The sequence below is a fragment of the Prionailurus viverrinus genome, chromosome B4 (genome assembly GCF_022837055.1).
Source record: "Prionailurus viverrinus isolate Anna chromosome B4, UM_Priviv_1.0, whole genome shotgun sequence".
Classification (NCBI taxonomy): domain Eukaryota; kingdom Metazoa; phylum Chordata; class Mammalia; order Carnivora; family Felidae; genus Prionailurus; species Prionailurus viverrinus.
Window position 1 is genome coordinate 63,943,468 of NC_062567.1, and position 288,358 is coordinate 64,231,825.

Sequence of the window (288,358 nt, forward strand, 5' to 3'; positions counted from 1 at the left end):
TGTCAACTCCTTCAAAATGTTTTTTTAATCTTATTAATAACTGGGATTTATCTGTCTTTTTTAACCTCTCTCTAGATTAAGGGTTCTCAATTCTGGCTGCACATTAGCATCGCCAGGGGAGCTTTTAAAAACACCAACATCAAGGGGGACCTGGGTGGCTCAGTCAGTTAAGTGTTCATACTTGGCTCAGGTGATGATCTCAGGGTTCATGAATTTGAGCCCCACATTGGGCTCTCTGCTGTCAGCATGGAGCCCTCTTTGGATCCTCTGTCTCCATCCCTATGTCCGTCACTCACTCGTGCTCTCTTTCTCTCTCTCTCTAAATAAACATTAAAACAAAACAAAAACATCAAGGCCCAGGAAATGGTCTAAGGATAAGGCCTAAATTTGCAAAAAGCTCCATAAATTATTCTAATGTGCAGCTAAGGGTTGAGGACTTCGTCTCCAGCCAGTCTCATTCACACCCAAAGCTTTAATTACTTTTGTATTAACTCCAAAACTGAAGAAGCTCCCAGTCAATGATAATTTGGCATCCCTTGCTCTGCCAGACCACAAGGTCTGTGAGGATGGGAACCATGTTGGATTCCTGCTGGCCTGCTTTACCCCAACATCAACCCAATGCCTGAAACATAGAAGATGCATATTTATTTATTTATTTATTTATTTATTTATTTATTTATTTTGGTTAATTTATTTAACTTCTTGGCCATATTATAGGATCAAGAGAGTTAATGGTTTCTAAAAAAAAAAAAAAAAAAAAAAAAAAACACTCACCTTTAGTCATACCAACATCCTTCATTGACAACTAAGTGAAACAACCAGAAGGATCCAGGGCACAAATGCATCTAAAGCTAGTTTGAATCTGGGCCAGCATAAGCTTTTTTTTTTCCTTCTTCTACACATTCAAAATTGAGCGAATAATGGAATTTCTCTAGTTGTATCTGAAGTTTTGAAGGTAAATCATCCATTTTACAAAATTGCTTTGAGCTACTTAGGAAAGGAGTGCTGTGTCATATTAATTACAAACTTCATTGAACCTACCTCAAGATTATCTGCAAACAAAATGAGTTGCTCTCACTAGATTTTTAAGAGAAGTTGTTTCTGAAAAATCAAAGTTTAACCTATTTAGTTTTCAAAACTACCCGCTCAAGGAATACATAACTCTTACATCTTTTATTATGAAACATTGCCTTATCACTTTACCATGTGTGGCATTCTTTACTAAAATTTTCACCTGCTCACAAAATCTTCAACTGAAGTTAAAGCCACTTGCAGGATGTGCCCAAAAAGGGCAAACAATGACAGAGTAATCTGGACATTTTAATCTTCTGTCACCTGCAGAGAAGGGGAGCCGGCCTCATCATAGCCACATCCTCCTGAGAAAACATTTTAAGCACTTACAATATCATAATAAGGCCACTGGCTCCACACAGGGGGAAAAGGCACAAGTGTAGATAATTACTATGGAATGCAGTGGGTAATTGCAGGACTCCTGTACTTTAACCAGAATAGAACTCCTAATTATGTCAAAAGCCCAACTTTATACAATCAGAAACAGTTACCAAAGAAATGCCACAAAGTGGTAAAACTTTAGACTGTTGAAATGCAAAAGAGATACAAAGAATTTTTGTAACAGGGATAAATAGCCTTGAGAATCTGGAAACTCTTCTGTTGCTTCATTGTGTCTATTTCTCAAGATGTCAGCACCACTGACTTCAAGTAAATTTCTCTAATGCATTGTACATTACCTTGTTTGAAGAACACACCTAAAATCACAGCCACTTTTATTTCTTCATTTCTAAAAGTGCCCAAAGTGACATTAGTGGCTAAAATTCTATCTTTTGTTTGATTCATGCTTTTTTTTTTCTCTGACTCTATGTTGTGCTCTTAAATAAATAAATAAATAAATAAATAAATAAATAAATAAATAAATAAATAAATGAAGTTGAAAGGAAGAGGGAGGGGAAGGGAAGGGAGGGAAAGGAAGCCAAAATTCTTCAGGTAGCTAAACAGTCATTCATTTTTAGATGGATCCAATGATGTATATGAAAATGCAAGCTTCCTTAGCTAAATCTTGTTATTATCACACCTAATAGGAACATCCCTGGTATAATTGTTCATTGGCTTAGATCAGCAAAATATTTGAAGCTGATCAAATGGGGCATATTAGTATCATTTCTTGAACACGTATGATATGCCAAGCACTGTGTGGCATCCTTCACACATACTATTTATAATCAAAGCCACAAATGTGTAATCAGATACCATTTCTCTAAATTTCAGAGTAGGTAACTAAAACTCGGAAGTAAACAGCTTCTCAAAGAGTGGTTGACATAGCAGCAGCAATGGCATTTTTTAGGAGATAGAAATGTGGAATTCTGAGCCCTACAAACAGACCTACTGAATCAGAATCTGCATTTTAATTAAGTCCCCAGGTAATGCGTATACACTTGAAATTTTGAGAAGATTGTTCTATCTCAAACACCTGGAAAATGACTGAGGCAAATCCCTAACCCAGGTATGTCTGTCTCCAAAGCCTGTCCTTTATGCCACTCTCCATGCTCTTACTGGAAGCTTTTTCTTAGAACAATGCTATAGGTACCTGGTAAATTTCCATCCATTCCAGGGGCTTTAGAGAACCAAGCCAACTTTCCATCTCTGCTGGCACTTACTCTCCACCATGATCTGCTTTGGAAGGGCACAGTTAGCTTTCATATATCCCATTTCCTGTTACCCAGGATCATCTGATGAGGAGACACGAGCATCCTTAGACCCCCACCAGCCTCAGAGAAACATGGTGGCTCACCATTTTTAGAATTTTAGTTTTGTTCTTTTCATTTTTGCTTTCCATTTCATCGTGATTCAGTGGGAACTGAATCACTGCACATGCACATGGCTGTAATTGCTTAGGAGATGTAAAGAGCTATAATTGCTCAAACTAAATGGTGAAAACAATTTTACAAGAAGAAACCTCTCTTTATTTGCATGAAAATTTTATTTCTCTATCTGATGGCCACAACTTTTTATATCTTGCAGTAACTGTCTTTGAATTTGATTACTTGTAAAATAGTAAAATTTGGAGAAATAAGAAGCTGAGCAGGCCTAATGGTCGATCAGATGAAGTTAGCTGTGTAAGAGTCATCCTTGATGTAATATTGGGAAGTGTTAATTCCCTGCTCTATCCTCTTCTCTAAAAATAGAATAATTCCTTAGCTAAAAGAGATGTGCTGGGGAATGCCCACCATAAAGAGATGAAATTAAATACAAATAAAGCATTTGGGCTGTTCTTTATTAAAACAAAATTAGCAAAAGTAGAAGGTAAAGCTACCTCATATGGGTGTTTGTAGCAAAGAAAATGTACTTCATAAGGAGGGAAAAGCCCTACATCAGAAAAATAACAAACATGTACTATGAAAATGAAAATTTCCTATACATTTATTAATATAATTTTAGGGCACAATTTGATGAAAACTCATAGAATAAATCAGAACAGATTAAAGGAAAACTTGTTTTTATCCAGTAAAGTGCAATATATAGGCTAATTACATAGGATCTAAGACCCAAAAAGAAAGAATTTGTGGTTCAGAGCCTGAGAATACTAAATATGCATCTGAACAGGACATGGAAATATAACTTAAGATCCTATACTTATCTGAAACAAAGTGGTTGGTTGATACAATGGCTATAACCTCAAGGCTAAACTATACCAACCATGGGGCTGCATGCATGGGACCTACAATCAATGCAAGGCTGAATCGTCTGGTAGGAAGCAACAATGTCAATGTTTCATAAGAATAGGATGATGAATGTGAAAACGTTTTAGGAACACCAATTTATTTTCACTTACGTTTTCCAATTGTTATGTGTGCACAGGGGTCATATATGACCAAAGTTGGGGGTGGAGGGAGGTTCTAAATAGGCCTAGATTCAGTACTTCCAATAAGGACAAAGTACAAATTCAAATAAATGAGGCACTGTGCTGTGGTTTAATTGGCATTTTTGTTTCTTTCTTAATCATACATAAAACAAGGATGCATGTTATAATTTATGGCATTTTAATTTTGAAACTTGTTAATAGGTGGTTCTGCCTCCTAGAATTGTGCTAAGGATAAAATCAATGGTGTAAAAGGCCAAGTGCAGTACCCAATACATGGAGTCCTAAACCAATATTAGTTATTATCAGTGATTTTCTATGGAAATTAATATAAATTAAAGGACAGCTTAACAAAGTTATGCTTCACTGTAGTCTTATAATTGATCTTATGATTCTTAGACCTCTTTGACTGATTGACTATTATGGTATTCTGTTTAAGTTTTTATTTAATTTCCAGTTAGCTAACATACAGTGTAATATTAGTTTCAGGTGTACAAGATACTGATTCAACACTTCAACACCTGCTGGTCTTAACAACAAGTGCACTCCTTAATCCTCATCACCTGTTTAATATATCCCCCACCCACTTCCCCTCTGGTAGCCATTAGCTTGTTCTCTGTAGTTAAGAGTCTGTTTCTTGGTTTGCTACTCTCTCCCTTTTCTTCCCCTTTGTTCATTTGTTTCTTAAATTCCACCTATGAGTGAAACCATATGGTATTTGTCTTTCTCTGACTTGTTTCACGTGGCATACTACTCTGTAGCTCCATTCATGTTGTCGCAAAGGGTGAGATTTCATTCTTTATTACAGCTGAGTAATATTTCATTATGGTACTTTAAAAATATGTTCACAAAGTCTTTGAAACTCCTTCCTTTTTTTAAAGTTTTTACTTAAATTCTAGTTAGTTAACATGTACTGTAATATAGGTTTCAGGAGAATTTAGTAATTCATCACTTACATATAACACCCAGTGCTTATTACAGTAAGTGCCCTCTTTAATCACCCATTTAGCCCAACCCTCCATCAACCATCAGATTGTTCACTATCATTAAGAGTCTCTTATGTTTTGCTTCCTTCTTTTTTCCCTTTACCCTATGTTCATCTGTTTTTTTTCTTAAATTCCACATATGAATTAAATCATATAATATTTGTTCTTCTCTATTTTCCTTGGCATAATACACCCTAGCTCCATCCACATTGTTGCAATTGGCAAGATTTCATTCTTTTTGATTGCCAAGTAATATTCCATTACACACACACATCCCCGTTTTTCATTCATTCATCAGTTGATGAGTACACTTTCTATAATTTGGCTATTGTTGATAATGCTGCTATAAACATCAGGGTGCATGTACCACTTCAAATCAGTATTTTTGTATCCTTTGAGTAAATACCTAGTAGTGCAATTACTGGGTCATAAGGTAATTCTATTTTTAACTTTTTGAGGAATCTTCATACTGTTTTTCCAGAGTGGCTGTACCAGTTTGCATTCCCACCCAGGGTATAAGAGGGTTCCCCTTTCTCCACATCCTCACCACATCTGTTGTTTCCTGTGTTGTTAATTTTAGCCATTCTGATGGGTGTGAGGTGGTATCTCACTGTGTTTTTGCTATATTTCTCCCTGATGATGAGTGATGTTGAACATCTCTTCATGTGTCTGTTAGCCATCTGGATGTCTTCTTTGGAGAAATGTCTGTTCAGGTCTTGTACCCATTTCTTAACTGGATTATTTGTGTTTTTGGTGTTGAGTTTAGTAAGTTCTTTATAGATTTTGGACACTAACCCTTTATCAGATATGGCATTTGTGAAAATCTTCTCCCATTCTGTAGGCTGCCTTTTAGTTTTGTTGATAGTTTCCCTCACTTTACAGAAGATTTTATCTTGATGAGGTCCCAATAGTTCATTTTTGCTTCTGTTTCCCTTGCCTTCAGTGACATGTCTAGTAAGAAGTTGCTACAGCCAAGGTTGAAGAGGTTGATTCCTGTGTTCTCCAGTAGGATTTTGATGGTTTCCTGTCTCATATTTAGGTCTTCAATCCATTTTGAATTTAGTTTTGTGTATGGTATAAGAAAGTGGTCAGTTTCATTCTTCTGCATGTTGCTGTTCAGTCTTGTTGAAGAGACTGTGTTTTTCCTACTGGATGTTCTTTCCTGCCTTGTCAAAAATTAGTTGCCCATTTGTTGTGTGCCCGTTTCTGGATTTCTGTTCTGTTCCGTTGATCAATATGTCTGTTTAAGCGCCAGTACCATACTGTCTTGATGACTACAGCTTTGTAATGTAGCTTGAAGTCTGGGATTGTGATGCCTCGAGCTTCGCCTTGCTTTTTGAAGACTGTTTTGGCTATTCATGGTCTTTTGCTGTTCCATACAAATTTGAGAATTGTTTTCTCCAGCTCTGTGAAAAATGCTGGTGTTATTTTGACAGGGATTGCACTGAAAGTATAGATTGCTTTGGTAATACCAACATTTTAACAATATTTGTTCTTCCAATCCATGAGCATGCAATGTTTTGCCATTTCTTTGTGTCCTCTTCAATTTCTTTCATAACTGTTCTTTAGTTTTCAGAGTATAGATCTTTTACGTCTTTCATTAGGTTTATTCCTAAGTATCTTATGGTATCTTACAACTTATTCCTAAGTTGTAAATGGGATCAATTCCTTGATTTCTCTTTCTGCTGCTTCATTACTGGTGTATTGAAATGCAACAGATTTCTCTATGTTGATATTTTATCTTGTGACTTTGCTGAATTTGTGTATCAGTTCTAGAAATTTTTGGGTGAGCCTTTTGGGTTTTCCACATAGAGTGTTATGTCATCTGAGAAGAGTGAAAATTTGACTTTTATCCACCAATTTGGATGCCTTTTATTTCTTTTTGTTTTCTGATTGCTGAGGCTAGGATTTCCAGTACTATAATAGTGATGGTTAAAATGGACATCCCTGTCTTGTGCCTGAACTTAAAGAAAAAGCTATGTTTTTTTCCCACTGAGGATGATATTAGCTGTGGGTCTTTCATATATGGCCTTTATGATGTTGAGGTATGTTCCATCTATAACTACTTTATTGATGGTTTTTATCAAGAATGCATGCTGTATTTTATCAAATGTTTTTTCTGAATCTATGGAGAGGATTGTATTGTTCTTATCCCTTCTTTCATTAATGTGGTGTATCACATGGATTTATTTGCAGATATTAAACCACTCTTGCAGCCCAGGAATAAATCCCACTTGAAAGTGGTGAATAGTTCTTTTAATGTACTGTTGGGTTCAATTATTAGTATCTTGTTGAGAATTTTTGCATCCATGCTCATCAGAGATATTGGCCTGTAACTCTCCTAGTGGGGACTTTTCTGGTATAGCAACCTGTTCTTAGAAGAGTTTTTAAATGCATAAATATATAGAATTGCAGAAGAACAAGTTATATTGAAAAATTCTTATTGGGGTGCATGGGTATCTCAGTCATTTGAGCATCTGACTCTTAATTTCGGCTCAGGTCATGATTCCAAGTAGTGGGATTAGGCCCCATGTCAGTCTCTGTGCTGAGCATGGAGTCTGCTTAAGATTCTCTCTCTCTCTCTCTCTCTCTCTCTCTCTCTCTCTTTCAATTCTCACTTTCTCTCTCTTTCTTCCTCCCATTGTCTCTCTCTCCCGGTTGGGCACACATACACTCTCTCTCTAAAAAACAGGAAGATAAATTAGGAAAGTAATGAAAGTGAAAAGAAAAAGCAGGAAAAATATTAGATCACAAATGTAGACTTAGAGAACTCAGCAACTCCATATAGCATAATAACATTTATATCATAGGAGTCCCAGGAGAAAAAGAGAGAGAGAAAGGAGAAGAAGGTTTGTTTGTGCAAACCATAGCAGGTAAAAGTATCTGGCATCATTAAATTGACATTTATGTTTCAAAGAGGTTTGTCACATTTTATAGATATATCGTATCCATAAAATGAATGTTACTAAATCTTTTATTCAAGAAAATATATTCTCCATCTGTGGGTCTAATTTTTGCACTTTGAATGGGAGGTGAAGTCTTTCACATTCTTTCCGGCAAAGACGTTATGAAATACTTTCTCTTCCATAGCTAATATTTTAGAAAACATTTACTCTAAGATCTGCATTTCAGAAAGTAACAAATACCATTAATCCTTTTCAGAACTCAAACTTCTCTCCAAAACATTCACTTAGCAACCTTATTGATCTCACAACCTTGGATTTGAACATTTCTCAGTTTTCACGCCTTTCAAGTGAATGCTGACAACGGGCGAGAAGCTACTGTGGACCCTCTAATCACTCTTCTCACCCTTCTAGCCAAGGCAGGCAGGAGGCCCCCCTGGTGGGTAACTGCCTTCCATGTCTCACGGCCACAACATATTTAAGCCAAGAAAACATTTACAAAGGTGACAGCGATAGCGATAAAACCAGTGATAACCAAAGTACTCACTGCCACTGTTGAAATCTGTCACAGCTCAATCTGAAAAAATACTCCATCCATGAGTACTAAACAAAAGGGTCTAGGCTGGAAGACATCATCTCCCAACACTTTTGTCAGGCAGATTTGTCACTCACATTTGTATCCTCTCTTTGCTGACTGTCACCTAACCAGAGGTGAGAGCTTCAGTCAAAATCTACAATCCTTGAAGCCAAATCAGCACCCAACTGGCTTCCTGGAATCTGAATGACAGTTTGAGGGCTTAGTCAACTATAAAGTGACAGTAGAGAAAGTATGTATTAGAATATTTCATAACTGGACCGCTAAAGGGACCTGGGAGCAGCTAGATCACATATTAGAAACCTGTGGTCTAGAGAGATCTAGTGACTCACCCAATGTCATAACGTGCCTAGTGGCAACTTACCTTAAGGTTGTACCTCTGGTTCCTGATCCAGTGCCCTTCCTACAATAGAGCTACAGCATATCATTTTGAGAGTCCTATTTTGTTGATTGTGATTTTCTTCCTTTTATTAAAGTTCTTATTGAAAAAGCTGTAACTCACATGGAAAATAATTCAAAAATAAATACACGACCCCATTTACGTAAAATTTTAAAACAAAACCAACAGATATTTTAAAGTTCCCTATGCAATGAACCTATAAAAAATGTGGATGGGAAAAACTCATACTAATCTAAGGAGACTGGTACCTCAGGATTGGGATTAAAAGGGTTGTTAAGAAGCACGTGCAGTTGTTTCATCAATATGATATATGCTAAAGGGAAAAAATCTGAAACAAATATGCCCCCCCAAATCCTTTTCAAATATAACATGTTCGTTTTCTTTATAATATGCTCTACACATCTCTGTGTATTTTAAATATTTCTTGATTGTAACAAAAATAAATGTGGTTATATTCCATAAAAGAAAGCATCCCTCATACCCCAGATCCTCACTGCCCCTCCTCAGTTAAGTCTCTAGTTAAGTCTCTTAGACACTCTTTCAGAAATATTCTTTATATAAATATACTTCCTTGAAAACATGCAAGTGGAATCATAATATATACAATTCTTCACTTTGCTTTTTTCATTTAATTTTTTAATGTTTATTTATTTTTGAGAGAGACAGAGACAGAGTGTGAGCAGCAGTGAAAGAGAGAGAGAGGGAGACACAGAATATGAACCAGGCTCCATATTCTGAGCTGTCAGCACAGAGCTGATGCAGGACTTGAACTCACGAACTATGAGATCATTACCTGGGCCGAAGTCAAACGCTTAACCAATTGAGCCACCCAGACACCCCACTTTTTTCATTTAAACAGCGTATCTTGCAGATTTCTTCATTTCTGGCCTCATTCCCTTTAATGGATTCAGACTATCCCATTAAGCTGATGCATCTCAACATATATTATCTGAAGCTTTGCTACTCGAAGTGTGGTACATGGACTCAGGATCAGAATTATCTAGGAGTTTGTTAGAAATGAAGAATCTGCATTTTCATATTATCTCCATGTGATTCCTATGAAAATTAAATTTTTAAAAACACTGACACAAATAGCAATAGAACATGCTTGGTGATGTCACTGGAATAATCCAGAATATTTATATTGTATACATATTTGTAAAAACATAAATTTATGAAAACATAAATGCTCTTCTACGTAACATGATTAAAATGTAGTCTGAGTATATGAGGAACTCAAGCGTAATGAGCATACTGAATGGCTAGAGACTGAACACAAGAAACGTGAGTGGAGAATGATCAAGACATAATTAATACCACTTCTCCACAGTTGTCTTCTACTGAGTCTATTTATTGGCTTGACAGTTTTAGAAAAGTAATAAAAAATAGTTCAGATTCAAGAGGCTTTGAAACATTACCATAGAAACAAAACAAACCAACAAAACTAGGCTTGAAAAGTATATCTAAAACAATAAATGGTTCATCATGTGGATAAAACCAAGGAAATAAAAATCTAGAACAGTTTCTTTCTCCCTGTACAAACCATAATGTATTTCTCATATCTAGTTTTCCAGAATGGGAAAAAAAAAACCTTCCCATACAAATATTTTCATGTCACTACTACTTTATTTGTAGTTTCCTAGATTCTAGGGTATAGGAGGTAAGGCTGCAATTAAGACTAGGGAAACCAGACAGAAATTCTGCATCACTGTCCAGCCCTCATGTAAAAATAACTTCACCATCATCTTCCTTTAATGTTTTTGTGCTGGGGAAGTTCTTGCTACCTTCTGTTGGTACTCTGTTCTTCTCATCCTAGATACTGTTTCCAGACATCCTCACCAACCTCTATGGATTCCCGTGGGCTGATTACTCCAAAATCTCCCACATGAGCCTGCTCCAGTGCTCTAAACCTTTCTTTCCACCAAACTACTAAAAATGTAGGGGTGCCTGGGTGGCGCAGTCGGTTAAGCGTCCGACTTCAGCCAGGTCACGATCTCGCGGTCCGGGAGTTCGAGCCCCGCGTCGGGCTCTGGGCTGATGGCTCGGAGCCTGGAGCCTGTTTCTGATTCTGTGTCTCCCTCTCTCTCTGCCCCTCCCCCATTCATGCTCTGTCTCTCTCTGTCCCAAAAATAAATAAACGTTGAAAAAAAAATTAAAAAAAAAACTACTAAAAATGTATATATAGCGATGAGCAATATATTCTTCTAATTCAGTGGTACTCAACTTGAGAGTGTCTCAGAATCACCTGGAGGGCTTGTTAAAACTGAGATTGCTGAGCTCATCCCCAGAATTTGAGTCAATAGGTCTATTATGGGACCAAGAATCTGTGTCCAAAAAGTTCCTAGGTGATGCTGACGCTGCTTGTCCAGAGACCACACTTTAAAATCACTGTTCTAACAAAGCATATTCAAAATTAAACTCATTTTCTTTCCCCAAACTCTTCTTGATCAACCCATTCTGTTGGTTATCTCCTGTTCTGTTGTTCATGCAAAGTCGTAATATCGCTGTTAATCTGCTCATTCCAGAATCGTGACAACCATCTATTCCCCTTCCAACTTTAATGTAGAAGCAAACATGGTCTCTGATACTAAATAGGGTAAGTGACTTACTACAACATATACAAATATACGCAACATACAGAACCTTACTATACACAAAATTTCACCAAGGAGGTGAAAGATCTGCGTGCTGCAAACAAAATATTAATGAAAAAACTGAAGAAGGCACTAATAAATGAAGATATTCTGTGTTCATGGATTTGAAGAATTAACTGTTAAGATGTCCATACTGCCCAAAGTCATCTATGTATTCACTGCAGTATCTATCAAAATTCCAATGGCATTTTTCACTGAAATAGAAAAACAATCCTAAAATTTGTATGGAACCACAAAAGATCCCAAACAGCCCAAGCAATCTTGAGAAAGAAGAATAAACCTGAAAGTATGACATTTCCTGATTTCAAAATATATTACAAAGCTACAGTAATCAAAACAGTACCGAATTGGCATAAAAATCAACACATAGACCAATGGAACAGAATCTAGAGCCCAGATATAAATCCATGCAAATACAGTCAACTAATATTTGTCAAAGGAGCCAAGAATACTCGATGGAGAAAGGTGTCTTCTTCAATAAATGGTGTTGAGAAAACTGGATAATAACATCCAATAGAATGAAATTGAACCCCTAGTTCACACCCACTCACAAAAATTAACTTGAAATGGATTAAAGACTTAAAGATGAGACGTGAAACTGTAAAATTCCAAGAATAACACAGAGAAAAACTTCCTTGACATTGGTCTCTGTAAGGATTTTTTTGTATATGGCACCAAAAGCATAAGAAACAAAAGTAAAAATAAGCAAGTGGGACTGTACCAAACCGAAAAGCTTCTGCAGAGCAAAAGAAGAAAAGAAAAGAAAAGAAAAGAAAAGAAAAGAAAAGAAAAGAAAAGAAAAGAAAAAGGAACTTATAGAATAGGAGAAAGTATTTGTAAATCATATATCTGATAAGGGAATAATATCCAAAATATATAAGGAACTCCTACAATAGCAAAAGGAAAATAATCCAATTTTTAAATGGGTAAAGGACCCGAACAGACATTTTTCCAAAGAAAATATACACATGGCCAATAGCCACATGAAAAGATCCTCAACATCACTAATCATCAAGAAAATGTAAATCAAAACTGCAATGAGATCTCACCTCACACTTGTTAGAATGGCTATCACGAAAAGACAAGAAAAGATAAGTGCTGGCAAAGATGTGAAGAAAAGGGTACCCCAGTACACTGTTGGTGGGAGCATAAATGGGTGCGGCCACCATGGAATACAGTTTGGAGGTTCCTCAAAAAATTAAACATAGATCTACCATGCGAGCCAGGAATCCCACTTCTGGATTTATATATATAGATTTCATTTCTTCGCATAGATAGATAGATAGATAGATAGATAGATAGATAGATTTCATTTCTTTGCATATACATATATATATATGAAATGAAATCAGGAGCTCAAAGAGATAGCTGCATTCTCATGTTCATTGAAGCCTTATTACAATAGCCAAGGCATGGAAAAAACCCATGTGTCCATCAATGGATGAATGTAAAAGAAAATGTATATATATACACACAACAGAATATTATTCACCCATAAAAAAAGGAAATCGTATGATTTGTGACAACATGAGGGAATCTTGAGGGCATTATGCCAAGGGAAATAAGTCTGACAGAAAAACAAATACTATACGCTCTCACTTGTATACGGTACCTAAAAAAAATCAAACTTACAGAAAGAGATAGTAAATTGATAGTTTCCAGGGGCAAGGTATTAGGCAAATGTATAAAGGTGGCACAAACTTCCAGTTACAAGATGATTAAGTTCTAGGGATCTGATGTACACCATGATGACTATAGGTAACCATACTGTGTTGTGTACTTAAAAGTTGCTAAGAGAGTAAATTTTGAAAGTTCTCACAACACACACACAGGTAACTATGTGAGGTGATGGAAGTATTAAGTAATCCTATTGTGGTAATAATTTTGCAATATACACATGTACCAAATGGTCACATTATACATCTTACACAATGTTATATGTCAATTATAGCTCAGTAGACTAGGGGAAAGATTAACTTGAGACTCAAGGGCTAGAACACAATTTGTGAATTTTCAAAGTGTCCCTCCATTCTCTGTGCTTTAATATAATGAGACATTTTAGCAGCATGAAGACAATTTAAATTCAAATTCCATAGATATATTTCTATCTGTGCAATGCTGTACAATACTTTTAGATGTGATGCCACAAAACATGCAAAAAGGAAGGACTCCTTCAACAGTCAAAAAGGTCAAAAGAAGACATGGATAGTGGTGATGGGAAAAAAAATAATCTAAGTACAAATAGTCAGTAACACTAACTCACTCTGTTTTAAGTTCTCTATTATTCACATGTTAACTAAGTGATTGATCTACTAACACTAAATACTTACTAATCCCAACATCTCTGGTGTCCAGGAATTTACTGACGTTTGACTATACAGTAATGTTAATGCTTTTCTCCCAAAGGATTTCATGGAGTTGCTTATAAATTGCATATAAAATTATATTCATCTTATATGTTTACACAATGCCACATACTCAACCATGCAAAATTCTGTCAAGCACAGGTTAAGAAAACCTACAAAAGAAATAAATTACATGAGGCCAGTTCTATTCACTTCATAAATTCAAATGTTATGTTAACACAAATGTGTGACCATGGCAACCTTGTTGGTCAGGCACCAAATATTAAAGTAGGGACAAACTACTGAACTACTGTGTGCCTCTGAAGACATAGGTATATTCAAGTGACTGCTATTTTCCCTAGTCTCATGTTATTTTCCAGAAATTGGTCCATTTCATCTAAGTTATCAAGGCTGTGGGCCTAGAGTTGTTCCTAATATTCCTTTATCATCCTTTTAATGCTGATGGGATCAGTAATAATGGGTCTCTTTCATTTATGATATTATAATTTGTATCTTCTCTTTTTTTCCCTTGGTTATCCTAGTTAGAGGTCTAATATGTTGTTTTTAAAGGGAAGAAAATTATAAAATTTTTAATATGTTGCTACCTTCATTCAGATGTTTTACTGCAAAGTCTCCTTTTCAAAATGAAATGCAAACCCTTAAATGATTTTAAATTTCTGTGTTCTAATTAATAAAAATTATAGATGGGGAAAAGGTGAAATTAACATACAAATTTGCTTTCTTTTTACATTTTTACAAGGCAATTATATCACTCAGTCTTGCTGTTCAAGAGAAGACCACATGCATATTAAATCACTCTCGGGCACGTATAAAATAGAAGAGCTATCAAATGTCTGCAACACCTATATAAGATATTACTTGAGGGTTTATTATCATTTAAATATCCAGTATCAATTCCAAAAACAGAAAGCGTCTATTTGAATACCAACTGTTAGTAGAAAATGAAAGAGCATGACTGTATGGTCTGAGTGCAGACCACTAGAAAAGATTAGTGGAATTTCCAAAAATTTCACCATGGCTGATTAAATACAAATACACTTAAGCAAAATGCCTCCTGGCATTAAATTCTTGGCACCTTTTATAAACACATTTCCATTATCCGTGCTGTATGCAGTTAGATTGTATTGCTTTTGCACCAAGAGAGAGAAAATTGATCAAAGATGGCTAGAAGTACAAGCACCTTTATTGTTTATGAGAGATCTGGAGGTTATTGGTTCTGGAAGTGATTCCATGGCTTAGGGAAACATTGGTTCTTTGTATTTTTCCATTCTGCTGCTTTTAATCTTGCTGGCTATGTGCTTCAGTGGCAAAATGGCTACTGAAGGTGAAGATAAAATGTCCTCAAATCACAGCATCGCAGGGAGGAAGGACAAAGCAAGGGCAAATGGGCTTTTCCTTACATAGCTTATCCCTTTACTGGGGGAAAAAATCTTTCTCAGAAGTACTTAGTAAGCTTCCTCTACAGATTCTGGGCTAAAAATGGTGAGGTACCAACCCCTCTCGGTCCCTGGCAAGGAGGCATGAGACTGGCACACTACCACTCAAACAAAATGGAGTTCTCTTCACAAGGAAGAAAAGAGTAATGTTGCCGGTTGAATAAACAGACATGCATGCTATATTTGCCCTTGTTAAGAGTGGAATTTGAAAAGTAAAGTTCCATTACAAAGCTCTCTACTGAATACACAACCATTGGTGACTAATTGCTGAAAAATCTACATCCAGTAAAATACATAGCTTGCTTAAATAATAAAGTCATGTTCATCAAATTCATGTATCAGAGTAAATGGTACAGAATTCACCATTTTTACAAGATGACTAGAAAAAAATAATCATTCAATAAATATACCAACTGCCAAAACAGTAAGTAATAATGTGAATCTCCAAAATGAATCTTAAGGGGGGCCTGGGTGATTCAGTCTTTTAAGTGTCTGACTTGATTTCAGCTCGGGTCATGATTTCATGGTTCATGGATTTGAGCCCCACATGGGGCTTCATGCTGAAAGTGCAGACCCTGCTTGGGATTCTCTCACTCCCTCTCTCTCTGTTCCTCCCCACCCAAAATAAATCAACTTAAAAAAAAGTGAGTCTTGAGACACAACCAGTCCTAAAGTAACTGCTTAGGTCAGTCAAGTTTGAGAAGACCAGCCTTGATTCAAAAAATTCTTTTTCAGGGTGCCTGGGTGGCGCAGTCGGTTAAGCGTCCGACTTCAGCCAGGTCACGATCTCGCGGTCCGCGAGTTCGAGCCCCGCGTCAGGCTCTGGGCTGATGGCTCGGAGCCTGGAGCCTGTTTCCGATTCTGTGTCTCCCTCTCTCTCTGCCCCTCCCCGGTTCATGCTCTGTCTCTCTCTGTCCCAAAAATAAAATAAAAAAAAATAAATAAATAAACGTTGGAAAAAAAAATTCTTTTTCAACAAATAATCAGAGAGATGAGTACTTGGAGCACCTCCAGCACTAGTTACTATGTTTGGCTCCTAGCATGTCGTACTCTTAATCCTCATCATGAGCCAATGAAGTAGTATTATCTCTTTTTATAAAAAAGAAAATAAAGGCTCAGAAACGTTAAGTAACTTATTCAAAGTCATTAATAATAAAGCAAGAACTCAAACCTAGTTTTCTATCTGCCACCCTACCCCAATCACATATGTAAAGGTTGTGATAGCTAGAGCAGTGTTTCTTTTGTACATTTTGATGAGATGATAATAGGTTTCTGTATTAGACTTTGTAACAAATCAATCCAAAATTGTATGATGGCTTCATCAAAGAATAAAACAAAGATCTCCAGAACTATAAATAAACAAGCTGATTTAAAATAAATATACCCAGGGGCGCCTGGGTGGCGCAGTCGGTTAAGCGTCCGACTTCAGCCAGGTCACGATCTCGCGGTCCGGGAGTTCGAGCCCCGCGTCGGGCTCTGGGCTGATGGCTCAGAGCCTGGAGCCTCTTTCCGATTCTGTGTCTCCCTCTCTCTCTGCCCCTCCCCCGTTCATGCTCTGTCTCTCTCTGTCCCAAAAATAAAATAAAACGTTGAAAAATAAATAAATAAATAAATATACCCAAAGTCGAGTCTGTTAACTTACTAGGCAAGTAATTACATGCTAGTGAAGAAATTTGCTCAATAGTTACTTCATTCAGGAAGAAAAATCAGGAAGTTTTGAGCTCTAGAAAAGGGCATTCATGATAACTATAAGTAATTAAGCATGAAAGCTAACATTCTAGATACGAAAGAATAAATCTGTAAGTCTGTATGCAGTTGGTTAAAATAAGATCCATTGCTTATGGATCAGGAAAGAGTCCTTGGGCCCAGTAAGAGTCTTCCCTCTAAGAGTTCATCATCTTTCATCAAGTTAGAACCAGTGGCAATGAAGCACAGAAGTTAATTTTACATCTCCCTGGCAACTACTGTCATAGATGGAATTTCTCCACTTACAGCTCAAACATAACAGAAGCGTATTTCTCAAAGAATCCAAGGCAATTCCAATGAGGTGATGGGATGGGATCTCATTTGAAGACCCAGCTTATAGAGATAATACTGTCTTCAACATGTGGCTTCCAAAACTGCTCAAGGCATTGGCCGAAGGGAAAAAAGCAAGGAAGATCTTCTGTAGAAGGTAGTGGGGGACCAGGCCTGTGAGTGGTACATACTACTCCCACCAATATTTCACTGGATGAACCCAGCCATACCTCACTCCAGGAGAGCTAGGTAATGTCAACTCCTTTATGGTTTCTGTGCCAAATAATGTTAGCAAATAGAAATGCTAGGCTAATCAGGCTTCCTACTACAGAATGATTGATCTTTAACTTGCTAATGAACTCTGCAGATTTTCAATGAGATATAAACTTGTAGCATTACTCAAACCTATTTGGACATGGTAGACATTTTAGAACATGGTACCACGACTCTCAACTTTAGCATCCATCAGATCACTTGGTTTGTTAAAAGACTAATTGTTAGGTCCTATCCCCAGAGCTTCTGACTACATGGGTCTGAGAAACGGTCTGAGAATTTGCATTTCCAACAAGCTCTCAGGTGATAGTAATGCTACTGGCCCAGGGATGACACTTGAGAACCAGTGATCTATAGGATCGCTTAAGAGAAAAGGGAAATCCAAAGTGATGGGGATGAGGACCTGTGCCTCCTGGATCCAAGTACTGGGCTGCCACTTCCATAGCCTTTGTTGCTTTCCAAAATCCAGTCCTCTCACTCAGGAGAAGCCATGGTTCTAGTGTGTATGCTAGAGAATTTCATCCATTTCAAAGACGTATTTGCTGCTAAGAATCAGTACTGCATCCAGGAAAACAGAATAGAACTAGAATGAGCAAGTCAAGCTATATAGGGAGAATGACTGATAATCATTTATTGGCACAATGAATAAATCCTCCAACACTAGTCACTCACCTTCCCATCCTTTAACATTCATGGCACATACCTAGATGAATAAAAAAAAAAAAGGTGCCTTAACTCTCAGAGATCACAACCTTATTTAAAAGCAAGGAAGGAGATGTGTCTTGGGAATATACAGAAAAAGTATGAATTCCAGGTTAATCCCAAAGGTATGGGGTCAGAGAAACCTTCCTCAAACAAGTAAGTTCTCACTGTGTTTGAGTACATATCATTCCATTTGCTTCATGTATTGATATTTTTCCTCAATACCCAATCAAAAAAAGTTCAAGCCCCACATCCGGCTCTGTGCTGATGGCTCAGAGCCTGGAGCCTGCTCTAGATTCTGTGTCTCCCCCTCTCTCTGCCCTTCCCCCGCTCATGCGCGCTCTCTCTCTCTCTCTCTCTCTCTCTCTCTCTTAAAAATAACTAAACATTAAAAAAAATATTTTAAAAAATTGGAATCTGTCTTTTCAAACCCTGACACTGTTTTATCAACTAAGTTGATGTAATATTTTAAATCCCTGTCATCATTTCCAAAATCTTCACAGCATTTCACCAGGGGCAGTTTTCATCTCAAGAAACCACTTTCTTTATTCACCCATAAGAAGCAATTCCTTGTCTGTGGAAGTTTTAGCATGAGATTGCAAGCAATTCGGTCACATCTTTAGATTCTGCTTCTAATTCTAGTGCTCTTGCTATTTTCACATCTGCAGTTACTTCCTCCACTAAAACTCTAAACCCTTTAAAGTCAACCATGAAGGTTGGAATCAACTTCTTCCAAACTCCTGTTCATACTTTGACCTCTTTCATGAATCATGAATGGTCTTAGTGACATTGACAATGGTGGATCCTTTCCAGAAGATCTTCGATATTATTTGCCCAGATCTATCAGAGGAACCCCTATCTATGGCAGCAATAGCCTTATAAAAGGTATTTCTTAAGTAATAATTCTTGAAATTAAAAATTACTATGACACATGGCTGCAGAATGGGTGTTGTGTTAGTGGGCAGCTCCATCTGAGCTCTTGGGTACCCAGGTGCATTATCAATGAGCACTAATATTTTGAAAGAAATCTTTTGTTCTCAGCAGGTTTCAATGGTGGGCTTAAAATATTCAGTACCATGTGGTAAACAGATGCTCTGTTATCCAGGACTTGTTCCATGGATAGAGCACAGGCAGAGTAGATTGAATAAAATTTTTAGGGGTTCTAGGATTTTTGGAATAGTCCATGAGCACTGGCTTCAACTTCAAGTCTCCAGATGTATTAAACTCCTAAGAGAGTCAGGCAGTGAAGCTTCAAAGCCAGGCATGGACTTCTCTCAACCTATATGGCATCTTCTTCCCATAGAAGGCTGTTGATTCATCTACATTAAAAATGTGTTGTTTAGTGTAGCCACCTTCATTAATTATCTTAACCATATCTACTGGATAACTTGCAGCTTCACCTTGTACTTTTATGTTATGGAGATGGCTTCTTTCCTTAAACTTCATGAACTAACCTCTGCTACCATATAACTTTTCCTCCTCATCTCTCTCAGCCTTAATGAAATGGACAGGAGTTAGGGCCTTGCTCTGGATTAGGCTTTCACTCTGGGGAATGTCGTGGCTGGTTTGATCTTCAATCCAGACCACTCCATATCAGCAATAAGGCTATTTTGCTTTCTTATCATTCACATGTTCACTGGAGTAGCACTTCTAATTTCCTTCAAGAACTTCCTTTGCATCCACAAGTTGGCTAACTATTTGCTGCAAGATGCCCAGCTTTTGGTCTGTTTTAGCTTTCAACATGCATTCCTGATGAAGCTTCATCATTTCCAGCTTTTGATTTAAAGAGAAAGCTGTGTGACTCTTTCTTTCACGTGAGCACTTAGAGGCCATTTTAAGGTTATTAATTGGCCTAATTGAAATTGCTGCTGTATAAGGGTGTGGTTTATGGCACCGAAAACAATTATGGTGTTACAATGGTAATATCAAAGATCACTGATCACCACAACAAATATAACAATAATGAAAAAGTTTCAAATATTGCCAGAAGTACCAAAATGAGGCACCAACATCAAGCAGGTAAATGCTCTTGGAAAAATGATACCAATAGACTTGCTAAACACAGGGTTGCTACAAACCTTCAGTTTGTAAATCACAGTATAGCAAAGCTCAATAAAATGAGATATGCCAGTATTAATCTTTTGCCTAAAAGGTGACAAGAAAACATTTATAAAGGGAAAATAAGCAGTATTTGGACTCTTAAGTATGGATGGAGCACCTAAGAAATTAGAGTGCTCTATTCTTTATTTCCTTTAAATGCTAGGATTCTGAAATCCAGAGAACTGTAAAAATCTTTTGCTAAGCTATATAATTTTACATTCCCTTTTTTTTTTTAATGGAGATATACCAGAAAGCATTTTAAGATTCTTTTATTTTTATCAAGCATCCCAACTTTGAAAAAATGCTCCATTATGCTCTGGTAAGATGGTAGAAGAGATCCATGGTTTGCTATGCAAACTGTTCTAATATAGAAGGTAGGGTAGAGAAGCAACAATATTGTCTATGAGTTTTATAATTGTTAAGGATGGATGATGGGAAGGTAGTGGCATCATTGTGCTATTCTGCCTCATGTTGTATGTATTTAAATTTTTCCTTAAAAATGTATTTTCTGTAAAAAAAAAAAAAAACAAAAAAAAAAAAAACAAAAAAAAAAACAGTGTCTTATGGTCCCTGTCTGCCTCATCCGCTCTACTGGTAATTTCATGAAAGATAAAACAATGTTTAAGAAATTATACTCTCTTACCAAAATTCAACAAATGCTTCCAAAGACCTCTCCCCAAAATTTGCACAAGTATGACCAAAAAACCCTGAGATAGTATATTGTTTCCATTTGCAAGGCTCCATTTCTTTACTGAAGAGTCATCTACACCTCACAAAGAAAAATAAATTTCTTTTTTTTTTTCAACGTTTATTTATTTTTGGGACAGAGAGAGACAGAGCATGAACGGGGGAGGGGCAGAGAGAGAGGGAGACACAGAATCAGAAACAGGCTCCAGGCTCTGAGCCATCAGCCCAGAGTCCGACGCGGGGCTCGAACTCACGGACCGCGAGATCATGGCCTGGCTGAAGTCAGACGCTTAACCGACTGCGCCACCCAGGCGCCCCAGAAAAATCAATTTCTAAATACGAACATGAATCTTATTAAAACAATCTGACTTCATGTATTATCTCATAAAATAAATGAAAATTTTTTTGTCTTTAATAGGCCAGTCCAAATATTCTGTACATATTAATGAATGACTTAAAACTGTATCTTGAGAGAAATTTCTGCCAGTATTTGATATGTTTGGCTGACCCGTACAAAAGCTGAAAGGTTGCTATTTAAATGAAAAGCACATAACTCTTCTAATTCACTCTCTTTGCCAGTAATGTACTGGTGAATGTTTAACTAGCTCTCCAAAATAAAAATGCATACATAAATATATATAGCTTATTTTAAATTCTACAAAGGATAAAATATACAGTTTGTAAATAATAAGTTGTACAATTTGTTTGTAAATTCTATACGGCCATTTGATTCTGAAATAATGCTTTTGTTGACTCTTGCTAAAATCTTGATTCCAGAGCTAGCCTATATTTGTGATTCGTCCTTGATTTGACTAACTCAAATTACAAATAAACAGTTGATTACTATCCATGTCTGCATTTGGATATACATATAATTTCATTTTTGTTAAAGGTAAGAAAAAAGTGAAACAGTAATGCATGCTGGAATTCCACTCATTTCATTAGCTTCTTTGCTGAACTGAACTATGGTTTTCAAAAACTGGGAGAATATTCCCTCAATTTTTGTGCTGTTCACCACACAAAAGTAGATACAGACACAACCCGCTTTTACATTTAATCTGCCTTAGTAACATTTTATCCATTACATTCTTAGATCTAGATCAACAAAGCAATAAATCAAGCCCTGATTTTAGCTTTGCCAATTTCCGTGGTGTAAATACTCCCACAGGGGGCATATTTTAAGCTACCAACATGATATCACTGAAAATGGGGTTGGGAAGAGATGCACGGTACCATACCATCACACAGTGTTTCCTCCATTATAGAGACATAACAGATACAAATAACTTCAGAAGTAGATGTAGTAAAATCATTAGGAATTGATACATCTTGAATATACACAACCTTTGTTCTTTATATAGTTCATCTCATTATAAGTTTGTATAACTTTTAATGATAGCTGTGTTTCACAACTGGCTCAGAAAAATCCTGAAAATTGAACAACCACTTCTTATGAGCCACTACAGGTTAGTCCAACCACTCCACTTCTCTCGTGTATGTGAGCTGATATAGGGAATGTATGTATTGTGTGTATGTATGGGTGTTATAAAATTACTTTTACAATTCCTCCCTCTACTTGCCACACTGGTCTTACTGCCCTTTTCTCAAAAAAATGTGCAACTTTTTGCTTATGGAATATTTCCCCAAACCGAAATGAGCTCCTTTAACCCTTTTGAAATCATTTTCAAACTTAAGCATCTCCAAGCTTCAAAACCTCCACCATGCTGAAGGCATTCTTGATCTGCTTTTCACAGTTAATCCTTTTTCCATCCTCCATGCTATCAAAGCACATTATTCATCCTCATTCATCTTGAAGCTTCCTCAATCCTATCCCATGGTAAAATTAGCCTTTTCAGAGCAGGAACCGTACGTAACCTTTGAACGTTATTCTTCACAACAGCACAAGAGTACATGTTCCTGAATTATAAGCCTAAGTAAGCCAAAAGATTCCGCCAGTATTAATGAGGTTACTTCCATGAAGACAGAGCTATCTGTAATGTATCAGAAGGCCATTTCTACCACCTATCATTGTGGTGAGTGGGTCATCACAAACACATGGGAAAAAGCCTCCAGTTTTACAACTTGGAAAGGGATTATATAGACAACAATGTCTCTGGCATTTGCTCATGAACAATACAACAGCACACTTGTCATGTTGAGTGACAACACTCAACCCCAATACAAATATGGCTCAAGCCCCATTTAACGAAAAGAAACTGGCAGTACCTGATGGCTAAAATAACATACGTATGCTCAACTAGGATGTTCTCCAAAGGTCAGATGGCAGCTGAGGCCATAGTGGAAGTTCTTTCAACACTGGAAGTTAGGTCAATCCTAGACTTATTTCAACAATTCACTTTTGGGCCAGTGTTTCTCTTAGTGTTTCTGGGGCCTGGTGTCTATAACTGTAACCCAAGATAAGATGGTTGTATGAACTCTAAAAGGAGTTCTCCAACCCCAATTCTTTTTTCTTTTAATGTTTTTTTTTTTTTGAGAGAGAGAGACAGAGACAGAGAAAGGAGAGAGAGAGAGTGAGTGGGATAGGGGCAGAGAGAGAGGGAGATCCAGAATTTGCAGCAAGCTCCAGGCTCAGAGCTGTCAGCACAGAGCCCGACATGGGGCTTGATCCCATGAACCATGAGATCATGACCTGAGCTGAAGTCAGATGCTCAACAAACTGAGCCACCCAGGTGCCCCCCAACCCCAATTCTCTTATGATTCTAAGACTCTAACATGACAGCTGAGCAATGCAAAGGCTTCTATCTCCAGTGTGTACTAGAAACCGAATTCAAACATCAAGTGAATCATCTTGAACTTTAGAACTAGGGAGGAACAAATTTAATCAATAATAACATATAGCTTATAATTTCTACCTGCACTGTGGCATAATAGTTTTATGGCTCTGCTTTAAACCCACACTTCTGTTGAAATATTGAATCACTCTTGAAAAATTCTAGTTTTTCAATAAAAAATGTTTCTGCTACAAATGAAGGTTTTTTTTGTTGATTATAGGTTCTACATCAAAGTGCTGGCTGCCATGGAGACCGAGGGACACAAATATCAAGTAAAATCTAAGTCAATAACTGGTAATCCCTGTTGGGAAGGGATATTTCTCTTTTCTCTATAAAGAGTGACTTTCTAAATTCAGCAGTGGGGAAAGCAAGGTTCATAAAGCTGATGATGCAAACATGCCCTACTGTGAGTCACAGAGTATGCAGTATTAGGCTGTCTTTCCAGCTATCTATAATAGCCAAGCAAAGGAAGAAGGTGGCTATTACAGAAGGAAACCTGTATCACTGGGGAAAGCAGGCGGGTGTCTTTTGTTGTTATACTGACCTGATCTACAAAACTAATTGGTCCTGAGCAATTGAAAAGAATTAAGGAGGTGGAAATTCAACTGAGAAAGCAGTATGGTGGCACTTACTAGTTGTAGGTGCCACTTAAGCAGTTGTAGGTGCCATGCAATCCAGGTTTTCTCCTGAGGCCTCCCCTCCATTATTAGTTCCTCGGCTTCTGTTAAGCCCAAAGAATAAAGTTCCAAATTTTCTCTCTGCTTCAGATATCTCTGTGGAAAAAGTGGCCACAATTAAATACATTGCCAGATTTCCTATCTCAACCCAAGGGGAGACAGGGAAGAAAAGGTGTCACAGATAGTACTCCTGTTCACTTTCCTATATTTGTTCATTTTTAACCTTGGAGTTTCCACGTCTTGCATCTCAGTTATTGTCTGTGTTATTTAGCATCTCTTAAATGAGTGTCTGATGATAGCTACATGTTTACTAAAAAAAAAAAAAAAAAACATCTATTAAGGGGCACCTGGGTAGGTTAGATGGTTGAACGACTGACTCCTGATTTCGGCTCAGGTCATGATCCCTGGGTTGTGGGATAGAGACCTGGGTCAGGCTCCATGTTCAGATTCTCTCTCTCTTTCTCCCTCTGCCCTTCCCCCCTGCTCAAGTTCTCTCTCCTTCTCTCTAAAGTGAAATAAAATAAACCTTTAAAAAATCTATTAAATATCTACAATGTAAAAGATACTCTGTTAGCCTCTTTGTGGATAAAAGGATTAAATTAACAGATTCTGTCCCATAGAGAGCTTATAGACTGAGTGGAGACACAAACAGTTCAATAAATGTAATACAAAATGCTGAGCCATAATGAAGACATATGTAAAGGACATGGGAGTTCAATGGGGAGAGAGATAACTTCCAACTGAGCATATGGGGAAACATTTAATGGAAAAGTTGGAGTTAAAGTGAATTATAAAGATGAAACAATTCTGGAAGGACAGAACATATACTGCAGATTGATTAGTTTTACTGGAGTAGAAGATATGTAAATGGAAGTAACAAACTATAAATTTAATAAGGAATAGGTTCTTTGGGGGAATTATGGTAACTAGAGCTTGGTAAATAGATCTGATGGGTCTAAAATCCTTGTTCAAAAAATCCTGAAAGATATCCAATAAGGAGTTGAAAATGTTGGACTAAAATTGTTAAATTGGAGCTTAACATACAGTTTGGGGGCAAGCTCCAGGGGAATAAGAGTGCAAGCAAGAACTTTGCCAAGAGAAAAACCAGAGAGGAAAACAAAGATGCAATTATTAAACATTTTTTAGGCTTTCTTTTTTATATACATACACATACGTATGTATGTGTTTCAGTAGATTCAAATCATGAGCCTAAAACCACCATAACAGAATCATCATTTATTGAATTCACTGGGATGAGCTTCTTATAATTTATATCATTTTACCATTACAACAACGCTATAAAAAGATCTTTATTTTCACTTTTGATATATATGAAAAAATAATAATTTCCTCAAGTCACCATAACTTAAAATCTCCAAGACATTACTGGAATCTGAATCTGGCTTGATCCAAACTGGAAGTCACTGTGCTGACTGCCTCTCAGATGCTATCCTTCCCTCAAAGCTGTGGATGGCCTAAATAATCAGACAAGCGATGGCTGCCAGAACTAGCAAATAAAAATACAAAATAGTGAGTTAAATCTGAATTTTACATAAATAACATTTTTTTAGAATAAATATGTTCTCTGTAATATTTGGGGAAATATTTATACTAAAAAGTTATTTGTTGTTTATTTGAAATTCAAATTTAATGGGAGATCTTATATTTTATCTGACCAGCTTAGGAGAAACTGAAATTTGGGAAATTATGTCAGTTCTCTTAAATAACATATTTTCCTTGGCTCAGGTTAATAACAATGTAGGCAGGCAATAAATGAGGCATAGATGAATAAAAAAAAAAAGAATGAACAAATGAATGGATAATACATTATAAAAAGCACTACAGAATGAACAATATTAACTTAGCCTTTTATATATTAGTGATATTATTATTCTGATAACTTTTGGGTGTTAGGATATTTAGTGATATGGGGTAAAATATCCACTTAAGTTTCTCAAGAATCAGTGAAAATTATTAACACACTCATTTTAACTAAGATTTCAGAAAGAAAAATCACCACAACCCAAACCATCTGCATATATATAACTAATTGAAAAGTTCTACTGACTTAACCTAATTGAAAAATATAATGCATATTTTAATAGTTCTTCTTTTCTGATTATATGTTTCTCCAGACATATGACACAGCCAATGGTCAAATTAAGAACTTAAAAATGTAGATATTTTAAAGAAAGAATAATTTAAATGTGCAACATTATTCTTCAGTTATTACTTCCAATTCTCGTTGATGGAATCAACTATTCAAGAACTTGTTTTCTGGAACAAAAAATACATAGACCAATGGAACAGAACAGAGACTCCAGAAATAAACCCACATTTATATGGTCAATTAATCTATGACAAAAGAGGCAAAAATATACAATGGGAAGAAGACAGTCTCTTCAATAAATGGTGTTGGTAAAACTGGGCAACTACATGAAAAAGACCACTTTATTATACCATATACAAAAATAAACTCAAAATGGATTAAAGAATTAAATATAAGACTAGAAACCATAAAAGTCCTAGGAGAAAACATAGGCAGTAAGCTCTTGGACATTTTTCTTAGCAACATTTTTTTGGATCCGTCTCATCAGACAACAGAGGCAAAAAGAAACAAATGGAACTACATCAAACTAAAAAGCTCTGCACAATAAAGGAAATCATCAATACAATGAAAAGGCAACCTAATGAATCAGAGAAAACATTGGCAAATGATATATCTGATAAGGGGTTAGCATGAAAAATATATAAAGAACTCATAAAAGTCAATATCAAAAAAATAAATAATCCAGTCAAAAAAAATGAGCAGAGGATCTGACACACACACACACACACACACACACACACACACACACACACACACTGGAATATCACTCAGCCCTAAAAAAGAATGAAATCTTGCCATTTGTGACAACATGGATGAACCTAGAGGGTGTTATGATAACTAAAATAAGTCAGACAGAGAAAGACAAATACTGTATGACTTCACTTACAGGTGAATTTTTTTTTTAAATTAACAAACAAAACAGAAACAGACTCACATACAAAGAGAACAGACTGATGGTTCCCAGAGAGGAGGGGATGGCAGGATGTATGAAATAAGTGAAGAGGATTAAGACGTACAATCTTCCAATTATAAAGTAAGTAAGACACAGGGATGTAATGTACAGCATAGAGAATATAGTCAATAATATTTTAATGAGTTTGTATGGTGACAGATGGTGACTAGACTTATTGCAGTGACCATTTTGTAATGTATATAAATATTAAATCATCGTATTGTATACCTGGAAATAAGACAATATTGCATGCCAATTATTTTTCAATTAACAAAAAGGAAATGAAAAAAAAAAACCTCACCTCTTATATGGGGTCAGCAGCTGCAACTGAAAGGAGAAATTTTAAATGAAATTTCAAATCACTGAAATATTAATCATTAAAACATAATGATCATTAAAATATAAAATAATAAATTAAAATAAAAATGTTATTATAAAATATAAATTTATTATAGGAATAAATTAAAATATAAATCTAAAACAAATGAGAAAGGTGTATTTTGAATTCATTGATATGACAAGACTCTCAATTTGTTGTTCAGCGAAATGAGAATTGTATTCAACTTTACAACAAGAAATTAAGAGGTAGTCAACGAGTACTATGACAATTAAAGCTTGCCATTAATAAGCATTATCTCTATAAAAATTACCAAGACCACTGATTATATGCATTTTTAAATCAGAATCTGTCCTCATACTATTTTTTTTTTTTTTGGCAATGCAATCAAAGAGTGATTATTTCTAAACAAGATTTGGTTACTGAATGACCTGAAAAGCTGTCAGTTTAAAAAAAAATTTTTTTAATGTTCATCTATTTTTGAGACAGAGAGAGACAGTGCATGAACGGGGGAGGGTCAGAGAGAGAGGGAGACACCGAATCTGAAGCAGGCTCCAGGCTCCAAGCTGTCAGCAAAGAGCTCAACGTGAGGCTCGAACTCATGGAACGTGAGATCATGACCTGATCCGAAGTCAGAAGCTCAACTGACTGAGCCACCCAGACGCCCCAAAGCTGTCAGTTTTAAATGAGGCCTGAACAAGAAAAGGCTCTACAACAGGTCCAGGCTACCACGCAAGATTCTCCGCTACTCAGCCATATGAACCAGTAGATCCGATGATGCTTAACGTGCCAGTGGCAGGTATGGGTGCTGTTTGGAGTCTTTGCTAGGCCCCTATAGGTGAATCATATCGCCCCAAATGAATCAAATGTCAAATATATTACAAAGGAAAAATATTTATTCTTCTATGAGATTCCTTAAATGAATACCAGACTTATAAATCAGATAGCATTTATTGTTTCTATTAATTTTATGTATCTGTAAATCTTTGAAAGCTAGATTTTCACAATTTTTTTAATGTTTATTTATTTTTGAGAGACAGAGAGACAGGGTGTGACAGAGGGAGAGAGAATCTGAAGCAGCTCCAGGCTCCAAGCTGTCAGCACAGAACCCGATGTGGGGCTCGAACCCACGAACTGTGAAATCATGATCTGAGCCGAAGTCAGACACTTAACTGACTGAGCTACCCAGATGCTAGATTTTTTTTTCCATAATAGTATTTGTATTTGTTTTTGGTTTGCAATGAAACACCTCACCGTATAAAGTGATAAGCATATCTGGATATCAGGCAGGGGATGTTACAACTGATGGAGAAAAAAATAGTTGGACCTTTCTCTTCAACTGTTGAGTTTTGATCAAATGATTAAGATATAAAAATGATAGAGTGGAGGGAAAAAACACTTTTCTTTCTTTCTTTCTTTCTTTCTTTCTTTCTTTCTTTCTTTCTTTCTTTTTTTGCTTTGAGTGATCATAACAGAAATAAAAATACAAAGTAAAACAAAATTATATGAATACAACACTGAGGCTGAAGCCAAAAATGTTACAAGGAAAAATTATTTATAAAAATTCTGAAAACAGTTTGTTTGCAGTCTCATGGGGCTGGCCCTTATGGGCAGTCATTTTGGTCATCTGTTGGAAAGCCCTGAGACCTGCGGGCCAGCCCTGTATGACCCTGGCGCTCACTGTACAGGTTTCTTGACAGGCTCCTAGATGAGGATGCTCATCCATACATTTCTGAGAGGGAAATCTAATGGTATCCACAGCCTCTTCTTTGAACTAACAATAACACAAATGGAACATGTGACTGTCACACGGCAGTCTTTCTAGGCAGCTTTGAATGCTTCTGGTTCAGGGTAACCGTATGCTTGAAGACAACTGCACTATCCATCAATTGTATAAAGTATCAAGGACTTCCTAGAAGTCTGCATAAAGAGCAGCATCAATTTCTAACTGGGATGTTGGCAGGTTTGGCTTGAAATAAAAATTGGGGATAAAACACAATCTTTATTGTCCACAGTAAATTTAAGAAGGGGGAGTAAAGATCCTCGGCTCTGGCCATGGTGAAAGTACAGAGATCAAATGGCCCCACCCAGAACAATCAGGAAACAGACTCCATATATGAAACACAGTTTTCAGACATGTGAAACAGGCAGCCCAGGACAGTGATCCCTCAGAGAAAGTAAACCTACAAGGTTAAGCCCTACAACTGCATCAATTTACTGGTGAGGGTCAGTTTACATGCCACGGAATAAAAGGAAGATACTGAGAGTCCAATAATCTTACAAATTGAAGATCCATAGATCAGAGTTCAGAGAGCTCAGGGCAGCTAGAAGTTGTGGGCAATGAAACAGAGGAGAGAACTACAAGGAAAGAGACCTAGAGATCTGTAGATGGGTGGGGGCAGGTCTTCACCTGACCAGTGTATGTGTAAGAAGAAACTACCTGAAGCCAGGGAAAGAATTACTAAAAAAGAGTAGACACAACATTTCTGGAAGCCTGTACAGGACCACACATTGGGCATAATCCTAAAAACTATATAGCTTTAGTAATGGTGCTAAATTGGCCCTAAAGACTTCCCTGGACTTACCTTAACAAAGCTTAAAAGTCTTGAGAGGATGTAACCGATTCTAATTAACTTAAATTGTTATGAGAGGGGAAAAATAAGCCAACACCATATTTAATAGAATACAACAAAATACAGCAATAAAGACTTTAAAACCCACAATGTCTACCATTAGATTTAAAAATGATTATAAGGTAAGAAAATAATGGCCCCAAAATGGGGGAATTCATCAACAAAAATATATCCAGAAATTATAGTAATAATGGAATTAGCAGAGAAGGATATTAAAAGGGCTACTATATGATCCTGATTTTCAAAAAAACAAAGGAAAACATAAGCATGATAAGAAGAGAAATGAAAGCTATGAAATAGCCCCAAAGGTTTTTTCTAGATACGGAAAGAAATATCTGAAGTGGAAAATGCACTGGATGGAATTAAAGCAGATTAGGCAGTGCAGGTAAAAAGATCAGTGAGCTTTAAGCCATGTCAGTAGAAACTATCCAAACTAAAGCACAGAGAGAAAAAACTGGAGGGAGGGGGTGAGAGGCTCAATGAGCTATTAGGCAATACAGCACTCTAACATATGTGTAATTGGAGTCCCAGAAAAAGTGGTGGGGAGAAAAATATTTGAAGAAAAAAAGGCTGGAATTTTTTCCAAATTTGGTGAAAATTATAAGCCCACAGTGACAAAAAAATTCAAAGAAACCCATACAAAACATATCGGAAAAAAACACATCAGCACATTGTAATATGTTGTTGAAAGTAGTGACAAATAAAAACCTCAGTAACTGCTTGAGAACAAAAAAGAATAACAATAAAGCCAAGAATGATAGCACACTTTTGGCCAGCAGCCATGCAACCCAGAGTACACTGGAGAAACCATCTTTAAAATAATGAAGGGGATTGGGGCACCTGGGTGGCTCAGTTGGTTGAGTGTCCACTTTGTCTCCGGTCAGCTTTGCCTCAGGTCATGTTCTCGCTGTTCATGGGTTCAAGTGCATCGGGCTCTGTCCTGACAGCTCAAAGTCTGGAGTCTGCTTTGGATTCTGTGTCTCACTCTCTCTCTGCCCCTCCCCCTCTCAAATATAAATAAACATTAAAAAATTAAAATAATGAAGGGGAGGGAGGGAGAGAGAACACTTGACCTAAAATTCTTTACTCCGCAAAAATACATTTCAAAAACAATGGTGAAATGAAGTCTCTTTTGGACAACAAAAACGAAGGGAATTCTTTGTCAACAGACATGCACTACAACACACTTTAACGAAAGTTCTTCAGACAGAAGATAATGATGACAGATGGACACTTGGACCTACATAAATGAATGAAGGGAAATGGAAATGATAATCACGGGCAAATATAAAAGCCTTTCTTATATCTTAATGCCCTTATTTTTTTAAGTTTACTTATTTATTTTGAGGGGGTGGAGGGGCAGAGAGAGAAGCAGAGAAGAGAAATCTCAAGCAGGTTCTGCACTGTCAGTATGGAACCCAATGCGGGGCTTGATCCCATGAACCATGAGATCATGACCTCAGCTGAAATCAAGAGTCAGACACTTAACCAACTGAGCCATCCAGGTGCCCCTATTTTAATGTCTTTAAAAGAAAGTTTAATGCTTAGCAAATACAAGCCATAATCAGAAAAAACTTGGCTAGCTTGCTTAAAAAAGAAATGGATGAATGATGATCATTTTGTTTGTTGGGCTTTAGGAAAGTCATTTTAAAATGGGTATAAGATATGGCATATGCTATGTAATGCTTCCAGAGAGATGCTAAATTTATTAATGGGTAAATGTAGACTCCTCTCCTACTGTCTACAAATGTCCTCCCTCTTATAGAACCAGGAATCCTAATATTTCATAGTCTGAGTACAAGAAGGAATGTCCCTACACAGTGCAGTTTGTAAAGGGAGAGAGATGAGAATGTGGTCTCTAGTCTTTGTATCCTATATACTATAGTATCCTGATAATGATTCCTGAATACTATAAGTTGCACAAAGTAACAAGTAAAAAATTAAAAACAAAGCCTGGAAAATAGAGTCACAGAAATTTTCCAAGACACATAGCAACAAGACAAAGTGACAGATATATGAGGAAAACAGAAATAGGATTTTCCAAGAAGTTCCAAACACTGGACTAGGACTTTCTGAGGAAGTCTCACAAAAAGAGAAGAGCAAAATGAAGGAGAGGTATTTTTCAAAGAAATAATAGATAAGAATATCCAGAACTGAAGAAGACAGACATAGTTACACTAAAATAGACTCTAAATAGAAATGGAAGAATATAAATACATTTTAAAGACACTTCTGAGCATCAAGGATAAAGTGAATATCCAAAGAAAATACGAGTTGTTTCCAGTGACAAAAATTAAATGGACATTACATTTCCTGTCAGCAATAAAATATGATAGGAAGAAAGTAAGACAACACTTCCAAAATTCTGAGGAAAAAAATATATTCAACTAAAACTTCTGTAACAAGTCAATTTAATGAACAAGTGTGATGGCACCTGATAACCATAGTTAGAATACTCAGAAAATTTACTTTGTCTCTACCTTTTCTTAAACAGCTACTTGAGGAGGGGTGCCAGGGGCACTCAGTTGGTTAAGCATCCAACTCCAGCTCAGGTCATGATCTCACAGTTCACAAGTTAAAGCCCTGAGTCACGCTCTGGGCTGACAGCTCAGAGCCTGGAGCCTGGTTCAGATTCTGTCTCCTTCTCTCTCTCAGCCCCTCCCCCACTCATGCTCTGTCTTCCTCTCAAAAATAAATAAGCTTAAAAAAAAAAGTTACTTGAGGATTTACTCTAAATCAATAAATGAAAAGACAGTCAAAGGATGCTGGAAAACTGGAGATAAATGGGAAGGCTGGAGAGGTAAAGTCCCAAACTGACCAGAGACCTAGGGGAATTAAGAGAGTGCTGAGAGGGAGGACCCGAAGGAAAAACAGAATTTCCATAAAATATAACCAGATACAAATAAGTATATGGCAAAGACAAATGCTAGGAAAAAAGAACATTTAGAAACACCACAAAAATGGGGGAGGAAAGGCACTACAAAAATGTCAAGGTTTAAATATAAAACAAAACTAAAATGCAGCATTAATTTAAATACTTGGGACCACATCTTTGCAATAGAAGAGAAGTAATTCTTAGCAACCTCTACTCAAGAATTGAATTTTATTTTTGTTGTTGTAAAATAATATTTTCTGCATCATTGTCCAGCGTTGGATTTAACATAAGGACAAAACATGCAAGACTCGGGTGTGGCTTCTGAAGAGAAAGAAAATTGTAATAACCTTGACAATATAAAAGCAAAATCCTACTTGACACAAAGAAGATCATAAAGAAGGGAGGAAGATCAGACAAAAGGAGGAGGATGCTAATGTTTTCATCTTACCTAGTGGGGCATCAAGATACCCTATGGAAGTTAAATAGAACAAGAGAAAGGGAGTTAAAGTTACTATCGAAAGTTACAAAGTTGGGGCACCTGGGTGGCTCAGTTGGTTAAGCATCATCTGACCCTTGATTTCAGCTCAGGTCATGATCTCACAGTTTGTGATTTTGAGCATGGAGCCTGCTTGAGATTCCCTATCTATCTATCTATCTATCTATCTATCTATCTATCTACCTATCTATCTATCTATCTATCTATCTCAAAAATAAATAAACTCAAAAAAATAAAGTTAGAAAGTTAAGGAATTAAGGAACTAAAACAAATACTACCACCAGACAAAAACATAGAAGGGAATAAATGAGCCAAAGCCTCCACTTTCACAGTGGAAACCAACCCATGTTATCAATTTACACTTTTATCTAAATTGATAAATATTTATTGATAAAGTAAAAATAGAGATGTAATCATATTTTCTTTTTGAGGTAATCAACAAAAGATAAAAACAGAAATTATGAAAAGACTTTGCCCCCAAGGTATATGTTTGGATAGTAGGCAGGGGCAAACAAAAATTTATTGCTTTTCATTATTTAAGAATTTTTGAATCAGTTAAAAAGGAGAAAAGAAAATGGAAATCAATTGAAGAAATAAAAGAGCAAACCAAGAGTAAATGTACTTTTTAAATATATCTGTGTTTCCTATGGCGTGGATGACACAGTTTTTGCATTTAATGCTAATTTCCTTAAGAGTTTCCTGCTGATGTCTAGCGATTGTTAGAAATATCAGTCTGAAATAGAATATGATGATGGTGAAAATAAACCTTGCTTACCTCAACTTCAAGATATTTGGGGAATAAAGATGCAGGTTTTTTTTCACTTGAAAGAACAAAATCCCATCTGCTCCATAGGATTACTGACAGTCTGTCTTCTCCCATATGGGTTTCATTTTTATGCAGCAGCATGAAACTACACTTCCGAAGTCTAGTTTTCTACCTTTTATTTATTTTCTTCTTTCTTTCTTTGGAAAAAAACATACATGCTGATTCTTAGAGATTGAATTCCTACTTGGGTTTCCCTCTCCTCCTTAGAGAACAGCTTTTAAATTTCCTTTGAGGAACATAATGGATTTCTATTATGTAGAGCCTATTATCAAGCAGTACAGCACAGCATACACAGATGAGGTATTTGACATATAAAGAAAATAAAAGAATAAACAAAAGTCAGTTAAACTCTGCAATTAAATTATAATAGACCACAAAAGCAGTCTGATCATATTTTATTTAGTATGCATCTTGATACATCAAGATTTAGAAGATGACTTTTAATGACCAATATGGGGGGCGGGAATTCTGGCAGAAGATATTGAGAAGCAACTGTCCAAAGGTAATTGATTTTATATTTTTTAATATTTAGGTTTTGAATCAATCCAAGTCAAGTCCTTCAGTTTAACAAAGAACGCTAGAGGCAAAACCCTTGAGCCCTGACCAAGGGAAACACCAAAGGAGCATGACAAGGAGCTTGAGGGGCTACAACATTATCATGAAGATGATACTTATATGCTGACAAAATTGGAGGATAATCGAAGACTAAAGCACTAAACTGAACACAGTCAGTTCAGTTCTGAAATGTATTTCTGAAATACTCAATAAGAAATAGGAGTGAGAGAGTTGGGCCCTGTAAACACTCAGGGATCCCCTCCTATCTTACCACAGGTAAAAAGTTGGAGAATTTAGGTAATCATAAAATCCAGGACAATCCAAATGGAGAAAGTGGAGTGCCTGGGTGGTTCAGTTGACTGAGCATCTGACTTCAGCTCAGGTCATGATCTTGAGGAGGTTCATGAGTTCGAGTCCCACACAGGGCTCACTGTTGTCAGCATGTCAGCACGGAGTCTGCTTTGGATCCTCTCTCCCCCTCTCTCTGCCCCTCCCCGGCTTGCACTCTCCCAAAAAATAAATAGAGTGGGAGGCCAACATGGCAGAGAAGTAGGGGGAATCCATACTTCCCTGGTCTCTCAAAGAAGTGTAGAAGCCAAAGGACTTTGAACACCAGAGCCTGGGAGGAAAAGAGACTGAATCCACTAGGAAGAAAATGGGAAAGCTGGAAAAAAGATAGGTGGGTAACTGCGAACTGGGGGAGATAAAAAAAAAAAGGCTGCATGGGCATGGAGGGGAGGGACCCCCTCTGTAGAGAGACAAAGGAAAGATAAAGAGCGGCTAGGGAAGCAAAGGACTGTATCTGGACAGGAGAAAGACCTTGGACTAAGACTGAGAGGGATCCGAACTCTAACCATGGGGTTTTCTTCGGACGGGGGCCAGCTCCCTGCCTGTGCACCTGGGGAAGAGGGGAGCCAGGCCTAGGTGCCATGGTAGGTCAGAGTCTCAGTCCACAGCTGGAGAAGGTGGTTCCGTCTCTGGAGGGCTGTGTGATAGCACAGAACATGCCTAGTCTGCCACCCCACCCCGGGGTGCAGTGGCTGGGCCAAGGGCACAGTCTGCAGGAGGAAAATGCTGCCGTTTCCCTGGAGTGCTGTGGGAAAAGACAAAGCCAGCCGGGACCACTTATCGCTGCACTGAGAGGCACTTCCCCAGTGCCAGAGTGCAATCCTAGCCAAGTGCAGGGTGAGGGGAGTTAGCAGAGAGAAGGACTACCACATCTGCACCCATGGCACAGTGACACCTCAAACTGAGTCCACCAGTCCGACTCCATGGAGAAGAGACTGGGGGATCACCATTTCCCCCACTCTCCCTGCCACCACCACCACCAAGGCGGGGCCTCAGGGATCACTCCCAGGGCCCATAGCAGAGGCTGGTTCAGAAAACACCAAACCACGCCCCCTACCACTGGGTAACTGCATATCCACTGGAGCGGCACAGACTCTACGGGGACAGCTGCTACCTACAAGCCATGCAGCATTGCCTGGATTAACTCTAGGTCAATTCTGGATATATAGATATATTCTCCGTCCCCACCCCCCCATTTCTCCTCCTTATCTCTTCCCTCCCCTAGGCTGGTTACTCTGGTTATTGGTCTGTCTAAACAGACATGTTTAATCCATTTTCTTGATACATGTTCTACACCTCCTTTAACCCCTTTCTCTCTGAAATAATCAAGCCATATAGTTTCTCAGTCTGGGTAACTTTATCTTCATTTCGTTTTCCCCACCTCCTTCTATATTTTCCTTTCCCTCTCTCTGGATTAAGTCTTTAGTCTCTGCCTAATCAACGTTTATTCTCTCCCTCACCAAACCCTCCCCCCATCGTTTCTCTCTTTGTATGTGCTCTTCCATCAGCACCGCTTCCACCCTCTTCTTTACTTGTAGTTGGTGTTTTTGTTTTTTTGTTTTTAGTCTTTAGGTTTTTGTTTTAATTTGTTTGTGTTATTTATTTGTGTCTTTGCATGTTTTTGTCTCCTGTTTGTCTATCTGTTTTCCTTTACAGGGCTACTCCAAGAAACAAATCAAAGCAAATCTGGTGGAGGGTCCAAAATATTACTGAGTAGGTTAATAAAATAACCAAAGTCATAACAACAGACAGCAAGTAACAATCCCTGAAAAAACACCTCCTGAAGGGCCAGGCCATGGACAGCATATGACCCTCCTTTAATATAGCAGTGCTCGCAGGTGCAGAGCATACAACAAGCTTTTAAAACACTTAAGGGATAGAAAACTAGCCAAAATGACAAAATGGAAGAATTCTCCTCAAAAAAAATTCCAGGAAGTAGCGACAGCTAATGAATGGATCAAAACTGTTTAAGCAATATAACAGAACAAGAATTTAGAAAAATAGTCATAAATTAATCACTGGGCTTGAAACAAGCATAGAGGACACCAGAGAATCTATTGCTACAGAGATCAAGGAACTAAAAAATAGTCATGATGAATAAAAAAATGCTATAAATGAACTGCAAAATAAAATAGAGGTGGCTACAGCACAGATTGAAGAAGCAGAGGGGAGAATAGGTGAATTAGATGATAAAATTATGGAAAAAGAGGAAGCTGACAAAAATAGAGAGAAAAAAATCCAGGAGTACAAGGGGAGAATTAGAGAACTAAGCGATGCAATCAAATGGAACAGTATCCGTATCATAGGAATTCCAGAGGAAGAAGAGAGAAAGGGGCCAAACGTGTACTTGAGCAAATCATAGCTGAGAATTCCTCAACCTGGGGAAGGAAACAGGCATTGAAATACAAGAGGCACAGAGAACCCCCTTCAGACGTAACTTGAATCAATCTTCTGCACAACATTTCATAGTGAAACTGGCAAAATACAAGGATGAAAAGAGAATTCTGAAAGCAGCTAGGGATAAACAGGCCTTAACATAAAAATGTAGACACATAAGGGTAGTAGCAGACCTATCTACTGAAACTTGGCAGGCCAGAATGGAATGGCAGGGAATCTTCAATGTGATGAACAGAAAAAATATGCAGCCAAAACCCTTTACCCAGCAAGTCTGTGATCCAGAATAGAAGGAGATATAAAGGTTTTCCCAAACAAACAAAAACCGAAGGAATTCATCACCACTAAACCAGCCCTACAAGAAGTCCTAAGGGGGACTCTGTGAGTGAAATGTTGCAAGGACCACAAAGTACCAGAGACACCACTACAAGCATGAAACCTACAGATAACACAATGACTCTAAACCCCTATCTTTCTATAATAACACTGAATGTAAATGGACTAAATGTTCCAACCAAAAGACACAGGGTATGGGGCGCCTGGGTGCCTCAGTCGGCTAAGCGTCCGACTTCAGCTCAGGTCACGATCTCGCGGTCCGTGGGTTCGAGCCCCGCGTCGGGCTCTGGGCTGACGGCTCAGAGCCTGGAGCCTGTTTCCGATTCTGTGTCTCCCTCTCTCTCTGCCCCTCCCCCGTTCATGCTCTATCTCTCTCTGTCTCAAAAATAAATAAACGTTAAAAAAAATTAAAAAAAAAAAAAAAGACACAGGGTATCAGAATGGATTAAAAAACAAGACCCATATATTTGCTGTCTACAAGAGACTCATTTTAGGCCAGAGGACACCTTCAGATTGAAAGTGAGAGGATGAAGAACTATCTATCATGCTACTGGAAGTCAAAAGAAAGCTGGAGTAGCCATACTTATATCAGACAAACTAGACTTTAAATTAAAGGTTGTAACAAGAGATGAAGAAGGGCATTATATAATAATTACAGGGTCTATCCATCAGGAAGAGCTAACAATTATAAATGTCTATGCACTGAATTCGGGAGCCCCCAAATATATAAAACAATAAATCAGAAACATAAGCAACCTTGTTGATATTATGTGGTAATTGCAGGGGATTTTAATACTTCCCTTACATCAATGGATAGAACATCTAGACAGAGAATGAATAAAGAAACAAGGGCCCTCAATGATATATTGGATCAGACGGACTTGACAGATATATTTAGAACTCTGCATCCCAAAGCAACAGAATATACTTTTTTCTCTAGTGCACATGGAACATTCTCCAAGATAGATCACATACTGGGTCACAAAACAGCCCTTAATAAGTATAAAAGAATTGACATCATACCATGTACACTTTCAGACCACAATGCTATGAACATGCAATCAACCACAGGAAAATGTCTGGAAAACCTCCAAAAGCATGGAGGTTAAAGAACATCCTACTAAAGAATGAATGGGTCAACAGGCAATTAGAGAAGAAATTTAAAAATATATGGAGGGGTGCCTGGATGGCTCAGTTGGTTAAGTGACCAACTTCAGCTCAGGTCACAATCTCGCAGTTTGTGAGTTTGAGTCCCGTGTCAGGCTCTGTGCTGACAGCTCAGAGCCCGGAGCCTACTTCAGATTCTATGTTTCCCCCTCTCTCTACCCCTTCCCTGTTCACACTCTGTGTCTGTCTCTCAATAATAAATAAAAACGTTAAAAATAATTAATTAAATATTTTTTTTAAATATGGAAACAAATGAAAATGAAAATACAACAATCCAAAGCTTTGGGATGCAGTGAAGACAGTCCTGAGAGGAAAATACATTGCAATCCAGGCCTATCTCAAGAAACAAGAAAAATCCCAAATACAAAATCTAACAGCACACTTAAGGAAACAGAGCAGAATAGCAAAGACACTGGAAAACCAGCAGAAGAAGAGAAATACTAAAGATCTAAGCAGAAATAAACAATACAGAATCTAAAAAACAGCAGAGCAGATCAATAAAACCAAGAGTTGGTTTTTTGGAAAAATAAACAAAATTGATAAGCCTCTAGCCAGACTTCTCAAAAAGAAATGAGAGAGGACCCAAATAGATACAGTCATGAATGAAAATGGAATTATTACAACCAATCCCTCAGAAATACAAGCAATTATCAGGGAATACTATGAAAAATTATATGCCAATAAACTGGACAACCTGGAAGAAATGGACAAATTCCTAAGCACCCACACACTTCCAAAACTCAAACAGAAAGAAATAGAAAATTTGAACAGACCCATAACCAGTGAAGAAATTCAATCAGTTATCAAAAATCTCTTAACAAATAAGAGTCCAGGACCAGATGGCTTCCCTGGGGAATTCTACCAGACATTTAAAGCAGAGATAATACCTATCCTTCTCAAGCTGTTCCAAAAAATAGAAAGGGAAGGAAAACTTCCAGACTCATTCTCTGAAGCCAGCATTACTTGGATTCCCAAACCAGACAGAGACCCAGCAGAAAAAGAGAACTACAGGCCAATATCCCTGATGAATATGGATGCAACAATTCTCAACAAGATACTAGCAAATCAAATTCAACCGCATATAAAAAGAATTATTCACCATGATCAAGTGGGATTCATTCCTGGGCTGCAGGGCTGGTTCAACATTTGCAAATCAATCAATGTGATACATCACCTTAATAAAAGAAAGTTAAGAATCATATGATCCTGTCAATTGATGCAGAGAAAACATTTGACAAAATTCAGCATCCTTTCTTAATAAAAACCTTCGAGAAAGTCGGGATAGAAGGAACATACTTAAACATCATAAAAGCCATTTATGAAAAGCCCATGCTAATATCATCCTCAATGGGGGAAAAACTGAGAGCTTTCCCCCTGAGATCAGGAACACGACAGGGATGTCCACTCTCACTGCTATTGTTTAACATAGAGTTGGATGTTCTAGCATTAGCCATCAGACAACAAAAGGAAATCAAAGGCATCAAAATTGGCAAAGATGAAGGTAAGCTTTCACTTTTTGCAAATGACATGATACTACACATGGAAAACTCAACAGACTCCACCAAAAGTCTGATAGAATTGATACGTGAATTCAGTAAAGTCACAGGATAAAAATCAATATACAGAAATCAGCTGCATTCTTATACACTAATAATGAAGCAACAGAAAGACAAAGACACTGATCCCATTCACAACTGCACCAAGAATCATAAACCCAACCAAAGGAATAAACCCAACCAAAGATGTAAAAGATCTGTATGCTGAAAACTACACAAAGCTTAGGAAGGAAATGAAGAAGATACAAAGAAATGGAAAAACATTCCATGCTCATGGATTGGAAGAATAAATATTGATAAAATGTCAATACTACCCAAAGCAGTCTATACATTCAATGCAATCCCAATCAAAATCGCACCAGCATTCTTCTTGAAGCTAGAACAAGCAATCCTAAAATTCATATGGAACCACAAAAGGCCCCGAATAGCCCAAGTAATATTGAAGAAGAAAACCAAAGCGGGAAGCATCACAATCCCAGACTTTAGCCTCTACTACAAAGCTGTCATCATCAAGACAGCATGGTATTGGCACAAAAACAGACACACAGACCAATGGAATAGAATAGAGACTCCAGAATTGGACCCACAAAAGTATGGGCAACTCATCTTTGACAAAGCAGGAAAGAACATCCAATGGAAAAAAGACAGTCTCTTTAACAAATGGTGCTGGGATAACTGGACAGCAACATGCAGAAGAATGAAACTAGACCACTTTCTCACACCATTCACAAAAATAAACTCAAAATGAATGAAGGACCTGAATGTGAGACACGAAACCATCAAAACCCTAGAGGAGAAAGCAGGAAAAAAACCTCTCTGACCTCAGCTGCAGTAATCTGCAAAGGCAAGGGAATTAAAAGCAAAAATGAACTATTGGGACCTCACCAAGATAAAATGCTTCTGCACTGCAAAGGAAACAACCAACAAAACTAAAAGGCAACCAACGGAATGGGAAAAGATATTTGCAAATGACATATCGGACAAAGGGCTAGTATCCAAAATCTATAAAGAGCTCACCAAACTCCACACCCGAAAAACAAATAACCCAGTGAAGAAATGGGCAGAAAACATGAATAGACACTTCTCTAAAGAAGACATCCAGATGGCCAACAGGCACATAAAAAGATGCTCAACGTTGTTCCTCATCAGGGAAATACAAATCAAAACCACACTCAGATACCCCCTCACACCAGTAAGAGTGGCTAAATGAACAAATCAGGAGACTATAGATGCTGGAGAGGATGTGGAGAAATGGGAACCCTCTTGCACTGTTGGGGGGAATGCAAATTGGTGCAGCCACTCTGGAAAACAGTGTGGAGGTTCCTCAAAAAATTAAAAATAGATATGACTCAGCAATAGCATTGCTAGGAATTTACCCAAGGGATGCAGGAGTGCTGATGCATAGGGGCACTTGTACCCCAATGTTTATAGTAGCACTTTCAACAATAGCCAAATTATGGAAAGAGCCTAAATGTCCATCAACTGATGAATGGATAAAGAAGATGTGGTTTATATTTACAATAGAATACCACTTGGCAATGAGAAAGAATGAAACCTGGCCATTTGTAGCAACGTGGATGGAACTGGAGAGTCTTATGCTAAGTGACATAAGTCAGGCAGAGAAAGACAGATACCATATGTTTTCACTCATATGTGGATCGTGAGAAACTCAACAGAAGACCGGCCGGGGGGGGGGGGGGGCGGTGGGAAGGGGGAAGAAAAGTTACAGAGAGGGAAGGAGGCAAAACATAAGAGACTCTTAAATACTGAGAACTGAGGGTTGATGGGGGGTGGGGAGGAGGGGAAAGTGGGTGATGGACATTGAGGAGGGCACCTGTTGGGATGAGCACTGGGTGTTGTATGGAAACCAATTTGACAATAAATTTCATATACAAAAAAAATAAAATAAAAAATAAATAATTTTTAAAAACCTGAGGAACAGTATCTCACACATTCAGGAAACATTAGGACCTCAAGACTCTCTTGTCCTGTTCTAGTCAACAACTTCCCTAACTGCCTACCTTGGTTCACAGGTAAGGTTTGCATGCCCTGCTTCTACTTCCTCATGCCCTTTCTGATTGTGGTACTCAAATAACCTTTATCCTCTCCTCTCTCATTAAGATTCCTAGTAGCCTCTTGCTGGACAACCCCTAAGTCTATATTTCAGTCCTTATCTTAATTGGTATTTCTGTTCACTGGAGATTATCAGCTACGCTTTCCTTGAAAATGAATTTTCCTTGAAATAGTTTCTCATGCTGGTCCCTAACCCTATGTTCATTCCTTTGGAAGATCATTATTGAAGGTCTTTATGTGCCAGGCACTCTTACAGGCTCTGTGGATGCAACAGTAAATGAAACAGTCAATCCTTGATCTCATAGAATTTACGTTATAAAGAGAGATAAAGAAAAATTAATGAAATATTTAGAATACTGGAAAATAACTGCTAAGAAAAATAAAAATAAAGCAGGGAAGGTGGGATAAGCAGTTTGGGTTGTAAATTTAGAGAAAGTAGCCAGAAAAGTGGATATTGGGTATTGATTAAAAACCTAAAGGAAGTAAGGGAGTAAACCATGTGGATTTCTGGGGGAGTATCAATCCAAGAAGAGAGAATAGTAATTTCAAAGGCCCTGAAACAGGAATCTCGCAGTTTGTGAGATCAAGCCCTGATTCAGGCTCTGGGCTGACAGTGTAGAGCCTGCCTGGGATTCTCTCTCTCCCTCTCTCTGTGCCCCTCACCCCCTTTTTAAAATAAATAATTTTAAAAACACTTAAAAAAGAAGAAGAAGATCTTCAAGAAGACCAGGGTGATTGGTGCCAAATGCGCATGGGGGAGAAAAGTAGGAACTCACTAAAGGGAAGTAACCGGGGACAGATAATATAGGACCTTGTATACCATTGGAAGGAGCTTGGCTTTTACCCCAACTGAGGTGAGAACCCATGGCGGGGTGGAGGGGGTTGGTTAACAAAGAAGTGACATGAGAAGACTTGTCTTTTAATAGGATAACTGGCTTCTCTACTGAAATAGAATGAAGGAGTTCATGAATTAAAGCAAGAAGGTCAGTTAGGAGGCCATTGCAATATTCCAAATGAAAAATATTAGCAGTCCTGATCAAGGTGGTAGCAGTGAGGTGACAAGAAGTAATTAGATTTAGGATAAGACATTTAGGTGGAGACGACAAGACTCACTGATTTTTGGTCACAGCAACTGAAGAATGGAGTTGTCATTTGCTGGGATGCGGAAGACTCAGGCTGGGTAGGGTGAAGTGAGAGAGGATCACAGAATGTCAGAAGCTTGCTTTTGGTCATGTCCCACACTAGATGCCTATCAGACATCGACGTGTGCATGGCAGTTGGGTGACAGTCAGTAGGGTCATGAGTCTGAAATCCAAGGGAGAAGTCTGAGCAAGAGATACAAATTTAGGGATCATAAGACATACATGGCATTTCAAGCTATGAAACCAGATGATCACAAAGTTAGTGAAGATAGAAAAGAGAAACACCCCAAGACTGAGCACTGGGTCACTCCAGTATTTCAAATTCTTCTCCTTTTACCAGTCTAGTATGCAGGGGCGATCTCCAGGCTGTTCTCACTCTTCTCTCCTCCAGCGCTAAGGACTGAGCTTCTCTGAACAAAAGACCATCTATTTCTCCTTTCATGTTGACTTCCTCTCAGCCACCGGCTTAGGGTGACCAATGTGACTTCTATTTCTTTCCCATATCACATTTGATCTTCATATGAACCATATATCCTCTATAGCACTTACAATAATTTGTATTTATTGTATTTGTATGCCTCTTTGTTTACCATCTGCTTGCTTCGCCATACTGAACCTTTCAGGAGCACACACCCAGTGTGTTGTTAAACCCAGCACCTAGCACAAGGCCTGAAATATTGAAGTAAAATATTGATATTTGTTGAAAGGATGTATACGAGCCATTCACTGATGACTCTCTGATATGTAATCTCAATCTGATTTTTTCCCTAAGCTTCAGAATTCACCAAACTTGCCATGAGGTCTTCATTTAGATGTCCCACAGACACTTCAAACTCAATATATGCAGGAAGAATTCTGGATATTGCTTTGTAAACCAGTGTCAGCCCCTCATTTAAATGAATGAAAACATCATTTACTTAGCCATCTAAATCAGAATCTAAAAGTCATCCTATACTCCTTTTTCTTTCACACCTGTTCCTACTGGTCACCAAATCTTGCCAATTCCTCTAAATATCCTTTAGCGTGGACTTTCGGCAAGATGGCGGCTTAGGAGGACGCTGGGCTCACCGCACGTCCTGCTGATCACTTAGATTCCATCTACACCTGCCTAAATAACCCAGAAAACAACAGAGGATTAGCAGAACGGAGTCGCCGGAGCCAAACGCAGACGAGAGGCCCGCGGAAGAGGGTAGGAAGGGCGGCGAGGCGGTGCGCGCTCCACGGACTGGCGGGAGGGAGCCGGGGCGGAGGGGCGGCTCGCCGGCCAAGCAGAGCCCCCGAGTCTGGCTGGCAAAAGCGGAGGGGCCGGGCGGACTGTGTTCCGACAGCAAGCACGACTTAGTGTCTGGGAGGTCATAAGTTAACAGCTCTTCTCGGAAAGCGGGAAGGCTGGAGGACAAAGGGAGGGAGAGCTGCTGAGCCCCCTGACAACAGAACTCAGTTTGGTGGGGAACAAAGGCGCTCGCCAGCGCCATCTCCCCCGCCCATCCCCCAGCCGAAATCCCAAAGAGAACCGGTTCCTGCCAGGGAACTTGCTCGCTCCGCACAAACACCCAACTCTGCGCTTCTGCGGAGCCAAACCTCCCACAGCGGATCTGACTCCCTCCCGATGCCACAGGGCCCCTCCTGAAGTGGATCACCTAAGGAGAAGCGATCTAAGCCTGCCCCTCCTGCCCCCGTGCACCTTGCCTACCCACCCCAGCTAATACGCCAGATCCCCAGCATCACAAGCCTGGCAGGGTGCAAGTAGCCCAGACGAGCCACACCACCCCACAGTGAATCCCGCCCCTAGGAGAGGGGAAGAGAAGGCACACACCAGCCTGACCGTGGCCCCAGCGGTGGGCTGGGGGCAGACATCAGGTCTGACTGCGGCCCCGCCCACCAACTCCAGTTATACACCACAGCACAGGGGAAGTGCCCTGCAGGTCCTCACCACGCCAGGGACTATCCAAAATGACCAAGCGGAAGAATTCCCCTCAGAAGAATCTCCAGGAAATAACAACAGCTAATGAGCTGATCAAAAAGGATTTAAATAATATAACAGAAAGTGAATTTAGAATAATAGTCATAAAATTAATCGCTGGGCTTGAAAACAGTATACAGGACAGCAGAGAATCTCTTGCTACAGAGATCAAGGGACTAAGGAACAGTCAAGAGGAGCTGAAAAATGCTTTAAACGAAATGCATAACAAAATGGAAACCACCACAGCTCGGCTTGAAGAGGCAGAGGAGAGAATAGGTGAACTAGAAGATAAAGTTATGGAAAAAGAGGAAGCTGAGAAAAAGAGAGATAAAAAAAATCCAGGAGTATGAGGGGAAAATTAGAGAACTAAGTGATGCACTAAAGAGAAATAATATACGCATAATTGGTATCCCAGAGGAGGAAGAGAGAGGGAAAGGGGCTGAAGGGGTACTTGAAGAAATAATAGCTGAGAACTTCCCTGAACTGGGGAAGGAAAAAGGCATTGAAATCCAAGAGGCACAGAGAACTCCCTTCAGACGTAACTTGAATCGATCTTCTGCACGACATATCATAGTGAAACTGGCAAAATACAAGGATAAAGAGAAAATTCTGAAAGCAGCAAGGGGTAAACGTGCCCTCACATATAAAGGGAGATCTATAACTCGTGACTGATCTCTCTTTTGAAACTTGGCAGGCCAGAAAGAATTGGCACGAGATTTTCAGGGTGCTAGACAGAAAAAATATGCAGCCGAGAATCCTTTATCCAGCAAGTCTGTCATTTAGAATAGAAGGAGAGATAAAGGTCTTCCCGAACAAACAAAAACTGAAGGAATTTGTCACCACTAAACCAGCCCTACAAGAGATCCTAAGGGGGACCCTGTGAGACAAAGTCCCAGAGACATCACTACAAGCATAAAACATACAGACATCACAATGACTCTAAACCCGTATTTTTCTATAATAACACTGAATGTAAATGGATTAAATGCGCCAACCAAAAGACATAGGGTATCAGAATGGATAAAAAAACAAGACCCATCTATTTGCTGTCTACAAGAGACTCATTTTAGACCTGAGGACACCTTTAGATTGAGAGTGAGGGGATGGAGAACTATTTATCATGCTACTGGAAGCCAAAAAAAAGCTGGAGTAGCCATACTTATATCAGACAAACTAGACTTTAAATTAAAGGCTGTAACAAGAGATGAAGAAGGACATTATATAATAGTTACAGGGTCTATCCATCAGGAAGAGCTAACAATTATAAATGTCTATGCGCCGAACACCAGAGCCCCCAAATATATAAAACAATTACTCATAAACCTAAGCAACCTTATTGATAAGAATGTGGTAATTGCAGGGGACTTTAACACCCCACTTACAGAAATGGATAGATTATCTAGACACACGGTCAATAAAGAAACAAGGGCCCTGAATGACACATTGGATCAGATGGACTTGACAGATATATTTAGAACTCTGCATCCCAAAGCAACAGAATATACTTTCTTCTCGAGTGCACATGGAACATTCTCCAAGATAGATCACATACTGGGTCACAAAACAGCCCTTCATAAGTTTACAAGAATTGAAATTATACCATGCTTACTTTCAGACCACAATGCTATGAAGCTTGAAATCAACCACAGAAAAAAGTCTGGAAAACCTCCAAAAGCATGGAGGTTAAAGAACACCCTACTAACGAATGAGTGGGTCAACCAGGCAATTAGAGAAGAAATTAAAAAATATATGGAAACAAACGAAAATGAAAATACAACAATCCAAACGCTTTGGGACGCAGCGAAGGCAGTCCTGAGAGGAAAATACATTGCCATCCAGTCCTATCTCAAGAAACAAGAAAAATCCCAAATACAAACTCTAACAGCACACCTAAAGGAACTAGAGGCAGAACAGCAAAGGCAGCCTAAACCTAGCAGAAGAAGAGAAATAATAAAGATCAGAGCAGAAATAAACAATATAGAAACTAAAAAAACTGTAGAGCAGATCAACGAAACCAAGAGTTGGTTTTTTGAAAAAATAAACAAAATTGACAAACCTCTAGCCAGGCTTCTCAAAAAGAAAAGGGAGATGACCCAAATAGATAAAATCATGAATGAAAATGGAATTATTACAACCAATCCCTCAGAGATACAAGCAATTATCAGGGAATACTATGAAAAATTATATGCCAACAAACTGGACAACCTGGAAGAAATGGACAAATTCCTGAACACCCACACGCTTCCAAAACTCAATCAGGAGGAAATAGAAAGCTTGAACAGACCCATAACCAGCGAAGAAATTGAATCGGTTATCAAAAATCTCCCAACAAATAAGAGTCCAGGACCAGATGGCTTCCCAGGGGAGTTCTACCAGACGTTTAAAGCAGAGATAATACCTATCCTTCTCAAGCTATTCCAAGAAATAGAAAGGGAAGGAAAACTTCCAGACTCATTCTATGAAGCCAGTATTACTTTGATTCCTAAACCAGACAGAGACCCAGTAAAAAAAGAGAACTACAGGCCAATATCCCTGATGAATATGGATGCAAAAATTCTCAATAAGATACTAGCAAATCGAATTCAACGGCATATAAAAAGAATTACTCACCATGATCAAGTGGGATTCATTCCTGGGATGCAGGGCTGGTTCAACATTCGCAAATCAATCAACGTGATACATCACATTAACAAAAAAAAAGAGAAGAACCATATGATCCTGTCAATCGATGCAGAAAAGGCCTTCGACAAAATCCAGCACCCTTTCTTAATAAAAACCCTTGAGAAAGTCGGGATAGAAGGAACATACTTAAAGATCATAAAAGCCATTTATGAAAAGCCCACAGCTAACATCATCCTCAACGGGGAAAAACTGAGAGCTTTTTCCCTGAGATCAGGAACACGACAAGGATGCCCACTCTCACCGCTGCTGTTTAACATAGTGCTGGAAGTTCTAGCATCAGCAATCAGACAACAAAAGGAAATCAAAGGCATCAAAATTGGCAAAGATGAAGTCAAGCTTTCGCTTTTTGCAGATGACATGATATTATACATGGAAAATCCGATAGACTCCACCAAAAGTCTGCTAGAACTGATACATGAATTCAGCAAAGTTGCAGGATACAAAATCAATGTACAGAAATCAATTGCATTCTTATACACTAACAATGAAGCAACAGAAAGACAAATAAAGAAACTGATCCCATTCACAATTGCACCAAGAAGCATAAAATACCTAGGAATAAATCTAACCAAAGATGTAAAGGATCTGTATGCTGAAAATTATAGAAAGCTTATGAAGGAAATTGAAGAAGATTTAAAGAAATGGAAAGACATTCCCTGCTCATGGATTGGAAAAATAAATATTGTCAAAATGTCAATACTACCCAAAGCTATCTACACATTCAATGCAATCCCAATCAAAATTGCACCAGCATTCTTCTCGAAACTAGAACAAGCAATCCTAAAATTCATATGGAACCACAAAAGGCCCCGAATAGCCAAAGGAATTTTGAAGAAGAAGACCAAAGCAGGAGGCATCACAATCCCAGACTTTAGCCTCTACTACAAAGCTGTCATCATCAAGACAGCATGGTATTGGCACCAGAACAGACGCATAGACCAATGGAATAGAATAGAAACCCCAGAACTAGACCCACAAACGTATGGCCAACTCATCTTTGACAAAGCAGGAAAGAACATCCAATGGAAAAAAGACAGCCTCTTTAACAAATGGTGCTGGGAGAACTGGACAGCAACATGCAGAAGGTTGAAACTAGACCACTTTCTCACACCATTCACAAAAATAAACTCAAAATGGATAAAGGACCTAAATGTGAGACAAGAAACCATCAAAACCTTAGAGGAGAAAGCAGGAAAAGACCTCTCTGACCTCAGCCGTAGCAATCTCTTACTCGACACATCCCCAAAGGCAAGGGAATTAAAAGCAAAAGTGAATTACTGGGACCTTATGAAGATAAAAAGCTTCTGCACAGCAAAGGAAACAACCAACAAAACTAAAAGGCAACCAACGGAATGGGAAAAGATATTCGCAAATGACATATCGGACAAAGGGCTAGTATCCAAAATCTATAAAGAGCTCACCAAACTCCACACCCGAAAAACAAATAACCCAGTGAAGAAATGGGCAGAAAACATGAATAGACACTTCTCTAAAGAAGACATCCGGATGGCCAACAGGCACATGAAAAGATGTTCAGCGTCGCTCCTTATCAGGGAAATACAAATCAAAACCACACTCAGGTATCACCTCACGTCAGTCAGAGTGGCCAAAATGAACAAATCAGGAGACTACAGATGCTGGAGAGGATGTGGAGAAACGGGAACCCTCTTGCATTGTTGGTGGGAATGCAAATTGGTGCAGCCACTCTGGAAAGCAGTGTGGAGGTTCCTCAGAAAATTAAAAATAGACCTACCCTATGACCCAGCAATAGCACTGCTAGGAATTTATCCAAGGGATACAGGAGCACTGATGCATAGGGCCACTTGTACCCCAATGTTCATAGCAGCACTCTCAACAATAGCCAAATTATGGAAAGAGCCTAAATGTCCATCAACTGATGAATGGATAAAGAAATTGTGGTTTATATACACAATGGAATATTACGTGGCAATGAGAAAAAATGAAATATGGCCTTTTGTAGCAACGTGGATGGAACTGGAGAGTGTGATGCTAAGTGAAATAAGCCATACAGAGAAAGACAGATACCATATGGTTTCACTCTTATGTGGATCCTGAGAAACTTACCAGGAACCCATGGGGGAGGGGAAGGAAAAAAAAAAAAAAAAAGAGGTTAGAGTGGGAGACAGCCAAAGCATAAGAGACTGTTAAAAACCGAGAACTGAGGGTTGATGGAGGGTGGGAGGGAGGGGAGGGTGGGTGATGGGTATTGAGGAGGGCACCTTTTGGGATGAGCACTGGGTGTTGTATGGAAACCAATTTGTCAATAAATTTCATAAAAAAAAAAAATAAATAAATATCCTTTAGCGTCATCCCTGCTACCTTTGCTTTAGTTCAGCTCCTCAATTTCTATTTCAAAAGCCTCATTATTACTCTTCTTGATTCTATCCTATCCTTCTTCAATTTATTCTACTTATTATTTCCAGAACAATCCTTTTATTTTTTTAAGTTTATTTATTTTGAGAGTGAGAGAGAGAGAGCGCACAAGTGGGGGAGGGCAGAGAGAGAGGGAGAGACAGAATCCCTAGCAGGCTCCACACCATCAGTACAGATCCCATCTTGGGGCTCAAACTCACAAACTGTGAAATCATGACATGAGCCAAGATCAAGAGTTGGAGGTTTAACTGACTAAGTCATCCAGTACCCCTAGAATAATCCCTTTAGAAACCAAAACTGATCAGCTACTCTATTAAGATTTCACATGACACCCTTTCACTCCCCTGCAAGGATCAGAAACCAGAGACCAATCCAGTTAATGTTCAGTTTGGACCACTTATTTGTTAAGTAAATTTGAACTTGTTTCCAACATTAAAATGAGAATATTTTGTGTACAAATTTAAATTTATGGCTCAGCTTGAAAAATCCAAATCTCTGGTAACACTGGACACAAATTTCCACATTCAGTAACCACATGGAGCTGAATGCCACCTACTTCCCATTGAATGGTGATGACCTGGATCCCAGGCCACCACAGTCCACCACCGCTCACATCACTCACATAGAGTATGTGACTGGTTCTGCTGGCCTAAAATGTAAACTTCAAATACCTTAACGTGACATATAAAACCATCTGGATATGCTTATTCAGGTGACCTTTCTAGAATCCCCCTTCCAGATGCCCCTCGCCTTCTGAGGCCCATCTCCCACCTACCTCACACTGTATAATCCTGACAATATATCTGCAGTTCTCTAAACACACCATGGTTTCTAGTTTTCCTCCAGTTAAATATACTGTTCCCTCTTTCAGGAATGCCCTCCTGCCCCTTTACACTCCTACTCATCCATCCAAAAACAGACAGATCCTTTTTTTATGGTGAAAAAGTTTAAATTCAGATTTAGCCAGCTGGACTCAGTTTAGATGATCCCAATTTTGTTGGCAACATCCAAAGCATCATAGTCAGGAGCCAGTCAAACATATGCCTTCTTTTCTCCATCGGGCCTGACCAGAGTGTTGACCTTGGCCATGTCAAAGTCACAGAGCTTCTTCACAGCCTGTTTGATTAGGTGCTTGTTGGCCTTGACATCCACAATGAAGACAAATGTATTGTTGTCTTCTATTTTCTTCATGGCTGACTCGGTAGTCAGGGGGAACTTGATGATGTCACAGTGGTCAAACTTGTTTCTCCTGAGGGTGTTCTCTCGAGGATATTTGGGCTGCCTTCGAAGACGCAGTGTCTTGGGCCATTGGAATGTAGGTAACTTGCATATCTTCTTTTTTTGTGTGATTGTGGATGCCTTTCAGCACCACTTTCTGACCTTCAAAGCAAGGGGTAGGGGCTTCCTTCATCACCTTCAGTACCATCTTCATGAAAGACAGATCTTGATGGGCCTGCAGATTCACTCCTTCCCCTTCAGATAGATTAACAGAGAGCCGTCTCAGGGGGTCTGGGTTAACATACAAAAAGTCTAGAAAACAAGAGCTGTTAGGCCTCTGAGGCTCCCCTTTCTAACAATATCATTTGCTCACCCCTTGTTACATAGTCGCAGGCATGTCCTCCATTCCTCTGACCCTACAGGGTTGGAACCTCTTTAAACTGGGACATAAGCCATCATGTATGCATCCTAGCACTGGACTAAACTACAGGTCAGTGAGAGAGCAGAAGATTGTGCTTTACCGCACAAACAATTCTCTGCTTGTAAGTTTTCCCGTAGTAACCCCTTTAAAGTATCTGCTTCACACAGTGCTGAAGGTATGCGTCCATGGCCCCGTGGCACAATACCTTCAATTTCCTGCCCAAGGCTTCATTGATTTATAAAGCTTTTCCTGCCTTCCCCCAGGAAGACTCAGATTCTTCGTTTAGATCCTCTTGCCACCGTGTTCATTCTTACTTCCCCCGGACACTTAGAAGATTTATCAACTTACTGCAATTCTTGGTGTGACTTCCTACTTTATTCATTTTTCCAATACCACACCAGGCAAAGGTAGAAGCTCAGTAAACATCCACATGAATTAACTGAATAATATCAACGGAGTCACTTTGATAACTTATAGCAGTTATTCACAAGACAAAGGAATGAGTCTTTCCATCTAACTTAGTACATACTGAAATAAATGACATTAGGTTCCATTTTTCTTCATTTCTTAGTATATTTATTTTTATTCTTTACAAAACAGTCTCATGGAATTGTTTTGAAGATTAATTTCAACAAAATGCCTACAAGGTACCCAGCAAAGAGTGGGTGCTGAAGAAAAGTACACTATATCAGGGAGGCAGTATTTGAGGTGGTTGAACACAAATGCTTTTGAATTCTAATTCAAGATTCTAATCCTGGGGCAGAAACAGGGCATAGCACAGAGCAGGCACTGAGTGTTTGTTGAACGAGTGAATGAATGCGCCAGTGAATGAGCAAATCCTGGTTCTGCACATTATTCTTGGGTTGCCCCCAAGCCTTCGCATTCACTGTTCTCTGCACCTAAAACAATCCCCAGGTGACTTCCTGAGGACACTGTTCAAAATGGTCTTCTTGAGAGGCCTTCTCAGAAAACCTAGATGAAATGGAACCTTCGTACTTGCCTTCTTCTTCCTCTACTTTGCCCTCTGATCTCCCACTATCCTCAACACTGTACACTTAGCTCTTCTCCAGCTCAAATTTAAGCTCAAGAGCACAGGAACTCTGTCTGCCTTGTTTGCTTTTGTATCTCCACCCAGAACAGTGTCTGCATGAATGAATTTTGAAGACACTTGGCTCGACTCCTCTTCCTCATTTGTAAAGTAATGGGGTGGAAATAAATGTACTAATGCCTTCTAGATGAAACTTGATATCATCCATTTCTCCCAGGTCTTTGCCCATTGAATATAGCAAAGAACTGTGTTCTTTTATGACTAAAATTCAAAATCTGTGCTGCTGGATAAAGTTGGTAAAGGGTCCCCCACTTCGTGTCCATACTTAAAAGCCTCTTCCACAGAGCCACTCTGAGCTGTCCAGATGGTAGCTCAATCCTAAAGTAGGAATAGATTTGTGTTTTCATAGAATTTAAAATTTTATAGCTGTGATGATTCTAAAAGCTTACCTGGACAAACTGACTCATTTTACAGGTATGGACTGTGGAGACCAGAGGGGACAACTGACTTAGTTAAGATTACACACTTAGTGGCAGAGCCAGGAACACACACACACACACACACACACACACACACACACACACACATTTTAGGATCCTAACCCACACGCATTATAGTAAGTGACGGTCCTCTATCATTAAAAGGGTACCACCAGCATCCAAATATCTACCCCCAATTCTGAAATCATTTTTCTACCATAACACCGGGATTGCTCCTCAGTCTTGCTAATGGCCATGCCCATTAATATTACCCCAGTGGAAATATCATTTCATTCTTCCAGCAGCTGAATCTCTCATAACAAGCTAAGGTGGAATTAGTGACAGACAGAGCCCGAAGCCATTAAGAGTATGAGTTCCTCAGAAGCAATTTTCCCCTGTCCTCTGTTGTAGTATGAATCTGTTTCTTGTGGTTTCATGGGACCCATAACTCTTGCCAAATCTGAGTCCTAAGGCTACTAGACAGGAGCTTCACGAATTATGAATTTTCAGAGTCTTAAGATAGCTATTCGATTTAACCAACAGTGGCAACTGATTTAATCAAGCAGTCACTCTGGTTTAAAAGACTCTGTAGTTCTGCAGATGCTATTTAACCTTCCCTGCTCTGTGTTCTGCTGGAATTTGGCTTCAAATCCACCCTAATGACCATGGGCAGTCAGAATTAATCAGTTCTTCCTACTCACACCCACTGCAAGTCCAAAAAAAGAATGACAAATTTTCTTAACCACAGTCACTAACATTGTAGAAGACATCACTGCCCTCTGGTGGAAATACTAAAATCTATTCCTGAGAATTTTGCCAAAAGTTTATCAAGCAAAAATCTGACTCCCTAGAAATGTGCAAGTTAAAAGGTCATGGGATCTGGGGACTGTGTTATTATCTTACATCATTTTCTTCTCCCTAATCTCTCAACCCCTGGTTCAAACAGCCTCAGGCACCTGGAATTCCTCATCAGATGTCTTCAGGATAGTAACCCTGAGAGGCTGAAATTTCTCAGTTAATATGGGCTTAGACAAAACACCAGTGGTCACTTTAGGACAAGACCAAAGTTTATATTCATAAACTAAAATTAACACACTATTAACATTTTATGGGGAGCTCTAATTCATGAATCTACAAAGAGCTGGCTTCTGCACAAATTCAGCCAATTTGCAAAACACCTGTTAGTTCTTTCCTGGGAGCCTCAGGGCACTTTTTCCCCTCTGCCAAGTGGACATTGTAAAAAAAGTAGAAGAACCACTTTCACAGAAGAAGCCTCCTCCAATGACTCTGATATGACTCCTTTCAACTTCAAGAATTATTTTTTTAGGCCTGTGGATGTCCATCCTGCTGCTCAACAGAATCATCTGGAGAGTTTGTTGTTGTTATTGCTTAATACAGATTCCCAGGCACCACCCATACTTACTGAGTCAGGATTTCAGAGAATGGAGAATCAAACTTTTCACGAGTGAGTGAAGTCTCTAAGTAAACCTTAAACTTCTGAGCACAGTATTTCTTTTGTATTTCTTACATAACTGACGACGTGAAAATTAACTCCCTTTTCTGTTTCCTAAGGCTTTCATTCATACGTCTCCATCCTCTTGTGCCTGGGCTATTGCGATGGATATAGTGTCTTATGGGAACAGATATACTTCCCATCCATCTTCTCCTCTGCTTTCAGAGTGATATTTCTAGACACCAGTTAGATCCTGCTACTCCCCAGCATATAACCTTTTGTTGGCTCTTTCACTAGGCATGATGAAATTCTTGTTTCCTGGCATGATATGCAAAAGCTAGGCTTCAACCATGACCAATGACTTACAGCTCCTTGGAGCACACTGCATGGTGTCGAGTCTCTTGGCTTTGGCCTCAGGCTCTGCTTGGACTGCCCTTCCCCACCCCTACCCCTCTCTGCAGCATTAGCATTTATAATGTTTCAAGACTCTCAAGATCCCCTCTTTTATGAATCATTTCTCTGGCACCCCACCTCGGCCCAGGTACAATTGGCTATCATACCTATAATGCTTTACTATGTTTTTTTGTTCTCCTGCCTGTGGAAAGCTAGAACTTCTGTGAGAATGAGAGAATTATGTGAGAGTCATTTTCTATATCCCTAGAAAACATTACTGCTGAATGAACAGACGAACAGAGATGCCTAATGTGTGCATAATTTCAGCTTTGACTCTCAGTTTATCATTTCTCCATTGACAAACAGATTGACAAACAAAGCCCTGTGTAAAGTCACATGATTAACAAACCTGAGGAGAGAATCAGAATCCAAGAGTTCTTCCTCAGGTGGAAGATAAAAGCAGTCCCTTCACTTGATAGGTCATAATGTGGGCTCACACACAGCTGGGAGTAACAGAAGCTGTTTGGGAGCCCAAACAGAAGCAGCTAGACCTTGAGAGAGGCCACTGCTCCTCAGATTCTGTAAGAACGCCCTCCTCCCATGCCCTCAGGTTCTGGAAGAGCTTGATTCAGTTCAAGCTTTGAGTATATTTAATCATTTATTAATAAATCATTGGCATATCATTTAATTGTATCACAATTATACTTACATTTTGCTGTTTAACTATCACATGACCCTCTGATGGGTAAATTAATTTTATTTATAAACCTATACTACTCTAATAAAGAACTGTTAAGAATCAAAATAAAGGAGTGCCTGGGTGGCTCAGTCAGTTGAGCATCTGACTCTTGGTTTTCGGCTCAGGTCATGATCTCGCAGTCCGTGAGTTCGAGCCCCGAGTCAGGCTCTGTGCTGACAGCTCGGAGCCTGGAGCCTGCTTCAAGTTCTGTCTCCCCCTCTCTCTGCCCCTTCCTCTCTCATGCTCTGCCTGTCTCTCTCTCTCAAAAATAAATAAACATTAAAAAATATATATATCAATATAGGCAGGAAGAAAATGCAGCTGTTTTTCTTCATCCACAACTGGAATAGTTCCCTGATCTCTCTATTCCTAAAATAATTTCTGCAGTAAGTCAAATAATTTCTAATTTCTATGATACAACTAGGTCTAGATTTCAGTTACAAAGAAAAAAATGGAAATAGGGAAGAAGGAAGAACATTTATATGCCCAATTAATTTACTGAAGTACAAACCATCTACTTAATTAAAAACAAAACAACAACAAAACAACAACAAAAACCTGTGTATTGAGCACATCCTTTGTCAATCTGCTTAACCACCTGAGAGGTAGAGACCCTTATAATCTCCATTACAGTGGTATAGATGGATTGACTAATTGCCCCAGTGACCCAGGTCAGTCCTAATTCCCTCTAATTCCACTGCCTTCCTCATGTCAAAAAGAGTAGGAAGCTTCATCTCTCATCTTTTTAGGTTAGTTTCTGAAAGAAAATTCGTATAATATAAACTCTCATTTCTGAATTTATAACAGAGGAATCCATTCCTAGAGGAGTTAATTTAAGGTCACCACTGCTTATAATTGTGTTGTCTCAATACTGTAGTCATTAGTTATGTGTGGTATTGAGCACTTGAAATCTGGCTAGTGCAACTGAGGAACTGAATTTTTTATTTTAGTCAATTTAAATTTAAACTGAAAAACTGATACTGAATTCAAGGGAAAACTTTTAAGTATGTTTGGAATAACTTGGATACATCAATTCAGTTTTTCTTTTTTTTTTTAAGTTTTATTTATCTAAGTATTCTCTACATCTAGCTTGGACTTGAACTTATCAAGAATCACAAGCTCTTTCAACTGAGCCAACCAGGCATACTGTGAATTTACTTTTTCAACTGTAAGCTTTATAAAGTCTAAATGCAGATAAAATATTTCTAATGAAAATTTAAAATCCGAATTGAGAAGTGCTGTTGGTATAAATATTTGCCAGATTTTTAAAACAGCATAAAAATGAAATGCAATGTATCTCATTGATTTCTGTATTGTACACATTGAAGTAATATTTTGGGTACATTGTGATAAATAAAATACATTATTAAAATTAATTTTACCTATTTTTTTACTTTTTTAATGTGGCTACTAGAAAATTTTAACTTACAGATGTGATTCACATCATACTTCTATCAGACAGCATTGGCTTAGAAAAATCTCTAGAAGATGATGGAGCACCTGGATGGCACAGTCAGTTAAACATCCAACTTTGGCTCAGGTCACAATCTCATGGTTCATGACCCCACCCCGGCAGAACTTTCCTTACAAAGATCACATCTGTGTAAGTGTCCTCAGTTTCCCATCAGCATCCCAGAGTTCTCCTGAGGCATGTTTACACGTACAGTTAAGGTCATTATGTAATATAAGTAGCAGGGCTATGAGAGAGAAAAGAGGCAGATGCCTCAGGTAAAATAACAAGCTCCAATGAAGGATCTCTTGCCATGTTTTCCTACAGATACAACAATCATCTCAGTGGCAAGACTCAATAGGTTAATACTTGGTGGGGCGCCTGGGTGGCGCAGTCGGTTGAGCGTCCGACTTCAGCCAGGTCATGATCTCGCGGTCCATGAGTTCGAGCCCCGCGTCGGGCTCTGGGCTGATGGCTCAGAGCCTGGACCCTGTTTCCGATTCTGTGTCTCCCTCTCTCTCTGCCCCTCCCCCGTTCATGCTCTGTCTCTCTCTGTCCCAAAAATAAATAAACGTTGAAAAAAAAATTAAAAAAAAAATAGGTTAATACTTGGTATTATCAAATGTTAATATTAAGGCCATATACAACCCCAAATTAATAATCAAGTTTGTCCTATATACAGAGATGCCATTTTATTACTCTAATAATCTTGTGTCATAATCTTTATTCAGCAATAAACTGTCTTTTTCTGTCTTTAAAAACAGAACAACTACAAAATAGATATAATTGGTAGATTTTTCCCAAGGGACTATTTGATTTTGATAAAAAGAAAAATTGATAGGAATATATATCTCTGTGCTAGATAACTCTCAAGGGTATCAAATTTCACAGGTGACTATCAAGTATATTTTCTGGATAATGTTAATCAAATTATGTCACTGGTAATTTCCTTGCATGTTGACATTTTAATATTTTGATGACTTCGTAAATCAAGGATACTGAATAGGCTCCTTGTTAGATAAGACTGTAAATTAACAAACCATTTATTTATTTATTTATTTATTTATTCTAATGTTTATTTATTTATTCTAATGTTTATTTATTTTTGAGATAGACAGGGAGCATGAGCAGGAGAGGGGCAGAGAGAGAGGGAGACACAGAATCCAAAGCAGGTTCATGCAGTAGATGCAGAGCCCCAATACAGGGCTTGAACTCATGAGATCATGACCTGAGGTGAAATCAAGAGTCAGACACTTAACTGACTGAGCAAACCAGATGCCCCAACAAACCATTTTTAAACTGAGGTTTAGTGAGAGTATTTTCATTACTGCCTAGTAGCACAGGTGTCATATGACTTTGCATTAATATCCTCATTGGTGCAAATTATAGTGGGAAATCTCAAGAGAAGGTGGTCTCAACTCAGCTCCCACAGATATGGAGGTCATGACCTGGGCCTTGGGTGTCTAAGTCTCTAACCAGACAGCTGAGAATCCTCATTTCACCAGATATATCATCAGTAAGTTCTCTGATTAGGTCTCCTCTTTTTCTAGGTAATCTGATTTCTATCTGTGGTTCTATACACAGTATCCTCTAGGTCAGTAAAATTTCTGACCATGACCCACTGTAGGAAATATACCCAGACACATACATACATAATACTTAATTTTTAAAAGATTACCTTTACTAAGAAAGATGCTCTCTGATGTTTTCTATGCTATTAATAAGTTATCCAGTTTCTTTTTTAAAAATAAATTGTTTTGAAGCCACTGAAATGACTTCAGAACCTACCTAGTGTTGGAACCCACTGTTTGAAAAACACAACTCTAGTCTGATGAACTACCTCTTGGCTGTAATAGCTAAGGGAACTTTTGAATATAGGAGTAAGATGGCTCTCCAAAGAATGCTGTTTAAAAATACCTTGTTTACTATTTGGTATTATTATTAATCTTTTCGATCAATTAAAAATGAAAATTTATATTATAATCTCATGATAGGATGTGTACTTTTCAGATATATTTGAAAATTTAAATGAGTTCTTTCTTAAACTGCAAAAAAATGACACCAACCACATTAAAGGTTGGAAAGGAAAGACCACAAGACTATGTAATTTATTTTAAAAGTGTTCACTGAGGATTTTTAGTGTTCCTCTTTGCAGTATTTAGGTAAACATTGGCTTTAAGACACTGTTTTAGAAATCTATCACTCTCATTTGGATTATAATAAATAAGGTGATTAGATTTGAAGATCTATATGAAATTTAAAAACCTAATAGCATATAAGTAAAATAGAGAAAGACAAATACCATGATTTTACTCATGTGTGGAATTTAAGAAACAAAGGGAAAAAAAGGAAGAAAGAGAGAGGAATCCAGAAACAGACTCTTAACTATAAAGAACAAACTAATGGTTACTAGAGGGGGGCAGGAGGGGGGGTGAAATAAGTTGTGGGGATTAAAGAGTTCACAATCATGGTGAGCACTGAGTGATGAAAACAACTGTTGAATCACTATATTGTACACTTGAATCGAATACAACACTGTAGTTAACTATACTGGAATTAAAATAAAAAACTTAATAAAAATTTTAAAAAACTCAATAGCATAATAAACTCATTTGAAACCAGCATTCAAAATGCTGGCCAATATTGGCAGGAAAGTTTAACAATCTTGAGTCCAAAGCATACTATTATCATTATATAAGAATTTGCACCTAATATAGACTTTATAATCACTTGTTTGGAAAGAAATCAAATTACTTTTTACAGCATTAATAACCACATACTATAATTGAAAAGACTTTCAGTAAAGCAGTGCAATTATGAAAAAAGTGATAAAACCAATTGAAAACACCAACCTGTCCTGCTACAACTTGTATTCCTTAATGTGCATTATCTCATATCAGGTAGACCATGGAGCATGGTGACAGTATGACAAGGAATGGTGCTGGCTCACACATGTATTTTACAATTAATTTCTCACAATTAAAGATAAACTTTAGCATGGGGCACCTGGGTGATTCAGTCGGTTAAGCAGCCAACTCTTGATTTGAGCTCAGGTCATGGTCTCACAGGCTGGTGAGATGAAGCCCCACATCAGGATCTGTGCTGACAACGAGGACTCTGCTTGAGATTCTCTCTCTCTCTCTCTCTCTCTGCCCTTCCCCTGCTCATGTGTGCTTTCTCTCTCTCTTAAAATAAATAAAAACAGATTTTTAAAAAGACAAACTTTAGCACAATATGAAGATTTACGATAAAAACTGCAAACTCCACAGCAGGGCCTTCCTTTGGTGTAAATAGTGGCTGATTTACTGGCTTCAAGGATCAGAACCCTTTTCACTGGCTACCTGGTGAAGCTACAGGCATAAGATATGCTACAAAGACATTTTCCATGCTATTTTAAAAACTTAATGAGAAAGCTATATTGTGAACCAGTTTTTTAGTTTTGATGAAATTGCTATTAAAAGCAAAAGCCCTAAAGTTCACACCTCTCAAAAGAAAAGTCAAGGGCACCAGAGTGTAATGTTGCAAATGTTTGATTACGGGGGATTCTGGGGCCAATGCTAAAAAAAGAGGTCTTTGGGCTTCTGTTGGTTACTAGGATTATAACTGTTTTGGTTATTGCTTTCATTACAAAGTCCCATAGGTTGGGAGTAGTCTATTTCCCCCCTAAGCCCTATATTTTCACTGTGCATTTTGTAGGCTTCAAAAAATACATGTATCATGGCCACTAAAATAAAAACAATAAGCATTGTCAAAGATGTGGAGAAAAGGGAATGTTCATGCACTGTGGTAAGGATGTAAAATGGTACAGCCACTATGGAAAATAGTATGGAAGTTCCTCAAAACAGTACTACCATATGATCGAACAATTCCAGTTCTGGGTGAAACGGATGAACCAAAGAAAACAAAAACACTAATCTGAAAAGATATATGTACTCCTCTGTTAACTGCAGTATTATTTACAGTAGCTAAGATATGGAAGCAACCTATGAGTCCATTGAAAGACAAATGGATAAAGAATATGTGGGATACATACACACGTGTGCACACACGCGCGCGCACACACACACACACACACACACACAGCAGAATATTACTCAGCCGTTAACAAGAATGAAATCTTTTTTTTTTTAACTTTTTTTTTAACGTTTATTTATTTTGGGGACAGAGAGAGACAGAGCATGAACGGGGGAGGGGCAGAGAGAGAGGGAGACACAGAATCGGAAACAGGCTCCAGGCTCCGAGCCGTCAGCCCAGAGCCTGACGCGGGGCTCGAACTCACGGACTGCGAGATCGTGACCTGGCTGAAGTCGGACGCTTAACCGACTGCACCACCCAGGCGCCCCAACAAGAATGAAATCTTGCCATTTGTGACAACATGTAGAACCTAGAAGGTCTTATGCTAAATGAAATAAGTTAAAGACAAATACCATATGATTTCACTTTTATGTAGAATCTAAAAAACAAAACAAACAAGCAAAACAGAAACAGACTCATAAATACAGAGAAAAGAAAACTGTTGGTTCCCAAAGGGGAGGGAGGTGGAGGGGTAAATGAAATAGGTAAAGGGAATCAAGAGGTACAAATTTACAGTTATAAAAAAAATAAGTCATGAGGATGTAATGTGCAGCATAGGGAATATAGTCAATAATATTATAATAACCATATATGGTGACAGATGGTAAGAAATTTATTTGGTGATCATTTCATAATGTATATAAATGTCAAATTACTATGTTGTACACCTGAAACTAATACAATATTGTATGTCAATTATACTCCAATAAAAATATTATATAGAGTTGACATCTTGTAAGTATGTACATTTTTAAGGCAGAATTACATGAATCTATGTTGTTAAAATTACGTATTGACTTTAAAAACTTTTTAGTTACTTGTTAAGTTTTAATATCTCAGTCCTTAGAGATCTACCACATAACTTCTCTACATGGTCTGTTTTTTTCCCGATCCATCTTCTATTCCCCATTGTTTAGCAAAGGTTATGATCTCCAAAATTTTTTAAGAATTTGACTGAATATATACTTTATCATGTGATGGGATTTCCATATATTAGTTATGTCTTCTGTACTATTTCATCACTAGCCATTCCACTGTTTTGATACTAATCAATATTACTAACTATTTTGATACTAATCAATAGCACACACCTCATATGTGAGAATATTATTTCTTTTTCACTTGCAAAGTGCATTGCTAAAATGACATTCACTCACTTGTGGAAATTTCACTAAAATCCTTGATGATTAACTGTTGACAATGCATCAGCACTATTTTTCTTAATTTACTTGAGTATGCCCTCATCCATTGCCAACTTTTTTAATGCTCCTTGTGTTGTGCAAGCAATGAGTTCCACAAAACAAAACAAAACATTTTTTTCATAAAATCACTTTTAAAGATTTCAAATGTTGACAACTCTTTTATATCCATTGTCAGTAATGTTAAATAACATTTTCTCTCTGACTTTCTAATTTCTTATGACTATTACATGAGCACACAGGAAAATGTCCTTTTTCATGATGCTTTTATCCTGTGGTAATCATTCTCTTGATTTTTGGCATCCTCATCATCTCCTTGATGCTTCTCAAAACCACACTAAACTTAATGGAATAGAAGAAATTAACTCATTTGAAGTTCTCCCTATCATTGCACTAATAACTTCTAGTAGAGAGGATAAGGTTATTTTTTTCTTCTTTAGTCTTTGGCTTTCACATTTTGAAATCATTTATGCAATTCTTTGAAAATAGGACTTTTTCTCATCATTTTTAAACATTTCAATGACAGAAGTACAGTGTTTAAACTTAAATTTTACATTTAAGGAGTATGAAATATCTGACAACGTTATTAGCATGTTTTTAAATAATCTTGTTTTCATTACTTCAGTAAAAAAAAAAAATCTCATTGGCGAATTAGGCTAACACTGTTAACTGGTCATTTGTGAGAAAAGCCATGAAGCAAATTTCCAATATTCAACTGAGTATTATCAACTTCGTTTTTGATATTTTAAACCTGTCCTCTTGTAAATCTAGCTGCTAGGCACTATTTCTGGTTTCCTGCAAGCATCCCAGTCTCTAACATCCAAAAGAAAACTCACACTCTTGCTCCAAAATGAATCACTCTTTCATCCAACAAATATTTATTGAGCTCCAATTATGTGGCAGGGACTGTGTTAAATGTGGAAGACACAGGGTGAACAAGATCAGATCTTTCTCTCAAGAAGTTGGAAGTCAAGAGAGGAAGGCACACAAATCAAATAAGCAAAGTAAGTAATTACAAACTCATGTAAGTTATGTGAAGAAGGGGGTATAGCTCTTTGTTGTAAAGGAATTTGTCCCACAGTCAGGAACGATGACTTCCTAAGGAATTCAAGCTTGAAATAAGATTTGATGGATCAATTGGAATTAATCAAGCAAATGGAGGACACCATGTGCAAAGATTGGTTGAACAGTTGAACAAAGACTAATGTGCTTGGATGCCTTGGTCATAGAGAGCCCCAAAGCCCTTGGTCTTTGCCTGGAGAATCACAGAAATCCTTTGAACAGTTCCAAGCAGAACATGACTGAGGTGAAATTTTATTTGGAAAATATCACTCTGGGGGCGCCTGGGTGGCGCAGTCGGTTAAGTGTCTGACTTCAGCCAGGTCACGATCTCGCGGTCCGTGAGTTCGAGCCCCGCGTCAGGCTCTGGGCTGACGGCTCGGAGCCTGGAGCCTGTTTCCGATTCTGTCTCCCTCTCTCTCTGCCCCTCCCCCGTTCATGCTCTGTCTCTCTCTGTCCCAAAAAAAAAAAAAAAAAAAGTTGGAAAATATCACTCTGGAGAACAATCTGGAGGGTGATCAGAGTGGAGGAGAGGAAACTAACGAGGGGGATATAACAGAAGCCCACCTCAGAGAGTTGATGGTTAGCAGCAGCAGAGATGGAGGAAAGCTGAGGTGTGAGGGACTGGGTGCAAGAGCAGACATGACACATGGGGAAGCAGGGTGTCGAGGGTGACCTTTATGCTTTTATTTTTCTCTGTCCTATCCTGGCACTACATACACAACAAACCCACAGCAGACCTGCGGCACTCTTCTCCCTTCCTCTCCCACTCCCACATCCCAATGGTTCTTTACAGAGACCTTTATCTCTCATAACCGTGAGTTTCTCTCTATTTTCAAAGCTGCTGCCTACCTCATGCCCTCGAAACTTCTCACCTGGATTATTCCCTCAGCCTCCTGGGAGTTTTTATGTCTGCAATGTCTATCCCTTTCAATCCATTCCACAGCACCACCAGAGAAATTTGTCATTACCATATTTAGAAGCCTTTGTTGACTTCACCATGGAGGACCAAAGTTCAAGTTCCTGAACTTGACATGCAGGGTTTGTTATGATCTGGCCCCCAGTTTATCACTCATTACTCTGTCTGGATTTCTCTTTCTCCTTCTCCTTCCTATTTTTATCCCTCACTGCCACCTCTCTAAACTGAAATTCAAGCATTGCCTCTTAAAGAAAGAGAGAACAACCTTCAGTGTTCTATGTATCTGAGATAAAGGCAGATAAAAGCCAATCCAAGGCATTCAACCAAAGAACATTCATGGAACTTTCTACTTATCCACTCCTCAAATTCCTTCAAACTGCCTCGAAATTAACTGAATGTATAGAGACATTTCTCCTGGATAACACTTTTTTTAAAAATATTTATTTGTTTTTGAAGGAGAGAGAGAGACAGAACATGAGCAGGGGAGGAGCAGAGAGAGAGGAAGACACAGAATCCAAAGCAGGCTCCAGGCTCTGAGCTGTCAGCACACAGCCCAACGCAGGGCTTGAACTCACGGACTGCAAGATCATGACCTGAGCCAAGGTCAGATGTTCAACTGACTGAGCCACCCAGGTGCCCCTGGAAAACACTCTTTCAATTAGGGTGTTTTCAAGGGCTGGAAAGAAACCCCTGCTCAGAGACGTTTATCAATATGAGTATTTATCATCTCACATAATGGGGAGTCCCAGGTTTTTGGCCTGCTCTGACATTCAGCCTGCTCTGACATTCGTAACACTGTAGTCATGCCAAAGCTGGATTCCCTCAGAGTCAGAGATAGTTTTCAGTAGCAGGTGAAGTTACAGGCTTGCTAAATGGCTCCAGCAGGAGTGTGTGGTGAGCTTTTCCAGTCACAGCATATTAATCTTTCCCCTCAACAGACCCAGGAACTAGGTCAGTAGTCCTCACCTAGATCAATAACCATTGCCAGGAGAATGCCAGGTTTTGGTGGGTCTATCTCAGGTTCCTGAACGACTACAAAGAACAGAAACAACTTAGACTAGTGCTTCTCAAAGTGTGGGCCCTCCACCAGCATCAGTATCTTCTGAGAACTTTTTAGAAATGCAAATTCTTTTGCATCTGACACTCTAGGGGTGTGACCAGGCAATCTGTGCCTTAACAAGCCCTCCAGGTGATTCTGACTGGCAAATGCTAAAACAGAAGCATCAGCTTAGACTAATCAGAACAAGACGGGGGTTTCCCTGAATCACATGAACTATGCAGTGTAAAATGAACTCCTGAGTTAGAGTTTGACAAAAATGTAATGTGTGAATGTCTTAGAGTCTGCCCAATTTGAGACTATCTCTCCTTTCTAAATTAGGTTATATTTAAAATTTGTTTTAATTTAATAAGACAGACTTTTCAGGACACCAAGAGATAGAGACTAGCCAAATAGTTTTCAAATGCCCATTATTTCTTATCAAATGCAATGCACAACAATTTCTAGATATTACTTTTTTTTCCCACCTGAAGGTAGAAAGCTTTAATTATTCAATTGAGCTGTCACAAAGTTATTGCTCACACAGTGATGGAGACAGCTGGCTATTTCTCACCCTACATGGACTACCAAGACTCGTTCCAGGAAACAGAGAGAGTATCTTGGCCTATGACATATTTTCTGTAAGGCAGAAATGACGTGCTCCAGGAAAAATCCAGTTACAACTTTTGGCTTACTTGGGATACAAAAGGACAAGATTTTCCTGACCTACTTACAGAAAACTGAATTATCAACTACTGCAAACAAGCAATCATACTAAATAAAGGCACTTAGCCAAGAGATTGTGCATGCATTCATTCTCAATTAAACAGCCAGTCATCTAGGAAAGGACACAGTGATCTTGACATGCTTTCCTTTAGTAGTCAAAACATATTAATAATCCATGAGATGTAAAAAAGAAAAACATTTATTATTGAAGGACCTGGAATCTCAGACCCTTTCTGGAGATTTTTCTGTGAGTCTCTCATTGGAATGTGAAATAGGTAAGGCTACTTAAAGTGAACTCATCAGGAAAAGGAAAACAGTCTATAGTTATTTGCGTTCTGTTACTGACACCTGTGTCAATTCCAGAAATGAGAAACTCAGTTCCCAAGAGATCATCATTTGTTTTGGGCTATGACCTAGTTTATAAGTAGAGGTTGTTAGTGGCAAATCATACAAACCAACTCAGCTCATTGAAATAGAAAAGGAATATACTGGAGGTTATTAGGTGATTGTATCATTTTCCAGAGAAGTCAGAGATTTGGAGGCCATGCAACCAGAACCATGTCTAGAATCAAACCTCACAACTGGCTGCCTCTTTTCCCAGTAGGCACAAACCCCATGGCTTGTATTATTGATATGGACACTGCAGCCTCTTCCACTGCTTCCATGGAAATTGGCATTAGCTCCCATTACCTCCATCACAGGGATTCTGCCAAGTGCCACCTGTTTTGGGTCACCAGCTTCCAATCCAAAGTCTGTTGTCAGTGGCTCTAATGAGCCAAGTCTAAGTCACACGCCACCCTGGCCCACAAAAGGAGGTAGGGGAAATGAGTAACTGGTATCGAAAGTGAGAAGGAATTCATAAGGTGGGAATACCCTAACAGAGAAAATTGTTCAAAGGTGCCAAGAAATCCAAAAGAATGGCAAATGTTCACTAGATCCAGATTTAGGATCCTTTACATGTTTACACTCCGCTCTCATTTTACTCTTTGCCATCAGGTGTGGGGGAGCAGGCAAACAAGTATAGCAATCACACACTGTCCAAGTGCACACTTGTAGACTAACCATCTTTGTGGATGGAATGATAGAAAGCAAGCAATGACAGCGTGCCCAATGCTGCCATGCTACTTCACCAGACCCGGGACAACATAAGAAAATCTCTATAATAGCAAAAATCTTTTTTTAAACATTTTTTTTTCAACGTTTATTTATTTTTGGGACAGAGAGAGACAGAGCATGAACGGGGGAGGGGCAGAGAGAGAGGGAGACACAGAATCGGAAACAGGCTCCAGGCTCTGAGCCATCAGCCCAGAGCCCGATGCGGGGCTCGAACTCACGGACCGCGAGATCGTGACCTGGCTGAAGTCGGACGCTTAACCGACTGCGCCACCCAGGCGCCCCTATAATAGCAAAAATCTTAACAAAAATTTCAATTGTTCACAAACTAATGGGTTATTAGTCCTAGAGAAAAGGTTAAAATGGAATCTTGTCCAAATCCTTCCATTTAAATAGTTGACTATTTTTTTAGCACATTTGTTTATTTTTAAAAAGGCATATGTGACAGAAAACATTGTGGAACCTAAAATTTATAATTTTTAATGAAACCTGACATGAAGCTAGTTTCCTGAGCAAGGAATATTTTTAAGGGAAGATATTCATTATTTTTAAATTGACCTTACTTAATAAGAAATGTGTTAATCTTAGGCAATAGAGGTCAAAGAATTAACCACTAGGGGTGTCTATTACTAGGCCACAGACACCCTTGTTCAAATTAGAAAAAAATGTCTTCCTAAATATACTTTTTAGTTCCATATGCTGAAAATTATCATTGTATTCTTATATCCTTAAAACAAAATGATTTACTGCCATCTACCCTAAATGTTGTAACAAATATATAAATTTATATCTAAAAATAAATGTCATCTTTTTGGGTTGTGCAGTGCACAATGTGCACAACCACACGCGATAGCCCTGGTAGCCATCCCTCTCTGCAGCAAATCTATTCTAGAGTATATTTTCTTAAATCATTAACTACATAGATACATATGCCATACAGATAGACTCCTTTACAAAAGATCTTAAAATTCAGTGACTCCAAAAAAAAAAAAAAAAAGTTGTCTTTCTCCTATGCAACAATCTTAAGCAAGGGTTGGCAAATTATAGTCTTTGGGACAAATTCAATGTCCAGACTGTTTTTGCATTGGTCCTTAAGTTAGGAAAGATTTTTTTACAAATTTAAATGGTTATTTAAAAACAAAGAATGTGTGAAAGGGACATGTGGCCTGTAAAGCCTGAAATATTATTATCTCTTTACTGAAAAAAATTTGCCAACCCCTGCCATAAAGGCCGACGGGTGGTCCAAGACAGAGGGGAAGCTCTGTTCCGCAAGGCCATCAAGGACACAGGTTCATTCAGTCATGCTGTTCTACCTTCACTCACTCAGGATGTTGTCTTCATCTGCACGGTCAAGGTTGGTTCATCGTCACCCCTTCCACATCCTAGTCAGTGGAAAGGGGAAGGACAAACTGAAGGCCAACCACTCTAGTTTTTAAGAAAGTAAGACCAGTACATCACTTCCCCTTAAATCACATGCCAGAAACATAGCATATGGCTATGGATAACCACAAGATCAGGCGGGAAATGCAACCTCTGGCTGGGCAGTCACGTGCTAAGCTGAAATCGTCAGGTTTTTATTACTAAAAGTAAGCAGGAGAGTGGTAGTGGGAGAAATTAGAAGTCTGTGCCACAGATACTACCCAGAGTCCTCCTGATTTCCTCAGCTGGTACTGAGTAGTTTCAAAAGGTTAAGATCTTCCATCTCACCCACACCATGTATCAGGGTAATTCTCATGGAGCATTTTTTCTCCGTGGGGATTCCTGTCAACAACTGACAGCTTCTCTCTCTCTCTCTCTCTCTCTCTCTCTCTCTCTCTCACACACACACACACACACACACACACACACACACACACACACAGGCAGCAAAGGCATTGGAGGAAGTCAGAGCAGAAGGCCTAAGGAAAAGAAGGTGGGAACACAGTGGGATGAGGCACTCATCAAATAAGAAGGTAGGTATTTCAGGATCCTTCAGCTAATGGCCAAAGTAGCTGAAAATTATAATATCCTCAGCCACTTACTCTCTTCCCCGAGGCTGGTGAAGGCACTCCTACTTGCCTGCCTTCAGCAGAGACTACTACATACAAGAACAGTCTAATAGTCTAATCTGAGGATAATAAACACTAGTCAGGTTCCTGCTTCATGCAGGTGAACCCAGTCCTTACTGAAATCAGGCTTCCCATCAGCCTATTTTTATTTGTTGGATATTTTTCAGTGATGGTGTTAAATGGTTAAAATAGATGAGGATGCATGAAACTGTCTCTCTGATACTCCCCGCTTTGGTTCTCCAGTAAAACACCAGGCAGCTCTGAAAGCCTGAAGAGCCGCTCTGTCTGATTGGGTTGTTGAAGACGTTAGGAAAACTGTGGATTCCCCCGAGGAAGAGTGACACCTCTGAATGCCTGTAGCCTTGGGAGGCTTGCTAAATCTTCCAGGCCAGGCAAACGTCGGGGAGCTACAGACAGCAGGGAAGGAAGGCTGACACCGAGAGACGGGTAGAGCAGGGGTTTCCCAGGGCACTGAGAGAGGACAGATGATTTGCTGTCAATTGCAGGTTTACCAGAGCAGAGTGCTGTCCTCACCACTAGCCTGTCCTGACCACCCAGGGTCAACAGAACCCTGAGTGGGCAAAACAAAGGAACAGCACACCACACCTAAGGGGGACCAAACAACTGGAGGAAGGAAGACAATGCGGAATAATTCATGGGGGCTCCTAGCAAAATAGAATTACCAGACTAGAGAAGACCATGAGTTTCACAAACAGTAACAATAGCCCTTAAGGAGATTCCATTAACACCTAAAACCTCTAGGCAACCAAAAACGATTACATAAAATAAAAAGAAATAAAAATGAAAATACAGACAATTATGTAGGTTAACGATTAGCACCCAGAAAAAAATGGAAGAAATACTTTAAAACAGATCACAAAGAAAAAGAGATAGTGTATCTTTTAGAATTCAGTAGCAAATACAGAAACCATTGTAGCTAGTTTAAGCAGAAAGCAGAAAGAGGGAGGTGGGTGCTTACAAAATTGTGAGTAGGTGCCAGATTACCCCCCACCAAGAACTAGCCCACTCACTTTCTACCTCTGCTACAATCAAGAAGACAAGGAACTGAACAAGGGATCCACTGCCCCAATTGCAGATTCCAGGAACCACCTCGGCTGGAGCAGTGCCCTGTGTCCTGCCTCCCAACACCCACAGCTAGTGCCAGATGCTGGGGCCCTGTCACAGCTGCCACTGGGAAAACGAGGGTTTCTACGACTATACTGCAGAGGCCCTGATTCCTTCTTACTCCACCTTGGGCCTGGTTCATATGGTTGGTGGGAGAGCCACGTTAAATGTGCAACCCAAGCTGAAAGAAAGTCTGACAAATGTGTTCTTTGCTTTTCTCAGGTCCAACGTACACAAAAACATATTAAAAGGAGTCATATTATCTCCCATATATAATGTACTGTACATTTGTCACTATTTTTTGTCTGTCTGGCAAATTCTCTCACAATACTGTCCTTCACAAATTCCAGGATGCACACTTTTTCACAATTAAATATCTCTGAAATCAGATGCTTCTGACTCTCACTGACATCTTAGATTACCCCCATTTCAGGGTCATCCAAAGGGGAAAGTAAATGTTCAATAAACGTTGGTTATTACAGTTATTAACCTCATTTAAAAAGAGGGAGATTAATGGCAGTCTGACATTTTAAAATTGGCTGAGCATCTCATTATGGTTATAAAATAGGATAGATAACTCTTATTTTGTACCATGATGCTCATACAGAGCAATCTGTACATTTTATATCCATGATTTGCAAATACAAATTCCCAACCATCAGTATCTGCACAGTAACTGGCAAATCAAATCCCCAACACAGCAATAACACAACCAATTCTGAGGTTAAAAAGAGAATGTGAACTGATTTTGAAGTAAGGTGCAGTCAATGCTTAGGAAAAATTACAAACGGCAGTACAGAAAAATTGTTACATGTTGATAATTTTAATTTAAATTTTTATAAAAGATTCCATATCAGCTGGGAAATAAATAAATGTGGAGATAAGTAATACGCAAAACAGTGTCATTATTCTTTAGCTGAAAAAGATTTGGATTTGAAAGAAGAAATAAACGTTAGCTTCTAAAAAAAGACACTATTCTTGAGGAACATGGTGTATATTTCATACATAAGAGTAATCCACTTTTAAATTTTAGAAGCGCTATTTTAACTGTATTAAAAATTAGCGAAGGGCGCCTGGGTGGCGCAGTCGGTTAAGCGTCCGACTTCAGCCAGGTCACGATCTCGCGGTCCGTGAGTTCGAGCCTCGCGTCAGGCTCTGGGCTGATGGCTCAGAGCCTGGAGCCTGTTTCCGATTCTGTGTCTCCCTCTCTCTCTGCCCCTCCCCCGTTCATGCTCTGTCTCTCTCTGTCCCAAAAATAAATAAACATTGAAAAAAAAATTAAAAAAAAAAATTAGCGATAACGGGTGTCTGGGTGGCTCAGTCAGTTAAGCGGCAGACTTCCGCTCAGGTCATGATCTCACAGTTCCTGGCTTCAAGCACCACACCCGGCTCACAGCCTGGGGCCTGCTTTAGGTCGTATGTCTCCTCTCTCTCTGCCCCTTCCCCGCTCGTGCTCTCTCTCTTTAAAAAATACATAAATATTTTTAAAAAGAGTTATTGCTAACCTTTCTGGATGAAATCTTTAGAGATTAACGGTATTTTTTTCCCCCCGATTGGGAAACTAGCCCCAGTACAAGGAGAGACAGAAGAACGCAGCGGCCCCTCCAAACTGGTAGGTAGCAGGTTTAACAAACAAGGAAATTTACTTACGAGGCTTGTCTCTGGCGGCCGCAAGACGAGTAGATTGCCACACCTGCCTGCCCGAATCTTAAGTTTACGTAGAAGCCTTACCTGGGTTCAGTCGCCAATATCACGCAGAGAGTCTCAACAACACGTAACTCTCTCAAGGCTATGTCCTTGAAACACAGAAACAGCTCCGGCTGTGGTAACGTGGGCAAAACATAACATTGCAAGGACTGGGGAGGCGGCTGGGGAGTCTCTGATTGCCCGGATCTAGCTCTTGGGTCAATCAGAGGTCATGTCCTCTAGATGACCTCCCCCAACATAATTCAAAATGAAAGTCTTTTAAGAGGACTGCCTCTTTTACATATTCATTTGAACTATTTAAATCAGATCAACTCTAGCTGAGCCTTCAGCGTTTTATTTATTTTTTTTATGTTTTACTTTTGAGCCTTAAGCATTTAAAAGGTAAAACAGACATCGGACTTCGTGTTCTGCACAAACACACACGGTGCTCGGACCTTATGACAGACCTCTAATTGGCCTTGCAGTCAGGCCTCTAATAGGCGTGAAGACACCCAGATCTTTCCAGTCAGAGCACTTACCAAGCTGTTATGTAAGTGCTACATTTATTCTCTCTCTCCACTCAGAGGGCAAGCATCAACTCAGTCTTGCTATTTTTTTGTCCCTAGTACCTGACGCAGGGCATTCTCAATAAACATTTATTGAATAAATTGTCAAATGAATGGTTGAGCAATAGTCCTATGGAAAAAAAAACAAAAACAAAAACACTCTAAGGGTATTGAAATTCAAAACAGTCCTAAAAATGTCTCTCAGGTCTTATAGTATTTTCCTCCAGGAAAGGAGGCAAAATTACAAAGTAGCTGACTTCCTCTTTACAGGAAAATCCCTTCTTTAAAACAAAAGAAATATATACTTCATTGTGAAGTATAGCACACATACATAAAATAAGAGAAATACATGTACAGTTTAACTTAGGACCCAGATTGAGAAGTAGAACATTTCTAGGACCCCAAAAACACTTCCACACCCCCCTCTACTTTCCCAACTCACCTCCTACAATACCTGCCACTGACCACCCTCTCTATTTCTTCTCCAGATAACCAAAGTCACTATTGTCCTAATATTTGTGGGAATAATTTTTGTTTTACCATCTATGTTCACATGCCTAAATTACATAGTTTGATTCAACTATTTACTTTTTTTTTTTTAAGTTTATTTGTTTTGAGAGAGAGAGTGGAGGAGGGACAGAGATATTGGGGAACAGAAGGTCTGAAGCAGGCTTTGTGCCGACAGCAGAGAGCGGAATACTGGGCTTAAACCCATAAACGGTGAGATCATGACCTGAGCCGAAGTAGAACACTCAAGCCACTGAGCCACCCAGGCATTCCTGATTTAATTTAATTCTTTAATTAAATTCTTTCAATAGTGATTTAATTCTTTCAATAGTGAGTTCCTTTGGCTCATCAAGAGTAGGTTATGATTCAAACTATTCAAGAATATATCATGTCTAAGGAGCAAAAACTGGATTGCATATGAAGTGGATAACAAAAAAAAATGCCTTTCCTTATATCACACACAGATAAAACAAAGTTTTACAAATACTAACAATTTTCATAATTAGAAAAAGGACAAGAGAATAAAAACAATTCAGAGCAACATGTTTATTGAAGCCGTAGCTAAGCTTTCATTTACAAGCAAATATACTCAAAGGGAAAAAAAAAATCACAAGACAATATTTTCAAATGTTATACCATCTACATAAAAATTAAACTTGCAGAATTTACAAATTAATATTCTGAGCAGACCGATAAATTATACATCCTTTTGCAAAATCCAATCTACAGCATTTAAAAATTCATACAGTTACAAGGTAAGACATTCTTTACAATCTACTTATTTACATACCTTTTCCCACCGCAAATGATAGAGCTCTCATAACTACCAAGGTTTGCAAACACAGTGTATTTAAAATATATTTAGCAGCATATAAAAAAATTAGATAAAAGTGGAAGGAAATACTATTAAATAAAAATGAAATTAAAAGGTGATAATAGAAACAACTCCATAGGAAAATAGATCAAAATATATTTCTGTTAGGACATCAAAATTGTCTTCCATCGCAGAATGTATGCACAGCACTAATAAAACAATTTAACAGCATTTTAGTCCTGAGCACAGAATATAGCACAGCTGTAAAACTTTGGTCAATACAAGTAAACATCAACATTTAACACAAACTGTTTAACATTTTCCGTTAGTAGAGGACGGTCAATTCCACCTTATGCAAAATCATCAATCATATTCTCCTATCTTATTTTTTTCCATTATATTAAAAGAGCTTCAAAATTTGGGAACCCTCTATAGACTGATATAAATACCAGACAGACGGACCACAATTTGACTAACATTCCCAGTATGTTTAAATATATAAATCATCTGAACAGACTATACGACGAATTACCAATGGGTTGCATTGTATTCTGGGGGTTTTCTGTCACAAAAGCAGTCATCTTACAATTCAAATAATTTTAAGGTGTTTTTTAATAGCTAGGCACAAAAATCCAGCCACAATAAAGTGTGAATCAAGCAGTATACCGATTATAGGATATATATGTTTGGGAGATATTAAAATTAAGCACACAGGCTAGTACACAATTTTATTAGAATACCATTTATATTCAGCAGTTGGATTCAGATATATTTTCCAGTTAATCCGATTCATAAATTTTCGCCTATTAGGCAACTTTTCCATATGAACGTACAGAGTATTATCACAGTATTCAGTTTATGACTATCTTCACTCATGTTTAATTACTGGCAATATCTTCCCCCAGATCTCCTATGTCAGAGATCTGACCATCTTGCAAATTGCGAGCCTTCCAAATTCTCACAGTTCGATCACTACGGAACAAATTAAAAATGAACACGTGAAAAGAGGCAGGAAGATAAAGAAATAGCTTTTAGAATTACTGTGAAAACATTTTCTGAGGAGGACTTTAATATATGTAAGTAAAAATATACATTGTCCCATAAGTATATCAAACAGATACACATAATAATATTAAAAATAATTCATATTATCAAGGGCTTACTATATGGCAGGCATTGTTAGTATGTGCCCTTTATATATAAATACATTCAATTCTCTTTAACTACCATAGAGATAGATAATGCTATTATCACCTTCATATTGATGAGCAAATTTAGGTCCAGAGAGGTTAAGTAATTGGCTCAAAATTACAAAGTACATGACAGAACCAAGATTTCAATCTAGGCAGTTTGGTTCCAGGGCCCCACCTCCTAATCACTACACTGGATCTGCACTCATTATTTCAAAAAACAATACGCAATACAACATTGGTCAGAGATCTTCAGGCACAACAGCCCAGAGTAAGGTTACAGTAAGGCTTCTGGGAAGGGAGGAGATTGGAGCAGGGATTCCAGGAATTGGTGAATCTGGCAAGAGTCAGAATTATGTTCACATGAAATCAGCGTAAGCCCATGGAAAAAGCAAGAGGCTACTGAGAAGTGGACTAATACTCCACTATCATGGAACATAGAAGATTCAAAGTGTTTCTGAGAAAACTTGTTTTTGTTCACCCACCATGTGGGTACTGGGGAATAGTCATTAAACAATCATATTTCTTACTGTATTTCTCATAGCTTTAAGGGAGTGTTACTTTTCTCCAATTATCTAATAAAGTCAAAGCTAAAAGAAAGAGTTTCCATAGAATTTCATAGTTAAAAGGCATTTCAGAGATTATGCAGTCCATTTCAAGGATAAAGAGAGTTTAGTTACCTGTCCAATGTAACATAGTAAAGGGCAGAGGTGAGCCTCGGATCCAGGCTTTCTAGTTTTTAATCAATAATCTTTGTTCTCCCTAAGAGTTCTTATTACAAGCAAAAAAGAAACTTTCTTTTTCTTTTTTTGAATCTATAGAAGATGATAGATGTTAACTAAATTTATTGTGATAATCATTTTACAATATATGTAAGTCAAATTACTATGCTGTATACCTTAAACTTATACAATGCTGTATTTCAATTATATCTCAATAAAACTGGGGGAAAATAATAGTCTTCTCACCAATCCACACAGCATATGTATATTGGTAACAGCAAGGGGATATGTTCCTTCATCCACCTACTCATCTACCCATTCATTTATTCAGCCATCCATTCAACAAATACTTATTGAGAACTTGCTATGTTCCAGGCAATATTCTGGGTGCTTGGGACAATTCTTAAAAACAAACAAACAGATAAATAACAAAACCCTCTTCTATTGTAGCTTACACATTCTAACAAGAGAAGATAGACAGTAAATCATAATAATTAAATTATGAAGTTTATAAGAAAGTAATCCATGTTATAGAAAAAGAAAAGACTACATGGTAAAGGGAATTGGGTGCTAGGTGATAGAAGGGTTTCAATTTTAAATACAATGGCAAGGTTGCTCTTAGTGAGAAAGAAGGACATTGGAAGAGAGTCAGGATCTCTGAAGGCAAAGCATTCTGGGCAAAGGGAGCATTCTGTACTATGGCTGAAATGAGGTGATGTGTTCAAGGACCAGTAAAGAGGTTACTGGGGACTACAAAACAAGGAGCAAGTCTAGAAAGAGCAAGTGCTAAAAGGAAAGGTGAGAGAAATAACAGATGCTCACAAGGTCACATTAAGTATGGCTTCTACTCTAGGTGAAATAGGGGACCAATGCAAGGTTTTGAGCAGAGAAGGAATATGATCTAATCTGTGTTTTAAAAAGATTATTCTGGCTTCTGTGTTGAGAGTAGACTACATATGAACAAGGTTCCTTGTTTAGGAGCTACTAGTAATAATCAGTTCTTGTAGTAATCCAAGAGCTGATGGCAATTAAAATCAGTGAGTTAGAAGATATGGTGAGAAATGGTCAGATTCCAAATATAATTTAAAGGTAGAATACCAACAGGATTTGCTCAAGGACTGGCTATGGAGTATGAAAGGAAGGAATGAAAGTCTCTATCTAGCCTGATCAACAGAGAAGACAGAGATGCCAAAGGATGAGCAGGTTTCCTGGGAAGGTTGGGATTTCAGTTTAGGACATATTAAGTCTGAAATTATCAAATGTCCACTACTAGTCATAACCAAGTAATTTGAAGCAGGTTAGCTCTCCTGCTGCAAACAAAGTAAAAATCTGACAAAATATATGGAACAACTATTTTCAGATACTGGACCATGGGGGAGTACAGGGCTGTTGTCCCTGAGAAAAGGGAGAGGGGTGAGCTTCATGACAGCCCTGGCTGTTGCTTTGGAAACACTTCCCAAGGAGGAAGAACTCAAGCAGAAAACTACAGAAGCACTGAGTTGAAGAGACAGAAATAAAAACCTGGGGGATGTGGAGTAATTGGAATTTTCAGGATCGAGGAGAGAAGAGGAAAGAGCTATGCAGAAAGAACTATGGAGCTGTGGGAAAAAAAAAAAAAAACTCCATAAATCTATATAAGGGCCACTAATGTCTCTGAATACTAAGCTACACCATGAGTAGAGTAAGATTATAAGGCCAAGCAAAAACCCAAAAAACAAAAAGAAACAAACAAACAACAACAACAACAACAACAATAACAAACATCTACTAGTGAGCTATAAATTGAACAATTCCCAGAGCCCACAGAGGGCTATGAGCTGTTCACATTCTGATCAGTAAGGAGATATCATCAAACACTTATGGTATTCAGTAGAAATCCAAGAATTAAAAATCAGTCTCAAAAAGATGAAGCTGAACCACAAGAAACTTAACTTCCTGACGAAGTCCAATGCTCTTTAGAAGAATACAACAAAATCCAGATCTTAAAACACAATATAATGTTCAACATCCAGTAAATTATTACTTGACAAAAAAGACACAGGTAAAATGAGCCCCATAATCATAAGAAAAATTAATCAATACTACAGATCCAGATTTATAAATAAATACATAAATAAATAAAAAGCAACAAATCTAGAAATATCAGATATGATGGAATTATTATATAAGGACTAAGTTATAAAATGCCTCAGTTTTCCCACCTGTAAAATCGAGATTATAATAATATTTACCTTCTAGAGTTCTTATGAAGATACATGAATTAATGCCTGGAAAGAACTTAGAACAATGCCTGGTAAATACTAAGCACTATACAAGTGTGTGCTAATTAACAAATAAGTGGAACTAATTTGAAAATAGCCTTTATGACTTTATTGGCTATTTTCCTGATTTTTAAGTTACATAGTAAATACATTTACACCTGGTGCACCATGGACATACTGAGAAAAAGTTCAGTTCTTCAAAAATAAGACTATATTGTGGAAGAGAGGTGTTACAGTAACATCATACTTCACCCACCAGACCTCAGTGATATATAATACTTTTATAGTCTTATATTATGTGTCCCACAACTTTGGGAGGTATTTAGTTATTTTCCATAAATTACCAAGGACACAGAAAGTTTCCAAGAGAATAAACAAAAGTGGTGAGTCTTGAGAAAGTAATATATCTTGGAAATAACATCAATGAAGCACCAAAGGTAAGCACCTTAGAAAAACACAAAATAAATCAACTTTGAAGTACTTTGGAGATAAGAGAAAGTAAATCTAAATGAAAAGAGGGATTTGAAGAAAATAGCACAAAAAAGAAGAGATGCCATAGAAATAGAGCAGAGCTTTCAAAATAAAATCAAGGTAATCATACATTTAAGATAGATGAATCAGGAAGGTGTTCTGATTAAATTAAAATGTGCAAAAATGACCAAAAGGAGATTTTCAAGATAGATATTCATGAGACATTATATTTTATTTGAATGAAACCAATGCCTCACATTAGGGTATATATATTTTCCTTTCCAAATTACTTATATACATATTATGTCATTTTTATGGTCACAACAACTCTCTACTTCCTTCAAGCGTCTTCTTAAATGTCACTTACTCAGTGAGGCCTTCACCCACCACCCTATTGTGTAACTCCCTCCCCACGATACTCTCTTCCCTGTACCCTGCTTTATTTTTCTTCCTAGGCACCTGTCACCATATAATATATTTTACTTATTTCTTGTCTTTTTTTCCCCTTAGAATGAAACTGGGGGTTTGGATCTGTTTTGTTCACAGGTCTTCCCAAGAGTCTGGAACAGTGCCCAACTTTGGAGATTCATCATGAATGAAAAAATAAGCAAATGAATCCAGCCTTCCTAAGAGGGAGGAACCAGATAGTATTACTATGTACTTATACAGCTGAGCCTTGAACAACACAGATTTGAACTATGAGGGTCCACTCACATGTGGATTTTTTAATAAACATAGCACAGTACTATAAATGTATTTTCTCTTCCTTACGATTTTCTTAATAACATTTTCTTTTCTCTAGCTTCCTTTATTGTAAGAATACAGTATTTAATACATATAAAATATAAAATATGTGTCAACTGACTATATTATCGGTAAGGTTTCCAGTCAACAGTAAGCTATTCTTAATTTAATTTGGGGGAAGTCAGAGTTATATGTGGATTTTTAACTCTGCAAGGGTCAGGGTCCCTAAGCCCACATTGTTCAAGAGTCAACTGTACTATAAACAGAGGCAGAAGGGGAACAGAGATTTTTTAAATGATTTGTTCCAAATGAGAAGAATAGCAAGTTTGTTGACTTTCTGGAATTAGTCACCTATAAATGATTTTTTTAATTAAAATCACCAGGGGAACATCTAGCATCAGACTTGCTAGTTAAGCTGAGTGCTAATACAGAAGTAACACTATTCTCATGTAATCTTGGGATTAAATGCAGTGACCAAGGTGCAAATCAGAAAATATGAATAAGAGATCTTAAATAGACATTACAATGACTGTAATAAAAGGGCTTCATGTGTTCTATGTTTCCAGTTATTTACAACTTACAATATTTATTAAATCTGAACACAAAGAGCCAATATAGAAAAAAATCACATAGGAAAAACTTACTCGGCTGCAGTAAAAATGTGGGTGGAATTAACACATATGGCATTGATAGGACTATCATGACCCTTCATTTCTCCGACTGGCACAAAAGTATCCATGTTCCAAAGCTTCAAAATGCCCCCTCTGCAGCCACTGAGCAAAACCGGGTACCCTGGCACCACTCCTAGGGCACAGACCCAATCCTTATGTGCATTTGGAACTTGCTGGAGAAAGAAAGAGAAATAAGCCGCTGAAGACGAGCCTTCCAAAATGACAGTTTCACACCAAAGTTAAGTTTCGAACATTTGTTGACAAAACAATATTTAGACCACTCAATGGCCTGGAAGCCATAAAGAAATTTTTTTTTTTAAATTTTTATTTATTTTTGACAGAGAGAGAAAACACAAGTCGGGGAGGGGCAGAAAAAGAGGGAGACACAGAATCTGAAGCAGGCTCCAGGCTCTGAGCTGTCAGCACAGAGCCCAACGTGGGGCTTGAACCCACGAACCATGAGATCATGACCTGAGCCAGAGTCGGACGCTTAACTGACTGAGCCACCCAGGTGCCCCACAAATCATTTTCTATGCAATAATTCTTAATGATTTAAAGAAACAAATTTGCAATTTGCTTTCCAATTTGCCTCAATTATTATCAGTGTTATCAATATTAAAACTTATAATATTAAAAGTCTTGAAGAATCTCAAAGACCCAGAAAGTACACAGAATTTTTCGCATCACATTCTCTTCATGGGAGTTAAGTATCTCAGCTTTCTCCAAAATGTATTTAATTCAACAAGTTTGAAAACTACAACCTGGTATGTAGATAATAAGGACCGCTTCATAAAATCACTGCCTTCAACCTTTAGTAGAGAACATGGAAGCCTAAGGCTTTTTGTAGAAAACTAAAGTAGAGCTCGCATATATTTCATAATGAGTAAACAATACTTATACACTCAAATTATATGACATTTAGGTATAAATGTATTTATATGAATAATATAAAAGTCACAACCATGAATGTATATCTATAAAAGCTTTTGAGGAGCTCCTGGGTGGCTCAGTAGTTTAAGCGTCCGACTTCAGGTCAGGTCATGACCTCACAGCTCATTAGTTCAAGCCCCATGTCTCTGTGCTGATAGCTTAGAGCCTGGAGCCTGCTTCAGATTGTGTGTCTCCCTCTCTCTCTGCCCCTCCCCAACTCACGCTCTGTCTCTGTCTCTCTCTCTCAAAAATAAATAAACATCAAAAAAAATTTTTTAAAGAACGCTTTTGAAAGCAATGTGTTCATCTGTTGCCAAGTTTGTTCTATTGACATTCATGCTACTTGTTCGTTTTGTTTTCAACTACTCTTATGTAGAAGGTATTATTCAATATTGAACGTTGCCCTTCTCATAATTTGTAACCCTGGTAGCTGAAGATGAAACACTCTTTGGGAGGCTCTTCAAGGTCTTATATAGACTACTGGTGGCTTTGAAGTACCCACTTCATCCCATGAAAGGTTTTACATTACCTGTAGAAGGTCTTTTTGAGCTAAGTCCCATTTCTTGATTCCATTATCTCTGGATCCACTAAATAGGTTATCCCCTTGTATGGTTAGCGCTTCAATGCCATCATAATGAGGGGGCTCAAAATTGTGGGTGGGACTCACAGTTCCCAGAGCCCCTTCAGTTACGTCAAACATCTAAAAAAGGAGAGAAAAGGGGGGCATCCTATTTAACTTATAAATAAGCACCTATATGTGTTCATACATAGAAACACATACACATGTATATTAACCAGATATGACTTGTTACAATATTTTACTAATTAACTAAATTAACCTTGTATAAATGATTCAGGAAGAACCCAGGCCCTATATTCATGCTACTTTTGCTTATATGTCATAAGCTTATATGTCTATAGGCTTTTTAGAAAGGCAACCAATTTTTTCATGTATGGTGAACAAACTATATGTTCAATAACAAAAATACTACATATCAATCCAGTTGAAAGTCAGAAAAATGATATGACTGTTATTTAGGCACTATAATGTAGCTCTGCAATCCTGGTGGCCATCTCAAATTCCCCTCAAAGTTGCTATTCTAAACCTTCTACTGCACTCAGTTGTCATCATCTCTCTTAGCTATTGACCTCATGATTTCCTGAAAAGGGTCGCATGATCAAAAATAAACTTTCTGGACTCTTCCCTCCATTTCAAAAGTTTCCTTTTATTTTCAAACATTCTCTTACCCTTCTCTTCTTTTTAGATGCTAACATGTGCTTCCTGCTTCCCAGGATTCACATCTTTGATATGGTTCTAACTCCTACCACCTCCATCACTTACCACCACTTCCCCCATCACTTTCCCTCTCCAAAGGGCCTGCTTCCTAAACAGACAGAAATACTCAAGTCTACCAAATACACAATACTCTCATTTTAACCACTCTATTTTCGTGTCACTAACCCACTTCTCATCTCTTAATCTTAGGTTCCAAAAAGAGTAGTTATACTTTTCCTATCTCCTTTGTTACTGCATTCTCTTTTTATTCCTATTGGTTCCTACAGGAATTCACAAGGCTGAGTCCTGTCAACCTCTGTCTCTTTGGTCACATCAACTACTCTAACTCCTGAACATCTGCTTCTTTCAAATGGCTCCCAAACTTGCATGTCTAGTCATAACTTATCTGGAGTTCTAGAATTGCCTTTGAAATGGCCTACTTGCCTATAGGAGGATGACTTCTCTTACTTAGTATCTCAAATTTAACATTTCCAGAATCAAATTGTGCATCTTCCCTCATCTGCTAATTTCATAAAATCTGAAGACCATACTAAACTCAGTGTAAAAGATGGTGACAATGAGACTTAAGCATTAGCTGGATGACTGAGCCAAACATCATTAAAATCCCTCCAAAACAATCTTCTATGAAAAATGAGAACATGGGATTGAATTATAAGACAATAAAATCAGGAACTATTGAAAGAGGAAAAAGATCAAGAAGAAAAAGCAAAGGATAGGATTGTTAAAAAAGAAAACTGATTAAGAGCAAAGGGTCTTAGGTGCATCTGATACTTCATATCTATCATTTAATAGGAGAATATAATTCAACAACTCTATCATACACACTTTGATGTAATGATCCTTGGAGCCAGTGATGATTAGATCTTGTCCATTAGAAATCTGATCTACTGTAAGGCACATAACAGGGCCTAGGTGTCCTGTTAACTTTCCTGTAGACTGAAACCTTTAAAAAGAAAGAAAAATAATTTTGTTTGAAAATTTCTTAATGGGTTGAGGTTAAGCCCCAAGGTAAATAATCTACATTCTTTGATGAAACTGTTCACTAATGCTTTTTTTTTTTTTTTAACTTAGCTCCACCTCCATGCAACTCTTTTAAATTAAGGGTCAAAATATGGCCAACCTAACCTATTCTACGACTGAAGTGTGAGGAATCCTCAATAAGTTATTCCAAAGTTACTGATGTCATTCAGACAGTAAATGAAATGGCAGCAAAACTTGCTAAAGACTAATTTTAAACGCAACCTAAGTCCAGGTAAACCTTAATCTGTTAAATATCTGAACATGTTAAAATATATGACCAATGTTATTAGGTTCAATTTGGAATTTGATTAAAACAACTATATCACATGACTACACAATCAATAAAAATATGGAAAAAGTAAGATTACTTTATATAAAACACATATATTCTCGCATATACACATACACAAATATGTACACCAATCATATATACATGTATGCACACACACATATATATACTTATGCACACATATGTATATATGCACGTCAGAAAGTAAGTGGTCCATTTCATCAGTTATTATAAGGACTGAAAATGACCAGGACATATAGGTGACTGTAGAAAAATGTGTGATGTTAATTGTCAGGGGGTGACAATGAACCTTTGTTTCATAGTCCTACCTCAATCAAGCTGCTGGACTACAAAGACATATTTAACTTGTAGAGTTTCGTTTCTAGAAAATTATTTTCTTACTTTTTTATGATAAATCTACATTTAATCACATTGCTGAAATCAGCAGCTTTCAAAGGACCTAACTTTTCAGCAAAAACAGAAAGTGTAAAGATTTTTAAAAGCTGTTACCTTTTCTGCCTCATGTCATGACTTTGGGTATCTTCCTCCATGGTGTTTTGACTATGAGTCAAGTTTTAACATCTTCAAGAATAAACCAAGTACTCACCTCTTTTCTCATTTTCTCAAACAAGCACTGTGTTCAATTTTCTACATTTTGTTTCTAAAGCAGACTCATGACTGTATTTCTTCTTTCTCTCTCATCTATCTATAAATTATGTTTATTATTCTTTCTCAGTCATGTGTTAACATATTACAAGTTATAACTAGTTATTTTCAGTTTCTAAAATATCCTTTTTATTTACCACTGACAAATCCCTCTAGATGGGAGGCACCCTGTATTACCTGAATTACAAACTTCACTCAGTATCCTATAATTGCCTGTTTAATGGCCATTATCCTCCGTTACAAAATGAGCTCTAAGAAGGTAGACACCACATTTGTCTTGCTTAGTCTTTATTCCTAGCACCCACCATAGTCTTGGTGCAGTGCCTGCCAGAATTGAAGTTGAAAAAATACTTAACTAATAAATGAATATTCCCTTGCTGCCAAAATTTTAAGAACTAGAAAAGAAGCTAAAATAAACACTCAACTGAGGGATAAAAGCTCACATTTCATGGCAAATAAAAATCAAATCAGAGATATAACACCTTACATTACAATTTATCATTTTTTACCCATTTTATATTAATATTTAATCTCTTATATACATTTTATATTCATAAAACCCCTATAAAGATTTATGCCCCCAGTAATTAACTTAAGCTTATAAACTAAAAATCTTGAGATATAAAATGTTTAAGTGATGCTGCCCCTCCCCCCAAAACAACAACCACAACAACAACAACAAAAAACTCTTTCAAACGTCCTGGTGAAACAGAATGAGAATCTTGATCTCTTCCCAGTAAACAACACAAATTGTAGACAAATATTAAGAGAGGCTATTTTCCTTCATATACTTTCTTTCTATTGATGGAGAATAAAAGAAAGGAAATTTTTGGATTTGCTAATAAGAAGAGAAGAGCCATTTAGGGGTGTTGGGCCAAACAGAAAAGCCTATTATTTTACATTAACTTCTGGGGTTATAAAAGTTAGATTTTACATGCACTAATATGTTATTAATGCCTGAAAATTGTACTTGCCGTATATAAGAAATACATTCTCTTAAAAATTCTACCTTTTAAGATCCCACATTCTGACAGCATTTCCAGAAGCTGCATAGAGGAAAGTGCCAGTTGGGTTTAGAGCAATTTGATTTATCTGGTTTTCTCCAGAAGGAATAGCTACTGTCCGGCTGGTACTTGCAGAACAGGCATCTCCAAGAGTAACTTGACCTGAAGACCTTAACAGGGACAAAACAAAGGGAAAAGTCACAATCCTGGATAAGACTTCAGCTTACAGTTCTTTGAATTCCTAGGAAACTGGCTGTGGGCAAAAACAAGCTCTGTGCCATTTGGTCACTGTGTGAACAGTACCTGGCATGCAAATTCATGCACACATAGCTGGTACTTATAAACACATTTGATGAATAAGTGAATAAATGAATAACTAAAACAAGATGAAATGGCTTAAAATTCTTTTTTTTTTTAATGTTTATTTTTGAGAGAGAGAGAGAGAGAGAGAGAGAGAGAGAGAGAGAGAGAGAGAGAAGCAGAGCATGAGCAGGGGAAGGGCAAAGACAGAGGGAGACACAGAATCTGAAGCAGGCTCCAGGCTCCCTCTGAGCTGTCAGCACAGAGCCTGACACAGGGCTGGAACTCACAAACCGTGAAATCATGACCTGAGTGGAGTCAGACGCTTAACCGACTCTGCCACCGAGGAGCCCCAATGGCTTAAAATTCTTAATCTGTAAACCTATTATAAACCTAAGAATTCCAGAATTCTTAGGGATTCCTGAGTTAGGGATGACTAGAATATCATTCAATAAATATTAGATGTTGGGGTGCCTAGCTAGCTCAATCGGCTAAGTGTCGGACACTTGATTGGGCTCAGGTCATGATCTCACAATGCATGAGATCAAGCCCCACTTCAGGCTCTGCTTGGGTTCTCCCTCTTCCTCTCTCTCTCTGCCCCTCCCTTGCTGGTACATTCTCTCTCTCTCTCTCTCTCTCTCTCTCTCTCTCTCTCAACATAAATAAATAAACTTAAAAAAAAAAGATTAGATGTCAAAGATAACGAACAAAAAACTCAACAAATGATACAGTGCCACAAAGGTAATTCATTTTCCTATAGCTTCCAGAACGCCCCGAGGGCCAGGCCTACCAATATTCTTCTTATTTATTAAGTGTGCCTTTTGAATTAAAGACAATGAGGATTTTTCAAACCATTTTCAGTTTTTGCTTACTCTAACCCAATCATATATGGAGTATTTCCAAGTGCTAAAGACTTAAACATAACTTATTTCTATTTCCTCAGATAAATTCTAAATAATAGATATATTCTTAAATTTTCAAACATTTTCACAGCTAACTTCTAAAATATCAAGTTATAATCAATCTTTTTAAATTTGCCTTTAGTGAGTCAACTGGATTGGCAGATTTCTAAGATACAGTGTTCCGTTTTCTATGAAATTTCCCTTAAGAAACTTGTGTTTAGTAGAATAAATTAATTAGTAGCTCTCAAAATACAAATTAGGACTTGAGTTAACATTTCCTCTACAAATTATAAAAATTACCCTTTCCTATGCTCCCTTTGTTTATTTAAAGAGTTCACCCCAATTTTAATTATGTAAAACTGTTTATCGATCTTATAGCAAAAAAGAATCATTATTTGCTCTTTATTTAAAGACACATATAATGACACAGAAAACAAACTCATCCTCCAATTATCCAACCTAACCTACAGTTATGGAATTTGTGCTCACACAAAAGCAGTATAGGTTCTAACATGAACAAACAAAAAACTCTCAATATTTAATACCTGCTAAGTAAAGGTTACAAGTACTTCTTAACTATCTATAATGGTGATTTTAGCCGTTTTCCACAGAGTGGTATTCATTTGAAGCAAGTAATGTAAATCAATATTACATCAAGTAATAAATACTATGAAAATGCAATACCTTAGTATTTGGGAGGAGGAATATGAAATATATACTTAGTCACAGATCAAAGGCAATTTATTCCTTCCTATTTAATACCAGGCTCCTATATTTCATTTTCTCAATAGTTTTTCCCTGTTATATTATCTATGTCCTAATTTTAACATCCTTTTGGAACTGGACACTTATAAATAAATAAAAATGTATTCATAGTCCTATCTTTTTATATATGTTATACTATTTGCCCTTATGCTATTTGTCTTTAAATTACTTACGTCAGTGTTCGAATGCACTTTGCTGAATCTCTGATGTCCCACACCTTAATATAAGATGTGGACACAGTGAAGACCAAGCTTGTATAATTACAATATTTTACAGATACAACATTGTTGGGATGACCCCCCAATGACATTATCTCCTGCCCAGTCACCAGATTCCATACTTTACAAGTACGATCTAAAACAAACAAGAAAAGGAAAATACTATCAATATGAACTAAATTAGGTTCTCTTAACAATAAAAGTACTTTAACAATCTTTCCCCTAGAAGAATGAAATAAAACAAGAAAAAGTAATTATTCCACTAGCTGCAACAGACATCAACCCTCTGCATCAAGTTCAATGGCCAAGTACATAATAAAGGATTGGATGAAAGCAAGGGATAGCTGGTGTATGTATTATGTGGTATTAAAAAAAATAATTATATAAAACTTTGAAATAGTCATATCACAAGAGTCTTGCTTCAAAATTCCCCTGAATTTAAAATGGCATTCCCAAATCAGCCTCTTCACTCTCACTGCCTCACAGCACTCTACACTCATAAACACATATACCTTTCTTTTCCAGGGGTCACTGATAGATGGTTTTATTTTTGACCCCAAAACATAATTATAAACTAATTATTTTGTTTTTCTGACATATCAAATATATAATTATTCTGGAGATAAATTTACTTTAGATTATAAAAGTACATTTTTCACAGTGCAGATTATTTTTTAATTGGAGAATGGCTTGCCGTTATTCACAATTCATAAGTTCTAGCTAGATATGTTACACTTTCTTATATGCAATGAGCAATAAATGCTTGCTGATTAAACTGAGTCTTGTAACATCCCTAAGTGCTAAAAATCGTTTATTAGCTTCCCCAAACCTGTACTTGCTTCCTTCCTACCTTTTTAGCTTTACTGCCCATCACTTCTCTTATGATTACAGTTGACCCTTGAACAACATGGGTTTGAAGGGTCTACTTATATGCAAAATATTTGAAAAATATAGTACAATACGATGAATGTGTTTTCTCTTCCTTATGATTTTCTTTGTAACATTTTCTTTTTTCTTACTTTATTGTAAGAATATAGTATATAATACCTATAACATGCAAAATATTTATTAATCAACTGTTTATATTATTGGTAAGGCTTTGGTTCACAGAAGGCTATTAGTAGTTCGGGTTTGGAGGAGTCAAAAGTTATACGCAGATTTTCGACTGTGCAGGAGGTTGGCACCACTAACCCCCATGTTGTTCAAGGGTCAGCTGTATTCTACTTTTCAACCACTTGGATTTAGTTTCCAAACATACCCCACTTTCCCCTCCATGTCTCTGCTTATGTTGTTCTACAATCTTGGTTGTCAATCATTACCTGTCAATATCCAAACCATCCTGTAAGGTTCCTCCTAAATGCCTCTGTCAAAGCCTTGTTATGTCTCACAGGTTGGCATAACCTCCCTTTTCAGAAACCTCAAAAAGATTAGTATTTAACTCTTCAAAGCATTTGTAGTTCATTTCCAGTTGCCTACACTTGTACCAAAGGGGGTTAAGAATACAGGTTTGGAGATGAGTAGACCTGGGTTTCCAATCCTGATTCTTCCACTTACTACTAAGTTTATCTGGTGAAGTTATTTCATTTCTTGAATCCTTAGTTTCTTCATCTGTAAAATGAGGATGCAACATGTATCTCACTGGGGTTACCACGAGAATTAAATGAGATATAATTTGTATAGTGTCTAGCATAGTCTCTGACATACGCTTAAGTGCTCAAGAAATGATGGTTTCCTACCCATCTTATTCTCTTTACCACAGTGTATGTACATTGTAATGATGTACATTTTTGTCAATTTTTATATAACTTGTATTACTAAGCTCAGGACCTTGCATACATTAAGTGCTCAGTTACTGAAGGGAGATGTATTTTCTCAACACTCTATTCATATAACATCAACAGAGGTTTTACTTTCTTCCCAACTATGCAATGATTTTCTATAATTCAGGAGTTGAACCAAATTATTTCTCAGGTTTTTATGGGTATTAAGCAGTTTGACTATTCTTTTAAGCCTGTTAAAATGTAATCATTTTTTTTTTCATCTGTTAAATATCCATCTGAAACAACCACTAGTAAGTACCTTTTGATCCAGTGAAGAGGAGATCATCAGTAGAATCCACACAGAGCACAGCTTTTGTGTGCCCTTCAGCTATGTGAATACACTGCAGTGGAGAAGCTCTGATTCCTTTTGAAGCAGGAAATGGGTTGATTATGCCCCTGAGGTGGGGAAAAACAAGATTTACTTAAGTAGCTATATCATGAGACTAATTTTATTTTTCTCCTGACTTTAAGAAGCCTTTCTAACTAATTAATAGGAAAACTCAGACTGCTCCTTTGTCTCTTTTTAAAGCAAAAGGACAGAGACAAAATGTGAAATAGTAACAGTAGTGATGGAGTGCATCAACTAATGAGGCATCAGTCAGCAGCTGCCCTCTGCAAAGAGCAAAGCCTATGGCACACAGATCATCTTATCAACAAATTCTCTTCAAAGTTGAATGCAGTAATATTGGGAGCTGTTTGAGTAGAGTGAATTCTGACAAATAAAGTATAAATGATGGATAACTGGAAGTGTGACTCTGCTATGCTGAAATATGACTCTATGTCAAAAAGAACATTCTGGAGAAAGTATAACACATATCATCTAAAATACTGAAAAAAATTTTTCAAGTGAATTTGAAAAAAGATAGGAACGATCACATACACAGAAATTCTAAAGGGAGAATGGCTCAAAAATATAAAAAAAAATTAAAAAAAAACTCTAATAGTCTCCAAGAAGATTAAAAAAAGAAAAAAGAATGGGACTTTAAAAGAACAGTGAGGCTATTTAGGGAACTTTCTCATAAGTTTCATATTTCTGGAGTTTATGCTTTGTACTATGCACTATGGAAATGCAAAGTTTATCAAAACATCGTCCCTATCCTAAAGGAGTTTAAGACAGGATCTGAATTGAAATAGTTGTATTGAGAAGACTAAAGATGAGAGTGAATTATAACATAATAAATATATAAATTGGATATATCTTTGCTCAGAGCAGGAACAAAAATTATTATGTAGAAATGTGTCCATTATATAAAATAGATGGCACAATATCAGAACAAATAACAGGAATAAAATAAAACTGTTTCTTTCCACCTTCTCAATGAAAGAGAACAATCCTAAAGATGCAATGGGCAGAAATGATTAAGAAGAAATGTAAGCCCAAGATAAGTTAGAACTGACAATAGAGACTTATTCATTGAATTCAAGTATTTCTGTGTTTAAATCATTATGTCACAGGGTTTTGGAAGGATACAACATTGTTGACACAAAAATCATTGTTGGTACACTAAGATCAATAAGGGGCACAAAACATGTAGGCCCCTTTTTCCAAAAAGCAGGGGAAAAAGTAGACTTCAGGAATTACAGATGGATAAGACTTCTTGTTGAGTCTCACAAAGGGAAATACTGAACAAATCATTATAAACACTTAAAAATAAATGCTCATCAATAAGAGGTAACACTAATCTCATGGGGGAAGTTCTTTGTAGGGTTAATAGCAAATTAGAGAAATATCATATTCATAACACATGTTGACTCCAAAAAGGTCCATTACATTAAGCCTTTCAAATGATATCCTTGTGGACATGGTAGGTAAGAACAGAACAGTTGGAGTAAGGTAGTTCCATTGGTGGAGAGGCACACTTAAGGAGTCAATGTTCCTGTCAATTTCAAAGAAGTCTTCAATATCTAGTCAATATTTCTCTAGCACAGAAAACAGAGCTGGCATATATATTAAACTGATATATTAAAGAACTGGACACTGGTATGTATTGCCTAGGAAAATGACAAACAAAATTTATTTGCTTTAAGTACCCACTTAACACTAAAATAATCATTGGATACAATTTAATGATAAAATTTAAGTAGAAGATAGAACAAAATGCTTCAACTAGTAAAAGCCTTAATAGTAGCCTAGATCTAAAAAGCTGAAGAGGGCATTATGCTAAGCGAAATAAGACAAAGATACATGCCATATTATCTCTCTTATACACGCAGTCTTAAAAATATACATTAAAAAACCCAATCTCATAGATACAGAGAATAGATTGGTAATTGTAAGTGTGGGAAGTGGGAGGTAGGAGAAATGGTTGAATTGCTTTCTGGGTTTATTTCAGTTTAAATAAATTGAAATACATACACACACACACACACACACTAATAGCCAAAGAGATTTTTTTTAATAGAATATAAGATCAATGAATCAACAATTTATGGTTCTTCTATAAGCACTTTCAATAATGTGTTCAATAGAAGTAAATATTTCAGGAGAAAGAACATAATAGAGTTACTATATTCTGCTGAGGGATCTGGAAGGAGGTTGAGTTCTAGATGCTAGATTTTAAACACTGAAAAATTGGGACAAAAATAGTAGAAGCAAAACGATCTGTAGACTACATCATATAAGGAGCAGATAATGAAACTAGACCTACTGAACTGATAGGAAAGCATTCATTGGAGAGGATTCAATAGTAGGTTAAGGCACTGAATATTTAAAGAGCTGTCATATACACACAAAAAGAGATGTGCATGGATTAATTCAATTAATTAATTCCAGAAGATTAATTCTGGCAGAGCTCAAGAGGGCTGATGAATAGAAACATTAGGAGATAAATATAAGCTCAGGGCTAAAAGAAACAAACAAACTTTATTTTTAGAGTAGTTATTGATGATTTTGAAAAGTAGAAGTTGTTCATCGTCACTAGAAATGACACCAGGAATTGTTGCCACTGGATATGTAATTACAAAGTCCAATGTATTATTTGCATACATGTGTCAATTCTTGAAATTAATGCTCAGTAACTTGTTCGTAATCTAAGAAGTTAACCAAATTAAAACTGAAACAGAAGCAAACTTCCCCCAAAAGTCTGAATCTCCGTTTTGAAATCCTACTGATATGAGTTCATATCTATGAACTGAAGCCATCGAATTAGAATTATAGCTTCAAATATTCAAAAGGTTTGATCTAATGCACAGTCAGATGCTACTCTTACTTCTCAAACAAAATATGTATGTATGTATATTCCAATAAGCTGATTATAAAGAAAAAATCCATGTGACCAGCCTAAGGTATAAGAGTCTGTCATGTCAAAGTTTGTAATATTACAAAAGTAAATATTTGCCTCCAGTGACTTATGTATGACACAATTTTGGAGGGTAAGATGCCTTTTTTCATTTTTATATGTTTTAATATCATTGATTTTTCAGACTTCTGAAGAAAAATAATCTCATAATTAAATACAGCATTTTACTAGATACTGAAAAATGCTCTCCAGTATTCACAATATTAGTACTAATATTTTGTAGAGATTACCTTATACCAAAGATAATAGAAAAATACAGAAATTGGAAACATACATCCATAGTATTTCTTTTAATGTTAAAATTAATCTATTCACATTCTGAAATATAGAAATCAACTTTAAAATAGTTTAAGTTAACGTTATATATTGCAAAGTTGTAAAATAACCTGAGTTGAAGGGGGAAAAAAGCTTATTCTTGTTCCATGCAAATCAGTAAAGTCTTGTAATAAATGAGATTAATTTCCTCTGCCTACCTTCTGGAGGATCTACTGATGATCAGCAAAATGGCCATAAACAGGAGAAACAAGTGCAAAAAGAGAGGAGACAAAATGATAAGTGGAAAGAGGAAATGATAGAAAGAGAGAAATTAAGGATCCAAAAAGAAAAAAAAAAAACCCACAACATGAAAAATTCAACATTGTTATCTTTAAAACAGCATCTATCAGTAAAAATATATTTGTTATTTTAGAAAAGCTCCTTTAGTTTCTATTTCTTTTTATATTTTATGTATCATAGTATCTTTTGTGCCCCCCCTTGCATATCTTTTTTTCTTCATCACAAAGCTTTCCATAAACTTTTTACTTATAATCATTAAGCCAATAACAACAACAAAAATACCTTATTTACCTCCCACACTTTGAAAGACTGAAACATTTAATCACTGAGGAGCAATGATATCAATATTCATAGAACTTAAATTATTTCAAATAAAAGATTTAGATTATAGACAGAGAACAAGCATCACAACTTTCTGTGCTATTATACAAAAAAGGTTTGCCAGTTCTTGGTCTAAAAGGGATGACAAAAATATATTAAAATTAATATGTTTAAAAATATTAGTATGTTTATACGGTTTACAACTGGTTATGCATACAAAAGTGAGATATGCTTATAGTTTCTCAGAAGGCATTTTAGAACATCAATGAAATGCCAGAATGTAGGAAAGATAGAAAGAAAGTACCTGTGTACTTCCGACAGAGAGGAGTCACTTTCATCAGACCTACAGTGAAAGAGTTAGAATTATGAGGAAAAAGAACACAGATGTCAACAGGTAAAGACACTGGGACTGAACTGAAAACTGACAGTATGAATAATAGGAATATAGCGAACATTTCCTTTATTGTGAATGCCCCACTTTTCTATTTGCACTGGATATCTGCAAATATACAGCTGTATCTGGCAATATATTTGATTCTTATGTTTTCTACTAAGACTTTGGGTGGGGTAAAAACTTTCTATTACTAATCCACAGAAAACCTATTATTCCTCACTTCTAAAATTAATGCCCCGAAGAGGAACAATATCAAGTAAGTAAAATACATCACTTTAAGATTCTTTCTATTTAATTTGATTAGTACTAGAACATTTTTCCCATTTAAACAGCTATTAAGGAATTTTTATCCATCTTGATAATTACTTTGGATTTAGATTCTAATGTGGAAACTGCACAAATGCATTTTATGTTTACATGGAAAGCAAACTACCCAGAATTCAATAACCTTTGATTTTGACTTATCTCAAAAACAGTTTCCTAATGAGGGAGTCCCTTAGTAATATGAGACTTTAGTGAGATTTTAAAAATAGGTGAGCCACTACTGTCAGCCATACCCTGAAACCTCCGCGACTGACAATAAGTTGGGTTCTTATAAAAACCTATTGAAGAGTGCCTGGGTGGCTCAGTCAGTTGAGTGCCCAACTCTCGATTTTAGCTTAGGTAATTATCTTATGGATCATGGAAATGAGCCACACATTGGGCTCCACACTGACAGCATGGAGCCTGCTTGGGATTCTCCTTTTCCCTCTCTCCCTCTGTCCCTCCCCTGTCCATTCTCTCTCTCTCTCTCTCTCTCTCTCTCTCTCTCTCTCTCTCTCTCTCTCTCAAAATAAATAAATTTTAAAAAAAAGAAAAAGAAAATCTACTCAGTTTGTTTATTAGGCTTGGGGAAAAAAACAGAGTGAATACTGACATGGAACATAACCAAAAACTATCAATGGGATCTACTTCCAGCTGGTGAAATATGCTAGCCTCAAAAAGAAAGTGATTCAAAGGTAGGTGAGTCTTTGAAAGTGTAGTCACTTATTCTGAGTTTTAGCTTATAGAGATGACAACAGCATCAAATTACTGGTAGCTTATAAAATATTTCAGTAGAAAATATAAAACTATGACTAGATTGTCAAAATTATCAAAATACTGACAAAATTTTATGACTGTGAATGTACAGACAAAATTTAGTAAACCTTCATATCACTAGTGAAAATGGACTTCCCGAAGGCATTCTTAACGTTCTTCTATTCTTTTCTCAATTAAATGGAAGGTATGACTTAACAATGTTAGAGGATTTTTTCAATAACATGAAATATTTATCTATCTAGATCACTTTAAAGGGTAGACCATCTACTGATTAAACTATATTAAAATCTAACTTTAAAAACTTTGTCCATACATTAAGCAGATTAAAAATTCTTTCAAAATGTGTGCTTCTCTAAGTCTACAGAGACATCTGGCATGTTCTGAACATGCCAGACAGATCTTAAATAGCATCCTACAAATCTCAGAAATTGTTGATCTACACAGGGAGATTACAGCATTGAAAACAACAGGGGTGGGAGACTGGATATGAAGTACATACATCCACTATGCTACCATTCAAAATCAAAGCAGATAAGTCAGAGTTAATAAATATTTTATGGCAGGACTGTTAGTATGAATTCTTGCAAGAGAGATTCTGGCTCGATGTGGGAATACTTTCTCACTTCAAATTTAATGCAAATTATAATTTTCACAGGCCTCCAACTTCTCTTCCTCCACAATCCACCTCAGTCCTAACCCCCTCCACCCAAATACGAGCTGTCTTTATTTTATTTTATTACTGACTTTTTGTGGTGGATTTGTGTCAAACCACCAAATGCTAACAACATTTTACACATATAACAATGGACTTTGTAAGCTGTTATATGCACTGAAGGTAAAATAAGTTGCCTCTTTTCAACTCAGGCTATCTGCACTAGAGGCTTTTAGTATCCCAACAAATTTAAACTTAGAGTGGTCTCAAAGATATTTGAATTCTAATTTACATAAAAATGAAAAGGCAAGACAAGTGCTGAAAGTTTAGCAATGCAAATCTACAACAGGGAAAAATGTTCAGCAGGAAAATAATTTTCTCTAATCTTTTCTATATTGTTCATTTCCTGTTGGAAAAACACATCAAATATGGCCAGAGTTCACAAGTCAGACTTCATCTCCCACACAAAGAGATGGCTAAATGTGTTCTGCAGACTCTATTGAAAGGTTCAGACTACGGTAATAAATAGAGGGGCTCTTTTCCATAAAGACTTACTTATCCTGCTGAACTGATGTGTTTCCCTGAGAAACAGTAAGACGGTTAAAAACATTCAGTTCATTACGGGGCCGGCTTGGTGGGGAAGAAGGAGGTGAAAGACTAGCCTCTGAGGTTCCAGAATCTGAGCTACAAGAAAAAAAGAACATTAAATAGGTGGTTTTAATCAGTTATGATTTGTTAGGAATGTTATAAGAAACATGCTTTTTTAAAAAAGCTTTTCATTAGAGAATTTCTTCTTCCTCTCTTCCTTTATTCTAAGATAAAATACACTCTGAACAATTAAAAAAAAAAAAACAAAAAACTTTTCCACTGGATTTTGTTACATTGCCCACAAGATGGCACTAAGGAAAAACTTGTCTGCTGAAATCTACAGTCAATACAAATAAAGCAAGCCAAATTTAAAATTACAGTTTTAGAGTTAAAACCAAATTACTCACTTTACAGATGAGTACAGGGGAAAGAGAGCCAGAGTGTTTAAAACTGATTTGCCTTTTCCAAGATTTACTCACTTTTATTTTTACATTACTTATCTGCTCCATCCCCCATCTCCCAAATATCCCTGAGACATTCAATCCAGTAGAAATAGGAAAATTACAACTTTAAGTACAGGAAGCAAGGATGATTAGAAGGAGAACGTCCACGACATTCAAGTCAGCTAATCCAGTGGTCAAAGTAGAGTGTGCATGTCGGCACAGGAGAGAGGATGGTATAAGATTGCCCACTTGGGTACAGAAAATATATGAAAACTACTTTTTATGTTTACTTACATGTTAAAGAAATTAGCTTTGCTAATATTTAAATGGAGACTGGCACCAAAACTCTCCCTCCCTCAAGGCCATGTCAGAGATCTACCTGTTGCATGTAGCACCTTAGGTGACCTGAGGGAGGAGTAGGTGTGCCACAGGGAGAGAGGTTTCAGTGGCTCTCATCCATTCACTCAGCTTCATGTTGTGACATTGCAATTTATAAATGCCCATTTAAGTGGCTCATCAGATTATACTATGCACTGTTAAGTAAACTAACCCTCACAAAACACACAAACAGCTTTTAAGAGATTTCAGGAAAAAAAATTAAATGTAAAAGAACAGCAAGAAAATGGTACAACTAACACACCCTATGATGAACACTAGTTTCCTGTCAGCTATTTTACAGAGGTAAAGTCAATGTCAGTTTTATCAGTTAAAATCAATTTCAAATCTTTCTAGAAGACTATCTGAAATATAGATTCACTAAACTTCATCTCAAGTGTACATGAACTTTTTACAATGATATGCTCAAATAACTGGAAAATAAATAAGAGTACATGATTAGGGACAAGTGTTCAAATATGTTTACAGGTATGTGTGTGACCAAGAAACACTGAGCCAAACCAACAGCTGACTTGATAGTCTTGATTAGTCAAATCAGTCACAACCACAGATCTAGCCTGCATGTGGAAAATAATTTCACTATTGTCCTTTAGCATCTAAGTGCACCAGAGATTTTATGTAATCTAGTATAAGTAACTTACTGTTTTTGTTCCTTGGCCTTTGATTTTTCTTTTTCGTGTGCTTTTCTCCTGGTTATAGGGGAAGGCTCTGGTAGTTTTTTTTCTGATAGAGATGACTGTTTGGAACTAAAATAGAAAAAGCCTCTTTTAATCATCAAACTTTATTAAATATGTACATACAAGTTTGTTTGGCAGAGTTTCAACCTAAAATTTTTAATATATCAATAACTGCAACTTGAGAAAGAGTATTACCCGGGAACAAAAAAACAAAACTATGATAGGAATATATTACATGGGTAATTTTAGTTGATGGAAGCTTGACACCTGTATATTTAACTTTTAAATTGGCAATCTTATTAAATATAGGCAAACCTATTATCTTTGAATGTAAATATCAATGCTATACTGCCAAATGGCCAAAATCAATAACTGATTTTAAACATAAATGATTAGGTTGATTATAATTGTTACAGTTGGGAAAAAATTGTCTTTATAATCTTATAAGAACACAAAATATTAGAATATCAAAATATGAGAAACAGTGAGATTTAATGAAATAATACTTAGACACAGTCAAAAACAGTACTACCAGTAATCAGACACACACACAAATGACACACAATAATTTTACCTAATATTTAGGTACTAGTAGCTATATAAATTTTAGTAATAAAAACATTCTTATTATAAATTTTAAATGTTGAATAGTTGCTGTATAATTAACAATTTAAGACTATTATTTTTGTGTATGTGATAATACATTCTGATTAAAAAATGAATTTTTATTATTGTTGACTAGTTATATTAATAAGAAGAAAACACTATGGAATTAGAATGTACAATTACCAGAATGGTAAAACTAAATATTTAAATTTCATGTCCCTGACTTCTGACCACAAGAAATCACAATTCAAAAATCCTTCATCAGTTAAATCATAAGGGCCACTTAAATAAATTATTTTACATCAACCAATTAAAGTCATGCAGTAATGACATTAAGAGTTACCACACCGAGAATGTCTTAAATTTGAACAGAATTACACAAGTGTCTGAATTTATGAAAACTTGAGAACAAATCATGTGAAGAGACACAGTCCAAAACATATATTCTACAACCTGTAATAAAGGATACACTTAAAAAATGAAAAAAATAAAGGGGTGGGGGGAGGGCAAAAAGAAGGTATTACCTGAATCTGGATTCCAGGCCACAGATTAAGTCTTGAAGTTCCAAAAGTCTCTACTCAATCTATTCTTAAAATCTGTTCTGTTTATATCATTACCTTCACCAAAAGCATTTCTTTAACAGTCATCTTATCAAAAAAGCACTGAAGCCATAAGCTATACTGGTTAGCAATCTCTATCAGCAAATCCAATAGTTAATTACATAGGCCACATCAAGCACATGCAAGAAAGTTGTCATCATTAAAATTACATTTGGATCTAAAGGTAGCAGATGGGCTTACTCAATGGAAGATGGCAGAAATATCTTCATAAAATGAAGGAAGTTAAAAAAAGGTAACAAAACAAAAAAGGAAATTATGGGAAACAGATATTCAAAGGGGGAAAGTTTGTTATATTTTATTATTTGCAGAGTCATGTAATGTGTGCCATTTTTTTTGGCAATATTCCTCAATGCAGTAATGCGTTCATTCCATAAATCATTTGGTAGATCATATGTGAGGATTACGGCAAAAAAATATCATTATAACTCTTTACCAGGGGCACCTGGGTGACTCAGTCGGTTAAGCATCCGACTCTTGATTTCAGCTCAGGTCATGATCTCACAGTTCATGAGTTTGAGCCCCACATCAGGCTCTGTGCTGATGGTGCAGAGCCAGCTTGGGATTCTCTCAGTCCTTCTCTCTCTGCCCCTCCCCTGCTTGTGCTCTCTCTCTTTCTCTCAAAATAAATAAACATAAAAAAAAAAAAAAAACTTTACCAGTGAATGATCTAATTTTAATATAACTGTCCAAACACACATACACACATAGCATACATACACATACTAGCCTGAGTTGGGAAATCTTCATCCTCAGGACAATAGTTGTTTTGAATAGAATGTTCATATTACATAAATGGGAAAGAGAATATTACCTCCTTTAAAGCTTTAACAATAAAAAAAAAAAAAATATTTTGTGCATACACTCATCCCAGACATGCAATGGCAAGTACTTCAAGGCAAAAAATTAGGAAGCCTTAAAATGATTGTTTGTGATTGATATTTCTTTTTCCTTATAGGGTTAGCAAAGGTTTGCTATCCTGACCAGACTCTTAGAACGAAAAATCATGTTCATTTAAAGCAAATAAAAGATGTTTTAAAGCTTCTGTTTTGTATGATGGTTTTATAGATATAACTACCTGATTTAAGTGTTCCTAAAAAATTTTGTCTATAATTCATAACTCAGCCTTTATGAAAATTATAATCCTGAAGAATGACCCTAAAACTTAGAAACAAGCAACAGAATTGAACAAAGAACATCTCATCTTAAATGATTTCAAATGTCAAAAAAATTAGGGGAGATAACACCTAACAGAAATTCCTTTGAAAACCGGAGATCTTGTTTACGGAATTTTAAAAAAATAGAAATAAGAAATTAGCAACATGCATATAAAAAATTTTTAAAAAGAAAGAAAAAGAAAAGCCAAAGAAAAGGAAGTTAGTGTAGCTGGGCCAGACTTACATGCTGCCTATCTTAGAAGGGAAGCCAGATGGGGGAGGGAGCTCTTTTTCCCTAGCAGAAGTACCACTTGTCTCTGTATTCATTCCAATCTCTTGCCCTTCTGCAACAGGTGTAAGAGCGCCAGGCAAGGAGGCATCTCCTGTACTAGTGTCTGAGGCTAGTTCACTGCTATCTGCATACAGCAATTCCATTTGAGTGGTGGTTCTCCTTCGGGCCTAGTCAGAGAATGGAAGGAAAAGCAATCAGAAGCAAACTTTTGCAGAGATGATTAGGGAATAGAGATTTAATATTAGTTTGAAATAGGTAAAAATATTTAGCGTGTCATTTCCTAGCAAGTGTCAAACATAGCATGTAAGATAGTGACAAGCCAGAGCTATAGCCATATAAGACCTTTAAAGGCCATAATAATAGTCAATATTTATATAATACTTATTGTATGCCAGGCAATGTTCGAAAACTTAATTACATTAGCATGTACTATCATTATCCCAATTCACCAATGAGGAGACTAACACACAGAGACGCTAAGTAATTTACCCGAAGTCACACAACTAGTAAGTGGCAAAGCCAGATTCAAAAACAAACAACTTGCCACCAATATGACTATGCTACCCTGCCACTCATGGCCACCTCCCTCAACATAAAATTTTTTTAAAAAAGAAAGAAGAAATTAAACCAAAAGTTAACTGCAGGGAAGCTCAACTAAATTCTGATTTACCCCATGCTCAGATGCTCATTTAATATCACTTTCAGTTTTAAATTTTACTTTAATATCATTTTTTTAAATCTGCTTCTCAGTTTTTGTGACCCCATTCTCCTGATGCATTAGCTGTGTTTTTAACCTGCCTGCTGGATAATTCAACACGAGCCTACACGAGCTTTAGTAGCATGGTTAGGCAAGTGAAGGTTATTTTCCTAGAATCTAAATTCACTATACAAATTCCTTTCCTTACTCTTGAAAATGAACTGACTACCCTGTTGTTGTTCAGTTGTTATTATCACTAAGGTATTAATGGATAATCAAGGTGTTTACCAGATTATAAGCCTCTAAAGAGCAAACACCCTGTTTTATTCATCTTTATTTCCCCTGTACATAGCATAGTGCTAGTACATACCTATTTAACGTATACAGTTAACTTTACTTTTTCAATGATGAAAATAAATGAGAGGCGCTTGGGTGGAACAGTCAGTTAAGCGACGGACTCTTGATTTTGGCTCAGGTCATGATCTCACGGTTCATGAGTTTGAGCCTTGCATCTAGTTTCAGGCTGACAGCACGGAGCCTGCTTGGCATCCTCTCTCTCCCTCTCTCTCTGCCCCTCCCCTGCTCGTGCAAGCACGCTCATACTCTCTCTCTCTGTCAAAATAAATAAATAAATTCAAAAAAGAAAGAAACAGAAATGATATGAGATCCTTTCAGGCATATTTGAATGAAGTTCAAAAGGAGTAGTAAGTAGCACCTCAGAAAATTTTTGGAAAAAGAAAACTCTCCGGCCAGTTTTCTACACTCTCAGTTCTCTTCACTGCCAACAGCCCAAGGTAGGGAGGAATCCTTTTCTTAGGAATTCCAACCTGTAGCGGTTCCTTCAGTAGATAATGTTTAGAGCACCACTTTACACCTCTCTCTGGTGTCCCAGAAGGGCATGAATATCTAGGCTTTCACAGGGCCTGAAAGACATTCAGGACCTTAAGAGATTTTCACCTCTACCTAAGACTGGATCCAAACCATACCGGAATGTTTTCTTTGAGTGTGGGAGTAACTTCTGCTTAGTCACTTAGAATAATAAAATAAAACCATATGTTACCAAGCTCAAGGATCATAAATACAGCCTGGAGATGTTTTTTTGATTGGCTTGACCAGTGTGTTAAAGATCAGGAAATTCTACATAAAAGTCTGTATTTAAGGCTTCTTTAGGAAAAAATAGAAGATCTAGTTGTCTTAGGCCTATAATCCTCATGGCAAAAATGAGCAAGAGTTGAGTGGTGGTTATTTGCTTAGGTGAGGCATGTCCTCGTCAGGCAATCACAATGACCCCTACTCATTACATCCAGCCAAATTATTCATTTGCATTACCTGACTATTCACTACGGGCCTTAACTCTGTCTTACCCATTTGCACAGTGTTAATTCTTTCAGGTCCTGATTCTTTCCATCCATTTAACAAATATTTACTAAGGACTACAAGAATTCCTTGTTTTTAAATATCTTAAGACGGTTAGTTAATTCATCTAGTATCAAATGCTACCAACACTGAATATGAAACATACCAAATATATCTTACACATTTAACAGCATGTGGCATTGATATTTTTTTTAATTATACAAATATGCATTATAGTCTCATTAGTTTTTAATACAACTAATTAATGATTAAGAGTTGGCTTATTATTCAAACCACCTCAAGATACTACTTTAACAAAATATATGTGATACACTTAAGAAGATACTAAATGTTAAAATTTCAAAAACCTCCTGCCAATTAACAAATTTTGCAAATTTATGCTGTATGCCACCACAGGGTCTACAATCTCCTTTATAATTATTAGGAAACTTAGGTGACCTTAATAAATTACCACATAACTTCCTTAATGAGTAATGAAACTTTCAGGAAAAACCTAGAAGAAAATAAGAATTGGTCTCCATAATCATAGCTTCTCCAGTGGAAAAAGTGCAATAATACGGTAAAGCACAAGTTCCACAAAGGAGAAATATTGTGACATAATGTTTGTTTCAAAGGAGAATATGGTAATTACAGAACTAAAGTTGTTATACATGGAAGCGATGGTAAAAGCATGCCAACTTGCTAACCTTCTTAAGGTTCTGAGGCCTATGTGTTTATTAGTGATAACAGAAAACTGTGGGGAAGGATGCTTACCTGTTATTTTCAATTCTCCTTACCTTGCTTTTAGGTTTCACTTCACCACAAAGTTTCATAAGGTCTGAAGATAGTGTGCTAGATGCAAATAATTAACCACGGGTTAAAAGGGGACTTATAGAAAATGCTGTCTTCTATGTTTTTAACTATAGAAAACATCTTATAGGTCTACAGGGCAAAAAAGACAATATTTAAAATCAAAATGAATTACAAAATTATTCATTTTCTTTCCTTAAATATCCCGGTATTTTTGTGGTGGTTAAGTATGACTTAGTTTGGTTTCCATAATACTATTTCTAGTGCTATTCACTTAGCCATAAAATTCAAAATTATTTGTTTTATGGTAATTGATTGAAGCAACAAGATAAAAGTATTTAAAAAATTACAGAAACAAATAACATCTATTAAGTTTCTAAAGGCTCTCCTACCTTCCTTCTGATCCTGGGCTGTTCAAAGGCGCATCCTCATCAGTACTATCCTCTACATTTTCTAAAAAAAAAAATGTCCAAAATCTAAGTATTATCCACATGCCACAATTTGAGTGACTGCAATCCCCATGCTATAATAAATATCAACATCTCAATATGGGCACTTTGGTTTTCGTAACTGAGTCCAAATAGAAATGTAGAAAAATACTTCTAAGAAACCCCTTTGATTATGTGTCCTAAAATGAGAAAAAGGGTCCAAAATAGAAAAACCACAAGTTTGAATCATAAAATATAGAAGAACAACATTCACAGGATGGAAATGAGATCATGTGTTTATCAGAGTATGTATATATTTTTCAGAGTATGTATTTATCCCATGCTATCCAAACATATGAAAACCCAGAGTAAAATACAAGAGAGAGTAAATGTTGCATGAGACCCCTTTAATGTACTAAGCCAACTTCAAAAACTATATAGGGGTAGACATACTTGCTATATTTTAATATGTCAATTTACTTAAATATTTTCCTTTATTTTTATTTTTGTTTTCAAGCAGAGAGTAAGAGAGTGGTGTGTGTGTGTGTGTGTGTGTGTGTGTGTGTGTGTGTGAAGGTATTCAGAAGTCACACATCAGCATGCAGCTCATTCATATGTACATAAAAGACAAAAACAATAGGTTCACATGCAACAGTTTTGTAAATAAATACAAGTAAATCACCACTATTTCAGAACAACTGTAACAGACTAGTAAAAAAGAGGAGAAAAAGCAAACAAGTAAAACTAGTAGGAAGTCAATAAATCAAACAGCCACTGAAAGTAAACTATTTAAAATGTCAGTGAGCCCCTAACATAGGTGCAGGTTTTTAAAATATACACATTTTATTATAAAATCATTCTACAAAAGCAAACATATTATAAATAACATATATTAATCAAAAATATATATGATTTATCCCTTTTTAACTTGTAATTTTGTGCATGTGGACTGTGGACAACTAATTCCTTTCTCTGATGTTCTCTTTCTTCCTCACTGTTTAGCAGATACTTTGATAGAAATTCAGTAATACTTGATACGTGATAGTATTATCTAAAATGGAGCCCATCTAGGACCCGTAAAAGGGAATTTACTTTCTGAAGTGAAGATCATGGTGGTCTTGAAGGCAATGTGTACCTCAAAGCCTACCACTAGAGGGAGGCTCAAGGACTTGCTTCACAGACGTGATAATTGCGTGTTAAGGTGACTGCATTAGTTGATAATATAGAACATGAGGTTATAAAGAAATGACAAACCTAATCTTTATTTTCCCATGCATAAAGGCTGGCTAAGATTTGCCAGTGTTTTTCTTGTAGAAACCAGTTAGTGTGAGACCAGTTAGTATGTTAAACATCATATGAGTGCTTAGTAAAAACTTAGCTCCTGCTTATGCATGTATGACTTATTTAGAGATAATTATGGTTTGACATGACCAACCTGGCCAGAGGATAGAGGCCCCCACCAGGAAAGTCACCAGATCAGACTCCTCTGCTGGACTGAGCTTAGTCTGAGCACTATGGTCATCTGGGCAATAGAACAAACTATCACTTCACTGTTGTACTCGTAACTCTGAGAATACACATCCAGCCCACTACTAGCTTCTTTTCTCAATGCCAGAAAGTTAAAGCTAAAGGCAGAGACTTGCAACTTCCGAATGCCTTGAAGTTCATCTGTATCAGTGTAAAGTTGAGCAGTGTCACATCACTGGAAGTAAACCAGGTATTTTCAACTCTTTTTTTTTTTCAGTTATTAGAAGTTATAAAAAAAAAATAGTGTATAGAAAAGAGTTAACGGGGCGCCTGGGTGGCTCAGTCGGTTGAGCTTCCGACTTCGGCTCATGTCACGATCTCGCGGTCCGTGAGTTCGAGCCCCGCGTCGGGCTCTGTGCTGACAGCTCAGAGCCTGGAGCCTGCTTCCGATCCTGTGTCTCCCGCTCTCTCTGACCCTCCCCCGTTCATGCTCTGTCTCTCTCTGTCTCAAAAATAAATAAACATTTAAAAAAATTAAAAAAAAAAAAAGAAAGAAAAGAGTTAACATAGCAGCCCAAACACTACTATCCTTAGAATGGCCTGCTTACAAAGTTGGACTTTGTCTGGCATCTGGAAACTTGATTCTCAGAGCATCCCCAGTCACTAGTTAGCTACCGAAGGTACTTACTGTACCTAGGTTGTTTGCATAAACAATATGGCTTATGCTAAACTCCTGCTTTCCTTCTGGGAGTCCTGAATCCCAGACAGATGGAACCTATGTGACCAGTCCCCAGGAAAAGCTTCAGGTGCTAAGTAACAAGGGACTTCCCTGGACATAAACATTGTGCACATGCTGCTGCATTTTTACTCCAGAGGGAAATGAAAATTCTGTATTATATCCCATAGAAGGGAAAGATCATAAGGAAAACTAGACATGGATTCCTCCAGACAACATCTGTGGTTTTTTGCCTTATGATCCAGCTGTGTATCCTTCCTACACTGCTCTCATGGATCTTTGCCATAAAAACAACCACATGCTAAGCCCCATGAGTCTTCATAGCAAGTCTCAAAGATAGGGGAGGTCTTAGGGATCCTAACATAGGTTGGGAAAAAAGAAAAGGATAATAAAGATGTTCTTCAAAGGCTACAAAAGTACAAGTTTATCAGAAAGGGATGCTGGCATGGTTCACGCTCTGGTCTTACGTTCTATCATTCTATGCTATGTACCTGTTCAGGGCACCAACCTGCTTAAAGGCCTCAGGCACATGATACTGTGGCTAAGTCCCCATGTTTTAGTTTAGTCATTGTCCAGAGGGACTCTTCTCTGCCCCCCCCCCCCGCCTTTTCCACCTTGTCTTTTGCCTTGCTAACTCTTTTTCTTCGTTTATGTTTCAGTTCAAATGTCACCTCCTCCAGAAAAGCCTTTATCAACTCCTCCATTCTTGTTGGGTGACCCTACTATCTCTTCCTATAACTCCCTATACATATCTCAATCATCGCCCTCACTGAATTTATCATACTCTGTCTGTCACCCTCAGTAAGGCATCAAGTCGATAAGGGAAAGATTTGCTGTCATATTCATTTTTGAATCCAAACACTCAGCCTGATGTTTGAGGTAAAACTGGAGCTAAGCAAATGTTTTTAAAGCAAAGTTTATAGGACCCTAGAGCTTCTGTGGATTTAACTTCCTTTTTTTTCTCTTTCTGTGTTTTTCCTCTAAGCACCTCTTGGCTAGACTATGGCCCCCATCCCTAGCACAGATTTCAGCCATGAGACACAGGTTACATCAGCTGAATGGGTTTCCACTCTCTGATTCAGACCCTTTTCCAGCCATAGACAAATGGAAGTTGTTTGAAAGTTGTAAAAAAAAAAATAACACTGCTCATCAAATTAGCAGTTCAATATCTTCTGCACTAAAGGATATCAAGGAGGACACTTACATTTTTCTTCCAAGTTAAAAGAGACAATGGATGTAAATAACAATTTACTTATTACTAGGGGCTCTTGGGTGGCCCAGTCAGTTAAGTGTCCAACTTCAGCTCAGGTCATGATCTCATGGTGTGGGTTTGAGCCCCACATTGGGCTCTGTGCTGCTGGTGCGAAGCCTGCTTGAGAGTCTGTCACTCACAATGCCCCTCCCCACTCTCTCTCCCTCCCTGTCTCTCCCTCTCTCTTTCTCTCTCAAAATAACTAACTAAATAAAGTTTACGCAAACAAAGAGAATTTACTTTTTACTATAGATTGGACCACGAAGAAGAACAAAGAGGAGGAGGAGGAAAGGGAGGAAGAAGAACAGAAACAGAAGAAACATGCCTGATAAGACATGGAATGGCAAAAATCCTAGTTATAATCCAGGAACTTTGACAGTCTTGGTTAGGATATAACCAATCCTATTTGTTCTACCTGTACTTGGTATAGCTTAAGCAGCTTAAAAGTATCAGCCTTTCCATACCTATATTATGCAGTTGATCTCAAGAAAATACTACTTTGAGATTAACATGCGGTATAAACATCTAAAAAAATCAAATAACCCATGTATTTTATTTATGTAACATCTTATTTAAAACAAATTCAGATGTATAGATTATGTTTATTCTACTGACACATAAAGGTAAGTACATTTAATCTTTCAATTACATTCCTCTCCTTTAAGGATAAGCGTTTAGAACACTTTTGGCAGCTGTGTGCTTACAAAAAAAAAAGATCAGATCAGATTCTGAAAAAAAATTTTAATTAAATAAAAACTGCTCCAAAATAATCATTCAGAAAAATCACAAGTAATAAAATTGCCCTGATACTCCTGGTCCTTCATGTGTATCATCATTGAGAGGAGCAGAGACATTATTAATGGGTGGGTGTAGTTCATGACAAGGTTGTAGTGGCAAGGGGAAGGTTTGAAAATCTCTACATTTGGTCATCTCTAAAGCCACTTCTAATCTGAAAATATTATAATCATAAATATTGTTTCAATATGTTCATATAGAATGCTTTGAATAATTTCAGTTTACAGTGTTAAAATATATGTATTTAATTTTACAAAAATTAAGAATAGCTGAGAATCTAGCAAATATATACCAAAGACAAGTATATACCAAAGATATATGCTAAGGAAAGTTATGAGGTTAAAACAACAGATGCAAGTTAACAGATATATTTAAAAATTAAAAAGAAATGTATACTCCATTTTTTCCTACAAGAAACAGAAAGAAAGGCTTACAAAACTGGAGTCACAGCTGGAGGTCAAAAACTAAAAGAGAAAATTAACTAAAGTATACTTCTTTAAAAATCTAATAGGTTTTAAAACAGGAATGAATGTATAGGAAAGACAAAAGACTTAGTATGTTTGTGGTCATGGATACATTTCAAAAAGATCATGCAAAAACCAGTTGGCTGCCAATAAAAATTTTAAACATAAGATGTACCACAATTAGTGTACATGAACAATTAGTAATTCATGCAGCTGTAGGGTACACAGAAAGCTAAACATACTTACCTAAGGGTACGCTATCTAGATCTGTGTAAATAACAGCAAAAAGGAAACAAAAAGCAATACTCCAATCAAAACAGATCCAATGTTAAGAACTCCCACATAAAACAAGATTATGCACCATTTATAAGATATGTAGAATAGATGCCATAGAAAACACTTATTATTTTTTAAGGCAATTAGATATGCAGAGTAAAGTAATGAAATGTGGTTAATATTTTAAATAACCAATTCAGAAACTTGGTTGATCCTCTTTATTCCTAAAAACTAAGTGCTCAATAAGGTTAAATAAGCCTTTTAAAGTTGGTAGTCATTTCTTGGAATGACAAGAATTAAATTCCCCCAAATTTATACATGCAAATTAAAGAAGGAATAATTATTAAAAGCATGAGTAAATATAGCATCTATTCAATCAAGCAATAGGGGAAAGAGGTATAGTATAGCATTCTCAAAGAGCAAAGCTACCATGCAATTTGTTTAACAGAAATTTAGTCCAAATTACCTTGTAAAGCATGGCCTAGTAAAGCATCTAGCTCAGGATTTAATTCTGCTTTCTCTTTCAACATATGGAATAAGAGCTGGTTTTGTGTAGCGCTGGTTATTTCAGTTTGTTTAAGCCGACCTTCAAGTACTTTAATTTGAGCCTCTTTCTGGGCAGCCTGAAGACCCTGTAACAACACCAAAACATAATAATAATAATAATAATAACAACAACAACAATTATCTCAGGTCATACATAACAGAATCTTCCATACAAAGATGTGTATCAAATAACAAATGCATATGATATATGGACTTTGACATCCGATAGACGTTGATTCACTGTAGCTCCTCCGCTTACTAGCCTGGTGACCTTGAGCAAATTACCTTATCTTCCTACTTCAGTTGCCTCATATGCAGAATGATATTAATAATATCTACTTCCTAGCACATTGTGAAGATTAAGTGGAAGAACATAAAATAAAGTGTCTAGCACCATCCCAAAGTGGCAAAAAAGGGGGGGGGGGAGGGGAGTCAGAAATCATTATCATCCTCAATATTTAGGATTCTTACAGGTGACAGATTAATGCATTTACATTCAAAGAGGAGGGAAGCACCACTGTATTTTTTACTTTCAGATTTCTTTTTGAGCTGTGAAAAATCAATACTAAACCAAAGTTATGATACCAACTTTGTTTGCACCCCAAGAGATTTTTCTTTTCATTTTTCCTTTGTTAAAGCAAAAGATGAATTATTTCTTGTTTAAGTTGTTTACCTCTTCTAATACACAAGCACAATGGATGACAAGCTAATGGAATTGATCTAAATAGTCCTGACTTTTCTTAACTCTAAAGAAAGGTAAAAAAAAATACTTTTTAGTTAAAAAAAAAACCCTTCTTACCTATTATAAAGGAAAGGGTCACTGATGAAAGATAAACAAAATGAATTAATCATTATTTGGGTGTAGTTAGATCATACCTTATTGATACCCATTGACAAGAAGTGGTCCAGCAGGTATCGGGCTTCTGTAAGTGTGCAAGCATTAATGACCGCAGTGATATCCAATGTTTCTCCTTCTTCCTACATCAAATCAGCATATGTAGAACATTATTTTGAGCTGAATATATTCAGAGGCAAAGCCTGTTGTCTCATTTATTTATTTGATAGTGTTGGATAAGTTAATAAGACTCCTCAGAAAAATGTAAACTATGATCCCTACTCCAAGAAACATATGGGTTGGTTGAAAAGAAAAGACACATTTGAGCAGTTAAGAATTCAAGGTGGATTAATAAGTGATATACGTTTTTACATCTTTTTGATTTAAAATTTTTTTTTAATGTTTATTTATTTTTGAGACAGAGAGAGACAGAGCATGAACAGGGGAGGGGCAGAGAGAGAGGGAGACACAGAATCTGAAACAGGCTCCAGGCTCTGAGCAGTCAGCACAGAGCCCGACGCAGGGCTCGAACTCATGGACCGTGAGATCATGACCTGAGCCGAAGTCGGACACTTAACTGACTGAGCCACCCAGGCGCCCCTCTTTTTGATTTTATAAACAATAAATAATATCACAAAATCAGCAAAGATATCTGGAGAGCAAGCAGGGAGTGATATTCATGCAAAACCTAAGAATCATAGTCAACCCATAAATAGAAAATTCCTTGATATAAAAATTCAAAGTGCTTTTCATGATTAAAAATACAAAAACATCTTCCTTAAGCCATTAACCATTTTTTTACAATTACAAACCTTTGCTTCTTCCATCTGCATGATGTTGGCTTGACAATCAGAAATACTGTCATTGATGTAATCTATGTTAGCAGTTAATGACTCCATCTCCTCATTGATGTTAACCACATTTTTATCTCCCTCTCCACTCTCCTTGACCATCTTTTCTCGTCTTTTTGAAAGTTTCTCTCGTCTTTTTGTGAGTTCTTCCCGTTGCTATTGAAAAAACAGATTGGATTTTAAGAAATGATATTCATCCAGGACCTTAAGAATATTATGCTAAATGAAATAAGTGAGTCACAGAAGGACAAGTACTGCAAGATTTCATTCATATAAGGTATCTAAAAGAGTCAAACTCATAGATGCAGTAAGTAAAATGGTGGTTTCCAGGGGCCAGGGGCCAGGTTGGGGGGAATTGAGGGGTGCTATGAAGTTTCAGTTACTCAAATAAGTTCTAGACATCTGCTAATCAACACTGTTCCTATAGTTAACAATGCTGCACTGTACACTTAAAAATGGGTTAAGAGGGTAAATCTCGTGCTGTCTTTTCTTACCACAATTAAGACAAAACAAAACAAAAAAGAAACGATGTTCATCTGTTCACACATAATGTGATCAAAACCCACAAAAAAAGAAAAAGAAAAAAAGACAAATTGGTAAGGATTAATGTACCAAGGGATCAAATTTGGAAACCTAAAATTACCAGTCAGCTAAGAAAGAACATATCTATGTTCTGTTTTCCACACCTTGAGGAGTCTATTCATATCCGTCTCCATATTGGAAATAGTCATTTTCTGCATGATGATGTCTGTGACCCTGCGCTCAAGAAGCTGCCACTTCATGCGAGCTGTCTTGGAAGTAAACACTCGGCCAGTCAACACTTTCCTCTGATATTTTTTTCTATAACCATATAAAAACAGATAAACATAATTATTACTTATATGTTTATTTGACTGTATGCCAAAAAATAAGCTGTTTTTTCATTTAAGTCCAACATTCAGTAATAATGCCACAAAGATTATGTCAGAAGGAACAAAAGAATTGTACTGACCTGGTTCCATTTGTTGTGGGCGTTGGTAAGGCCTGGACTCTTGCCACAGGAATTCTCATTTTCTGCTGGGCTCCTGCCCTTGATACATCTGCTTCTACAGCAGCTGCACTGGAACCCGTGTCCTGAACAGGGGTATCGGATGAGCTCAGCTTCCGCATGACTTTCCCAGCTACTCTATCTGACATGGGCCTCACTTGCCTACGAAGAGCTGTAACCTGAAAGTGCAACAGAGATAGAGTCACTCTTTTAGGCTACAGAAATACATCACGTATCTCAAAGCCAGGTGTTTCCTCCAAATGATCAACTTGCCTCTTCGGTTTTGCGACGAAGAACCACTTCTTGGTTTCTTTTTTGGGCTTCCAGAAGTCTAAGTTGATGCTATAAAAATAATATTGAATAAGTTAAAATATTAAACTGAAAGATACAATGCTTTCTACTCCTGCATTAACGTATGCCCCATCCCACTGCATTAACATATGCCCCAATACTTCCTACTCCTGCATTAACAGATGCCCCATCAGTTCTTAGCAAAATCTGAGCTAAAAACGACCTTGCATCCATTACTACAGATAAGAATATTTTATTCCAATAAACAAAAATACATACTGATGCAGCCATTTCTTTCTGAAAAATGAAGTTATCTCTGTGCCACAATTTTATTTAAGAAACATTCATAGTGCTTACTATATACAAGTGCTTTTCTAAATGCCTTACAAATATTGTATCATTTCATTTTTTGCTAGACATTTAATTTTGCTGAGGAAGAAACACAGCTTAGAATATTTCCAACAAAGTCACCTTAAAATATATCAGTAATTATTAACTCCATTTTAAATATAGGGAAAACATATATTAATTGTATTAGCACTTTACAAAAACTTCGGAAATATTATGTTGGGTAAAGTAAATGAAAAATAAAACATGTCGGTATTGGTTAACAATTTACTTTTAGGTACTCTATATGATAAAGACAATTAATTATAAACAACTTTAAGTCATTTTATAAGGCTATAATTTAGGAAGAAATTTTGGACTGAAAAAGAACACAGATCCTAGTTTTGGTTCTGTCATTTATTTAACTCTGTGATCTTGGGCAAAGCTTAGGAATTGGACTTAATCACAAACATCCCTTCTAGGACTTAAATTCTGTGATATACCAAATAACCTTCATGTTTTGTATCCCTAGTGCAAACAGATCATTCATCTCATGTTTATGCATAGTCCTATGTCATCAGATGAGAATTCTTTGAGAAACGGACACTATCTTATCACTGCTGTATCTTCATTGCCTACAACAATGATTGACATAGAGGCAATGTTAATAAATGTTTTTAAATAAATGAACTTCCAAAAATTAAAATAAACAAATGGTTTGAAACTTGTTACTAAATTAAGTTTTTCCTTATTCAAAATCAAATCTCAAGCTCTTCATATTTTTGGTACAAAGGGTTCGAGGATGAATATGACAAGAAACAATTTAGAAAGGGAGTCAATATGCACACAAAGCAATAAGCAGAAGGGCAAAGGAGTCTGAATGTTGGCTTTGTATGTGACTAGCCAGCCTCATATCTTTATAACAGAATATTATATCATATATGATCCTATGTTGTAGAATAAGATTCAAAAATTCCTTACTAGTAGTTAATTGTGCAATATTACTCTATCTCATATGAATTAGTTGTAAAGAAATAAGTACAGTACATTATAAGGAAATTATTCCTGTCCTCCAAAAGTTTTCATTAAAAATAAAATAAATATGGTATTTGTCTCTCTCTGACTTATTTCACTTAGCAGAATACTAACTCCACCCATGTCACTGCAAATGGCAAGATTTCCTTCTTTAATATGTGGAATTTAAGAAACAAAAATGAGCAAAGGGAAAAAAAAAGAGAGAGAGAGAGAGAGGCAAACCAAGAAACAGACTCTTTAACTGTAGAGAATAAACTGATGGTTACCAGAGGAGAGTTGGGGAAAGGGGTTGAAATAGGCTGAAGGGACTGAAGGGGCTGACAAGGATTAAGGAATGCACTTGATGAGCACTGAGTATCATATGAAGGTGTCGAATCACTATACTGTATACCTGAAACTAATATTACACTGTATGTTAACTAACCAGAATTGGAATAAAAACTTTAAAAATAAATAGCCAAAAAGTGGAAATAACCCAAATATCCACCAACTAAGGAATGCAAAAACAAAATGTGCTCTAACCATACAGTCATAAAAAGGAATGAACTACCAATACATGTAATAACATGGATGAACCTTGAAAACATCATGCTAAATGAAAGAAACCAAACACAAAAAGCTATATATATCATATATTCCATTTACAATGGGCAAATCCATGGAGACAGAAAGTATACCAGAATGGCTGCCAGGGTCAGGAAGATGGAAGAATAGGGAGTGACTGCTAATGGATATGGAGTTACTTTTTGGACTGATAAAAAATATTCTGGAATAAGATGGTAATGATTGTTGCACAATTCTGTGAATATATTAAAACCTTGAATTGTATAGTTTAAAAGAGCAAACTTTATGGCTCACGAATATATGCCAATTTTTTAATAGGAAAAAAAAAGAAATATAGCCTTAATACAGAAGTCATCTTGTGAAAATATCTACTTTTCTCTGTCATTACTCTCTTCTATCTCCTTAAGTTTTCTTTTTATTTCCCAAAGTAGGTTTCTATTTTCTAAAATATGCTGTATGCTCAGATTTTCTCCAGGGAGGACTTAGAAAAAGTTGAGCAAGAAAAAAGGAACAGAAGCTGAAACCTAACCAACAATGGAGAAAAGACCACAGTGGCCTCTTCTTCTTCTGAGAAAAAAAAAAAAAAAAAAAAAAAACACCATAAATGAAAACATCAAATTGCTGGGGTGCCTCTGACTCTTGATTTTGGCTCAGGTCATGATGTCATGGTTCATGAGATTGAGTCATATGTTGGGCTCTATGCTGACAGTGTGGAGCCTGCTTAAGATTCTCTCTCTCCCTCTCTTTCTCTGCCCTTACCCACTGTGCTCATGCTCTCTCTCTAAATAAATAAACATTTAAAAAAAAAGAAATAACCATATTGCCAAAATTTAGAAAGAATAAAAAACAAATAGGCTGTAACTTAAAATCTTGACACAGCTACAGTTAGCATGCTGGTATATATCCTTAAAATTTTCCCCTCATTTAATCAAGCATGCATATATGAAATGCTACTTTATGCTTAATGTTAAATCACAGTCATTTTTCATTTTACTATGCAGTTTCCAAATTCTAATCTTCAATAGATGAATAACAACCTATTAAATGAGATGGGCTATAATTTATTTAACTATTTTCCATACTGTCAAGTATCTTGGTTGTTTTTACGTTTTTCACTATTACAAATTACTCTAGATTAAAGATTTTAATACATAACAATTTTTCTTATTTTAGATTATTTTCTTAGTCTGAGTTCATGGAAGAAGCAGGATTCTTGAGTGAAAGAATATGAAAACTTTTGCGCTATTAAAGCCACCTCTAGTGAAACTGGGTTATTATTCAGGAACATCTCTAAGACTCTCTAGGTGAAACTGTCTTTGGAACCATCCTAAAATCACTATCTTATACAAGACTATAAGTAGTTACCTGATTTCCCTAGAGATAACCAGTTATATCTTTGCCATTTTCTCCTATCTCATCATCTAGGAAATAAGCCCCTAACAAAATTTATAATAACATTATATTGTTTTTCATAAGCTTGTATATTGAATCACTATAATCCATATAACTGCCATATTACTAAATGAATGCATACTTATTGTCCTTATGCTTATTGTCCTTAACCTGCATTTAATAGTTAAAGTTATAAGAAAATTTTCTTCCATTTACTAAACAAGCTTGTTCAATGTATAAGATTTGTATATAACTGAAAGTTAAAGTCCACTCACATCTCTTTTACGTTGATCTTTTTTCAATTGAGCAATCTCTCTGTTTCTCCTAGACTCTGTCAATCTGGCTTTTTCTTGTTCTTCTTTCATTTGTTTCATTAGTCGAACCTAAAAAAATTAGGTAAACACATCTATTGGAGTTACCCTATCACAACATTCGTTAAACTAATGGAAGCAAGCAGTTACAATTCTGAATACTTAACAGAAACAAGTGGAGTTTTGTTGCACATTTTAAATGGCCAATTCTTATTTTTGTGGGATTAGTACATTTCTTTTTCTAATAACTTTTCTAATATATTTCTATCAAATTGCTTAGTGCTCTATGCTTTTTATATAAATGTTCAATTGTTCTATAACTTGAATGAATTTTTGGTACTTATTACCAGTAGCTGTGTGACCTTGAACAAATTACTTTACCTCCCTAGGTTTTCATTTTCTCATATATAAAAAATATATATAAAAAATAACAGTTCTGTGGCATTATACTATTATGAGAATTTAACAAGTAATACCTGAAGAGTGCTTATAATAACGCTTGGTATATTGTAAGCACCTAATAATTTTAGCTATTGTTGTCCTCAGCAAAGACACAACATAAGAATCTAAAACTTCCTAAATCATTTTCACATTTGCTGATTTTCACACCAAATGTTAATAAGAAAAATTCATCCCACAGAAAAAACAGATAACAGATCAGAATTCACATACTCTGTTTTGTTAAGAGAAGACGATGTGTATTCTTCTATGCATGGGAATGATAAACACTAAGTTCAAGATAGTTGTTACCTCTTCAGGAAAGAAGATGATCAAAAAGGAATACATAGATTTTCCGTATAACTGTAGTGTTTAAGATAGTGTATATAGTGTTCATTATGTAATTTTTAATGATTTTTTTCATGTTTGAAATATTTTACGTGTTTCAGGAGGAGAGATATCCATCAGAGTCAAAAGAAGCCCTATTTTCAACCACATGATTTTCACCTACTCTGAAGAAAGGTTTTGATAATGGATGAGGGCAGGAAGCAACTTCTAATTGCCAAAAGGAAGTACATCATTTGTAAGACTCGGTTACCCTTTTATTGAATATGGAAAGAATCACAATAATTTTTTTGTCCCAAATGAAACACATATCCTCAACATCAGATTTTAATGCAAAATACAGTCAGTACCTTTGTTTTTTTCATTTCCATCACATCCTGCTGCAATTTCTTCAATTGCTTTTCATATTGAGACTGGTTTTTAAGCAACCTTGCATGCTCTTTCTGAGCTGTCTGAAGCCTTTGCAGTTCTTTATTCATGGCTTGAAGTTTCTTTTCATATTCAGACCTAACTTTTTTTGCCTTTTCTTCTGAATAAGACTCCACTGAGCCTAAATGACCAAAGGATATTTGCATTTGTTTCTGTGAGACACAGATTTTTCACATCACAGATTTATAACTTAGGACCTTAGAGAAAAACTACCTTCCAAACACAAACTTCAAGAAGCCAGGGTATCTTTGAATTACTCTCTGTTTTATTATCTACTCTCAACTTGTTTTAACAGTTTTTTTTTTTTTAATTTAATAAATGTTTCCAGCATTAAGACAGTAAAACAATCAGCCACAACTTTGGACAAAATAATTAAATAGCCTAGATAGGTATCAAAATGAAAAAAAATAGGCAATATTTAACATGACACAAACTCATATTTAATGTGGCCGCTAATGTAATGTCTTTCTTCTAAGGGAAGCAATGATAAACACCCATTTTGGCAATTTAATTGGAACCTTAATTAGAATTAAATGTAATTCTTACCTAAATTCTGGAGCACCTGGTCTCTCTCCAACTGAGTGTCCCGAATCTTATGCTGCAGCATCATTAGCTTCTCTTCATACTGCTTTTTCAGTGTCTGCAGTCTTTTCTGGCTGTTTTCTAGTTCATCAATCAGTTTTTGCTTGATTGCAATTTCACAGGTAATGTTTGCTAAGTCTGCTTGATAATTGGCTATTTATAAAGGAAGAAAATAAACATACTGCAATAGGCAACAGTATCATAATTCCAGCTTTTGAGCAAGAGCATGAAAATGAGCATCTACATCCAGGCATTCACTTTGCAGCTAGAAGGAGAACATCCTGGGTAATCCCAAAACTATGAAAAGGTGGTAAATTAACAGCGTTCACACTAAGCAGTGACAACAGATACTATTTGTACTAAATAAGAATGGAAATCACATAGTGACTAAATCCAGTAAGGGCAGAAACATGAGGCTGGAAGGGGATACACAGGTTGGCAGTTGTAAAAGCTGCCTTCATCAAGAAGGAAATGGAGAATGTTCTCTCCCCAAATTTTAAACATATTCCCCAAATGAATCTTTGTCCTTGTACTAGACAGCAAGTACCTTTTTCATCTGATTCGGAATCTGATTCATCAGAGCTTTCACCCCCTTCAATGTCATCTTCTTCTTCCTCCTCCTCTTCCTCTTCCTCCTCATGATCACTCACTTCTTGACTTTCTTCCTAAAATGTGATTTGTGACTATTAATAGTCCAATATCAGCAAAACAAACTGATTACCTCATTAGATTGCCAGAGTACAAAATACAGAAGTATACAAATTTCACCTTTCAGTACTTCAAAAATCATTCCACACTTGTAAGGGTATTACATAATTTGTCTTAAATAAAATAGTGTTTTCTCTCTCACGGTATTCTATCCACACACACACAATGCTTTCACATTGCACAAAATTGAGAGTTGCCAGTATTTTATGGCTCACATTTCTGAAGAAAAGAAATCCTTAGGCAAATAGTTTAAAATGGATGCATGATAACTATTTCCCTTTTCTACATATAAATTAGTAGCTATCAGCAACCATAAATAAGCTAAATTCAAGGACTGAAATTTACAAGTTCATTCTTTCATACTTACCACTTCTAATTCATTGTTCTCTCTTTCTGTAATACCCTTTTCTTCTTTCTTCTCTTGGTCAGTATCTGCATTATCCTCTTTACCAGCCACACTTTAAAAAAAAAAGAGGAACAAAAAAATACAGTATTTAAGTAGAGAGGAAAGGTGTTCACTTTTGTCTCCCAGATTTTAAAAACCATCAATTACTTATGGAAATAAACTAAGAGTTTATCATTTGAGCAAAGTTATGTCTGATGCTTCAGAGGAAAGTAGAAATTGCCATTCCAGCCATAGTGACTTATCATTGGGAAAAAGATCATTTTCTAGAAACACTGAGGAATAGATTATCCCCTAGAGTATGAGATCTGAGGAGACAGCTAAGAACTAGTCACAGTAACAGTCAATTAATTAGAATGTAGATGATTTAAATTCAAAGGAAATCAAAACAAATATTTTGCTTTTCTCATCTAAATATATGACTTTTCCCATCTAAATACAAAGATACAGAAGCAGCATTTTTATTGGTGACCTGATACATTTAAGAATAAATTTAAAGATCCAGAATAAATCTGTGCACCAAAGTTTGTCTACACTGGCTGCATCCACTAGTAATGGCACAGGCTCCTTTTTCATATGCCATATCTACAGCACAGGACTCTTCTTAAAATGTTCTCACCAAAATGGGTCTTTGCACATCAAAACTGCCTGAAGTTCAGCCTAACCTTTGACTGACGAGGAAATACCAGGGTCTGCCACAAGATTGGCCATACAAATGGAAGCCTCTTCCTCAGTCTTCTGGTACTAAACAGCTCTAACTACATACTGACGTTAGGTGATGTTTATATAGCTCAACTAACTCAGCCCTGGTGGCCCTAAGAAGACAGTGCACACTACAATGAGCAAAGTTTTTCACACTTAACTCACTCTTTTATGGCCTAGCAACCATGGTCAATTATACATAGAAGTTACATTTCTGTTTGCTAGACTCACACATTTAATCAAACTAAATAATACTAAGAAAGTAAACTTGAAGTAAATCTATATGTGAAAGATTTCTTCTTGTGCTACTGTAACATTTTTAAATCAAGAGTAAAAAAAATGCTCAAAAGGCAATATTGTCCCAATAAAATTCCCCTTGAAACAGCTTAAAAACTGTATCAAAATAACTTTGGAACCACTATCATTTCTTTCAGATATTCTGCTACACTAAAAAACTGCCCTAATACCTGGACTTGTTTTTAGCTTCTAGGCTAAAAGTTTAATCTTATTTAAGCTATGTTATTATTAAACTGTAATGTTTAACCCTAGGTCTGAATTCTCACAAATACTTTTGTATTCAGAGTAAGACAAATACTTTCCTTTGTAAGCACTTTTCAGAGTTCTTAATTTATGTTTTTTTTATGTGATTACTTCTTTAATTTCTATCTTCCCCACTAAACTGTGGGCCTTGTGAGGGCAGGGATCATCTCTGTTTGACTCAGCATTATGTCCCCCATACCCAAGGGATGCACATAATAAATGTGCAGTAAGTGTTTGTCAAATATATTAATCTCTATGACTCTACATGAGAACTTCTGTTTGTCACTTCTGTGTATCTCATGCACTAATTATGTTAGAGTCTGATGGCATAAACTGAACGATGCATAAAGATACATAGAAGACAGCATGTCACTAGAGTGAGAAGGAACTACCAGTAGAAATTTCAATAAAACAATCTTAGCTGGAAAGAAATCAAGTAAACTATAACAGGGTTCCATGAATGTTGTTAAATCATTTTGCTAGAGAAAAATGCTGATGATATGGAACGACTCTTACATCACTTGTATTATACTAGGACTGTTGATTTTCTATCATGCAGTTCCAACTGAAAATCTAGAAGGAAACTCCCTTTCATCCATCATCCCATTCAAAGGACAGTACCATGTACTCAGACTATACTTGAAGTTAAGGTTAAGGCCAGGACAGGAGAATGTGTTTGGAAAGACCTTTCTTATCAGCATTCCCCAGTCTCTCCCCTATGCAGCCTTCCTTACTCACCTGTAACTGTTGCAGCACACGATTTTTGTTATTGGTGGCCACTTCATTACATAAACTGCAACCCAAATTCTCTTTTACTCAGGTTTAGGCTTATAGCTAGATACTCACTTTATTCTAACCCTTCTATTTTCTCCAAGTCACTGGTGTCCAGCAAATGTTACTTTTCACTTATATTTAAAGTTAACTCATACATTATAAGCTATTCATACCAATTCTGATACAGAAAGATCAGGAGTTATAACTTTACATTATTAATTTACCTTTATATACCACTTAAGGCTTAAGCTTTTAAAATATAAGTTGATGCTTTATAATTATTGCACCACAAATATTCAAGTTTTCCTCAATAAAGTGAGACAAATTGATATCTAAAGTAACTATCTAAGCAGCAATGAAAGATAAATTTAAGTTTGCATGTTACACAGAATCTGAATCTTGGAGTTGGAAGGAACGCTAGTGATCATGTGGTTTAGCCTCTTTGACATTTGACAACAAATGTCAACATTCTTGTTGACAACCTAAAAAGCTGTGTTGTAGGGAAATTAATCCACTCAAGGGGACTAAAACCAGTGTCTTGACTGCAGGTCAGTATTCTAGAATCTTATGCTTCAAGTTCAGGGAAGTATCAGCATCACTGAGAAGCTTATGAGATAAGCAAAATCTCAGGCTCTAGTTCAGTTTTAACTGAATCAGAATCTTCATTTTATCAAACCAGCCAAGTGATTTGTATGTATATTCATGTTCGAAAAGCCCTATCCTAGAGCACAAAACTGCTCTGTTTTTGCTATCCTTTAAGGATGATATACAAGTTGGAAACAAACTTTACTCACTAAAGACACTTAAAGGACTTGAATATCTTAAGGTGGAAGACTCCTATATACTTTAACCATGTATTTTATTTTGACCTTCTGAAAGAGAAGAAATCTCACATTTTTAATGCCATGATCTAATTCTAATGACAAATATAATGTTCTAAATATACTAATTAGTTGAGTTCTAGTACAACTTATAATTAGAGTTATATTCTCATTATTAAATACTTTAAATAAGTTATAGAATTATAGAATAAATTATAGATATTGTTGAATACTATATAATATGTGGAATATAATTGTGGGATGTAAACTATTAAATAATTTCAATAAAATATAATTTTTAAGTTTTCAGATTTAAAATAAGATATTACTATAACTGATGATCACATAGTAAAAGTTCTCAAACGGCTTATTTTAAGTAAGAGATGAAATTTCTAAACTGGTGCTTCTAAAATATTTAAATATTATTTTCTTAATCATTTTGATTATATAATCTGGAGGTTTATTCAGAAAAATCTATGAAGAGAAGTTATGACAAGTAAAATACTACTTGATCCTGGTTTAAATAACTATAATTCTGAATGACTAAGATGCAAATTTTTATTATATAAGGAGTTCAGAAATGTGCGTCTAAATTTTGCTCAAACTTAAGTGAGAAAAGAAAATATCTCATTTTGACACTCACCTCAAATACATATTAAAAGCAACACTTGTTTTTCTAATTCAACTTAAAAATGTCTTGGATAGCTTATCTGTAGTATTGTCATAGTTTCCTTTTGCTTTGTTGCCATTTAATGTTGTTTTCCAACAACAAATATTACAAATATTCATATATACAAATACATCTATATTTGTATATACAAATACATTTGTATATACAAATATTATACAAAATAAGAAAGAGGGAGAGAAAAATCCACCTGTGACTTAGCATGGGCTGCAACAAAATCTCAATTCCCACCCAATTAAAAGTTCCCAGTCTGCTCACAAGTTTCTGGAAGATATATTCTGAAAGTCAATGGTGAGTTTTGGGGGGCATCATTTTTAACCTAAAAAAGGTAAGTCATTAAGCACTATCATAATTAGGATAATTTATTCTGAAATCACATGAAATTGCCTGAATTTTAATCCATGTAACTTGTGAGGGTTTTATTCTTAAAAAGCTGTTTTTAAAAATACATTTGGTGTATTTGTCAATTTTATAAAATCATCATTAATTTTAGGAGCACCAAGCTAATCTAGTCTGAAACAATCTATAATTCTATAACACATTTCCTTGTGAATGGCAACTAAGTATTTAAATGACATTTTAATAAAAAACCTGGGAAATATTCCAACCTTCTTTCTTCTCGATTGCTTTCCTCAAGTTTCTGTAGCCTTCAAAATCACGAGGCACAGTATTGGAAGGCCAAGCCAATGAAGGACAAACCAGACAGTAAAAAGCGAAAGTGGTAAGAAGGTAAAAATGATACATGAGCTTGAAGACTTTAAAATAAATTTTAAAAGATATCATCAAAGGACAATACACAGTAAAAAGGCAATACATTTTGAATGAATAAAAAGTAAGTAGAAAAACAAGCAGCATTATATCTAAGAAGAATATATAGATTATCAGTTGAAGCTATTCAGCAATTAAATGCATAGTCTCAGTTTATATAACTTGGTAAGTATTGAGAGTGTTTGGATGCCATTGCTTTTTTAAATCTTTTTAAAATGGATCGATTCTCTCAGCTTCCCCCCAAAAGCCTACTTTCAATGATATCCTCTTCCTTTTAAATCTTCACAGAAGACTTTTTCATGGCATCATTAAAAGAACGTCAAAAAGTAATGCCTTTCTACCATAATATGAAAATACCATTAATGCTACATACTAGAAAACTACGTTTAAAACTTCTTTTCTATTTTTAATATACTACACATGAACATCACTAAATCTAAAAAAAAATTTCTATTTCAAAATTATATATGAAATGGTGTTACAGTCAAATGAATATGGTTGTTATGATGTCAGTGAAAACTGTAATTTTATTAAATGAAAATAAAATGTCATATCACTGTGCTGATAATTAGAAACTATCAAAAGGACTAAGGCAAAGGTGGCAATAAAATGGGGAATGCAGTACTTTCCATTAGTAAGACTGTTTCTCAATCAGAAAAGTATAAGAAAAATTATAACTATGTACTTAGAACCTTTGAAATATAAACAATACCCAATACACAGAATTGGGGGTCTTTACTCAATGGAATGTACTGAATACCAATATTTGTCATATAAACAAAAAGATAGATGTGCTAGGCTCTGATTAAGCACATAGCAATCTTGATATAGCACACTTCTCACCAGAATTCCAAATATATTTTTCAGAATCATCAATATTTTTAAATGAAAAGACTGAGTCTTAAGTATAAATTATTTCATCAAGCCAGTTATTTTCATGTGCCTGCACCTGCGATTGTTTTTCACAATCAACTTATATATTGTTATTATAAGAAGAGACTAGCAATCTTTCTGGGAAAAAATTCTAGAGTGATATTCAAAAGGGATCAAAAGTTCCAGTATAATGGCTAGAAAAAGGAAAATAAAGTCATCACCTAAGAAATCTATGTGCTTCTAGAGTTTCAATCTGACACCACTAAACACAAGGATAATGCAGTCTGATGAATTAGTAAAGTTTTTTTTATAATTCAAGTCATTTAAAGCTAGATATCCAAAAACATGGGGAATAATGCCTAATCTAGTCTTATACTGATGAAAATGAGCCACTGTGGCTCAAAGGATATGGTTTCCTGGCAAAGAGCTTAAACTTCCTGTGTTTAATATGCAGAATTTTTCCTTACCTTACACAAGAGGACTGTATTAAGATGTATGGATGACATGAGCTAATAAGTAGATAAACTTTGGATGCCTTTTCAATTGTTACTTGGAAGAACATTGTGACAAATCGTTCAAAAGACAGAGGAGGGGCAGAAAAATAATAATCTGATATTTCTCCATAATTTAAAGGAGTTTTTACTTCATTTCATTCCATCACATGGAGAAGGGCTGTTTCTTCCATAAAGAGGAGAGAGAGGGGTACCTTGGTGGCTCGGTCGGTTAAGTGTCCGACTTCGGCTCAGGTCACAACCTCATGGTTTGTGGGTCGAGCCCCATGTTGGGCTCTGTGCTGACAGCTCAGAGCCTGGAGCCTATTCAGATTTTGTGTCTCCCTCTCTTTCTGCTCCTCCTCTGCTCATGCTTTGTGTGTGTGTCTCTCTCTCAAAAATAAGTAAACATTCAAAAAAAGAGGAGAGAGAGAGAATGACAAACCTTGCCAACAATTTTAACTTTTATGTTACTGAAAAATAGGTAATACAGTCTCTTCAATTATTTACCTGATTTTGTTACACTCCCTTATCTATACATATGGATGATTCTATAGCTCAATAGAAAATATGCACAGACAGGTAGAAGAATAAACCTTAAACCTCCAGATATTAGCTAGTTGTAGATTTGATAAAGACTGATGCAGAAGAAAGTTAAACTTTCATGTAAAACAGGACTTATGACATCCTCCTTGAACATAAATGCAGTTTCTGACATAAAAATAACCCAGCTACCACTCTTCCTACCAACACTTAACTTTTATTAGAGGCCCCATAGTCACTACAACCAAAAACTGACAAATAAGAAACACAGTAAATTAAAAGAAATGGAGCTTCTAAATAATTTGTGGCTTTAGTGGGGAGGAAAGAAAGCAGCTATGAGAATGAGGACAGCGTAGGAAATCTGAACCCATAAGTGAATCCCCAGAGAGATCCTGGAAACTCTCAGCTAAAAGAGGGTAAAAATCTTCCCTACATAACTCGATCTTTTTTTTTTTTCCTTCATGAGGTTGCTGTCCAAAATCTCAGTATTTGAATTAATGGTTCCTCTTTCAAAATTACAAACATCCTCAAAAAGAGGCTTATTGGTTATAAGTCACTCCACTGGCATGGATGCCTTTAGTCAGATGGCTTTGCTACCAAATGCAAATTTAAGGGGAGGAGAGAAGGAAGTAGATAGGTTTGGAATTGGAAATAGTTCGTTTGGAGTGAGGTAGAATTACATGAGAGCTGACTGGAGCAAGGCAGGTAGCATAAGGACACAGGGGGTCAGCAGATGGAATAAAAAGGATGCTAAGGCACAAATTCACACTTTTCCTCCAAAGGTTGCCTACATCCATGAAAGGAGAGAAAGTTTCTTTTCCATTTTTTTTCCTTTTCCTCTTCCCTTCTGAATTGCTCTTACCACACTACAACATGGGTAAAAATCACTTTATGTGAGTCATCGTAACATTTTCTAGAGAAAAATTAGTCCCAAATTCCAAAGAATTTCTTAAATGAACTTATTCTGTACGTAGGGTTGAGGCACAACCCAAATTTTACAATGCTCTCTCTGATGAACAAAATAAATATGAGGGATGTAAAACAACACAATCAGAATCAATATACCTAAACAGGAACTATTGTCTCCAAGGAATTCCTATAGAAGACTAAACACTAACTTCAGTAAAGCTGCAGTCATTCTAAATACTTCTGGAACTCTTTGTTTATTATTTGTTTGTTTCAACCTGTAGCAAACCCTTTAGCTAAAATGACAGCTTGCCTACATTTTAAAAATAGGAATTAACATTACGTGCAACCTAAAAGTTATTGGGATCTACAGCAAAGTTAACAATGATGAACGAAATGCTTTAATCAAGCTAAGTAAAACAGTATTCGTTTTCATGTTTAAATCCACAACAAGGTTTGAATGGAGTGTGGTAAGAAAAACTATTAAATTTACTATATGGATATAAATATATATAAATATAAATGCATAAATTGGTTCTAAAGGCTTTCACACAGTTTATGGTATGCAAGAAAATTCTTCCTTTCTAGGTTCATACTACATTATGTAGGTTTTAGTTCTACAAAGACACATTATAGCATGTATATGAAAATGCTTTATGAAGCCTTTTCTGAAATATATTATGAGTTACTAATTTGTTTTTCTCATTCTAAGCTATCACTCATTTTTTGCCCCACAGGTAATTAAGGCACTACCTCTAAATTTACTTTATCCAGTTTAATTTTTTTCCCCATCAAAAATTTTCTAATCTCATATCACTTTTTGTTAAAAAATTACTTATTTTTTCACTTGGGTTCTTATGTTTAAATACATTTGTTCGATGAGGTCTTCTTAGCGATAATATCTGCTATTATTTTTATAATAATTACTACATCTACCATAATCACTGAAATTATCAATTTTTCAATTTGAAATAACAGCTGTTTAATTTTTTTATCTTAAAAGCAACAGGGACAAATCTTAATAATAAAATGTTTTTCTTCCAGTGTTATAATCAAAATGCTTACTGCCCTGCACTGTCACAAAGATAACCTCTATCAGAAGTATTATTTTAGGATACCTATGATCACTATAAACATGTCAAAAACAACCTAGGTTTCTATTGGGATCCCTATTTTTCATTATTCATACCAAACGGGTGATTATGGTAACATCTCTAAATTTACCTCAAAACAAAAGAGCAGAATCAGCTCATGACCTTGAGAAACAGACCTTGCTTATAGTTACTATTTATGAACACAAACCACCAAGACCTTTAAAAACAAATCAAACCATTTGATATTTTGACCAACTATAGAACTGAATTATACAAGAAAATAGTAAGTCATGAGCAAAAGCCCCATTTTCACTCAAGCAGTGTGTTGGATCATATAATTCTGTGATCACGGTTTTGTTTTTAACAGCCTTGCATTAAAGCTAATCATTATGTATCTTAATGCTGCCATAATCAGTCATCCATGAAAAACACCTATTAAGACATTAGTATCTTAAGAATGCAAATTCAGTTGCAATGCCTCCTAACCATGAATGTGTAACTCCTTGTTTTCATTATTCAAATCGTTCCTTTTTAACTCAAGGACACCACAGCAGAATTAATTTGAAAAATTTAAACCTCCAATTAGTTTAGTCAACTGACTGTTCAAGGAAGAAATGCCTGGTTGCCTAAAAAATTTCTAACTAGACTGAGCAAAGCAGTTTAAATGTCAATAATAATTCTACAAAGCAAGCCTCTTGTAACAAACCATTTGATAGCTGTGCCCACTTTTGAATATCTAGCCAAAAATGCTTAAAATTAATTTGACTGGCATATCCAAAATATGTTTAGTAGGTAATGTGTCTGCACCACAGAATCAGTATGTAGACACATAAAGAATTTGTGACTATTTAACCACCCACACATTACAAGTGGTCAAATTTTTATTTTCCTCTTCTTTGCACCCAGTTGGTTTCAGAGGAAGATATTATCAGGATGCAAGGAAAAGAAAGCCTAGAACAGTGGTGAAAAGCTGAGTGACTCCTTGGTGAAAGATTCAAAAAGCCTAAAATAGCATAAATAACTTTGACATAATCAAATTAGAAGCCCTGCAGAAAATACTGAAGAGACCAAATGACATTAAATGACAGTCTGATGGATTAGTTTAGCCGTTAGTTAAACTAATCTAGACAGGAATCAGATTATATCCAGGAGACTACTTAATTGCATTAGAAAATGAGAAAGAAATGAAAACAGTGAGTTGTAATGGTAGAACAAACTTTGCAGAAAAGATGAGTGGAATGCAAAAGCAGCTATTTCAAAAACAATAAAATAATTTCTAATAGAAATTTTACCTTGTCATAGTCTAAAAATCTACCATATTATTATAATTAAACTTATTTTTCTTACGTACAAGTAGAGATACACAATTAAAAGTATATCATTGCAATTGTCAGCTAATTTAAATGACATTTCTTTCATTAATATACTGTGAAACTATGTATACTCACTGTAATTGCAAATTAAGATATTCTGTAAAGTAAGAAAAACAGGGATTCATATAACAGTGATTTTATAACACTACCTTTTCTTCTTCCTCTTTTCTTTCCTTTTCAGCTTCTCTAAATCTTTCTTAGCTAGATCTATAATTTCAATGGTCTCTTTGTCTGAGGACAACACAGTAGGAGAGAAAGCTGATGATCCACTGAAATACGGTGATCTCGCTGTGGCTCTCGTCAAGTTTTTTCGAAGGTTCTCATTCACTGCTTCGCTTTCTAATAATTTTGCCCTAGTGAATAAAAATATTTAAACAAGAAACATTTCTTATTGTAGTAATAAAATTCATAGCATAAACTTTACCACCTGCATTGTTTCTAAGTGTATGGTTGTGCAGCACAGTAACTCACACTGTTGTGCCACCATGGCCACCATCCATCTCCCGAACTCTTTCAAACTCTTTCATCTTCTTCAACTACCCATTAAGCATTAACTCCTCATCTCCCTCTCCTCCCAGCCCCTCACAACCACCATTACACGTTCTGTCTCTACGAATCTGACTACTCTAGGAATTGATCGGGGAACATTTTAAATATGCTGTTTTGTATGCCAAAAAGTTTTCCAAAACGTATTTCAACATTGCTACAAGCTAGCATTTTTTAAAATAAATGTGCTCACAAACATTAATGTTTAGGATTTTTTTAATTCCCTGAATAAGTAATTATAAATTGGAAATAACATTCTTAGTGCTCAAAAGTGCCAATGGTAATGAGATTAGTTGCATTCTGGCCAGTAGGCACTAGAGACCTTGCTTTGTCAACCCATCATTTAAACTTAAAATCTACAAGCGGCATGGTCCCCCTTCTTTCAGTTCCTCATTCATCATGCTATAATAGCATTTCCAAATCTTTGTAAGGAATAGTTAGTCAAACTTGCCCCTAACTGGCTGAAAGACATCTGGCTCCTAAACATGGTGTGGGAAAAGATGGTATCTCCAAGGAAACCTGAGTTTGATAATTGAAAACATTCTTTTGTTTGTTCAAGCAGTTCTAACAATGACAGGAGAATAATGTATGTTCTGTCAGTAATATGCAAAAAAACACAGAATGATGAGATTCTAAAAGAGCTGGACTCTTGAAACAAAAAGGGATTCCGAGTCCACTAGACCAGTCCTTTATTTCTATTTCATTTAAACGATCAAGAATATAATTATCTACTTCAATATAATAGATTTCCAAGGTCAATTTGGCACAAGGGTGATTGACACAGGGCTGGAAGGAGAAAGTACTATTACTGTATCTGTGTCAAAACTATATTGCAAAGCACTTTTACCATATAATCAAGTATTTCAGAGAAATATGCTAGATTAATTTGCAATTGTAAGCTCTATAAGACATAGTCAGCTCTGTGCTTTTTCACTGTCTACCAAAATTATTCATGACTGCTGAATTCAGCTATAAATACAGTGTACATACGTCAGTGAATATATACTTGAAATCAGTGTCTGGTGTCATATGTGAGCAGAATAACAATACAATATTTTAAAATGGTTAAGTTTCTGTGTACAAACTTCCAGGTTAAATGATCTCAAAGTTATTTTAAGGAAAATTCTGAATATGATGGTGTCATGTTTTTATTTAAGAGCATAACCTAACTATAAGAAGCCAGTTTAACTATAAAAACTCAAAGTCAAAATTTACACTTTTCTGTATTTTTAATATAGCCCAGGTACATAATAATGAATGTTAAGAATAAATGAAAATATAATAAGTTAGCTATCAATAATGTCCTGCCTTGTATCGGTTCATTCTTACAATAATCGGCCAAGTTCTTTTTTGTAATGATCTAAGGTTTGCATTAGTGGGCGTATACTCAATGCTTCTTCAATGCTTGTACTGATAAAAGCTGAACCCCTTAGGGACCAACTCCACAAAGCCCATGACACATTAGCAGAAGTTCCCTTGGGGCTTTTTTTTATAGCAACTCTCTCTTTCCTTCTCTTTGTCTTCCCACTCACCAACCCACCCTGCTGCCTGCATTTCATTTAATAGGAAACCAAGCAGTCAGTCATAAGGGGAAGTATACGGACCCCTTTAGGAAGGAGCAGACAGAGGGTTTGCATCTCAGCTCTGTAACTCACTTGATCATGGACTACTAGTCTTTAAAAGCCTCTACTCTTTCCTTAGTAAAATGGGAATGAAAGTAATACATTTCCCTACCAGAATGATAATGTATTTAATGAATAATAACTATTGTTATCAAAAAGTTGGAAATGATATAATTATCAAATAGTAGATTAGTTAAATAAATCGATTACAATGACAAAATAGGACCTCATGGAATCATGCAAAAATCATGTTAAAAAATTATTTAACAGCATTTAAAAATGTTCATAATATCTTGTCACATTTCATAGAAAAGATAGCAAAAGAATATATCTACCCTGATGTCAATCTTGCTAAAGAATGCATTGAAAAAAACACTGAAGAGATATATCAAAATGTTAACATCAGATCTACCAGATGGTACCAATATGGATGACTTTTTTTTATACTTTCTTATCTTCTCAAAACTTTCTGCAAAAATTTTAAACCCCCCAAAACCAAGAATTAATTAATTAGTACCCATTATTATTTCACAACAACTAATGGGACATGTAAATTTATTAGAAGGAAATTAGTATTGTTTTACAACTAGAATAAAATTTAAAATATAAAATATAAACATTCCCAAGTGGCAAAGCATCAACATAAATGCACATTATGTTAAAGGAGTTGTGAATAAATGGCTTCTGAAGAAAAAGTTTTGAAAGAAATATGGATTAGAGTTGGAATTAGTAGAAAAAACACGGTATGAGAACTTGGACCATGTTAGACTGTGAAATCCTGTTCTTTCATTTGAGCCCTATGATAACTCCTGGAGACTAGCAAGTATTACTTTATTCTTAGAGATGAACAAACTAAAGCTCAGAGATGTTAGGTAACTTGCCTAAGGTCACACACTTATTAATAAATAGAAGCTTAAATATCAACCCAGGTAATCTCATTTAAATTCAAAGCTCATTTATGCTTATTCCATACATCCATTATTTTTAAATTGTAAATTGCAGTCTTGTAATTCTAGAAGACTACCCTCAGGAGTGGGATACACCTAATTAAAGAGCCATCAAAGAATTCTGGATAAGCACAACAAACTATTAACTTACACCAAGAAAGATTTGATCACTGAACTCAGAGCCTGAGAGTCATCTCTGTTTTCTAAATGGCTTAAAGAATGGTTTAAAAAAGGAAGATATTAGATGTTGTATTTAGCACTGGATGGAGTAGAAACGATTCTGTTTTATAGGAAATAATGACACTAGTCAAGCCATTTGTCTTAAAGTGAAATCTAGGTTAGATATTTCCTTAGAAGAGAAGAAACCTGGGTGGCTCAGTTGATTAAGTACCTGCCTTTTGATTTCAGCTAAGGTCATGATCTCACAGTTTTGTGGGTTTGAGTCCTTCGTCAGGCCCTGTGCTGGCACCATGGAGCCTGTTAGGATTCTCTCTCTTTCTCTCTCTCTCTGCCCCTCCTCAACTTGTTCTGTCTCTGTCTCTCTCAAAATAAATAAATTTTAAAAACTTTAAAAAAAGAAGAAGGAGGAGAAGAAGAAACAGAGCACAAGAACCAGAGCTTAGAATTAGCCTTAACAGTTGACCAGTGCCAAAGAAATAAAAGAGATAAAGAGAAGCAACCTAGAAAGAGAAAGAGAATCTTCAAGAATTCAAAGAGATATCAGTTATGTCTCAAGGAATGGTAAAGACGGGGTCTACAGAGTGAGATCAGAAAAAAGGTTTTGGGAAATAGGCAAGAAAGAGCACTGCCAACACAGGATAGAAACTGTAAGTCCAGATTAGCTACTTACTAGGACCCAATGCCCCAAAAGTCTCCACCAAAAAGGTAAACTTTAGAGATACATATTTACCAAATAAAAGTAACAGTTATTTGAGTAACTTTACAACCACATCAGATATCTTAGTTGTTTTCACTTTTTTTTTTTTAAAGAGAGAAAGAGAGAACGCAAGGGGAAAGGGGGAGAGAGGGAGAGAGGGAGAGGAAGAGAGGGGGAGAGAGGGAGGGAGGGGGGGGAGAGAGAGAGAGAGAGAGAGGGAGAATCTTAAGCAGGCTCCACGCTCAGTTCGGAGCCTGACACAGGTCTCGATCCCACAACCCCGGAATCATGACCCAAGCCAAAATCAAGAGTCAGATGTTCAGTCAACTGAGTCACACAGGCACCTCTGTTTTCACTTCTTTAAAACACTTAAGGGATTCAGTGTGCCTTGTGGTGGCAGAAACAATGGAAACAGCACTTGTTTCTGAGAATCTCTAAAACAGCTCAAAGGAAAGAGAAAGAACACACGAATACAAGATGGGACAGTGTTAGGGTGGCTGTGAAAGATGATATCCACTTGGTCTGGTCACTTGGTTATTTTCTGCAAGTGGGTAGCAGAAATGAGATCTGAGCTCCTTAGATGCTCTCCATGGAGCTTTACTTCAAGAGAAAGTAGCTCAGCCATCACAGCGGACCATGGAACCCGACAATATTATAGAAATGAGTTGTGTCCCTGACCTGCTTTCTGACCTGTAGTACCCAAGTCTGAATTCAGTGGTCTTCTCCACATTCCCACACCAGGCATGGGTGTTCTTTTCACTAATTTCTGTCATTCCATTTACTATTTATGTAAGTCGCCCCACCTAGACTGTAAACTCCTTGTTAATGTCATAGTTGCTCAGTCCATGGCATGGTGCCTCACATACAGTGAGCATTTGTACTACGTTGTATAAACTGAGTGTTGGAGGAGCCTCTGTGTGTGCCAGAGAGGCAGGAAAATTGGTCAGGATTCAATAAGTCACACACAAAGAACAGCTGGAGAAGTAGAAAAGAACAAGAATAATAACAGATTTTAAAAATTAGAAATGACTTATTTATGCTGACCATTCCCAAATGGCAGGGAAAGAGGCACAGGGAGTGAAAGCACCAAAGGTAACCTCACAGATATGAGTTATGCCCATCCTGTGTGTCAGGTTGGGTAAGCTCTCAACGAGAAGAGGATAATATAGAAAGAGAATATGGGAAGAGGAAGGAGAAAAGCAGTTTGGAATATAACATTATGGGAAAGATAAGTACCTATTCTCCTAAAGTTAACCTCATCAAAGGGCTGTGATATCACTGTGAACAGTTACTAAGCAATATGCTTAACACACAGCAATACTGCTACACTGCAAAGCCCAAAACATGTGCATTACATATTAAGAACATGAACTGCACCTGAGATCTTCAATTTCTTTGATGTAACTGTGAATCATATTACTAATCTCCTCATTCCCTTCACCTGCAAGATAAAATATGAACTTTAGAATTTCCTTTAAATTAAAAACTTCAACAAAACAGAATAGGAGAAAAGAAAAGTTATGGAAACAAAACAATAATGCTTTAATATACAATTCATACAGCAAATTTCCTACTCTTAATGACATAAGCAGACAATAAAATAATATTATTAAAGCAAAGGGTACATTTTGTTTCTTCAAGAAACGATTTGTATTTGTATTATTTACAAATTAAGTATTTAACTTAAAATCTCAGACTGTTTATACACAGTTTGATATTTCTACTTTAAATATTCCAAGTAATTAATGACCACAAAGAATATTCCCTGCTCTCCAAGAGTTAATCCCTCATTCATCCCATTTTCCACACATACCTGCTCTGGCAAGAACCTGGTTGGCCTGATCACTAACAAGCTGTGTGATTCTGGTCCTCAATGCATCAACTGTCTCTTGCATGGCTTTAATTCTTACACGCAGGTTATTATTTTCAGTCTGTAGCATAGCATTCTCATGAAACATGTCATTGATGCTTTCCACACCTTCCTCGTCAATTATTCTTTTACCCTAGAAAAGGAAAACACTTCCTGGTTTGTTGAGGGGTCTTAAACATACAAGAGTTTTGTTTAAGCACTTTTACAACGAAGAGCCCTTTTGTTTTAGCAGCCTCAAGGCAAAAGAGACCTTTTTCCCTCTATTACATCCCTCTGTGGTACATTTGTCACTAAGAAAGTGATGAAATAAGAAGGCTTTTGAAACAAGAGGTTGGTCAGGTTGATACACTGAACAATAATAAAGGTCACCCACAAGGAAAACTAAAGAATTTGATCTCCAAAAGGAAGGAAGTCACTATTTTGATAGACAAGAGACTCCAGAGACATATATGTACAAGCCATCACAAAAAGACACCACTGCATTTGCAAGATCTACCACAAAATGCAAAGTCAAACCCATTCACTCACTGTTTTGTATTCCATGAGTTCCATCTGAAGGCGTGTGATCTCACTACGAAGTGCATTGATTTGCTGACTAGCTCTGTCCTGATTGACCATCACCTTGTTCTTGATATTTCTAGCCCGATTGGCGTATTTCAGGGTATTTAAGGTTTCCATAAAATCTCTGTCTGAAGGGCTAACACATGCTATCATGATTGTTTGGCTGGAAGTTAAAAAGAATAATTCGGTTTACAGATAAAAGTAAAATGCTGAAATAAGCATTTTTTTAATATCCTGACATTTGAATAGTATTTTCTCTTTAGGATACCAAAAGATTGATACTACTACCTTAAAAATAAAAACAAATTTAAAAGCCCTCATGCCTTAAGACTATCTTAAGGAAAAAGATTTTTTACTTAGGTAAAATTGGGGGAAATGAGGTTTTATTATCATTCTTTTACCCAAAATACTTTGAGAAAGTATAAGTGCATATATTTCACACCTCTTTACAAAATATTTCTGAAGCAATGCAAACAAATCGTTCTAAAAGTCAACCTACCCATAATATGACAAGTAACATTCAAAAATCATTTATTTCATTACTTACTTCATATTTCAGGATTTTATATTTTTATTCTTTTTTTTTACTTGCAGTGGTTTTTTCAATGTTTATTTATTTATTTTGAGAAAGAGAAGGAGAGAGAGCACAAGTGGAGAAGCAGCAGAGAGAGAGAGAGGGAGAGAGAGAGAAGCCCAAGCAGACTCTGCACTGTCAGCACAGTGCCCTATGTGGGGCTCAATCTCACAAACCATGAGATCAAGACCTGAGCCAAAATCAAGACTCGGATGCTTAACCAACTGAGCCACCCAGGTGCCCCCATTTTTATTCTTTTTATTTAATCACTGGTATACTGATTTTTATATTAGTAAAGAAATTTACATAAAATAATATCATCTGAACAAGAAGAGTATTTAGTATATCCACATGTTTTACAATATAAAACCTCATTTGTAACTGAGTGGTCAAAGTTCCTTGAGTTTTCAGCTAGATTACACAGAAAAAAAAAATGGAAAAGTGTACTTTATGGTCATGATGAATTACTTTGCCAACCAAATAATACTATAGTGAAATGCTTGGTATGCCCAGCTATTATGTCTGTTAATGAAACAGACATGGCGATTATAATAAACACTTCACTGGAAAATGTATAGGAACTGCAGTTAAGGAATTACTTCACCCACCTGGGTAGGAAATGCATGCCTATCAATTCTAACCTGTAGCCTCTTGGTCTGCTTCCACTCCCACCTTCCCCTATAAATCTCAACATAGCACTCATAGTAAACCTTTTAAAACAGGCTCCCTTCCACCTATCCCTTTCCCTTTGTCAATGCTTGTTCATCTTTATTTACTCTTACTATTATTCAAGATTCAACTCGGGTATCATCTAGTCCAAGAATTCAATCCTCAGCCTACTCTCTTTCTTTTCTTCATATCCTTTGTGTATCTCTTTTTTGTTGATTTTATTATTATTTTACTTAAATTTGATAGACCCCAATCCTTAGACCCTAAACTGCTAAAGGATAAGGGTCAAGGTTTGTTGCTCAGTATACATTGTGTAACAATGGAACCTAGTAAGTCATTAGTAATTGTGATGTGTGTCACATATACATAATGTTTACTTATTGGAGGTCAGAAAGTTAAAACAATTTGTGCATCTCTAGCTCTTTCTTTTGGTGAAGAAAATAAGGTAATCAAGCAAGAGTGATGGTTACAGACACTGATTAGAGAGCATGACTACTCGAAGTGCAGTCCCAGTTCGGTGCCAGTATGAAAATTATTTGTTACATGTTCACAATACATAAAGAAATTGAGAGTAAACATTTTAGACTTTTACAACATTTGAACTTGCTGTAATCAATGATGGTATATTGAATGGAATTCAAGTGTGTTTGAACATACATGGTAAGTCATAAATGGGCAAGCTGAGTACAATCATGAACAGCACTAACCCACCACAAATTGAGGAGTGGGATAGAAGAATGTCCCCTTCACAAATATTTTATGAAGCACTGGGATCAAGTGCTCAAGAAAAATGGTGAAAACCAGTAATGAGAGGGTCTAAGATCTATTATATAAGGAAAAGATCACATATTAAATAAAATCCCAAAGATACAAATTTCAAGAATGGTTGTATTTATGAAAAATTCAAAGAAAACATTAAACTTGTTTATTTTTAAAGTTTTTTAAAACCACAACTCTGTTTTAAAGGAAACCATATCACTTGAATAGATTATTATGTTATATATTTTATATATTATTTTATCATGTCATATCATATACATTAGGGAGGAAATACATCACAGTATTAACAGTAGTTACTTATAGGTAATAGAAATATAATTTATTTTCATTTGCTCTTTATATTTTTCTGTATTTTTCAAAATTTTTCCTATAAATTTGTGGTAATGTTATATTAAACATTATAAATTTATGAAAGCCAGCTTTGGTTAAAAAAATAAGTCACTAAATTATACACATAAATAGATGCAACTTATTCCCAAAATACCTTTGATCTAATTTTTCTTTAAAAGTAATTTGTACAGGGACACATGAGTGGCTTAGTTGATTGACATTCTGACTCTTGATTTCAGCTCAGGTCATGATCTCACTGTTCATGGGATTGGCCCCACATCAGGCTCTGTGCCGAGAGTACAGAGCCTGCTTGGGATTCTCTCTCTCCACGCCCCCCACCCCTCCCCCCGGCTTCTATTTCCCTCTCAAAAGAAATAAATAATAAACATTTTTTAAAAAGAGTAATTTGGGGGCGCCTGGGTGACGCAGTCGGTTAAGCGTCCGACTTCAGCCAGGTCACGATCTCGCGGCCCGTGAGTTCGAGCCCCGCGTCAGGCTCTGGGCTGATGGCTCAGAGCCTGGAGCCTGTTTCCGATTCTGTGTCTCCCTCTCTCTCTGCCCCTCCCCCGTTCATGCTCTGTCTCTCTCTGTCCCAAAAATAAATAAATGTTGAAAAAAAAAAAAAAATTTAAAAAGAGTAATTTGTACAAACTTTACAAAACAAAGTTATTCTGGGGGCGCCTGGGTGGCGCAGTCGGTTAAGCGTCCGACTTCAGCCAGGTCACGATCTCGTGGTCCGTGAGTTCGAGCCCCGCGTCGGGCTCTGGGCTGAGGGCTCAGAGCCTGGAGCCTGTTTCCGATTCTGTGTCTCCCTCTCTCTCTGCCCCTCCCCCGTTCATGCTCTGTCTCTCTCTGTCCCAAAAATAAATAAACGTTGAAAAACAAAGTTATTCTGTTCACTAAGCCTTATACAAAATATAATGCTTTTACTAGAAGTTCAACCTCAAAAATTTAATCAGGAATTGAGGCTCACTAAGGATAGACTTAGAAGGGGTCTTTTCTACTGGAGTTAGCACTCAGTATGGAAATGGGTGGGGGATATCTGAGACTGTAGGCAATCTGTATTTAGCTGCAGCCAATCTGAAATTCCAGAGGAATTCAAGGCCCACAGTGCAAATATCTCAGACTGCTTACAGGGCAAGCAAAGTTTCAGAGGTACTGAAGTACTTGAAAGTATTGAAAATTATAAGGGGAGGACATTTATCATCTCCGCTTTGTTTTACAGCTAAGAAATAAATATAGGAAAGAGCTACAATTTAGCAAACTTGAAAAACTTCTATTTGGCTGAAAAAACAAAAACTGGTGTCTTAAGACCCAGAGTGATACTAAAGGTCAGCCTAAGAATATAGAGGAAAAGAAAAATACAACAAAGGAAGCAATATTGCACCCATACACAGAATATGCATGGAGACAAATGAGGTTAAGACAATGCAAACACTACATAAAAGGAAGACATATAAAAATAATACTGTTGAATTCTATAAAACAAAACTTTACTCCTAAATCTACATAGATTTAACATTATCAAAACTCTCTGAATAACAGTTGTTCAAAAATGAAGCTTGAAAGTCTAATTACCAGGTCATTTTACAGCATCTAATGATCTTTCCAATAAATGTGTCAGACCATTGAAAACATTGAAGCTTCACTGTGGTTGTCTGTAACTTGTTGATTTACACTATGATTAAACTGAAATGCCAAAAATGCTTCCACTTGTAAAGCAAACATGTTAATATTTATGAAAAGGAATGAATTACCAGAAGAATGAGTTTAGCTGATGAAACATATCAGAATGATGCAAAGTATGGAAAAAGGAATGTCAGTGATACTGGCAAAATTAATAAACAGCAAACATCCTGTACTTCATTCAATTAACATTAAAACAGGTTTTCCACATGTAAAGAAATACCAAATTTTAGAAAACTTTGTAAAAAGTATCAATATTTAATTACTTTGTAATTACTTAAAAGACAGCATTTACTTTTCAACAAAATTTTATTAGGCTTACAAGCCAAGTGACTTGGAATAAATTACTCAACCTCTCTGGATTTCAATTTCCTTTTCTGTAAGATAGGAACAGTAACACTACCTCAGGGGATGTTATTAAGGATTCTGTGAAATAACCACATACAACAGGACTCTCGCATTTTAGGTATTTACACATTATTAGTTCCTCATTCTATTAATTTGCTTTATAATAAAAACGATCGTCACAAATCATCTTACAAATTTACTTTAAAATTAATGAGTAGTTGAAATTCAGGAATATGGAGGATAATCACTTTTGCATACCTATTCCCCCCGAGGGAATCCTGCAGCAGTCTTGTCAGTTTAGAATCTCTATAGGGCACATGGGTGGCCCTCTTGCTCTTATCTCCCAGTGCACTTATTACATTGCCAAGTGCCAACTAAAACAGAGAGAGAGAAGAAAGTGATAAAATTTTAGTAATTATAACACCTTTAAATAAAAAAGCTTATAGAGAATAATGCAGAGACAGAACTAAGAACATCTATGTTTGGTTTTGTTTCACATTTTGAATTTTGAAAAATGAAGTATACTTCCAAGTTTTCTATATTAACTACTAAAAACTGACACCACTCAAAATTTAGACTATAATATACCTATAGCTCACAAATACTTAAACTTCTACTCAGAGATTTTCTTTAAAAATAGAAATGTTATAAAATTGGTGACGAATAACCATCCTTAGAATTATAAGAGCATCAGATTGTATCCCCAGAAAATCGTCAATTCATGTTTCAAGTTGTTCTCAACTCAATGAAGAAATGAAGTGTTTAGTTAGTTCAACAGATTCATGAAATGTTCTTATTGTAATATAGCTTCCTTATGGTAAAACAAAATCTTCTTTAACCATAACAAAAATATCAGTATGATTTCTCTGAACAAGGTGTTCCTAACACAAGTATAGCTGTCTTAAGAAATACAATGAATCTATGTGCTAAGCACCCAATATTTTAAAAGTAGGTCAAATTATTGAACTGTCTAGTCACACCTCCTGCCACTCCTACTGTTTTTCTTACTGCACTAAAACTAAACTAGCACCTACAGCATAAGCACTATCCTCCACTTTGGTCACACCCGCCTTCAGTAAGGCAAAGAGCCATAACCATGTCTTTGTCAGAGCCAGTGGATCCTGCAGAGACCAACATCAGTATTACATTGAGTCTTACAGGCCCTTTTCCAGAGAAGCTTCAGTTTTAACCACTGGCCACACTGGAACTCTACCAGATATACCTGAACATGCTTCAGTGGCCTAAACAGGAAAAGAGATCAACGACTTTTGTTTTTTCCTGACCCCACAAATGGCAATTCCACTATGTATTTATTTCCTAAGAAATTCAGATCAATACGCAAAGTCCAGGATCCAGGTGACTCCCTTTCACACAACATTCAACCATATGATGGAAGCATCAAGCTGGGTGTTGGGAGTTTGGAGGTCTGGCTCTCTTTACTCAGCCTTGGTTGTTAATTTCCACACCAAGGGGTGCAATCACTAGCAAAATAGGACCATCTGATTGGAGTCCCCAGCTCTAGAAAGGGAGGGAAAGAAACAATGCAGAAAACACAGAACCCGATGCTGTCTACATCACAGAAATTTAGGGATTCTATTACATTTATACAGGAACAAATGTCCATTTTATAATGAAGTCAACAGGAAAAGATTTATTATACAAAAACCTGCCATTAAAACTTTTTCTTCCATATAACAAAAGCATTATGCTAGCACACACAAGGTGCTTTGCAACCAAAAACACCACTAGGTGGCATGGTATTAAAACTAATTCCTATATAATCTAGGGAAGTTCTCATTTTAAAAACAATCATTACTTTAAAAAAAATTGATTGTAATTCCCAAAATAAAGTGACTGTCATAAATGTTAGCAAAAACTTTAATACTGAATATTAAAATATTAATTTTGACAATAAATTTTTAAAGTTGGAAAGAATTAATTTTTTTTTTAATTTATTTATTTTTGAGAGACAGAGAGACAGAGCACAAGTGGGGGAGGGGCAAAGAGAGAGGGAGACACAGAATCAGAAGCAGGCTCCAGGCTCTGAGCTGTCGGCAGAGACCAAGATGGGGCTAGAACCCATCAACTGTGAGATCATGACCTGAGCCAAAGTCGGATGCTTAACGCTTAACCGACTGAGCCACCCAGGGGCCCCTAAAGGTGGGAAGAATTTTCAAAATCATTTTCACTATATGTATTCTTTTCTGCATATATGGCATAAAACTTAACCCCACTAAATTTACACACATGAAAATTAGCAATGTTTTTTTTTAATTTTTTTTAATCTTTTTTTAATGTTTATTTTTGAGAGAGAGAGAGAGAGCCTGAGTCAGGGAGGAGCAGAGAGACAGAGAGAGAGAGAGAGAGAGAGAGAATCTGAAGCAGGCTCCAGGCTCTGAGCTGTCAGCACAGAGCCCAACATGGGGCTTGAACTCTCAAACTGTGAGATCATGACCCAAGTCGAAGTCAGACACTTAACTGACTGAGCCATCCAGGCGCCCTGAAAATTAGCAATGTTTTGAAGAAAAAAAGCTTATAATGTGAGGAGATCAGAATTCAGTATATTACTCTTAAGTTTATAAGTTTACTGTCACTTTCATTTCTCAGCTCAGTGCATGAAGGATTTCCACTTGGGTATTATGTATTACAAAAGGGGAAAGGACAATAGAAAAGCCCTGATATATTCTCAACACAAAGCTGTAGTCTCAGTCTTACAAGTCCACAGTTGATGGAAATGCCTTCTTTTGCCCTCTCGCCTGTAGCTCCAGTACGCTTCAGTCTTTCTGATCCTGCCAGATCAACAAAATGGAACTTTGCAGTCAAGGTTTCAAATTCATTCATCTGTGATGATTCAGAAATCACCTTATTGTCAGTCACATTTTCCTGCAATTGAGGAATATAATAAAAAATATTTTATTAATGTGACACTAAATATCCTCCAACCCCACCTTGCCCTCATTAAACATATTATATATTAAATAAGTTAAATATAAATATATCTCTAATACATATAATATTCAAAAATAGGCAAATAGCCAAATAAATGTAAGTGCAAAAAGGCACTTAGAAGCCTAGACAAAGGTAGAAAGGAGCTTGACAATCAGAAACCAGCTCATACGAACTGAGGCTTTGTTTATGTTGATGAAGAGAAACCTGTAATACACAGTCCTCAAAAGGAAAGGGTCTCAGATGACTACATCCATCACCATAAAGCCACAGCTTGCTTTACGGTAGCTGCAGACACATACCAATTTTTTATTTCAAAATCTTACACAGTTGGCCAGCTTCAGTTTGAATAGGATCAAAGACATCTCATTAGGAAAAGGAACTATTAGGGGCGCCTGGGTGGCTCAGTCGGTTGAGCATCCGACTTCAGCTCAGGTCATGATCTCGCGGTTTGTGAGTTTGAGCCCCACATCGGGCTTTGTGCTGACCACCCGGAGCCTGAAGACTGCTTCGGATTCTGTGTCTCCCTCTCTCTCTGCCCCTCCCCCACTCATGCTCTGTCTTGGAAAAAAATAAATATTAAAAAAAATTTTTTTTTAATTTAAAAAAATTAAAAAAAGGAAAAGGAACGATTAGCCAAACTAAATTTGGTTCAAGTGTACTCTCCTGGGATTTATGTGGATGTTTAGGAAAACGAAGCCTGCAAGCTTAAGAAATTAGAACTAAAAACTCACAGCATCCATCTGGGGACACATTCTGGTTTGACACAAGTGAATGGTAAATATGGCATGTGAACGTGAGCTCTGAACATTCATCTGGGTACTAGCAGTGGTCCGGGATAGAGCACCCAGTTTCAAACACTGCATCATCTGGAAAAGGGAAAGACAGATTTTATTTGAACAATCTTTAAACATGATACCATATGATCAGAAATCAGAGCTACTGTCCCAAACCTACCATATGATTTTCATATTATTTCAGTTACAGGCACTTTTTGAGCTGAACTTTATAGTATAATAGTGTATTATTTTTTTAATAGGAGAAAACACTGAGATTCCATTGTTTGTCATTTGCTGACATTTGCAGCTTCTATTCCAAAACTGTTACAGAAGAACACTTTGGAACAAACTGAGCAACAACTTGAATTATTTAGGCCCTTCTGTATCCTCTCCTGAAATATTTTTTCTGTAATTTTTCTTAATAGTTTCCCTTTAGAAACCATGATATAGTCCTACATATGTAGCAGCAATAGGTACAAAAAAATTGGGGTCTCATTGTCCACCTTCAATGATCTAACTCTCTTTCTCTGTCTGTGAAAGAAAACTTTCTCTGTCTTAGATTCTTTTGATGCTATAATAAATGTACTGACTTTACCATAACCGTGACATTTTATATAACAAAATCCTGATATAAATTGGATACAAATATTGGAAAAGAAGACAAGACTTTAACTCCATATTACATATAAGGATACAAATTTCATATCCTGATCTTAAGCAAACTAGCAATAAAGTTGATATCAAATAAAATTAAATATGCTCTATTTTAACTTTAACATAAATGTCACCTCTGATTCTGTATTCACAGTACGTGTTGTGACTCCCACAGTATAAATTCCTCCAGTTGAATCTTCATGAATTCTTATATTTGATTTTTTATTTTTTGCATCAATATCACGAGTGGTATCAAATAAGTCAAGAACCTCTTCATTATATAGCTACAAAAAATATTATAAGCTTAATTTCAGCAGAAATTGCCTCATGGTTAGTAACATACAGTGCATATCTTTCAAACATATCTTAGAATGTCTTCATAATAACATCTCTCCAAAATAACACATAAAAATAGTACAAATAAATAAATAAAATAAATATAATACAAACAAAAATTTGTGTTATTATTACAAATACAAATAAGTGCCAGATTTCCTTATAAGAGTAAGAAAAGTAAATGACTTAATCATGACTAATGAGTTGAAGACTAGCTAAAATGATCTATTAATCATTTGCAAGAGATAAACAAATATTTATAAATACAAGTAAACTTAGAAATACCAAATGCAGAAAAATCCTAGGCTTAGGGAAATTTTTAAGAATTTTTACTACTTCAGTTAAAAATATTTCCTGTTGCCCTACCACATTTCTTACTGTATCTAAAAATTAACACTTAGTATTTTTCTAAGGTCAGCAATATTAGTGTTTCTGTATTAATAGTGGCTAAGAAGATTGAACCACAACCTTAGAAGAGGACTCATTCACCTACTTTTCTAATGATATGCTTAAAGTCACAATGCCTAACAACATATTGGAGGGTGAAAGGGAAGACACAAGAATGCTATGTCTTTTTGTTTTCCACTATTTATTACCTTTCTTTTCACAGAAATACATAATGTAAATAATTACATTATTCTTAGTTTTTACTAAATTGGGATGTCCATTAAAACCAGCAGTAAGATAACTGATGTTAAATTTGAATTACATTTTCTATTTTGTGCTATATAATGCTGAACAATTTAATTAATGATCAAAATGATTAGCTCAGGTAATCTAGACTAGAACTAGACTAGAACCCTCTTTGGACCGAGCACCTAGAATTATAATGTTGCCATCCACCTAACTGCAATAGTGCTCAAATCCTAGATGTCCTCTTACTGTCATGTCCCTCCCACCACACTAGACTGCCCTAAATTAATCGAAACCTGCCCCAATCTGTGGACATCCTAGCAGGAATACCAGCTTTTGCAGCCCAGCTAGTGCTATAGCCTGAATTCACTATTCCACACACCTTCCCTCCTTTTTAGTCACTGAATTCCCAGAGCTTTGTGAGCCTACCTACAGTATAACAGTAATTATAAGATAGAGTCTGAAATAAACAATATTAATTGTTTTATTGTATGAACACAGGTCAAGTGTTTATAATTTTTAATACTAACATGAATACTTATTACTTATTATCTATTGTTACTACTACCTATTACTACTACCTATTAGTTTACTCAGATGTCATTTATCAAGCACTAAGTGTCAAATACTATACTACAAACTGGGAGTATAAAATCATAAGGGCTATGGTCTTAAGGATAAGATGTAAAAGGAAACTAATGACACACTTAGATTATTACCTCTAAGAATTGGGCATTCACTTTAAAATCTGGAGGAGGAAGCCCGTTTTTAATTGCAGTGTGTTTTTTTTCTTCAATACTCTTGAAAAGGTGTTTAACAGCACGAGAAATAATACCCTGTTCTTCCTCGATGATGTTAACATCAAATCCTGTTCCCATTGTGTATGTTTTTCCAGCTCCAGTCTGAATAAAAGAACAGAACAAAGAAAAATGCATGCTTAGTGTAATAATATAACTTAAAGAAACAAAACTAAAAACACAACTGAACTGACACTTCTGCGAAGTTATAGCTTCTATGAAAATAATTTGGTACTTACCTGTCCGTAGGCAAAAACTGTAGCATTGTATCCTTCAAAACAACCTTCAATTAGTTTTTCTATACATTGAGTATAGATCTGCTCTTGCTGAGAGTCAATGTCAAACACATAATCAAAAGTAAAAGCTTTATCTTTCCCTAGGAAGACCTGAGGTTCTCCCGGTGTGACAGATGTACAAATATGGCATCCTTCAATCTTCTCTTTGGCAAGTTGTGGTCTTATTCTGTAAGAAATAATCAGGAAAAAAATTAATTAAAATGAATTGGAAAAAAAACTGGAAAAAAAAGGACTTAAAAGTTTTTAGCCAAATATTTTATTTCCATTTCATTTCATTTCATTTCATTTCATTTCATTTTTTGAGAAAGAGAGAGAGACAGAACACAAGTGAGGGAGTGCAGACAAGGAGACACAGGATCTGAAGCGGGACATGATCTGTCTGTGCTAACAGCTCAGAGACTGACGCAGAGTTCAAACTCTCGAACTGGGAGATAATGACCTGAGCCAAAATTGGACGCTTAACCTGCTGAGCCACCCAGGCGCCCCCAACCAAATATTTTTAAAACACTAATGTAATCTACTACTGTTCCTTCAGTTGAAAAGTTTAAATAAATTAAATTATACTGAGTCTATTTCAGAATGAGTTACTTGACAATCCCCAAAAATCATGAACAAGAATAAAATTAATCTTAAAATTAAATACTTTTGTGGGTGAACACTTTTCCATAACTCTGTAATAGGTAAAGACTCAGTTAAATAAATTCTGCCTCCAAAATGCTGTGCCTTGTTGTTTTTGATTTAAATTTCTTCTCTTTATTTCCAGGGAAGACAATACCCAAAAGTGAAAAATTAAAAATATAATCTTTATCTTGATGCTCTTGACTTGTCTTTTTTGCAAATTCCTCACCAATGGTTTCCAAACTTATTTAACCACTTCCTTCTGTCAGCTTAACATCCTGAAGCACACTCCCCCAACATATATGTATATATATTCATAATAAATGATATGCATGTACTGTATTGATATATCACGTATTATGACATACACAAAAGCAGAATTTTGTAAAGAAAGAAATTAAAAAGGAATATAAAGAGAAGTTCCACTATCTTCTCTCCAAAACCCAGTGAATCATCAAGCACATCTCCTAGGGTATCCTCCCACTATTGGGAAAACCACAGCATTATACCCACCCGACACCCACCCCCATCTGCTCCAGATTCTAGGACCCTCCTCTTCTGCTTCTCTTTCTGATTTCAAGGCCTATTTTCAAAGAAGAAAAGTAAAGATGGTGATATGTTGCTAACAGAACAAACCAAAATATGGCCCTATTATATTTAATCTATAAAAGGGACTATCTTGGACATATACATCACTGACTTACTGTACCTAGGTTTTTTAAAAGGTTCCTATTTGCCATGATGAAAGAGAAGCAGTTTAAGGAGAAAGTAAAGACAACCAGCAATGGAAAACATAAAATGATAAAGACAGACCAAAGAAAGGATTTTAAAGGAATCTGGTTCCACATTCTTATTTTTTGAGATCTGAGTTTGTTTTTGTTTTTGTTTTTTAAATGGGGTCAATAGAAGTGGAATGGGCTCATCAATTTATTAGATAGAAATAAAACAAAACATAAGTCCAGATTGCCTAAATTTTAACCCTTTCAGGTTCATCAGGATAGAAGGTCAATGGAATGATAGGGAAGATAATAATGAGAAGGGACTGAATTTCTGCAACCTTGGTTATCTAAAATAGAATTCCATACTACAAAAAAAAAAAATGTGCTAACAATACATTTATGTTTTTTTTTTTCTTTCCTCTGTGATAATGCTATTCTTTTTTCATCAAGTCTTCAATTTCACTTATTTGTTTTAATGGAACACAATAATCAACATGGAGCTGGCTAGATACCGTAGAAAGAACAAGAGAGTAGCCATTAGAAGATCTGGATTTAACTACTTCTGTCACTCCACTGCTATCATGCAGTCTTTCTCTCAGAGCTTCAATTTCCTCACCTGGGATAGAAACTATAATTTCCAAGGTTTCTTTTAGATCTAACACTATTTGACTGCAGGATACTGTATTATTAAAAAGGGGGAAAGGAAAATAATATTTATGTACTGCTATAAAAATAAAATGATATAACAAATTAAAAAGGGGTTTCTTACATGAAGCTACAACCAAAAACAGCTAATGTAGTAGTAGCTTTGGCTTCTTGGTTCCATGTTTTCTTGATGAGTGGTCTCTTCTTTCCAAACTCTTTTTTTCCTATCTTACTTCATCCAATCATGGTATGAAAACTGTAACAAAATCCCCAACCTCCTTGGGAGAATCACCATCCTGACTGCTGCCAAGCTAAAAACAGGAGAGTCAACCTCAATTACTCTCCCTTTCCTATTCCATCTACTTAATTGATCTCCAAGAACTATTAATTATCTCTGAAATAGTTAAGAGCCCACCAATTTCTTTCCTTCCCCATCAACACCACCATTATCTCTTACTTGGATTATTGCAAGTCTCCTCACTAGCCTGCCTATGTCAATTCTTTCCCCCACCAATCTGTTCTACATGTTGCAATATCAGTGATATTTGTAAAATATGAAGTTGATCAGGTCACTACCTTGCTTAAAATCATTCAGTACATCCCTAAATCCCTCTGCGGTCTCTCCTCTTGCCATGCTTCATCTCTGAAATAAAGGATTTGGTTGTCGATAGTGGTGGCAGTGATGGCTTATTTTTAACCAGTTTTACTAACAAGCTATGCTCTCTCTACCTTCAAATATACTGCTCTCTTCTCCTGGACACTTCCCCAGCCTCTCAATTCCTAACTCCTTTTCCAGCCTGAACATCACATGTTTTCAGTCTCTATTTAAATTTCACATCTTTGGAAAGCTCTTGCTCCTTGCATTCCAACATAAAGTCATACATGAACAGAGGCTTTCTCTCTAGACCTCATGCCCCCAGGACTCTGCTTTCCCCCTTCTTTATAGCAGTTCTGTGAAGCTTAACAAATCCCATGTAATAAAACAGATAAAAATAAACACAAACTGTCTAAATGAAAATGAGCACTGGGCTACTATCTGAAATCAGTGCCTCATAATTTTAAGTAAATTATTATAACCATAGGCTAACTTATTTGGCTATTGAGATACTTTTAATTTCATTTTAACATAACAAAGGAATGTAATGCTATTTGAATTGCAGATATGACAGCCAATTTTAGAATGTCAATACCATTCAGAACTTAATCTCCTAAACTCTATTCATCTGATTCTTATCCTTGCTAATGGCAAGGAGGATTGTGTTTGAAGCATGAATGATATGCAGTTCCACCCATTTGCATGGGAGGGGAGAGTGGTTTTAAAAACCACCAAGTTGGGTGGAATTCTTTTCAGCTGGATCCAGGCAAATGGCAGTTTCCTGGCAAGTCTGAGAAACTCCCACCTAGAAGGGGATAGTCTCCTACACATGTAGACAATTGGAGGTTGACTATACTTCAAAGGTTAGAAATATATTCACCCTTTCAATTTCCCTTCAGATATTAGTATTTTAAACTCTACAACTCCCTAAATTTATACTCAAGTCAAGAATTCTCCCATGAAGTTCTAACCCATGCCAATTCACCTATTTTAATAATGTGAAGAGTTTGAAATTTACCCAGCTACAAACTTCAATCTCAAAACTATAATTTGAAATTATATATAAACAAAATATATCAACCCTTCTGGGAAATAACAGACTAAAAACAGAATCTGACATTTATTAAATATTTTGAAATACCTCCTTTCTTAGTATTTTTATATAAAAATAAGAACATTAAACACATTCATCTAATCCCAACACTAAGACATAATCAGTGTTAACATTTTGGTTAACATTAACACTAAGAAATAGTAACAAGGCCTTGCAGGTTTTTCAAAATGTGTATTATATAAGTAGATAACATTTGAAACTGCTTCTTAAAGAAAAACAATTATGCATAAAACCTATGTCATAAATACTTAGAGTAAGATATTCTCATAGTATATAGCAACATTATATTATAAAGACCAACAATCATGTGGGTTCTACCTATAATATTAATTTGCTAATAGAGATGATCTATCTCTATTTAGGTTTTTTTAAAAAATGATGCATTGGAAATGAATGTAGGCAGAGTAAGGCAATTATGGAAAATAGTTACAGTTTTGCTAGAGAATGTGCTTTTTTTCTTAGCATGAGGTACAGACCCTTTATCCTTTGTGGACCAATGACCAATGGGTGGGTCTGAAAGGGAAAACCCATGAAGAGCCATACAGAAAACAGAAAAGTAATTTATTGTACCTAGTTGTAAAAATTCAAGGCTTGAAACAGAATATGATACAAATGTTCATTATTTAGTTTTAAGATAAAAGTACATGAACAAATATCTCCATTTTCCCACATCTAAATTTTTCCCTTGACATACAGTTGCCTTTTAGCTTCTGCTCTCACACTCTCCTGAAACTGCTCAGAAAGAGGTACTTTTCATTTCTAAATAAAGTGGACCCTTTTTAGTCTTCATCCTACCTCACCTCTCTTCAACATTTGACCCTATTTACAACTTGCAGGGGAGGAAAAAAAATTTTCCCTCTATCCTCTTAGGTTCTACTGGCTGCAGTCCTGTAAATTAGAGTGAGAAAAGACTACTCCCCTTGGTAGTCACCAAAGGGAAAACAAACAAGTTTATTTACATATCTATTATGCATACACATGGAAATACTCAGTGATGAATAATTCAAAGAGTGGTTAGAACTTGGACTTATATAGCATATTAACAGAGGAAAAAGGACTGAGTTTCTAGGACAGCAAACAGTGGGAGAGTATGAAGAAACTAATGGAAGATAAGGGCTAACTAGCTAAGTTTGTTATGTAGGCTCCTGTGCTACCATTTCTAGTGACTAACTTTGGTCCTTCCTGTTCCAGAGGGGTGGGGGAAAACCTTTACAAATTTATTTCCTGCTTTTAGACAAATAGGAGGAGGGCAGAGATCTTTCCTTCTATCTGCTTTTTTTTTTTTTTAATTGCCTTCCACTCAAAATAATCCTTATGTCAAAGTGGCATACTTTGGGGTGGCATATTCTGTTACTCTTCATATATCATATTCCTCAAAATCTTTATCTGCAGTTGGCTTCTATAACATCTCTTCCTTTTTTTACTCATTCTGATTACTGGACCAATCTTTTTCTTTTGCACCTCATATGCCAACATCCTTTAAAATATCAGTGTTTCCTCCCCATAATGTCTTAGTTATTTAGCATGGTATCTAATATTTTCCTAATCTATATTCTACCTGTCATTCCATTTTCAATTCTAGTTACATCCAGCTATATCCAACCACTGATCATTTCTTGATCAACTTATATACTTTCATTCACCATCCCAAAGTATGTGGTTTTTGTTTTGCTTGGAATGCCAAACCTCCATCTCTCTGCACAGAAACTATTTTCCAAGACCTAGCTCAAACACCCCAAGCTTGAATTAATCTATGCAGTTTGTACATGACTTTAGAATAGTAGCTATCAAATTGAATTCTTATCGCTCTACTAGTAAATGAATTGAGGACAGATAATAGGTCTTCTTCTATTATAAAAACAAAGTAATGTAACAAACATTTATTAATGAATCCTATAAACTGGTCTAGTTAAGGGGGGAACATTTCACTACCAGGCATGTGACTATCACAATAACATTGCTACATCACTTTATTCTGTCACTAGAAACTTGATCTTGAACAGTTATTCAACCATTCTATGTCTGAATCTTCTAATCTATAAGATGGGGAACCTAGATTTAATATCCGTAAGGTCCTTTCTAACTTCAAATTCTATTTTTTAATTATTCCTTTAAGAAAGTAAAATCCTAGGGCACCTGGGTGGCTCAGTCAGTTAAGCGTCTCACTCTTGATTTCAGCTCAGGTCATGATCTCATGGTTTGTGAGTTCAAGACCTGTGTCTGACTCCATGCTGATAGTGTGGAGCCTGCTTGGGATTCTCTCTCTCTGCTTCTCTCTCTCTCTCTCTCTCTCTCTCTCTCTCTCTCTCTCTCTCCTTCTCAAAAATAAATAAACTTTAAATGAAAGCAAAATCCTGACTTAAAAGAAGTATCAATAAACAACCTTTTCTTCCCCTATATCCACCATTAGTTACACCACTTGTTCCTTATTTCTTTATGGTTTCTACCATTCCCTTCAACTTTTATAGCAAATATACATGTGCCATAGGAACAAGGAACTTCATTCATAAAAACATAAACACAGCTCCTTGCAGTAGCAGTAGCTAGTAAAGATTAGGGGAGATTCTGAAACTAGGACCAGTAAGTTTTCCTTAAATTGGGCTGTTTTCTGTTCCTACCTTCATAGTAACAATAACTGGTTTCAGTAACTGAGTATATCAAATAAGCCAAGAGGACTAGTTTCAAAATGTTCTTGATAGGACCAAAAAAGAAGAAGATTAATATATGGGGGTGTGAGTGAGGGGCCTATAGTTGCTACCTGTTCAGCTAGAATTTTAGTCATCAAATTCAAAAAGATGGAGTTTAAAGTTTAATTCTGCCACATACTGTTGGAGGAGGCAATCCACCATGAGACCAGAGCATCCTTGCACATTCTTGCTGGGTATGCCAAGAATACAAGAGCCTGACTGCTCTCTTTAAGAATCATTTCTTGGGGTGCCTGGGTGGCTCAGTCAGTTAAGCATCCGACTTCAGCTCAGGTCATGATTTCTCAGTCCGTGAGGTCGAGCCCCGCATCGGGCTCTGGGCTGATGGCCCAGAGCCTGGAGCCTGCTTCCGATTCTGTGTCTCCCTCTCTCTCTGCCCCTCCCCCATTCATGCTCTGTCTCTCTCTCTCTCAAAAATAAATAAACGTTAAAAAAAAATTAAAAAAAAAAAAGAATCATTTCTCAAAGTTGCATTTTACTGCAAGCAACCTTTAGGGATAATATCTTCCACCGGACAAAGAGGTAGCTTGCTCCTGCTTACTATCAAATCAATGAATCCCCAAGTTTGTGTTTCTCAATGCCCTATGGCTTGCAAGACATCCATGTAACAGGCCTACCTGCATTGCCTCCATGAACTGAGGAAGCGGGAGAATTGGGAAGCAGTTCAAATCATCATGAAGCTTACAGTGCTCTGTCCTAACTCAGGAATCTGTGGCTTCTGCCACTATACATGACACAGTAACAGACTAGTTTGTTAACTTATAAATAGGGTAGAATCTCAGACTTTCACAGGTCTTACATACTAACTAGGACCTTTGGCAAGTCACTCTCTTAGCCTCAGTTTCCTTACCTAAAAAATGGTACCATTATGACTGTAATATCCACCTCAAAGAATGTTGAACAAATGAGATAATATGTGGCAAAGTCTATGTACAGATAAAGTGTTGTTCTTATTGTTGCTACAGCACCACTTGAAAATTCTCCAGGTCAGTCCCTTTGTAAGGCACCTTTATCATTTTAAATCCATTTGAGCCTTCCAACGTGGTATGCATGATTTTCTCTTAGGCTTCCCAAACTATTGCCATATTTTTCAAAACACCCTGTGGATGCCTTGAGTCTTTAGAACAATTAAATGTAAAACTATTAGGTAAGGAATAGAGGTATAATACATCAGTGAACACGACCTGGATATATATGTGTACATATACATACAAATATACAAATATCTATTGCTATTCAAAGACAATCAAGCTAAATAATGTTATACCTCCATTTGCAATGAAAAGTCATAACCCTAAAGTTAACATTTTCATAGCAATAAATAACCAAGCCTCATTATCCTGCTATTCATATTAACATGTCATACAGAAGTCAAAATGGGAATTTTTATCCTTTCAATATTACCATCATTTTTACTATCTCCATATAGCCAATAAAGAAACTTCAATCCGAATGGAAGAGAACCAAGTTCCTGAGTAACAGGCTTTTTTAAAAAGGGGAAATAAATTGGGGCGTCTAGGTGGCTTGGTCAGTTAAGCATTTGACTTTGGCTCAGGTCATGATCTCATGGCTGTGCTGACATAGCTCAGAGTCTGGAGCCTACTTCAGATTCTGTGTCTCCCTCTCTTTCTGCCTCTTCCCCACTCATATTCTCTCTCTCTCTCTCTCTCTCTCTCTCTCTCTCTCTCTCTCTCTCCCTCCCTCCCTCCCTCTCTCTCTCTCAAAAATAAATAAACATTAAAAAAATTTAAAGCCTGATCTTAATATTTTTTAAAAAGGGGAAATAAATTATTATAATACATTTTCGTCTTGTTCTGAATTAAATTTGATTAAATGCTAGTGACTACAATGTTGACAAATAACTAATCAATGATTTATAGTTACTGAAGGGTGCTGATTTACATAAATAAATGTATGCCATTATAATTTATACTCCCTAGGACTTGTGCAATCATCATTTTTTTTTTCTAACATCACTCATTAACCTAAGTCCAAACATGCTGGCAATCAAACCTATATTTTTTTAAATTTATTTTTAAGTTTGTTTATTTTGAGAGAGAGAGTGCAAAAGTGTGAGTGGGGGAGGAGCAGGGAGAGAGGAAGAAAGAGTGATGCTCCACACCATCAGCACAGAGTGCAGGGCTCGAATTCATGAAACGTGAGATCATGACCTGAGCCGAAACCAAGTGTCAGACACTTAACTGACTGAGCCACCCATATACCCCAAACCTCTATTTTTAAACACAAGTAGTTTTGCAGTACCTTCCAGACTTTCTCTTATCCCTTACCTCTTCTATCCCTCTGTCTCTGTTTTATTAAAGGCATCACAACAAATAAGCCTTTCTTTTCCTAACTGGTCAAGGTATTTTTATTTTTCCCTATAAACAGAAGGAAAATAACACACAAATGTCTTCCTTTCTGCATTTGGCCATTGTTAACCTCTTATTCTGTCAGAATACACTGATGTCCTTAATCTACAGTTTCAAAAATGTGACAAATTTTTCCATTACCTAAATGTCTTTGTAAACTATCTCTTCTTTTTTTCGCTTGAGTTATTCTGATCTCATCCCCACTTGATAGTGGTAGTTCTCCAGTTTACTCAATAATCTGACCTGATTCCCACTTTGTGTAGCTCTTTTACTCACAGCTATCTGTAAGTAGCACACTTGGCACCTTGTTAACACCTTTGTTCTTCTTACATGACACCAATAAATCTGTCTACTGTTCAGATCCTTTGCCTTTTTCTCATTTGTCAGTGTTTTGGATGATCATTATATTGGATGCTACTTACCAGTGTCCAATTTGATATTTTACTGTTAACTATAACTTACTAATTTCCTCCCTTCCATTTCTTAAAAATCAGGACAACTATCCTATTGCCACCACAACAGAGCCACTGGAGTTTCTGGTCCCCTTTTTGATCTTCTCCTAGTTCCATTCCAGTTAGTATGCACACATTAACAAAGAGTCTACTCTAACCCTCTACCTTTTGTTCTAGAAGAGAGTTTCTGACAAATCATAGGAACTTGTAGACCATCTGTGGCCTTGCTGAATTGTTTTCTTAAGAGATCAGGCATGGCATAAATAATAAGTAACATAGGTCCACAAAAAGAAGTTCCCCTTCCTGAAATGGATCTTAAATTACAGTGATAATTGGTGGGAAGAAAGGTACTTCTCCAAGACATTCAAGAAAGAAACACACCTCGGTAATTCCATTAAAGAGATTAATTCTGTAAAATGTTTAAGAACAATAAAGCACAGCAGTATGCACCTGGGACCAGGAAGTATACTCTTATGTGAATGGAAGAAATGGAGAGAAGTTCATTTCTTTTTAATCCATTAATGATGAATCACTTTTAAAAATTACTCAGAAATCCTATCCTAATCTGTATAATTAGCTATGTATCCTATGGCCTCATCTCTGTGTGGTCCACCTGACTCGTTTATTCTCACTCAGAAACACCAAAAGATATGCATTAATGTTTGGGGCTGCAATTCCTAGACTAACCTACTCAGTCTCTGGCTTGCAATGCCACTTAGAAAAACAAAGATTTATTTCCCTCAAGTACAGTTCCCCACTGGCTAATTAGAGAAAGAAAGGGGGGGGGGGGGGAAGAATGGCGGAACAGTGACTTCTCTTACTTCCACTCCCATGTCTCATACCTTTTCATCCCTATGATTCAACTAAGGATACAGCACACTGAACAATATTTTCTCGTAAGTGAGGAAACTAGTACTTCATAAGGGGAAGCCTCAAATGCTACTTTCTCTGTTAAGTACCAGTCAGATGTTCAGAGAACTACAGTGAAATAGTGCACATAGGCTGACAAAATAAAGAAGAAAGTAGCCAAATTCTGGATTTAGAGAAAAGTCTAATCCTCTACATCATTGTAATTAATACTTTTATAAAATCTGGGCTTTCTTCTTTAGCCTCTATCCCCAAAATTGAAGACCTTCTACTCCAACAAACTGAGGGAGTAAGGAAAAGGGACACTTTAAGTGATGACATGACCCACCGACCTACTGTTCAAAGTGCTCATCTAATTTGTTGTTGCTGGTGGCTGTCCATGGTAGCATGTCTATAACCCAAGAACATCAGAAAACTTCTTTGAGTCAACAAATCCCCAATAAATGTCAAACAGTGTGTAAAGCAAGGACTTTAAAAACAAGAACAAAAACCTGAGAAAGATAGCTATCAGAGAGGGGAAAAAAAAACAAAGAGCTGGAAGAAAATTAAGCATGTGCTCAATGGAATATTGTATACAAAGGAGAAATGGAATAAAGATTAGTCAGAAGAGAATACGATAGTTACAGGAAAAGCTTCAGCAGAAATTATATTTGACCTAGATTTTAAGAGGAGATTAGAATTTTCCAGGCTGAGAAGAAAGAAAGGTCAGTTCAGGCAAAGCAAAGACAAAGATACAGGAAGTGCATTTGTTCCCAGTCATAACATAGATCTTTGCAGAGAAGCACCAGGATAATAAAAGTGGCTAGAATTTAGGAATGTTTTATAAATGTTATGACACCACCTAAGTAAGCATCCAAACTAAAACATTATCTTCTAAAATGAACACTCTCTGCAAGATGAAAGATGCCACCAAAAGGCACACAAAAGCCACATTGGATCTCTGCCAAATGTCTTTTAGTCTTCTTCTCCAGATCAATTCTTCATCCATCTTCACCATACTCTGTGCCCTAGGAGACTAAACTTCATGAGCTACAACAACGGACTCTCTTCTCTTAGTCTTCCAGTGCAGTTTAGCAGTGGGAGGTGCCAATAGGACATTGTACAGCATGAATGAGGTCAAGGTATTCATTCATCTGGTTCCTTCCTACCAGATCCTGTTGGTGGGCCATGTTCCTTTACCAAAGGCCACAACTCCTATCAGGACATCTACAACAGTAGGTGTTGCTCACAACAGAGTACTGCCTTATCCTTTAGAGTTTCCTTAGTGCAACCCATCCTCTACCACACTTCCCCCAATCATTTTGTCTGAATGTGTCATCTGTCTCCCACCAAGATCCTGACCAAATCAGTTAGTACATGAAAATAGACTATTTACTTTTAATATTTTTAAATTAATAAGTTAATATGTTAATTAAACTTCCAAGAGATTGTAACACAATGCCAGCCTAGCACCAAACTTTGGAAGCAATAATGAGCAGTGATATTTATACTTTATTTGGTAGTAGACCCTCTCACCCTATGCTTCTCAAATCATATACACACATAATAATGCCATTACTTCTACCACCTACTCTCCTCCCAAACATAATCTTAGTCTTAAAGCCAAATATGCAAAAAATATATAATGAAGTCACTTCTACTAGAGGTACTCCATGAATTCCTCACCACTAGGCTCCCCACCCATAGTAGCCCCTAAGGTTCCTTCATGAAATCAGGGCTCCTCTGAAAATAGGCCTATGAAAACCAAGCCCTCATATCATCAGAAGTAAGCACCTTCAAGGTGTCCATTGTTTGTTATAACTACTCAGAGAAGCAAATGTCTTTAAAATTATGCATTTGGAGTTTGACTCTAATGTATTAAGTTTGGCTTTATCATCCAACTTTGTAATAAATTGCCTTTCTTGATTTTCAGTCCCTCTGCCTGAAGGACTTCAAGTTGATGTGTGGACATAGGGTGGAGAACCTTTGTCATTCATCACTTTCTTTAAAACATGGCAGATTCAGGGGTGCCTGGGTGGCTCAGTCAGTTGGGCATCCGACCCTTGATTTCAGCTCAGGTCATGAACTCACAGTTCGTGAGACTGAGCCCCATGTTGGACTCTAAGCTGACAGCGTGGAGCCTGCTTGGGATTTTCTTTCTTCCTCTCTCTCTGCCCCTCCCCTGCTCATGCTCTCTGTCTCTCTAAACAAACAAACAAACAAACAAACAAACATGAAAAAAGAAAAAGAGAAAAAAAAACACATGGCAGATTCAGGGGCACCTAGGTGGCTCAGTCGGTTGAGCATCCAACTTCAGCATAGGTCACGAAATCACGATTCATGGGTTGGAGCCCCACATTGGGCTCTCTAGTGTCAGCACAGAGCCTGCTTGGGATCCTCTACATCCCCCTCTCTCTGTCCCTCCCCCATGTGCATGTGAGCACTCTCTCTCCCTCCAAAATGAATAAACATTTTTTAAAAACATGGCAGATTCAGCTCCTTATTTATTTATAAGATTTTATTTTAAAAAGAAAAAGATAATTTGGAGTTCAAAAAGTAAATTCAAAAACCAATGCTGTAGAGAAAATTCCTACATATAGTGAGAGATGAACTAGATAATCCTAAAGCTCCCTTGTGCATCAGCTCTAAAATTCTAAAAACTTCATATTGTGATGATTCCAAGAACAATTACAGGTAATATGACTGCCAATAAAATAAAAACATGAATCGTGTTCAAGAGGGCAAGTCTACCAATGTCCCTTAACTTCCAATCACCTTGTATTTAATAAAAAAGACTTTATTCCAATGGGGCATTTTTAACAGATTCAGCAGCCTTAGATTTTTTTTTTTTTTTTTTTTGTAGAGAAAGAGCTTGAGTTGGGGAGGGACAGAGAGACAGATGGGGATAGAAGATCTGAAGCAGGCTCCACACTTATAGCAGCTGACAGCAGTAAGCCCAATGTGGGACTTGAACTCACAAACCATGAGATCATGACCCGCACCGAAGGTGATCGCTCAACCAATTGAGCCACACAGGCACCCCAGCAGCCTTAGATTTTTTTAATTATTTTCAGGGGTGCCTGGGTGGCTCAGTCAGTTAAGTGTCTGACTTCGGCTCAGGTCATGATCTCACAATTTGAGAGTTCGAGCCCCGCGTTGGGCTCTTTGCTGATGGCTCAGAGCCTGGATCCTGCTTCGGATCTGTGTCTCCTTCTCTCTCTGCCCCTCCCCAACTTGTGTTCTGTCTCTCAAAACTAAATAAATGTAAAAAAAAAAATTGTTTTTAATTATTTTCATACTGTATCTATGCAGTGAATGGTATCCTCCCAAAATTCTAATGTCCAAGTCCTAGTCCCTAATGGGATGGTATTTGGAAGTGGGGCCTTTGAGAGGTAATTAGATTTAAATGAGGTCATGAGGGTTGAGCTCCCACAATGAAATTAGTGTCCTTAATAACAAGAGGAAGAGAAACCAAAGCTCTCTTTCTCTCTCCTTCCCATTTGAAGACACAGTAAGAAGACGGCTGTCTGCAAGCCAGGAAGTGGGCCTTCCACTAGCACCTTGATCTTGGACTTTCCAGCCTTCAGAATTGTGAGAAATAAACATCTGTTGTTTAAGCCACTCAGCCTACAGTACCTAGTTATAGAAGCCTACACTGACTAAGATATTGGATTCACTCTATGAAACAACTCTAATATCTTAAACTATTATGCGTGCTAAGTGTTATGAGGCAGGACTGACCATGAAAGAGTCTCACTGGGACTCAGAATATAAAGAGACTTTTTTTTTTAAAGTTATTTTAGCAGTCCTCAAAAATGAACAGTTAACAAACCCCCCCCCCCACACACACACACCCCATACATTAACATGTGGAATAAAATTACCTATCAGTGAAATTATCTTTCTAACAGTTAAATTCTATACATTTGCTTCATTTTTTACAGATTGTTTTTAGAAATCCAGCTGACTATCATAGAACTTTATATTTTTTCATGAAGTATCAGCAATGAAACATGCAAACAGCATTCCCTATTCAATTCTCACCAGTTTAATTTGTCTATTACCTTTATTTTGTATTTGGAAAAAATTGAGAGGGCATAGAACAAGATCAGAGGGAAGTGAAAAGGTCCCTGGCTAGTGGGCAAGAGAGGTATATAGGAAAGCTGGCTTTCTCTCAGATATTCTAGATCATGAATGTAAGAGAGAAACAGTAGAGACTAAAGTATCTTTGACAAATGCACAGAATGCACTTAATCCTCTTCTTTGAATTGAAGGTCAGAGAAATAACTAAATCTCATCCATTAGCATGGATACTAAAAGAGCTGGGAACTACATTCGTGCATTCTGAGGAAACAATTGAATAAAAATGTCATTAGAGATTTCTGAACCACAATGAGCTCTCTAAACCATCAGCTTTCCCCTCTCTGCAAAGCTCTAATATCTGTAAGTAGATTAGAAAGGTTCCCATTTTATCAACAAAATGATGTCCTAAATAACAGATATTTGAAACTATAAGAATTAAAAGTTTTCAGAAAACAGAACACTTCCTAGAGTTGATTCAAGTTAACAAATAATTTATTGTGTAAATTATTTTCCACACCTCTATATGTAAGTGGTAGGCACTGCAGGAGAAATAAAGATGAATAAATTTGGTTTCTGATACCTGGGAATTTATCACCTAATGCAAGAAATGAGGCAAATACTAAAATTAAAGACCATAAAAGAGGCTTATGGCCTAACTTCTCAGACTTTTATACATGAGTTAAATGGGGAACTTCTAAAAATACAGATTCTGATGATGAGGGTATGGGTGAGAGATGAGATTGTATTTCCAATAACCTATGGGTAATGCTGATATAGGACTCTTGAGTTTCAAAGCCTAACAATAAAATAGGTGGAAGACATTACCCCAAATTAGAAAAGGGAAGGAAGGAGAGTCATGACAGGGGGGAGAAGATATTTAAAAGGTCCCTTCAGTAGGTAGGATTTTGAGGAAAAAGAAATAAAAGGTAAAAGGAATCAACCAAAGGAACATGTGCTTTTCTACTAATAGAGTGTTTCTCACTTAAAGTAAATCCAAATAGGGGCACCTGGGGGGGCCCAGTCGGTTAAGTGACTGACTCTTGGTTTTGGCCCAGGTCATAATCTCAGGGTTCATGAGTTCGAGTCCCACATTGGGCTCAGCACTGATGGTGTAGAGCCTGGTTGATATTTTCTCTCCCTTTCTCTCTTTGCCCCTCTCCACTTGTGTTTCTCTCTCTCTCTCTCTCAAAATAAATAAATAAACTTAGAAAAATAAAATAAAATAAAATAAAATGTAATAATGATCTATCATTTCTAAAGAGCCTTCTCATATTACCTGTAGAGATGTAACAGAATTCTTTTAAAGTGTGATTTCTAATAACTTAGGTTTCTAGACATTACACAGTCAAGCAGCTTCACACTACAGTAGTAGAATCAGTGGTTCATGGGATGATGTCAGACAGCTCTCAGCTCAACAGATATTAAAGCTTATAAATTTTATTCTGGATTGCATTTCCCACTCCACGATCCTTGGACAAGGTTGCCCCAAACACTAATAGCCACACCCATCAGGACAGGAGGTAGGATGTGGAGGAAAAAAATCCACAAGCAACACAGAACTCTGAACATCTACATTTCATTTTCTATTGCTGTGTAAAAAATTACTATAAATTTAGGGACCAAGATGATACACACTTATTATCTCTCAGTTTCTGTCAGTCAGAAGTCCAGACTGGGGCCTCTGTTCAGTCTCACCAAGCTGAAATCAAGCCATCATCTGGGCAATGTTCTTAGCTAGAATTCAGGGTCATTCAATTTGTTGGCGGAATTCAGTTGCTTGCAGCTGAGGTTCTTGTTTTCTTGTTAACAGATAACTAGCTCTCAGTTCCTAAATTCCACGCTTAGGTCCTAGCAGGGTGGTCTTCTCACAACATGACAACTTGTTGCTTCAAAACCACCACGAGAATTTCTTGCTCCAGTCTGCTAAAACCAAGTTTCATATAGCATAATGCAGTCATAGGAGTGACATCCCATTGCCCTTGCCAAATTCTACTGCCTAAAAGAAGTGACAAGCACTTCCTGAACTAAGGCAGAAGGATTACAGAAAGACATGAACATTAGCAGTTGAGGATCACTGGGTGTCACATTAGAGTCTCTCTGCCATGGTTAAGAAAGTTCTTTCTCAGAAAATGTGACATTTGATTAGAGACTTGAAGAATGACGAATCAGCTATGTGAAAACAGAGGGCTGAGGAGACAACCACTGGGAATAGGAAGAAGAGGACACAAGAAAGGAGCAGCCATGAAAATGACTGCTTCCAGTAGCCCTATTTTTTCATTTCATCAATGGTTGCCAATGAATATAAATAAAGTATTTAGTGTGCGTTTTATAAATCCAACTACCCAAGGGGCTCCTGGGTGGCTTAGTTGTTTAAGCATCCAACTCTTGATTTTGGCTCAGATCATGATCTCATGCTTTGTAAGATCAAGCTCCACATTGGGCTCAGGGCACAGCCTGCTTGGGATTCTCTCTCTTCCTCTCTCTTTGCCCCTTCTCCACTCACACATTCTCTCATGCTCTCTCTCCCTCAGAATAAGTAAACACTTAAAAAATAAATATCAGTACCCAATTTCCCAACTATTTCATACACACCCGGGAGGTAAGCGTCAACATAAAAGACACAGGAAAAATACTGTACATCTTCCTGGACTGTCAACTTTATCTTTGGTAAACTTAATAAGTAATTTACACATTTTTATATTAAAAACAAGCATATTTATAGAACGGGCAATGAAATGGAGTAAAATACAAAATTTTTACCTATTTTGTAGATAAAACTTGAGGCTTCCATCAAAGAAATTTCCCACTTGAAAGTATACGACACATTTTCTCTCTCTGCAGTTAGGGGACTGGTGGAAATGCTGGACACTCAACGCTATGTTAGGTCTACTCTGTACTTCATACCTCATTAAGTATTAATGAGGGAAAAAATTCCCAGGTGAAGAAATAAATTGTTAAGCACATAGTCTCAAATGTGATACACATGAGCATATCCACTGTAGCCTCTGGAAGTCAAACTGCAGACTAAATTGTTATAAAGGAGGTTAAATTTATATACCATACAGACACTGATGACTAGGGTATTGTACTTTATATTACACTATCCAACTATTAATTTTTGATAGAGTGATAAAAGTTTTTGGTTTTCGTGTTTGGTTTGAGTTTTGGTCTTCTTGTTTTTTTTAAGATCCAAATGTACAGTCTATATTTTGTGGCATAAATTGTTAACAGCAATCCAAAACCTATTTTCCCCTTTTTCCTTATTAGTGAAACATTTTATTCTTAATAAAATTTTTATCTGGATACTCTGCACATTTTAAGCATCCTTGCAGCTAGATGTGGCTGTAAATTATGGTTAACGTGAAGAATAGAGTCTTAAATGGAAGAGATGGGACTTCCCTTCTTTTCCTTCCCTTCTCGATGGCTGGAATACAGAAGTGATCCGAGTGGTGCACTGTGTTGGATCATGTAGACAAGGGCAACACGCAAAGGATTGTGGAGCAAGAAAATAGAAGAATCCTGGATTCCCGACACAATAGAACTTAGCTTTGGGCTACTTCTGCCCAGTCTATAAACTGGGAGAGAAATCACCTCTATTTTGATTAGCCCCTTATAATGTAGGGTCTTTGTTGGAGCACCTGAACCCATGTCCTAACTAATGTAGAATCTGATGCCCGCTCCAGCAGAAGCGGGGGGGTGTGGCACTGACTTAGAGGCTGAACAGCAGATGGTGAGCAAACAGCAAAAAGCAGCTAACTCTTGCCATGACACAGCAAAACATTTAGTCGAACTGCCATCTTCAATGTTAGTACCTTAAAAGTACTAACCAAGTCTCTAGCTTGAATGAAGTGATTGGGAATGTTAGCAAGTACTGGCTATTTCTCGCTGCTTTCAACAAAATCCTTCAAGAGATATAAGCTCAAGCCTAAATAACACAGTATGAAGCAGATGTGGAAGGGAATTCGGGTCTCCAGAAAAAAGTTCACACCACCTTGAAATCTCAACTGACTGAGGGTCTGGTAACGTGGGGCTTCCTGGGGTTTAAAAGCCAAATTCTTTCATATTCGAAAGAAACATGGTAAACATGAGTTTTAGAATATACAGCCTAAGCTGATATAAACCTGAGACTCAAGAATTTACAGCCAGACAATGAGAGCCAGTATGCCAATCAAGAAGATATTAAGGATACTACCTTCTCCTGCTTCCGATTCTGTGTCTCCCTCTCTCTCTGCCCCTCCCCCGTTCATGCTCTGTCTCTCTCTGTCCCAAAAATAAATAAACATTGAAAAAAAAATTAAAAAAAAAAAAAAAGGGGGGCGCCTGGGTGGCGCAGTCGGTTAAGCGTCCGACTTCAGCCAGGTCACAGTCTCGCGGTCCGTGAGTTCGAGCCCTGCGTCAGGCTCTGGGCTGATGGCTCGGAGCCTGGAGCCTGCTTCCGATTCTGTGTCTCCCTCTCTCTCTGCCCCTCCCCCGTTCATGCTCTGTCTCTCTCTGTCCCAAAAATAAATAAACGTTGAAAAAAAAAATTTTTAAAAAAAGGATACTACCTTCTCACTAAGCCTCAAGGTAACTGTCCTTGATTTAGAAACTGGAGGATTTACAGAGCACAAAGGCCAACAATTAAATTTCAGTACAATGGGGCACCTGTGTGGCTCAGTCGGTTAAGCATCTATCTGACTCTTGATGTGGGCTCAGATCACGATCTCATGGTCATGAGATCAAGCACCTCATGGGGCTCCTCACTGGGGGTGGAGCCTGCTTAAGATTCTCTCCCAGAGCTATTGGGTGGCTTAGTCAGGTAGTGTCTCAGTCTTGATCTGGGCTCAGGTCATGATCTCAGAATTCGTGAGGTCGAGCCCCACGTCAGGCTCTGTGCTCTCAAAATAAATAAACTTAAAAAAAAAAAAGATTCTTGGGGCTCCTGGGTGGCTCAGTCAGTTGAGTGTCTGACTTCAGCTCAGGTCATGATCTCACACTCCGTGAGTTCAAGCCCCACGTCGGGCTCTGTGCTGACAGCTCAGACCCTGGAGCCTGCTTCAGATTCTGTGTCTCCCTCTCCCTCTGTCCCTCCCCTGCTCGTGCTCTGTCTCTGTCTCAAAAATAGATAAAAACATTAAAAAAAAAAAAAAAGATTCTCTCTCTCCCTCTGCTCCTCCCCCACTCATGCATGCGTGCTCCCTCACTCTCTCTCAAATAAATAAATACACAAAAATAAAATAAAACCCAGCATTCTTAGCTAGGAAAAAACTAACAAACCAATGCACACAACTATGTCTTGATTAATGTTTGACTATGGTTACTCTCACTTGGAACTAATCACCGCAAATAGGGATAAAATCCAATACGTTTTTGAAGGTATGTATTACACACACATAACACCTGGACTGTAAAAGCCTATAATTACTCAATCCAATGACAACCCCTTGGGCTCTTTTTCCTGCACCAGCAGGAAGCCAGCTTAGAAGGCTATCCATCCCTAAGAAAAGGATATACTTTTCAATGCCCACTTTAGATCTGGCCATGGGCAATAACAGACAATAAACAATCTCCCAAAGGACAAAGCCAGAAATCTTGGAGAATAAGTGATTTCCTCCCCAAGGGCAGGGGATAAGCTTGCCAGGAGGGCTAACAAAGAACTTCTTCAACTACCAGGATAAAAATCTTCATGATTCCTACACACAGGATTTGACTGTTGCAGAGTGACTATTGGGTTTCCAATCTTCCCCTTTTCCAAATGGAGTGTCTTATCCTGCTTTTCCTCTACCAGTATCTTTTGGATGTATTACCCTGCCTTGACTTTACCATTGTATATCGGATGTGCATCTGGGCAGTGAGCAGATGGCAGATAAACTAGCTTTCAGATCAGATACACCAACAACAAGAAATAGTATCAGAACTTGAGAGAAAGGACTGACTTCACATCATCCAGGTATGACAGTTGGAAAGGAAATGAACATTTTTCATGGTTGGCAGAGAGAGTGCATGTGGCAGAAACTGTTAGCTATCTCCCCAAATCCATGTTTTCTTTTTTCCATACCACTAGGAATTTTAGCCGGGTATATGGCATCCTACATTTCCTAGTCTCCTTTGCACTACATATGACTATGTACATATGTACATATGACTATAACAGAGTTCTGACAAAAAGAAAAAACAAACAAACAAACAAAAAAGTGATATGTGCTACCTCCAGGTCAGTACCTTAAAAATAAAGGAGCATCGGGGCGCCTGGGTGGCGCAGTCGGTTAAGCGTCCGACTTCAGCCAGGTCACGATCTCCTGGTCTGGGAGTTCGAGCCCCGCGTCAGGCTCTGGGCTGATGGCTCAGAGCCTGGAGCCTGTTTCCGATTCTGTGTGTCCCTCTCTCTCTGCCCCTCCCCCGTTCATGCTCTGTCTCTCTCTGTCCCAAAAATGAATAAAAAATAAAATAAAAAAAAAATAAAGGAGCATGTCCTCCCTCTTCTGCTATTTGCTGAGATATAAACATGGTGGTTTCCATCCATAAGCATGAGATCAATATCCTCGAGACAACAAAGTGAAAAGATAGAAGCAGCCTGGGTCCCTAACACTGTGCAGATTCCTTCCTCACCCTGAACTAGCATATCGTAAAACAGCTGATGTTTGGGATCTCTGTTCTAGCAGTCAAGCCTATATGCTAACTTACACATGCTTATAAAACTATGACAAAGAACTTTTCAGTTTAATGTCTAGATATGTGTAGAGACACAGAGAATAGCTGTAAAACCCTACTCCACCTAAACCGCTAATTTAGATTGTGACTCACTATGGTAATTCTGTGTTTTGCAAAACCATTTGCTACAAGATAATAATAGTAGTTAAAATACAATGCTAAATTACCACTTATCTTTTTAAAAAATTAGGAAAACTCTAAACATACTGAAACCTCACTGAAATGAAATGCATTCTCTAATGGAAATTTGTAAACACAGTAAGAATGCTTTGAATTATAAAATTTGGGAATTCTTAAACTAATTTGTTAAGATGGCATTTCTCAATATGTAAATTTTGTATTAATACATATGTGTTTGAGTCGGTTAGAATTGAGACTTTTCATTTATTTGTTCCATTTTTAACAAAATAACTGTCAATGAAAATATCTATCATACAGATTAATATTTAGTTACTTAATATTTATCCAATAAACACTTATATGCATATTGCTGTCTCCTGAATGTCCAAGAAGAAAAACAGTTTAAAAGTATAGGTGTTTAATGTTTCATAGTTCACATACTTTTCATGTATGTGGCTTCCCAGCAGCTGCCAAGAGGGCTAAAGAACAGAAACCCGTAGGACAGGGGGCAAATGTTGACCAATGACAGACAAGAGACAGGAAGAAGAAATAGATACATTATTCTCCTTTTTTCTCTGCAACAGACTATTCTCTTTTTTTTCCTTTTTCTTTTTTCTTTTTTCCAACGTTTTTATTTATTTATTTTTTGGGGGGACAGAGAGAGACAGAGCATGAATGGGGGAGGGGCAGAGAGAAAGGGAGACACAGAATCGGAAACAGGCTCCAGGCTCTGAGCCATCAGCCCAGAGCCTGACGCGGGGCTCGAACTCACGGACCGCGAGATCGTGACCTGGCTGAAGTCGGACGCTTAACCGACTGCGCCACCCAGGCACCCCAACAACAGACTATTCTGAAATGAGTGTTTCCATATGGCTTATCCAGAGACAAACCCGGTGACATGTCCATATTTACAAATGAATATTGTGCACTAGGTATTTGCTGTCCTGTTTTGGCTGCCTTGCTTCATTTTTCCCCTTCACTTTTGCTACCCTGGGATTGTACTCAGGTAGAGCATGAACTCCTCGACTTTGCCTCAGACTCTGTTGGAAACACAGGCTAATAACATAGGCAACATTAAACTAATTGAGGCATCTTTTTGATACTTTCCCCAAAAGAATTTGAAAAAAGAAACAGCATTTTAACTATCACAGTGCTTACAGTGGAATAAAGAGAAAAGGGCACTAATCCAGGTTGAGCATTTTACAATGCATCTAGCACTGTACTGAATTTTCATGTTATTTCATATAATCTCATTTAATCCTCCCAATGTACCATCCAACTTTATCAATGAAGAACAAGGAAATACAGAAGTGGCTGTGTTTTTAACTGGAACACTGAGCCCACCACAGCAGAACAAGCATCACAGCTTGGATTCTGCGTAGTAGCCAGCCAGATTCCTGCAGGCATCTTCCAGGACTGGCGTATCTACAATATGTAACCAATCTGCAGGAAATCCTTTAGTCCTCCTTTCCTCCTCATTGTGAATGCTTGCTTTCATCTTTTTTTCATTTCACCATTCATATGCTAATCAAAGCTTAGGGGCAGCCAAAGAGCACTTTTCCTAAGCCAAATTTTCTGTAAATGTGGCACAGCCTGCAATACAAACGTCATCTTCATGTCAAATTTCAGTCTTTGTCTATTTGCCCTTTTTAAGCAAAAAAAAAAAAAAAAAACCTGTTGAATTTCAGTTAAATTCAAACTTCATTTTCTTTAACCAGATCTTTAAAGAAACTGTAAAAATTCTATCCAAGCAATCACATTTACTGTTTTTGGCAAACCTATTTACAAAAATTAAGACATAAATAAAATAATGGCTTTCATATTTGCTAATTGTGCTTTTTCTGTATGCATTTTACAATCAAACAGTATTGATATACCTAAATAGTATTGGTATCCAAATTAACAGAAACTACAAAGATTCTACAGATTTACAGAATAATCACAAACACTTATGTGATCCATATATGTGCCAGGCACTATTTTACACATACTATACTTGTTAACTCATTCATCCTCAGGACTGGAAAAGATTTCAAAGACATGTAAGTTCAACCCCCAACTACTACTTAAATCTCCAGAAGAGCACCCAAGTTAAAATTAGGAGAACTTGGTCTACCACTTATTCATTAGGTAAATTGATCTGTTTGGCACTTTCGGATGTCATTTCCTTTGACACTTATAATGACCTTACATGTAGTTAGTTATAGCTCCTAAATTTTTACCTCCATTCCAATCTCATACCTGAGTTGTAGGCCTGTCAAATTACCCAGATATCCTACAGACACCTCAAACTCAATATGACCAATACTATTCATACTGTTTTCACACACCTCTGCATTTCTGAGATCAATGTCTAGTTCTGTTGATGAGAAATCCCAGAGTCATCCTAGATTCCTTCTCTCTCACACCCACTTCACATCTAATCCATTACTAAGATTTGTCCATTTTGTCTGTGTAAAGCCTTTGAAATCATTACCTCCATTTTAACTGTTCCTGTCTTAGTTCAGGTGAATGTCCTTTCTCATGTGGACAATAGCCAACAATCTTCTCACTGTTCTCACTATCCAATCTGTCCATCTCCCTCCTGATGTATACCTTACACACAATTTCTTTCTTTTTTTTTTTTTTTAAGAAAGATAGATAGCATGAGTGGGGGGCGGGGGCAGAGAGAGAGAGAGAGAGAGAGAGAAGGATGGAGGGAGGGGGAGGGAGAGGGAGAGGGAAAGGGAGAGGGAGAGGGAGAAGGAGAGAGAGAGAGAGAGAGAGAGAGAGAGAGAGAGAGAATCTAAAGCAGGCTCCACAGTCAGCACAGAGCCCAACACAGAGCTTGATCCCATGACCCTGGGATCATGACCTGAGCTGAAATAGAGTCAGATGCTCAACCAACTAAGCCACTGAGGTTCCCCACCTTATATTTATACACTTTAAACTGTCTTCACATGCCTATTGCAAAAATGTTCAATTTTCCTATTTAAAATATCTTAATAGCACCTGAGGGGCAGGGGATGGGCAAAATAGGTGAAGGGAACCAAGAGGTACAAACTTCTAGTTACAAAATAAGTAAGTCATGGGAACGAAAAGTACAGCATAGGCAATATAACCAATAATATTGCAATAACTTTGCATGGTGACAGACAGTAACTACACTTATGGTGAGCACTGTATAATGTATAGAGTTGTCGAATCACCATGTTGTACACCTGAAACTTATAATATTGTATGTCAACTATACTTCAATTAAAAAATAGTAGCATCCCTGACCCATGTATTTCCACTCTCCAACACTTCAGGCTCTCTCTCTCTCCATTGCTTTGGAAATGCTCTATCCTCTGCTTCAAATACCCATCCTCAGGCACCCATCCCACCCACTCCCTTCTTGACCAGCACCATTTCCTGTAGGAGGCCAGTCCAGACCTCCTAAGGGTTAAGACCCTCTCTCTGGGGGCCCCTGGGTGACTCAGTAGGTTGAGCGTCCAACTTCAGCTCAGGTCATGATCTCACAGCTTGTGAGTTCGAGCCTCACATCAGGCTCTGTGCTGACAGCTCGGAGCCTGGAGCCTCCTTCGGATTCTGTGTCCCCCTCTCTCTCTGCTCCTAACCCACTCGCATTCTTTCTCTGTCTCTCTGAAAAATAAATAAACATTAAAAAAGAAAAGACCCTTTCTCTGTGTTTCCACAGCACTTTAAGTAGAGCTGTCTAGCAGTATCTTTTCCCCCATGATACCATGAGATCCCCAAGAGCAGAAAGGCTCTTCATCTTCTATCTTCAGTAGAAAGCAATAGTCAAAACTCCATAAAAACAGAATTAAATAAATGAACAATTCAATAATTCATCCTACTAAACAAAACTTTACATTTTTACATCCCTAAAGGGGAGACATTCAAATCCTCAATTAAAAAGGTAAAAGAATAGAGTAATTGTATGGATATACACATACATACACATGTGCACTAAATTATCATATCATAGAACTTGAGACAACCTGAAAGATTGTTTATTCTAATTCCTTCATTTTACCAAGAAGAAAATTCAAGCTAGGAGAGATTAAGAGACTTGCCCAAGATCTTAAAACTGGAAACCCACCCTAGTTTAGGAACATGTTACTTTTGTAATTTGCTCATCGTTTGGGAGATTTGTGCTCATTGTATTTAAAATGTCGAGGGGCTCCTAGTTAAGTATGAGTAAGATAATAAGTACATTTTCATTTCCAATTAATTAACATAATAAGCAAGGGTTTATATGATAAAAATATAAAACAATCTTACCCAAAATTATAAATTAGACTCCTGGAAAGGTGATACATATTTGCCATATAAATGCAAAGTCATTACCCTAGAGATAATTAATAAGGGGGTGTATGTGTTCTTATTGCTGATGTAACAAATTAGGACAAACTCTGTGGCTTAAAACAACATAAATTTATAATCTTATAGTTTTGTAGGTCAGAAATCCAAAATGGGTCTCGTTGGTCTAAAATCTAGGCACCAGGAGAGCTGCATTCCTTTCTGGAGGCTCTAGGGGACAATCAATTTCCTTGCCCTTTTTAGTTTCTGAAGGCCACCCATACTTCTTGACTCAGAGCCCTCTCCCTCCATCTTCAAAGCCAGCAACAGCTGTCCAGTTCTCACATCACATCACTCTGACCTCCTCTTCTGCCTCCCTCTTCCCTATTTAAGGACCCTTGTGATTGCACTGGGCCCACTCATATAATACAGGTTTACCTCTCTATTTTAAGATCAGCTGATTAGCAACCTTAATATTTCATCTTCTGCCTTAATTATCCTTTGCCATGTTATGCAACTTATTTGCAGGTTCTGAGGATTAGAACTTGGACATTTGGGGAAACTATTATTCTGCCTACCAGGGTGGTGGTGGGGGGTGGGGTGTGATATGATACACTATGATAAAATATGATATGATATGTGATATTTTTCCTCCACATCAAGTAAACTTTAATGATTTACATCAAGTAAATCATTAAAGTTTACTTGATGTGGAGGAAAAATATCAAAGAAAAAATCAATTTCAGTCTATATAAATAATCATTCTATTTCACTAGAAAATATAAACAGAGGAAAGTCTGGCACAGAAAACGAGAGGACATTGTAAGACCTCTCCTTATGTAGATAAACCAGCCTATATAGGAAGTTACTTGCTTCTTTAAAAGAGATAGAAAGGCATTAGAGCTGAAAAGCTGAGATCATACTGCCTAAGAAGCATTTAACTCCAATCTATCTTAACTACAGAATTCATCCTCAGAGTTGGTTAATAGCAAGAAATAAATTTGAGGGGAGTCCTGAGAAAAATTTTCAACTCAAGTCCAGGATTTGGAAGGGTACAATGACAAGAAAAAAGGAATCTTAGTTTAGTGTCACCATAATTCAAAAGTATGAATTACTGTCTATATTGCCTAATCATACCTGGTTTTGTCTTCCCTTTCTAAAAATATATCCTATGGGAAGATATATGAATAGATAATAAACACATAGGGATAAATCTTCATGACCTCCAGTTTGGCAAAATCATATATCTGATAAGGGTCTAATATCCAGAATATAAAAAGAAGTCTTATAACTCAACAATAGGCAGATAGATAAAGAATCCAATTTAAAAATAGGCAAAGAATCTGAATAAATATTTCTCTAAAGAAGAAATACAAATGGTCAATAAATACAGGAAAAGATGCTTGATATCCCTGGTCATTAGGGAAACACAAATTAAAACCACAGATAGATAGCATTACATATCCAACAGGATGGGCTATGATCAAAAAGACTAACAAGACCAAGAGTTGACAAGGATGTGGAGAAACTGGAACCATCATATACTGCTGGTAAGAATATTTAACAGTACAGCTACTCTGGAAAACTAACAACATCTTAAAAATTTGAGGATACCCTTAACATATACCCAGTAATTCCATTCCATAGGAATGAAACCATTTGTCCACACAAAAACATGTGCAAATATTCACAGCAGCATTATTCAAAATAGCCAAAAACTAACAATAATCCAAATATCCACCAATTGGTGAATAAAGTGCAGTATCTCCCTACAAAACAATACTACTCTGCAATAAAAAGGAATGAAGTACTAATACACACAACAATGTGAATGAACCTTAAAAACAGAACACTAAATGAAGACACAAGACTCAAAAGACTAAATATTATGGTTCCATACATAAAAAATTTCTAGAAAAGGCAAAACTACAGAGAAAGAAAGCAGATCAGTGATTTGCCTGGGAGTGAGGTAAGGAAGGAATGCCTGCAAACAAGCACAAATTGGGGTGGTGGAAATATTTTTAAAATGGACTATGGTAATGGTTGCACAACTGCACAAATTTACTAAAGTTTATTAAACTATATACACTTATATTGGGTGAATTTTATGGTCTATAACTATTAAAAACTTATGTTTCAGTTCTTTATAATTCACAACTTGTACTTAATATTGTTTTTTAATTTGAAGCAGCACTATTCATTCATAGGAAATCATATTAAATTACCATTTTATTTTGTATTTTTATTTTTTTTAATGTTTGTTTATTTTTGAGAAAGAGACAGAACACAAGTGGGGGAAGGGCAGAGAGAGAGGAAGACACAGAATCTGAAGCAGGCTCCAGGCTCTGAGTGGTCAGCACAGAGCCCGCCGCATGGCTTGAACCCACAAACAGCAAGATCATGACCTTAGCTGAAGTCCAACACTTAACTGACTGAGCCACCCAGGTGCCCCTATTTTTTTTTTAAGTTTATTTATGTATTTTGAGAGACAGAGACAGTACAAGTGAGGGAGGGACAGAGATGGGGGTGGCGAGAGAATCCCAAGCAGGCTTCAGCGCAGAGCCCAACATGGGGCTCCACCTAACGAAGCATGAGATCATGAGCTGAGTTGAAACCAAGAGTCGGATGCTCAACCAACTGAGCCACTCAGCTGCCCCTAAATTATCATTTTAAATTATAATGGCTACAACAATGTTTTGCCATGTATGGTCAAATACATATCAGAATAACATGAGAGCTGATAAAACTGCACTCCCACCTCCATCTCTCATACCTAACCACACGTGCCACTCCCAAACTGCTAACCCACTTAACCAACTCTGTTTTTTCCATAGTATTTAACACCTTTTTTTTGGGGGGGGGACAGAGAGAGACAGAGCATGAACGGGGGAGGGGCAGAGAGAGAGGGAGACACAGAATCGGAAACAGGCTCCAGGCTCTGAGCCATCAGCCCAGAGCCCGACGTGGGGCTCGAACTCACGGACCGCGAGATCGTGACCTGGTTGAAGTCGGACGTTTAACCGACTGCGCCACCCAGGCGCCCCAACACCCTTTAATATACCATGGAATTAGCTTATTTTTTATATTATTTTTTCCCACCTGTGATCCCCACACTCACATGCATACACAAACAGTGGCAAGAAGGCTTCCAGAAAGAAAATACTGACACATCCCTATCACCTGGAACAGTTGCTGGCACATACTGTTAAGTACTCAAATATTTGCTAAATAAGTGAAAAATATGTTCCTGCGCCTCATTGCAGATCTACTAAACAGACCCTTAGTGTGAGGCCCTAGAATCTACATCTTCATCAGTTCTCCTGAATAATGGCAAATCAACATTTAGGATCTACTGGTCCATAAGGAGCCCAGGTCTTCACACATGGCCATAGCAAGTTAAGTGGTGGCAAAAATAATCTAACAGCAAGGACAATCCACAAAGATGTAAATAGCTGAGTACTGAGCTTACAGACCTATCACAATGTTAGATGAAGTAAGGAACAAATTCCTCAGTTTTTGGAGTATGACATATAAAATTCTGCCTCAACCACAACCACCCACACAAATCTAACACAATACTCTTAGCCAGGCTTTTAAGTTGTATCCCAAGAGGCTTTTATGTAACCACAAGTCAAATTAACAACTAAGTAGGATTCTTCTAACTGAAATTTTAGCTGTAAATCCAAAGCAACTGACAGATTCTTATCTATGGTGCCAACAGTGTTCTACACACTACTCAAAATATGTACTTTATTTTGGAAAATTTATACTCTACATTTTAAAAACTACCATTAAAATAAATGGCCATTGAATCTCTGTTTAAAGTGGCCATTATGGGGCACCTGGGTGGCTCAGTCAGTCAGTTGAGCGACCGACTCTTGATTTTGGCTCGGGTCATGATCCCAAGGTTATGGGATCGAGCCCCAAGTCAGGCTCCATGCTGAGCATGGAGCCTGCTTAAGATTCTCTCTCTCTCTCTCTCTCTCTCTCTCTCTCTCTCTCTCTCTCTCCCTCTGCCCCTCTCCCCAGCTTGTGCTCTCTAAAGTTTAAAAAAAAAAAAAAAGTTTAAATAAAAAAAATAATAAAGTGGTCATCTTTAGCATCACATGAGAGTTCACAGAGAAGTTCTTTCAAAGACATCATGGTGGCACCTGGGTGGCACAGTTGGTTGAGCGTCTGATTCTTGATTTCGGCTCCAGTCATGATCTCACCATCATGCCATCAAACCCCACATCAGGCTCTGCAGAACCTACTTGGGATTTTCTCTCTCCCTCTCTCTCTCTGCCCCTCCCTGTTTGTGCTCTCTGTGTCTCTTTCTCTCTCTCTCAAAATAAATTTAAAAAATGAACACGAAAAAAAAAAAAAAGAGGTCATGCACAGAGATATAAAGAAATAAGTTTATCTGTCAAATAGAAACAAACAGCATGTAGTCTGCCCATCTCCTCAAGTTATAGTGAGGCTAAATCAGATCATTAGAGGTACTTAAAGAACCTTATATATATATATGTATTATGTATTTTGTACTTACAGCTATGTAGTCTATCCCCTCAGACTTCTAATAGGCAATGACTTTAATATCTGCTCTGATATCAGAAGGGTTTATACCAAACTGCTATGCCCAAGGCTTATCCATGATATGAGTCATCAAAGAAACGTTTCTGATAGAATAAAAATTCCAAGACAAAATACTAAAAAATTATTCCTCTATGCAGGATGCCTACTTTTATTCCATTATATTTAAACATTAAATCTTATATTTTGCTTATTTTAGCACTCTCCCTATATAAAACTTTTCATCTCATTATCACAACTGAGATAAAAGTGGAATCAAGCACAAATGAACTATAAGAGAAAGAAGACAAAGACATATTTGACAGTTTGAAATGTAGGCAATATGCCTTTATAAACATTATCAAAATGCAAATTCCTTTTTATTTTGTGCCAATCACCCAAACTACTTTATATATTTATGTGAATAGCCATTGACTATCCCCCAATTTAAGACTGGCATCTTCTAACATTCTGAGAGCTAAATTTAAGAAGGAAACCAGCTTAAATGCATCCTGTCCTAACCTAACAGCCTAAGTTCATTAAACTCAGGTATTTGTCTTATATTTTCTGAGCATAGCTAGATTCCCTGGGGCACAAGATGATTATAAACTAGTAGAGGATGAGAGGCATGAAAATAAATAGTTGCAATTTTGTGCAGTACATGCAACACCAGAGACCTATACGAAGGTTATCAGTGGTCAAAAGAGGAAAGTAATAAATTGCATGAACAATATTAACAAAAGTTAAACAACAAAAACAACAAAAATCCCACTTAACTCTCTTTGAGTTCAGAAAACCATCATCTCAGTCATTAAGCATCCGACTACGGCTCAGGTCATGATCTCACGGTTTGTGAGCTCAAGCCCCGCATCAAGCTCTGTGCTGACAGCTCAGAACCTGGAGCCTACCTGATTCTGTGTCTCCCTCTCTCTCTGCCCGTCCCCTGCTTGAACTTTGTCTCTGTCTCTCAAAAACAAATAAATATTAAAAAATAAAAATTTTAAAAATTAAAAAAAAGAAAACCATCATCTCTCTTGAATTACTACAACACTCTTCTCTATTTTTCTTAGTTCTGTTCTTGCTGGAGCTACCACCTCTCCCCCATGCATTCTCCATATAACACTCATTTTATTGTATTTCTAAAACATATATCTGATCACGTTACTCCCTTATTTCAAAACTTCCAATGATTCAACAAAAATAGGATTGATAGGATAAAAGCCAAATTCTTTAAATTCATGTTATGAAAGACTTCAGCATCTTTTTTCCTTATCTCCATCAGATATACACTTCCCCTTTCTACAAATCCAATCCATCCTCCCCAGTCCATACAGTGAGCTCCCCAGCACTCTAACCCACATTGACCTTTTCCTTCTCTAAACTCCTACGACATTTATTGACTCTATGACTAATTTTATGCAAAACTGTCTCTTATCATACATTATCCTTTCCTGTTTCTTGAATGAATCTTTTTTCTCATATAGGAAATATTTAATCCTCATATCCATTCCTTGTGCTTGTTTTATAAAAAACATAAATTCCATAAATACTTATTACATAATTACATAGTAACTATTACAAAAATTATTCTTTAATGGATTTATCATGGAACCAGAGTTTCAAAATAATGACTAAAATTAATCATTTTTCTGCTCTCAAGTAAACTTTAAGAAAGGATATTTACTATATATTCTTAACTCTCTCATACTATAAAATGTTCCTTTACAACCAGGCTACTAGTTTAATGGCCTTTAAAAAACTTTTCCTTATGCCTACACTATTTTTTAATGAAGAAAAAGACACCCACTATTTTAAGTGACTCCTCGTGGATTCATTTGGCTCCCCATTCATTTTTTTATTAAACAGATACCTACTGAACAACTGCTAGGTACCAAGCACTAGGGAAAAAGCACTGAATAAAATAAAGTGCCTAGCCTCAAGTAGCTTAGATTCTAGTGAGGAAGAAGTCAGTATATAGTATGTGTAATGGTGGCAAAGACCATAGAGAATACTAAAGCAGAAAAGAGAACAGAGTCGAGGTTGAGGGAGCAAGCAAGCTGCTATTTTACATAGGGTAGTCAGAGAAGGCCTATTAGTGAGATGACATTTGAGATAATACTTGAGCAAAGCCTTGAAGAAAGAGAGGAAGTCATGCAGATATCTGGAGGACCAGTGTTACAGATAAAAGAGGGAACAGCAAGTGTAGAGGTCATATAGAGGTCCTATAGTATACATTTGCTTGTGAGAATATCTATTTGCTACAGAAGTTGAATAAATATATAAGTAATAATAAATAATAAATAGGCAGAATTCACAAGACATGTTAAACATATAAATAGAAATAGTAAGCAGAGCATGTGTCTGAAAAGATAGAAATGGAAGGACCAAGATGCCTAAGTTCATGAGGCACTAAATATGCAATAAGCCCTAATATTCAAGAGGTTCTTTGGGTGCCTGGGTGGCTCAGTCAGTAAAGCATCTGACTTCAGCTTAGGTCATGATCTCACAGTTTGTGGGTTCAAACCCCACATCAGGCAGTGTGCTGACAGCTCAGAGCCTGGAGCCTGTTTAGGATTCCATGTCTCCCTCTTCTCTGCCCCTCACCTGCTCACATTCTCTCTCTCTCAAAAATAAATAAACATTTAAAAAAAAAGAAAGTGGTTCTATATATAATGAGATACCTGATGCATTAAATATTCATGAACAATAAATAAACATGAGACTTAAGAGGCACTCTACATATATATGAGGTCTTAATTTAGTTATCCTACATGTTCTCTCCCCAAGAAACAAAAATAAAACCCATAGCTGCTCACCAAAATAAGTGGCAAGCTAGAGCTAAGGCCAGGCATGCTCACCCCAGCGTCTCTTTGATTGAGCAGGTACGTGTTGTGGTATTACCAGAACATCTTCTACCTGACTGGGCCTCTCACTTACCTCAATTCTGGTCCTCTTTGCTGTTAAGGCAGAGAAAGAAAAGGCATGAAAACTGTGTATTCCAAAATTCAGGGAATCTGGTCCTTCACTCACTTGTGCCCTATCTTAAGTGTATTAACTTTATCCCATTTCTCCCCTTCTTTCTCATAGTGTACTGTGTGTGTGTGTGTGTGTGTGTGTGTGTGTGTGTGTGTGTGTGTATTTTTGAGGGGGGGTCAACGGGGGAGAGAGGAAGACAGGGAGAGAAAGAGAGAGGGAGAGAGAGAATGAGAATCTTAAGCAGGCTCCATGCTCAGCACAGAGTCTGACGTGGGGGCTCAATCCCACGACCGCAAGATCATGACCTGAGCCAAAATCAAGAGTCCAACACTCAACCAACTGACCCATGCAGGTACCTCTCATAGTGTGTTTTAAATTGACTTAATAAACCATGTGTTTGAGCATCTTAATTGGCCCTGTGAGCCTTTCTGTTCCATTACTTCTGTGATAGATAGATGGCCTGGTGTTGCCCTGGGAGACTACCATTTACCAAACAATAGGCCCTCAAGCTGAGTGGTCCTGGCAGTTTAGAACAGTCTGGAAGCCAATGGGGCAGGGACAGAGTAAGAGAGAAAAAAAGGAGAGAGTAGGAGTTCAACAAATCTGTAGAGACTACATCATGTAGAACCTTGTAAGCTATTACAGAGATTTTGGCTTTTACCCTTAGTAAGATGGGAAGCTTTAGTAGGGTTCTGAGGAGAAGAGTGACATGATCCAACTCTGTTTTAGAAATTTTACTGTGTAGAGAAATGTAAAGGGTCAGAAGCAGGGAGATAAATTTAAAAGGTACTATGATAATTTAAGCAGGAGCTGGCAGTGACACGGACCAGAGTGCAACAGTGGAGCTAAAGAGAAATTATTTGAATACAGTATATTTGAGAAAATAAAGCCAACAGAATTAGTTATGGATTAGAGGTAAGATGTGATAAGGGAAAATCCAAGATTATTGTCTTGAATAAATGATGACTATGTGGAATAGAAAGACATATGTCATAAAGACTAAAACAGGAAAATTTGATCTTGGTCATGATACTACCAAATAAGAAACTATCAAATCCATTTAATGCATTGGCAACATAAATGGAAATAACCTTCTTTTAAAAAGAATAGGATAAAAACAAAGTATCTACTTAATTGCCACAATTGAGTAAAAAATATGAAAATAGAAATTAGATATATGGCACATATGTATGTGTGTTTGTCTAAAGTAAATACTTATCAAACAGTAGTATTCTCTGGCCTGGAATATGGACACTTTTTAATCTTCCTTTTTAATTTCTTGTATTTTCATAACATTCTATAATACATATGTATAATAACAAAAGTTATAAGAAATGAACAGAATTATACGTTTTCTGTAAATAATCTATGTTCCTTATTAATTATTAAATTAATGGGAATCTTGGCTTTGTAAGTTCTAGATGAGACATCCCAGTTACATGGGGCCAATAAAAATAAGCACTTGAAAAGGCAGCAGGAAACGCTACAATCATGGAGACTGTTCTCTAAGAAGGTAATTAGGTCTTTAAATACCTTAAGAGACTCTCTTAAGAAGTATTCTATCAAAAGCAGATATTGATCTGCACTAAATTATCTATTCAGGAGGGGGAAAAAAACAGAAAATCTACAGTCAGTATGTGTGCATCAAAGACATGGGTTTTGTGCACAGACAGTGTCAGCATACTGAGGTGGTGAAGAACATGAACCCTGGTGTCAGATTAAATGATCAAAATTGAATCTTGGTTCTGCCACTCCACAGTTCAGTGCACCTGGGCAAGTAATTGAATCTCCCTGTACCTCAGTTTCCTTGTCTCTAAAATAAGGCTAAAGGTACCTATACTTCTTGTGGTTGTCAAGAGGACTACTGACATGTGCATATTCACTATTAAACAGGCTTGGATTCAGGGTAATGGGTCAGGAACAGCCTAAGGCAACATATAAAGCAGGAGAAGGAAATAAGGAATGCTAAGTCCTTTGACTGCAAGGCAGCCAAACCCTGTCCTGATTCTAGGTCTGATAAAGTGCAAAGGCTCCATAGGAGGGTTCCAGGGGAGTTTAGAAATCATAGGATGATTTAATAATTGCTTGCTCTGGACCAGAGGGGAATGAGACAAGATATAGAAATAGAAAACTTTGAGACATCACTGGAACCAATGACTAGGAAAGTTAATCCAGGCTAGGAAAAGAAGACAGATCCTATAAAGAGTCTGATCTGGGTGCCTCCAATCTACTATCAAGGATACAGAAACTTGGAGAGATGAAGGAATTTATCTCAAGTCCCATGACCAACAAGGATTTCATCTGTAATGTATAAATATCCTTCATAAAAATTGCAATGACTTCAGCAATAAAAAGTCAAATTTTCTACTAGGACAAAATTAGGCTAATATGACTGGTATATAAAAGGCAAGGAGAATCACACTTTTTCTTTGCAATCACCTGTAAGGAATTAATTGGCCCTTCTGTAAGGTAGGTTTCACATTTCTGACAACTAAATGTAAAATGCATTTATTTAATGGAAGTTAAAGGAATTTAAATATATTCTAATGTAACTCCACCCCAATTAATTTTTCTAAATCTTACTGGAATCAAAAGTAAAGAATAGGGATGAATAGCATCATTTATCACTCCTATATTTATTGCATTTGCCGTGTGTACAGTAATGACATAAAGCTCTTTGCTAACAAGTAACAACAGTAATATAGAAACAAAGCAGACTTCATGTGATACAATAAAGTGCTCTTCCTGGTTATAGTAAAAGCCCACAGGCCCAAGACTTTAAAGTTGTTCTCCACTGTTCTCAATGTAACATTGTGTGTCAACTATATTCAAATTTTTAAATTTGTAAAAAAAAAAGAAAGAAAGAAAGAAAGAAAGAAAGAAAGAAAGAAAACAAAAGAAGGAGAGGAAGAGAAGGGGAAGGAGGAAGAGGAGGAAGGCAGGATGGAAGGATGGAAGGAAGGAAAAAAAAGAAAGAAATCAGGACCAAAAAATCTAAAGCAGAAAACGGTTGATGATACCAAAGGAGAAAACCATTGCCTGTCCAGATTTTACAGAGGTTCCTGGAAACAAGAGGTTTTTATAGAATTATATTCATGGAAACGAGACTAAAAGATTAATTTAATTCAAAAGAATAAATCTTGAGCACCCACTTTTTGAAAAGCCCTATGTTTGGTATTGGTGAGAAACAAAAATGAGTAAGACCAGAGTTTATCCACACTGAGCTTGCATTTCAGAGAATTCAGATGTTATTTAAAAATGCAAGATAAAATAAGTACTGCAAAGGGAATAAAAAACAAGCTCTAGGAACCCAAAGGGAATTACTGTCAAAATGAAATCAGGAGAATGTCATAAGTATAGTATGAACGGAAAAAACAGAACATTTGTAAGGAATAATTGTGACAATAGAAAGCTGTAACTTTCAGAACTGAAAGTTCGCATACAGAACATGGGAACATAAACTTGTTTCAAGGTCAAAAGAAACAAAAATAATAGTAGAGTGTTAAATAAAATTTTCAAAATATATTCTTCGCCCAATTATCCTATTTATAAAGACAATTTCTGAACAACATTTCTTACTCTGAAAAAAAAAAAAATGCCTGAGGTGAAGTTTACTATGCCAAGGATTAAAGGGTGTTCAAAATATAATGCTATTAACAACAGTAAAGCCACGTTCCCGTGATTCTACCAATACTTATTGAAACAACTCAAAGAACTTGAGAGTGCATGACAGGAATACTTGGAGAAGTGCCAAATGCTGAATCAAAACCAGTACTCGGAATATCAGTCAAAAGCATGTCTTCTGGAGGAGTGTTTAAAGTGTTTTCTATTCCTAAATTCTTCTCAAACGTTTTTCAAGATAAGGTATTTTGGTAGACACTTACCTTTGGAAATGGGATTTCAGGATTAGTAATAAATGTACATATCAATTATACATAACATAAAAAAAAGGAGAACTGTCCAAATACATGAAAACCACAGTTTATCCAAAATGTCTTTGAACTACTCATTTAATATACTTCCTTGTCAAGCTAGTTATGAGTTGCAAATATACAACTATGCACATACGCAGAGAGATAGACCAAGTATATTTGATTCATTTATTCCTCCTACTTATAAACAAAAAATTATATAGAGATACATAGATAAAACAAAAATAAAATCAAACAAAACTAGCAGCCCACAAAAACTGTATTTGGACATTCTGAATAACTGGCATAAGAAACAATCTGGTTCTAGAGAAAGAAAGGTAACAGTACCTTTCAGGAGATTTTATACACTTAGGAAATGACACCATAGACATTCTATTTTATGTAACACAGAAGGATCTCTATTAGACATATACCAGAATGCCGGAAATCTTCATGAACTATTAAAACTATTTGAGAAGAGCAGGAAGTGGGTCTATTTCTTTCTATCAAAAAAGGCAAGGGAAAAGTTATAATGGTAGTTTAAAGGTTTGTCAGATTTAGAAACATTTTCTTTAGATATTCTCTAAGGGTTTTTGAGATATTTCTAAAATAAAAGGAACTCCTTTTACCTCTAATGCAAACTTGGTTCTGCCCTGGTAACATACAATATATTACTGGGAGTGCATATGTGACCAAAATATTCCACAACACAACACCAAAAAAAAAAAAAAAAAAAAAAAAAATATATATATATATATATATATATATATATATATATACTGCCATCTTATGATTGCTTTGCTTTTTCATGAAGCACTATTTGACGTCTGTTTGTGAGAACTGGCACCACCATGTATTCATGACTCAAGAACATGTACCAACCCTGTTTAAAAATCAAGAGCCCAAGGGGCACTTGGGTGGCTCAGTTGGTTGAGCATCCAACTTCGGCTCAGGTCATGATCTCGCAGTTTGTAAGTTCGAGCCCCACGTCAGGCTCTGTGCAGACAGCTCAAAGCCTGGAGCCTGCTTCAGATCCTGTGTCTCCCTCTCTCTCTGCCCCTTCCCCTCTCATGCTCTGTCTCTCTCTGTCTCTAAAAAATGAATAGACGTTAAAAAAAAAATTTTTTTTTTAATCAAGAGCCCAGTAATGAGACTTTGCCATTTTAAGACAAGAATACACATCAAAAACCTTCAAACATTCCCCTTGACACAAAAGCCTAAAGGTCCTTCATTCATTTATCAATTCATTCATTCATCAAACACTTAAACATCTAAGTACTCTGTGCAACAGAGTAAGCTAGACAATTAGAATATAAAGATATATAACACATAATCCATGCCCCTACCCAACTCACAGTGTAGAGTTTGTAAGATAAAACATATTTACTATTAAAAATATGCTAAAATTTAATCAGTATGTTTATTTTTCTAATTAGAAAACTTTAACAATGTCTGATGATATATATGCATATGTAATAAGTGTATACACATAAAGTATATACACTTTAATTTTCAATTTTAGATATCTTACATGGTGTGATATAGAAAGAGCACTGGTCTAGGTCTCGACTTACATTCTAGTCAAGCTCAGATGCTTATTAGCTACATGACCTAGGACAGGTCACTTAACGTTCATTAGCCTGTTTTCCAACACATAAAATGAAGATAATATCTGTTTTACCTACTTCACAGGCTTGTTATGAAGATAAACTGGCAAACAATGTAATAGTCCTTATTCACTTGTAGAATTCTACACAAATGTATAATGTAATAACCTAAAACATGAGAACTTATTAACTTCCAGAGCTATTAAAATAGCTCAAATACTTTCAAGTAAGTTTTTAAAACAACTTTTAAGACCAGTGTTGAAGATTTAATGAAAAACAAGTTAATTTTGCATTTAATATTAATGGCAATTGAGTTAATGTTGAGAAATAGACACTTAGCCAAAGTTTCTAAAAGGACCAGATACATCCTAATCATCTAGGAGCCTGTTAAATATGCTGACTTGTAAAACCGAATTTCTAGGGGGGCTGAGTTTGGGTATCCACAACTTTATCAAGCACTCAGGAGATTCTTACACACATTAAAATGTCAGAGCCACTTGGGGCATCTGGGTGGCTCAGTCAGTTAAGCATCTTTCTTCCAGCTCAGGTCATAATCTCACAGTTTCATGAGTTTGAGTCCCACACAGGGTTCTCTGCTCTCAGCACAGAGCCTGCTTCAGATCCTCTGTCTCCCTCTCTCTCTCTCTCTGCCCCCCCCACTCACATTCACTCTCTCTTTCAAAAATAAACTTTTTAAAAAAAATAATAAAAAATAAAAATGTAAGAGCCACTTAACTATAGTGAAAGATCACCTTATCCTTCTAACCTTACTAGCAAATAAGATAAGAAATGCAGTAATTATTCTTTGTGATGTTTTATTTTCTAATCAAGACACAAAAAAATTGTCTTTACTCTCTTGATTAGAAAATAAAACATCACAAAGAATAATTACTGCATTTCTAGCTCTCATAAAAATGTTTTTTTAATTAAGAAAGGATAACACTCTCTAGGTATGAGTTTCACTACCCTGTGCAGTGGTAAAAATAATCTGAGTTGTTACTGTTTTTCATAACTAAAACACATTCCAAAAGCAGTTGAGAAATACGCAATAAGCATTTGGGGCCATTAATATAAAAATTCTCCTTTCTCTTGAGATAACATAATTTAGCAAAACTCCTACCTACTCCTTGAAATGTAATACTATCATCATGTTTCATGATACAGATGACAATATAAAACTATGTTGTCAATAGTATACAAATATTTTTCTATAGTTTCAATAATGAAACTTTTTACATGTTCCTAAATTGAATTTTATATAAATATAATATAAAGAAAATAGTGGAATTTTAAGATTTTTTTTAAATTTATTATTGATTTTGAAAAAGAAAAAGAGAGCACTCACACATGAGCAGGGGAGGTGCAGAGAGATAGGGAGAGAGAAACCCACGCAGGCTCTAAGCTGTTAGTGTGGAGCCCAACACAGAGCTCAGTCTCATGAACCATGAGATCATGACCCGAGCCAAAATCAAGAGTCGGACGCTTAACGGACTTAGTCACCCAGGCACCCCTAGGAGTTCTTGACAAATTAAATATAAAATTAGCAATACCTACATAATATTTCAACAATAGCTATACTATTCCAAATATCATACATTCCCCACTGAGCAAACACTAATTTCAAATGTAGTGTGAAGTAAATTATACCTATGTAAATTAAATTTTCATAAGGCCTTTTTTTAACTAAAAAAATACATAGTGGATGCCATTATAACATGTAATAGAGAATTTAAAGCTATTTTGTGTTAAAATTGTAGTTGAGAATTTGCTTTTTAAATTGTCTTCAATATTAAATGATATTTTAAAAAACAAAAGATTAGGAATATATATAGAATTGTCCAAAAAATCTTTACCAAAATAACTGCAACATTTTTAGTAATGTCTATATAAACAGTATATATTTGTTTATGTAAAAAAATATGTAGGATCTTATGTAAAATGGTCACCATCTAATAAAACTGAAATGCAGAAAAAATTTAAATAGTAACAGTCAAATAAAGCACTGTTGAAAGCTTTACACAGGTTTTTAAATATTCCTTACATTAACATTTAAGAAACAAAAACCTACACACACTTTTCCTTGCAGCTGCTTTATAAAAGTGTATATAAAGTTCCAAAACAAACTACTAAGAAAAGCCCCACATTATTGTTGCATGTTTCTTACTAACAGACGTTTCTCTGTTTGAAACAGAAGGCTGCCTGTTCACTAAAATGACTGATGACAGCACAGAGTTGGTCATTCTTAACTATGCCATAAGAAAAAAATATGCAATCAGAAAAATACTAAATTCACTCAATACTGCACAAAATACTAACAGGACAGTTGCAAACCCATCATTATATCAAATATGTCACTAACTTGTGTGTACATATATATATATGTATATATACATATATGTGTGTACATATATATATATGTACACACACACACACACACACACACAAAAAGTCTCCCCTTTAGTTCATATGTAAAGCATGTTTTTACCTATGTGTTTCCTGGCCACCCTTCATGTTCAAGTCAAAGAAAGCTTAGAATACTCAAAAAACCTTTTGTAAATTTTGTAAATTCTGAAAGAAATTTGTAGTTACAGAAAATAGCCTGTAAGAAAATAATACTACTACTATTCACTCACTAACAGCAGCTCCTCCCTCAAAAAAAAAAAAACTATTAATATTTTCAGTTTCAACAAATTTTAAAACAATATATTTTGTACATAAAATGAAAATGAAAACAATTCAAGGTCATTACAATATGACTATACTTCATTTAAGATGACTGTAAAGTTGTAATATCATTAGAAGAAAATGGACAAATTCATATCTCTACCCACACAACTGCACAGGAAGTAGAACCCACAGATAAGGAATTCAAAGACTCTGGATGAAAGAAGCACAATACTGAAACCAAAGAGATGCTAAATGATTATCCTTTTCACATCTACACACACTTAAATGCCCAATGAACACTCACCTCCCACTAAAGCCACCTATGTTGCCCGAAGTGCTGACTGCCCCCTCTGAAGGACAAAGCCTGTGGTCTAAGTGATCCATCTGCTTCTTCTCCATTTCCAACCCCACTCTCAGAGAATCCTTTTGTTTCTTACCTCAGTGAGAAAATACAAGCTATGGAAATAAAATTTAAGTATCTCTCCACTCCCAAATCTATTCATACTTTGTTTTCAATACTGTTAAAATGAATGCACATTCCCTGTTTCTATCAAAGGTCAATTTCTGCACTTGTAGGTTGAATTCCATCATTTATCACCTACAGTAGACTCCCTTATCCATGGGAATAAGTTCCAAGATGCCCAGTGGATGCCTGAAACTATAGACAGTACTGAGCCCTATGTGCACTATGTGTTTTCCTGTACATAATACCTATAATGTTTAATTTATCAATTAGGCACAGTAAGAGATTAATAAGAATAATAATGAAGTAGAATAATTTTAACAATAAACTTGAGGGGCACCTGGCTGGCTCAGTTGGTGGAGCATGAGACTTGATCTTGGGATTGTGAGTTCAAAACCCCACGTTGGGTATAGAGATTACTTAAAATCTTAAAACAAAAACAATATACTTTAATAAAAGATATGTGAATATAATGTCTCTCTCAAACTATCTTATTGTACTCTACTCACCCTTCTTCTTGTGATGTAAGATGATAAAATGCCAACGTGATAAGATGATGTGAGGTGAATGATGTAGGCATTGTGATGTAGCACACTGACCTTCAGCTACTACTGACCCTCTGACAATCTGTCAGAAGGAAGATCATCTGCCTCTGGACCACAGTTGACCACAGGTAACTAAAACCATAGAAAGTGAAACCAAGGATAAGGGAAGACTACTGTACTTAACAACTTTATTCCTGGAATTACCCTTTGGCTCCTGAATTCTTCCCTCCCTACTAGATTTTTTCAGTTCACAAACATTTTATAATTGCATTCCTCTCTTATGTCTCACATTCCTCATTTTTACAATGGGGGTAAAAACAGTATCTACTTTAAATTTTTTTTTTTCAACGTTTATTAATTTTTGGGACAGAGAGAGACAGAGCATGAACGGGGGAGGGGCAGAGAGAGGGAGACACAGAATCTGAAACAGGCTCCAGGCTCTGAGCCATCAGCCCAGAGCCCGACGCGGGGCTCGAACTCACGGACCGCGAGATCGTGACCTGGCTGAAGTCGGACGCTTAACCGACTACGCCACCCAGGCGCCCCCAGTATCTACTTTATAGAGTTGTTGTGAAGACTACTATTATTATTAATAATTATTATTATTATCATGATGTCTTAAATCTATCACTTAAGCTCATGTGCCCCTCTGGCAACCACATTTTAAAAATCCCCTTTATAGCAATCTCAAAACAGTGGCCTATTCTTACTGTCTCTAATTCCCTATTCTCTCCCAAACTTCCTCAACTCAGGTGTTTGCCATCAACAATCCCTAAAAACCCACTAGACAAATGAACTAATGACTACCATGTAACCAATTCAATAGTCTATTCTCAGTCCTCAAATAATAGCCAATACATATTGAATGCTTACTATGCTGCCAAACATACTCATTTAACCCTCACAAAAACTCTGCTGGATAGCTACTATAGTTATCTCATTTTAAAGAGGAAGCTAAGGAACCAAGATGCCGAGTAACTTACTCAAGGTCACCCAGCTTACTCAACCTCTCAGCAAGTTCTAGAGAAAACTTCACAATTTAGCTCTATTCTACCAATTATTTTATTTTATTTTACTTTATTTTTATTTTTTATATTTTTAATTTTCTTTATTTTTGAGAGAGAGAGAGAGAGAGAGAAAGCATGAGTGGGGAAGGGGTAGAGGGAGGGGAAGATACAGAATCTGAAGCAGGATCCAGGCTCCAAGCAGGATCCAGGCTCCAAGCTTCAGCATAGAGCCCGACACAGGATTCGAACCCACAAACAATGAGATCATAACCTGCACCAAAGTCAGATGCTCAACCGACTGAGAGACCCAGGTGCTCCTCTACCAATTATTTTAACATACACTTCCCACTCATTCCTTCACAGGCAGCTATCTGGTGTCCTTATGTCCCTACTATACTATTCACCATGATTATCAATATTTCCTAACCCATGCTCTCTTCCAAAAAAACAAACATCTCCTTCTATTGGCCTTATACACATTACATATGGCATAAAGTCAATAATGTCAAGACATATTAACAGAGGAAGGAAAGATGTGACCAATTATCAAGAGAAAAAAAGGTAGATAATGGAAACAAATCCACAGATGATCAAGATGTTATAGTTAGCTAATGAGAATTTTAAAATAATTATTATGACTATATGAAAAAGAAAGGATAAACAAAATGGATGAAAAGAAAGAATTTCTTTTTTTTTATGAAATTTATTGACAAATTGGTTTCCATACAACACCCAGTGCTCATCTCAAAAGGTGCCCTCCTCAATACCCAGCACCCACCCTCTCCTCCCTCCCACCCCCCATCAACCCTCAGTTTGTTCTCAGTTTTTAACAGTCTCTTATGCTTTGGCTCTCTCCCATTCTAACCTTTTTTTTTTTTTCCTTCCCCTCCCCCATGGGTTCCTGTTAAGTTTCTCAGGATCCACATAAGAGTGAAACCATATGGTATCTGTCTTTCTCTGTATGGCTTATTTCACTTAGCATCACACTCTCCAGTTCCATCCACGTTGCTACAAAGGGCCATATTTCATTTTTTCTCATTGCCACGTAATATTCCATTGTGTATATAAACCACAATTTCTTTATCCATTCATCAGTTGATGGACATTTAGGCTCTTTCCATAATTTGGCTATTGTTGAGAGTGCTGCTATGAACATTGGGGTACAAGTGGCCCTATGCATCAGTACTCCTGTATCCCTTGGGTAAATTCCTAGCAGTGCTATTGCTGGGTCATAGGGTAGGTCTATTTTTAATTTTCTGAGGAACCTCCACACTGCTTTCCAGAGCGGCTGCACCAATTTGCATTCCCACCAACAGTGCAAGAGGGTTCCCGTTTCTCCACATCCTCGCCAGCATCTATAGTCTCCTGATTTGTTCATTTTGGCCACTCTGACTGGCGTCAGGTGATACCTGAGTGTGGTTTTGATTTGTATTTCCCTGATAAGGAGCGACGCTGAACATCTTTTCATGTGCCTGTTGGCCATCCGGATGTCTTCTTTAGAGAAGTGTCTATTCATATTTTCTGCCCATTTCTTCACTGGGTTATTTGTTTTTCGGGTGTGCAGTTTGGTGAGCTCTTTATAGATTTTGGATACTAGCCCTTTGTCCGATATGTCATTTGCGAATATCTTTTCCCATTCCGTTGGTTGCCTTTTAGTTTTGTTGGTTGTTTCCTTTGCTGTGCAGAAGCTTTTTATCTTCATAAGGTCCCAGTAATTCACTTTTGCTTTTAATTCCCTTGCCTTTGGGGATGTGTCGAGTAAGAGATTGCTACGGCTGAGGTCAGAGAGGTCTTTTCCTGCTTTCTCCTCTAAGGTTTTGACGGTTTCCTGTCTCACATTTAGGTCCTTTATCCATTTTGAGTTTATTTTTGTGAATGGTGTGAGAAAGTGGTCTAGTTTCAACCTTCTGCATGTTGCTGTCCAGTTCTCCCAGCACCATTTGTTAAAGAGGCTGTCTTTTTTCCATTGGATGTTCTTTCCTGCTTTGTCAAAGATGAGTTGGCCATACGTTTGTGGGTCTAGTTCTGGGGTTTCTATTCTATTCCATTGGTCTATGTGTCTGTTTTGGTGCCAATACCATGCTGTCTTGATGATGACAGCTTTGTAGTAGAGGCTAAAGTCTGGGATTGTGATGCCTTCTGCTTTGGTCTTCTTCTTCAAAATTCCTTTGGCTATTCGGGGCCTTTTGTGGTTCCATATGAATTTTAGGATTGCTTGTTCTAGTTTCGAGAAGAATGCTGGTGCAATTTTGATTGGGATTGCATTGAATGTGTAGATAGCTTTGGGTAGTATTGACATTTTGACAATATTTATTTTTCCAATCCATGAGCAGGGAATGTCTTTCCATTTCTTTAAATCTTCTTCAATTTCCTTCATAAGCTTTCTATAGTTTTCAGCATACAGATCCTTTACATCTTTGGTTAGATTTATTCCTAGGTATTTTATGCTTCTTGGTGCAATTGTAAATGGGATCAGTTTCTTTATTTGTCTTTCTGTTGCTTCATTGTTAGTGTATAAGAATGCAACTGATTTCTGTACATTGATTTTGTATCCTGCAACTTTGCTGAATTCCTGTATCAGTTCTAGCAGACTTTTGGTGGAGTCTATCGGATTTTCCATGTATAATATCATGTCATCTGCAAAAAGCGAAAGTTTGACTTCATCTTTGCCAATTTTGATGCCTTTGATTTCCTTTTGTTGTCTGATTGCTGATGCTAGAACTTCCAGCACTATGTTAAACAGCAGCGGTGAGAGTGGGCATCCTTGTCGTGTTCCTGATCTCAGGGAAAAAGCTCTCAGTTTTTCCCCGTTGAGGATGATGTTAGCTGTGGGCTTTTCATAAATGGCTTTTATGATCTTTAAGTATGTTCCTTCTATCCCGACTTTCTCAAGGGTTTTTATTAAGAAAGGGTGCTGGATTTTGTCGAAGGCCTTTTCTGCATCGATTGACAGGATCATATGGTTCTTCTCTTTTTTGTTGTTAATGTGATGTATCACGTTGATTGATTTGCGAATGTTGAACCAGCCCTGCATCCCAGGAATGAATCCCACTTGATCATGGTGAATAATTCTTTTTATATGCCGTTGAATTCGATTTGCTAGTATCTTATTGAGAATTTTTGCATCCATATTCATCAGGGATATTGGCCTGTAGTTCTCTTTTTTTACTGGGTCTCTGTCTGGTTTAGGAATCAAAGTAATACTGGCTTCATAGAATGAGTCTGGAAGTTTTCCTTGCCTTTCTATTTCTTGGAATAGCTTGAGAAGGATAGGTATTATCTCTGCTTTAAATGTCTGGTAGAACTCCCCTGGGAAGCCATCTGGTCCTGGACTCTTATTTGTTGGGAGATTTTTGATAACCAATTCAATTTCTTCACTGGTTATGGGTCTGTTCAAGCTTAAAAGAAAGAATTTCAAGAGAGAATCTGAATCTAGAAAAAGGAATGGATATTCTGGCAATGAAAAATATGATATCTTGGGGCGCCTGGGTGGCGCAGTCGGTTGAGCGTCCGACTTCAGCCAGGTCACGATCTCGCGGTCTGCGAGTTCAAGCCCCGCGTCAGGCTCTGGGCTGATGGCTCAGAGCCTGGAGCCTGTTTCTGATTCTGTGTCTCCCTCTCTCTCTGCCCCTCCCCCGTTCATGCTCTGTCTCTCTCTGTCTCAAAAATAAAAATAAAAACATTGAAAAAAAAATATGATATCTGAAATCAAGAACTAATTGAATAGATTTCATAACAGCTCGCACATAAGACGTCTGGCTAGATCAAAACAGATCAATAGAAAATACCCAATCTGCAGCACGTAAAGAAAAAAAGAATGAAAAAAGAACAGAATATAAGGGAGATGTGGAACATTCTCAATACATAACATACATGTAACCACAGTCCCAGGAAGAGAAGAACAAGAAAATGAGACTGAAGCAATATTGGAAAAGATAATGGCCAAGAAATATCTAAAAATTTTGGAAGACATAAACTTAGAGATTTAAGAAACTCAATGAATTCCAAGCAAATAAAGTAAAGTTGAGAGATTACTAAAGATACATAGGAATATCTCATAATGACTGCAGGATTGTGACAGAATAACACCAACCCCAAAATGTCTACGTCCTTGGGGCTTTTGGGTGGCTCAGTCAGTTGAGCATCCAACTCTCGATTTCGGCTCATGTCATGATGCGAGGGTCACAGGATTGAGTCCCGCATCAGGCTCCATGTTGAATGTGGAGCTTGCTTAAGATATTCTCTCTCGGGGCGCCTGGGTGGCGCAGTCGGTTAAGCGTCCGACTTCAGCCAGGTCACGATCTCACGTTCCGTGAGTTCGAGCCCCGCGTCAGGCTCTGGGCTGATGGCTCAGAGCCTGGAGCCTGTTTCAGATTCTGTGTCTCCCTCTCTCTCTGCCCCTCCCCCGTTCATGCTCTGTCTCTCTCTGTCCCAAAAATAAGTAAACATTGAAAAAAAATTTTTTTAAAAAGATATTCTCTCTCTCTCTCTCTCTCTCTTCCTCTGCCCCTCTCCCCTGTGTGCTCGCTCTCTCTCTCTCTCTTCCTCTGCCCCTCTCCCCTGTGCTCTCTCTCTCTCGCTCTAAGATTAAATAAACAAATAAATAAATAAAACCATCTTTCTATCCCATTTAAAAACAAACAAAAATGTCCATGTCCTAATCCCTGGAATCTATGAAAACATGACTTTATATGACAAAAGGGACTTCGCAGATGTGACTAAATTAAGGATCTTCAGGTAGCAAATTAACCTGCATTATCGGATATCAGATATCCTGCATTAGGTAAGGTAGATATGATCTACCTTATAAGACTCCTTATAAGACAAAAGACCATGTGAGATTGAAGATGCTACTCTGCTGGCTTTGAAGACGGAGGAAGGGCCATGAACCCAGCAACACAACTACAGCAGTAGAAGTTAGAAAACGCAAGGAAAAGAATTCTCCCCTAGAGCCTCTAGGACACCTTGTCTTTGGCCCAGTGAAACCCATTTTGGACTTCTGGCTCCAAAAGAGTAAATTAATAAATCTGTGTTGTTTTAAGATACTAAGCCATGTCAACTTGTTACAGCAGTATCTTGTAAGTATTGTTTCTAATACTTTGTATTAGAAAACTAATACAAGGATCAATAAAACAAGAAAATATGACAACCCTAATGCCTATAAAAAGCAAAACTTGACACAACAAAGGGAAAATCAATAAATTCATTATAGTTGGTGAATGTTAATTCACATCACTTAACTAACAGATTTTTTTAAAAAGAATTTTTTTTTTTACATTTATTTATTTTTTGAGAGACATAGAGAGACAGAGCACAAGTTGGGGAGGGGCAGAGAGAAAAGGAGACACAGAATCCGAAGCAGACTCCAGGTTCTGAGCTGTCAGCACAGAGCCAACATGGGACTCGAACTCACAAACCTCAAGATCATGACCTGAGCTGAAGTCAGATGCTTAACTGACTGAGCCACCCAGGCGCCCCTAAATTTTTTTTTAATATTTATTTATTTTTTGAGAGAAAGAGAGAGAGAGAGAGAGACAGACTGCGAGCGGGGGAGGGGCAGAGAGAGAGAGGGAGACACAGAATCTGAAGCAGGCTCCAGGCTCCGAGCTGTCAGCACAGAGCCCAATGCAGGGCCCGAACCCACAAGCTGTGAGATCATGATCCGAGCCAAACTCAGATGCTCAACTGACTGAGCCACCCAGATGCCCCATAACTAACAGATTCTTTTTTAAAAATCAGTAGAGATATGGAAGATTTAACCAATACTACTAGCTATCTTGGCCTAGTTGACATTTATAAAACATTAAATGCAACCATTGCAGGATACATTTTCTTTACATGCATATGAGTATTTACTGAAACAGACCATATGCTGGCCATATAGCAAGTCTGCACAAATTGCAGAAAACTGAAGTCATACTAAGTATATTCTCTGACTACAGTGAAATTAAACTAGGAATTAACAACACCGATAACTAAAAATTCCTAAATATTGGAAAAGTAAGCAAGTTACAGAGCTTCCTCTTCCCCATAAAATTCTCATGCATACCTTAAACATTTGGCGGGAGGGTGAAAGAATGTTTCTCCCTGCTCTGAAATGTCACTGCCCTCATTCATACTCATCTTTGTCTCTGACATTGCTCCCCTTCTCTGTAAGGCCTTTCCTTTTCCCTTCCCACCCATTCCTGCCTCATTTCAAGACACAGCTTAAACCTTGCCTTTGCTATGAAGGAATCCTTTTTTTTTTTTTTTAATTTTTTTTTTAACGTTTATTTACTTTTGAGACAGAGACAGAGCATGAACGGGGGAGGGTCAGAGAGAGGGAGACACAGAATCTGAAACAGGCTCCAGGCTCTGAGCAGTCAGCACAGAGCCCGACGCGGGGCTCGAACTCACAGACCGTGAGATCATGACCTGAGCTGAAGTCGGCCACTTAACCGACTGAGCCACCCAGGCGCCCCTGCTATGAAGGAATCCTTAAAGATCTCAACTTCCCCTCAACTTTCAGATCATATATTATCCATGCCCCTTTACCTCTCAATCACATCTTATCTTGAAGTATTGTTTAAATACCTCAGTTGTATAAATACTAAGTCTTCAATAAGAATGACAACTACTTCATCTATACCTTATGACTTGCTGCTCATGGACCATCAACATAAACCATCAACTGGGGAGCTCATTAGAAGTGCTGAGTCTCAGGGGCGCCTGGGTGGCTCAGTTGGTTGGGTGTCTGACTTCGGCTCAGGTCATGATCTTGCAATTTGTGGGTTTGAACCCCATGCCAGCCTCTGGGCTGACAGCTCAGAGCCTAGAGCCTGCTTTGGATTCTGTGTCTCCCTCTCTCTCTGTCCCTCCCCCATTCTTGCGCCCACACTCTCTCTCTCTCTCTCTCTCTCAAAAATAAACATTAAAACAAAAGTAAAAAAAAAAAAAAAAAGAAATGCAGAGTTTCAGGTCCCACTCCAAACCTTCTAAATTAAAATCTCTATTTAATAGGATCCTCAAGTAACTGGAATGCATACTGAAGTTTAAATGCTCTGACTTACAGTGATTCTTTTTATTTATGTTTTTTATGTTTATTTATTTTTGAGAGAGACACAGAGCATGAGCAGGAGAGGGGCAGAGAGAGAAGGAGACACAGAATCTAAAGCAGGCTCCAGACTCTGAGCTGTCAGTGCAGAGACCAATGCAGGACTTGAACTCATGAACTGTGAGATCACGACCTGGGCCAAAGTCTGATGCTTAACCGACTGAGCCACCTAGGTGCCTGCTAAACTTCTTTTAAAAAGTTAATATGACACCTGGGAAGGTGCAAAATTTTATTATCTTGACCATGTAGTATCTAAAAACCTTTGTTTCTAATTTAAACAGATAAACTGCAAGCTTCAGTTTCTTACTTCCATTTTGGAAATAATTGGTCCATTCTTCCCTCCTGCTCCTACCTATTCAATACTATTCACATAATCCTTGGGTCTAATCCTTGGGTCCTTTGACCATGAAGAATGCTAAGAGAGGTTCCTCAGGAACAAGAAGAAACTGTGGTCCAAACAGATGACTACTGTCATACCTCACTTCTTGTTCTAGGAGAATAAAATCAGTTCTGATGGATAATAATTCCGAAATCCTACAACGAATCACTAATTCAAATTACTTCAAAGCTAACTGTGAAATTACTTCAAACTATTGTGAAATAGAAACTAACAAAATTACATACATAACACAGGATATAAAAATACATTCAGGCCGTGTCTTTTTTTCGTGGCCATAATGATAAATAAGACCATTAAATGCGATATATGGAATTAAAGCTATATTAAAATGTAAATATCTCATAAAAGTATTTTCCCATAGGAAAATGTAATATTTGACAGTCTTGATGAATAAGATCAACAAAATGCCATAAAACAAATATAGTAAATCTATTTGTTGACGCTAATAAAAGTGTTACACCAACACCCACAAAATGGGCATAAGTATACTATACGTTTTGATTTCACAAAGAGTTCAGATGTACTCTAGCTTAATTAAAATTCTACTGTATAAGAACCTTAAAAGAAACTAACATGATATATATAACAAACTAAAATGTATAAGACTATCTTTCTGTACCACATTAAATTAAAACCTAGCATTGCTTTTGGGGACTGGTTTGGATATAGCTCAACCTCCGTTAAAAGAAAAGCATGGATATTTGACTTGACTTTTTCTTTTTCTTTATATCTTAACAGAAACATTCTAAATCATTCTACACACTTAAAACATTTCATATCAAGATTTAAACGTAATTATTCTTCCTGTTGCTAGGGATGGTAATATAAAGATTACGCTTCACCAAACCGTCCTTTTTATTCTCTCTTGCCCTGCAGTTCATTTGATTACAAAAGTGCAGTGCAGAAAGCAGACCAAAATGATCACTATGAGACCATTAACTGCTATTACATCACTGTCTCTGGTATTTCACTGTTAAAATTGCTGGCTGGTATTTGGTTGACAACTATGTACCACAAACACAGAAAATTATTTAAAAAAAAACAATTAGAGGGGTGTCTGGGTGGCTCAGTCAGTTAAGCATCTGACTCTTGATATCCACTCACATCGAGATCTCTCACAGTTGTGAGATCCAACCCTGCATCAGGCTCCATGCTGAGCGTTGAGCCTGCTTGGGGTTCTCTCTCTCACTCTGTCTCTCAACATAAATAAATAACCATTTAAAAAATAATAAATAAATAAACAATTAGAAAGCTTTTAAATATCTATTAAAGAATTCTACACAGGCTTGGTAAACACGTGATCCAGCTAAACATAAGATCTAAAAACCAAATAGATCCACAGGGTCTTGACAATCAGGGGGTATCAGCAGCACCATGAAATATGAAGAAATCCATGAATGAAGGCAAGTGCACCTAAGTAGACCTAGCAGTAGACAGAGAACAGCATTAGAAATATGATGTCAAGCAACAGAAACCTAAACAGATACAGTCAACATCAGGGAAAGTATACTGGCAGGTGTCAGAGACTCAGTGACAAAGATTTATCTTATGGGGCACTTGAGTGGCTCAGTAGGTTAAGCGTCTGACTCTTGATTTCAGCTCAGGTCATGATCCCAGGGTCATGGAATCAAGCCCCATGTCAGGCTCTGCCCTGAGTATGGAGCCTGCTTGAGATTCTCTCTCTCCCTCTGCCCCTCTCCCCCACTCATGCTCTCTCTCTCGCTCTTTAAAAGAAAAAATATATATGTTTATTTTATTACAAAAAATATAGTCAATCAATATTTATTGAAGGTCTCTTCTGAATTAATCAGTTCTAGATACTGACAACCTAGTTATGAATAAAATAAAGACCCTTGCTATATACAAGGGTCTGTGCTAAACATCTATGAATACAAGTGTTGTTTCTGTTGTGGATGTTAGTTCAAGGAAAAGTTCAATGATGTACTCAGCAGTAAACAAAGACAGTAATTAAAGCACATGAAGCAACAAAACAGAGTATAAATTATTGGAATAGTGATACAAGGCAGGGCCACAAGTTTAATTCCTGGAGTTGAGCTATGGAAGTCCTAGTAATAAAGGGTTTAATTCATACAGAAAAAAAAAAAAAAGTGTATACACTGAGTATCAGAAATGAAAACAGAAAAAAGACAAGACAAAACTGAACTTCTGAACCACTAGAGCTTTAGGATGGCCTAGTATTTAAGAACAGGATCTGTTCTAGCATCTAGGAAAATGATAAATCTGCAAGTGTTAAGTAGTCTAACTTCAAAAGATAAAAATACATAGGGGCAAGAAGACAATGAGGTCTGTATTGATGTGTTCAAAGAAATGGCTTAGGAAAGAACAATCTGATAGCAATGAAATAGACTGGAGAGGGATGTAAGATAAGGCAGAGGGCACAATAAAAAGAACATGTGGTTAAAAATCAGAAGGCTTGTTTTAGGGCACCTTGGTGGCTCAGTCAGTTAAGTATCCAACTCTGGCTCATCTCATGGTCATGACTCTGTATCAGGTGAGCTCAAGCCCCATTCGGGTGAACTGGAACCTGGCTTCCGGTTCCAAGCTGACAGTGCAGAGCCTGTGTGGGATTCTCTCTCTCTCTCTCTCTCCCTCTCTCTCTCTCTCTGTCTCCCTCTCTCTCTGCCTCTTGCTCATTTGCACCCTCTCTCTGTCTCATAAGAAAGAAAGTTGGTTCTAATACCTGCTGTTATACTTACTATTCTCTGATACTGTCAGAGTCTGTCTTGTCATCTTGAAAATAGGAATAACAACAAGCTGATTAGAAGGCTCAAGTAAGAAAACATGAGCATTCACTCACTCTCTAATCTGCAAGGAACCATACAAATGTTAGTTATTACTATCATAGTGAAGAGACCACAGCAAAGTAAATTAAATAGTAACGACCAAAACTAGAGTGAAGGCAATGTGAATTGCTAGGAGGAAGGCGAGGAGATAAGTGCAATATGAGGCATTAATGAGAAAAACACAGTAGGATTTGGTACAAGTAGGGTAAATGAAAAGGAGGTAATTTTAAAAACCTAATTACACTGTTAAGAGGGAGGGTAATGACAAATTATTAAAGCATTAAAATGGGGGGGGGGTGGGAATAAGCATGAATAAAACATTAACAATACTAAAACCATGTAAAGATGGCATAAAATTCTCAAGTGGATACAATTTTGTTCAGTCATGATTATACTTGTTAATATCAGCAATTACATCTTTACAGATTTTACTAAATTTTCCTCCATTTATATATTGAAACAAAGAATGAAAAATATACCAGCTAGCTATTTTTTTAACTCATAAGGGAAAAAAAGCCGTGAAACTCCTTTGTATTACTTTGCAAATGTAGTGGACAAGGAAAACATATTGCTTCCTTCATCTTGTCACCTGTTAAGTTCTGTAAAGGCAACAGACTACAAAACAATCTTTAATCACTCTAGATTTGAGTCAGAACATCTTGGAAGGAAGGTTTGCTCTTTGGAATGGTGATACTGGTCTACATCATTAACTAAAACAACTGTAATCACTGAGGCATTAAATAACTTAAAACCTGAACTAAGGTAGTGGCAAAGGAAATGGGAGGGAAAATGGGGTAGATATAAAAGACAGAAACAACAACACATCTATACATGAATATGAAATGATAAGGCTGTACCACCTCGGTTATACCACAATTTGGCCCCTCTTCTGACCAACTTCTATTTCTATCATTTAAGTGAACAAATAGCATTCATAAAATATTGGTTTCGTACGGTCTAATCTATATCTGGCCAAAGAGGTTTAGTAACTTCTGAAGCCTGCCTAGTTAGTAATTCAATAGGAATGACCCACATACATGAAGTGACATGTTGAGTGATGAAAAACATAGCATGCATTGTTGATCAGTCTCTTCCAACAATGCAAATGCTTCTTCTTTTCTTTTTTTTTTTTTAAGTTTATTTATTTTGAGAGAGAGAACATGAGTAGGGAAGGAGCAGAGAAAGAAGAGGAGAATCTCAAGCAAGTCCCACATGGGGAGCGGGGAGCCCAACATGGGATTCAAACTCATGAACCATGAGATCATAACCTGAGCCAAAATCAAGAGTTGGACACTTAACTGACTAAGCTACCCAGGGGCCTCTAAATGCTCCTTCTTTTAACTTTGATATTTGATATGTGAAAACAATACAGTTTCTTGGAGTTCTCTATGAGTTCATTGTCTGTTGATCCTAATATCTTATGATTCTTCACCTGACTGGAAAACTACAAAACCAACAGAAATTATAAACCAAAGCCATTTGATTCAGAATGTTCTTCAATAAGTGAATACTCAAGCATCTATAGTAGAATCAATTAGAATTAGTCATTAATAAGTAAAAGGTCTAGTTTTGAAGTAAGAGCAAATAGCTAAATGTATATGATGTATATGATGATAATGATGTTACATAATTACATTATATTAATAATGCTCTAAGAGACCCACAAATCACCAAGAATTTAGCAATAATATGGCATAATTAGTGAAGCCCCCAGGATATGTTTAACTGGTTTAACTGCTCTTAATATTTGTTGAGCAACTACTATGTGCCAGAAACTACATTTAGAATCTACATCTATTATTTTATCTGTTATTTGCTTAAGTACAGTTTCTCAAACTGTGATTGTTTTCCCCTCTTTAGTAAAAAAGGTACATTATCTACTTCATATATGAAATTGGTGCAGTGACTGGATTCATATAAGTATATAGAGTAGTATATGTTAAATGAATAAGTTGATGAAAAAATAAATGAATGGGATGGGATGGGATGGGATGGGATGGGGTGGGATGGGATGGAATAATATGGTACTGACTCTATTCCAAAAGTTCCATTTCCATGGGTAATCTGTTGACAAGTTCCTAGAGTGCTGTGGTTCTAACAGTAAGAATGCCTTGGAAACTGGTTCATCAGTTTCAGAGCCCGAAGGAATCTTGGAAATCTTTTAGTCTCTCGCATTTTAAAGATAAGGTCATGAGAAAATACGTGATTTGCCTGATGTAACTCATCCAGTTACTGGTGGAAGCAGGGCTGAACCCCAGGTCTTCTACTTTCCATTCCTATAGCATAAACAGTCCCTCTTTTTTTTGCCACTCCCTTGGAGATTGATTGGAGCTCCTCTATGAAGGAGCCATATTGACCAGCAATATTTACTATAAAGTTGCTTGAACTACTAACTCATATAGTAAAATACTAGCAGTTAAAAAAAAGATAAGGGATTGGGCTTTTCTTGTTATCTCATAACTTCAACTACAAACCTCAAGAAAAGTTTCTAACCACATCCCCACAGCATTTACCAACAGGTGACCAAACTGGTCCTTCAACTATCAGTCCTTACCACTCATCTTCGGGCTATATATGATAAGGCAAAAGATTCATGGTGGAAATACTTTAAGAATCCCTAAGCAGAGAGAACACTGTTTTCTCATTTCCTCTCTACAGTATAGGGAAGTAAAATGTCTCTCCTCTACCAAGTCAAGTGAGGACACAGTCCAAGGATTTGTTTACTTACAGAGACTAAAGAGTTATAAGAATGCAACTGTGGCATTTCATTTCTGCAGAATGCAGACTGTCACATCTCAAAATGTCTATGTTAGAGAGCACAGTCCCATCTCAGAGTGTCCACCCAGAGCAAAGTGAGAGAGTTTCTGGGAAAATCTGATGCATGTCCTCTGAATTCCAGTTATATATATTTACACCTGAAAAGTCTGAAGACAGGAAGTTAAAAAAAAAAAAAGTTAGAGGGCAATAACTGAGCAAGCAAGTTGCACTTTCGCTGTTAACAAGTCACAGATACATGGCATTTCTCATTGCCCAAGTAGACAAAAAAGAGAGTGGCCAGACAATCAGCCATTTCATAGAAATTTTGCAAATAAGTACTGACTACCACCAGGACAAACAGACATTCACTGTCACAGACTAGAAATACACAAGGAGAGTAAGAAAAGAGCTAGAGCATTCCCAAAATGTCAGGCACAGAATGCAACCCCATTAGCAAGAAGACTGCCCTCAGGAGGCTCTACAAAGAATCTGAGGGCATAAGAGCCAGCTAGTAAAAGCCAAGAGAGCTCTCCAACAAGCACTAAGCAGCCACTCAAGAAATCAGTTACACACAGTCTTTCAGAATCAGATTTGAAAAGGATAACTTAATAACCTAGGGAAACATTCATGAAATGAAAAATGTGAAGTGAAATAAAATATGATAGAAAACTGAATCAATAATTTATTTTATTACATGAAGAATGAGATTGTGTTAAAATACAAGAGACAGAAATAAAATGTTTTCATTTCTCAGGGTGGTAAAATTCTTACAAATTTTCTAAAATGAATAGATAACACTTTTACAATCAGAAAAAATAAACTGCTCAAAATTCCGCAAGTAGCCTTGGTGACAAAATATGATTTTTTTTTTACTATTACAATACAAATCAACTTCTATCATTTTTTTTAGTGTCAATAATATTGTTCCAAATTTTGTAACCAAAAGAAGTTGCCTTAACGATTTTAAATGACAAGAACTACAAAAATGCTTGAATTTCAGGGCCGGAAAAACAACCTAGTCAATATAATGTTCACTCAAGCTCTCTACAAGACCGTAACATGGCAGGCCAATGCTACCAGAATATGGCTCAGCAATTACCCTTCTATCTCCCTCCAGTGGTGTCACCAGATAACTCAAAATTTTCATTACTCACTTTCTCTTAGTTAGCAAAACATCTCTAAACCACAGCAAAATCAGCTATCTAAAATCTTCAAGATGCTCTAAGATATAGAAAAAGCTCATCAAACTCTAAAGTCACCATCAGAAGTCTAAATTTCCCAGATTGTCTTCCAAAACAAAAATATTCATTCAAGGGGCACCTGGGTGGCTCAGTCAGTTGAGCATTCAACTTCTGATTTCTGCTTGGGTCATGATCTCACATATGTGAAATGGAGCCCCGCATCAGGCTATTTCTCTCTCTCTCTCTCTCTCTCTCTCTCTCTCTCTCTCTGAGCCCCTTTCACCACTCATGCACATGCAAAATAAACAAACCTTTAAAAAGGAAAAAATATATGTTCATTCAACACTCTATATAGCCTCTAATTTGGCCCCATTGTGTCTCTCACTTTCTTCCTGAACACACCTCAACTGTGTGTTGAAAATCATGGTCCAGCAGCAGCAGTATAGACAAGTGGTTTTATCTGGAACACTGGCTAGAACCAAGTTTTCTTGAATTCAAATCCAGTCCTGTCACTTATAGCTGTGCGACCCTAAGCAAATTGCTCAATTTCCTTTTTTATAAAGTGCAACTGATAATAGTGCCTATAGGATTATTGTGAGTATTATGTGAGTTAATATGTGTTTAGAAGTTAGAACATCTGCTTCTACCACAGTGTTTAAAAGTTCATTTATTTAGACTTGAAAATTCACCTATGCCTTCAACCTAAAACCTCACCTACCCATCCCCTGAGGATGTGGCTTTCACTGATATGCCCTCAAGTACGGCTAATTTTTCCTTTCACACCACGTACAGGTTGTTGCCTGCAGGTGAGTTTTCTTCTTGCTCTCTAGCGTAGTTTCCAACCTGTCTCTCCTTCCTCTTCCAAAGATCCCATCTTCTTTAAAGCATGTCATCAAAACTTACCACATTTCAACATCCCTTATTGCTGTCCTTGTCACACTGCCTCATCCATTATTCTCACTTACAGTCTACAGTATCCCCTTCACCACTGCTTCTATCAGCATTCTTGGCAACTTCAAATCCCTTAAGTGACAGTTCTTTGAGCTCTTTAAAACCATTCTCATTTCGCGGGGGGGGGGGGGGGGGGGGGGGGGCGGGAATGCAGTCAGAAAAGAACTACCGCATCTTTATATTCACTACATGCATCTATATCTGCAAATTCTGCTTTTCCTCTTGCTAAAGGACAACTAAAGTCAAAGTGTCCCAGATTCTATCTAAGGCCACTCTTTCCACTTTCTCTTTCCAATCTCATCCTCAGTCTCCTTCTCAAGGGCTTCACTCCTACAAATATCTCCTCTCTTTCTTTCACTATCGATTCCTTCCTCTCCTGGATGATTTTCATCAGGCATAAGCATTGCTCATCATCACCCATTAAAATAATCTTCCCTTAACCTTATCCTTCTCTGCTTCATTTCTTTGCTCCCATTCACATCAACATCTTCCGAAAGTATTACTGATTCCAGGGTGTCTGCTTCCTCATCTCACATCCTGCTCCAACCAAGCAATCCACTGAAACAGACCCTATGGGTCACCAATAACCTACCTCTTACAAAGCCAACGGTCCCTCTTTGCTCACATCTTACTTGACTTCCCAGCAACATTTGAAACAGTTGCCCAACTTCTAGTACAACATACTTCTCCCTGCTTTTTCTAACCTCACTGACTACTTGTCTCCAATCTCCTTGACTAGATCTTTTTCTCTTATTGACCTCTAAATTTTAAAGTCTCCAGGGCTTTTTCCCCACAGTGTTCTCCAAATTTTTTTCTCTTCATAGGTGACCTCATCCAGTCCCATGCTTCAACCATTTAACACTATTGCCTTTAGGGGCGCCTGGGTGGCGCAGTCGGTTAAGCGTCCGACTTCAGCCAGTCACGATCTCGAGGTCCGTGAGTTCGAGCCCCGCGTCAGGCTCTGGGCTGATGGCTCAGGGCCTGAAGCCTGTTTCCAATTCTGTGTCTCCCTCTCTCTCTGCCCCTCCCCCGTTCATGCTCTGTCTCTCTCTGCCCCAAAAATAAATAAATAAACGTTGAAAAAAAATAAACACTATTGCCTTTAAAAGTTTATCTTCAGCCCAGACATCTACCTTGTGAGCCATACTTCTATAATAGCCTACCCGACATCTTTATTAGGATGTCTGATAAGCATAATAGCAACCAAAGTAGAACTACTTTCTCCAAAATCCATTTTTCCTCAAAGCTTCAAACCTGAAAATCTACTTAATTCTTGTCTTTTCATCACACCCTTTATCCACAATTCCTAACAGCTCTATCTCCAAAATACACCCCATATCTGCTGTTCACCATCTGTCCTGCTACTGTTTAGTCCAAGTCACCTCTATCTCTTTCCTGTAACACATTAACAGCTTTCTCACTGGTCTCCCACTTGCATTTTTAAATCTCTTATAACATAGTTCACCCTCTCCGTAGCAACCACTTTTCTTTCTAAAAGGTAAATCAGATCATGTCATATCTCTACTGAAAGTTATCTATCGCCTTCCCAACTAAAATGAAAGCCCAAAATTTCCATTTTAGACTCCAAGGCCCTAAATGATCTGGCTCCTGCCTACCTCTCAGTTACATCTCCATCCTCTTTTATTAGCTATATCTGGCTATACTGTTCTTCTTCCCATTCCACTCACATGCCAGCTTATTTTTCAAGGCTTTTGCACTGGCTTTTGCTTAGAATGTTCTTTCAGATCTTCCTCGTAGCTCACATCTCAGTATTCCGACCTCAACTCAAATGTTTCCTCCCAGACAAAGCCAATTACTCTCAAGCATACTGTTTCATATTCTGTATAGTACTTATCAACATCTGAAATTATTTTTTTATGTTTATTGTCTCTATCCTCACCCAATGTTGGTTTGACTTACAATTTTTCAACTTCTCAATGTTGCAAAAGTGATACACATTCAGGAGAAACTGTACTTTGAATTTTGAATTTTGATCTTTTCCTGGGCTAGCAATACCAGCATGATACTCTCTCATGATGCTGGGCAGCTGTAGTGAGCTGCAACTCCCAGAGAGCCACAACAAGAAAGGCAAACAACTGATACGCTTACAACCATTCTGTTTTTCACTTTCAATAAATCACAGGAGATATTCAACACTTTATTACAAAACAGGCCTTGTGTTAGATGCTTTTACCCAACTATAGGCGAATGTAAGTCTTCTGCGCATGTTTAACATATTTGAGGCTAAGCTAAGATGTTTGGCAAATTAGGTATATTCAATGCATTTTCAACTTAATGATATTTTCAACTTACGATGGGTTTATCAGAAGGTAACCCCATCGTAACTCGAGAAGGATCTATATATCCTCCACACCCAGAGCACCCTCCTGCAACCTCAATGGCAATCAAATATTTTTTGACAAACTGACTTAAAGATTCCATAAGAATAATCAAGACTATGCTATGTTTTTCCTCTGATGTTAAGAACCACATCTGACATTCATACTGATGTATTAAGCACTTCACAGAGGACAAAAAAATAAATAAAAGTCTATCTTTGCTCTTAAATAATTAAATACCCATTCAGGAGGGAAGAAAAAACAATATAAACCCAAGACACTAAATACAACTATTTACAAAGCAATCTATCATACACCATAAGTTATAGCTACATATGTGAATATGGTAGGATTAGTCAGTAAAGGTACCCTTAGAAGAGAAAAATTCTGTGAGGTATAGAGTATCAAGATCTTGTACAGATGAGGAAATTGAGAGCAGCTAGTTTAAACAATTCACTCAAGGCTAAAAACTAGGAAAGGAATCAGGTTCGATCAAGTCTCTTAATGTCACAGTCCATTCTCTTAGGAAATCATCTCTGCCACTTCCTTATAACAAGAGCTAGCTACTATGAAAGGTGTATCTAACAGAAGATTGGATAATAACAAACGGAGTTGCCAAGGACATCTAGAAGTCTATAATTCCACCAATATTAAATATTCAAAGTGCTTCAGGTTTTGGATCTTGAAAGATAAAACAGATCATCAGTCTCCTAGGAAAAGACACAGCCTATTACCCACAGAACACCAGGATTAATGGAGCGGACACACAAGGAAAAGATACACACACAACCAACTAAGAGATTTAAAATCTTATTCAAACTATACTCAGAAATGGAGTATTTTAGGGCACTTTCCATAGAAGCCTCCTGCCTCACTTAGATCCAAGTTGGCCTCTCTGAATGGATTAGTTATTAACTAACTGTGTGGGAAAAGATATGTGTATATGTGTGAACATGCATGCATCTCGTGTATAGTCATGTACTTTTATGTGTGGAGAGGCAGTTGCAAATAATGACTGCAGAAACTAGGAAGAAATTTATGGAGAGGGATTTTTTTTAATGGAATTAGTATGACAATTAGGAAATATTAGAGAAAATAAGCACAGAGGAAAAGAAAAAAAAGCAAATAAACCAATAGAGCTATGTTAAAAATCAGAAGATTGTTGGGTTGTCTGGGTGGCTCAGTCAGTTAAGCATCTGACTTCAGCCCTGGTCATGATCTCATGGTTCATGAGTTCAAGCCCTGCTTTGGGTGAGCTCAGGCTCCACGCTGACAGTGCAGAACCTGCATGGGGCTCTCTCTCTCCCTCTCTGCCTTTCACTCACTCACATCCTCTCTCTCAAAAAAAAAAAAAAAAAAAGGATTAGAAGATTGAAGAGCTTACATTACTATTTTGGAAAATATGGAGTCATTTTTCTGTCTTAAAAAGTGAGCCATTGTGATTACAATGGCTACTGAGGTAAAATACTCCAATAACTTGCACATAATGTGTTCACACTTCATTTTGGCATGTTTAATGAGAGAGCCATCAGATCTGATAGGGACACGTAAGACTCTCCTAACTGGACTGAGTTCCTCAAGGGCAAAACCCCTCCAATTCATCTTGGATTTCCCAGGGCCAAGCAAAGTGTTTACACTGCACTCAATTTTAGTGGGACTCAACAACTAATAACTGGGACTGAAATAAATTGAAATATATTGAACTGATATGAGCCAAACTAAATTGGAATGATCAGTGATGGTAGCTACTTACCATCTTCACAAATTCATTTTCCTCCATTTTATTTTAATTTTTTTTAACGTTTATTTATTTTTGAGACAGAGAGAGACAGAGCATGAATGGGGGAGGGTCAGAGAGAGAGGGAGACACAGAATCAGAAGCAGGCTCCAGGCTCTGAGCCATCAGCCCAGAGCCCGACACAGGGCTCGAACCCACGGACCCCAAGATCGTGACCTGAGCTGAAGTTGGACGCTTAACCGACTGAGCCACCCAGGCACCCCATTTTCCTCCATTTTAGATATCAAAATACATTTAAATAACTTCTGCTGTACTTAAAACAAGCTTGGAGCAATAGCTTTGGCTTTACACTTTTAACGGCACTTTACAAAGAAGCTATAATGTACTCAGCAGAAGTATAATTCACTATATACATGTAGAGGGACTGAGTCATAGAGAAGTGTCATGTTATTTTTCCACAGGGTTACTTTTACACACTGCCACCTCAGAGTGAGTCAGTGGAACAGAAAAGAGCTGAATTCAAAGTCCAAAAGTATTACTTTCATCACCAAAGTTCATTTTAAAAGATTCAATCATAAAAGGGAAATTATGTAATGTGCAAATAAACGTATTTGGTAGTACAAAAAAAAGCACAAAGGAGGACTGCTTTCGGAAACAGAAATTCCTGTTATTGCATTCTTTTTTCAGGTAAATAGCATGTGTCTCATCCGAATGTACAGAAATAAACTCAAATATATAAGTATCTGTTTTTATAGTATGAGGGTTCGGAATCTGATGATTTTGGAGAATATTCATTCTCAGTTATATTATTCTATTCCTAACTCTATGATCGTTATTTTAATAGCTAATATTTGGAGGATTATGCTTGTCAAAGACAGCAAATGGGCTGTCTTAGTCATCTTCAACATCCCACTTACTTTCTACCACATATTTTCTAAGTTCATCTATCACCACACTGTTTCATTTCACAGTACATCTATTTGTAAAGGACACAAAAAGGTATTTATTTTACCAGTTCAATCAAGTTTGTTTTTCTAAACTTTAAAAAGTAAAGTTTGTTTTCAGGATTGTTTAAGTTTCAAACTCTGTTCATGCCATTATCACTCAAAAACTTCTTTTTCAATGCAAACAAAACTACAAAAGTTTAAGCAGCTAATATTGTATAAACAAGAAAAGTCTAATTATTGTGTAAGGTCTTAAAAAGAGTCACAAATTTATTTTTTCTTATTTAATCATGGTTATTAAATTTAAAAATATGCAAAATGATTGGTCTCATAATATAAACTATAAAAATAAAAAACTTAATCAAAAAATGTTTAATTAGCAAAGGAATTCTGTTGCCTCAATCAAATCTTTCAATTATTTCACGTTAGACATGGAAATAGATGTTCTCTTAGAGCTTATACATAAGTGTGTATGTGAGTGTTGGATCATTTTTGGGGTCTTAGTAAATACTGTCAGTATAAGTAGAATTGTGCCTGGGTTAATGATATGCCAAGAGATGTATTTAAGAGGTTTAAGGATTAACATGTCAGTCAGCTCACCTTGCCAGGTAAGCACTTGGAAATCAATCAGTATTCCCATGTCCTTAAAGATAAACAAGAAAGGAATGTCATTCCATTAGTATACATACCAACAAAGGACAAAGATTTTCTAAAAATATTTTATTCAACCTCGTCAAGAAAGCATAATTATCTCAGCCTTGACTTTCACAACTCAACGTTTCATAAAGACAAATTAAGACATCCATTTTATCATGTAAAAACAATGCTGATAACTTCTACTGGTAATATCAAGGTCAATATCATCTAATATAAACACACTATTATCATCCTTTTTATTCAGCTTTACTGGGATACAACTGACAAGTAAAAGTGTAAGATATATAAAGTGTACATTGTGATGATTTGATGTATGTGTACACTTCAAAGGATTCCCCCATCAAGTTAATTGACACATTCATCACCACACATATTTGCTTTTTTTTCCCCTGATGAGAACTTTCAAGTTCTACTCTTAGCAAATTTCAACTATACAATATAGTTTTATCAACTACAGTCACTATGTTATACATTAGATCCCCAGACCTTACTTATCTTATAATTGGAAGTTACAACCTCTCCCTATATCTATCCCCCATCACCTCTTCTCTTTATCTTTAGAGACACACATAATAAATGACTTGAAAACATCACTGTTCAAGAAATAAATTTTTGCAAGTTAATGAATACAACTAACACTTACTGAGACCTGCTATATGCCAAGCATTATTCTGAGTACTTTATAAACATGCCAATTTATTCCCATACCAACCCTATGAGATTAATACTCTTATTATCTCTATTTCACAGATAGAGAAACCAAGATGAAGGTGGAGTTTTATAAACAAGAGCTCACCAATGAAATTATACCTGTCTTGAGGTGATTAGAAAAGAAACTGTGGTTAGTCACTACAAGTCCTACCTAGAAGAGGAAAACAGAAATTTATAGAGATGGGGATAGATGGAGAGAGAAAAACAGAGGTGGTAGGAAGAGGAGGAAGAAGGAGAAAGGGAAAACTATAAGAGAAAAGAGAATCTAACATCTCCTAAACACTTCTAAATGCAAGGCATTTATAACATTCATATAATCTTGGGGTGCCTGGGTGGCTATTGGTTAAGCATCCAACTTCGGCTCAGGTCATGGTCTTGCAGTCTGTGGGTTTGAGCCCAGCATCGGGCTCTGTGTTTACAGCTCAGAGCCTAGAGCCTGCTTTGGATTCTGTGTCTCCCTCTCTCTCTGCCCTTCCCCCTGCTTGTGCTCTACCTCTCTCTCTCAAAATAATAAACATTAAAAAATAATCATATAAAAAAATAATAACACTCATATAATCTTAACAACCTATAAGGTAGGTATTAACTCCATTTTATTGATAAGAAAACCAAGATTCATAAAGCTTAGGTGGCTGTCCTAAAATTTAGAACTCAAATCTTTGTGACGCTAAAATCCATGCTGTTTTTAATAAGCCATGCCCCAAAGGAAAATAAAATTAAGGCAGGCTTGGGGTGAAGGGAAAAGACAAAATTAATAAGGAATATGAAGCTAGAAAAAGAGATATCAAGTGGTTTTTGGCAGATCCTTGACGGATACTGGGATAAGACAGGGCACTGGTTAAAAGAACCATTAAAAGAACCATGATGCTTTTAATTGAGAGTGCAGGGCTACTGAGAACCACAATGGCTACCTGATTTCAAGAAACGGTTCCCTTGATCCCTTTCACACATTCTTCTTCCCATCCCATCTCACTTCAGTGAAGCTGCTGTGAGAAACAGCACTGGCCAATTGACCTAGATATGCCAGTCCTGTACTAAGCAATTACAGTGTATACCATTGATCTGGCCTAGCCCAACACACAGTCTATGGGCTGCTTCATCAGAATTGAGATGCTGGGGCACCTGGATGGCTCAGCTGGTTAAGTGTCAGACTTCAGCTCAGGTCATGGTCTCACAGTTCGTGAGTTTGAGCCCCACATCAGGCTCCACGCTGACAGCATGGAGCCTTGGAGCCTGCTTGGGATTCTCTCCCTCTCTCTCCACTCCTCCCTGCTCATTCTCTCTCTCTGCAAATAAATAAACAAACAAAAATTGAGATGCTAAGCTGTCATTATGCATATATTATATGGCCACAGCAATAGAACAGAACCATTTTCATATTAATGCATAGGTAGGTACAGTTTAGGGGTGAACAAAATTTTCCACTACAAAATGACAAAAAGCCACAGATGAGCACTCAAAATTTCATATATTTGACAAATTCATATAAGTTTTTTAACCAAAATGTCATACAGACAGGTTGACAATATTTTCATCAGCTGATGTTAAGAAATAAATATCTGGGGTACGTGGGTCGCTCAGTCGGCTGCGCAACTGACTTAGGCTCAGGTCATGATCTCACCGTTGGTGAGTTCAAGCCCTGCATTGGGCTCTGTGCTGACAGCTCAGAGCCTGGAGCCTGCTTTGGAATCTGTGTCTCCCTCTCTCTCTGCCCCTCCCCTACTCGTGCTCTGCCTCTCTGTCTCTCTCTCTCTCTCTCTCTCTGCCTCAAAAATAAACATTAAAAAAAATTTTTAATCACAAAAAAATAAATATCTATTTTGTCTATTAACATTAATATATTTTATACCACATTAGCCAGATTCATCAACTCCTCAGTGGATTTTATGTTTTGAGGAGTGTGTGTGTGTGTGTGTGTGTGTGTGTGTGTGTGTGTGTTTCATGTCAGTTCCATGACAAAATCACAGCTTCTTGATCTCAAGTGAAGTCTGTCTCAAAAAATACCTGGGCGCCAGGCTGGCATGGGGTAAGAGAGAAAATTCGACAACCAGCCTGGATGACATGAAAGTGAAGTTAAGGGCCAGAAGTAACCCAGGCTTGATCAGTGTCAGCGTATATATGCAATTAGAATCAAGTAAGCCCACCTGAGTTAAAGGAAACTTCACTTGAAAAAAAGAGGACAAGAAGGCTTTCAATAATTTCACTTAAGCAAATTTGGATTCAAGATATAGGAAAAGGGATACAAATCAGGAAACCAAGACAGAAGTCAAGTCTGGACAAATAAAATAGGTTACAGGGAAAGCTATGACCCTAAAAGCACAGCATATAAGGTTGGAGCAGCAAAACAAATTTCAGACTAAGGTGGGGCAAACAACACTGCTCTGATTTACTTGTGGCTTTATTTAGGACTGACCCAGAAACTCAGAGGTACTAAGCAGAGAAAATAATTATAACGAAAATAACAGTAGTGTCTACTCTTTATAAAACATTTATTTACTAAGTGCCAGTAGTATAAGAGTTTTATATACATGTTCTTATTTAATTTTCACAGCAAACATGTAAGTGCTATTTTCTCTTATTAAGCCTGTGTAGACTTTGACTATAACAATATTTATTGAGCTCCTATATTTATTTGAAAATATAAAAATATTTTCACTCATAATGACCTAATAAGGGGGATGAAAATTCTGGAACATGGTTAAATAATTCTCATCAGTGTTAACCAATTTGTACTGATTCATGCTCACCAGTTGCTGCTTCTGAACAGCAGTATTTGTTGTCATAGTAAAGTTTACATTAAAAAGCAGCAAAGCACACAAGTCCATCCAGGAATAAAACTCATAATCTTGGCCTTATTAGCATTATACTGAAGTGAACTGAACTTACAGATCACCAATACCCACAGTACTCAAAAACACATCATTTCTTTATGTCTATTTTTAAATAGAATGAGGTAGAACCCTACTGTTGAAACATAAAATGAGACAACAGAATTGATGTCAAAATGTACTCAAATTTAAAAGTGCAAAATCATCAGAAGTCTTTGACTTACTCTATGTGGAAAAGCTGCACTCATAGAACATATACACAAGATAAATAAAATTATGACTGGCTATACCAAGTTAATACAAAATTAAGAACCAAAGATGACTAAAGAAACCCTATACTCAGAGACAAGAATCGAATCTGCTACAAAGGTAACAGAAGGTCCAATTACACTTAAGCATCTAAAGATAAGAATATAATCGAGGACAGATGGAATTTGTTGCCAATCTAAGGGCAAGTTGGCAAACTAAAATTCAAAAGTATCATATTGTATTGCCTAAACTGATACTTAAAAATGTCACAGATGTCACATTTGGATTAAAGAACCTTAAATGGCAGGCCAAATAACCAGGAATGAAATCTGTAATCTCATGTTTAATCAGCAGTTGACAAGTTCCATTTTAGAGCAGGACAGATGCAGACTAGGTGACCAACAGGCTGCTCAAGCAAGTGTTTTGTGTTAAACTGAGGTGAACAAAAGCAAAATAAGTACTTTAGAAGTGCACTACTTTTCAAGAAACATGGAATGGTTATGGACCTGTGTTTGATTAACCATCAGTGGCTTAGACCAATGGGTTCAATGATATCTGTATTACCCTAATACATTATATCTTGCTGTAGATATAGCTGAAAAATTAAAGTTATAAATCAAGATATCTTTTCCTAAAAAGCATCCTCAATGCCACAACATTTAACCATATGTTGTGGATGGGCAGCACTACCCTTCCCCTTCAATTCCAGAAAATGGTCATTTGTACAGTCTATGCTTATCAGTAGAAATGAAAACATTACCAGGAATCATAAAGCAGAGCCAACTCTTAGAAAAAATGAAATTAACATCCTTATTAGACAACAAAAGCCTGTCAATTAAATTACTGTTTTATATATGGAATTTAATATATATTAAACACTAAAATACAGTAGATACTTAAACATGTTACTCAAAATGCCCTTCTTTGATATAAGGACATGTAAAAATTCTTATGCTATACTCTAAAATGGTAAACATCAGGCTATAAAAGTATATCCACAGAAACAGACTAAAAAGAAATATACCAAAACGCTGATTGACAGTAATTAGATCAGGGTGGTGAACTGTGATTGATTTTTTTTTCATCTTTTCCTAGATGGTTTCTAATGTGATTATATTATTTCAATAACAGAAAAAAATTGGGCACCTGGCTGGCTCAGTCAGAGGAACATGTGACTCTTGATTTCTGGGTTATAAATTTGAGTCCCACATTGGGTGTAGAGGTAAAAAAAATAAATAAATAAACTTTAAAAGAAAAGAAGAAAACAATAAGGGAGAAAAGTCAAATAAACATAACTTATGAAATGAAAAGCTGATTTTAAGATCACTAGACTAGGCTTGCAAGATCTATTTCCTGCTTCTATGTAACAGTATTCTTTAAAATGTTTTTAGCTAAGTCTTCATATAGCTCTATCAATGAATACTGCAAGTACATTACCCCATTAGCTCTAGGTGCCAAAATTTAAGAGAAAATGTAAATTTTTTAAATTTTGTATTAGTATTATTTCTGGTCTTTTTACTTAGTTTACCCTTTTTAGCACCCTTTAATCCATAGTCTGGTTTAGTGCGCTGTTGCCTACATTCATACGAGGAAGCAAGGAAAACATTAATAACATTTTCAAAAATCTAGTGCAAGCCATTTCAAAATGAAAATTCACATTTTTATTAACCAATTTAGTCATCATCCTCTTATATTAGGTTAAATAACTAGTGGAAAATGTAACTCAATACTATTGTCAATGTCAGCAGTAACTACAAAATACTCAAAACCATACCAACTGAAAGTCTGTGTGGGAAGAGAAAAGAAAGAATAAAAATGGTGGATTTTACTAAACTATAAAAGAAGGAATTTGGTAAGACAGAGAAGGATGGTATGTGATGCACATATTGAAAACAAAATGAAACTAGAAGATTGGACAAGGAAAGGATTTTGCAAGTATTTATATACATTTTTGGACCATTCATAGTGGTGCAAGTCACAGACACACTCAAAAGAACAGATACAAACACATATAAACCACTTTACACATTAGGGAATGACTAATCCAATTGCTAGAGTTTAGAATATAACCAACATGCCCATCATTGGCTATATCAGACTCATCTCTAATAATATTCCTGCCTCTGTTGTGTAAAAACCATTTTCCAAATGCTTTCACATGACTGGCTCTTTTGATCCTTTTTCAAGTCCACTTAGATAGGTACATAACTACTGACTAAAAGCCAAATTTGTCCCTGGTTAGGGTCCAGACCAAAACACTTCCTAACCACCCCATGTTCATTCTATTATATTACCTTGTCTCCAACATGATTCCAGTACTCAGTGGACATTTAATAATTATATAATAAAAAAATGAATTTTGATCTAAAAAGTAAATAAGATTAGGAAGAATACAATTGAGAGTAGAGATGGCCTATGCCTCATTACACCATGTGATCAACATACCACATCCTAATTATTAACTACAGCTTGACCCTCTCCAAGGCTAATTGTTCCTGCTTGCTGAAAGTCTCTCATTTAAAACAACTCCAAAATGACTATGTAACTGTGTAGAAGAATACAAATAACTACTCTGACAAAATACGTCCTTCATCATATTCAGAAAACTACAATATCATAATGCTAAGTGACAGACACAGCTCCTTGAAGTTGAGAATAATGTCAAATTCAATCTCAAAAACTAATATTTTACTACATACTAAGAGATCCAAAAAGTAGGGACTAAACCTTGAGCTGTCCTTGATTTAGCCCCTGCTTGGGCTCATGGTGGGGCACAATCAAGTATGAACAATTTCCTTAGTTCCCTGCTCTTACTGAAGACACTGACAAGGGTGAATAGTCACCTAAGTAGCCTGACCGTGGGGTTAAATCCTGAAAGACCTTCACTCCAATCTAGACATGTAGATATCTGTTTGTTTCATTACAATAACCGCAATGTCCTTCAAATGTTCCATTATAATGATACTATCAATACATTAGCACTTTCTTTTAAAAAGCATTAAATATCCTGTGAGTTTGGGAAACATTTCAATGCTCAACAGTGAAAATTACATGGTGTATATCTCTCTCATGGCAATTTTAGAGGGAAAGAGAGAAGACTCATATAAAGAGGATTTATGGCCAGGGCACCTGGGTGGGTCAGTTGAGCATCTGACTCTTGATTTTGGCTCAGGGCACAATCTCACGGTTTGTGAGATGAAGCCCTACATCAGGGTCTGTATTGACAGAGTGTAGCCTGCTTGGGATTCTCTCCCTCTCCCTCTGACTCTACCCAACTCGTGCTCTCTCTCTCCGTGTCTCAAAATAAATAAATAAACATTAAAAAAAAAAGGGCAGAAATTTCTATGCATGGGAGTGTAGAAAGATTTCATGTAGAGGTGGGACTTAAGACATCTGTTGAATGATAGGCCTCCATTATGGTCCAAATGTCTTGTATTCTTTATTTCCTTCTAAAATAAAGAGGGGAAGGGATGAGATATTACTTAAAAGCTTGAGAACCACCTATCAAGTGAAGTAATACTCAAAAGGGGGTCTTTTTAAACCACTCAGATTTCTAGTTCCATTTCCACTTCCAGGTTCCAATAAATACATCTCACCCCCCACCACATGATCCAACCCTACCTCTACCCTATGCTACCCTCCAACCATCTTGCTCATAGTGAGTCTGCCATTATTACTGCAATGTGCTATAATCCTTAAGTATGTTGGAGTAAAAAGAAAAAAAAGTTTTAAGAACCAAGGGAAGGGAAGGGGGAGAAGGCTATGTGCCTAGCATTCACAAAATCCTCCTATTTCCATGTTGAACATTATTTCCAAATTAGACTATACACACTTATCCTTTGGTGGTTGTAGTTAAAGCACTAATGTGCTACCTATGAATGTTGAAGACAGTCCATATTATTTTAATAACCCAGTTCTGGCATTTCTTCACATGTGAATATGCCAGGAACCCCAAAATATAGACCAGAATTTCTATTCCAGGAGTCCCTCTGTTTCTGCCTTTCACAGGTCCTTTTTAGAAACACTTGTTCTAGTTTTCTAGAATTGAGGCCATCATAAAGCAAAAATAATGGGCACTAAGAATGGGGGAACTCATCTAAATGTCAAGTGAACTTTTATAAGGAGTACTTAAGGGATTAAAACTGTAGTTTTTAAGATATAAACTTAATCTATTTCTAACATGTCTGCCACAAAAACATAAAGATCTAGAAAATCTACAAAACTAATAAACAGAACAGTTGAGAGGCTGTGGTACCTCACGCAATTTTCTCAACTTCTCTGGGCCTCTATTGTCTAAACCATTGTAAAGAAGGGGCCTCAACCAGCTAGTCCTTTTACACCCTTTCAATTTTAAAATCTATTTTTTTCAATAATCATAGACATACTACAAATTATCTTCCATATATAAATGTCTAATAATTTCAAAAAACAAAGGATAAAGGAACTTCAAATACAATTCTTAAACATTCAGAAGGATCTCATAATGACCATACAGTGTCACAACAATTGTCTCTGGCTTGGCTGTCATTTACTTCAAATAAAGCTTGAGCTACAGGAAAACTATTTTAACACTCTGAGAAGATTAATAGTTAATCCACTGGGAAACCAAGCTGAAAGACAGAATTCACAAATCCGCTTCCCAGAGAGAAGTGTTGAAAATAACAAACATATTTGTTTCATTTTGAATAAACTTATTCTAATGATATACCATATACAAATACTTTCTATTATCTGACATCCCTTTTCATTTTTGTGTTTTCCTTCCTAATCTGAAGCTGAGATGAAGGTCATGTCTAATGTTGACAAAAAATAACCATTTGTAAATCAGAGTCACACAAGTGGGTTGTAACATATCTTGGGGGAAAACATCCATTATAATGCATATTCCAAGTTCACATCTTTGAAGAGAAATTGATGAGAATTGGAAGATTGGGAAGATTATGAAATTAACTGCCAAGATAATTTCTGCTTTCATGGTTTCACGAAACTGGAATTTCTAGTGCATCATTCTCTACCCCATAATTATGCATCAAAATATTAACCAATTAGCAGGTATGATGGTATGAGCTCAAAGGGTAGCAATAATTAGACATGAAACTTGAACTTTCATGGAGTTCCAAACAACAAACAGGTCTACCATACTTCATAAATTGAATAAACCCTATCTGAAGAAATAATATCAACTCATATTTGTAAATAAAATAATTTCACTGACTTTCAGCTTACATCATCTACTAGCTCTTTGGTCTCCTTTCTTTCATTTCCCTTACTTCCTAATCCAACTACAAAGACATACAAAGACACATACAAAGTGGGGCATGCATATTTTATCAAGTAGGACATGATATAAATAAAATCTCCCTAATGCGTAGGCTTTGAAGTTCACCTTTCATATGAAATACCTTTGGAATCAGGGCACACCTTTCATTTTTTAAATCACTGTTTTTAATGAATGCAGTAACTAAAAAATGCTATTAAAAAAATAAAGTAGAGGGGCTCCCAGCTGGCTCGGTTGGTAGAGCTTGTGACTATTGATCTTGGGGTTGTAAGTTCAAGCCCCACATTGGGTGTAGAGATTACTTTAAAAAAATAAAATCCTTAAAAAATAAAAATAAAAAATAAAGGAGAAATAAAAACTAAGCTGCAACAATTGTCTTTCTTTCTAGTTCACACCGTTGATTACATTTTGTGTTAGTTCCAACATATTTTGTGCTTTTAAAGAGACTTGTACTGTTAGGGATGTAAAATCAGGGACCAAGTATGTCATATGGGCTGCATATCCCCCAAATTAGAAAAGTATTCAGCACGGGGCACCTGCCTGGCTCAGGTGGTGGCGCAAGCAACTCTTGATCTCAATGTTGTAAATTCAAGGCCCACATTGGGTGTAGAGATTACTTAAAAATAAGATCTAAAAAAAAAAGTGCCCAACACATAGTAGGCACTTAATAAACACTTGTTACATGAAGAAAGGAATAAACAAATGATCAAACACCAGAAAATCATCTATTTCCATAAAATAAATATTTCTAAAAGCCTCATTTATCTACTTCTATATTTTCTAAATATTAAGTTATTTGGAATAATTTACCTCACATGTATATAAGCATTTCAGCTTGAAAGATCTTTATTACCTTGAAATTAGTAGATGAAATGTTTTGAAAACATTTGGAAAAACGTTTAAGAACAGAAATAAGAGACTTTAGGGGCGCCTGAGTGGCTCAGTCGGTTAAGCATCCGACTTCGGCTCAGGTCATGATCTTGCAGTTCGTGAGTTCGAGCCCCACGTCGGGCTCTGTGCTGACCGCTCGGAGCCTGGAGCCTGCTTTGGATTCTGTGTCTCCCTCTCTGTCCCTCCCCTGTTCATGCTCTGTCTCTCTCTGTCTCAAAAATAAATAAAACATTAAAAAATTAAAAAAAAAAGAAATAAGAGACTTTAACTAGACGTATAGTGCTGACCACTTTGCAATGTGATTGCAATGATATTGAATCATTATGTGTTTTTTTAATTTTTTAAATTTATTTATGTATTTTGAGGGAGACAGAAAGAGCAAACAGGGGAAGGGAGATAGAGGGACAGAGAATCCCAATCAGGCTTCCCACTGTCAGCAAGGAGCCAGATGTGGGGTTCAAACTCATGAACCAAACTGTGAGATTATGACCTGAGCCAAAACAGAGTCAGATGCTTAACCAACTGAGCCACCCAGGTGCCCCTAATCATTATGCTGTATACCTGAAACTAATATATGTGTCAATTATTTCTCAATTAAAACAAACAAAAATATTTAATAGCTAAGAAACCTTGAAAAGGTCACCCAGTGCCTTTTTTCATCTCATTTTTTCATCTGTAAAACAGGGAAAAGGGTATCTGTACAGATTACATGATAGAGTTTTAATGAAGATTAAGTAAAATATTGTACATTTTCATTATAACCAGAATGGGAAAAAGTGACCACAAAAGACTAAATGTTTTCTGTTCAATAACAAAGAGTACCCAAAGTAAACATATTATTAGGAAAGTCAAGTTTGAAATGTTAAAATACTTCCTTCCTGTCAATATAGAGCCAACAGTTTAACCAACAACAACAAAATCACATATTTAATACACTGCATGTCCAAAGTTCTTAGAATTCTTAATACCTTTACATTGCCACCTCAGCATGTGGAAAAAGAAAAGTGCAGAGAGGTCACATTGGAAATCAGTGCCACTCACAGACCTAAAACTGAGCTTTTAACTGTGCAACCAACCAATCATAAGCCTGCTGAGTAATGCCACTTCTTAAAATTGCTTTAGTAAGGTAAAAACACAGCAAATTGAAACCCAATTAGAGTACATTACAAACTAATCCAAACTGACTGTCAAGAATAGGTACAGCTCTCTGCCAAAGCCAAACAAAGACATTTTAACTCACAACCATAGAGACAATGACACAAAAACACAATGGTCTTCTCTGTATCTCTATTTTTGTCCAACCCTTGACATATTTTGCAAACTAAAGTTCTTGAAAAGGAAAAAAGTTTCAAATCTGCTAAATCAGCATTCATAGACAGGGAAGGGGAAAAGGCACATCATCTGATAATGTCTTAAATTTAGAATTCAAAATGTTTAATTGATCTTATCATTTTGACTTAACTGATTCAAATCAGTATACTTAGATATTAAGAATAGAATATATATTACACTTTGTTGCTCATTTTTGTTGATGACATCTACCTAAGCCATCCATTTAATTTACCACATTTTCTAAGACTTCAGCTACCATACTGAGTCCATAATCAGTATCTTTCCACACCTATGTACCCTGGCGGGGGGGGGGGGGGGGGGTCGGTAATGTTACCTTTAAATCAAGTCGTGTGTGTGTGTGTGTGTGTGTGTGTGTGTGTGTGTGTGTGTGTGTCTATCTAAAAAAGACACCTTAGTTATTATGGAATTTCTTGATCTAAGGGTGTGATTAGTCTATGATGGGGTGGCTATGATTTATTTCTATATATTGATGTACCCTAGTTTTATTCTGTACTTCTTTCACATTTTTTAAATTATAGAGCAGTACTATTCAATAGAATTTTTTTTTTAATTGTTTAGTGTTTATTTTTGAGAGAGAGAGAGAGACAGAGCCTGAGCGGGGGAGAGGGAGAGAGAAAGGGAGACACAGAATCTCAAGCAGGCTCCAGGCTCTGAGCTGTCAGTACAGAGCCCAATGCAGGGCTCGAACATTTGAACTGTGAGATCATGATCTGAGCCAAAGTCGGATGCTTAACCAACTGCGTCACTCAGTCACGCCTCCAATAGAAATTTAATGTGAGCAACATTTACTTAATTTTAGTATATGTGCTGCTGAAGCGAGCACAACATTTATTTAATTTTAAATTTTCTAGGAGCCACATTTTTTAAAAGGAAAAATAAATAAATAAAATTAATTCTTTTTTTTTAATGTCTATTTATTTTTGAGGGGCAGGGGGTGGAGAGAGATGGGAACAGAGGATCCAAAGCAGGCACTGTGCTAATGGCAGAGAGCCCAATTGGGCTCAAACTCACAAACTACATGATCAGAACCTGAGCCGAAGTCGAACACTTAACCAACTGAGCCACCAGGCACCCCAGGATGAAATTAATTTTAATAATATTTTATTTAACTCAATATATTGGGGCACCTGGGCAGCTCAGTTGGTTAAGCATCGGACTCTTGATCTTGGCTCAGGTCATGGTCTCACGGTTGGTGAGTTCAAGCCCCACATAGAGCTCTGTGCTGACAGCACAGAGCCTGCTTGGGATTCTGTCTCTCCCTCTCTCTGCTCCCCCCCACCCAATCACAAGGCTCTCTCCAAATAAATAAATTTTAAAAACTCAATATATCAAAATATAATTTTAATATGTAATCAAAGATTATTGACATATTTGCATTCATTTTTTCTTACTAAATCTTTTAAATCCAGTGTATATATTATACTTATACCATATGTCATTATGACACTAAATTTTTACCAGAAATATTTTGTAAGTATTTAAATTATACAAACTTAAAGTTAAAAAAGTAGATCCATATAACCAAGTTGTTTCAAGAATATTCACGGGGGGCCTGGATGGCTCAGTCAGTTGGGCATCTCACTTAAGCTCAGGTCATGATCTCACAATTCGTGGGTTCAAGCCCCATATCAGGCTCTGTGCTGACAGCTCAGAGCCAACAGCTCAGATTCTGTGGTGCCTGCTTTGGATTCTGTGTCTCCCTCTTTCTCTCCCCTCCCTTGTTCACACCTGTCTTTCTCTCTCAAAAATAAATTAAAACATTAAAAAAAAAGAATATTCAAAAGTTACCCAAAAACTAAATCAAGGACCAATTTTTTTAAGTTTAAAAATGGGGTGCCTTGGGTGTTTCAGTTGGTTTAAGCATCCGACTTCGGCTCAGGTTATGATCTCCTGGTTTGTGAGTTCGATCTCCGCATCAGGCTCCAGACTGGCAATGCAGAGCCTGCTCTGGATTCTCTCTCTCCTGTCTCTGCCCCTCCCCCGATTGCATGTGCATACCCACATGCGCGCTCTCTCTCTCAGGTAATTTTTTTCTTTAATTTTAAGAAAATGATAAATTTAGTTCCTGAGTAGCATTACTCCTGATTCAAGTGCTCAAAAGCCACATGGGTTGAATAGTAGGGCTGTTATCTGAATCTATATCCACCACAATGAAAGATACCCTGCAAAATACCTCAGAAGGTAAAAGCCATTTTCAGAAATTGAATAAAAAATATTCTCCCTAAATAAGAAACTTTCTTTTGCATTTCCTTTCCCCAAATTTTTATAGGACCCTTGCACTTACTATGAGAAATCTTAAAATAGAGTCATCAGCTTTAACATACTGATAAGTCTCTTCCTCTAACAAAACACAAGAACCTCTAGGACACTTTCTGCATTTCACAGTAGAGTCAGTCTCCTATACCTGTTATTACATTATTCATTGAAGAGGAAAAGCAGGTCAAATGTCTGTTGATTTTTGTCTGTGTGTTGATTTACTTATCCTGCTGCTGAAGTCTGTCACAAACTAGGGTAGGATTGGAGGACCCTGGAAAGATTAAAGACAATCTGGGGAAATATTTTAACTAAGTTCAGGTCCTCTCTTTTTGAGTTTTATCTTTTCCAGCAATATCAAGGTATGCATAACTTGTCAAAGCCACTCATTTGTAATTGAACTAGAACCCAAAAAAGGCAACCGACCTCAAGCTAAATAAAGCTTTGTGAAGTATGTTCTTGCCTTTCACCTATATGGGTTTAATGGCTAAGAATTTGGGCTGTAGAGACAAGCTGTCTGGCTTGGAATGCTGGTTCCATCAGTAGCTACTAGTTTAAGCAGGTTTCTTAATCTTTCTGTGTCTCATCTGTAAAATGGTCATAATAACAGAACCTAAATCAAAGACTGTTATGGCAAATAAATGAAATTTTACATGATATAAAACATCTTAACAGCACTGACCCTAGCACACGGTATGTGTCCAAGACTTATTCCTGTTTTTAGCTCAGAATCAGGATAATCAGAGATAAGGATATGCATTCAACAAATATTTGCTGTAAATGAAAATATATGTCTCCAAGCACTTTATAAATACCAAAGTGCTATAAAAACATAAGTTATTTTTACCCTATGCAAAATAAGTTTAGAGAGTGGATCTATTCAGTGTTTTTAATGGAAAAAAGAAAAAAAGGACCTTCACAATGCAGCTTACCAAGTTGTTAACATTTTTATAAACCTTTCCCAAACAGACCCATGCTTACCACTTAAAAAGTGCAAACATACATACCAAAATCAAATATAAATTATTTATCTGTCAACTGTATTTTCGGGTCACCCGTGACTGCTCACCTCCAGTGCAAGCGGCAGATTTAATAGCATGGCAAATAACCCACCCTATGATATTTTAGAGAATTCAGACAAAAACCTTAAATCTCTAAAAATGGTTTCTCTTACACCCTAATTTTCTGTTTTCATTACTATTTTATGCTCCTTCTTCACCTCTTCGACCAGCTCTGCTAACAAAACTGCCTTTTATTGGGTTTCTGCCATGGTACAGTCATTAATGAGTATTAAAAGGCCAAAAGAGAGGTAGCAGCAGTATTTAGGAAAAATAAACTAATCCAACAATTGGATAAGTAGTCCCAGAATATCCAAAAATGCCAAATTAAAACTCCAAAAGCTTTAAAACAGGTGATTCTAAACAGTCATAAAACTGTCACCTCCATGGGTGATCACTTCCTGATCTGTAAGAGAAAAAAAAAAGAAAATCTTTAAAATTCATGTTATTCTCAGGCTCCTGGCTGGCTCAGTTGGAAGAGCATGACACTAGATCTCCGGGGTCATGAGTCTGAGCCCTATGTTGGGTGTAGAGATAACTTAAAATAAAATAAAATAAAATAAAATAAAATAAAATAAAATACATGTTATTCTGTAAATTGATCAAAGACACAAAGTGTATAAAGCTGCCATTTCTATGCCTAACCAAGATTTGCCACTAAAATAATAATGCTGACATGACAGCATTTTTAAAATAACTTTCCAGAAAGGCTCCATGAATGGCAGATTTTGTCTCAATAATTTTCCGAGGAAATTTTTTTTAATCCCTCAAAGTTTAAAAATTTTTATAATCCCTCAAAGTATAAAGAGAAGTGGGTTCACAGTAGGACCATCAGAGAGCTGTGAAAGCAACGCACTTATTCTACCATGAATGCTTCATTAATATTTCAGTGATGATGTTGCAATTTTCCGTGAGCAACTGTCAGAGCTCTGCCTCTTGATATGTATCAAAACAGTCTAAATTATATTCGATACTCCTGCATCTGTCGTTGACCAAAATACAATTTTGATGTATCTGGTATTTCAAAGCTCACGCCCAGGCGTGTATAATGCTGTGTTGTATCCACCCTGCCTAACGTCAGGCTGTTACACCCAGTCACCCATGTATTCCACTTGCTGAAGAGTTTTCTTCCCTCTACAGGCCTGACACCAAGAAATGTAATTCATACAGAGAATTCCCATTCCAACGCCAAACAGGCCAGCCAGATGTGTCTCCTACACCCACACGCTTGTGCTACGCGTGTCTCCGTGATGCTTGACGAGACTTCCATCTGCTCGGGCATCTAGAACCCTGCGTCGGAAGCGCTGTCAGTCTGATGCTTTGTCTCCAGCCTCAGAAGGCCGGAGTTGCACGTACACGTAGGACAGACATTCTCTAAATAATAAAAAGAACACCGCAGCCCAGCCCCGAGGCAGCTCCTCCGGGCGAAGCCGGCCAGGCCGTCGCCCAAGGCGGCCCCACCTGAGGCGGTTGTTCCCCTGGTGCGGGACCGGCCGGGGGAGGGCGGCGACGGCTTCCACCCCCGCGCAGTCTGGGCGCCCGGGGGACCCGGCGTCGCGCAGCCGCCCGCTACCTGCAAAGGCCGCCGGCGCGGGGGCTGCAGGGTCTCCCCGCGCGCGCCCTGCCGGCGGGGATACGCAGCCTCAGTTTACCCAAACGCCGGCCTCCCGCCAGACCGCCCCCTCAGGTCTCGGCACCGCGGCCACGGCTGCCCTGGACGAGAGCGCGTCCTCGCCGCGCCCTCAGCCCGCCAACCCGCAGCCCTCCCGCCGCCGCGTCGGTCCTCACCTGACAGCCACCCGCACCGAGCTCTCGTCCGGGGCGCCCCACATGCTGGCGGCCGGCGACAGCAGGGCCCCTGGGCCTCTGCACCGCAGAGCCGACGCACCGCCGGAGCCGCGGCGCTCGGGCTTCGCAGACTGGAGCGGCAGGGGGCGACCGGCTCACCTCCGCCGCGCTCCAGCCATGTTGGGCGACTGAATGGAAAGGTGGCGGCGGCGCTGAGGCAGGAGGAGGAGGAGGTGATTCGCGACTGGCGGACGCCCGCCCCTTCTCCCCGTTCACCCCCCAGGATCTGGGGCGGGGACGAGGCGCGCTTGAAAGGCGAGCGCGGCGGCGGCGGCGGCGGCGGAGCCAGCAGGCCGCCCGCGGCTTCCTGACGGCCGGTAAGTGCGCCCTGCCCCCTCCGGTGGGGACGCGGCCTGCGGGCGGCCGGGCTAAAACGCTCCACGCCCGCCTGGGCGCTCAGGGCTCCGGCCCCGCACTGCGTCAGCGGCGGCCGCACGGCCCGGCCCCAGCTCGCCCTCCCCCGGCCTGCGCCCCGCCCTGCCCTCGGCGGGCACTGCCTGGCGCTGCTGGGCAGGGAGGCGCGCGGGGGAGGGATGCCGGCCGCGGGCTGCCCACGCCCGAGGGCGACGAGCCCGTGCGCCCTTCTAGGCTCTTCTGGGAGAACGCAGCAGCGGGTGCTCGCCCTGCGCCTTTGCTAAAAGTCTGAGCTTGGAGCACGAGCGCAGCGCCGGGAATCGGTCAGCTGCCACCCTGGGGCCGCTTTGTTTCCACCCTTAGGCTTATTGTCCTCTCTCCAGCTTGGACTTTGACCCCCTTCCCCAGCCCCCCGCGGATCGCCCTCCCTCCCGGGAGTCAATTGTTCGTGCTAAACCGGCTCCCCGGTTTGGCCACTGTCTGGGCAGCTGGGCTCTTCTGCAGTCCGTCGGCCGTTTACCAGCCCGCGTGGAATATGGAAACGATTTACTCCGAGACTCCTGAATGCGTTTCTGTTAAGTCATGTGCACGCTAGTAAATGAACTGCACCCTGGTACCAAGTGTTCCCAGAACTGAATATCCACCAAGACCTGCTGTGTAGTAAATCCTCACACACTGCCTTTTTTTTTTTTTTCTCTCCCCTTCCTGGCCTTCAAAAAGCACCTCCCAATCCCGGGATTCTATCAACATTGAGCCATTGTGGTTTCTGCTTGTGACTATTGTGCTTCCACATGCCTTGAGATAGCTCTGTAGCAACAGCCTTTATTAGCTTCGCCACAGAGTATCTTTTGTGGACTGCCCCATACATTTCTCTAAATAAACATGCGGGTTCGTACAAAACAGTGTAATAGATTAAATGGCACCTTCCCAGTAAAGACACAGCCCCAAGTACTGACATCCTAAATTCGCACACCCAGTCACCCTAGCCAGCAGAGATCCAGCAGCAAGGGTCAGAGGAGGCAGCACACTCTGGGACAAACAAGACGCGTGTAATGGCCTTAAATGAAGGCCTGTGTGGTATATCATTGTGTATAGTTTGAAAAGGTATTCTGTCCCTAAACCTCCATACCCCTGAGTCTTAACAGACACAAGGCTAGGAGGTAAAGAGAGCAGAGATAGGGAGTATCCTTCTGTAGACTAAATTAGTGGCAAAGCTCTCCTCTGCCCTCCAGAGAGCCTGTCCTCCCCTCAGTATTTATCTATTAACAAACCAGAGCACCATTTCCTCCAGCCCTGGCAGTCCCAGGTGGGACTGGGTGGCTCTGAATTGGCTTCCTTGCTTCTTGGATTGATAAACCCTGCAAGGAAGGCAACTAAAGCCAAGCAAATTTAGCAAGAAAACTAAAGAGAAATATAAATAATTTAAGACCTTTTAAAAGAATCTTATTTCTTTAGTGTGTGTGTGTGTGTGTGTGTGTGTGTGTGTGTGTGTGAGAGAGAGAGAGAGAGAGAGAGAGAGAGTGCATGCACACACATAAGCACGGAAGCTGTACAGGGAGAGAGACAATCTTAAGCAGGCTCCACACCCAACATAGAGCCCAGCTTGACACGGCGCTGGATCTCACCACCATGAGATCATGATCTGATCCAAAATCCAGAGTCAGGTGTTTAACGGACAGAGCCATGCAAGCACCCCAAAAGATCTTATTTAAGGGGCGCCTGGGTGGCTCACTCAGTTAACCCCATGACTTCAGCTCAAGGCATGATCTCCGGGTTCATGAGTTCGAGCTTCCCGTTGGCGTCGGAGGGAACTGTGCTGACAGCTCAGAACCTGGAGCCTGCTTTGGATTCTGTGTCTCCCTCTCTCTCTGCCCCTTCCTCACTCATGCTCTGTCTGTCTGTCTGTCTGTCTGTCTGTCTCTCTCTCTCTCAAAAGTAAGTAAACATTAAAAAATAAAATAGCACCAGCTTACATAAGTCTCAGTAGGAGATGTCACAAACACAAATTCTACCAAGCAATAGCCAGGCAGGTCACTTAACATGAGTCTGAGCAGGCAGAGTAAGGACTGATAAAATAGAAAACACCAGGCCTCTTACAAAGACAGTGGCCATCACCAGCTCTGGCCTGCTGGAATGCAGACCCAATGCTGCCAAGCTTTTTGTTTGTATGTTTGTTACTTCTCAAGAGATAAGGAAAAATCAGACCTTTATGTGAAAACTCCTTAGTTCACAGCATCAACAACAAATTCAGCACCACATTTACATAGCATGCAAACCAATCAAAATATGTATTAACCCAGCTTCAGTTCCAACCCATCAGGCTAGAACTTCTGGCCAAAACATTAGCACCAGTAACAGCTGTAGCTTTCTGCTCGGTTTCAGGAAAAAGCAGTATAAAAATTAAAATTTCCTTTGAGGACTGAGTCATTTCCCCAAAATTTCCAAATTTGTAAATTATCTTTGTATTTAATTTAGATTCTTTTCTAGCTGCTATCTAACCCCTTACATCATAGCTCACCTAATTTATTATCTTAAGTTGAAGAAAACTCTAAGGGAAGAGCTGTTTACCATAGTATAGTTTAAATCCTATTTCAGTTACTCAACTAATATTTAATAAATGCCTGTAGACAGAGTTAGTGGTAAAGCTATATGCCAGCAATAGTGGAAAGTAGAGTCTATGAGGAGCACAGACAGTCAGGTCTACCAGGAGCTTACAGTCTAGTTCAAGAAAACAAATTTGGAAATCCATAAGTGCGATAATAGAAATTGTAACAAAAGTATGATGAATTTTTTTCTGCAAGGGTGAGGAATTCTTCAGATATAGATCACTCAGGATGGTTTCCCTGAGCCCACTCTCACTTCCACACTGCAGAAAGAGTGATCTTTTAAAATCTATGTCATTTATAGCATTCCCCTGCCTGAAACCTTCCAAGAGCTACGTAACAGAAATAGAGTAAGTTCTTCTAGACTTTAGGACACTTCACACTCTGGCCTCTCCAGATTCTACCCTTATCTTTTTACTTTTTTCTTTTTCTTTCTTTCTTTCTTTCTCTTTAATCAGTGGGTTTTAAAAAACAAAACAAAAAACTTTTTAAGTTATCTCCATGTCCAATATGGGGCTTGAACTCAGAACCTCCAAGATCAGGAGTCTCATGCTCTACCAACTGAGCCAACCATGCACCCCTAACATTATCGGTTGTTACTCTAAGTCGTAACTACTACATTGTGGTGATACTGGCCTTCATTCTGTTTCTTCAACACAAAGAATTCTCTCCTGCCTTAGAGACTTTGCAGTAGCTAATTTCCTCTACCTGTAATGCTCTTTCCCCAAATATTCCCATGGTAGGCTCCTTTTGAACTTTTAGGTATCAACTTAAATTTTTCTCCTCAGAGAGACCTCTCCTGATCATCCCATCTGAGGTAGCACCCCCACAAGGGCCAGCTACATGATTTGCATGTCCCAATGCAAAATGAAAATGAAGAGCATCTTGTTAGAAAAGCAATATAAAAATTCTGTTAAAGATGCTAAAATACTTGGGGCACCTGGGTGGCTCAGTTGGTTAAGGGTCCGACTTCAGCTCAGGTCATGATCTCACAGTCTGTGAGTTCGAGCCCCGCATCAGGCTCTCTGCTGACAGCTCTGAGCCTGGAGCCTGTTTCAGATTCTGTGTCTCCTTCTCTCTGCCCCTCCCCTGCTCATGCTCTGTTTCTCTCTGTCTCAAAAATAAATAAAAACATTTAAAAAATAAAAAAAGATGCTGAAATACAGGGGAGCCTTGGTGGATCAGTTGGTTGAGTGTCTGACTCTTGATTTCAGCTCTGGTAAAGATCTCATAGTTCATGGGTTCAAGCCCCACGTTGGGCTCTGTGTTGACAGTGTGGAGCCTGCTTGGGATTCTGTCTCTCCCTCTCTCTGCCTCTCTTCAGCTCATGCATTCTCTCTCTCTCTCTCTCTCTCTCTCTCTCTCTCTCTCTCTCTCTCTTATTGTCAAAATAAATAAACTTTAAAAAAAAGATGTTAAAATATAAAGCTCTTTCTTCTGAACTCTCGCTCAACTTGTCATGGTATTTATTTGCTATTTAATATTACTTTCCACAAAGAAAAGTTTAAAATTTTTAATTATTAACATTAATTTTACCATTCATCTTTACATTGTGCAATGCCAGCTTTAACTATGAATAGAGCAATTAACATGTGGAATTATCAAAATTATACAGTTCCTATTGTGTAGTACATACATGCATATGAATTTCATTCTTAACTGTGAAAACATTGCACAAAACGAACTCAACTTTTTTTATTTCACTTGTTGATACATCTATATTCTACTAACACTTTCTACCTTTGGCTTACAGATGAGTAAGGAAGAACTGAAAGGAAGAGGAACTACTTTTCCCTGTCTTTGTTTTCCTTTTACATCATCATTAATAGTACCCACGGGGAAGTGATGACTAAGAAAGAATATGATAGGGTTCTTTGGTCAGTGTATTTCTTAGAATGCCACTGCTTTCTTTTTTTTATTTGAAGCAAGTTCTGGTCCAAGGGAAGTATAGCCTCTCAAAGTATCAGCATCCCTGCTTACACACACATAACATGTTTACCTCATACTTATACTGGCTTTGAATCCCACCAAACTCCCACACATTATAGATCAACCAGATTTCTACGCTCACAGGACATCACAAAAGCTATAGGAGAATGCTGCCACAAAGAATGGAGGACATGGATATTGTCTTATGTCCTCTACTTACCCAGATGCACTAGTCTTTTATCAGATCTCCCTCATGAAACACAAATCCAAAGATAAAATTATTAAACATTTTAAAACAGTGGTAGTAGATAGTGTGCCTGGGTGGCTCAGTGAGTTAAGTGTTCAACTCTTGGTTTCAGCTCAGGTTATGATCTCATAGTTAGTTCATGGCTTGGACCCCTTCATGAAATATTCTCTCTCCCTCTCTCTCTGCTCCTCCCTTGCTCTTGCATGTGCATGCACTCTCTCTCTCTGAGAGATAAATACATAATCTTAAAAAAAAACTATATATATATTTTTTAAAAAGACAGTGATAGTAGAGCATTAAATTAATAGCAAAGGCCCTCTAAGCCCAGGGCCTTGTGTGAGTGCACTAACCATTCACCCATGAAGCCAGCACTGTGTACCCCCAGTTATTCACTATCATCACTATTTTATTTCTTCATAGCCCTTTTCACTAGGTTATATTTTCTTGTTGATAATTTTTTTGTATTGTTGTCTGCCTCCATTTGAATATTAGCTTCAAGATAGCAGAGACCTTTCTGGTTTGTTTTTTTTTTTTAATGTTTTTAATGTGTTTTTTAATGTTTATTTATTTTTAAAAGAGAGAGAGAACCAGCTGGGAGGGGCAGAGAAAGAAGAGTACAGAGGATCCAAAGTGGGCTCTGTGCTGACAGCAGAGCAGGAGAGAGAGAGAATCTTAACCCATGAACCTTGAATTCATGACCTGAGCCAAAGTCAGCCACTTAACCAACTGAACCACCAAGGCACCCCTCTTTTCTGTTTTATTCAGTCATGTATTTGTAGGTCCCACAACAGTGTCTGACACATAATATGGATCATTAAAGATAAGCTGAATGACTAAGTGACTTTGGGCAAGATATGGGACCTAAGTCTCAGCTTCTTATACGTCGGCAATGTATTTTTCACCTTATAGAGTTGTTTTGGAGATTGAAAGAGTTTTATCGTATGTTAATCACAGCACTAACTCACAATAAGTGCCCTGTAAAACTAGCTAATTTTATGGTAAATATCTTTGTAATACGAAGTGTTTTAAGAAACAGATACAGATGCTGCAGCTGCACCTGTCTAAGGTACATTCAGAAGAAAGATTCTAGCACACAGTAAACAGGCAGCCAAAAAGAAGCTACAACATGCATTAGAGCAACTGTCTCATGAGTTTTTTCCCTCTAGGCCATCTACCCAGTGTTTTTCTGGTTTTCACATTCTAATCAGTCATTAAAAGTTATTTGCTTCTTCCTTTTTGCTGCTAGCAGAAAGATTAAAAGAAAAAGTTCTGATTACAACTTTATGTGCAAACAACCAGCTTTGGAAGAGCATGCCTAGACAGCCATCTCCTCAGAAATCTTTTTGAAAACAGTCTCTAGGAAACCAACCCTTAATACCACAATCAGAAATACCAATTTTCCTTTAGTGATTCTTTTTGTTTTATTCATTTTCCTCATTGATAACAATGGAAAGCGTTTATGAGACTCTCACACCATGCCATTGTAATGTGTGAAGTGACTAACATGCATTATTTTACATAATTCTTTCCTCGTTAGAGGCTGAGTACAGTTATCACCTCCATGTAACATATGAGGAAACAGAAGCCTTCCCAACAAACAACTGTCAAAATCTTATCTATAGTTCAGGCCCAACTCAAAAATCACCCTTTCTTCAACCTATTTGTGATTTCACTCTGCCTCTGCACCAGATGTGTGATTTTTTTCCTCTTTCAGATCTTCATCACATTTCATTAATGTCTTTGTTATTGTTATGATCACTTTTTAACTCCTCAACTAGACTGTAAATTACTAAAAGGGCAGAATCTGTGGAAAGTTCAAGAGTGCAGCCAGTACTTATTTGTTCAACAAATAAGTGATTCCCAGAAGGGTATGCTATGCTTTGATTTCAACACAGAACAAGTTTTCATTGTAGATAGTCTGCTGCCTACTGGTTATAGTTCTCAGAGAGACTATTTCCAAACTGTAGTGTCTATTAAAGGTTACATTCAAACTATCAGGAAGAAAACCAGAGCGCCTGAGTTTCTGTAAAGTGGCGAATGTAAGCTAGGCTCCTATAACTTTGGAGATGGAGAACATTTTACAATTAGTACACCCCTTCCATTTTACAGACAGGGAAACAGTTCCCGAGAGAAGAATTGCTCACTACCTCCAGCTGCCGCCCCTTCCCCCACTCTCTTTCTCCCCACCCCCACACCCAACCTGCCCCAATACGCACACGTACACTACCCAATGGCAGAGCTCATTTAAAATCTAGATATCTCGACTCCCTATTCTGGGTTCTTTGTTCTTCACTGTTAATTTCACTATACTTTTTATTCTTAAGGCTTAGAAAATCTCAGCCTACAGTACAAGTGTTTGCATACGAAGAACATATACTGCAAAGTAACACAAGGTGAGCTTAAATACTTACAGTAATTAACCTCATGATAAAAGGAGTTTGTTCACATCTTGTAAATTTATTTTTTAATGACTCATAACATTACTAGAAAAATCAGTTTTAACTAACTACACATTTTCTTCACATTTTTCTCATTTATGTTTATCTTGAGTACTGGGAGTCATTTCTGGGTGGGTTTGAGGGATTTTTTCATTTCCTTCTTTGTACCTTTTAATATTGCTCGAAATCCTTAAAATGTAACATCAATCACTTTTATAAAAATAGTGAAATTCTTCTTCTAAGGAAAACTAATGGCGAGTATCTAAATTTCTTTTCATTAAGAATAAACAGGTAGAGAAAAGTTAAATTCCTGTGTCCACACTTAAAATCAGAGTTCTGAAATCTAAAACTGTGTCTAAAGGCTTGCACCAGGATTCCAAATCTAAGGGAAATTCAAAGAGTAAAGATTTCTCTCCAGTGCTTTGGACTTTTGTTGAGCTTGCAGCTTACGCTATTGCACACAGCTTGATTACCCCAAAGTACTGGCCCAGTTAATTGCATTCAAATGCAAATTACAGCTATTAAGTCATGCTGGTCTTGAGCCAAAGTCTTGAGCCAAGTTCGTTAAGAGGAGTGTGTGTTTTTTTTTTTTTTTCCTAACTGTGCAGGACTCAACTTGATAAGCATTTTGGGATAGTCATTCATTCTTTGTGTTTTTGTGGGGGTTTTTTTGGGGGGGGGGGAATATTATAGAACTGAATCACTGAAAGATAATTTATTAGTTATTTTTATATGAGAACATTTCACCGTTTACTACCCCTCCTCTTTTATTTATCCATCAATACCACCACTTTTTTTTCATATCTCTTAACTGAATTTCCTGCTTTCATTTTCTATTTTCTCACCATTTTCTTTTCGTGTGACCTCCACCTGGATATTTTTCAAATTCTCATGGCTCTGGAAACCCTGAAACCAAAAGATTAATGAAGCTCTAGGTTTTTCATTCTTACTGTATTTCAGAAAACCTACAGCAAAATATGAAGTTAAAATTAATTATAATCTACAATTATATGATAAGTATTTCACCAACTTCTGCAATGAACATGTGCTTAGATTTATCTCCCCTCAAAACAACAACACATTAAATAAGAGAATACAAAGTCTTTACATGTAGATCTCAAAATTTTCCTTATTCAGATATCTGTTTGGTAGAATCAGTGGTTTTTAGGTAAAAACACACAGGTTACGTTGTAAGATGCTTTACCTAAATCAGTATATAACTTGACTCTCATTTCCTTGATCTAATCTGATAACAGTTATTTCACAGTGGACTTCACCAGGAAAGACCCCCCTCAGACAGAAGGAACTGGTGACATTTGTGTTTGTTTTATGATCCCAAACTACTCCTCCAATTTTTGCAGAAGTCCAAAGGGAAATAGGAAAATAGTTGTTAGGAACTATTTCTGACAGGAAAATAGTTGTTAAACTCAAGTTTTACTCCAAAGACATCTCAAAATTACTATTTAAAGGACTTCTTTGGGTGCACCTGGGTGGTTCAGTTGATTAAATGCCTGACTCTTAATTTCGGTTCAGGTCATGATCTCACGGTTTGTGGGATTGAGCCCCATGTCAGGCTCTGCATTGACAGCCTGGAGCCTGCCTGGAATTTTCTTTCTCTTTCAAAATAAATAAATAAACTTTAAAATAAATACATAAGTAAATTACTTCTTTCTACTGACATCAAGAATAAAGATAAAAAGAGATATGGACACACTAAGGTGTCAGTGGGCATTAAATTAGCAAAAGATAATGGCAGCACTAAACACACTTGCTTATGCATACACCACAAAGAAGGTGTGTTGCAACACCAAGAGAAATAAGGTGAGTAGAATCTTGAAAGCCAAAGGGTTTGATTGACAAAATATAGGAAACCATTTAAACTTTGTGAGTGAAAGAGTGATAAGACAAAGGTAGTATTTAAAAATATATAGCGTGGGGTGCCTGGGTGGTTCAGTAGGTTGAGCCTCCGACTTCAGCTCAGGTCATGATCTCACAGCTTGTGGGTTGAGCCCTGCCCACATCAGGCTCTGTGCTGATGGCTCAGAGCCTGGAGCCTGCTTCAGATTCTGTGTCTCCCTCTCTCTCTGTCCCTCTCCTGCTCGCTCACACTCTGTCTCTCTCTGTCTCCCAAAAATAAATAAACATAAAATATGTAACGTAGGGGATGCCTGGGTGGCTCAATTAAGTGTCCGACTCTTGATTTCGACTCAGGTCATGATCTCAAGGTTTATGAGTTCGAGTCCCACATTGGTTCCATGCTGACAGTGCAGAACCTGCTTGGGATTCTCTCTCTCCTATTCACTCTGCCCCTCCCCCACTCATGCTCAGGCTCGCGCTCTCTCTTTCTCTCTCAAAAATAAATAAATAAACTTAAAACATTTTTAATAATAAATATAAAAAAATAAAATAAAAGGTCTTGGAGGGTCCTTCCAATCAGAGATTATGAATTTATAAAGTGGTTTTCAAAAATATCCCTAAATGTAGACAATTGAGAGAATAGTACTATTAGCTGAAATAGGCAAGTTGGGTGGAAGGAAGGGAGAGTTCATTTTGGGAGAAGAAAGACAATTTGGGCTGAAGTAATGTGATAAAGTGATTGTCAAAGGGTAGGTAGAACATGGGAATGGAGGTATGGGAGGAACCAAAGGGAACGAGGACAGAAGAAGAATCAATGGATCTGTCAGGTCAACACAACTAATTGTAACCATAGAGAATAATTGTGGTAGAAGAGGGGAAAGAAAATCTAGGTGTCCAGGGAACTAAGAATTGGTGATGGGAAGGCAAGGGGATAATTTACTTCTTTGAGAAGTTCATAATGAAGATGCAAAAAGGGTTCAACCTAAGTTCCATTTCCACTTGTAAGTCATTACATCAGTTCAACAAGTGTTTTAGTGCCTCAATGAAACTGTATTTAAAGTACTTTCATCACTTTATCTCCATTTTACCCCTGTTTATTTGGAAGAACTTCTACCCAATCTTGAAAGTGTCTTAGACTCTTTTTTATTTTTAAATACTCTCTACACCCAACATGGGGCTTGAACTCACAACCCTGAGATCAAGAGTTGCACACAATACCAACTGAGCCAGCTGGGCACCCCTAGACTCTTTTCTTTATGCTCTCATACTTAGATTAGACCAAGGGCCCCTTTTATACACTCACTTTGTACATAGGCATAAAGGTTATTAATTTACTTTGAATTTATGTTTTAAAGATGTCTTTCCCATTAGATTGTAAGTTTTTAAAAAGTAGATACTGTGTGCATATCATTTGACAGTGTGTAAATGTTTATGGATGACCAAAATCTCTCTTCTGGAAACATTGCCCTTGAATTCCAAATAGCAATTAAGAGTTAACTGCTTTTTTTTTTTTCCATTTGTTTGTTTGTTTCCCAGAGATACTCTCTATTGCTAGGCCACTAATTCAGGTATTTTAGACTTTTTTTCAAGCCTTCACTTCCTGATCTCTAAATCTTCAAACTCCCAATTCATGGTGCAAGGTCCTTTCTCCTTTCCTTTTTACATTTTCCCTCATGGCTTAAATTCAATCTAGATGGCAATTATTACCCATCTATGCAACCATTTATTCAATAACTATGTGCAACACTATTTCAGGCACTGGAGATCTAGCAGAAAACAAAGTGGGCAAAAACTTTTGCCCTCATTTTTAGAAGAGAGAAAGATAAAACAATATCAGTAAAATGTAACACATACTTAATGGTGACTAATGCTATAGGAAAAAAAAGGAGTATACACAATGCTTGGGTAGTAGGAATGTTTTGTATTTTAAAGAAAATAATCAGAAAAGGTATGAATGAATAGGCATCCATGAGAAAAACCTGAAAGAAGTGAAGAAATGATCCATGGGGGAACTGGAGGAAAGGCATCCCTAGTAGAAGAAACAGCAAATGCAAAAACCTTCAGGTAAAAACACACCTGACCCTGTTTAAGGAACAACCAAGTGGGTAATATGGCTGCAGCAAAGTAAGCCAGGAAAAAAACACTGAGAGATGATGTTAGAGAAGTAGAAGGGAGGGGTTAGTACAGGGAAGAACAGGCCAGATGATCACCAGATTATCATCGAGGGCGGACCTTTCAAGGCATAAAATTGGTGAGTGGGATAGGATGCCAGTGGATTATATTGAACTAAGTAGTGACATAGCTAACTCCGCTTTAATAGGATCACTCTGACCACTGGGTTGGAAATAAACTTAGGGAAGCTAGAGATTGGAAAGAGGGAGATGGTTAGGTGGCTATGACCATAATCTCAGCAGGAAATGATCTGACTTGGGCCAGGCTCAGCAATAAAGGTAGTGAGAAGTGGTAGATTTCTGAAGATAAATACACACACACACACACACACACACACACACACACACACATTTTGTAGAATGTTCTTCAATTTGGGTATGTCTAATGTTTTCTCAAGACTTGATTGAGTTTATTATTAAAGAAAAATGACACTTTAATAATACCAGAGAAGTGATGTGGCCTTCACAGTACATCCTATCAGGAGGTACATGATGCCAATATGTGCACATATGTTTTATCAATATGTCTTAATCTGTGCTAACAAAATACCATAGACCCAGCAGCTTCAACAGCAGACTTTGGTTTTGTTATGGTTTTGGAGGCTAGAAGTCCCAAATCAAGGTCTGACAGGATCAGTTTCTGGTAAGGACTCTCGTCCTGGCTTATAGACACCTGCCTCTGTGCTGTGTAGAGATAAACTCTCTGATATCTCTTCTTTTAATGACACTAATTCCATCAGATCAAGGCCCTACTCTTAGAATTTCCTTTAATCTTAAGTACTTCAGTAAAGATTCTATCTCCAAATACAGTCATAGTGGGGTTTAGGGTTCAACATACGAATTTGTGGGGGATGCAGTTCAGTCCACAGCACCACTTTGATGTTGACTTTGATCATGTGGTTGAGGTGGTTGTCTGCTGGATTTCTTCACCGTAAAATTATTATTTTGTCTTTGTAATTAATAAATATGGGAAGATGTGTTGACAGTATGATCATCTTTTTTCTTATACTTTCATCCACTAATTTTAAAATCTGTCAATGATTCTTATCTACAATAATCACTAGGATATTTGCCTAATAGTGATTTTCTATTTCCATCTTTCCTTCTATTTTATTAATTGGAATTCTACTAGAAGGAAAAGCTGCCCTCTTGCCCCATTTCTTTCTTTCTTTCATTATTTATTTATATAGGCGTGGACTTACGGGTATTTATTTTATTCTATGGGTTATAAGCCGTTAGAAAAAGAAGAAGAAAGAAAAAGGAGGGAAGGCAGGAGGGAAGAAAGACAATACTTGTCTTTCCTGATGTATATTCCTGACAGGGTGAAAAGTTACTGTGTTACTAATATCTCATATATTGTAAACCATAGAATACTACATATGGGAAGTATTCTACTAAAAACAAGTCATGAGTTTTTCAAAAAAGTTATTTTTTTAAGTAATCTCTATACCCATGTGGAGCTCGAACTCACGACCCCAAGATCAAGAGTTCCATCCATGCTCTACTGACTAAGCCAGCCAGGCACGCCTAAAAATAAGTTATGGCTTTTTATTTATTTGTTAATGGGTTTTTTTGGGTTTGTTTTTTTTTTTTGAGAGAGAGAGCACATGTACATGCACACACACACACGGTGGGAGGACCAGAGGGAGAGGAAGAGAGAGAATCTTAAGTAGGCTCCACTCCCAGCATGGAGCCCCATGAGGGGCTTGATTTTACCACAAGATGATGACCTAAGTCAAAATCAAGAGTCGGATGCTTACCCAACTGAGCTACCCAGGCACTCATATGATTTTTTAAAAGAACATAAAACTTTAGTAAAATTTTTGAAGTGCCCACATATTTTGGTTATTAAATATTAAAATATAAATATATAAACTATGTATTTATAAGACATAAAGAAAACTATTAACTCAAACATCAAGCAATTGTCAAAACTATTATATTTTCTTCCCAAATGGTATCTCTGATTCCAGTCTGCCTTTCTTCAATTCATCTCAACATCAGTGTCTAAGCACCAGAACAGCTACCAAATTATCTGTAAATCCTTTTTATAACATTGATATTTTGTAAATACTCACCTAAGTGTTTGGTTTGTTTGTTTTGAGGTTTATTTATTTATTTTTTGAGAGAGAAAGTATGAGTGGGGGAGGGGCAGACAGAGGAGGGCAGAGAGAGAATCCCAAGCAGGCCCCACATTGTAAGCACGGAGCCCAGCACAGAGCTTGAACCCATGTCCCTGAGATTATGACCTGAGCTGAATTCCAGAGTCAGATGCTTAACCCAGTAAGCCACCCAGGCACCTGAGTGTTTGGTTTAAACAAAACAAAACAAAACAAAACAAAACAAAACAAAACAAAACCAGGCGGTTAAGTGCCTGACTCTGGAATTTGACTTAGGTCATGATACCATGATTCTTGAGTTCAAGCCCCACATCAGGCTCTGCAGTGACAGTGCATAGCCTGTTTGGAATTTCCCTCTCTCAAAATAAATAAATAAACTTTAAAAAATAAAAAATTAAACTAGTGTCATGAGCTATATACGCATGCATTTTTCTAAAAAACCTCTTCCAAAAACAATGTTTTTTACTACTTGTATTAACCTGAAAAGGATTCCACAGCATAGTGTGGTTTCCAAATTAAATTTAAAGAATACTTTGATATCTATGTTTCTAAGACACCCTATTTACCATCTCCATACCAGAAATTTCTGTGTCCTTTTCAGTATTACTTTACCCTGATACAGTTTAAGCCTTCTGTACAAATTTGCTTTCACCTAGATCACATTCACAATCCTATTCTTTAACAAATCCATGTCGTCTTTTAATTAAAATACTTTTTAAAATTTTAATTCCAGTATAATTATTATATCAGTTTCAGGTGTACAACATAGTGATTCAACAATTCTATACATTACTCAGTACTCATCATGATAAGTGCACTCTTTAATCCCCATCACCGATTTCACCCATCCTCCTACCCACCTCCCCTCTGGTAACTAGTCTGTTCTCTTTAGTTAGGAGACTGTTCTTTGGTTTGTCTTTTTTATTTTGTTCATTTGTTTCATTTCTTAAACTCAACATATGAGTGAAATCATATTGTAAAAGTCCATGTCTTCTTTACACGTGTTTGTTCTTTCCTATTTGGCTGAAAATTCCACAGACTTGACTATGGTCATGGACCATGTATATTGTACACTGCTTTGTGCCCAATGCCTGCTATGGTGCAATGGCACAAAGTAGATGCTCAATAAGTATTCACTGAGCAAAAGGATGAATGAATGGTACTTTGCTTAAACCCAAATATTAATGAACATGAACTTCAGTTAAGGAAACACTAGCCGCTCTTCATGGAGCATGGCTTTATCAATTAAGTTGTAGTAGCCTTTACTGCATGCACAGGGTATGCAGATGTGCCCATGGGTTTTATTTTGTATCTGCTATGTTTAAATTTAGGAAATAATTCAGCATAACATACAAAAAAGAGTTGGAAAATTTCACCACACCAAATACCTATCATATTCTGACCTGAGAGTTTAGATTTAGAAGCAAATGCTAAATATAAATAAAATTTCATGAGTTTACACAGAAAAGAGTGCTAACATATGAACCATAATATGTTACTATCTTTTGTTGCTCCTTATAGCTCCGTATACTCCTACTTAATGCATATGTGATGTTTTCATTTGGCAACATCATACGTCAGTAATAATATTTTCTAATTATTTTAATTTCTTAATGAATCTAAATACCAAATTAGTTTGTTTTGTTTTTACTGGTGGGTGGATAATTTTAAAATGTAATATGTTTACAGGCTGGGGCCCCTCACCTTCCTGTGGGACTCCATGCCTGAGGTGGAGGCCAAGGCCAGGATGGCAGTGCCCAGACCATGTGTATGAAGCCCCTACTGTGTTACCAGAGTGTGTGGTATTCAGCATGAATCTGACGCTGGAGGAGATGGACATTGAGAGGGAAATCCAGCTGGTACCTGTGAATGACAATGGGTATGATGCTCCTTGATATCCCAGCCATAATGGGCACTATGCTATATGCCATTCTTGCTGGAAAGTGGAGCCTAGTGGCAATCCCAAATCCACTAAGATGATGCTGTCTACACTGGGCCAATTACTGTGGGCACACAGAAGTAGCACACCTTCTATTTTCTGATGGGCTAACCTCAGGTTCAGAGAATGGCAGCATCTCCAGTCTGTGTGAGGTTGCTCTGAAATGTCAAGAGGACATTCATTCCCTCCTTTGAAATCAACCCAGCCTTGAAGGCTGTCTGAGATAGAAAGGTATGACCAACAGGTGACCCACTGACCTGTAAGAATGACTGTTATGGCCTGAAAGTTTATATCTACCCCTCCCCCCCCCCCCCCCCACCAAATTCATATATTGAAGTCCTAACCCCCTGTGTAATAGCATTTGGAGATGGAGGCTTTGAAAGATAATTAGGTTTAGAGGGTAGGCCTCTCATGATGGTATTAGTGTCCTTATAAGAAAAGACACCAGAGGGGTACCTGGATGGCTCAGTTGGTTAAGTGTCCAACTCTTGATTTCAGCTCAGGTCACGATCTCACAGTTGGTAAGACTGAGCCCCGTGTTGGGTTGTGCACTGACAGCACAGAGCCTGCTTGGGATTCTCTCTCTTCCTCTCTCTATCTACCATTCCCCACTTGCTTGTGTGCTCATGCTCTCTCTCTAAAAATAGATAAATAAACTTAAAAAAAAAGAAGAAGAAGAAGACACCAGAGAGCTTGATCTCTCTCTCTCCCATTGTGCACAAAGAAGTCACAGCAAGAAGGCAGCCAACTACAAGCCAGAAAGAGAGTTCTCATCAGGCACTCAAATTGGCCAGCACCTTGATCTTGGATTTCCCAGCCTCCAGAAATGTGAGAAATAAACTACGGTTATTTAAACCTCCTGATCTATGCAATTTCTTATGGGAGCAAAGCTAAAACAATGACTTGTTTGCCTACTTACTCACCACCTTCCCATCTCAAGCTGCCTTTTTCAATGGTACTCAGCTTGATGTTCACAACCTTGCTCAAGGTCAGTTTCCATATTCAAGGTGGAAAACTAAAGCCAAGAAAGAATTGATAAGATTATCTACCCTACTTTTTTGAAGAAGTCACTACAGAAGCAATAGAGCAGATTTGGAGGGATGAGGAATGCAAGCACTCAAGCCTGGACAGATGATCAAATTCCAGATCATTCATGTGGAAATACTTAACCATTTGGGTGGGGGCGGGGAGGCTGGGGCCTCCCTCTCCCCATTCACAAAAATTCCTAGGGTATTAAATACCCACATATAAAAAACAATGTTGTGTAAATATTGAAGAAAACATAAAATATATGACATGAATTGAAAACCCTGAAGGAAAAGTTTAACTAACATAAGTACATAAAATTTTAAAACTGCAAACAAAAAGACATCTTGAACAAAGTTAAAAGATAAGTAACAACTAAAAAAAAATACTGCTATATTTATTACAAAGGATTAGTACCCCAAATGTATTCTAAAACACAAATCAGTATGAAAACATAAAACAAGTTTTACAAAATGAGCAAAGGCTATGAACTGATCATTCACAGAATAGAAACAAAGAAACGAACAAAAAACCACAAGATGCTCAACCTTACTAGTAATTAGGAAAATGCAAAATAAAACAATTACTTGGGGCGCCTGGGTGGCTCAGTTGGTTAAGCATCTTGTTTCAGCTCAGGTCATGATCTCATGATTCCTGAGTTTGAGCCCCACATCAGGCTCTGTGCCGACAGCTCTGAGCCTGGAGCCTGCTTCGGATTCTGTGTCTCCCTGTCTCTTTGCTCCTCCCCTGCTCATGCTCTGTCTCTGTCTCTCAAAAATAAATTAAAAAAATTTTAAAACAATTTTTAAATAATAAAAAATAAGTAAATAAATAAAACAATTACTAGATCTTTTTGTTTAAATACATTGCAGAATAATTTCAAAAAAAATAAGTCAACAGAATTTTATACCCATCAGGTTGTTGATAACAATAATGACATTCTGATAGAATCTCAAGTGCCAACAATGGTTGAGTTGCTCTTATTCACTTCTTGCAATGTGCCAAGTAGTCTTCATACATGTTAACTCCCTTAATCATCCCAGTAACCCTGTGGGTAGCTGCTATATTGTCATTCACATTTTACAGTTGAATTGAAGGACAGCATAATCCAGTGATTTATACCAAGGTTGCACATTTAGTGACTCCCAAGTCAACGCTTTTAACCATTACACTATACTACCTATAAATTGATAGCAACCTCTCTGGAAGGCAATTTGGCTGCAATGACAAATTTTAAATGAGCACACAGACACACAAAGCGCCAAGTCATGAATAGTGCTCAGCACTAAAATGGTTTTAGAGGGGCACCTGGGTGGCTCAGCTGGTTAAGTGGTTAAGCATCCAACTCCTGGTTTCAACTTAGGTCATGATCTCATGGTTGATGAAATCAAGCCCTGAATTGGGCTCTGGGCTGACAGTGCAGAGCTTGCTCAGGATTCTCTCTCCCCTTCTCTCTGCCCCTACCCCCTCCCTCAAAATAAATAAATAAACACTTTCAAAAATGGTTTGAGAGATGGTTGTCAATATTTGTTGAGGACTAAATACAAGGCTGGGAATTCATTGGAGAAGGGAAGCTTTAGGTAAGAGAAAAAGGATTCACCGTGCTTTATCTTCAGACTTGACCATTTCCTTGGAGTTATACAACATGCACATAGGCAAGGATTTAAATTTACAATATAGTACAACAACATATAAGGGGGGTCACATTAAAATAGTACAGGCCAAACACAAAATTACACTAAAGTCCTTGAAAGCAGAAGACTGATAGTGTCATACAAAACCTATTTCATAGTCCTGGCTTTCTTCAGTTTTAGTAAAATAGAAATCACACTACCTACTAGGAAGGGTCGCCTTGAAGATTAAATTAATGTAAGTAAAATGCTTAGCACACAGAGGGTCTGGCACAAAGTACAGGCCTACTTTGGAGTTACTGTGGTTCAGTTCCAGACCATTGCAATAAAGCAAATATTGCAATAAAGCCAGTGAAATGATTTTCTTTTGTTTCCCAGTACGTATAAAATCTGTGTTTACACTATACTGTACTGTTAACCATGCAATAGCATTATGCCTAAAAACCAATGTATAAACCTTGATTTTAAAATACTTTATTTGAGGGGCGCCTGGGTGGCTCAGTCGGTTAAGCGTCTGACTTCAGCTCAGGTCACGATCTCGCGGTCCGTGAGTTCGAGCCCCGCGTCAGGCTCTGGGCTGATGGCTCAGAGCCTGGAGCCTGCTTCTGATTCTGTGTCTCCCTCTCTCTCTGCCCCTCCCCCATTCATGCTCTGTCTCTCTCTGTCCCCAAAATAAATAAACATTAAAAAAAATAAAATAAAATAAAATACTTTATTTGCTGCTAAAAAATGCTAACCATCCTCTGAACTTTCAGTGAGCCACACATAACCTTTTTGCTGGTGGAGGGTCTTGTCTCAATGTTGCTGCAGCTTCTACATCAGTATTTGCTACTTCACTTCGCATTTTTCTGTTACAGACATGGCTTTCCTTAAATTTCATGAACTAATGTCTACCAGCTTCCAACTTTTCTTCTGTGGCTTCTTAACTCTCTCAGCTCTCAGAATTGAAGAGTCAGGGCCTTGCTGTGGATTAGGCTTTGGCCTTTGAAGGGAATGTTATGGCTAGTTTGGTCGTCTATCCAGACCGCTCAAACTTTCTCCATGTCACCAATAAGGCTGTTTCACTTTTTTATCATTCTTGTGTTCACTGGAGTAGCACTTTTAACTTCCTTCAAGAACTTTTCCTTTACATTCATAACTTGGCTATCTGTTCAGCACAAGAGGCCTGACTTTCAGCCTGTCTCAGTTTTTGATGTGCCTTCCTCACTGAGCTTAATCATTTCGAGCATTTGGTTTAAAGTGTGAGACATGTGACTCTTTTGCCTGAACACGGAGAGGCCATTGTAGGGTTATTAATTGTCCTAATTTCCATATTGTTGTGTCTCAGGGAATATGGAGCAGTTAGAACACACACATTTCTTATGTTTGCTGTCTTATACGCGTGCAATTTGGGACATCCTAAGCCAATTACAATACTAACATCAAAGATCGCTGATCACAAATCACCATTACAAGTGTAAAAATATAAAAGTTGGAAATATGCTTAGAGTTACCAAAATGTGACACAGAAGCATGAAGTGAGCAAATGCTGTTGGGAAAAAATGGCAGCATTAGTCTTGGTTGATGCAGGATTGACACAAAGCTTCAATTTGTAAAACAAATCTGTGAAGAAAAAAAAATCTGTGAAGCATAATAAAGCGAGTATTCCTGTAAGGGATTTGTGCTATTATTTCTAGCTGCAAAGAGAAGTCAGAAATAAGAGAAGAGTGAGGACTATTCAGAAAGTCAGGCAGTGATTGAGTAAAGTGTAGTGTCAGAAAAGATTTTTTAGAAGAAATGTGTTTCCAACAGGCTTTATGAGAGAAAAAGTGAAAATGACATCTTCCAAAATAGTCTCTTTAGAATGGGAATTTTTACATGCTGGGACAAATGAATTTGAGTGTGGTGACTGTACCAGTAGCTAAACTTCAAATGTGAGAATAGCAATCTTTTTTTAATTTTTTTTTAACGTTTATTTACTTTTGAGACAGGGAGAGACAGAGCATGAACGGGGGAGGGGCAGAGAGAGAGGGAGACACAGAATCGGAAACAGGCTCCAGGCTCTGAGCTGTCAGCACATAGCCCGACGCAGGGCTCGAACTCACGGACCGCGAGATCATGACCTGAGCCGAAGTCGGGCACTTAACCGACTGAGCCACCCAGGTGCCCCGAGAATAGGAATTTTGATGCTGCATATAGGAAAAGTAAATTGTATTGCTCTAGCTGTCCATTTACATCTAGATACCAGCGAAAAAGTTGTTATACACTTTATCAAACTTTCAGAAGAGATTGGCAGCCTTCTGTTTAAAACACAATCAGGTTTGCACAGAAAAAGGCAACATTGATGCCTATTATTATTAAATGGAAGCATTTGTATCTAAAGTAGCACACAACACTTCAGGGATAACTTAAATTTAAAGTTGCCTTTTATTTTTTTTTTAATTAATTGATTTTATTCTTTGAATAGTTTTATGTTACAGAAAAATTGAGTGGAAAGTAGAGTTCCCATACACCTCCTCCACCCTCCACAGTTTCCCTTATTGTTAATATCTTGCACTAGCCTGGAACATTTGTTACAATCAATGAGACAATATTGATACGTTATTACTAACCAAAGTCCAGAGTTTACATTAGGGATCATTTGTATTGTACATTCTTTGTTCTGAGAAATGTATAATGACAGTATCATTCAGAATAGTTTAACTGGCCTAAAACTCCCATTCTTCCCCTATTTATTCCTCCTTTCTTCTCCCTCACCCCTGACAACTACTGATCTTTTTATTTTTTATTTTCTTTTCTTTTTTTTAAGTTTATTTATTTTTGAGAGAGAGAGAGACAGAGCATGAATGGAGGAGGGGCAGAGAGAGAGGGAGACACAGAATCGGAAGCAGGCTCCAGGCTCTGAGCCATCAGCCCAGAGCCCGACGTTGGGCTCGAACTCACGGACCGCGAGATCATGACCTGAGCTGAAGTCAGACGCTTAACCGACTGAGCCACCCAGGCGCCCCAATACTGATCTTTTTTAAACCATCTCCAAAGATTTGCCTTTTCCATAAAGTTGCCTTTTTTTTGAGAGAGAGAGAGAGAGGGAGAGAGAGGGAGGGAGGGAGGGAGGGAGGGAGAGAGACAAAGTGCGAGCAGGGAAGGGGCGGAGAGAGAGAGGGAGACAGAATCTGAAGCAGGCTCCAGGCTCTGAGCTATCAGCTCAGAGCTCAACGTGGGCCTGGAGCCCACAAGCCATGAGATCATGACCTAAGCTAAAGTCGGACATAAACTAACTGAGCCACCCAGGTGCCCCTAAAGTTTCCTTTTTTTTTTTAAGTAAATATTTATAAGCCACATCTTGGCTAAGAAACCTATGAAATCAGGTATAAGAAGCACTGAACTACCAGCAAATTATTTTATAAAGAACAAAGTAGAAAAGATATTTGCAAAATAATAATAATAATAAATAAAATCAATAGAAAAGAGAAAACAAGCATAAAAAAAAGATGTTGAAGGACTCTTTGTACAATAAAAGGGAAATCCATTAATGGCATAGATTTTCTGTAACAAAATAAATTTGTCAAGCCCTTCTCCTTCATATATGTGCCATACAGATGTCAATATTTGGTTTGTATTCTACATATAATTTCACTCAATACAGCAATGATTTCATTCAGCCATATATTATCTCTCTTTGTGGTGATATTGATATTAAGTGACCTTTACTTTGTTCTTTTTTTTTCAATATATGAAGTTTATTGTCAAATTGGTTTCCATACAACACCCAGGATTCATCCCAAAGGTACCCTCCTCAATATCCATCACCCACCCTCCCCTCCCTCCCACCCCCCATCAACCCTCAGTTTGTTCTCAGTTTTTCAGAGTCTATTATGCTTTGGCTCTCTCTCCCACTCTAACCTTTTTTTTTCCTTCCCCTCCCCCATGGGTTTCTGTTAAGTTTCTCAGAATCCACTTAGAGTGAAACCATATGGTATCTGTCTTTCTCTGTATGGCTTATTTCACTTAGCATAACACTCTCCAGTTCCATCCACGTTGCTACAAAGGGCCATATTTCATTCTTTCTCATTGCCACGTAGTACTCCATTGTGTACTTATATACACTTATATAGCCACAATTTCTTTATCCATTCATCAGTTGATGGACATTTAGGCTCTTTCCATAATTTGGCTATTGTTGAGAGTGCTGCTATAAACATTGGGGTACAAGTGGCCCTATGCATCAGTACTCCTGTATCCCTTGGGTAAATTCCTAGCAGTGCTATTGCTGGGTCATAGGGTAGGTCTATTTTTAATTTTTTGAGGAACCTGCACACTGTTTCCAGAGTGGCTGCACCACTTTGCATTCCCACCAACAGTGCAAGAGGATTCCCATTTCTCCACATCCTCTCCAGCACCTATAGTCTCCTGATTTGTTCATTTTGGCCACTCTGACTGGCATGAGGTGATATCTGAGTGTGGTTTTGATTTGTATTTCCCTGATGAGGAACGACGTTGAGCACCTTTTCATGTGCCTGTTGGCCATCCGGATGTCTTCTTTAGAGAAGTGTCTATTCATGTTTTCTGCCCATTTCTTCACTGGGTTATTTGTTTTTGGGGTGTGGAGTTTGGTGAGCTCTTTATAGATTTTGGATACTAGCCCTTTGTCCGATATGTCATTTGCAAATATCTTTTCCCATTCCGTTGGTTGCCTTTTAGTTTTGTTGGTTGTTTCCTTTGCTGTGTAGAAGCTTTTTATCTTCATGAGGTCCCAATAGTTCATTTTTGCTTTTAATCCCCTTGCCTTTGGGGATGTGTCAAGTAAGAAATTGCTGCGGCTGAGGTCAGAGAGGTCTTTTCCTGCTTTCTCCTGTAGGGTTTTGATGGTTTCCTGTCTCACATTCAGGTCCTTTATCCATTTTGAGTTTATTTTTGTGAATGGTTTAAGAAAGTGGTCTAGTTTCATTCTTCTGCATGTTGCTGTCCAGTTCTCCCAGCACCATTTGTTAAAGAGACTCTCTTTTTTCCATTGGATGTTCTTTCCTGCTTTGTCAAAGATGAGTTGGCCATACGTTTGTGGGTCTAGTTCTGGGGTTTCTATTCTATTCCGTTGGTCTATGTGTCTGTTTTTGTGCCATCCTTCAACATCTTTATGACACAGAAGGTTTACCTGTGGAATAGAATTTCCAGTGCAGAATAGATATATTTTCTAATTTGAAATCTCAGACACACTCACTTTTCCCATTTTCAATGCAGTGGTTGACTCCCTTGAATTATTTACGTACAAGTCTATTTCCTATACTAGATTGTAAGTTGTCTTTGTGGGACTTATTTATCTTTACATAAGTGTTTATGTGTTTAACACATAAGTAAATGGACAATAACTGTCTGGTAAATGAACTTTTGTAAATAAAACATATCTCCTTTTACTTCTCACAATTCTTGATAAAACTGACCCATTTCTTCATAAATAATAATTTTTAAAAATCGAGTCTTCTTCAAGACATTTTAAATAATAAACTTGAAAGGTGCTCATGGTAAAAAAAATTAAGCAATGTAAAATGATATGATGGAAAGCAATAGCCCTTCCTATCAACTCAGCATTCACATTTCCCAGAGATAGCCACAATTATCTGTTTTATGTTTTGACTTTCAGAGATGAGCTATACATATATACTCATACTACTGTGTGAATGCATATATATTTTACCTTGAAAAGGTTCTTCTCCCGGTTTCTACTAGGGCCCCAAAGCTGAGAATCACAGGTGAAAAATATAAGTGATCGAAAGTGATGTGCTATGTAGATTATAGTTAGGTAGTTCTAGAGCCATCTCCTATTTCCAGCCTAGAAATGAGAAGGCTAGAGAAATTGGAAAGTGAAGGTTTCTTTTAAGAGCATTAATACTATGTATACTTCTGTCTTATAACAAGCCAAATAAGAAGTGCATCAAGAAATGTAATTTTTGAGAATAGGGGTGTCTTGCAGGAGAAGGACCTACATGCTATATAGTCTTTTTCCCTTTCCTCCTCACCTGCCTACTTTGATACTTATTGAGCTACAGAAACCTGCTGAACAAGTGTTACAGGACAGGAGTAGAGCTTGGTGATAGAAATGAGAGAAGTTGACTATTGCCCACTAGAATTAATGTAAACAGAGGCAAGTGTTTGACCTTACCTAGAAAAATCCAGTCAGGAGGATTTCTGTTTCTGGCTGTATGGTGTACTAGAGGTTCAGTGATAAACCTCTGATAAATCCCCATTCCGAAAAATCAAACATCCTAAAAACTTACATAGAGATAAAGAACAAAGGTGTGACCCATGAAATAAATTATTGATAAGTTAGGCTGCATTAAAATGAAAAATTTCTGTTCTGTGAAAGATAACATAAAGAAAATGAGAAGACAAGCCATAGATCAGGTGGAAATATTTGCAAAAGACACATCTGATAAAGGACTGTTAATTTAAAATATGTAAAGAACTCTTAAAACTTGACAAAATGAGGGGCGCCTGGGTGGCGCAGTCGGTTAAGCGTCCGACTTCAGCCAGGTCACGATCTCGCGGTCCGGGAGTTCGAGCCCCGCGTCAGGCTCTGGGCTGATGGCTTGGATCCTGGAGCCTGTTTCTGATTCTGTGTCTCCCTCTCTCTCTGCCCCTCCCCCGTTCATGCTCTGTCTCTCTCTGTCCCAAAAAAATAAATAAATGTTGAAAAAAAAAATTTAAAAAAAAAAATTAAAAAAAAAAAAACTTGACAAAATGAAAAAATAAATAACCCAATTTAAAAAGTAGTCAAAAACCTTAACAGACACCTCACCAAAGAAGGTAGAGTATACGGATGGCAAATAAGCATAGGAAAAGATGATCTAAATCACATGTCATCAGGAAAATGCAAATGAAAACAATGAGATACCACTACACGCCTACTAGAATAGCCAGAATCCAGAACACTGACAACGCCAAGGCTGGCAAGGATGTGGAACAACAGGCGCTCTCATTCATTGCTTGTGGGAATGCAAAATGACAGAGCCACTTAGAAAGACAGTCTGGTGGTTTCTTAAAACTAAACATACTCTTACTCATGTGATCCAGCAGTTGTACTCCTTGGTATTTACACAAAGGAATTGAGAACTTAAGTGCACACAGAAATCTGTATACAGATATTATAGCAGCTTTATTCATAATTGCCAAAACTTGGAAGAAACTAGGATGTCTTTAAGTGGATGGATGGATGGATAAACAGTGGTAAATCCAGACAATGGAATATTATTCAGTGCTAAAAAGAAATGAGCTATCAAGCCATGAAAAGACATGGAGGAAACTTAAATGAATGTTACTAAGTAAAAGAAGCCAATTTGAAAAGGCTACATAATGTACATTTCCAACTACATAACTTTGTGGGATAGGCAAAACTATGGAGACATTAATGATCATAGTTTCTAGGGGTTGGGGATAGGGAAGGATGAATAAGCAGAGTACAGAGGATTTTTAGAACAGTGAAAATACTCTGTATGGTATTATAATGGTGGATACATGTAATTATAAATTTGCCCAAACTCTTAGAATGTACAACATCAAGAGTGGACCCTAATACAAACTATGGAATATGGGTGGTAATGATGTGTTCTTGTAGGTTCATCAGTTGTAACAAATGCACCACTCTCATGTGAGATGTTGATACTAGGGAAGGCTATGCATGTATGGATGTAAAGGATATATGGGAAATCTCTGTACCTCAATTTTGCTGTGAAACTAAAACTGCTCTAAAAATATAAAGCCTTGGTGCACCTGGGTGGCTCAGTCTGTTGAGCATCCTACTTCAGCTCGGGTCATGGTCTCGTGGTTCATGAGTTCAAGCCCCTCATTGGGCTCTGTGCTGACAGCTCAGAGCCTGGAGCCTGCTTCAGATTCTGTGTCTCCCTCTCTCTGTGCCCCATCCCTGCTCTCTCTCTCAAAAATAAATATTTAAAAAATAAATAAGTAAAAATATAAAGCCTTTAAAAAAACCTGTATTAAAAATTTTTTAAACTTAAATGTAGGGTTGAACTCAGGCCAGAAACAAAGTTTCAATCTGTGGGCATAAAAGAGAACTGGAGGTGGTATTGGCCCTAAGACTATCTGTCTACTACCATGGACAGACCTGGGTTTAGTAACCCATCTGTATGAGGAACAAGAGGGAAATCTGGAGTCTGAGTACAGAGAAACATTAGATAGGAGAAACCTCTGCCTAAAAGCAAGATCTGGAAAGAATGATACTCATCACACAATGTGAGATTGTGACCATCTGTACATGTTTTATCTTTGGATCTAAATAGAATGGGAAAAAATATGTATCTCACCTGAGATTTCCTAATTATAAACTTGAGCTCCACCTATATGGTCCATCATACTCTAAGCCAACAATTAAAAAAAAATCAGATATGCAATAATTGCAGTTACAGAATTATCAGACACAGAATACAAAATAACCATGCTTGATATACTTCAATAAATAGCAAACAAATGAAAATAAGAGACAAGAAGAAAAAAAGACTTGAAAATGGCTAGTGAGATTTGAAAGGGAGCAAACACAGAAACTCTAGAAATGTAAGTTTTTATAATTAACATTGGAAACACAGTGGATAGATCAAATAGTAAGTTATGCCTAGCTGAAGAAAGAAGGTTAGACTTGGAAAAATTGATCTAAAAGAATAACACAAACGTAGCATGGGAGACAAAGAGATGAAATATAGTTAAAGAGATCTTAAGAGACGTGAAGTTTAGAGTGAAAAAGGCTTGTATATGCTCCATTCTAGGACCTAGAATGATTAGAAAGAATGAGAAAGTTTTGGATCGATTTTGATTTATGTTGCTTATGATCTTTTGGTTCCTGGACCTGAAAATGTAGGACTTTTAATAATTAATAGAAATGTTCAGCCGTTATCTTGACTCTGTTTATAGTAATTTTTTTCAGTTTTGGTTTGAAATGTCTTTGTCTTTTTTCTTACTTTTGAAAGATAGTTACACTGAGATACAGAACTTTGAATTTGCTAGAAGTTTCTTCTTGACATTTTGAAGATATTCCAATATCCTTTGGTTTTTGTATCACTCTTGGGACAGATGTCAATCTAATGGTCATTCCTTTCTAAGTTTGCTGGATTTTCTTTCCTCTACTTTTAATATCATCTGTTTGTCTTTGTTATTCTACCGAAACTCAGTAAATAAACTTGAGAGAGGAAAATGATCCCAGAAATATTTGAGGTACAAGAAGAATGGTGAGCAAAGAAAAAAATAAACATAATTAAAGCTAAAAAAAAATAATAAATTGTTCAATTAATGCCATTTCAAGAAACCAAGATAGAATTAAAATCTTATACCCCATTTTTATATTATTATTCAATTAAGAAGAAAATAATAGCAAAGTTATAATTTAAATAATATGAAACTTTTATAAATTAAAAAAATCTTCTAATAGATATTTGGAAATATTATAATGAAAAGAGAAGAATAATATAAAAACTACTTATCAGAACTTGTACATTTATAGTCTTAAATGCTTGTTAAGATGAAGAAAATTTGAAAATTAACTTTTAAAAGCAATTTTCTAAGCATTTCTAATTTAACTAATTAGAAAAAAGAACATAGTAAACTCAAGGTAAAAGGAAGAATACAGTGAAGAATAGACAAATGAAAATAGAAAACAAAATAGTATCAACAAAGAGAAAATTGGAATGATTTTTTTGAGATTTTGTTTATTTTTATTTTTTAAAGAATTTTTTTAACCTTTATTTTCATTTTTGAAAGAGACAGAGAGAGAGAGAGACAGAGAGGCAGAGACAGAACATGAGTTGGGGGGCAACAGAGAGAGAGGGAGACACAGAATCTGAAGCAGGCTCCAGGCGCTGGGCTGTCAGCACAGAGCCTGATGTGGGGCTCGAACTCACAAACTGTGAGATTATGACCTAAGCCGACTGAGCCACCCAGGTGCCCCTAAGATTTTATTTTTAAGTAATCTATACGCCCAACATGGGTCTCAAGCTTACAATCCTAAAATCAAGAGTCAAATGCTCCAATGACTGAGACAGCTAGGCACAAAATTGGAATGATTAATACAACTGACAAGCTCTACTCAAAAAGGTAAAGGGCCACACAACCAAAAGAAATAAAAGGCATCCAAATCAACAAGAAAAAAGTAAAACTTTCACTATTTGCAGATAGCATGATATTATATATAGAAAATCTGAAAGAGTCCATCAAAACATTGCTAGAACTGATAATTCAGTATGATTGCAGGATACAAAATCAACATATCCTGAAAATCTGTTGCAGAAATCTGCTGCATTTCTATACACCAATAATGAAGAAGCAGAAAGATAAATTAAGAAGAGAATCCCATTTACAACTGCAGCAAAACCCATAAGATACCTAGGAGTAAACCTAACCAAAGAGGTAAAAGACTTGTACTCTGAAATATTGATAAAATATTGATGAAAGAAATTGAATTTGACACAAAGAAATAGATATTCCACGCTCATGGATTAGAAGAATAAATATTATTAAAATGTCTGTACTACCCAAAGCAATCTACATATTTAATGTAATCCCTATCAAAATACCACCAGCATTTTTTCACAGAGCTAGAACAAACAATCCTAAAATTTGTATGGAGCCACAAAAGGCCATGAAAGCAAACCTTGAAAAAGAAAAGCAAAGCTGGAGGCATCACAATTTCAGACTTCAAGTTATATTACAAAGCTGTAGTGATCACAACAGCATGGAACTGGCACAAAAATAGACACATAGATCAACAGAATAGAGACCCCAGAAATAAACCCATGACTATATGGTGAATTAATCTTTGCTGAAGCAGGAAAGAATATCCAATGGGAAAAGAACAGTCTCTTCAACGAATGGTGTTGGGAAAACTGGACAGCTACATGCAAAATAATGAAACTGAACCAGATCTTCTATCATACAAAAAAATAAATTTGAAATGGATTAAAGACCTAAATGTGAGACCTGAAACCATAAAAAACCTAGAAGAGAACACAGGCAGTAACCTCTTTGACATCAGCCATAGCGAGCTTTTTTCTAGATGTGTCTCCTGAGGCAAGAGAAACAAAAACAAAAATAAACTATTGGGACTACACCAAAACAAAAAGCTTCTGTACAGCAAAGGAAACAATCAACAAAACTAAAGGAAACCCACAGAATGGGAGAAGATTATCTGCAAATGATATATCCAGTAAAGAGTTAGTATTCAAAACATATAAAGAATTTATACAACTCAACACCCAGAAAACAAATGATCCAATTAAAAATGGGCAGAAGAAGGGCACAGGGGGAGCTCAATCAGTTGAGCATCCATCTCTTGATTTTGACTCAAGTCATGATCCCAGGATTGTGGGATCAAGCCTGCAGTGGGCTCCATGCTCAGCATGGAACCTGCTTGAGATTCTCTCTCTTTCCTTCTGCCCCTCTCCCCACTTGCACTATCTTTCTCTCTCAAATATTTTTTAAAAATTAAAAAAAATTAAGTTTATTAATTTTGAGAGAGACAGAGAGTGTGAGCAGGGGAGGGGGAGAGAATCCCAAGCAGATTCTGCACATGGTCAGCATGCAGAACCTGATTCAGGGCTCAATTCACAAAACCATGAGATCATGACCTGAGCCAAAATCAAGAGTTGGTTGCTTAACCGACTGAGCCACACAGGTGCCTGTTTTTGGTGTTGTTGTTTTTTTTATTATTAAAAAATAATTTTTTTAATAATAAAAAAAAATGAGCAGAATACATGAACAGACATTTCTCTAAAGAAGACATACATGGGGCACCTGGGTGGCTCAGTCGGTTAAGCGGCCGACTTCGGCTCAGGTCGTGATCTTGTGGTCCATGAGTTCGAGCCCCGCGTCGGGCTCTGTGCTGGCAGCTCAGAGCCTGGAGCCTGTTTCAGATTCTGTGTCTCCCTCTTTCTGACCCTCCCCCGTTCATGCTCTGTCTCTCTCTGTCTCAAAAATAAATAAACGTTAAAAAAAATTTTTTAATGTAAATATTAAAAAAAATAAATAAAATAAAGAAGACATACAGATGGCCAAGAGACACATGAAAAGATGTTCATTGTCACTTACCATCAGGGAAATGCAAATCAAACCACCAGGAGATAACCACCTCACACCTGTCAGAATGGCTAAAATCAACAATACAAGAAAAAAAACAGTATTGGTGAGGATATGAAGAAAAAGGAACACTCTTGCACTGTTGGTGGGAATGCAAACTGGCAGAGCCACTGTTGAAAACAGTATGGAAGCTCCTCAAAAAGTTAAATATGGAACTACCCTATGATCCAGCAATCGCACCACTGGGTATTTACAAAAACACTAATTCAAAGGGATACATGCACCCCTATGTTTATAACAGCATTATTTACAACACCAAGTATAGAAGCAGCCCAAGTGTCCATCTACTGATGAATGGATAAGGGAGAGGTGGCATATACACACAATAGAATATTATTCAGCCATAAAAAACGAAATGTTGCCATTTGCAAGAACATGGATGGAGCTAGAGAGTATAATACTAACTGAATAAGTCAGAGGAAAACAAATACCATATGATTTTATTCATATGTGGAATTTAAGAAACAAAACAAGCAAAGGGAAAAGAGAGAGAGAGACAAACCAAGAAACAGACTTTTAATAATAGACAACAAACTGAAATTACCAGAGGGGAGATGGGTGGGCCAATGGGTTAAATAGGTGATTGGGGATTAAGCAGTGCACTTTTGATGAGCACCAGGTTATGTATGGAATTGTTGAATTACTACATTATATACCTGAAACTAATATAACACTGTATGTTAACTAATAGGAATTAAAATTAAAAAACTAAAAAAATAGATAAAGAGCATAACTTAAAAGTATTAGGAATGAATAAATGAACAAAATAAAACATAATACCAGATATTTTTAAATATTCTAAACAACCTTATGGCACAAAAGTTGAAATACATATAAAATAGACAAATCTCTAGAAAAATATAATTACCAATCTAAATTAGAAATCTCTATAGTATATTGGAAAAAGACAGAACATGTGTATGATCATGTAGCAATAAAAGAAATCCAATCACTGGATCAAAATAGTCTCATAAAGAAAACTCTAGACCCAGATAGTTTTAAAAGTCCTATCAAACATTAAAAAAATTTTGATTATTCATAACTTTTCAGAAAGTAGAAAAAATGGAACATTCTCTAACCTCTTTAATGAAAATGGTATGAACTTGATACCAAATTCAGAGAAGAATGCAAAAAAAAAAAAAAGAGAGAGAGAGAGAGAAATTATAGCCTGTATTTCCCTCCTGACTAAAGAATCAATCCTAAATGAGATATTAGCAAATTTAGACCTACAATATATTATTAAGGTTGATATATCAAGTCAAAGTTGATTTTATTATAGGAATAGAAAGTTCATTCAATATTAGAATATCTAATTATTTATATTAAAATTTTAATGAAGAAAAACTTACTCAGCACAGTAGATTTAAAAAAGCATTATATAACATGTAACAGTCATTTTTTATAAAAGCTGTTAATAAACTAGGAATAGAAAGGAGCTTACATAATATGAAATATATCTACACATTTCCACAAAACACACAAAATACAATTAGTGTCCTACTTAATGGTGCTAGATGAGAAACAGGAAAGGAATCCCATTGTTGGCTCTTTTCAGCATGGTCCTGGAGGTTATAGTCACTGCAATCTGGCCAGAAAAAGAAATAAAATGTATCAAGATTGGAAAGAAAGAAATAAAACTGTTATCATTTGTAGATGATTGTCACTATTGAAAACATTAAATGATCTATACAAAAAAATTATTATAAGTTTGCTAGTTAGAAATCATTATTAAAAAGTCAATTACAGGGGCACCTGGGTGGCTCACTTAAGCATCTGAGTTCGACTCAGGTCATGATCTCATGGTTCGTGGGTTCGAGCCCCACATTGGGTTCTGTGCTGACAGCTCAGAGCCTGGAGCCTGCCTCAGATTCTGTGTCCCCCTCTCTCTTTGCCACTCCCCTGCTCATGCTCTTTCTTGCTCTGTTGCTCAAAAAATAAATAAATGTTAATTTTTTTTCAAAAGCCAATTACATCTGTGTATATAGGCAATAAACAGACACAATTTTTTGTTGAGGAGAAAGAAACATATGATTACAGACTTCACAGAAAGACCCACAATTTGTAGGCCTTTAATCTGTGACAGAAATGGCAGTGGAGATGAGTGGAGAAAGGAGGAATTTCCCATAAAAAGTACTACGAAAACTGTGAATAAGTAAAAACGTGAAAGTGGACTGATATGTCACATCATACTAAAAATAATAGTAATAAATCCAGGTGTCTTAAAGACGTAAATATAAAAGGCAAAATTATGGACATTTTTAGAAGATAATATAGAAGGTGATATTCATGGTCTCAGGGAAGAATTTCTTAAACAAGATTCAAAAAAGCACGAACTGGGGGTGCCTGGGTGGCTCAGTTGGCTAAGCCACTGACTTCATCTCAAGTCATGATCTCATCCATGGGTTTGGGCCCCTTGTCAGGCTCTGTGCTGACAGCTCAGAGCCTGGAGCCTGCTTTGGATTCTGTCTGTCTGTCTGTCTGTCTGTCTCTCTCTCCGCCTCTCCCCCACCCATGGTCTGTCTGTCTCTCAAAAATGAATAAACATTAAAAAAAAATTTTTTTAAGCACTAACTGTAAAGGAAAAGATTGAGAAATTTGACTACCTTAAAATTAAGAACTTCTCTATCGAAACACACCATCAGTGAATCTAAAACTATCTCAAAATGTAAAAAATGTTGCTGAGTTAAAAAGCACATTATTAAGAGTAAAGATGAGCAAAAACCTGTGGAAAGTTATTTAGTAACAGAAAACTGACAATGGGTTAGGATGCAATACATAAGGTATTCCTACAGTTTACTTTAAAAAAGCCAGAAAATGATAAATTTTAAAAGTGATCAAAGGATTTGACTAAGTCTTAAATAGCCTCCTAAATCTGGAAACATCTCAAATATCAATGGAGAGTAAAAAAGATAAATAAATTATGGTGTGGTAGAATGTTATAGGGAAATTAACAAATGAACCTTGGGTATAATTCATAAAAGTTTAAAAAATGATGTTAAATAAAACATTATTTATGCTGACAGCTCGGAGCCTGAAGCCTGCTTCGGATTCTGTGTCTCCCTCTCTCTCTCTCTCTGACCCTCCCCTGCTTGCACTCTGTCTCTGTCTCTCAAAAATAAATAAGCATTAAAAAAAACATTCTAAAAGTTATAGAATACATACATAAACATTTTTAAACATGTAATTACTAGTGTCAGACCAGGTATTTTATAAATATTAATCTACTTAATCCTTGGAACAATTCAGTGATGTAACTGCTATTGTTACCCTTTTGGTTTACGATGCAGAAACTGATGAATAGAAAGGTTAAGTAACTGCCCAAGATCACATAACCGGGAGGGGCCTGATTTGAAACCAGACAACCTGTCTCCGGGGTCTGGAGTTTAACTCCATTCATAAACGTTCAAAAGTAGGCACAGCTAAGCAACATATTATTTAATAATATACATATATTTGTGACTAGATATGACAGAAACTATTATTAAATATAAAATTAGCACAAAATTTACAATTACCTGTTGTAGGGGAGGGGAGAGTATACAACCTTAGAGGGAAATAGAAGGATTCAAAGAAACTGGCAATGTTCTCTTTCTTAAGAAAGTATCTGGGAGGTGTGTATATAGATGTTAATTTATTATTGATGTTGTTATTCTCTGGTGTACATATCCATTACATGCAGTCTCTATTTCTGAATTTTTGAAAAAGATTAAAAGAGAGAGGCTAACCTCTGAACCCTGAACAGAGGAACAGTCCCTGCACTGGAAGAGAAACCTGTACTTCCAGAAGTTTTCTGTGATCTACATGGGTGCCAGAGAAGGTAGTTGGGCTGAATCATCTTGAAAGGATCTTTCCCCTACAGCCGCCCAGGGTCAGGGTATGTGGGTAGGATCTGAGAAGCTAGGTCCTGCTGGAGAGCACGGTGCAAATGAGGGCTCTGAGCAGTGGGGATGGAGAGAGTTGTCCAGAGAGCTCACAAAAGCAGCCCAAGAAAGAAGAGCCAGAATCTGAACACCTGCCAGATGATAACTGCACCATGAAAGCAGACACTACAGGGAATAGAAGGTGAAGGGATAAAAGGGTAGAAGGTTAGAAGAGTGAGGGGGGAGTGGATGAGCTTCGAACTGGATAAAATTAAATTCTTGATATAGACTGGACTGGACTCTTAGTCACCCATAAATGAGGCTTTTTGTTAATTTATGAAAGTGGCAGGGGAAAGTTAAGGGGATCTGCCTAAGATGTTGTCCAAAAAAGGAAGATTTTGCAGAGCTTGTTTGAAGCCCAGTGGGGAGAACAAGTAAAGTTGTTTCCCACTTGAATTTTACCAAGTTTAATAAATGAATTCAGATCATAGAGTCACCTGGGTTTTGAGGGCACCTGGGTGACTCAGTCAGTTAAGCATCCAACTCTTGGTTTTGGCTCAGGTCGTGATCTCACAGTTCGTGAGATTGAGCCCCCGTAGGGCTCTGTACCAACAGTGGGGAGCCTCCTTGAGATTCTCTCTCTGACTCTCTCTCTCTCTCTCTCTCTCTCTCTCTCTCTCTCTCCCTCTCTCTCTCTCCCCCCACACAAGCTCGTGCTCTCTCTCTTTCAAAGTAAATAAAAAAAAAAAAAGACATGGGTTTGAACTGTGTAGGTTCACTTAAATGCAGATTTTCTGATAATATAGTACACTACCGTAAATGGGTTTTCTGTTTCTTATTATTTTCTTAATAACATTTTCTTTTCTCCAGATTACTTTATTGTAAGAAGACAGTACATAATATATATAACATACATAATATGTGTCAGTCAACTCTTTCTGTTATCAGTAAGACTTCCAGTCAACAGTAGGCTTTTAGTAGTTAAGTTTTGGGGGAGTCAAAAGTTATACACAGATTTTTTTGACTGTGTGGGGAATCAGTGCTCCTAACCCCAGCATCGTTCAATGGTCAACTGTACACACATGTCTATTCATTTGTCTTTTAAAAATAACTTTACTGAGATATGATTTAAATATTTTAATGTTCAACCTTTCCAAGTGTACAATTCAATGGTTTTTAGTATATTCACAAGTTTGTAAAGTCACCATCACTATCTCATTTCAGAACATTTCATTACCCTGAAAGGATACTCTATACATATTATCAGTCACTCCCCATTCCCTGTTGTCCCCAGCAACCTCTAGTCTATTTTATTGTCTCTGAATTTGTCTGTTCCAGACATTTCATATAAATGGGATATATTGCCATTTGGGTCTGACTCATTTTACTTAGCATGATGTTTTTAAGCTTCATCCATGGTGTAACATGTATATCATGTTCCACTTTTTTCTATGTCTATGTAGTATTCCATGCATGGCTTTACTATATTTTGTTTATCCATTCATCAGTTGATAGACATTTCAGTGTCCACTCTTTCCTGTATTATGAATAATGCTTCTGTGAACACTCATGTACAAGGTTTTGGGTGAACATCTGCTTTCAATTCTCTTGAGGATACACATAAGAATGCAATTGCTGGAGCATATGATAAACTCTACGTTTAACATTTTGTGGGAAAAAAAAACTGTTTTTCAAGTGACTGCATGACTTTACAACCTAGTCAGCAGTATATGAGGGTTCCAATTCTCCACATCCTCGCTAACACTTGTATGCCTCTTATTTTAGACATTCAGATGGGGGTAAAAACGAATCTCATAGTGTTTTTGATTTGCATTTCTCTAATGTCTAATAATGCTGAACATTGTTTTATGTACTTATTAGCCATTTGTATACGTCTTTGGAGAAATGTCTATTTAGATACTTTGCCCATTTTTAATTGGGTTATTTGTCTTTCTATTGTTGAATTGGAAAAGTTCTTTATATATTCTACATGTAAGTGCCTTGTGCTATATATGATTTATACATATTTTCTCCCATTCTATGGGTTGTCTTTTCACTTTCTTTATGATGTCCTTTGAAATACAAATTTTCTTAATTTTGATGAGATTCTATATTTCTATTTTTTCTTTTGTTGCATGTGCTTTTTTCTCTGCCTCTTTTTATACACAAATGCAATCATACCATACCCATTATTCCTCAACTTGCTTTTTTTAAATAATAATTCTTTGGCATCTTTCCACATCTCTCTCTCTACCTCTCTCATATCCAACTATACTATATATCATTTTATAGCAGCATAGTATCTTATTTTATATAGGTAAATAACAAGTTCTCCATTGATGAATATTTAGATTTTTAAAGCTTTTTGCTATTATAGTGCCAAAGTGAACACTCTGAGAATATATCTTTATATACATATGTTAGTATACCCACACTGTACATTTCTAATTGTGAGTGTTGGCTTAAAGAATTTTGTACTTGAAATTTTGAGAGATATTACCAAATTATCTTCAATAATGTTATATATTATCCTCTAGTAGTATTTGAGAATGTTTTGCATCCACAGGGTACTACCAAACTTCTTAGCTTTACCCATCTAAGTTGCTTTGCCTTTGTTTGTGTTTGAAGTTGACTATGTTTTATATGGTTATTGGACATTTTTATTTCATTTTGTATAAAGTGTTTCTTTATAGCCTTTGCCCATTTTTCTAGTGGGTTATTTGTCTTTTTATTGAATTTTCAGAGCCTTTTGTATATTAAGAAATTTTATTTTTTCTCAGTTATATAAGTTGTAATATTTTTCTTATTTTGTTATTTTCTTTTGAATTTCCTTATGGAGTTTTTGATGTACATAGGTTTAAGGGGCTTTTGTAGTTGAATTTACTACTCTTTTTTCTTATGAACTATAGCAAGTCATTTTTTCCTTTTTTCTTAATTTTTTTCTAAGGACTTTTTCCTATTCTTCAAATTTTGGAGAATCTGAAATCATTGGCTATTCTTTTCCTTGACTTAACTATAAAAACCACTGCACACAATTCTTTGAAAATTTAATTATTACCTAGAATAGTGTCATGTACATAAGCCCATTGAATAAATATTATTAATAAAACTTTCAAATTCATATTCAAATTTTACACTTTTTCCATTCAAGACTATTTAAATATTTTTTAAGTCAAAGCTTAAAATAAAATTGGTTTGGCATATCCCTTTACCAAATAAAGCCAACACAAAATAAAGTTTTAAGCATAACAAATTTACATTCCATAGAACACTTGCCATTTTACCAACAAAGTTCAGTGGTTTGCTCGTGTTCTTGTTGTTCACACTGGTAGATAGCAGTTGCTTCCTGAGGGGCTGAGAAGTAACAACAGACATTTGAGCCCTTTGTATTTGGAGAGAACCCCTTTGTTCAGTCCAGAAGCCCTAAAGGTTCCCAGGCACCAGTCAGAAGGGGTGTTTCCTAACCCTGAGTGACACCTGAATACATGTCATCCACAACAAAAGGAGAGTTTCAATGTGTTCAGGCAGGAGATTAAACAGAAAGTCTTTTCAGAAATGAACAGAAGTGCCTGCAATTTAGAGCTCAATTCATTTAACCTGTTACCATAAGTCTGCTAACTTTCTTGTTTTCTGTTCCAAGTCATATCTGCAACAATTGTGACAAGAATAATTAAAGTCAACCATTGTTTCTGTGATCTTGATCATATATCCAAACTCCTGTAATTATGCTTACAAAAATGCAAGGCTTGAATTTTGTTAATAATGACATTTTGAGTTGCATAGGAAGTTAGTGATATTATTTTTCAGAATTTTGCTTTTAAAGTTAAATAAATATATTAAAGGCATATAATTATAAAAACATTCACATCAAAAAAAAACCTTACAAATGAAACTGTAAGGGAAGTCTGCATAAAAATATACAACTAAGAACTAAATAATGAAAAACATTTTCAAAATTGTTATAGGAAATCTGTATAGAATAGAGTGAGGAAGCTGAACTGGAAAACTTCTGAGTTGATGCTCTATAACTTTTTTTCAGCTCAAGAAGACTTTATAGAAAGAATAGGATTCAGCCTATGTAAAGGGATAGTTGAGATTTATACACATAAAAAGTTACAAGGAAAACATCAGCTCAGAATATAACTAAAAAGTACAAAGTGTGTGTTTGGAAGAGGAGGAGTGTTAACAGAGATTATAAAAAGATATTGGCAGGTCACGGGTGTTTATTGGACAGAGCTGTAGACGCTGGCAGGAAACTGGTTACCCAAAGCCTTGAGGTTGAAACCAAGATCAGAATCTGATCTGCATGACCCAAACTGGATGATATCTGGGAAAACAAATTTGATTATGTCACACCCAATCTTATATTTCTTTTATCATTCCTCACTGTCTAAAAAGAAAGTCCAAACCCCATAATAAAGTCTGGCGATGCCCTTCACGTTCTGAACAGAAGTCACATTACTATATTTATCTTCCAACCCTAAGAAAGTCTGCACTCCATCCTTTCCAAATTTGCCTCGTGCTCTGTCCATGCTATGTTCTTTTTATTCCTCCATATCTGTCCTGCATGGTTTGTATGTGTGTTTTCTTCATCTCACTTAACCATCTTGCAAACTTCTATTCATCAAACTCAACCTTAATGGCTTCTCTTCGGAAGTCTAGCTATTCTCTTAGAGATAGCATTCCCTCTTCCATTATTTTGTGACATTGTTCATTCTAGAAGGAATTATAGATATTCTTCCCCTGATAGTTGGAGCTACTCAAACTGAAAGACCACCTCATATTTATGTTTGTATTTGAATTGGTTTAAAATCCAAGTCATCTGATAAAAGAGCTCTATATTAATATTCATAACACTTCATCTTAAAAATAAATATCTAAGAAATTAGATTAATCCATGAGAAGCTGTATTTATCATTTGGATTCTGTAGAAGTAAGCCTCAAATGTGGGACCTGCTATCTTCTGCCAGTGTAACGGCACAATCACTCTTCATTATAAAAATCTAATTTGCAGTGATGTTATGGGCAAATTACATAATGGAGTTGTAATTTATAATTTATTCTTTTTCCCAGTTTCTTTGAGATATAACTGACATATAACATTGTGTAAGTTTAAGGTTTACAATGTGATCCTTTGATACATGTGTATATTGCAAAATGTTTACCACAATAAGATTACTTACCACATTCTTTACCTTACATAATTACCATTTTATTGTTGTTGTTACAATGAGAACATTAAAGCTCTATTCTCAGAGCAACTTTTTACTAAGATCTGTACATATTATTAAGATTATTGACTTGGGGGTTTATAAAATTTGTGATTATTTCTTCCAATATTGTAATTTTCAAATTATTTGAGAATATTCAATTACGGTCAAAAGGCAAGAAAACAAATGGTATGAGTAAAACTCATAAAAAAAAGTGTAAAGCATAGATAGTAAATAAACTATTAAGTTATGACATATAGTTTAAGTCTACAGAAGGTAAGTGTAGATAATGAGTAAACAAGTAGCATGTAGAACATAAGCAAACTTAAAATATATATGAAATATCAAGAATGAATTACTAATCTTTAACATATACCAAAGATAGATAAAATTGACAGAAGTTGTGATGGGAAAAAAAGTGTTAAAGACAGAAAAAAAGCATAAAGACCAGTTTATGATCATGACAACCCCTAGATAATAATAACACATAATAATCCCATTTTGGTCCCAAGTGTTCTTTTCTCAATCCAAGAAACACAAATAAGAACCATAGTGACTCAACAAACTAATTGGCCTGAGTTTTCTGATAGAAGAAATGTGTATCATTGCCCCAGACACACCCTGTCTGTGGGCACCTTGTTCAAATCTCAGCTATGATTCTAATAATCACATTGTAAACCAGGAGATCTAATGCAACTGAGAGAGACGCAGGACATATGAACTTTGCATAAGGAATTCAGATAGTATAGTATTCTCACTCACAACCTTTTCTAAGGGTATTAATGTAATCAACCTTTTTTTATGGTTTCATGCTGGTATCTTTAAATGATTTAATAAACTATAATTTGAACATCTTAATTTTGTCAGTAAATCTTTCTGTTCCGTGGCCCCTGGGATAGGCTGCTTGGTAGTATACTTGGAGGCTACCATCACATCAAGGTAATTCCCCATGTGATCAGTAAAACTGTAGATTCTCCTGGACTTTAAGGAATCACATAGCTGAAGTTAAGAGACTAAATAAAAGAGTAAATGACACAGCCAAGAAAATGATCTTTTCAATCAAGAATAAAATATTTATGCTAGCTAAATAATCATCAAACATTTTTTAAAAAGTCATTGTGATTGAGGAAATAATTTCCCTGTTACATACTAAGAGCTATGAGCCCTATTGAAAACAGTCAAAAAGGAAATGGTAGAGGGGAATTGGTGAATCCCTAACCTGGGGAGCAAAACATGAACTCTAATCTGGCTTCTGCCACTTCTTAAATGGGAGACTGACTTGAGTTACTTAACTTTCCTGAGCCATGGTTTCCTCATATGACAAGTGAGAAAAAATAAAATAAAAAGAACCCAAGAAGGTATTTTGTAGATGTGATTAATATCTACAATCAGTTGACTTTAAGTAAAGAAGATTACACTTGATGGCACAAAACTAGACACATAGCTCAATGGAACAGGATAGAAAGCCCAGAAACAAACCCATGAATATATGGTCAATTAATCTTTGACAAAAGAGGCAAGAATATGTAATAGGAAAAAGATAGACCCTTCCACAAATAGCGTTGGAAAAATTGGGCAGCTACCTGCAAAAGAATGAAACTGGACCAGTTTCTTACACCATACCCAAGAATAAATTCAAAATAGATTAAATACCTAAATGTGAGACCTGAAACCATAAAAATCCTAGAGGAGAGCACAGGCAATCATTTCTCTGAAACTGGCTATAACAATATTTTTCTAGAATTGTCTCTTAAGGCAAAGGAAATAAAAGCAAAAATAAACTGTTGGAACTGTGTCAAAATAAAAAGCTTTTGCAAAGCCAAGGAAACAACAAAACTAAAAGACAACCTACTGAATGGGAGAAGATACTTGCAAATGACATATATGATCAAAAGTTTGTATTCAAAATACGTAAAGAACTCATACAATGCGACACCCCAAAAACAAATAATCCAATTTAAAATGGGCAGAAGAGGGCCGCCTGGGTGGCTTGGTCAGTTGAGCGTCCGATTTCGGCTCAGGTCATGATCTCACGGTCCATGAGTTTGAGCCCCGCGTCAGGCTCTGTGCTGACAGCTCAGAGCCTGGAGCCTGTTTCAGATTCTGTGTCTCCCTCTCTCTCTGCCCCTCCCCTGTTCATGCTCTGTCTCTCTCTCTCTAAAATAAATAAACGTTAAAAAATTTTTTTTAAATAAAAAAAATAAAAAATAAAAAAACATAAAATGGGCAGAAGACATGAACAGACATTCCTCCAAAGAAGACATACAATTGGCCAACAGACACATGAAGAGATGCTCAACATCACTCATCATCAGGGAAATACAAATTAAAACTACCTCACACCTGTCAGAATGGCTAAAATCAAAAACACAAGAAACAAGTGTTGACAAGGATGTGGGGAAAAAGGAACCCTCATGTACTGTTGATGGGAATGCAAACTGGTACAGCCACTCTGGAAAACAGTACGGACGTGCCTCAAAAAATTAAAAATAGAACTACCCTATGATCCAGTAATCATACTAATAGATATTTACCCAAAGAATACAAAAACACTAATTCAAAAGGATATATGCCTTTCTGTGTTTATTGCAGCATTATTTACAATAGCCAAGATAATGGAAGCAGCCCAAGTAACCATCTGTTGAATGAATAAAGAAGCGGCAGTATATATATATATACATATATATACACATATGTATATATGTATACAGTATATACATATATATGTATATATACATCATATATATGTGTGTGTATATATATATATATATATATATATACACACACACACACACACACACACACACACACACTAGAATATTATTGAGCCATAAAAAAGGATGAAATCTTGCCATTTGCAACAACATGGATGGAACTAGAGAGTATAATGCTAAGGGAAATAAGTACATCAGAGAAAGACAAATACCATATGACTTCACTCATTTGTGGAATTTAAGAAACAAAACAAAGGAACAAAGTGGGGGAAAGGAGAGAGAGACAAACTAAGAAATAGACTCTTAATTATAGAGAACAAACTGATGGTCACCAGAGGGGAGGTGGGTGGGTGATGGGTGGAATAGGTGAAGGGGATTAAGAGTATACTCACCAGGATGAGTACCAAGTAATGTATAGAATTGTTGAATCACTCACTATATTGTACACATGAAAGTAATATAACACTGTATGTTAACTATACTGGAATTAAAATTTTAAACTTATATAAAAAAAGATTATACTTGATGATGTGGGTGGGCTTTACCCAATCAATTGAAGGCCATGAGTGTAAAACCCAAGATTTCTCTGAAAAGAATTCTACCTCAAGACATAAAAATCCTGCCTGAGTTTCCAGCCTGTCAGCCTGTCCTACAAATTTTAAGCTTGCCATCCCTCATAATTGTGCGTGCCAATTCCTTAGCCTAAATCTATCTACCTACATCTATTATCTATCTATCTATCTATCTATCTATCTATCTATCTACCTACCTATCTATCTATCCATGCAATCTATCCCCTGCTCGTCTGTTTTTCTGGAGAACCCTAGCTGATACACCTTTCCTACTTCTATGCCACAGAAATAGGAAAGTAATTTGAAAACTTCAAAGTTCTATGCCAATTTAATGTATTATTATCCCAAGTGTAACTCAAGTTTGTATTTTATTTTATTTTATCTTATGTTTATTTATTTTCGAGACAGAGACAGGCTGAGTGGGAGAAAGGCAGAGACAGAGGGCGACACAGAATCTGAAGCAGGCTCCAGGCTCTGAGTTGTCAGCACAGAGCCCAACGTGAGGCTCGAACCCACAAACCACAATATCATGACTTGAGCCAAAGTCAGACACTTAACCAACTGAGCCACCCAGGTGCCCCTCAAGTATAATGACTGCAAATGTATTTATTATATGTTTCTGAAAAGTTCTTCTTGTTTTTACAAAAATATACCTTAACTGATAGTTTGAGCAGAAATGCCAGTTTTCAAAAGGGAAGACAGTGGGGAATATTTGAATGATGCCTGTGAACGATTGGTTTAATTACTTATTTTGTGAATCTTAATTTAATAACATAGGTGAAAGGGGGAAGAACAGTGTCATGATTTATTGGTCCTCATCATTCAATATAATTGAGTAAATTATCTATTTTGATTTTAGCATAAAGCTTTCGGTCTCAAACCTTTCAGTAAAAATGAAATTTTAGGTTATTCATTTAATCTAAAAATACACAGAACCTTTCCCTATATCACCATAATCCCCATTTTTCTCTTTGCTCTTTGTCCCTCCATAAAACTTACCGTTTTGGTTAGTCCAGTCCAGACAAGCAGGATTGCTCCACCTGAGTGAGTATGTCCTCAAATAAAAGCTCAACTATGAATTCTACAGTTTGTTCTGCAGAGTTCACCATGAATGTGTTACTCTTTCACCATCAGTTAGTAATCCAGCTGATCACCCACTTAGCATTATCCAAGCAAATCATTGTGCAACATGCCTCTCCTATCATCACTCCTCCACTTTCCATAAGTCTCATATCAGAGTTAGTCGTATTACTTTAGGGACAGCTCATTTTGGATTATAAGCAATATTTCTTGTTTATAAGACTTGGCTTGATGATTTTAGCTTTACTGCAAAAATTAAACCACCCTTAAAGGGAAAGTTTCACGAGCAGTAAATGTTCAAAAATACAATTCAGAGTTGGAAAGCTATTCCCAAATGAGCATCTCTAAAATTATTTGTAACAGTAACGTTAATACATTAAATAATTGGGCTTGATGCTATACAGTGAACATGTGAAAAAGAATAATGCATATTGGAATGTTTATATTATGATAGGGTCATTTAAGAAAACTCAACCTAATAACCATACCTCATTATTCATTGATTTTAAAAGAATATATATTCTTGGGGCATGTGGGTGGCTCAATTAGTTAAGCATCTGACTTCAGCTCAGGTCATAATCTCACGGTTCATGAATTCAAGCCCCGCGTCAGGCTCTGGGCTGATGGCTCAGAGCCTGGAGCCTGCTTTGGATTCTGTGTCTCCCTCTCTCTCTGCTCTTCCCCCATTCATGCTCTGTCTCTATCTCTCTCAAAAGTAAATAAACATTAAAATATTTTTTAAAAAGAATATATATTCTTTTTGTATATCCCAGAGTCTATGGACAGTAAAGAACAATTCATCTGTTAGACTTGCTTACAGATATAATAAAAAAAAAAAAAAGCAAATTGTGTTCAGAATAAATATTAACTACTACTTGAGTGAACTGGCACAGAGTTAAAATTCAATTTTCTTCTCTAGTCTTTATAAAATGTTCATTAACAGAGTTATGACAAAAATGAAACATCTATTTACTGTTTGGAACAATAATAAAAAAAAACTTTTCTACAAGTTTTTGTTTTCTATCTTTGTTCTTGGTCCTTAATTCTCAATATCCTTCCTTGAATTATCACGCCTGTTAGTGTCACATCTCAAAAGATACATTTTCTCATTGTCAGACTTTTCCCATAAAGTGCATTCTTCTGGGTAAAGTCTTGATAAACCTTGAAAATATTGCAACAGACAGAAAATTTAAGTTTTAATCTCTAGAAATTTTTTGAATATTAACTGCCTAAATTCTAATAAGTCTTCCTTAATTATGTGTTATTTTTTAAATGCTATAAAAACTGTCAAGATAAATTGAGATGTACCTCAATCTACCTCTCTCTGCATTTTGCTATGTAGCTTTATCCTCAATATTTTTCTCTCCAAAGAGCTCATTACTCAAAACTAAAAATATAAAGATAGCAGCAAGAACTGTTATGCCTGGATAATTTTGGGCAGATAGTTGCAGGGTATTGTTGGTTTGTTTTTGTTTAGTTTTGCTTTTACAAATTCCTGGAAATCTGAAGTTTCTGCATTATGTATGAATTGCTAGAATTGAAATCTGTAAGGACGGGGGCCGTGTTCTTCCCTGTCCCAGCATTCCACCCAGACCTCTGGAAATTAGAGAATGAATTAAAAGGAAAGAATATTTTATTTTTTTATCAAAACTTGGTCTGATTCTGTATGAAGGCCTAGAATTCATAGACCACATCTATGTTACTTTCATTGCCTCTTTTTTGGCATCAATAGGACATCTCCAGAGTCATAGGTTACAGGAAGGTCCTTCTGTAAAATATCTTCACTTCTCTCTCTCTCCCTCTCTTTTTTTAATGTTTATTTATTTTTGAGAGAAAGAGAGTGAGTGAATGCAAGCAGGGGAGGGGCAGAGAGAGAGAGGGAGACACAGAATCCAAAGCAGGTTCCAGGCTCTGAGCCGTCAGCACAGAGCCTCACTCAGGGCTTGAACTCACGAACCATGAGATCATGACCTGCGCCAAAGTCAGACACTTAACTGACTGAGCCACACAGGTGCCCCCACGTCTCTTGATTTCTTTTTATATGCGCATCTAGAGGACTTTAAGGTACTGATTAAGATTATGAGGTTCTAGAGTTGATAGACCCAAGTTTCAACACAGTTTTGTCATTTATTGCAAGTGTGACTGTGGACAAGTTACTAAACTTCCCTCTATTCAATTTACTCATTTATAAAATAATAATCCCTATTCCAGAGATGATTAAATGAAATAATTTATCTAAGACATGTAGTGCTAGTTGGCACCATAGGAATCATTCAATAAATGTTAGGCATTATCATTATTATTACTACTGCTATAATTATATTTCTATTTAACTTATAAGCTCCATGACAGCAATAATCACCCTTTTTTAAGCTTTTTGCTTCCAATACTTAGCATAGTATTTGATATGTGTTTTTTGAACTGAACTACTTTGATGATCTACAGAGATAAATGTAAAAAAAAACAAATACTCTTCTTTTTTCCTGGTTGGGCATGGGTTAGGGAAGAGGTAATATACAATACTCTTAGCTTATGAATCACAAACAGTGATTGCCTGATCTATATTTCTAACCTAAAACTCAAATGCCCAAATTTTAAAGGGGGAGAAAGATTGGCTTATAACTTTAAACTGAGAAAAGAGAAATTTGAGCAAAAGCTAATAAGGTTACTTAAATGTTTGTGTTCTGCTTTTTTGTTGCATATGCTGCTTGGTTTTTAAAAGCAACACAGGTGGAGTACCTGACTAGCTGAGTCATTAGAGCATGCGACTCTGTCTGGGGTCATGAAAGCAAGACAGGTAAAGAAAGAGATGACCAAAAAGAGAGGAGAAAGTGCCAGAGAAACATTAAGTTTATTTACTGTATTTCACCCTATTATTATTATGTTGAGGGAATATTCCAGTTGTCTGTTTACCAAGTAATTTCCCCCACCCACATAGCAAAGTTTGGTGATTCTTCAACCATGGCTAAATGTCAACCTTTCCATATTACTTGGAAGAAGTTTCCAAGAAGCTTCCTTAAAGGAATTCACCATGTAAATGCATGATGATAATAAGAATTGTAAGATCATTAGGGCTTCCTCCTCATTGAGAATTTCTTGCTAAGTAAACCTATATCTGTGTGTCTGCATGCTTTTTTTTTTAATTTTGTAATGTTTATTTACTTTTGAAAGAGAGAAACAGAGTATGAGCAGGGGAGAGGCAGAGAGAGGGGGTCATAGAATCCGAAGCAGGCTCCAGGCTCTGGGCTATCAGCACAGAGCCTGACGTGGAGCTCGAACTCATGAACCATGAGATCATGACCTAAGCTGAAGTCAGACACTCAGTCGCCTGAGCCATCCAGATGCCCCTGTGTGTCTGCCTGTTTTACACAGCAGACACCTTGCCATAGTAAGCACTGTAAGTGGGGAGAGATAGTGCTATTTTTCATTTGGAATACATTGGAATGTTGGTTTTTCCAAATTCCTCATGCAGCATAATAAAAGGATTTATAATCTCATATATAGGCCACTTTGAGCACTTCTCTTGGTGCTGTCAGCCCAGAAATCAACTGATAAAATGATTCCACCAGACAAGGTGAGGCCTATTAAAACATTACATCATTTTGTATGCACCGAGCCAAGGAAGGATCTTCTCATATGGCACTTCCATGAGGAGCTTGTCCAGTGAACATTTCAGTGACTCAAGTGGTTATGATTCTACCTTGCTTGAGAAAATATTTTGTAAGTTACTCATCCTGCTCTTAGGAAATTTAGACATATGGAGCGAGCCATACAAAACATTTGAGATCACCAAATCCAACCCTCTTGTTTTTGAAATTTATCTAAGATCTAATTGGTGGAAAACTGGAAATAAACCCAGGTCTCCTTTTCACTACCTCACACTGATTCCTAGTTATTTAATGTAAAAATAACTAATTTTATTTTAGGAGCACTCTTCTGTTCCTTCTGTAGTATAATTAAGGATGTATTTTCCAAGCAACGGTTCTCATGCCAGAAAGTTTCTTGATTTCATATTTACGTTCTTGATGTTATAGTATCTATTTAATTTTGTAAAATATATAAGCAAAACATTTAGGATTTCTCTCTTTCAGAGAAATTGTAACTTGGTAAAAATGTATTACATTTAAGTTTTTCAAAATTGTAAAACTAAGTGAAGTTAGTGCCACTTGGTGAAAAATGTCAGTTATTCATTTTGGGAATATAGCTTAACACCCATATTTAAAAAAATTTTTTTAAGTTTATTTATTTATTTTGGAGGGGGTGGAGCAGAAATAGAGGGAGAGAGAGAATCCCAAGCAGAGTCCACACTATTAGCACAGAGTCTGACATGGGGCTCAATCTCATGAACCGTGAGATCAAGACCTGAGCCAAAATCAAGACTTGGACGCTTAACTGAGTGAGTCACCCAGGCACCCAAGATTTTTTTATTTTTAAGTAATCTATACACCCATCAGGGGGTGGGGCTCAAAACGTGGGGCTCAAAATCACAACCCCGAGATCAAGAATTGCATGCTTCGCCAACTGAACCAGCCAGGCTTTCCAAGACCCATATTTTCATCACAGGTAACTGTTTCATGGTGCAGTGAACTAACAACTCCATACTTCTACAATGTAAATATAATTTCATTCCTTTTAAGCAGTTCCTGCTGCATTAGCTATGAGATGAGTTACTATGTTATTTCTCAAAACTGTTCATATGGTCCAATATTTTTCATGTGACTGTCATAACATGGAATTCATGAGGGCCACAAGTCTTTCTCTGCTTTGGGGAAGTGGCTCTTGAAGTTACTCTCTTTCTTTTTTTATCAAGTACTTAAAAAAAATTTTTAATGTTTATTTTTGAGAGAGAGAGAAAGAGACAGAGTGCAAGAAGGGGAGGGGCAGAGAGAAAGGGGGAGACATAGAATCCAAAGCAGCCTCCAGGTTCTGAGCTGTCAGCACAGAGCCTAACATGGGGCTCAAACTCACGAACCGTGAGATCATGACCTGAGCCGAAGTTGGACACCCAACCGACCGAGCCACCCAGGTGCCCCGAAGTTACTCTCTTTCTTTTGAAATTCTCTAGGACTCTTCACTTAGGAACAAAATCTGACTATTCAGCCTAAGAGACAAAATGTCACTGAAGAAAGCTTCCAGGGAATTAATTGTCTTCTTTATGCTTAGCCATCATCAAACAAGTTCTCTTAGAATAATATCAAGACCTAGACTGGCTCATATCCCTGTAACCTAGAGTGACAACTACAGGGTTTTTAAATCTGTGTTTAAACCCTAACTCTGCCACTGAACAATAGCTCTATCACCTTGGGCAAATTAAGGAACCTTCCAGTGCCACTGTTTGCTTATGTGTTAAGACAATAATTCCTACCTTTCAGTGGTGTTGTAATGATTGGATAAAGTTATATATATATATATATATATATATATATATATATATATATATATATATGTAAATTGCCTCCAGAGAATGCCTAAAACATAGTAGGATTTGAATAAAAGGTACTACTTACAGTATTACCCTTCAAACAAGAAGTCATTCCTGACCTGTAATTCTTTAGGTACTTACAGGTTCTCATATTTCAAATGACCAAAACCAATGCTGATAGCTAGGTGGTCATATTTTCTCAGTATAACTTCTTAGGCTAATTTATCGTCCTTTTCAATTTTTGTATGTAACCCATAGTTATCACATTTCTGGCATGTGCTCATTATGGTTAGACTTTCCAGCTTAGTGCTTTCCCTCCCTAGAAGATCAGAACCCTTAATTATGCACTTTTCCCCTAGCCACATAGCCAGGGATTTAGAGCTCCTTAAGAAGATTAATTAAAACTGCTGCCATTCCTGTAGCAAAGCTTCCTTTATTTTGGACTGCTGAACTGAGGGTTAAGTGCTTTATCACAGAGCAAATCAATGGCAACACTGGATGTGGAAGCCAACAAGCTAGATTACCAGCTCTTTGTGCCACTGAAAGAACACTTCCATTGAGTGATTTTTTCTTCTGTGGGATTTCAACAATACCTTAGTGAGAATCTGCCTAGAGACAAGAGCACCTTCCTGTACTGTGATATGATATATCCGCACACTCACAGACAATTCCCCATTGATCTTAACTGTAGAAAAGGGAAGCCTGGCACACTACTTAAGAAGGGCAAGTCAACCTAATTAACAATTGCACTTACTCCCAGCTTTTTTACATCAATAGTGCTTTGTCTATGTTGCTTAACCCTTGAATACTTACGGGTGGGTTTCCTGCTTACAAATAACTAGCCAATGTTTATCTAACTTAGGTTTATTAGATAATTTAATTTTGTCTATTTTTCCAGATCATTCGTATAATAAGTAGTCTGGCTCAAATATCAATGTATTGCTCCTTGACACATAAATGAAAATACCTCCATATTCTTTGGTACATAGCATTTGTTTCTTTGTTTGTTTCCTCATGGAAACTGAAAGCAAGAGAAAATATATCCTTTTAATAAGAAATGCTTTGTGCTTTGCTTTTATAATACAGTTTTGTGCCAAAGCCCAGAATGAATTTACCTTATAAACCAATCTCTGAAATTATGAATTTAATTGTTTTAAAAGTTGATTGTTATTAATCAGAGTGATAGAGAAGAGATTTGAATAAAGAAAAATTCTCAAAATTATCAAGTATAGCGTGTATAACATATAAGATACATGCAACTATTACCTGGAATGTGGTGTGTGTGTGTGTGTGTGTGTGTGTGTAAAAGACACTGCTGAGGTAAATTTTGAATCAAAGCAAAATGTAATCCTAATGTATAGACTGCTTATAAAGATATCTTACCAGTGAGAGTTTATACACCATTTTTATGATATTTTGATTTGGACTCTTCAGTAATTAAAAATATGTTCCCCCTCAATATGAGCTCAGTTATTAAGTACAGTATTTTAAAAATGGAAGACACAAATAGAAAAATAAACCATAGGTTGCACTGTTCAACCATCATTATGTGCTACCTCAAATCTTCATCTTGATGAGCACTTTGCTTTACTAAATTGTTCAAACACTCTAGTATGTGTATCTTCAGTTTTGGAATAAAAAGGAAAATGTAATTGAAAAATAACAGCGTTTATGTTTAGCAATTTGGACATTTTGGATTACCCATTCTAATATATCAATTTCAGTTCATATTTCACTCTTTCTCATTGCCAGGTAGTATTCCATTGTGTATGTAAAACACAATTTCTTTATCCATTCATCAGTTGATGGACATTTAGGCTCTTTCCATAATTTGGCTATTGTTGAAAGTGCTGCTATAAACATTGGGGTACAAGTGCCCCTATGCATCAGCACTCCTGTGTCCCTTGGGTAAATTCCTAACAGTGCTATTGCTGGGTCATAGGGTAGATCTATTTTTGATTTTTTGAGGAACCTCCACACTTTTCCAGAGTGGCTGCACCAGTTTGCATTCCCACCAACAGTGCAAGAGGGTTCCCATTTCTCCACATCCTCTCCAGCATCTATAGTCTCCTGATTTGTTCATTTTAGCCTTTTGTAGCAATGTGGATGGAACTGGAGAGTATTATGCTAAGTGAAATAAGTCATACAGAGAAAGACAGAAGCCATATGTTTTCACTCCTATGTGGATCCTTAGAAACTTAACAGAAGACCATGGAGGAGGGGAAGGAAAAAAAAGTTAGAGAGGGAGAGAGCCAAACCGTAAGAGACTCTTAAAAACTGAGAACAAGCTGAGGGTTGATGGGGGGCGGGGAGGGAGAGGAGGGAGGGGAGGGTGGGTGATGGGCATTGAGGAGGGCACCTTTTGGGATGAGCACTGGGTGTTGTATGGAAACCAATTTGACAATAATTTTCACATTAAAAAATAAAATAAAATAATAAACAATTAAAAATATATTCATTCATATTTAATAATAAGCCTGCAGAATTCCTGTGGCTGTTTATTCTTTGTGATGAAATTCAAGATAGATTGTACCAGAAACAGTTTTCTTGACTATTCATATATATTGAGGGTGAGAAAAAAGATTAAGTTGAAATAGAGTTCTTTACAGTTCATGTTTCTTCTCATCTAATGATGGCAAACTGTGAAAACATTACCCAAGAGCATGGTTTTCTAGCTAGTAAACCATGTTCAGAAATGTTTCCCAGTTTAATACAAATACATTCATTCAGAAAAGGAAATCGCTGCGTTGATATGTCCCAGGCAGATTGTTTCCTGTTTTGGAAACCACTGTGTTCAGTTATTCAGAGCTGAGATGGTTCTATTCATCCTCCATAAGGGGAATTGGCCAGCTCAGTGAGAATGACTTCCAAATATTTCAGTAGAATTAAAGCTCAGGTTTTAGACTCACTGGATAACTAAATATAAAACTTCTTTTCCCTATAAATTAAAAATGTTTAGGGGCACCTGGGTGGCTCAGTTGGTTAGGCATCCAACTTCAGTTCAGGTCATGATCTCACAGTTCGTGAGTTCAAGCCCCATGTCGGGCTCTGTGCTGATAGCTCAGAGCCTGGAGCCTGCTTTGGATTCTGTGTATCCCTCTCTCTCTCCCCTTCCCCTGCTCACGTTCTGTCTCTCCCTCTCTCTCAAAAATAAAGAAACAAAAAATTTTTTTAATGTTTATTTTTATATGCTATGATCTTTTATTTTTTTCATACTTTGTATCTGCATGCCAAAAGAATTTGGAGTTTCAATTTAAATCCCCATTTATGCTATCAATCTTATGAAATCTCTTCTGGTAAGATGAGACATAATTTTATAGTTAGAGGAAATTCTTAGCTACTCCCATTAGAGAGGCACAAAGTTTTGGAAATTATGTATTAGCCAATAACTCCATTTTTCCCAATCACATTTTCCATATAACCTGCTACTAACAAGTAAAGTAATTGATCTAAATTTTATATTACTCCCAAATTTTACTATGTTAATCACTTTGTGCACCCAACACTTTAAACTCCCTTCCTTTGGTGCATGTACCATACTCTTCCCCCCGCCCCCTTCTGTATAACTTTTGCCCTGGCCACCTGTTTAAAGTAGGAGTTTGCAAAGGCATTACCACCTCCAGTTCCAGTGATTGGACCAAGCCAGGCTAATAGCAGGCATTCCCAAGATTTTTCTAATTTGATGAGGGAAGGGACCAAATGAAAGGAGGTATTTGTTTACTAGATGTATTAACTAATTTGGGATTTATTTGTGATCATTTATTTAGTGTTTTTATAAATTGATTTAAAAATTCCTCCTTACATAACAAAAATAGAGAGTAACCTATTGTTACATTTGGATCATATAATAATATGGAGTTTAACATTTTTAGGTAGCCAAACATGTTTTATTCTATCACTGCTTTTCAAAAATTTTTGAAGTACAGCTGACATACAATGTTATATTAGTTTCAGGAGTATAACATAGTGATTCAACAATTCTATACATTACTTAATGCTCACTATGATAAGTGTAGTTTACCATACAATGTTATTATAATATTACAATATTATTTTGCTGCTAAAAGCTTTATTGTTTCCATTTGATCCATGCCTTGGAAGGGCTCCAAGAGGGTTAAAAACCTACTTAGTGACTGCAGAGAGAGGCTCAGGCATAAGCCCTGGCACCAGAGGGATGCCAGAGGGGCCTCTCAAAGGCTTCTGGGCTTCAGAGGCTTCTAGTCATGCTTGAGGGTGAGCCTTTCAGAGAGATACTCACCCAGCCCAGCCTGGGGGCCAGCTGGCCTGTGGAGGTTAATCAGATGGTCGCCCATCTTCTTGATGAGTTTCACCTCCTGATTTAGGAAGTGGTTCTCCCTGAAGTCACAAAGATGGAAGTCTGTGTGGCAGAACCCTGACCATGCATACCCAAAAGGGCCTGGTTCAGGTTCTTCTCCAGGACCATGGTGGCTTCCATGGTGTTCAGGGTTTTACCCCACTCATCTTATGATGGCTTCTGCATGTCCTGGAGGAGAGAGCAGTTGCAGCACTGGTTTTGCACCTTTAAGAGATATTCAGCTCCCTCACACTTCTCAACCAACTCGTAGATGGAATGGCTCACTCTCTCCAGAGCCACTGGAAATAGAAGCCCAGAGAGAGGTAGGTGTAGGAGGCCAGCAGATGCATGTTGACCAGATGTTTGACAGTGTCTCCCACGTCGGTGAATTAATTCTGAAAAATATGGGAGCTCATGGGTAATCAGTAATAAGGAGTTATGTTCAACATAGGGTGTTGGCTGATCCTAGAGGCAGACTGGCTGAGAATATGGCTCCAAAGTTTGTGACTGGAAAAAAGGTTGGAAAAAAGTTTGGATGCTGGTAAGAGGCTGACAGAAGGGGCATTCCTGGGTCTGTACAGTCCAAATACTGTTGAAGCAAGAAACAGATCTGCAGGACCCTGGACATACAGCCTATTATAGTATTATTGACTATATTCCCTATGATGTTCTTTTTTTTTAAGCTTATTTATTTATTTTGAGAGAGAGAGAAAACAAGTGGGGGAGAGCAGAGAGATCTGAGGGGAGACAGGAAGACAGAGGATCTGAAGCAGGCTCTGTGCTGACAGCAGAGAGCCCGATGTGGGGCTTGAACTCACAAACCACGAGATCACAACCTGAGCAGAAGTTGGATGCTTAACCAACTGAGACACCCAGATGCCCCCCCACCCCCTGGGCTGTACTTTTCATCTCCATTTATTTTATAACTGTAAGCCTATACTTCCCAATTCCCTTCACCTATTTTGCCCATCCCCCCACCCACCTCTTCTCTGTCAGTCACTAGTTTGTTCTCTGTATTTAAGACTCTTCTTGTTTTTCCTTTGTTTGTTTTGTTTTTTAGATTCCACATATGAATGAACTTATATGGTATTTGTTGTTCTCTGCCTGGCATGTTTTACTTAGCATAATACCCTCTAGGTCCATCCATGTTGTTGGAAATGACAAGATCTCATCATTTTTTATGGCTGAGTAATATTTCATCGTATATATATGTATGTATACACATATATATACATCTTTTTTATCCATTCATCTGTCAGTGGACACTTCGGTTGCTATCATATCTCAGCTATTGTAAATAAAGCTATAATGAACATAGAGGTATGTATGTATCTTTTTGAATTGGTGTTTTCATTCTCTATTGGTAAATACCCAGTAGTGGAATTACTGGATCATATGGCATTTCTATTTTTAATTTTTTGAGGAATCACACTGTTTAATTTTTTGAGGAATCACACTGTTTAATTTTTTGAGGAATCACACTGTTTTCCACAGTGATTGCACCAATTTACTTTCCTACAATAGCACACCAGGTTCCTTTTTCTCCCCATTCTTGCCAATATTTGTTGTTTCTTGTCTTTTTGATAATAGCCATTCTGACTGTGTGAGATGATATCTCATTGTGGTTTTGATTTACATCTCCCTGATGATTAGTGATGTTGAACATCTTTTCGTGTGTTTGTTAGCCATCTGTATGTCTTCTTCAGAAAAAAAAATGTCTATTCAGGTACTCTGCTCATATTTAAATCAGATTGTTTGGTTTTTGGTGTTGAGTTGTAAAAGTTCTTTATATATTTTGGATATTAACCCCTATCAGATATATCATTCGTAAATATCTTCTTGCATTCAGTAGGTTGCCTTTTTGTTTGGTGGATGGTTTCCTTTGCTGTGCAAAAGCTTTTTGTTTTGGTTTAGTCCCAATGGTTTATTTCTGCTTGTGTTTCCATTGCCTGAGGAGACATATCCATAAATATGTTCCTAAGCTCTTGCTGTTCCTGTTTGTAGTCTCCTTGCTCTAGTGTTTGATTAATGCTCTCAATAGTACATCACACAATTACTTTCCGAGTTTTGAGCATTTGCTCACCACTTTTGCCAAGCCTATCATGTGCTTAACCTCTGCAATGATAGAGAATGGCAATTGTTTTGCTGAATTAACTCTGGAAAGTGACCATTCCTAATAAGCAGAATTAAATGACAAGGAGATAATTTCTTTGCTGCTTTGTTTTGTTTAAGGCTTAGGACCACCTACTGAGTGGATGGGGATGGGAAGGCTATTTGCAATTATTTTTAAAAAGGAAAAAGAATCTGTGCACCTGTCGCACAGCTGTAGTGACAGCCAAATAGGGACAAAGCATGCTGGGAGTGTGCTCAGCAGTTATTTCTCTTACATGAGGTGTAAATGCTTTGCTGTTTCAGGAATTCCTATGAAAAGCATCAGGCCTAACAGTATCCTCAATGAATTATTTTGTGAGAGATTCTCTATCCTGATTTCATTTTAATTTGTAGAAAGTGATAAAGAGTAGCTTATTTGCAAAGGCAGTAAACTTTATAAAATATCTCATAGAATGAAAAATTTTAAAAGGGGATAACTGAGATGAAAAGAGAGAGTGATTTTTGAGCCATTTCCATTATTACAGAAAGCTCTGTTGAACAATGTTGCTCTGGAGATCCCTATTCTATAAAAATACAGTTTCAAATAAAATTCTGGATACAATTATCAGGTTCACATCAAACTGCATTTATCTTAGGTCTGTTTTCTTTTTGATGTTTATTTATTTTTTGAGAGAGGGAGTGTGACTGGGGGAAGAGCAGAGAGAGAGGGGGAACAGAGGATCCGAAACAGACTCTGTGCTGACAGCAGCCAGTCCAACGTGGGCCTCGAACTCACGAACCCCAAGATCATGACCTGAGCCAAAGTTGGTTGCTTAACCGACCAAGCCACCCAGGCACCCTCTTTTTTTTTTTTAAGTTTATTTATTTTGAGAGGCAGAGAGAGTGAGAACAGGGGGAGGGACAGAGAGAGAGAGGAGAATCTCAAGCAGGCTCCACACTGTCAGCACAGAGCCCAACATGGGGCTCAGACTCACAAAACTGTAAGATCATGACCTGAGCCAAAATCAAGAGTCAGAGCTTAACTGACTGTGCACCCAGGTGCCTCTACCTTTACCTTAGGTCTTAAAACTATATATATACATATACCTATACGTATACATATAGGTATATATATATAAAGTTATTATCATAAAATCATAATAATGGTTATATCTAAAGGAAAGGGGGGAGGATACACTCTTTTAGGCATACATGGGTGCACTTCTAGGTTGCCAGCAGTGTTCTATTTCCTAATATGTGAGATGGTAACATTTGCATTTTTCTATAGATTCTCCTCAATGTGTTATATTTTGCAGTAAATATGGGCTAAAAATCACTGTCACAATTAATTGCATATGCCTACATCTTTGAAAAAATCAAATCATGTTTAAACTGATACCAGTGAGAGATTATTCATAACTGCATGGAATCTAGATGAGTGTACAAGCTACATTGTTACCTTTTAGTAATGAGAGGCAATTGTTAATTGAAAAATGCTGGCAGTAGATTGTGGTAGACACACTTAAACAAAATAACATCACTTTTTTATTCCTTGGGGGTATGCATAAACTAGATGGCATATTTTTATTCTTCAAGTAGCTGGATATTTTAAATATCTTTGCTGAGTTTGCTGTCATTTTGTTCTAGATATCATGTCAAATAAAAGATTAATGGAGGTGTTTATAGATTTAGAAGTTGATACTGATACTGAAGCAGTTATTAAGGACAAGTTAGCACAAACATTTTCCTACTGCCACTAAATCCAGACTAGGTTCAAAAATTTCAGTTGAAAATGTTTCAAATATTCAAAACAATCTCTTATGCTATTATAAATTGGACAGGTTTATAAGCTTTATCTTCAGATACTTGTACGGCAAGAAGGATAATTCATACTCAATTATTCCTAGAAACTGGGGTTGTTGTTTATAAAGTGATAAACTTGGAAAAATATCAGACTGCTATAATCTGGAGTCTGACTACACCTCCTAATTAATATCTTTTCTAATTATTAATGTCATTCCAACTTAATGCTCTGCCCCTCTCCGAGTCTCACTACAGAGTTAAGCTTCTTGAGGTTTTTTTATCTCCATGCATTCAATTGTGTGAAGAGTCTTTTGATTACTAGTTACAAAAATCAATTCAAGCTAGGTTAAGAAAAACAGAAAAAAATCTTTAAACTTAAAAAAAAAACAAAAAGAAATTAAATACTAACTATACAATTTCAAACCCAGAAAAAGGAAGTACTATTAAAATTTGGCTGTCAGGGGCACCTGGGTGGCTCAGTTGGTTAAGCGTCCGACTTCAGCTCAGGTCATGATCTCATAGTCTGTGGGTTCAAGCCCCGCATCAGGCTCTGTGCTGATGGCTCAGAGCCTGGAGCCTGCTTCGGATTCTGTGTCTCCCTCTCTCTCTGCCCCTCCCCTGCTCATGCTCTGTCTCTCTCTGTCGCAAAAATTAAAAATTAAAAAAAAAAAATTGGCTGTCAGTCATTTCAAATTTTATGCATACCTGCACAGAAATTTTTTTCTTCACATGAGATGATACTATCCATATTACTCTTCCAGTGCCTTTTTTTTTCATTTAATGAATAATCTTGCAAGACAGTATTAAAGAGTAAATTAGAGGGCTTCCCAATTTTGCAATGGCTGCATTATGTTAAATATTTAGAATATTTCCAATTTAAACAAGAATTTATGGACATTATGCTGGGACCATGAGTATAAGCTGCCATACAGAATCCAAGGAAAAGTCTAATAACCATTCACAGGAATGGAGGAAACAAGGCAATTCTACAGCAGGAATCCTTTGACTTTCCTTCCAGAGCTCTGTGATTAATATGTCTCTCAGTTTAAATTCTCCAGAGAGTGTATCAGATTGGTCCCGCAGGAGTTAGGTACTACATTTGGTCCAATTAGCTTTGACCAAGGGGCCAGGATCAGGTAAGAAAAAACATGGCTGCCAAGAAACAACCTTGGTTTGTGGGATGCAGAGCCCATGTCATATTTGATTTTGTCTTTCTGGTGCTTATGCAGTGTCTTACCATCTCCACAGAAAGAGTTGTGACAAAGTAGTTCTCTGTAATAAGTTGTCTTCCTCTCATTTCCCCCCTTTATTTTAGTATTATACTGACATTACATGCTAAGTTAAAAGATGATTTGTGTGACAGGCCCTAAATGAAGTTCAGGTCCAGTGGGGCCAGCCCCATGGAGGTACAATGAAAGGAGGAAAAGGAAGTCTGTGTGAGATCTGAGTCACAGATCCCTTGCCTTCAGTATCCAATGCACATGACCCCATGCTTGCTTTCTCTAGGTCCAGAATTGCATATCTAGCTGCTTACCAGCAATTCCATCTAGACATCCATTGGACACTTCAAATCAGCATTTCCAACACTGAATTTACATTCTTCTCACAGACTTCCACTTGTTCTGTCTTACCTTAATTAATGGCATCTCACCCTGTTTTGCAGTCAGTCACCAACTTCTGTCAGCTCTTCCTTTAAGTTCTCTCAAATCATTCCATTGTTTTCCAGTCCACTGCCACTGCCCTGGCTTAGGCTACCATCTTCTCTAGCCTGCACAACTGCAAACTAATTCATGAAACTTCTCTTTTGCCTCTAGTCTTTTTTTTTTTTTTTTTAAGAGAGAGTACACACACATGGGAGCTGGGGGGGAACAGAGAGAGGGAGAGAGAGAGAATCCCAAGCAGGCTCTACACTGTCAGCACACGGCCCCATGTGGGTCTCAATCCCACAATCAGCAAGACCATGACCTGAGCCAAAATCAAGAGTTGGGTGCCCAACCGACTAAGCCACCCAGATGCCCTCTCCTGCCTCTAGAATTACTTTTACAGTCAGTTTTTGACCCTGCACCCAGTGAAAGCAAGACCTTTCCTTGCAAGTATTCTCTTTTCAGAACAAAGCCTGAAGTCCTTAGCATAGTTCAGCACAGGATAGCACTGAACAGCCTGCAAGACGTTTTGTGAATTGTCCACTTCTTCCATCTTAGCCACTCTATCCTCCTTACCCATTACCTTTTCTCTCTGTTTTCTTGAAGCTCCCCGATTTCTTGCCTGCAGAACAATAGTTTTGAACCTTGAATGTACATTAGAATCATCTGGAGAACTATAAAAAATCCCATTAGTCTAGGCATCCCAGACCAATTAAATCAGAACTCTGGGGGTGGGACCCAGGGCTAGGGATCAATATGTTTTTAAAGCTCCCCAGATGATTCCAATGTACAGCCAAGTTTGGGAGCCTCAGCAAAACTTTGCATAGGTTCATTTCCTCTCCTTGACCTAATCCCTATCCCCACTTTGTTTATTCTTCACTCCCTTCTTCAAGATGCCTAGCTCATACTCATCCTATTTATCTGACAAACATATATACAAGGAAACCTTTCCTGACCACATAATATAAATTATGTGAATAGATGCAGAATTTTGAATGATGGGACTCTCAAGATCTCTGAATTCGTATCTCTAATTATCCTTTGGACCTTTGATATCTATATAATAAACATCTGGAAGATGTAACTGTGTTTGTCAGGCTAATAATATACATTCATTCATTAACTGCCACTGTCAGAATTTGTGCTAGTTGTTTGTCTAATTATCTTGTTTCATCCTTTCAGTAATTTTTAGGAAGTATTCAGATCCCGTTTTACTGCTAAGAAAGCTAAAGCTTAGACAGTTTAACAAAAATGGACTAAATATAAATTTGTATATATTATATATACATATAATATATTAATTATATATTTTAAACATAATTACTATATGTATTATAATTGTAATTATATATTTAGTATATAGTATATATACTAATATATATACTAAATATGTAATATATACTAAAGCTAAAGTACAGATACTAGTATGAATCAAACCAAACAGAATATGAAATATTCCCCAAGTTCTTTTTTTTTTAATCAGCATTATAAACAAAAAGTTTTGAAATCCTTTAAACAAGAAACTGTTTGGAAATGTATGTTTTAAATTTTGCAGATGCTTATGGAAAGAACTATTCAGCAGCATAGCAGAAGAATAATAAATTAAAAAATTGGAAATATCAACAAATGGTTTTGTGCAAACAATAGTTTCCAACCAGCACATAAAGATTCAGATAAGAGAAATGGCAAATTACTTTATTTTGCTTTAAATTGGAAAATAGTTCTTTGACAATTCTAGTGTGTATTTAAGAGGATACATTTCAAAAGCAGCAGTTAGGAACAAAAGCTTAAAGGGGATTTCTAGTAGTTTCAATGCTACAGAGATCTTTATATCTACTGCATGGTTGACAGATACTAAGGTTTCAGAATCAGAACATACACCACACCCATTTTTGTTCACTATCCCTTTATCTCTTCACTTCTCCCCTCCCATCCCCTCAAATCACAGCCTCTCTTTATTTTTCCAGCTTGCACTGTGTTCATTCACTTCCTGTGTAATTACCATAAATAATCAGC

The 288,358-nt window shown here is 37.0% G+C and overlaps 1 protein-coding gene and 2 pseudogenes across 7 annotated transcripts; all 3 read right to left on the reverse strand.

The window, feature by feature from the left end:
- Positions 1 to 52,278: 52,278 nt before the first annotated feature.
- LOC125170593 (60S ribosomal protein L23a-like) lies at positions 52,279 to 52,726 on the reverse strand (annotated as a pseudogene).
- A 22,364-nt stretch (positions 52,727 to 75,090) lies between these two features.
- Positions 75,091 to 227,332, reverse strand: KIF21A (kinesin family member 21A). 7 transcript variants are annotated; one of them, XM_047867702.1, is made up of 37 exons: positions 227,150 to 227,332; positions 146,853 to 147,075; positions 146,536 to 146,718; positions 144,982 to 145,131; positions 144,149 to 144,283; positions 143,184 to 143,351; positions 140,727 to 140,842; positions 136,049 to 136,244; positions 135,464 to 135,653; positions 135,028 to 135,091; positions 129,808 to 130,011; positions 120,050 to 120,140; positions 119,522 to 119,639; positions 118,939 to 119,127; positions 118,314 to 118,513; positions 117,145 to 117,252; positions 113,534 to 113,602; positions 113,225 to 113,439; positions 112,920 to 113,073; positions 112,195 to 112,389; positions 111,424 to 111,525; positions 110,468 to 110,633; positions 109,972 to 109,992; positions 104,976 to 105,036; positions 104,571 to 104,625; positions 101,673 to 101,887; positions 99,013 to 99,117; positions 97,500 to 97,628; positions 95,123 to 95,161; positions 94,416 to 94,427; positions 90,903 to 91,039; positions 88,779 to 88,959; positions 86,644 to 86,808; positions 84,485 to 84,602; positions 82,892 to 83,062; positions 81,406 to 81,605; positions 75,091 to 76,345 (listed from the first exon to the last, which is right to left on the reverse strand). In XM_047867702.1, exons 1-37 carry the CDS (start codon positions 227,191 to 227,193, stop codon positions 76,252 to 76,254), a joined length of 4,983 nt encoding a protein of 1,660 aa, XP_047723658.1. In that variant the 5' UTR covers positions 227,194 to 227,332; the 3' UTR covers positions 75,091 to 76,251. The 7 variants fall into 7 exon arrangements, with proteins under 7 accessions (XP_047723658.1, XP_047723657.1, XP_047723660.1 ...); XM_047867701.1 differs by having other exon boundaries at positions 94,416 to 94,430; XM_047867704.1 differs by lacking the exon at positions 109,972 to 109,992.
- Positions 227,333 to 280,707: 53,375 nt separating this feature from the next.
- On the reverse strand, positions 280,708 to 281,221 carry LOC125170765 (ferritin light chain-like; annotated as a pseudogene).
- Positions 281,222 to 288,358: the final 7,137 nt, after the last annotated feature.

Excerpts from the sequence above, each read along its gene's own strand:
- KIF21A (XM_047867701.1), bottom strand. The coding sequence starts at position 227,193 with ATGTGGGGCGCCCCGGACGAGAGCTCGGTGCGGGTGGCTGTCAG. Across the intron at positions 105,037-109,971 it reads TCTAGATAGCGTACCCTTAG|AAAATGTAGAGGATAGTACT; the intron begins GTAAGTATGTTT and ends TTTTTTTTTTAG. Across the intron at positions 104,626-104,975 it reads AGCCCAGGATCAGAAGGAAG|CACACTATCTTCAGACCTTA; the intron begins GTAGGAGAGCCT and ends ATTTGCATCTAG.